Source organism: Triturus cristatus, chromosome 7 (assembly GCF_964204655.1).
Source record: "Triturus cristatus chromosome 7, aTriCri1.1, whole genome shotgun sequence".
Classification (NCBI taxonomy): domain Eukaryota; kingdom Metazoa; phylum Chordata; class Amphibia; order Caudata; family Salamandridae; genus Triturus; species Triturus cristatus.
In genome coordinates, this window is record NC_140590.1 from 527,236,992 (window position 1) to 527,525,349 (window position 288,358).

General features: G+C 46.4%; 1 long non-coding RNA gene and 1 other non-coding gene across 2 annotated transcripts; both read left to right on the forward strand.

The window, feature by feature from the left end:
- Nucleotides 1-56,926: 56,926 nt before the first annotated feature.
- TRNAS-AGA (transfer RNA serine (anticodon AGA)) lies at nt 56,927-57,013 on the forward strand. Its single transcript has one exon. It is a non-coding gene; the product is annotated as a tRNA-Ser (tRNA).
- Nucleotides 57,014-165,401: 108,388 nt separating this feature from the next.
- Nucleotides 165,402-168,326, forward strand: LOC146810017 (uncharacterized). The gene is made up of 3 exons (XR_014965623.1): nt 165,402-165,527; nt 165,765-165,832; nt 168,260-168,326. It is a non-coding gene; the product is annotated as an uncharacterized LOC146810017 (long non-coding RNA).
- Nucleotides 168,327-288,358: the final 120,032 nt, after the last annotated feature.

Here is a 288,358-nt window from a genome sequence, read left to right on the forward strand (position 1 = left end):
TGTGGTATCTTCACCCAAGTAAGGTCTGCTGGGTGGTTGGAGGTCCAGGGGTTTCCTTTCTCGCGTTTCTTCGTGTTGAGAGGTAGTCGGCCATTGAGGGAGCGCGTTCTCCATTTCCAGCGCTGCCTAGCGTGGTGTTCTCTGTCTATCGCCTCGCTGATCCATGTGTTATACTTGAAGAACATTTAGTATTGTTTTGCCTGTTGTTAAGGTACTCCAAGTTTGGATTGCTGGAGTCTTTTCCTTTGTCCGGTTTTCACGCCCCCAGTATCCTTTCCTCCCGTCACCTTTATATCCATCCCATTCATCATCCTGAGCAGCTACCAGTAATCCGGTGGTGATATATTGCGAGGACCATTGAGCAGGGGGGTTAGGTTTCCCGCTCTTCTAACTATCCAGCCAGCTGCACCCTAAGAAACTACTATTTAAATCACACCTGTTGGTTCATACAGACTTCTACTTAGCAGCAGACGATATACTGCTGGGAGATCTATTTGTTTGCCTTGTGGATATCTCTTACGCTCCTGTTGTTCCTCCTGACGACATCACCTTTCCAGACCTACCGGATCCCCCCACCTTTCCTTGTTTTGTTTCCCTGTTTTCCCCAGTGGATTCCTCGCACTCTAGAGTTTGATAGAGTCGGGGAGACACGGGGGACGGCTGTGGACTCTTCTTCACGACTCCAGACGCTCCTGCAGAACATCCGCGATCCTTACACCAAGTTTTGACCTTCGAAAAAGCTGTGACTAGTGAGGTCACTACCTTATACAGACAGAAGCATCCGAGGTTCTACAACCTACCACGTTGCGAACAACTGGCACTCACTACTTTGGCAAAAGACAATGAGATTACTATTAAACCTGCGGACAAGGGTGGTTCCATTGTCATTCTGGACACCGCCGACTATAAGGCAGAATGCCTTCGTCAGTTGAGTGATGAGAATTCTTACAAAGTCCTGACACAAGATCCCACGGAGAGACTAAAAAGCACTATTGGGCAACTTATTGAAGAAGCACAGAGGGAAGAGTGGATTACAACACGTGAAGCACAGTTCTTACAAACAAAATTCCCTGTCATTCTGTACTTTTACGTCCTACCCAAGGTGCATAAGCCAATGAGGCCACGTCCGGGGAGGCCCATTATCCCTGGCATAGGTTCCCTCTTGGAACCTTTGTCGACTTTCGTGGATCATTTTCTAAGACCCATTGTCCAGAAAATGCCAACATATTTACAGGACACTAAGGATGTCCTGCGACTGCTTCCACAAGTTGAATTTGCTGTCGAGACAGACTTCTTAGTCTCCTTTGACGTCGAGTCTCTTTATACATCAATCCCTCAAAATGAGACACTCGACACAATATGCACTATTTTGGAAGCCACTGATTTACAGTCTATTACACCAGTACATTTCATTATGTCTTTGGCACGCATAGCAATGAAAGAAAACTTTTTCAAATTTGAGAACACCATCTATTTGCAGGTCTCAGGTACCAGCATGGGCAGCGTTTTCGAACATGTGCTGGCCCCCACCAATCCCGTCCTCACATCGATTCGCTTATGGAAGCGGTATATTGACGATGTGTTGGTGGTGTGGCGTGGTGACCAAGAGTCAATTGGCTTATTCCATCATTGGCTAAACACACGCAATGACTACCTGAAGTTCACGGTAGAGAGTCATAAGGAGCGTCTGGCCTTTCTAGATTTATCCATCTTTGTAACACCACAAGGCCTAGCAAGCGAACTGTACCGGAAACCCATGGCACGCAACTCACTGTTGAGATATGACAGCCAGCACCCGAAGGCCCTTAGGGATAATTTACCCTACGGTCAGTTTTTAAGGGTCCGAAGGAACTGCTCTACAACAGAGGGCTTTGCGAAACATTCAAACCTCCTAACAGAACAACGTAAAGAGAGACTCTACCCACACAAACTGATCAAACGGTCATGTAAGAGAGCCTCAAACAACAACCGTGAAGCTTTGCTAGAGATACCCACATCTAAACCACCCCTTGAGCGGTTGACGTTTGTCAACACGTTCAGCACTCTTTCCAACAGTATCAAGAAGAGTGTCAAAAAACATTGGCGTATCTTAAATAGCTGCAATGACACTATAGCACCACCATTGTTTGCCTTCAAAAGATCAGGCAATATAAGAGACAGACTGGTACACACACGTCCCCAGGTGTGCCTACCTAGGCCACTGGGGACCCTTTGGGATTTACCGCCAGTTTCTGGACATCATCCATGTGGGGGTTGTTCAGTTTGCCCACAAACCACCCATAGCACTACTGTAGACATTGGTTCCGACAGCCCTTGGATTCAGAATCAATTTACCAATTGCAATAGTAGTAACTTGATTTACCTACTCACATGTCCATGTCACATCCGATATGTGGGTATGACCACTCGCAAAGTGAGGGCACGCATGCTTGAACATAAGAGCACGTTCAGGTGCAAAAAACTTACAACCAGACTTACTAGACATTTTGCAGAGGCAAACCATGCTGCAGAAGAGTTTCACTGGACGGTATTAGAAAAACCTATCATACCTCCACATATGAGTGATGTCTCTAGATTCCTGTTTATTAAAGAACAAAAATGGGTATACAAACTTCACAGTGACACTCTAGGTCTAAATGATGATATACCATGGACCAGCCTGTAGATACACAGTTCACAAATTCTTGATGACTATTTTTTATTAAGAGAATATCTGAGCATAAGATCATTAAGGGCTTCATTAACTATTGATAGGTTATATAGCTACTGGGGACACATAGATATAATCTCTATACTTGATTCGTAGAGATCTGTATGTGTGAAGATCTTCTATATTTATATTTATATTTTATAACACTTGTAAGGCGCACAGCTACCCACAAAGGGTTTCCCGGCGCCGGACCAGCGTAACGCACAAAACCCACTGGATAGAAACAATTGAAGCACATTATTTATCGAACAACCAGGTCTTTACGCTTTTTCTAAAGATCCTGAAATTTTCCTCCTTACGTATATGGATGGGTAAGGTGTTCCACAGAGTTGGGCCCAAGTAGGAAAACGATCTTCCGCCTATTCTAGCCCGCTTGAACCTTGGTACCACAAAATTCGCAGCAGTACCTGAACGGAGGCTGCGATTGGGAAGATAGAGTTTAACAAGGTCCTGTAGATATTTAGGGGCAATACCAGCTTTGATTTTAAATAGGTAGATCAGGGTTTTGAAACGGATCCGGTTTTCGACCCTGAGCCAATGCAGGTCCCTAAGATGTTTGGTGATCCTAACGGGTCTAGGGATTCTGCAAAGCAGTCTGGCAGCAGCGTTTTGCACCAATTGCAGACGTCTTATTACCGCTTTGTTTGAGCCCAGGTACAAGATGTTTCCGTAGTCAAGCCGGGATGTCACTAAGGCATTGACTACGGTCTTCTGGGTGGAAGGGGGTAACATCCAGGCAATTTTGCGAAGCCATTTAAGAATGGCAAAACATATGCCAGCCACTTTGTTGGCTTGCTGCGTCATAGATAAACTATCATCTATGATGACCCCAAGGTTTCTGACCTGAGAGGCTGGAGGTGGAAGTTTACCAAGAGATAATGGCCAGTGGGGATCGCTCCAGAGATCTTTGCTGTTTCCTAAAAGGAGGACCTCAGTTTTCTCCCCGTTTAATTTAAGTTGGTTAACTGACATCCAATTAAATATTTCCTGAAGGCCTATTTTCAGTGCAGATGGAGCAGATGAATCAGATTTAGAAAGTGAGAACAGAATTTGAGAGTCATCTGCATAAGTCATTAAAACAAGGCCAAATTTTTCTGCAAGATCGGCTAATGGACGTAGGTACAAATTAAAAAACAACGGGCTCAGGATCGATCCCTGTGGCACACCATGGGGAGAGTGGAATATCTCAGAGCATGCCTCCAAGGAAGAGATCTGGAAAGTGCGGAGGGATAAGTATGATCTAATCCACTCAAGTGCCTTGCCCTCAACACCATTCTCCCCCAACCTGTCAAGCAGTATGGAGTGAGAAATGGTGTCGAAGGCCGCACTTAAGTCCAACAGGACCAATGCTACCGTTTGGCCGTCGTCCATGAGCTCCCTGATTTTTTCCGTGACCCCAAGTAGGGCCGTCTCAGTGGAATAACCACTCCTAAATCCAGATTGGGACGAGTGAAGAAGCTCGTTATTATCCACATAGAATGAGAGTGCTTTGTGGATGTGCCTCTCAAGAATCTTTGAGAAGGCAGGCAGCAATGAAATTGGGCGGTAGTTGGCCAATATCAAAGGGTCTGCGGCCGGCTTTTTAAGTAGAGGACGGACCATAGCATGTTTCCAAAGAGCAGGAACTGAGGCCTGCTCAATGGAGGCATTCAGTATTTCCGCTATGGGGACCATAGCCGAGTCCTCTAGTTTACTTAGAATACTGATAGGGATGGTGTCACGTGGGGAACCTGATTTGATCGATTTTAAGAGTTCCTTCAGTATATCCAGATTAATAGGAGGCCAGGCCCCGAGATGACAATTTCCTCTGACAACTTGAGGGATGTTAAAATGTTTATGCGTGGTTATGCTGTCTCTTTTGATGTTAGAGACAATGTTATCAATTTTGTCAGTAAAAAACGAAGCCAGGTCTTGACATTGCTGGGTATTAAGAGGGGTAGGTTCCGCTCTTGAATTTTCACCAGCCAGCTCTCTTACGGTATTGAAGAGAGTCTGGGATTTATTTACGGCCATGTTAATGCTGGTAGTAACATAGCATGCTTTAGCTTTCATGCATGCTGAATGATAGCTATTTCTGGCTTTTCGGTAGACTTCTTTTTGATGAAGTTCATAGTTTTTTCGCCACTGCCTCTCAAGATTCTTACATGTGGATTTTTCTTTCTTGAGAGCTTCTGTGTACCAGGGGGCAGGAGGGCGATGTATTTTTCCTTTGCAGCGGGATAAGGGTACGCAAGAATCCGCTGCACCATTTAGCCATCTTTGTGTGGCTTCTGCTATGCTTTCCATGTCTCCATCTAAGCATGGGTGATCTTTCCTCAGCGCGTTATTGAGATCCTCCAAATTTAGGGATTTCCAATTTCTCCTACAAGATTCTAGATGAGTCATAACTGGGCGTTTTGTAGGTTTAAGTGAGATGACAAAACGTAAAAGAAAATGATCAGACCAGAGAACGGGAGTAGTGTTAAGCCATGAGAGTTCTTTCATGTTTGTTATGATAGGGTCTAACAAATGTCCAGCTTTATGCGTAGGACCCCTGTTACGTACAGTCATATCTAAAACCATGAAGTCGTCTATAAAGTTCTTGCAGGTCTTATTGTTGTCATCTTCAAGGTGAAGATTTAGATCTCCAAGTACCGTATAGTTTTGAGCATTTAGGTATTCGGGTAGGATAAAATTTACCAAATTATCTGACCAGGAGGGATTATTTAATGGCGGTCGATAGACCAGTACGCCAGAGAAGGTAAAATTGGGACTGAGAGAAATTTTAAATGATGCCGCTTCGCAGTTAAGAATGTCTGCAGGTTCGAAGTTGCATACAAAATCTCTACTGTAAATAATGGCAATCCCCCTCCTATTTGGCCTACCTGGTCCCTTCTTACAATAGCATAGTTCGGGGGGAGGGCAGTGGCAACGTCTGGACCTGATCCTTCATGAAGCCAGGTCTCGGTTAAAAATAAGGCGGTAGGCTTTTTTTCCATTAAAAGATGAAAAATGTCAAGTTTATGTTGTGCTAGTGAACGGCAGTTAACCGAGTAAAATATAAAATTGTTAGAACTCGCTCCCTGCTGGCGAGATTTGATAACCGTACCCTGAGTGATTTCACGATAGGGCTGAAAGTTAGTCAAGGACAGAGTACATTCAGGGCATGTTTGTAAGCCAGCTAATAACGGGTTCAGGGTTATGCAGTTGTCATGGTTAATGGGGCGTAACGCCCTAAGTGTAGCACTTGTTATCATACCGTATAGTGTAGGAGCAGAGTAATGCGCCCTAAATCTTCTAATGCCAAGCACCTTCTTCTTGGCACCATTTTTAGCTTGCCAGTATGAACGATCAAGTGGTTGCTATATATAACACCCCTATGACACGATGTCCCTTTAAAACTCTTAGTCTTAGAGCATTTTTTCTTGTATGTGACGCAGTATCAGTTATTATTATAACGGAGCAAAGGAGTCAGTATATACATCTGTGACTCCCTTCTGAACCATGCGTTTGTGCTTTATGATATCACTTGGCGGTTCCGTTCTAGTGGGAACCATCTAATTAGCACACACATTAGAGTACCACCGGACCGCGTAGGACAAATACAGCTCCTTGACACTTTTGGTTCTTTTGGTTCGTTTATAACTCGAGGTTTTATACTATGAATGTGACATTGTCCGTAGATAGCAGCCTCGAGCAGACGCTGCAGGATCTAAGCAACGGGCGATTTTCATTACTTTATGATTATTTTGATTGTAATTTAATCATCCCTATGACATTGACCATTGCGCATTATATATCATGTGCAATCTTAGTGGCGAAGTATGGACGGGTTTTCCTTCCATTAGAACTACATTTCCCTAGCAGCATGATGTCATTTTGTAGTTCTCATTATACGCCACTCACAGACAGCGAGGGGTGACCTCAGTGGGCGGGGCAGCTACCGCTTGCGTTACGAGGCGAGACAGATAACAAGATTTAAGCGCACTCCTCAGTCCACTCGCTGCCTCCCACCCAGCTCGACCAGGTCTGGAGCAACGACGGAGAGGTAAGCGTCCCTATCTATTTAGAATGGATGCGTTTTCCTTTACAAGGTGGTCGCTCATTACACACAGAGGACTCATTGGACCGGGTGCCTTGTTTTGAGTTTCTGAGTGCTCTTGAGTTTTTTAGTTTTTAAGTTTATTAGTTAATAGCGCTTGCCTGAGAGTGCAGCCTCATGTAAATAGCAGCGTCTTGTTAATTTGGTAGGTAGGATTGTCTTCAGGGTGATTTAATTGTAACGAGAGTTCAGTGGGCTTTATTCTGGCTGTCAAGCCAGAATTATACAGGGGTACACTAGGGGAGCGCCTCTAAGTTAAACCAATAATCACGGTTGATCGGATAAATTGTAAATATACAAAAAAATGAAATAATTACAAAACAATGAAAAAATTGAAGAGAATCTCTCTGCTTGTGTTTTGCCTTTTTTACCCACGTCACAGAGCGGGGCCTCCTACACCCGAGCATGGTTCCAGGGTAGGTGAGGTACTATCCTAGAGCACGTTGGGTAAGCAATTTTGATATGCTGATTGATAATGTCAAGAAAGATTCTTGCTTTATAATGACAGCACGTTTGTTTTGGTGTTTTTTGGACTATGTGCAATGGGTGCTTTATTTTCTAGGTGATGTTCACACTCTACGCCTCTGAGGATTTTGAGCGTTGAAGGTTGTATCTTCCCAATTCTATTCAACCTAATTTGAAGTTAAGTGTGATATTTTTCACGCCTAGTATTGTACTTTTTGTACTTTTTGCAGTAGCTTGTTTCAGTGCAACACAGGTCCTGACGAAAGCCGTAGGGAGTCAAACCCGGATGGCTGAAACATGTTGACCTTTATATAGTAGTCACTTGCTAGTACTGCTATAACCTGTTACACCCTTTTTTATTAAGGTGTGTGGAGAACTCAGTACATTAAGATTTGTCCTCTCTACACAACCTTTTTTAATTCTCACTTTTTCTGTTTCCTGCACTGCACACTATAGGATCACGATCCTTGTTTCTCACAACCTCTTACACTTCATGTGTTGCTGGCTATTACTTACCAGCCTGAGATAACAACAGAGCTTCAAACTAGCGAGGCAGTCCCCATGATCATGGGACACACCTCTGCCAAATAGTTGGATCACCAAATGATATTACTGATCATGAGAGCCACCTTTCTCTCACCATTTGCTCTGTACTTCGAGTAAGATTGATGGTAATCCATGCTCTGCTCATGGCCAGGTTTGATTTGGTCCATTGCACTATAGTCTATTTTCACTTATTACCTTTGTGCTGTCTGTTATAAGACCCCCAGTTCCTGTTGTTTTGTGCATAAGTACGCTTAGATGTATCATTATCCATGAAGGACCAAGTGATGACCACGGCAGGGACCTGCTACCATACCCTAAGCCTTTTGCGCAGAGTGTTCCGATGGTTGCCTCACTCTGTACGAAGAACCCTGATTCAGGCTCTGATTATTGGCCGCTTAGATTATTGTAATGCTCTGCTGGCATCTGCAAATGAGTCTCTACTAAACAGACTGCAGATTGTACAAAATGTGGCGGCTCACTTGGCCCTAAAAAAAACACCTCGCACCTCTCAGGACTAATGTTACAACAACTTCACTGGCTCCCCATCCGCCAGAGAATTAATTTTAAGCTTTGCTGTCTCACTCAAAAAACTCTATATATGGTGCAAGCCCCAGCTACCTGTCAGACAAATTCAAAGTCTACTGTCCAAATCGCCATTTTAGATCGGAAGGTAAAAGGTTGCTGGTGGTCCCCCGGTTTAAGAAGTTTAGAACAGGAGGCAAAACCGTTGTCCATCTAGCCTCAAAATTTTGGAACACCTTGCCCAAGGACCTGCGCAAATGCTCCAATCTACTACGCTTCAGGAAACTCCTGAAAACAGCATTATTCAGAGCTTAAACCTGTCTGCCCATGCTCATCTGACTTACCTGCTACGATAGCGCGGAGGCACACCTACGGGGGTGATTCCTGCGCTTTACAAATCCCATACATACATACATACAAGATGACCATTTCCTTTACCAATAAACCAGTGCAGCACTTTGCTGCATTGAGTGAGCGAGGTGTGTTTAGGGAGGTTAAAAAGCAGATGGACAGCCATGTTCTAAACTACTTGTAATCTGTGAGTCAGATAATCTGTAAATCCTATTTACAAAACATTGGCAGAGTCTAGCCTGGACAGAATCATTGCCTGTACCACCGTCTTCTGATCCTCCCAACCCCACTATCTGGGATTTGAGGGATAGGTTTATGTCTACCAAGACCCCTAGGTTTCTGGCCAATCCAGTAGGCGGCACAGAACAACTGAATTGCCAGGCCCCTGACCAGCCAGGGAGGGGATTTATTCCAAATAGCAAAGCCTTCCTTTGTATATGGGTTGCATTGTAAAGAAACTGCTTGGTATGTGGTTCTATAGGGTATTAGCGCTCCTGGGCAATACACAGGTAAGTCTATTCTAGTACTGAGCGAGGATTGCGGTGCATAAGGGGTGGGAGAGCCACTCTCCTCTCTAACGTGTGCATATCCACTGGTAAAACAGAACAACAGTCCCCTGCACACGCTAACAGCGTAGCAATTATATCAATAACAGTGTGACAAAAGTCTTTGCTGGAACATGTGCTTCAGTTTATTCACAACAGCCTTAGCCAACATGTGTTTCGTCATTCTTACGGTTGTGCGCAGCGACTTCTTCAGGGCTAAGAAACAAACAATAGGAGGAGGAGCCTAGCACGCAACCAAGATGGCCGCGTACGTGCGAGGCTCCCGAGGACCTCCGCGACCTCCTACATTTATCCTGTCTTCATCCTGATTCGGTTGAGGGGACTGTGTTGGTGAACTTGAGCCGAGGTGGTACCCGTTTTCCGTACATCAATCGGACCCCGTGTGCCGTGATGGGCATCGATTGGAGTTTGCGGCCTGCTCCTCTCCTGACCCCGGACTTGAGTTGGGGGGTGATCCAGTGGAGAAGTGAATAACAACGGCGGGACGAGCCTGGCGAGACGCGTACCCCACACTTTCACTTTCGCTTTTGAGCCCTCTTGCCATTGTCGCGAGTGGGATCACGGCCCTTCTGTGTGTGGTGGTTGCCTCGCTGGGGGACCCTGCCTGCCCTGCGGGGACCTGCTCCGCCTTTCTGAGGCGACCTCTGGGGTCCTTGGCCTCGATTGTTCGCTCTCCGCGGTAGGACTCGTGGGTGTACGGGATACAGGACGATGGCGACGAAGCAGGATGGAGAGAGGCCGAAGGCCAAATCGACCCGGCGTGGCGCTGCAACTCAAGCCAACATTATGGATCGCTACACCCTACCGAGGGGTTCTCCCGGTGGGTCGCATAAGTCTCCTGAGTGCCCCGCGGATGCCCCGGATTTGCCGACGGATCTGACTTTGCAGGACGTCATGGGTGCCATCGCGGAGATGAAGACCTCGGTGGGTCAACAATTTGATACCCTGGCGCACAAACTCGACGCGGTTCTCATCGATGTTAACCTTGTCAGGGCAGATCTTTCCAAGACAAATGACATGGTGGATTCTTTGGCCCACACCGCGTCGGGCCTCACGACTGAGGTGGCGGCCCTCCAGACGGAGGTACGTCGGCTCCGGCAGGCCAGTCCGCTCACGGATCGGCGACTGGAGGATTCCGAGAGTCGGGCCCGGAGGAACAACGTTCGCATTATCGGGGTGCCGGAGGGACTGGAGGATTCAGCGGCGGATCTCTTTGTGGAGGATCTGATTTCTAATCGTCTGCAGCCTCGAGGTTTGAGTAAATTCTTCGCGGTGGAGAGGGCCCATAGAGTTCCTGGTGGCAAGCCGAAGGTCGGAGCTCCCCCGCGGCCTCTTATTGCCCATATCTTCAACTTTCGGGACAGGGATGCGATTTTACAAGCTTCTAGAGTGCAGGGGCCGCTTAAGCTGGAGAACATGGAGGTGAACTTCTATCCTGACTTTACGCAAGCGGTCCAGAAGCAGAGGCTGGGTTTCATGGGCGTCAAGCGGCGGCTCCGAGATATGAACTTGAAATATGCCATGCTTTTCCCGGCCAGGCTGCGTGTGGAGTCCGAGGGTCGCTCTCATTTCTTTGACCGTCCGGAGACGGCCGGGGACTGGTTGGACACTCTGCCTAGGGGACATGATCGAGAGGGTGTGGGGGCCGCGGGAGGAGAGTGCCCACTGGACCGGGCCAGCGGTATTGACACTGGGGCTAATTCCTGATGATGCCACTTTTCGGCTGTGCTCAGGGTTTCTTGACTGTCGTGCTTTGCTCCCCCTCCCGTGGAGGTTGTGGTGTGTCTCGAGGGGGTTCTCTTTCCTCCTCTAGGGGGTCTTTGTAGTTTAGTTCATGCAGGGGCGACAGGCACACTGCAAGTTGGGGGGGCTGTTTGGGCTCATGCAGGGGTGCAGGGAGGGGGGAGTTTTGTTTGGAATGCTGGGTTGGGGTTGGGTATTGTTTGTTTGTACCACAAGGCAGACATATTGTTGTGTTCTATTCAAGGTGCTCGCTGGGAGGGGACTGATTGGTTTTGGCTGTGATGGGGGGTAGGGGACTGAGACTTCTTTCCTGGAATGTTAACGGACTGGGGGACAGGATAAAACGGGGGGTGGTCCTGCAGTTTTTAAAACGGATTTCACCTGATATTGTGTTCTTGCAAGAAACACACCTTATTGGCAATTTCTTCTGTGCTATGAATAGGCGGGGCTATCGCCTTGTGGCCCATTCGGGCTTCACCTCTGGTTCGAGGGGTGTGGGCATTATGGTTAAAACCTCGCTCCCGTTGGAGGTTGACGAGGTGCTCCATGATGACAGGGGGCGATATACGGCTCTGGTGGGTAGATGGGAGGGTAAAGTAGTTGTTTTGGTTTCTGTTTATGTCCCGCCGGGGTTGCAGACGACTACTTTTGCTGATTTGGGGTGCCTTCTTCTTGGGCTGCCGGAGGGGATCCTAGTGGTTGGTGGGGATTTTAATGCTGTGGTCTCCGGAACTGAGGATCGTCACCCACCCAGGGATCTCCCCCGGGCCCAAACTTGGTTGTCTGGCCTCTTAGATACCCTGGGTCTGGTGGATTGTTGGCGGCTAAAACATCCTGCGCAGGTACAATACACCTTTCATTCCGGGGCTCATGGTAGTCTTTCGAGACTTGATTATGTTCTGATGCCAGCGGCACAGGCGGGGAGGGTCGGGGAGGTGCGGCATCTTGCTCGGGGTATTTCAGACCACTCCCCGCTCTTGTTGCACTTTGATATTGTCCCGGGGATGGAGGGGAGGGTGGTCCCGATCAACCCCTGGTACCTGCGTAATCCCGCAATTCGCGCAGATTTGATTAAATCCCTTGAGCAATGTTTTGGAGATAATGTGGGATCAGTGTCGTCTGCTGTTTCTCTGTGGGAGGCGTTCAAAACGGTACTCCGGGGGGAAGCCCTGTCCCTCATTTCCCATTCCAAGAGGTGTGAGCGGGAGGAGGTGACCCGTATCGAGTCTGAGATAACTGAGTTGGAGGGTGACCTGGATTGTGGTGTCACGGACGGCAAACTGCATGCTCTCAGGATCAAACAAGCGGACTACAAGGCCCTAGTCACCGAAGCGGCCAGGGGCCTGAGTAGGGAGCAGCAGGGGCGACTGTATGATATGGGTGATAAAGCTGGAAAACTGATCGCGTGGCTGGATAAAAAGGAGAGAGCGAGTCGAGTTGTTCCGCTGGTTGAGAGAGTGGAGGGTGTGTATGTTACTGATCCGGGTGAAATTGTTGATTGCTTCGCAGAGTATTTTCGCGGGGTGTATTCCCCGGTATCTTCTCGCTCGGAAGAGGATTCCCGCGACCTGCTTAAAGATATTGCGTTGCCTTCCCTTTCGGAGGAGGATAAATCGTTGATGGACGCGACTCCGACGTCTGAGGAGATCGCCCTGGCCATACGTTCAGTCGCCTCTGGCAAGGCCATGGGTCCTAATGGCCTTCCCATTGAATTGTACAAATTGCGGCCGGATACATTGGCGCCGCATCTTCGTGATATGTTCCTCGCGGCCCGGGCCACGGGTTCCCTCCCGCTGGACCAGCGTCTAGCCACTATTGTGGTTATTCACAAGGAGGGGAGGCCGCGTGATCGGGTCACTTCTTACAGGCCCATTTCGCTTTTGAATGCGGAACCGAAAATTCTGGCCAAGGTGCTGGCTAATCGGCTGGTCAGCGTGGTGTGCGATCTGATCCATCAGGACCAGTCCGGTTTTATCCTTCATCGCAACACCGCGCTTAACCTGCGGCGTCTGCATGGGGTGCTCTCGAGGGTTCCGTTCATACGTGAGCCAGCCATTTTGGCGTCCCTGGACGCCACGATGGCATTCGACACGCTTGAGTGGCCATATATCTGGGCGACGATGGAGAAGTTTGGGTTTGGCCCGGGATTCATTGGCTGGGTGAAATTGTTGTATTCCGGACCGCTAGCCCTGGTGGTGGTGAATGGTAGAGTGTCGGCTCCTTTTGAATTGGGTAGGGGCACGCGACAGGGTTGCCCGCTGTCGCCTCTCCTCTTTGCGCTCGCCTTGGAGCCCCTGGCGGAGTGGCTGCGGTGGCACCCTTCGATTCGTGGTCTCCGATGGACTCCTGAGTATGAGGATCGAGTCTCTCTCTACGCGGACGATATTCTTTTGTATCTTGCTTCCCCGCGTGAATCGTTGATTGTGTTAGTGGATGTGCTGTATTCCTTTGGCCGGAACTCAGGCCTAGTCATCAACTGGGCTAAGTCCTGTGTCTATGTCCTCTCAGGGGAGGCTCCTATCCTCCCGCGGGGTTGTCCTATCCAGGTTGCTCAACAGGGATTTAAGTATCTGGGTATTTTTATTACCCTGGACTCTGCGGCCCGATACACACAGAACCTACTCCCCCCCCCTCCAACGTTTGAAGGCGGATGTGGCGCGTTGGAGGCGCTTGCCGCTCTCGCCGCTTGGCCGGGCGGCGCTGTTTAAGATGATGTCGTTGCCATGGTTTTTATATGCCTTACAAAACACGATGGATGTCGTTCCGGCTAGTTACTTTCGGGAGGTGGAGGGTCTGCAACGCCAACTGTTTTGGGATGGGAGGCCGCAGATCACCCTCGCTAAGCTGACGCTCCCATGGTACGATGGGGGGGTCGCCCTCCCCGACATCAAACGTTATTACTGGGCCTCCTAGCTGGCTGCGAAAACCACGGGCTTTATGGGCCCGCCCTTAATCCGGCTTTTGAAATGGACAAATTGTTGTTGCCGGGTGGCGACTACAATCGTGCGCTCTACTCTAGATCGCTCGACGCACGTTTGACGGGTCCGACACGGGTCGCGGTACGGGTGTGGCATGCGGCGAACTCGGCGATGGGGTGGAAAGATCGGTTGACCTGGGCGACGCCACTGTATGCCTCTGAGCGACTGGGTTGTTTGTGGACGACGAAAGGCTTCGAGAAGTGGGACACGATTGGCATTAGCAGGGTGGGCGATCTTTGGACGAAGGGGGGATTTAAAACGTTTGATGTGCTGAAAGCGGAATACCAGTTGCATGACAGGGAGTACTTCCGGTATGTACAGGTTCGCCACGCGTTGTCTTCCGTGTTCCTGGAGGTCGCGTCCATCCCGGAGTGCTCCCCTTTGGAAGATAGAGTGCTAGACGGGCATGTACCGGATGGCACTATCTCATTGATCTATAAAAAGCTCATCAACGATCGCTCGGGACTGCTGCCCGCCCTCCGTGAGGCATGGGTCGCTGATGGATTGGAGCTGGACGACGAGGATTGGGTATCTGCGGTGGCCTCCCCGAAAGAGGTGGCCATACCGGCCCGCCTTCGTTTCGTCCAGCTCAAAATACTCCACAGGGTTTACGTTACGGGACCGGGCCTGATGCGTGTGGGATATGCGGTGGATGGGATGTGTAAGCGTGGGTGTGGCATGTTAGGGACCTTCCTCCACATTTTGTGGGAATGTCCGGAGGTGACTCGATTCTGGCGTGGTGTGCATGCGGTGTTGCAAGCGGTCACGCATGTTGCGCTGTTCCCCGAGGCTAGAAGGTTTTAGTTGAATGTGTGCGAGCCGACTGATTACACGGTGACGCAAACGTGGTGGGTGACATTGGGATATATGGTGGCCAAGCGTGACATAGCACAATTGTGGGGCTCCCAGAGGTCACCCACGATTTCGGTATGGAAGGAAAATATGGATTGGTGTATGTTCCGAGAAAAGGTTGTGTATGTGGCGAGAGGTAAGCCTGGGAAATGGGTAAAGGTGTGGGGCCCCTGGAACTCCTATCGCGGCGGGATCTGTACCCCGCCACTGACGCCCGACTTGGCGGTGGCCCTGTCTCCCTAGTCTGCACATTCTCTTGATTCTGTGTTATCGTGACCATTTTGTTTCTGCCCCTGCCCTTCCCCCCCTCCTATTCTTGTAGGTTGGTAGAGCCCTCCCGAGGGGAGCACATACCGTTGCCTAGATTTTTGCCGCCTTGTGGGTTTGTTTTTCGTTTTTTTTTTTTTTTTCATTTAAAATGAAACCGCCAATTGGGATGTTTGGGCAATGTGGCCGCAAATGATATTTTTGATCTGTGGGACTTTTTACTGCTTGCTGCTTGTGTTTATGAATGTGTTTCATGGTCTCACTGTCTACTAGCGGCCGGCCTGAAGGTTGTAGGCCCATACTTGTATATCTCTTGAACTCTGTAATAAAGGTTTCCCAAAAAAAAAAAAAAAAAAAAAAAAAGAAACAATAGTACAGAATTGGGAATAAAAGGCATGCAACAATTGCATACAATGTCAGTTTACCATTGTGACAGACTAACTTTGAAGGATCGGCTCATGTTGCCTACTTGAGCCTGTGGAAACCCATGCTGTCTTAAATGTGTCACCTCAGTTTTTTAGTGACAATCTAGTGTTTTTTGAGAAAAATTATTATAACACTCTTAGATAAAATAAACTTGTCCGGAGTTAAGGCATGCTTGTCCTTGTGGGTCCAGTTGTGACATATGAGCCTAAACAGTCAACAGTGACTTTGCTAAGGTGAATTTAACATAACGGCACCCCCTTAATGTTGCCTGGTACACAAAGGTATGTCATAAAAAAACAAAGTACCTATACTCAATGAGTGAAGATCCTAGGGGAAAAGAAACGGGTAAAAAAGAAAGAAAAATGATGCTAAGTATACAAGCCCTGTGAAAGCAAGTTTATCGTGCTACGGTGACCAAATCTGACTGAGAAACCAACCTTAAATCCGGTTGTATTTTCGTCCCGAATGGGATTCAGTATGGTCCAATGTTAGACACAGAGTTAAGACTGCACATATCTTGTGTCCAGAAACAATCCCTCCTATTCACAGTCTATGTATCGTGGATGTGTTTCTCAATGAGGAGTCCATGAGGATGGGTAAATAAAGGAAAACGGGCTAATTACATATAAGGATACACCCGAGGAAAAATGGCAGGGGCATATTCTATATACTTTGTGAATATGATAATGTGGTCCCACATACCTTAAATGACGATTTAGTAATAGTGCAAGTTTATTCAGGCATGAATAAATAAAATCTGTGGTGAATTGCATCCACTCGATACAGGTTGTGTTAAAGAAAATAACTGGCAGCCATATCTTTGCCGGTATTAATACGGGACCTTTGTCAAATAAAAAGGATCAAAGGAAAGTGTGTCAGAACAAGCGAGTAGACAGACCCCGCGGTGAGTATTTAAAAGATGCTCCCAAATGCAGATGCTTGTATCTAGCGTAATTGGCACTGTACCGCTAATTGCAGAAGAACATTCAGTCAGTTATGCGCGCTTACCTCTGTGATGAACAGAGCTCCTTCCAGCGTGTAGGCTGGAGACATAATGGCCCTACCAGAAAACACACGTTTATATAAGCCTGGGAGCAGAAATAGTTGTAGGACTGTACCTGCTCCAAAGACGTCGGCCATCTTGGAACTGTAAATTCAGTACCCCGCTTATCAATAGAGGTTAAAAGTGGGCAATTCATCAGCCCGAGGTGTGTTGATATAGAGCTTAAGGGTTGTGGGGTACTGATCAGCATTATTCTCAATGGGCTAATGCATAGTAATAAAACAAATACCATCAGCCATCTTGGAGTGTCTAATCTCCGCATTCGGCTTAACAACAGAGATAGTGATGGGCAAATAACAGCCCGAGAAGGAGTAAAGGACATATTAAATTAAAGCAATTGTAGCTGTGTGCATCCAATAAGGATCTGAAATGATAATTTCGATTATCGCTGTGTGCATACAGAAAAAAAGTTTTGTAGAAGGAAAACAATGCAGATGCCCCCATGTAATGGTGTGTCCACAGCAAGTTTAGGAATGTAAAGGAGAAAAATGTAACAAACGGAACATGGGTGAGCCATCCCTAGGGTAAACGATCCATCTGGATATAAATTACCTGAAGCAATACGTTGTTCAATATTTGGATCTAAGAAAAAAGGGGGTCTCTAGTAGTAGAGTTCTAAGGCAACATTAAAGCAGAGTCAAGGGAAAGGGATTCCCGAGTTCAGTGTGTGTTTGTTCCGTTTATTACATTTATATATATAACAAGCATTTACAATGCAATGGTCTCGGCATTGTTAAAGTTAGAGCTATTGGCATTGCTCATGACATTATTTTTGTTTTTGTTGTTGTTTTTAAAAGATTTAAAGAAACTGCATTGTTATTTACAATGTCAATAGCTTAATCACTCTCAAATGCTCCTGCAAGGGAAACGCTTTGTGTGCTCTTGCACTCCCCCCCCACACCTCCCACTTGTAGCGCGAGGCGCGCGCTTGTTTAAACTAACGATGTGTATATTGACAAAGCGCTTACAGGCTGTGAAGTCAAAGAGCTATGAAAACCCACCTCTGCGGCCCCCTTCTCTTCCTAAATCCATTGTTTATTTTTTTGCAGGTTGATATAGCGCAACCTCTACCCGAAGGTATTGGAGCGCTTTAAATGACCACCAGTTACCTTACACAAGACACATTCATTTTTTATAAACACGGGAAGATTAAGATATCACAGGATGCTGAACCAAGGCCGACACTCGAACCCTGTGCGTCAGCTCCAAAGTCGGCTGCTCTAGCCCTAAGTCTACGTCCTCTGTTTGAATTATAGGACCCACTGACCTGCCTCTTGACCTCGACCACTTAGGAGACTTTGAAGGCGAATTTGTTTAAGTTCTCGTGTGCCCTGATCCATGCGTGAGCAGCTCGCCGAGTTCAGGTTTTTCGCTGTGCCTTCTAAGACTTGTAGCCCTACTTTTAACTCATTCTTACAGGAGAATTATAAATCCGAACCTGTAACAAAAATACAATCTGGGTAGGATTAACTACCCTTGCAAGGACCATGGAAACTACACGACCCATCATGCATCTGAGCTCACACTCATCATGTTAGCAGAACGCGTTGCCCCGAACAGTCAGAGATTGTTAACTTTAATCTCCCCCTCACAAGTGCTCCCAAACGTTCCCTTCCCACCCCAGCCGCACCACAATCACTATGTCTGCCAACTTCAGTGCTGAAAGGAGGTGCAGTAAAGGGGTAAGCTCAAAGATGCTAGATCTGCCGGAGAGAAAAGAACCAATGTATAGTGTATGCTAACATTGTGAATACAATCCTCGAGACAAATAAAAGCTAAGATAATACAATTAGAGAGCATTTATTTCCCCCCTCCCCCGCCCCTTTCATGGTATCATCTAGATTGCTGTTGAACAGTGGAGGGAGTGAGTAGAATGTCCTTCACATTAGCAGCCTCAGAAGGATTAAAGGCTGTGTCACCTGCAGGACTATTTTTATCGACCTCGGAAAGATGACATGCCTAATTTGAATTATGATATTTCTTATCTCTTAGGCCACTCGAATGACGCAGAAAGGGAGGACCAAACTAGGAGGCAAAAAAGGCAACTATGCAGTATAATGAGGCACTTTTTTATAGTATTGCTTCATTATTTTGTGTTTTTTTATACTTGCTAACACTTTCTGGCAAAAGATTTGACCTCATTGGTACCAGTTTAACAACCAAATACGGTCATAAACAACTGAAGGATGGATAACCAGTCAACCTTTGCGGGTGGCATTCTATTGTGCGGAAACAGGGGTCGCCACATATTTAGTAACGTTTGATGCGATTCAGCTAGACGCATTGTTTGGTTAAAATCTGCAGATACAGCAGTGGATGGATCAAGTGGCAAATGGGGCAAATCTATAATTATGTGGAAAACGCTGCGGCTGCAGAATCGCATAATTCAAGTGGCCCTGATTATATAGATCTCCGAAGGATAACAGGTTGAGTTTCACATATGGCTGTAAATATATCGACCTCGTAAGGATTGCGGCCTATATCTGCCCAATCATGACAGCCTGGGTTTAACGGTACTCTTTGCAGTAGGGTCCCAACACACTGAGCTGCCTTTAGAGGGGTGACCTATAGCGCCTTGCCCATCACACGAGGGCACTGCGGGAGGTGCCAAGACTTGAAGGTTCGCCACCGCAGCGCCTCATGAATAAGGCACATCCTCCCGGCCTGGCAGAGTCTGGCGGCTCTTAAATTGCATCAGAAGCTTGTTAGCAAACAATAGAGCGCACAAGGGGCCGGGAGGGGCCGTGGGGGTGGAAATGGCGCTGTAATTGGATAGGGCGGATGCACTGTACTTAAAGGTAGGGGGGAGGATCCGTGTCAAGCACCGGTACTGTGCCATAGCTGAGAGCTCCGCAAGGCTAACTGCAGGGGAAGAAGTGTGCACCTGTGGCACCCCACACACTCACCTCGCACTCCCAGCTGGACCCGTGCGGACCCGGGGGTGCCAGGGCACCGCGCCCACTCTTCAGCAGATCCTTCGTTCTCCACCCGCTGCAGCTGAGGGTGCAGTGCACAGAGGAGCCAAGGGCGCATAAGGAGCGGCGCGGCAGGGACGGACCCTTGGACCTCCTTTCTGCAGCTCTGCCAGCACCGAGGACATCCTGGGGTATGGGGGACCCCAACAGTGCGGCTCCAGTGCGGGAGGATGCAGTCTTCCAAGATAAGGCTTAATATTGGAGCTTAGACCGTTCCCGGGGAATCCGGAACTTTGCACCGGGAGTTAAAGTGGTTTGCGCAAGATCACACGGTTGGTGTCAAGTGGAGAAACCAGGATTTAAACGTGTTATGGTTTGTGACCTGAGTTGGAAACGTAAACATCAGAGCACACCTCACCACAAGCTCCAGGTTGCGAGGATAGGGCAGCGAGAGCCAAGAACACCGCCGCCTTTCTCCGAGGCGAAGCAGAAATGCCTCGGAGAAACGCAGCGGCGGTTTCGGATTCGGGGGCGTGTTTTTCTTTTCTCTCCTCTTGCCATTGGCTGGAGGAGAGAAAAACACACCCAGCGAAAAGTAGCGAAAAAACACGCCCCCGAATCCGAAAAGGACGTGGCTTGTTTTGCGAGACAAAGACTCTTCTCCAATGGCTGGCCAGCATTTAAGAGGCCAGCCAATGGAGAAGAGGAGAGAAGAGGGGCGGGTTCAAGCCCCTCTTCTCCAAAACATGAAATCTCGGTCTTGGAGCGAGACTGCGCAAGCGCAGCCTTCGAGCCGAGACCTAAAAAGGGCGTGGCTAAAAAGTGGAAAGAAGAGCACGGAACACGCCCCCGAATCTGAAAAAGACGGAGCCTATTTGGAGGGACGGCTCTCTCCTCCAATGGCTGGCCTCCGTTTAGGAAGCCAGCCAATGGAGGAGAGCCAAAAAGAGAGGCGGGCTAAATAGCCACTCTAAGCATCATAAGATCTCCAGACTTCCGGTTCTGCCTTCGGCAGACCGGACGGTCCCTCGACCTAAAAAGGGTAGGGCTCAAGGCTGAGTCCTGAGGTACTCCATACTTGATGGCTTTTGCTTTGGAACAGAATGGTTTAAGCCAGACTGTTTGTTCCCTATGCTCTAGAAAGGAACCTAACCAAGCCAGTGCCCTAACATCCACCCTATGTAGGCAAGGCGATGTAACAGGATCTTATGTGAGATCGTGTCAAATGCAGCTGAGGTCTAATAGCATTAGTGCGGCATTGTGCCCAGCATCCATAAATTTAATGGAGTCTGTGATCTCCTTGAGTGCTGTCTCCTAACGGTGGAGGGCTGTTAAGCCAGATTGTGAGTGGTGGAAGAGATTAAACGCTTCCATAAATTACAGTAGCTGGGTGTTTCCTGTTTATTCTATGATTTTAGAGACCCCAGGAAGCAGAAATATGGGTCTGAAATTTGAGAGTATTTTAGGGTCGGCCTTAGGCTTTTTTTAATAAGGGAATGACATTAGCCTTTTTCCACGCACTGGGTACTATCCCAGAGTACAGGGAAGTTGAGAGGAGCTCCTGGTAGATGGAACCCGGGCTAGTTCCTAACAACCTCGCACCATGGGGAGGGAGAGGGTCTAGCGGGGAGCCTGACTTAATTTTGGAAAAAGAGTCCACATTTCATTAGTCGTCAGTGGGTATATCGACGCTGAAAACGAGATGTTTATTGTTATCCAACTCAAGGGCACTCCTTTCAACGACCTCAGAAGGATGAAAGGATGTGCGAACCTGCCAGGTTCTAAACCCTGACCAGGAGGTCAATCGCATTGTAGTGGATGCATTACTGGTCCACTGACCCACCCTGGCCTCTTCCCTGGGCCGAACAACGGTTTCCTTTTGGCGCTCCTTTAATGTGTCTTTCATGTGCGCTTTTTCAGAGTCGTGCGTCATCCTTGACTGGGGCCCCGTGGCACTCACACTTCCATTTCACACCCCTGAATGCATTATTACAGTGCCTGCATTGGCTATAAAGGATTCTGCATATCTTCCATGTTCTAAAGCATTGTTTTCAGTCTCACCTAGGACGCATTGGAAAATGTTGGTACCTCACTTGAAATGGTAATATTTTTATTTTCAGTTGCTTTCACGTTTCACGCATTGCAAACCAGGGGTGTTAATTGCTTTTTACCTGAACTCACTAACACTGGTCCTGAATAATAGCTCTTAAAGGAAGGGAGCACCACACGCTTATTGCTCACATGCAGCAACAAGAATGACATATGTTATTAAAATAGTTGACATCTGTTCTTTCACCTTGTCAATGAAATAATTACATTCATACTGCTTTTCTCCCGCAACACTTTAGAAAATAGCATAGCGCCTGTGCAGCATTCAGATTTTCACTCATAGGGCGCTAAAATCATTTTCACTTTTTTGAGAGAAATGTCCATACACACTGACTCATTTATTCATCGCCACAAACATACACTCACTCTAAATTGAAACACATGTATGCAATTTACCAGTAATACAATAACACACGTAGCAATACAATACCAATTACCCTTAAGATGCTTTTGTCATGTAATACACAAAGGAAAATATATACAATCAAAAAAGCAATAGATTAACACACATATTAAAGACAAGATCAATTTGACTTTGCCAATGCCTGTTTATAGGAGTAGCTAAAAGGACTCACTGCTGCACCTTTGCAACCAGTTTACAAGTGGAGGAGACAGGGCCATCAAAAGTGGATGGGTTATTGCATTGCAGCTCCTCTCTACTCAAAAACAGAAGGAGAACTAAATGAAAACAAACATTGGTAATGCCTCGGTTTCACCTATGTAATGAATGAAGAGATATTTTCATCAATCATCGTACGAAGGAAGGAAAGAGCTCCCTGACAAATAATACGGGAGTGGGGAGGATGTGGTGCAGCGGCCAGAGCTGCTGCCTCGAGAGCTGGGGATCTCGGTTCAAGTCTGAGAGGCACTGCCAACATCCTCTGATTCTTTGCAAATCACTCAATCTCTCCGGGTGATAAATTGTTGTATAAATATGCTGCAATAGTAAAAGGCAAAACTTTATGAAAATATAGTTCCACCAAAGCTGATGTTAACAGTATATCGGCTGCAGGAAACTGATGAGAGAAGCAGAGAAGGAACAAGCATTGGTAAATGCAGGAAAATATGCTACAGCTAATAGAAATAGAGGAAAGATAAATGTCACACACAGGAATGAATGAGAAGCCAGGAAAGAGAGGAGGTGGATATAAGTCCCTTTTAAGTTTATACCAAAAACAATAGATTTCTCAAGCACACGCAAGTGCTGTGTAGGCGAAACATGAAAAGGTTTGACAGAGACCTTGCTATTTAGTTTTAAGTGAGAAATGAGGAGGAGGAGGAGGAAGGAATGTGGTTTGCTGGCTTTAGCTAAGTCAGGTTGGGACCCCCATATGGTATATTATTACATTTTGAAACAGAACTTTCTACTATGATTTGAAAGTCTATGACATGGGTGCACACACCCTTGAAGCATCAGTGTGTAAGAACAGCATTTTACCTTTCATCAGTGGCCGCAGAGCTGGTGTAAAATGTAAGAAAAGGTGCATCAAATATATAAATTAAAGTAAAGTGCATTTTGTCGGTGGTTTTTCTAAAATAATCACTCAATTCCTAGACTATGATGAATTTTAACATTAAAATTCCGATCCACTTAGTAGTGGATTGGGAAAACTATACATGATTCCCAGGTCTGGAATTCTCTGGAGTGCCACAGGTTGGGGTTGAGATCTTATGACAGAGCTATGTGTGAGTATCAGTAATAAAATGCCATGAGTTCTTCGTGTCATGGGTGAGTCCAGTCCTGGACTTTCTTTTCAAAAATCATTGAGGCCTACTTCCCAAAGCGTCTGCAAGCAAGTACAGTAGTACTCCTATGGTACGACTTTATATAGTAACAAATTCAGCTGACAAAGGTATAGGCGCAGGTCGCCTCCTACCTCATTATTCTCTTTTATGTACGGCATTCTCAGCCACAAGTGAAGAAACTCCACACACACGTGGTCTAAATTTCTATGTGAGAATGGCAAGGGGGAGTGTCTGAAAAATGGGGAATAACTCCTTCAAAATCAGAGGAGTAAAGGGTAAATTAAGATGGGGCACAGGGAGGTGAATGCAAATACAAAAACGCTCCTACAAAACAGTAAGCCAATTACATTTACTAAAGTTATTGCCACATCTACTCCAGTAGTTCTACAGTCTGCACAAGCAGAAATCTACTCCAGCCAAGCGTTCAAGTAAGTCAAGCACAACAAATAGCCACTCACAGATATTGCAAAGGAATACTTTAGAAAGCAATAGAGACAGGAAATAACACTAATAGCACATGGGGAATACAGGAAAAAAGAATAAAATAATTTAAAATAACAATTCTGTACATTTTGTTTTGAATAAAACACACAGCACACAAAAGTAAACATAGGTAGAAATAGATTAGTAGATCATGTATTTTATGCTTTATAACATGTATCATGACACGCACAGTTCACAACGGTGTCAGGACCCAGTTGTGACATTTATAGAGATCTTGCAATGTCTTCATTCACCCACAGTACAAGGAATGGCACTGTTAGCCAGCCCGTTGGTTTCAAACATTGAGGATGGTAGTAAAGCAAGGAAACATCAATAAGCAATAAGAACATTATCAAGAGTGTCCTGCCTGTACACTAGGGCAGTGGTATACATCCTAGCCACATCAGCTAGGGGGTGCAGGGGAGCAAGGGGGTTGATGCACACAGTCCCTGAACATCCCAGTCATAGTGGCATTTGACTTCCAGGAAAGGCTGGGAGTAAGGCCACGATCGCCCGATTCCCCTTCCATGTCCCCTTGAGCACACAATACCATCCCCAGCCTTACTCTCTCTGCCCACTCCCCTCCTCAACAAAGGATCCCCAGCAATTCTCCAGTAGTAGCCCTGAGGGGTTCATCATGACTGGTCTCCGGGAGTGCATCATCAGTCTCCACCACCATCATCTGGTTGACCATATCCTCCCACCGCCCAAGGCCTCTTTCCGCATTCTCATCCGTTCTGACCATGCGCAGAGGTACCTCCTCCGCCAAGTCCCACTCCCGTAGGTCCTCCCACCACTTGTCTACCCAAGGCAACATGGACACCATCCAATGAATTGCTATCTGCCATCTGGTGAGCACAAGTCTCAGGGTTGAAAAGTGCACACAAATTTTAGCATCAGCGTGAGGAGTCGGGGTGAGGCCAAGTCAGCAGTGCCTGGGAGAGGAATCCAGCCTCAAGCCAGTCATCTGGAGGAGCTCCTCAGGGGCTGCGTGCCAGTACTCCCCCAACGACGGGAAGTCCCAAGTCATGTGGAGGAACCTCACTGAGCTGACAGCGCATCACGGGCATCCCTCGGTGCGTGCAGGAAAGAATCTGTTCAATCTCTGTGACGTTGGATACGTGGGGTGTAGGTAGTGAAATTGTATATGTTTAAACCACGCATTACTAGCTACTTCCTTCACCTAAGCGTTCGCTTTAGCCCATTCTTGGTCAGTCAGTTATCAAGGTCTGCATCCCATTAACAGTGTGCGCACAATGGATCTGTATGCCGGTCCAACTTGAGGGCCTTGCACAGCTGGGAAATCAGTTCCGTGCTGGATCCCATATCAAAGATAAAGCTCATTACTGTGCACATCTACTGGAGCCGGATCAGCCACCAAAGAGGCAGCTGTATAGCATAGGGCTGGTGTTGGAGGACACCCTGCACCGCCCCATTCCAGGCTGTCACAACTTACCGCAGCCCCGCAGTCAGGCCGCAACGTCCCTAACGTCACCCAGACGCCGCAGTGGGAGGTGCAGACCGTGAACCAGTCCGCTTAGTAGTCACTTCTGCAAGTTCATTTCCTCTTCAAAACAGAGGGCTTATGATATCACATATATAACTACAAGGCTACCTCTCCATTCACAGCTTCTGCTTATGCACGCGAGGTGGGAGAATCAACAGTTGTGACTTCACCACACCCTTCATCAGGTGAAACACACTCCACCATCAACAAATCAAGTAGAGCCTGCTCATGTAAGCAGTAAATCCTCAGTCAAAACATTTTTTACCATGTCAGAGAATGTCATAGCCTTGCCTCACATTTTGAGGAAATTACTTACGGTAGGGAGAGGATATGCAGGAAGAGGAAGAGCATCTTTGGTATGTGCTGCAAAGCAAAAGGACCAAGTCACTGCTTCTCTTCTGATTTGATCATTGACATGTTTGCAAACTAGCAGCAGGAGTTAACTTTGCCTGCAGCCCACTCTTAAGCCATCCTTGTATGTGTCAAAATATTGACTGTACTCTACTTATCCACTATATATTTCCAGTGGATCACTGGCAGCATGGTGCACATCTAACAAGCAAATCAATCAGTGTTCTTGCACCATGTACTAAGATGCATCACCAGACAAGTGCACCAGAATATCACTGTTAGACCGGGCATCTTTAGCGTGTGTTTCCCTGTCATTTCTTTGCTTCTGACTTGCTGTTTTGACTGTGTGCTGAATTTAGTTTTTATTGGTTTTAGGACTCTGTGCTCTTTACCACTGCCAACCAGTGCTAAAGTGCAAGTGCGTGTAAAATGTATCTGTAATTGGTTTATCAATGATTGGCATATTTGATTTACTAGTCAGTCCCTAGTAAAGTGCGCCAGGTATCCCCAAGGCCTGTAAATCAAATGCTACTACTGAGTCTGCAGTACCGATAGTGCCAGCCAGATGAGGAGCTCTGCAAACCTGTCTCAGAAACTGCCACTGAAGTGTCTGTGTGTGCAGGTTTAAGCTGCCATGTTGACCTGGGAAGTGCCACCACTCGCCAGGCCCAAACCTTCTCTTTTACTACATGTAAGACACCCCTAAGGTAGGCCCAAGGTAGCAACATGAGCAGGGTGCAGTGTACTTGAAAGGTAGGACATGTACAGGTGTGTTTTAAATATCCTGATAGTGAAATGCTGCTAATTTCGTTTTTCACAATTGAAAGGACTATCTCTCCCATAGGTTATCATTGGAGCTGGCTTGCAACATCTTACAAGTGTAACATCCAATTGAGATGAGATAGACATTTGGAGTTTGGGGTACTCACAATTTAAAAATACATCTTTTAGCGAAGTTGGTTTTTAAATAGCGTGTTTGAAAATACCACTTTTAGAAAGTAGGCATTTTCGTTCCTCCTGTTAAGAAATCTCAGGGCCATAAAACACTTAACCTGTTGCCCCTGAATTCCTCTGCTGGGAGTTCTGGCCTGCCAAGTGGTGCCAAATCAATTTCCTGGTCCCTTGGAGGTGGTTTGGCTGCTAAGAACCAAAACAATCCACATATTGACTCACAGCACTTGTTTTTCCAAAACAGCGAGTGCATCGCCCCTGTGTCACCGAAGAATTGATGCAACACCTTCCATGAGGCTGAAAGAGCACCGCAACCCAAGTCCCGAGCACCGCATTACTGACGTCCTTGGAGCACGCTCCAACTCCGGTGCAGGCCCTGCTGTGTGACTGAAGAGATCGACGCATCACCCGCTACATGGCTGTGAAATCGACGCACCTCCTCTGCACCTGTTTTCGTATTTGATTTTGACACATTTTGAAGCCACGGACATCACACCCTCCCAGGAACTCTGCGACAAACTCAGCTCATACTTCCATCTGAAGATCAAGGCCGTCTATGACAATTTCAGCGAATGGACGCAGGACACCCCCCCCCCCCTTCACGCCGCCAATAAGCCAACCATCATGACCTGAAATCCCGCCACCGTCGAACACATCACCAGTACCATGAAGAAAACCCACTCAGGAGCCCCAACGGACCCCTGCCCACCTCACATATTCCACAGAGCCGCCGCCGCCATCGCACCCGCACTTGGACTGACCATCAACGCATCCTTCATGTCTGGCATTTTCCCAGAGGACTCGAAGTGGGCAGAGGTTAAACCTCTCCTCAAGAAACCCACAGCCTACCTAACTGACCTGAAAAACTACCGGCCCATCTCTCTCCTCCCTTTCGCAGCCAAAGTCACCGAGAGACTCGTGAATGCCCAGTTGACCACCTTCATCGAAGATCACTCCATCCTAGACTCTTCGCAGTCTGGATTCCGCAGCAAACACAGCACCGAGACCGCCCTCCTCGCTGCCACTGATGACATCCGCATGCTACTCGACCAGGGTCACACCGCAGCCCTCATGCTTCTAGACCTCTCCGCAGCCTTCAACACCATATCTTACCGCACTCTCGCTGCCAGACTTCGCGATGCGGGGATACAAGGAGCCGCCCTCGACTGGATCTGATCCTTTCTATCCGGCAGAACCCAGGGGATCAGACTCGCTCCCTTCATCTCCAAACTCACCGATATCAACTGCGGAGTACCCCAGGGACCATCGCTCAGCCCCACACTCTTCAACATTTACATGGCCCCCCTCGCCGCCATTGTGAGACAGCATGGGCTCAGCATTGTATCCTACGCCGAGGACACCCAGCTCATCCTCTCACTCATGAAGAATCCCGAAGATACCAGACTCTGCTTCCAGGAAGGAATGAAGAACGTGGCAGCCTGGATGAAAGACAGCTGCTTGAAGCTCAACTCAGAGAAGATCGAGGTCCTCATCCTCGGACCCTGGACGTCTCTCTGGGACAACACCTGGTGGCCCTCCGCCCTCGGGAAATCACCCATTCCTACGGACCACGCACGAAACCTCGGCATCATCCTCGACTCCTCCCTCTGAATGAATCACCAGATCAACGCCAACGCCTCTACCAGCTTCAACTGCCTGCGCATCCTCCGGAAGACCCACAAATGGATCCCCCCCGACTGCAGAAAGACCGTCACCCACGCGCTCATAACCAGCAGACTGGACTATGGCAACGCCTTATACGCCGGAATCAACAGAGCTCTACTACACAGACTCCAGACCATCCAGAACACCGCTGCCAGACTCGTCCTCAGGACTCCGGGTCACGGACACATGACCCAACACCTACGAGACCTCCACTGGCTCCCCGTCGAGAAGAGGGTCACCTTCAAACTCCTCACCCACGCCTACAAATCCCTCAACATCAGACCCAAATATCTCAACAAGAGAGTATCCTTACACTTGCCCAAAAGGAACCTCCGCTCCGCCGACCTCGCCCTGGCATAGGTCCTCTGCATCCGCAGGAACAAAACAGGCGGGAGAGCCTTCTCCTACATCACAGTCAAGACCTGGGACGAGACCCCAGTGAACATCAGACGCTCCCCAACCCTGCAAACCTTCAGGAAGGACCTCAAGACCTGTCTCTTTGACTGATCCGAAGCTGCGACTGATTCAGAGCTGCCCCCACCCCTAGCGCCTTGAGACCCTCACGGGTGAGTAGTGCACTTTACAAACCCTTGCTTGATTGATTGATTGATTGACGCATACCAGGTACTTTGTGCTAATAGTGACGCATTCATAGATTTCTATGAACTGAACTGTTTTCAAACTTCAAAAGTGATATCTTTACCTGTGTATGTTGGATTTTTGTTGCTTTGGTCTTGTTTTTTTCAGATAAATATTGGCTATTTTTCTACACTGGTGTGGACTTATTTTGTAGTGTTTTTACTGTGTTACTGTGTGTGTTTGTATAAATGCTTTCCACATTGCCTCTGAGATAAGCCTGACTGCTTGTACCAAGATGTCAATGAGGTGAGCGGGGTTATCTTAGCTGTGTGACTCCCTTAGCCTGACTAGAATAAGAATCCCTAGTTGGACAGGGTGCAAACCTCTACCAACTAGACACCACCATGTCTAGCAAACACCATGTCACAGTCACTGGTGGAAAAGCCACAGGTGTTAAGGCAATTTTACTTGATTGTCCACTTCCCTCAGATATTAGAAGTTATTGATAGCACCAATGTGGTACTTCACTATTGCAGCAGGACCAAGGCTCATTTGAGTATGTCTGGGTTTAATCTTTTTATATTTTTATTTTGACATACTCATGTATTGCACAAAGAAAATGTTATAGACTTGAAACTGCTTTTGATGCATGGAACAATGTTTTAACTTATGATTTAATGTTTGTATGAAATAATTTGTAAACTTCTTTGTTTTTAATGAATATATGATATATGTTCCCACCATTTGAGTATTTGTGGCACCACAACTACAGACCTGTGGGGCTTTGGTATGTTTGGAATATGAGTGTATCAGGATTTCAAAATATGCTAATCCTGTCTTAGTCTTGTTGGGCCCTGTCCCTTTGGTACCTGGGGCCTCTCTCATAATTGTTGCTGGGTTTAATCTGTTACATAGTATATGGTGTCCATGGGACAGCTAGGTTTGGCCTTGAATGAGTACACTTTGTTCCGAACCGTACGTGAAAGTCATTGTCTTTCTCAGCGCTGTACATTTATTTTTTTATTCTAGCAAGACATTGAAATACAAGCCAATTCACATGATGCAATGAGATATCACAGAAAAAGATAGCATCCGAGACCTTGTTTGCCTAAAGTAAGCTCAGGTACGAGTTTCGATTCCAGCAAAGTATGAATTTCAGCCAAACAGCTTCCTCAACTGTGGCATTTTGACAGAGCTGAATGTATGAAGAGCTACACGTACAATCCAGTAATAGGAAAACAAGGAGTGTTGCATGTGAGTTATGAAGATATTAGTAGAACTTTGCCGAGCATTACCCGCATGGGGAATAAGTGTATCCAAGTACTGGAATAGGAGTAGATGCATTGCTGTATCATCCTCTGAAATGGATTAGCAGGGGTGCTGCTAGTTAGGACAAGTAACTTGGAAGGGGTGTGTAATAATAAAAATATTTGAAAACTAAAGTTTTCTGTGGGTCACTGTTGAGGTTCTTTATTAGAGTTGCATGATCCCAAAGCTTATATTGTGGTACAATCATGTGAATCACAGTTCAATTCTTCCATTTTCATGTGATCCATGCGGATATTAAATAAGGTGAACAGCAATCTCTAATTTTGCAGCCATCAAAATATCAATGTTAAATTACCAACCCAACATGGAGATCGCTGCTAGTTTGCCTCAGGGCTGTTCTGATAGGCCTAGTGTTATAATGAAAAGTCCAGTAGCCAAGGTGTAGGCTATAGGTCATGATTTATTGGTCTTCATTGCAGATAAGTATATTCATAGTAGGTTCCTAGCTTAGTCCTTAGGATAGCCCCACCAGCAGCAGCCTCCCTGCTGCTCAGACCATTCTCCAAATGGCACTCTCCACCTCACAGGCATCCAAGCATTGCATTGCATCACCATGCACTCCACCATCCCACACAGCACATTCATCCTGGCTGAGCAGCAAGGACCAGAGAGAGCACTAGGTATCATGCATAGTAAAATACACAAGTTATAACACATCTTCGCCCTTTACAGAACACATAAAAATATTGTGATTGCAAGATGGAAACAACACATTTACATTAGGGTCACATGTTGCTAAATAAAGGACAGAAGAAACAAAACAGTCCTACATCACCATTCAAAATAGAAAGGGACAATACATATGCATATATCCTCCACACACGCACCCCACAATGCACACACATCTCATCCAGATGCCACTCCCATTACCGCCATAAACCACACCAGCTGGACAGACTAGCATGATAGGTGGCATAACACAGAAAACCAACAAATAAGTGGCACAGCACACCAACCAATAGTAACAAACATCTCACACAATCAAAGAACTCTTAAACTCAATCACACAAACCAAGGATTCTCATTATCACAAGCCCAAACAAAGAACTCTAAGCCTCACACAGAAGTAACGGGTTTCTTACACCCCACACAGTAATTTCATGCAGTAAAGGCAACCTGTGTTCTAACAGGTAAAGTGTGACTTCCCCAAGCAAGAACATCTTGTATAACAGAAAGCAATGGATGCCTTCCACCCCACAGTCATCCCTCAAGAAAGGGCATCTAGTGTAACATCATGTAATTGGTGACTTCCACCCCATACAGTCATCCCTCAAGCAAGGGCATCTAGTGTAACATTAAGCAATGGGTGAATTCCACCCCACATAGTCATCCTTCAAGCAAGGGTATCTAGTATAACATCAAGTAATGGGTGACTTCCACCACACACACACACACAGTCCTCCTTCAAGCAAGTGCATCCAGTGTAACATCAAGCAATGTGTGACTTCCACCTCACACAGTCATCCCTCAAGCACTGACATCTAGCGTAACATCAAGCAATGGGTGACTTCCAAATCACTCTCTCATACCCCTAACAAGAGCATCTAGTCTAACAGAAGGCAATGGGTGAGGTCCACCCCACACAGTCATCCCTCAAGCAAAGGCATCTAGTGTAATCAATATAACATGACAGTAAAATCAGTGACGATTCCCATGCACAAAAAACTTGCACACTGGTAGAAATTCACACTTACACATGAAATCAGCACATCATGGCATCATAGCAAAAGCCGTTGGGCAGCAAATTCAAATCGAAGAACTGTATGGACATCATGGCATAAAATTGAAGCGAAGAACAGTATGGAACAACATCATGGCAGCAAACTAGCAATGAAGGATAGTAAGGAACAGGGCAAACATGCCCCCCCTAAAGTCCCTGGAGAGCGACATCTCACCCAACCTTCATGCAACATCACCAATGCAAACAGCTGCCGGTCTTGGGCAAACAATTGCCGATATCACCAAGTTGCAGTCATTGAACACTGAGATCCATTTCCAGGCCTCACACGTCGTACCATCTGTAAAAAACACTCTTACCAGTTACTAAGAAGGTTCCACGGTGAGAAAGGGCTGCCACGCAGAGATCATCTGTGCCGGGTAGCTCCAGCCGAGTCTGTGCACTAAACATCGATGCAAAGCATGCGTTCTTGCACAACATCGGAGTGGCTCGTCCTTCATCACCTTCACACACACCCATGGCAATGGTAAGGGGACGTGATGTGTAGGTTACAGGTGATGATGTATTGGTCTTAGTTGCAGATAAGTATATTTATCGTAGGTTCTTAGCTTAGTCCTTAGGATAGCCCCACCCAGAGCAGCCTCCCTGCTGCTCAGCCCATACTCCAAATGACATTCTTCACCTCACAGGCACCCAAGCATTCCATTGCATCACCATGCACTCCAACATTCCACACAGCACATTCATACTGGCTGAGCAGCAAGGACCAGACCATTGGAGAATTGGCCTAGATAAACTTGAGATTGTAGATTCTTATCTCTACCTGGGGACATTAATAGCTAGCAATACAGGGGACAAATCACATATAGACCACTGTTCTTCCAAAGCTGCCTTACATGCAAATGGACTACGTGAATTTTACAATGTAATGCACTGAAGGCATTTTTTGCATAGGATATCGGTTTTTAAATCGAAAGTTCCCTCCTACACTATTATATGCAATTAAATCTATCCGAGTATAAAAATTGAGTTTCCTTGAAGGCCAGATCTTGCACAAATTATGTAATTTCAATACATTGGTACCAATTCCAACTATTAGGTTGGAACTTGGCCTGATAAGCTCATTCATTCAAGGATTAGCTAGTGATTCAGTGTGGCTATCAGCTGAAGAATAGTGAATCAAATACAATAAAGGGTTTCTTTTATCAGGAATTCTTTGTGTGCAAAGACAGATAAATACTCTTTATCCCATGATTTTATTTTTGTGTTGAATCATTTTGACACACAGGAAGAGTTTGTGATTTCTCTCCGGCTTTTAGAATTCAAAAGTTTCTTAAAAAGTACTAGTTGTATTATTAGCTTCCAGAGAGATCATGAGTACGTAGGAAAACGAAAAGGCTGGATGTAATAGCTGCATCAAGTAATCTAAAAGTTTGCCAGAATTTGCCTGGAATTTGCTTCTGCTAAATGATCTAACGGCGAATTGGTCTAGCCCCACCAGACCAGGATAATATTGTAATATGTGCAATTTGGGAATTCAAAACCTTAATCATGTTTTGTTTGTTTGCCCAGCCTTGTTATCTCATTGTCTCCGGCTGCTATGACCAATGTTTTTACAGAACAATATTAAAACCGTAGCAGCAGCATGTGAATTTCTTTTTAATTCAAAGAATGAAATAATATGCACAACAATATTTATATTTTTTAAGGAGTTCTTGAACCTATTTGAACCTCTTTGTATATTGTTATATGGCAGGAACGAACTTACAGGTCTGCTCTGTAGATCGCTTATATTGATCATAGTTTAGAAAGGAGGTACTTGTTGCAGGAGCTATGGGAAATTTTAACTGAAGTCCTGTTCTCGTTTACGGCCTAAGGAGGCAACTTATACTTTATAGAATTGGCCGCTGGTGTTTTTATCTTATCTGGAATATTTTGCACATAACCTTTGCTGCTAGGGGAAGTGTTTTTTATACAGAATATTGTCCCTTTTAGAATGTGTCATTTAAAATGAAATTTCGTATGTATGCATAGATGCTATCTGGCCCAGGGTAACAGTTTTAGCAAGAATGTGCATTTTGGGGCTGTTTGAAGACCTTACAATGTCTGCTTTTGGTTTTGAACTATTTGTACAAATTGTCTCCTTCATGAATTGCCCAGTTTTGGAAATTTTAATAACAAAAAATTATGTGTATACTTATTTTGATTAATTTGATAGCGGAAAAGGACTTAAATATGTAAGTGAAATATTGTTATCTCAATTTACTCATGACTAAAATTAACATATCCAGTCTTATTTTGTTATGGTCCTCTTTAGAGATCCTAATCTTGTTCATAGTGCCAATGATTTTACTTCCTTATAACAATTTGCACATAACGTTGTAGCCATGGGGTATGAATTTTTGCATGAAATATGTATTCCTTTCTGAATTGTCCATTCATGGAAATTGCCATAATAATAAATTACATCCATATTTATTTCGGTGAATCTGATGGCAGTAAAGGATTTAAATAAGTGATTGTAATATTGTTTACATTGATATTCATGACTAGAATTTCTATATCTTGTTTTCTTTTACTGTGGACCTCATTAGAGATCCAAATCTTAATACAATAATTTAATTTAATTAAAAAGAAACACAAACACGATTATGAAAAGACACCAGAGCACCAGGGAACATGCATAGTAAAATAAACAAGCTATAACACCAAGACTATGGCCCTATACTTATTGGTTGAAATGGTGGCCACTCAGATAGCTGAAAGAACAGCAATGTGATTGACCAGTGGTATCAGAGTATACCTGTTTAATTATGACTATTCTGATAGGCTGCTGCCAGGCAATCAGAAATGCTGTGAACTGCCACACCTTCATGGACTGTGTCTTGTCATCCAGAGAGGCATGCACCCCAAACAAATGAGGATTTGTTCTTTTGGACAACAAAAGATGTTTGTTTCTTTAATCTGACTGTGGCGCAGATTTTGGTGGGGTGTTGTAACCCAATTTTTCAAAAGAGGCAAAAAAGAGATTTCATTGATTTGCTTTTACTAAATTTATTCACCCGTGCCTAGGTAGAAGGTCCGTGCCTGTCCTCACTAATGCTACCACCTAGAAGGGTACAGAGAAGAGGGATTTGTTATTTTACAGAAAAACAATGAGGACTGAGGTTCAAAGAGGGTGCAGGCCCTCCCAGAAGAGCTGGCTAACCCCAGTGGCTCTTTATCATCTCTTCAAAGGAGCCTGGCTAATCCACTTCACTCTCACCAATCAGGACAGACCACTGGAAGGCTGAATGTTGGCTTACAGACAAGGAAGCCTATTAACTTCGTGTCTGTACATTTTAGGAGAAATTCAACAATACCATACCGTTGAATTTATCAATACCATTTAAGGAAGTCCTTAAATGCCATTTGTATGATTCTCTTAGCGGAAATTATTAGTTAATAACTTCTTGCCATGCTATGTGGCAGGGGAGTTGCAACAGAAAAATGACCTGGGCCATTTTTCCGACACCAGGGCACTATTTTGTAAGAATCCTGCCTATATATACAGGACCCCCCCCCCCCCCCACCCTGGAACACCTAGGGGAGACTTTAGGGGTTTTGAATATGTCAAAATATTGCAGATCCTCTCATAGTGCTCCTAGCACAAAAGTCGATTTTGTGAAGCACTTTATCACAATGTGGTAAGTGAAATGTGCAATTTCACTTAACCCAGGGCATATAAAACTCATTTTATAAGGATCCTCCTTATAAAAACATGATCCTCACCCCTGGGACACCTAGGGGAAGTCGCTGGGGCTACCTAATATGCCCAAACATTGTAGTTTATTAATTTCTTTTTTTTTTTTTGTGTTCAAAATATTTTATTGAATTTTTGTTCAAATACAACTAAAAAAATAGACAGGACATAAAATATTATGATTAAGCAATAATACCTAAATAACATTGTATATCATAATCAAACTCATATAAAAAAAATATTAATAATTATCTTAGGTAATGAGAAAATACATAATCAAAAAATACCAAAAGGGAGGGTAGGAGGAGGGGGAGGGAAGGAACAAATATAACAATTAATGTAGAAAATGCAAACAGAGCTACTATAAGCCATAATAAGACTAATCATAGTAAGTTCAAATCTGAATTAAAATTATTCATACAACATTAAATGGATAAATATGCATCAACAGGTAACCAAAAAGATTGATAAGAGAAAATATTATGAGTGATACCCCTCACAGATAATTGAGCACCTCTTCTAGAAAGAATAACCCATGACCACCAAGCATTAACAGATAATACAGAGACATCTTTCCAACAAAAAGTAATGGATTTTAAACCAGCCGAAATAAGAAAATTAAAAAGCTTACTCTCTAAATCATGTAAATTTTGTAGAAGAATAGCAGATTTACAGATTATTAACTGATAGGAAAGATCAATTTGAAATTTAAAAATCTTCTTAATGATATCCCAAACTTCAGACCAAAATTTAAAAACCAATGGGCAATCAAAAAGCATGTGTTGTAATGAGCCAGGGTGTGATTTACAATGCCAACAATCAGGAGAGGGGAGAAGTTTAGCTTGGAACAAAGGTGATGGAGTCCATAAACGATTATAAAGAATATAAGAATTAGTTTGGTAGATCGAAACAGGCAACCACCCAGATATACTATTAAGCCAAATATCTTTCCATGTGTCAGTGGACAAGGAAAGAGAAAGTTCATTATTCCAAAAAGTGGAAATCATCTCTATATTGCTACCTAAAGTATCAGATAATTTTTTATATAAAATAGAAACCCCATGAGATGATTTTGAAACTGTTTGAATATAAATTGCTAAGTCAGCTGTAACATTAGCAGGGATGGCATTAGGAAAGGAGTCTAAAATTGAATTGCACAAATATTGATACTTAATAAGATCAGATCTAAATAAACCAAAACTTGTTTGCAATGTTTCAAAAGAAATAAACGTATTATTGGAATAGACATCTTTAAGGTAAAACATGCCAGCCTTAATCCATGAGAACCATAAATTAACATTCCTGTTCAATTTAATAACGTTACTATACCATAATGATAATTCAACAGTGTTATTCATGGGAAAAAGAAAAATTAAATCAAGATCATTAAATAACATTTTAGTGGATTTAATAATAACTGACTTTTGAATAAATGGAGCATTATTATGCATGGACACCAAAGTAGGTAAAGGAAATGGATTCGCAATTGATTTCTCAATACGAAGCCACGTAGGAGAATTATTCAAAAAGGAGCAATTAAACCATAATGAACTTTGTTTTAAAATAAAAGCTTTATGATAAAGAAAAAAGTCCGGGATACCAAATCCAGCATTACGTTTAGAAACTTTTAATTTTTTATAAGAAATACGAGGAGGTTTGTTGTTCCATAAAAATTTTGACAAAAGTTTATCAACATCTTTATAAAACTTTAATGGAAATTGAGTAGGAACCATGGCAAGGGTATAGAATATTTTAGGAGCTATAGTCATTTTAAGAGAATCCATCCTACCCCACCATGAAAGATGTAATGAAGACCATTTAGAAGTTTTGTCCTTAATATAGTTTAGGATAAAATCACAATTTAAATTAATTGTCGAAGAGGAAAATAAAATTCCAAGATATTTTAACTTATTCTTTTGCCAAATAATTTCCTGCATGGGAAGCATATCAGGAGTGCAATAAACATTTAAGGGAAATAATTCAGTTTTGTTAGTATTTAAAGTGTATCCAGAAACTGCAGAATATTTTGTTATAATATCCATTAATGAGGCAAAAGAAGATATAGGGTCATTAACAAATAAAAGCACATCATCCGCATAGGCAAGGGTCTTAACAGTAACATCCTTAATAGTGATTCCTTTAATATGGTCACAATTTCTGATTAGGTTAAGAAAAGGTTCAATGCCAATTAAAAATAAGAGAGGAGAAAGAGGACAACCTTGTCTTGTACCTCTAAAAAGCGAAAATTGAGTTGAAATTTGGCCATTAATAAATAGACGAGCAGTAGGGGCAAAATATAAAGCTGAAATCATACGAATAAAGGAATCTCCAAAATTAAATGAGGACAACGTATGGAATAAAAATTGCCAATGGAGTTTATCGAATGCTTTTTCAGCATCTAAGGCTAAAATTCCAGATGGCATCGATAAAGTGGGACTTTGTTCAATAATATGTAGCAAAGTTCTCGTATTATTAGCAGAGTATCTATTCTTCATAAAACCAGATTGGTCAGGGTGTATAATAGAATCTAATATGGGGCCCAATCTGGTAGCAAGTATTTTAGCATATAATTTACAGTCTTGGTTAATTAAAGATATGGGACGGTAATTAGACACTCTGGTGGGATCTTTATCTGGTTTTGGGAGTACAATAATTAAAGCTTCTGTAAAAGAACCAGAAGTAGTTCCAGTGGATCCAAAAAACGTAAAAAGTTGGTGCAAAAATGGTAAAAGATGTGACTGAAATTCTTTGTAGAATTCCGCAGGGATCCCATCAGGACCCGGAGATTTGTTCTTTTTAAGAGATTTTATAGCTGATAGGATTTCATCTTTGGTAATCAAGTCTAATTTGATTAGATTGTGAAATCTTGGGTAATTTACATGATTTTAAAAAGGAGTCCAATAAGGAAACTTCCAGAAAATCTGGTTTATTATATAATGCCGAGTAGAAATTCATAAATTCATTAACAATTTCATTGTGAGAGAGAGCAATATTACCATGAGGACCAAGAATTGAGTTGATTTGAGTTTTATCTTTTTTTTATGCGCAAATAATTAGCTAATAGTTTACCGGATCTATTGGCATTAAAACTAAATCTAGCTTTAGCATTAGAAATTTGAATACCTGCCCTTTTGCTAAGGATTGAATTAAATTCATAACGTAATTTTTGTAGTTTAAATCTCTATTGAGGATTGTTGGAAGTAATAAAAAGTCGTTCAAATTTCGCAATTTGCTTTTGTAAGTTTTTCACAGTAGCATGAAAGGTTTTATTTTCATGAGCCATAATAGATATTGTTACGCCCCTAATATAAGCTTTGAAGCATCCCATCTATTTATCATAGAAGTAGACCCTTCCGGATTAAGTATGAAATATTCTTGAATAGCAGTTAAAAGTTTGGGCTTGTTATACTCATTCAGAATTATACCAGTGTTCATTCGCCATCTAGATTGTTTATTATAAGTTGACTCCAAGTTCAAAACCAAAGAAATCATCGCATGGTCTGAGATATCAATGTTACCAATATTAGGAGCAGTTATTGAACCAATTAGGTGCCTGGAAACCAATAAGCAATCAATTCTAGAATGGGAATTATGAGGGTTAGAAAAAAATGTGTAACATTTTTCTGTAGGAAAATGTAACCTCCAAATGTCAACTAATTTAGTGGTTTGAATAAATGATTTGAAAGCAAAATATACCTTAGAAGGGCGAAACTTGGTAAGAGATGATCTATCTAATAAGGGGTCAAAAATGACTTTAAAATCACCTCCGACAATTAAAGGAACATTACCAATCTTTAGAACCTCTGTTGTAAGATTAGACCAAAAAATATGATCATCTGCGGTAGGACCATAAACATTTAATAAAAATAGAACTGTGTCATGAACTTTAATTTTAACGAGTATATATCTACCATCCTTATCAGATGATTTACTCAAAATTTGACAGTGTAGCTTTTTTGCAAAGAGAATAGCTACACCATTTTTTTTACCATTGGCAGGAGAAGAGACAATAGTATCTACCCATTTCTTCTGCATATAATCTAAAATGTGATCATCTATATGAGTCTCTTGTATAAAACAAACATCAGCTTTGCAACTACCAAGGTAATCTAAAGTTTTTGTACGTTTAACTGGATGGCACAAACCTTTAACATTTAATGAAATTACTTTAATATCATGGATATAAGCCATAACAGAAGAAAGGAAAAAAGAGTATAAGAAATGAAAGATAAAAGAGGATCAAGAAAATGAGAAACAGGTAGCTCCATAAAAAGAAGAAGGAAAGGAGAAAATGACAAAACATGGAAAAAACGACAAACAGGAGACATAAATGTGAAATGTGAAACGCACACACGCTGCACAAGCATGACCGAAACCGCTGGAGCCCAATAAAGAGAAATGTCATAACTGTGTCAGAAAGAAAAACACAACCGGCAAAAATCAAGTAGCAGAGTCATTGGTATCCATAGAGTGCAGAGACTGTTGATCTAAAAAATGCTTCAAATCTTCTGGACGTTGAAAAGATTTCGAAAAATTATCCTTCCAAATGCGCATCGTCGATGGATCAAAAAGACCATATTTATAGCCTAAACTGCGAAGTTGCGGGCGAAGAGCAGTGAATTCTTTGCGAATTGAAACAGTTTCTTTGGCATAGTCTTGATGAATAAATATTTTATTCCCATTGACCATCAAAGAAGGGATTTCTCTAGCTGCTTTTCTGATTAGAACCAAATGGTGGTGTCGAAGAACTTTAAAAATCATTTGTCGCGGTTTTGTGTGTTGAGGGTTCCTGTGTGAGGGAGTCCTGTGGGCTTTATCAATTTCAAACCTTTCTGAGAATTTAATTTGTAGAAGACCAGGTAATGAATTCTCCAAATATAATCTGCAGTTATCCCCCTCAACATTTTCAGGAAGATTAAATATGCGTAAATTATATTGTCTATTACGATTCTCCAAATCCAATAATGTTGAGCACATAGGAGAAATTCTTGCCACCAGTGGAGTAAATGAGTCAAGTTTGACCTTATTATCGTTTATTTTGATGGAATTATCTGATATTTTCATTGAAAGGCTGGCCATATCTTTACGCACATTTTTTACTTCAGAGGCAATGGTATCTGTATTGACTCGAAGCGCTTGAATTTCCTCCAATATTAAAGACAGTGAAGGTTCAGAAGACTCCACTATTTTTGATTTAGCAGGAGGAGGAGAAACTTGCTGCTTCCTTTTATTAACAGAACTCTTATTTTCCATTTTGAAGTAAAAAGAGTCAAAAATATAATTGCAGACACAAAATAATGAAGGAGGAAATGAAAGCTGTGTAAAACACCAAGGAATGACTGGTGCAGCAGCTAAAATGGGCTGGGGGAGTGGTTAGGCCCAAGCCAGGCCCTTTCCTACAAGCTTGCTCCGCCCCCTTGACTGAAAGTCTGGCTGTACCTGAATGCTGAGCAGGGAGCAGGAACCAGGCAGCGAAAAAACCCACTTCCGCCGTGCAGAAATGCTTGAAATTGCTCCACAGTGCAGGTGAGAGCTTTATAGTCACAGCGACCTCCTCCAGGGCATTTTTCTGACAGGAATCGGCGTTTAAAATGTCAAAAACTGGCCGAAAACGCGCGTAGACTCTTACGCGGCGGCCATCTTGGATCGCACGCTCGCGCGACTCCAGTTTATTAATTTCTAAGTGCCCAAAACACCAAAGTCGAATTTGGATATAATTCGCATTTTTAAAGTAGTCCTGCAACACAGTGCTGCTTTTTAAACAAACCTCAGGCTCCAGCAGTACTCACATATGCAAGTGCAGAAAAGGCTGCTGACCTCTAAACTGCCCTACCCTATTATATACTGGGGACTTAAAGGTAGTGTCAATCTCCCTCCCCAATTATGTACTAGGGCCTTATAGAGGAGGTCATGCCATTCCTATGATTACCCTAACCCATAGTGTACCCTAGTGTATGCAGGTGTTTTCACTGTATTCTAAGTGTCTCTTTCAGTATAGTACTGGCATTGGGCCTGCTTAGGTCGAGTCAGTCACCACCAGTACCAGCCAACAAAAATATTGGGGGTGGCCCAGGGCACAGGATGACATTGCAACACCTAGATTTTTGTTGTCTAGTCAGTCTCTTTTTTCGCTTCCATCGAGCCAGATGTGTGGCTTTTCTTGGAAACTCTTATTAAATTATATGGACACCTTGGAGGGGATATAAAAACTAATGCCCTGCTTCACAGTATGTTTCTTTCTGTTACTCTCTCGTTTTCCTTCTCTGTTTATCTCTCTTCTTTCTCATTCTCTTTCCATCGTATTTTCCTCACCTCTTCTATTACTCCACTCCCATCCTCTTTCCTCCCCACTTTTCATCCATTCAATCACAGCACTCACTTCTCTCTTATTTCCTCTATCCCCCTTTTCTTGAATGGTTTTCAGAACATATCTTTTCTTTCCTACATTTCGGACTGTCCCTCCTACTTCCTTTCCATGTTCCCCTACGTAATCACTTAATTTCGTCTGCCCTGTTAGTCTTTTTTAGGTCTCGCCTACGCAGCACGCATGCGTTGCATAGGAAGGAGACCTTTAGGAATCGGCACAGCTTTGCGGGCACAAACGTGCACACGTTGCATTGCTTCCAATGGCAACGCGTGCACGTCTGGCGATTCCCTTGCGGGAGCGAGCTTTTCGCCATGTGTTCTCAATTATCGCTCCTGGCGCCGCTCGCTCCCACAAGGGAATCGCTTTTACTTTTGCCGACAGTTTTTTTTTATTACTTGAGATGCGCACGCTTGTTTTAATTCCCCGGGTGCTTGCGCGGAGCGGAGGTTCCCTGAGGCGCGGAGTTTCAGCCTTCCCGCCAGGTGCCCGCGCTGCCCCATCGGTGAGTATAGGGGTTCCATAAACCCCTTGACAGTCTTGTTTTGGGCTCTGGTGTCTTTTGTGACCACACAGCTACAGGACTGAGGAGTCAGGTCCCCCCACTAGCAGCCTCCCCTCCCCCCACCCTCTTGGTAACAGGCAGACCCCCTGTGCCGGAGTTAAGAGACAGATTACAAACGAAGGGGAACCGGACATGCCCAACAATGGGGCGCAGCTTGGGAGAAACTTTTGTTAATACAGACTACTAGAAAGTGTAAACCCAGCAAGGAGGGAAGAATCTTTCAAAATGGTCTGCTTGTTTGCGCTGTGAGACAGTAAAAAACCGCTCATATAAGACCTAAAAATCAGTGAAGTGTTCAACAATCTATGCTAGTTAAATTGGCACAAAATAACGGATTTGTATATAGCGCTTTATAATGCACGTCTGGTGTTTTGAAGCGCTATAGTCAGGTGTTATTAGTTTCTGACCTTAGCCTGCAGTGCTGGAACACAGCTTCAGTGAGCTAGGCTGTCTTGTGCACCTTTCACCCATGCCCTGGAGAGCGCCCTCTGCACGTCCCGTCCCATTGAACGCTCGATGCATCGTCATCTCTTCCAGTCCGCGCTCTCCGGGGATCCAGGCCACGGTTTACCACCACCTCAAGTGGACAGTGACTGTCCACAGCCCGGGTACTGCTTGTGAGTCCACAATGAGTGCAGCGCCTCGCAGCCCCTTTTCTTCCCACTTGCAAGCAACTTTCTGAAAAGTGGGCCACGGAAACTGGATTTTTCCGCACACAGACTCGGAATCTTCTTGGAAACCTCAAGGACTGTTTGACCCCGACTGCTCCATGGATCGCCCGGGAGTTTCTACCCGCAGACTCGGGACCGTTCTTTTCGTCCCACTTTCACTGCTTGTTTGGGGTAAGTTTTCATCTCTGCTGTTCTTGCTTGTAATGCGCATATTACGTACACAAAATGTCTCGCGCGCTAGGTTCACACGGTGCAGTGGTTTGAAAGATTTAAATACGCGTTGAACTCTCTGAGCTGTGACTGAGGTCCATATGATATTACACCATCTACCAGCCAGGGACGTTTATAAGGCATGACCAAAGGGGGCAATTGCCCAGGGCACCCACCTTCCAAGGGCACCCCTGTGAAAGTGAACTTTCTCTTTGTTTGACCTACGCCTGTTCTCTCTCTCTCTCTCTTTCTCTCTCTCTCTCTCTCTCTCTCTTTCTCTCTCTCTCTCTCTCTACTCAGTGTAATCTTGGTAATCTCTGGGGTCCTGGTCCTAACATATTTCCACTGTTGTGTTACCCTGTTAAAGTTTAATATAATTTACTATTATTTGGCATCACAGAGGGTATACATTATTGTGATTGCAATTATATAGCGCTTACTACCCCTGGTGAGGCGTCAATGCGCTTTTTGGCAATTTGCAGGGAATGGTTTATAAAATTCTAATTTGTTCCGTACAGGTGCCCCCAAAATGTCTTTCCCAAGGCCCCAAAGACCCTAAGATGACACTATTACCACAGCCTTTCATGCTTGATCCAGCAGGTCTGACAATATGTGCCATCTCAGCTCTGATTATGACCCCTTTTGGGGTGAACTATCTGCATGAAAATGTGTAGGGGCCTTGGTGTAGGAGTGTGGTGGGCTTATTTTAGTGTTTTGGGGAGAACGGGAACTGTTTTACACGTCTCAGTATTAAAAGTCTTTTAATACTGTGACGTGCAAAACATGCATTTAACTCTTTTAATGAAAGTTAAATGAAGAGACTGCTCAGAATTATTGGGGCGCCACTCCCCATGCGTTCGGTTGCGGGGGACACTATTTCAAGGATCTTCAAAAACTGTTTTGTGTTTCAGAGTTTAAGAAAAGCAGGTGCTGTAAATGTTAAAATAACATTGTTATCGATGTTATACAAACCCCACGTGGCGTGCTACAGACGGTACTGCTTCATGGTGGTTAAATAATAGCTGTAGTTAATATCTAAGTTAGTGGTACTCATTTTATCTGCTCACATAGATGAAAGTAGGAGGGGCTCATTCGAACATGTGTTGCCATGGTAACACTGAAAGCTCTGGAGCAGTCGCTCAGCCCGAAGAGCTCTCCTATCCTCGCGGGACAAAGCCCTTCGCCAGAAACAATGTTACAAGTTTTATGGTAACTTGCTGAGAAGATAGCGCTGTATGCCATAGTGTGTGGCTTCCGAGCGCTGTGGCTAACGAGGCATATTTATTTGTAGGGATGATGACCGAAGATTATTTTTCTGAATGTACAGTAGAAAAGGCTCCTCTGTGACTGAAAAGTGGGACTAGTTTGCAGAAATAGCATCGGCAGGCCAAGCTGCTGGGTGAGCGTCCAGGGCTTGCAGCCCACATGGGAGATGAGGTTGGTGAGAACCAAAAGGGGCCCTGCAGAGTAGGGGGAGGTGATTACATTCTGTTTCCTTGGCACTGAGGCCTGGGACTGCCCCATCCCAGTTGTGGTTTGCCTTTATTTCCTGTCCCCCAATTCCTACGTTCTACAAACACTTCAAGTACCAGAATCCAATGCAAGAGGAATTAGTCACACTCAACATGGAACTGAGTGAGATCTCTGCATGAACAGAATTGTCGCCTGCTCGGATACTCGAAGTGCTCACTCACTCATTTTGTTAATGTACTCACTCGCCCAAAATGTTACCGTTCACAGCCATGAGTATACATTTAACACTGAGTACCAAGTCGTGAGTTTCAGCCCCAGGGAGTAGAGTGTTTCTGGCTTACCGTGTGTTGGGCATTTTATGGTGATGTGGTACCCTGTGTGCTGGCATCAGCCCGAGCAGGTGTTCTGAATCAACAGTGTCACGCTGAAGTGTTGCATCTGGGGGGAAGTGTGTAAACACGCCTAATGAGGCCAGATAAGGACCCATCAGTGTGTGCATCCCTCTTCGTGTACACCAGAGGTCTGCCAAGGCTCCGGCGCAGCCTTTGTAATCACACTCTAGGGGAGAGTTTAAAGATGACTCTTATGTGTGTGTGGGGGGGCGCGGGGTGGGGGGAGCACACTGTCACCCCGTGACCCCAGCCATACTGGCCAGTTCTCCCCTTTTAAAGGAGCCGCCCTCATCTTTAATTAAAATATTGCTGTATTGTGTCATTTCATGTCTCTGTTCTCAAAACATCTCTTACTCCGGGGCTTACTCATTCGCCTTTTATTTGTCAGCGGTGGCTGTCTATCCCATCCTCACCCTCAACTTATGAGGTCCCAAAGGCGAGACCTATTGGCTATGCCAATGCTTGTTTCCGATAGCCACAATCTGTAGCCCTTTCAGCTTCCCTCTTTCTATTGCCCAGGATCACAACCATTTTAGGGGTCCCAGAGCATGCAAGTATTACTGAGCCACAAACTACGTTCATATATTTCATCCTTCCTCTCCAACTTTTCCTCCTTACCTTCATCCTTTCATTTTTATCTACCAATTATTGATGCGTTTTCTGTTCTCTCTCACTCTTTCTGTCCGTTTCTTTCTTTTTTGCCACTCTCTTGCTCTCTCCCTATCAATCTCTCTCTCTCCTATTTACTTCCATCAGTCTTGTCTCACCTCTCACTTTCTTCCAGTCTGCCCTCTCCGTCCTGTCTTACCTGCATGTACCTATATCTCTGGTATCCCTTTCTCGCTCCCTCTTTCTCCCATTTTGCCGCTGACCGCGGCCCCCGCAGGGGGCCAATTGGCGGTCGGCGCCTTAGTGCCCCCGGGGCACCGGTCACCCCTCCCCACCCCCTCCCACAAGGGGGGGGGGCGGGGACGCAGACCGGAGCCCCCCTCCTCGGGCTGGCAGGAAGTGACGCGCAATGCGTGTCACTTCCGGGCCCTGGTGTGAGGGGGAGGCTATTTAGCCTTCCCCCACCCTCCTGGCGACCTCTTTGTCGCCCACCTCACCATTTCGCAGCATCGGTCCGTCTTCCGCGCCTTCCTCGCTGCGATTCCGGCCCCCATGCCGCTTTTGGTCGTCGTCGCGCTGCGCTACTAGATCTACGGTGAGTCTTGCAACACCCACTCCGCCCCGGCCCTGTCCCTGGGCAGTACCAGGTCGACGGGGCCTTGTGGCTAGGATGGCCACGGGCGGAGGGGGCGCAAGATCGGGCATGGGTAGCTTAATAGGCGGGCGCTGGCAGAAGAGCTTTCGCAGGTTTTAAATATGCAAGCTGCAAAGTCATTGTGGCCGAATTGTTACGGTCGGAGACGCTTGCCCGCAGGTTCACAGGTTCAATTTACATTGATTCTGGTTACATTGATTCTGTTTCCCCTTGCGTGCTCGGAATGTACCTTCACCCCCCCCCTCGCGCATTGAGCTAGGTTTCGGGGGTCTTGGGGGCACGGTTTAAGTCATCCCCTGCTCACGTGTCGCACGCGGTGCAATTTAGTGCGTGTTGGACTTGGCCCTTCTGGCAGGTTCACCCCTGAACTTTTTTGCTTTTTACTGATGACTTGGTGTGGTGATTTTTTTGGTTTCTGCGCACTTTCCCTGTGTCCCAGGGTAAAGTGCGTGCGTGCTCTGAGTGCATGTGGTGAGATAGGCCTGCCCTCCCATAGGAATGCATGGGGAATGTATGTGTCCCTAGTAGTTCCTGATGCGTGGGGTGTGCAGGCCCGAGTTTGGTATGTGCGGACTCGTGGGAGTGAATGCTGCGCGATGATGTGTGCGGCGTGCATGTACCTAGTGTGGAAGTGCCACTTCTAGAAGTGGGCACTTCTGTGTGCAGTGTGTCTGTCGCGTGATTGGCTGGTCATGTCATGTGACGGGCTAGGGATTCCCCAGAGTCAGGATGAGTCACCCAGTGGTGAATGGGGAGATCAGCAGCTAGATGGGTGGGAGGAGTACACCTGGGTCCTGAATAGGACAGGGTTTTCCACACACAATGCTGGCCCCGCCCCCTGCGGTGCGACTGACGACCCTAGCCCTGCCAATGAATAGAGTGAGGGGCTGAGCACATCAAGGGTGCTCCCCAACCAGCTGCGACTGGTTTTCCCCCTCACCCTGAACCCAGAACAAAGGGGTTTGCTGTATAAAAATGGGGCTGTGTCCCCACAGAAACTGTTCTCTGCCAGGATCTTACCTGAGGGGGGCTGCTGCTGCTGCTGGACCAGAGGACCGCCACTTGGACTACCTCCCTGCCTGGAGGCCCAGTGAGCTGGCTCTGGGCCTAGCCTTGCCCCCCACCCCTGCCCTGCTGCATGCAGGGAAGGACCTTGCTGGACTTTTGGGGCTACTGGCACCCCTAAGCGCCTGGGAGCGCTTTTATCTTACAAATAGCGCTAGGAGCGCTTTTTATGGTACCCCCAGCGCTTCCAGAGCGCTTTTCCTTTGGCCGTAGCGCTAGGAGCGCTTTATTTGGGGAAGCCGGTGCCCACCCGGCGTTTGACCCGTCTTTGCGGATTTTAAAGCCTCCTGGCAGGTGCCCACCCCGCTTATTTGATCATTTACGTTGCGGGTGCCCACCCCGTTTATTTTCCCTACGTCGCGGGTGCCCACCCCGCGACGTGAAACTGTTGCCGCGATCTAAAAATCACCGCTGCAGCCCGGGCCAGGACAGACAGGAAGTCAGGCGTCCCCTGGGGGCGTGCCGCGGGACGGAAGCCTCGTTCTGGAATCAGGAAGCGGACGGGAGCCTACCCCGCGCTCCTGTGAAGTGCTGAAGTGCCCGGGTGAAGCCAGGACGTCGTGGGAGGATGCGGGCGGGAGCCTACCCCGCGCTTCCCCCAGGAGAGAAGGACGAGACTGCCCCGCCGCGAGAGGAGTGCTGCCGGTCCTGTGGAGCCGACGGCGGGAAGCGGAGGCAAGGCAGGAGTCCCCCGAGAGCAGCCCAGTAAGTACAAGAGGGCTGGGGGACTCCGCGCATGTGGTGGGAGTGCGGGGGCAGTAATCTCTCGAGTCCCTGAGAGGGACTCCCCCGTTGGAGGCAGTGTAGTTTCGTCTAAGAGCTCATGGTAGCTCCAACGAACGGGGGCATTTCTCTTTCGAGCCCATGAGGCTCCAACGATCTCGGGGGCATTTTAGTGTTAAGAGCCCCGTGGCTCCAACGTCGGGGGCCATATTTAAATAGAGCCCTGAGAGGCTCTAGGGGGCATTTTGTGTGATTAGATAGCCCACGTGCCAGGGGTGCATTTCTTTGTTCAAGAGCCTAGTAGGCTCCCACGCCGTTAGGGGGCATTCTCCTCGTAGAGCCTCGGTGGCTCCAGTACTATATATTGGTTGGAGAAGGCACAGTGGGGCCCACGCTCCTTTTCCCAGCTGCCCAGCACTTAGTGGGCAGCTGCAACGTTTAGGCTGTACATTGTGCGCCTGGCTTGCGCAGCCTGCGCAGTCGCGCCCTGGCATTCTTGGATATTGGTCATTTCTACACCCCTGAGAGGCCAGTTGGCCTGGGGACAGTTCTGCTGTGTTGCGCCCTCCCCTAGGGCACCTGGTGATTTTCATATATGTACTTTTGCGCCTGCGCAATGTCTTCATGATATTTTCCTTCCTAAACTGTGTTGATGCATTGGAGATTGTTTTACTAGTGGTAATTATGCTAGTGTGTTCATGTTTCCCTGCGCGAGATTTTCCTAAGGTGGTTAGGGTTGCGTAGGAGGTACTTACCTGTTACCAGTGGGTACTGGTTGTGCGCTATATCTTCTAATTGTGTGCGACAGTAATTTTAGATCCTATGTCCTGAAAGTATTATTTCTACCAAGTGCTAATTCCTGACAGTGGTCCATGTGGCCCTGTCCCCTGTATATATAATCCCTTGTAAATTCTGCCCGTGCCTGTTGGCACATTGTAAAGTGTGTGTTTTTATCTAATGTGTTGTGTATAATACAAAGGCTATTTTTATAGAATACCTTGTGTGGAGTTTCCTTTGTGGTGGGCCTTGGGTGTTGTTGCTGGGTGCGCGCGCAAACGCTTTACACATTGCCTCCGGGATAAGCCTGTCTGCTCGTGCCAAGCTACCAAGGGGGTGAGCAGGGGTTATCTTTGGCGTGTAACTTCCTTGCCCTGACTAGAGTGGTGGTTTCTGCCTGACTTTGGCGCAAGCCTTAGCCAACCAGAAATCCCATTTCTAACATTGGTGATCAGCGGTGGGATTTGGACTTGCGTTTGCGCTGTACCGCAGCGGCAACTGGCCGCACTACAAAACTCTGCATTTAGATAAATCACATGGTATAGGGATTACTGTTTTTAAATGTCATTTCTGTGGAAATGTGGTTCTTGTGCACTGTGAGTTAGGTGTCTCTAGCTCGGGAGGGTAGATCATCCCCCTTAGTGCATTGTGTTTCTGGATTCACCAGAGGGTGGGATCCAGTGGTGGCAGCGTAATAGTGTCCTGTACATTTGTCCCCCGCCCTGCGCCCAGAGTTGGTACCTGTGTCACGTGGTGGTCAAGTTGAGGAATCAGGGGTGGTAGAAACTGCCTTACCAGTCCGAGGGGAGGGTTGTGTGTGGATGAATGGTGTGTGGCACTAGGCAAGTGAGTGTGAGTTCTCTGGGATAGAGAGCTTGCTGAATCCTTTTTTTGTGAATTGTGTACTCCTGTTAAACTCAGACCCCTAGGTTCCCTGTGTGATCTTTTCTCTAGAACGTCTGCCAGAATGGAGCCTGCTTTTGATCCCAGTGATCTAGTTTATTACGGTATGCAGGAATTGGAGAGGTTCTGTAGGGAGAGAAACATAGGGGTGAGAGAGTCAGACACTGTGTACGAACTGAGGAACCACATGATTGGCTGGCAAACAGGTGAATGGGAACGTGAGCGCAGGGAGGAGGAAAGGGCCCGGGCCTCACACCTGGAGGGTGGTGGGTCTGTGGGGAGCCCTGAAGATTCAGAAGGAGATGACAGTACCTGGACGCCAGTAGAGAGTGAGGACCCCGTAGGTAGAGAGTCCCTTGCTGGGTCCAGCGTAGGAGATAGCGCCTCATCCCTTTCCCTGTCCCCTGAGCACAGTGGTAGTTTTCTGGATTCCCCAGTGAGGGTGGAGTCCAGTGGTAGCAGCGATATAGAGTGCAGTACAGAGAGTCCCATTCCCAGTTCCCCGAGTATGGTACCTGTTTCCCAAGAGGAGGAGTTTAGGTTGAAATTCAGGGGCAGTAGGAAACTGCCTCACCAGTCTTGGGAGGAGTTTTTGGAGGGATGTAATGAGGCACTGTCCGATTGGGTGGATCAGTACTCAAAACGTACTTATGACGACCTGTATGATCTGGTTCTCAAAGAACACCTGCTCAGTTGTTGTGTGCCGGGGTTGCGCCAACACCTGTTGGGGTGTGGATTGTCTGAGCCATTTGAGCTTGCAGAAAAAGCAGACCATTGGGAAAGTGCTAGAGGTCCTCTAGTGTCATTAGTGAGTGATTCCAACAATAGTGGGTCAGAGATCCTCCAGCCCAGCGTGGTGGAGGAGGCTCAGTGTAGCCCAGCTAGGTCCCAGGATAGCGAGGAGGGTGTAGGGGCTCACTGCCTGGCTCAGTGGAGCAGGAGTGAGGGGGTGACCGAGGGTCCCCAGACGCCCGAAACCCTGCCTCAGGACTTGGATGGTTTCATGAGGGAACACCAAGTTAGGGACCTAGGCTGTCCTGTTAGTCCACTTGAGGAAGATCTCTTAGTGAGTAGAGGACCTGGAGCGCCTGTAAACAGGGCTCCTGTGGTTCTGGAGTCTGGCAGTACCGCTCCGGTAGGGAGGGTACAGGAGTCCAGCGTGAGTGATTGGGGGATGAGTTCCCCAGTGGAAGAGCCGGTGGGTCAGGGACTTCCCAGTTGGGCTAGGATCCCGTGTAGTGACCAGGGTGACACCACTTCTGTTCTGGGGGATCTCCGCGCACTGTCAGGTGGACAGGGGACGGGAGATCAGCGCCAGTCAGACAGTCACTCGACATATGTGTCATTTGATAGCCTCAGGGGGAGGGAGTGTAAGTCCCCCAAAGTCCTGGAGTGCCAGGCGATTATTCCACCAAAGGTTCTAGGCCGGAGGTTGGAAGGCCAGGTTCGGGATCAGCCTGACCTGAAGGGTGGGACGTCTGTAATCAGCGTCCCGACCGGTTCTTCTTCCAGAGGTACCGCCCCAGTTGGTAGGGAGCAGGGCTCTGGAAAGGGGTGCAGAGGGTGGGAGAGCCCACCTCTGCCCCCGGTACAACCTGAGGGGTTAAACCCTGGGTTGGAATGGCGTTCTAGGTGTACCCCTCGCCAGAGGAGGAGGAACCCTAGGAGAAGAGGTAGGGGGAGGAGAGCCTTCCCTGAGACTCCTGGTCCGCCTGAGGGTGTAGACCCTAGGCTGGAGAACCAGTGGCAGTCTAGTCCTGTCTTTCAGAGAGGAAGAGTGGAGAATGGCCGCTATGTGCCAGGGGTTACTACCCCCCACTCTGTGATTAGGCAAAGACCGGTGGCACCTGGGTGGCCTAGGGCCTGGTCTTGGCCGCGAACAGCTTGGGAGTACCAGTGGGGTAGCCCAGTTGGTCCAGACAGTAGTGTTAGAAAGAATTCCATGGGTTCACCGTGGCGTAGAACCGGAGGGTGTCCCTGCAGTTGCGGGCCCGCGTCCGTGTTCTATCGCCCCAAGCAGGGAAGTCCATCACGGTGGTGATTGGGCTGCCCTGCGTTTTGGCTGGAAGGGGGTTGTGTTGGACATGGCCCTTCTGGCAGGTTCACCCCTGAACTTTTTTGCTTTTTACTGATGACTTGGTGTGGTGATTTTTTGGTTTCTGCGCACTTTCCCTGTGTCCCAGGGTAAAGTGCGTGCGTGCTCTGAGTGCATGTGGTGAGATAGGCCTGCCCTCCCATAGGAATGCATGGGGAATGTATGTGTCCCTAGTAGTTCCTGATGCGTGGGGTGTGCAGGCCCGAGTTTGGTATGTGCGGACTCGTGGGAGTGAATGCTGCGCGATGATGTGTGCGGCGTGCATGTACCTAGTGTGGAAGTGCCACTTCTAGAAGTGGGCACTTCTGTGTGCAGTGTGTCTGTCGCGTGATTGGCTGGTCATGTCATGTGACAGGCTAGGGATTCCCCAGAGTCAGGATGAGTCACCCAGTGGTGAATGGGGAGATCAGCAGCTAGATGGGTGGGAGGAGTACACCTGGGTCCTGAATAGGACAGGGTTTTCCACACACAATGCTGGCCCCGCCCCCTGCGGTGCGACTGACGACCCTAGCCCTGCCAATGAATAGAGTGAGGGGCTGAGCACATCAAGGGTGCTCCCCAACCAGCTGCGACTGGTTTTCCCCCTCACCCTGAACACAGAACAAAGGGGTTTGCTGTATAAAAATGGGGCTGTGTCCCCACAGAAACTGTTCTCTGCCAGGATCTTACCTGAGGGGGGCTGCTGCTGCTGCTGGACCAGAGGACCGCCACTTGGACTACCTCCCTGCCTGGAGGCCCAGTGAGCTGGCTCTGGGCCTAGCCTTGCCCCCCACCCCTGCCCTGCTGCATGCAGGGAAGGACCTTGCTGGACTTTTGTGGCTACTGGCACCCCTAAGCGCCTGGGAGCGCTTTTATCTTACAAATAGCGCTAGGAGCGCTTTTTATGGTACCCCCAGCGCTTCCAGAGCGCTTTTCCTTTGGCCGTAGCGCTAGGAGCACTTTATTTGGGGAAGCCGGTGCCCACCCGGCGTTTGACCCGTCTTTGCGGATTTTAAAGCCTCCTGGCAGGTGCCCACCCTGCCAGGGACATTGCCACTCGTTGGCGGGTGCCCACCCCGCTTATTTGATCATTTACGTTGCGGGTGCCCACCCCGTTTATTTCCCCTACGTCGCGGGTGCCGACCCCGCGACGTGAAACTGTTTCCGCGATCTAAAAATCACCGCTGCAGCCCGGGCCGGGACAGACAGGAAGTCAGGCGTCCCCTGGGGGCGTGCCGCGGGACGGAAGCCTCGTTCTGGAATCAGGAAGCGGACGGGCGCCTACCCCGCGCTCCTGTGAAGTGCTGAAGTGCCCGGGTGAAGCCAGGACGTCGTGGGAGGAAGCGGGCGGGAGCCTACCCCGCGCTTCCCCCAGGAGAGAAGGACGAGACTGCCCCGCCGCGAGAGGAGTGCTGCCGGTCCCGTGGAGCCGACGGCGGGAAGCGGAGGCAACGCAGGAGTCCCCCGAGAGCAGCCCAGTAAGTACAAGAGGGCTGGGGGACTCCGCGCATGTGGTGGGAGTGCGGGGGCAGTAATCTCTCGAGTCCCTGAGAGGGACTCCCCCGTTGGAGGCAGTGTAGTTTCGTCTAAGAGCTCAGGGTAGCTCCAACGAACGGGGGCATTTCTCTTTCGAGCCCATGAGGCTCCAACGATCTCGGGGGCATTTTAGTGTTAAGAGCCCCGTGGCTCCAACGTCGGGGGCCATATTTAAATAGAGCCCTGAGAGGCTCTAGGGGGCATTTTGTGTGATTAGAGAGCCCACGTGCCAGGGGCGCATTTCTTTGTTCAAGAGCCTAGTAGGCTCCCACGCCGTTAGGGGGCATTCTCCTCGTAGAGCCTCGGTGGCTCCAGTACTATATATTGGTTGGAGAAGGCACAGTGGGGCCCACGCTTCTTTTCCCAGCTGCCCAGCACTTAGTGGGCAGCTGCAACGTTTAGGCTGTACATTGTGCGCCTGGCTTGCGCAGCCTGCGCAGTCGCGCCCTGGCATTCTTGGATATTGGTCATTTCTACACCCCTGAGAGGCCAGTTGGCCTGGGGACAGTTCTGCTGTGTTGCGCCCTCCCCTAGGGCACCTGGTGATTTTCATATATGTACTTTTGCGCCTGCGCAATGTCTTCATGATATTTTCCTTCCTAAACTGTGTTGATGCATTGGAGATTGTTTTACTAGTGGTAATTATGCTAGTGTGTTCATGTTTCCCTGCGCGAGATTTTCCTAAGGTGGTTAGGGTTGCGTAGGAGGTACTTACCTGTTACCAGTGGGTACTGGTTGTGCGCTATATCTTCTAATTGTGTGCGACAGTAATTTTAGATCCTATGTCCTGAAAGTATTATTTCTACCAAGTGCTAATTCCTGACAGTGGTCCATGTGGCCCTGTCCCCTGTATATATAATCCCTTGTAAATTCTGCCCGTGCCTGTTGGCACATTGTAAAGTGTGTGTTTTTATCTAATGTGTTGTGTATAATACAAAGGCTATTTTTATAGAATACCTTGTGTGGAGTTTCCTTTGTGGTGGGCCTTGGGTGTTGTTGCTGGGTGCGCGCGCAAACGCTTTACACATTGCCTCCGGGATAAGCCTGTCTGCTCGTGCCAAGCTACCAAGGGGGTGAGCAGGGGTTATCTTTGGCGTGTAACTTCCTTGCCCTGACTAGAGTGGTGGTTTCTGCCTGACTTTGGCGCAAGCCTTAGCCAACCAGAAATCCCATTTCTAACAGTGCGAGTATGGCGATCATAAACTGTGCGGCAGAGCACACATTTTATTAATCTTGTGTCTGTCGGTTTAGTTCGTGCCTCGTGGCAGCTTCCACATCCTTTACCGTGCCGGAGATTGTTACGTAGACGGCCCGCGGGTAAACATTTTGAGCCTTATGGAGTCCGGATGACCTAGTAGTCCAAGGCGCTGCGCTAAGGCCACACTCATTATGGGAGGCATGGGTTCGCATCAGAGAGGAGTTGGCCTAACGGCTAGGGCGTTTGCCCTTGAATCTGGGGATCCGGATTTGTGTCTCGGCAATGACGCTGAACATCCTGTGATTCTGGGCATTTTAGTTAATCTCCCATGCCTAACAATGTTTCGAGAGCTCAGTTGGGAGTGCGGAGGACTGTAGTGGGGAAGCGGGCATCATAAGGTCACTGGAGCATTTAATCCCCCCCCTCCCCGCTCTGTCCGCGATATTGGCGCTGGCTTGGCTAGCTCAGCTGGTTGCGCACTCGCCACGGAGCAGTTAAATCACCGCTTCGAATCACGAAGAGCCGACTCGAGCTACACAAACTCGACAGTCTGCTCCCACGATAACGTGCATAAAGGGGTTAGCGGCACATCCCCCGCCCCTGGCTCTTTATGGCGTGCCACGCGCAGGCAGACAATGAATGGTGGGAGCGGCCGCGCAAGGCCGCCGGGCCATTATCGCATTCCCTGCGGCCTTGTACAGTAGAATAGGTGTGTATACGCCGGTGGGGTAGGACACCAAGCCTCGTGCCTCGGGGGCGCGTTCGCGTCATGGTGGGCCAAAATTTAAAGAGGCTTGCTGTACTTTGGTGTTGGGGCGTTATTGTGAACGTTGCAGTGCTCCATAATACCGCCGGGGCGCCCTCACGCTCGAGAAATTACGGGCACAGAGCCCTCCTTTACACTGTACCCGACGCTTTAATTTGAACGTCGTACTGGGTATGCGCTCTTAACACTGTAGAACCATTCCCGGCACCGCGAATCACTTAATCTCCCCGTGCCTGAATACGTATTGTAAATACGATGCTATGTACAGCGCTCCAGGACCTGCGTGTCGAGATCCCTTGGGCGAGTTGGTCCGTTAAGGCAAAAGATGGCCAATTCTTTAAATAATCCCTCAGTTGGGTCCAGGTGGGCCTTCGAGGATGTGGCCCGTCGACTGCGCTGCCGCAAAAAGGGCGTGAATGCGGGCGGCGAGCTGCGGGGGGTCACGGCAATGACAGAAACAGCTTGATGCAGGTGGCCTGCTCACCAGGCGCAGTCCAGAGGTGGCATCTTTAATACGTGTCTTGCGCAGAGAACTAATTATACAGCATGTTTAGCAGGGTAAGCAAGGGCAAGTGGGGATGCACTTTCTTTATCAGGTGCAAAGGCAATTCCGACCCCCGTGTCGCCTCCTCATGCTTGTTTTAGGGAGAAGGCATTTGAACCCCCCTCGGGTGCCGGCCACTGGGGGCACGGGGGGGCATGCGGCGGGCCGCGTGTTCCTGGGCAATGGATGCGCTGCCACCGAATGCGTGAATGCGTAATGTAAACACTGTACTAGTTGAAGCGCTTCAATGCCTTCCAGACCTCCTCCTGCCCATGCATCGGCCGCAGCGAGATAGAGGTTGGCGGCCGCATCGAACTAGGGTTCAGGGGGTTTTGCGGGCAAGGTCTACACCTTCCCCTGCCCTAGCATTGCCGCAGCGTGATTCAGTGTAGGGTAGAGCGCTCATTCCACACTGTATCGATCATGTGTCCGGTGCTCATGTACCTTTGGGTCGATTTCGCGCTATATAATATGCAACATGCATTGGCTGGCTGCCTATATGGGCAGATGCTGATGCAGGGATTGCATTGTTCACAAGAATTTTGCGCGAATACCTTCGAGTCGAATTTGCGCTATATAAATATGCAAGCTGTAATTGTTGGCTGCCGAAGAATGCGGATACATGATACATGTGTATGCATTGTTCACAAGATTTCGCTTGTGCCCATATTTGCGTGCATTAGACGATTCCGGACATTACGACACCCCCCTGCACCTCAATGTGAATTTGGCAAGGCGCTTGTGTCCGGCGCTCCAATACGTTAGCGCGCATGAATGTATTAATGTCGTGGCCGAGCGGTTAAGGCGGTAGACTAGAAATCTATTGGGGTTCCCCCGCGCAGTTTCGGATCCTGCCGACTACGAAAATCTTTAAAGCCAGTGCGCTCCCACATATGCGGGACTGACTCCGCCCCTCGCCTTTGCGCCGCGTTCCCTGCTCTCCCCGAGTATGTGTCTCTGATGTCAACGGTGCCGGGGACGGATTGGGCGGCTAGCACTCCATCGCCCCACCCGGCCAGGTCTGGTCCTTCCGGCTGGGTCTGGCTGGCGTAGGTCTGACTGGCGTAGGGCTGAACAAATCTCTCTGTTCCACATCTTGAGTCCGAGTCCCCGACTACGAATGGCTGGGGGGCGCTCTCTGCCACGCGAGGCAGACAGACACGCGCTGGGACAGATCGGGCTCAGCTGCGTCGCGGAAAGGACACCGGTGGCTGCGTGGGTCTGTTCACGTCCTGCCAGCTGGCAGGAAGAGCCCCAGTGCATGGCTCCTTGGTTGATTGGTCGGTATCACGGCGTTGCACACACTAACAGCCCGTGCCCAGTTAGCGAACTGGGCCTGATAAATGAGGTTGTGTTGTAGTGAAGGGTGTCCATTCACGCGCATTATGTGATTCTGGGCACTACGGCACCACTTACACCTGAATGGGTTATTTGGTCGGTGCTCGTGTCCGGTGCTCTAATACTTTCGCGCGCATTACGGTTTAAAGGAATTTCGACATTCCACGCGCATGAATGTGTGACACGTTGCTCGTGTCCGGCGCTCAAATGCATGCGCGCTCATTACGTGATCCCAGGCATGACTACATCTCCCGCACCTGAACTGATTAATGTGGTACGGTGCTCGTGTCCGGTGCTCAGTTACTTTGGCGCGCAGTTGCGCTATGGACAGAGGCTTATTCCCCCCTCAACCGGTGTCTCAAGAAGGCATCGCCGGTGTGCGCACACGGGTTCCCGAGGGTCGCAGACCTGGCGGCTTATGATCTCACTCCCTTGCCCAAATATGTGTGTAAATATGGTGCTCATGCACAGGGCTGCTATACCTTCGGGTCGAGTTCGCGCGATATAAAAGTGCTATTTACAGCAATGGTCCCGCAGTCCGATCCTGACCACATGTGACGCTTTGTAACCTAATGGGGTAGTGGGAAAAGCGCATAGGCATGTTACTGGTTCTATCCGGAGGCGGAAGGAACAGCGACATACAGGTCAGGAGGCCCACCACTCTAAACTAAGTAAGCAAGCACATGTGTTAAGCCTCGTCCTTATTTATTTTGCCCTCGCCCCCCCCTCGCTCAGCCGACTCGAGGCCCGGGGTGGCGCGCCTGCATGTCTCCTCGAGTGGCATGTGCAGGCAGGGCCAGAGGATGCTCGGCGGCCTGGAGATAATTATGTGGGAGTAATTGAACTGGTGCTTATGCGGAAGATCCCGGCCGATTGTGCGCCAAGCAAATAACAAATATATATTCATTATATATTCGCGCCACCGCCACATCTTTGCCTAGCAAGCGCGGCTTTGGTGCTAGTAACCAGGGTAGAGCCTCGGGGTTGCGTCCTGTGATTTTGAGAAAATCGCTTAATCTCCCCGTGCCTGCATAGGAAATGAAAATACTGACCATGTGCAGTCGCCGACTTTAGTGCAGGACACCAGGGTTAGGGCCTCGAGGTAGCGTCCTGTGATGCTGGGGAAATCTCTTATCTTCCCGTGCCTGCATATGTATTATAAATACGGTACTCATGTGCAGCCGTCTACTCTGGCGCAGGAAACCAGGGTTCGAGCCTCGTGGTCGTGTCCTGTGATTTTGGGCAAATCACTTAATCTCTCCCTGTGCCTGAGTAGGCAATGTAAAGGCAGTCTCATGTACAGCTCTCCAATACCTTCGGGTCGAGTCCGCATGCTTTGCGGACTGAATGTCGAATCTAGAAGGTGTCGCTCCTAGTACACATGACAGGCACTAGTTTCAGGATTGCCCATGTTGCAAATGGTACGCCACCGGTTGGCACTGTGGCGATGCTGTACCAGCACTAAGCCTGAAAGTAGTGGTAAACACCACGTAGAGCCTCATGGCGTCAGGGCATTAGTGACCATGCAGCATTCGCAACATTCAGAATAGGGCCGGTAGTTTACGGTTGGTTCCCACAGACTTGTCTGCCCCCAAGGTTATCCTCTAGGGGTTAGAACTCGAGACTAAGGGGGCATCTCCTGATTCGGCATCACAAATAAGCGACAGCTACGCTGGGGTGGAGTTACCATGCAGGTCCTGCCACCACTGGGTTCCCCCCAGGCGTTGGGATCAATCTAAGTGGGAACACGAAGTCTACTGTCTTGGGAAACTTCCAGCGGTAGGGCATTTAGCAACAGATAAAGTATCAGCGTGTAGGTAACAGACATCTGCTCTCCAGCAGCACCGTGCCCTGGGAGCACGCGCGTTGCCCTAACTCTGAGGCCCACCCATAGGGGGGCCGAGTAGCAAAACAAGTAAATAGGTTCCATAGCTGGGTGAAACCACCATCATTTGGAGATAGGCCCAGGTAAAATAGGCTTTCTTCATGTCTAGAGGACCATTGCGGATGGGGGTATCCCCCAACGGAATCACTGGTCGCGTACTGCAGCTGCAGGAGACTGGGATCCTGGTTTACGGACACTTTTACCACGCTCAGGGAGTGCTGCCAGCCTACATATGGTGCTGCTGTCCCAATAACTGGGGTGTCAGCGGGGCAAACACAAGGGGACCTTATGTCAATAGAACACTTGTCACGCCCAGGGTGCATTAAATCTCTACTTCAACGGAGCAGGAATTTGCCACCGCTGGGGATGCTCTGGGTTTAGGGGGGGGGGGAACCCCCCCTGCCACCCTAGTACTAGGGAGCATGATGGGAGGGGCGAAGTAGGACTTAGTCAACCATCAATGCTTGAACTTTACAGACAGCGCGTAATGCTTAAATCAGACAGATTTCCGGAGCTGTGATGCCTAGCGCAATGCTTAAGCCAGACAGATTCCCGAAGCTGGTATGCCTAGGGGGTTTCATCACTGAGGGATCTGTAGGGGCATAACTCCCATAAGGAATAAGGGATGGTGGGCAGGGGCAAGAGTCGCCCCTTGCCCATGGTCACGCGCGGGCAGCTAGGAGCACTCCTGTGCTCCAGGTTTAGCAATCAGAGGGGACTGGCCAAAGGTTAAGTAAAACCCTTCTCGCCTTAATAGCCAAAAAGGGCCGGCCCAGAATTGTGAAGAGGTGTAACCTTCCCGCAGGGGGGCGAATAGTTCTTGGCACATCTTCGCAGGCCCAACGGGTCCTTTATTTCAGCAGACCCTATCCGATTGGGATGGCGTCTCGGGCTTTGGGGACATAGATGGGGCCATCTACAACACCAGGAGCTATAGCTCACTGGTAAGTCTTGGGCCTGTGGATATAAGGGATCTCACAGGGTTTGAGTCCCGCTAGCGCTGTCACACTGTCAGGAGGTGGCAGAATTTCAAACTCTTCTTTCTGCTAGGATGGTTCCCTTCCAGCTAGTTGCAGGAAGCCCTAGTTAGGATTGCAGGTAAGACTATAGCGGTTTGGTGGGGGGCCCTGGCTGCGACGGTGAGCCGCCTCCAGGGCTGTGGCGGAGTTACAGGGCGATCTGGAAGCAGGCCGGTACAAAGGGTACCTCTGCGCAGCACCATAAAGGGTGCCTGAGCCAAAACCGAGGAGCCTCAGGGGAGGTCCCGGAAGCCGTGTCGGCGCCCCGCTAGTCCCGCGGGCGGTTGTGGGCCTGAACAACCGGGGGCTTGCTAAGCGACGCTCCGCCCCGATAGGGGGGCGTGAGTAGAGGTTACCAACAGCACGTGATCGTAGAAAGAATCACATGGATGGCAGCATCAGCGGGCATCGCTCCCGCGCTGCCCGGCTCATCAGGCGGGCAGGCAACCCAGTTGGTTGCCTGCCCTTGGATCGCCCGTAAGATAACCCACCCATTACATATTCTGGAATTATAATAAACCTGCAGCATTGTTCCCCAACACCAACTGTCTTGTGTGTGTCATTTGGGTAACCTACTATGGGGGAGGGGGGACAGCGGGGTGCCCCTGGGGGTACTATGCCGCTGACCGCGGCCCCCGCAGGGGGCCAATTGGCGGTCGGCGCCTTAGTGCCCCCGGGGCACCGATCACCCCTCCCCACCCCCTCCCACAAGGGGGGGCGGGGACGCAGACCGGAGCCCCTCTCCTCGGGCTGGCCGGAAGTGACGCGCAATGCGTGTCACTTCCGGGCCCTGGTGTGAGGGGGAGGCTATTTAGCCTTCCCCCACCCTCCTGGCGACCTCTTTGTCGCCCACCTCGCCATTTCCCTCCCTACCGTTTACCCGGCGTAGGCGTTGGGTGGGGGGGGTTTCTGAGCGTTGTAATGTTTTCTTTTTTCGTTGCAGGCGGAGTTACAGGGCTATCTGGAAGCAGGCCGGTACAAAGGGTACCTCTGCGCGACACCATAAGGGGTGCCTGAGCCGAAACCGAGGAGCCTCAGGGGAGGTCCCGGAAGCCGTGTCGGCGCCCCGCTAGTCCTGCGGGCGGTTGTGGGCCTGAACAACCGGGGGCTTGCTAAGCGACGCTCCGCCCCGATAGGGGGGCGTGAGTAGAAGTTACCAACGGCACGTGATCGTAGAAAGAATCACATGGATGGCAGCATCAGCGGGCATCGCTCCCGCGCTGCCCGGCTCATCAGGCGGGCAGGCAACACAGTTGGTTGCCTGCCCTTGGATCGCCCGTAAGATACATATTCTGGAATTATGTAATAAACCTGCAGCATTGTTACCCAACACCAACTGTCTTGTGTATGTCATTTGGGTAACCTACTATGGGGGAGGGGGGACAGCGGGGTGCCCCTGGGGGTACTAAACATTCTACCTCAAACGTTTGCACCCAGTTTTCCTTATCTCCTCTTAAAACCACCCAAGCTGTGTGAGATCTGGTGCGGTGGGCGTTGGGAGAGTGTTCCAATGCAATCACAGGTAAGTGGGTTCCATCTCTAATCATTTGAGTCATTTCCAGTGGCTTCCCGAAGCATCTTTACTATTGAACCCCCACAGGATTTCCAAATACTTCCCTCGAGCACCTGACTCTGCCAAGACAGTTCAACCAAGGTTTCTCAACTGGTGTGGGCTAAAATCTCCGAATTTAGAAACATACCTAAATAAACTCGAATCATTCAACGTCTAGTCTGCTTCACATATATAAATAAACATGCTTTATTACACAAAAACAAATACTGCCCATGAAATAAATATCAACACAAAACCCGGACATCTCTAACTCCTTCCTAGGCAGAAGGGGCCAGAAGGCACTTAAATGTCTTTGTCATGCACAGGCGCCAAGCGCTATTCTTTTCTGCGGTAGTCGTGAATGCCAGATCCGCGAACCTGACACTGGATCAGTAAACCCTGACAATTGTTCCTTGATGTGCCCCTGCCACAGGAACACACGAAGACTTTGTTTGTTGTTTGCTTTTGGCCCATGCCCGCAGGCGCATCTTCCTACTTTTCTGGTGTACCACGAGTGCCCGTCCCCTTCCCTGACCGGAAGTGGTGTCTGGTGGCTGGCCCCTCCCATGGTTCATGTGCAGGGTCCTAGTGCCCTCTTCCCCACGTCACGATATCTCGCCCTTTGTGGAAAGAAAGAAAGGAAAGAGAGAGAGAGCGAGCGAGAGAGAGATAAAAAAAACACACTGGCATTGATCTTGTTCGCTTTTCTGCTGGTGGTATTTGCTGCCCCCACCACTATATTTCCTTGATAAGTCTCTTCTTCCTTTGGCTCACTCTCTTAGGGTACGACCCTTCTGTTTCTTTGTTTGGTACCCCATCCACAAGGTCTCGTCTCTCGTCGCTGTGTGACATCCTTTCCATGCTGTCCATGACTTCCTCTTTGACAAGTGTTGCGTTCCTCTTGGGGGCTGCATCTCCATCGTCCTCCTTCGTCCTCATCTGATGTCCTTAGTCCCTTGAAATGTGAGCTGTTTCTGGTGATCCGGTAGGGGCCCGATGCAGCTGTTAGTGGTTCACTTGAGAAAATGCAGTCCGATTTCCTTGCTTGTCATTGACACGCCAGAACTGAGTCCCCTTGCTTCAGCTTGGATGGCGTGGCATGTCTCCGGGCGTCAGCATATAGTTTAATCTTTTTCTTCGCCTCTTGATCTTTTGTGGCAATGCTGTTGTGTTCTGGTGGCGCTTTGCCTCCACCTTGGGCAGTCTTGTCTTGCTTGTTCTTCCCAGCACCAGTACTGCTGGCCATCGTCCGGTGGAACTGTGAGGGGTGTTTCGTAGTCTCTTAATATTTGACAGAGTGCCTGGCCCACAGAGATCTGTGCCAGTTTGGCGCGTTGGACTGCTTTCTTGATGTTTCCCATGAATCTTTCCACCATGCCATTTGTTTGTGGCCACAGAGGTGCTACCTTCCGGTGCTGCCCAGGTACGCCATGAATCTGCGAAACTCCTCTCCCGAGAAGGGTGGCCCATTGTCGGTCTTCGTTTGTGGGGAGCCCCATGCTGCAAATATGTCATCTAATATTGGCAGCATTGCTGTGGCTGACATTGATGACACTTTTCATACTATGGGAAATCTGGAGTACTCATCAATAACTAGTAGCAGGCAGTTGCCAGCAGTAGCGGTCCGTCGAGGGAGTTCGGTAGGGCAGTGAGGCGGGGTGGGGGAGGGGCAGGGTGGGGAAATGTAAACACCGGAATATGGATGAACGGAGGTAAGTACACATTTAAATAAATAAAACGAATTTCGTTGCGCGCGTTGCATCGCATTTTGCGATGCAGCGCGTGCAAAGGAATTCATTTTATTTATTTAAATGTGTACTTACCTCCATTCATCCATATTCCGGTGTTTACATTTCCCTCCCCCGCCCCACCTCACTGCCTCACCGAACTCCCTCCACGGACCGCTACTGGTTGCCAGTGTCCAGTGGCCCATAGAAATCAGCTGCCAATGTTGTCCACACTGCCCCGGGAAGGCCGGACATCTGTAACTGTTCTGGCTTTGATGGCCTGCCCGTTATTTGGCATTGGTGACAGTTCACTATTATGTCTTCCACCAGTCGATCCAACCCTGGGAACCATACTCTTTCCCGTAGCATCTTCTTTGTTGCTATTATGCCTCTGTGGGACTCATGCGCTAAGTTCACTGTCTGCCGCCGTAGCGCTTTTGGTATGACTATCCTCGTTCCTCTTAGTATAATTCCTCTTTCTATTTACGATAGTTCGTCTTGTATGTTTTTGCACACCAGAATTTCTTCACTTCCTACTCCTTCTCCCATGGGGCTGCTGTTGTTCACATGTCTCCATCTTTGCTGTCGTGTTGTTATTTTGACTGATTGTATTGTGGTATCTCTCTCCAGCTCTTCAATTGTTATTGGAGCGGGAGTGTTCTGTCTTAACACAAAGTTTAGGTACTCTTCTGCCATGGATGTGTTCTCTGGTGCCTGTGGTAGACGATGCCGTGACATGTAGTCAGCTGGGTTGTGTTCCTTTCTAGGTTTGTGCACTATCTTGAAGTCATAGTCCATAAGTCTTATTCCCCACATTTCAATGCGCTGTGGTATTTTTGTGTTTGGGTTTCCATATATTGTTACTAGTGCTTGGTGGTCAGTTACAAGGGTGAAAGGTTTTCTGTAGATGAACATGTGGTAGTGTTCAAATACCGATATTACTGCTAAGCTTTCCTTCTCTGGTTGCGATTATGCCCTTTCTAAATCTGATAGGCTCTTGCTTGCATATGCAACAATTTGTCTGGGCGAGTCTCTTACAGGCGTGTGTTACACTAAAATTGCTCCTAGCCCCACTGGGCTGGCGTCAACAGTGAGCTCAGTGCATAGCGATGGGTTGAAGTATGCGAGATGACCCACTGCCGTGACTGAGTCTCTGATGGTCGTGGGGAGCTTCTTACTGCGTCTTGTATTCGATGCGGCCGGGGTGGGCTCCCGACTTTGCTGAAGTCCTTTTGGCATGCGGACCAGGGTGGGCTCCAGGCTCGTTCTTTCCTGCGGCCAGGGTAGGCTTCCGATTTCGCGTTTCTTCTGCACTGAGGCGTCGCAGAGACCACAGGCACCCGCGTCTGGTAGCGATTGCAAATTCCACCTTCGTGTCACCAGTTGTCATGTCCTCGATGTGCCCCTGCCTAAGGAACACACGGAGACAGGTAGGTGCTTCTCTTTGTTTATTGTTTTCTTCTGGCCCGTGCCTGCAGGCACGTCTTTCTTCTTCCTTGGTGTACCACGTGTGCCCCGTCCTCTTCCCTGACCGGAAGTGCTGTCCAGTGGCTGGACCCTCCCATGGTTCGTGTGCAGGGTCCTAGTGCCCTCTGCACCATGTCACGATAACAATGAAATGCGTAAACACAGACTTCCGTCAGGTGAATTTTTAGCACTTTCGCTGTTGTTGATACTTAGGGAAATGATATGTGAAAGCGTGTATCACTGAGCTGAGGGGGGTGCACCCACTCCAATGGCTGCTGTGTGTTACAAGCAGTGACTAAACAGGCATGGCCCCAAGGCCGCTATCCAAAATATCCAGAAGAGCAAACCTTAATTTAGCAAGACAATAGAAAGAGAGTAGTGTTTGGAGTTGGGTGCATATCACAGGTGTGGAAAGCCACCTTATTGAGGGACTATGGGAGGTGTCAATGTCGGTACAGAGGAGTCCCTCATTCTTCAAACATAATTTAAGTAAAGGCCCAGGTATTGTTGCAATTGCCGAACTCGGTATGAATTTTCTTAAGAACCACCAATCACTGCTGGATCTTTTTGTCACCAGAGAGTGTTCACAGGTCTGAGAAGACAGGGAGATCAAAATACAAATAAGCGATTCAGGGATTCAATTGCTGATATCTGTGCATCTGCACATTGTATTTTCACATGATTTGCATTGTTGAGATCAACAAAGCCTCACCTAGGGCCATATGTATGAAAAACGCGTTTTGCAAATCTTAAATTGGGATTTTTAAGGAATCGCAATTAGGGAATCGCAAAAAACAATGTATGCAGAATTTGCTAAATATTTTGCGAATCCTACATATTCCTTATTTGAGAATCGCAAATTGAGATTCGCAAATAAGGAATACCTTCCCGTTCATTCCTATGGGCTAGAAGGCCCATAGGAATGAATGGGAAGAAAGTCTCAATTTGCGATTCCCAATTAGAGAATCGCAAATTGAGAATGCAATTTCAAGGTTGCAAAGGTGTCAATAGGACACCCTGTTGCACCCCTGAAATAAGCATGTGTGCACATGTGGCGCACATACATGCCCTAGGGGCATGTATGTGCGCCACATGGCACTTTTGAAAAATGCAAAAAAGTTAATTTTTCAAAGAAATCGCAAATTACCACCAACCTGAAATTGGTGGTAATTTGCGATTCCTTCAGCCAAAATCGCACAACTTGGGTGCTTCCTACATTGCATTTAAGGAATCACAGTTTGTGATTCCTTAAATGCATTCGCAAATTAAGGAATCGCAAATTTTGCGATTCCTTATTTTGCGAGTGGGTTTTTGTGTGCTACATTGCACACTGCCAAAATTGCGATCGCAAACGCTGAAATTTGGCGAATTTCAGAGTTTGCGATCGCAATTTGGCTTCAGACATATGGCCCCTAGTTAGCTCTCTGACAGTATTCTTGCCAGGAGATAAGACCTTCCTCAAGGTCTCATGGAGGCAACTGAGGATATACTGGGAGCATTGACAAAGGGGCTCTTCACAATACACTGTATGTGCCAGTTCTTCAACTGGGCATGAGACAGTGAAGATAATAGTAAATGCTTTCTTCTTCACACCTACACAAGTGTGGCTGGTGAATAGCTCCTGGCAGGCTCTCCTCTCCATGGTGAGGTCAAGCAGCTACTTCTCCAGGAGGCAGAGCACTACTCCTTTCGTTCATTCATTCAAGTGGTGTCTTCAGCCGAAAAAGAGACCATTCCCTTGCTTGGTAGTAGACCAGCAATCAGCAGACCTTCAATCTAGAACAAAGCAACTCCTTAAGTGTACTGGTGTCAGATCCTGGCACACTGAACTGGCCAGGGAAACTAGTCCTTATGCAGAGAGTTGGCCAAGCAGCTCTTGTGCATTGATTGGATTTTTATAGGCTCCTCCAATCACAGAGCGTAGCCACTGCATGACCAGCACATGTCAATACCATGGTCAACAGGAGCCCTTCCTCAGTTGGGCCAACCAGTTCAGGTAGAAATGTCTATTTGGGCTCAGACCAGTGGCAGCTCCTCCACAATAAAGGAGCACCATTGCCCGACTGCCTGGCGCAGAGCCAGCAAACTCAAAATAAAAAGATGCTCTAGCATCGTTTTATTTTTCATTTGCCGGTTCTGAGCCAGCTTGTGCATGGAAGGGTGGGGCATAGAAGGGGGTAGGAGGAGTGCTTGTGCACTCCCTAAGTACGCAGATATGTTTGACCGGCTGTCTCAGGCTGACCAAAACACACATGTGCACTTAGGGGCATATTCTCAAGGGTTTATAATCAAGTTAACGGCACTATAGCACAGCCAAAGTCACGATAAATCCATCGCCCCATTCACAAGCCAGTGCAAACTGCCATACCACCAGTTTACCTTTGATAGCAACCTCAAAAAACATCGCCATGGATGACACCCTGCAACTATCGCTAATGAGATGCAGAGTAGGCGTTTCCGAGCAAAAAGCCACGATAACACCACACCTCAACAAGACCAGCCAGATCGGCGATAAGATCACAAAACATGCGATAAGGTGCGATAGCAGCAGGAAACTATCACCTGCTCCGACCTGGTGCAAAGTCGGACGACAACCAGCAACAGAAAAGGGAGCCCAGACCACAGCCACACCTGAAGACCAACAGACGCCATGGAGCCACTGATCATGCAGCTCGGAGCCCCAACTGGGACACAACACCCCCCGCCACCACACCCAGGACAGCCACACCTCCCCCCCCCCCCCCCCCGGGCCACACCTCGGCCAACCATTCGCCTGATGCCGCAGAAGCACAACAACTAACAGCTATGTGAGTACAGAAAAAGCAGATTCAATCTTTCACCATTAAAAGTCCAAACATCACAATCAAATATCACACCAAACAACCATTTGGCAGAGTCATGGCGGGTCATCCCTGGACAATCTGCAAGTGACAGCCTGTAAGACAATATTTCAGATAAGAAGGTGTGTCAGGCACTCACCAAAGGACAGAGAGAAAGAGAGAGAGAGAGACTGAACAAGGAGCGCAAGTAAAATCGTGCCCTTGGCACATACATGCCAACTGTTGCGTGTGTCTCGCAATTGGTGCACCCAAAACCTGAGGCCTGGCAACATCACATTTCAGAAACGCAAGCAGTAGTTAGACTAAAATTAGGCATGAGGGCTCCTTTGTCTCGAAACACAAGGTGGAAGGACATCCGAACCTCCGACCTTGGTCTCCAATGCGCACGGCACCCCCTGAGTGAGAGACCATACCAGACACTGTCGACTCCCACACCACGAACTGCACTAATGAAAGAGCGACTTGTCCACACCCCACACACACTTGTCCCTGCTCGAGCTACACCTGCATGGCATGCCCCCAACACAAGAGACAACCCCTACATCAAAACGTTGAACACACATACGACTCATTACTCCGAGCTGTGGCACATCGTCCACAGAACCGCCGCCCGTCTGAGGAGTGCCAGCGGTACGAGACGAACAAACGTAATGGCAGGCGGGCACATGCACAACCACAGTCACGTGGAACTGTACCGTGCACGAATGCTGCATCTGTTGGGAGCTCTGCCAATGGCAGTCCTGCGAATCAGTTACCGTCTGAGTTTCCGGCTTGCATACGTCACATATGTCCAGCCATGGTTCCACTGTCGATCATGCACATTCGAGTGGCCCATGGAGGTCTGCCTATCCAACACAACGGTAGCTGAACTGGATTACGACTTGTGTGTGCGACCCCTGTTGGCACACGAACTGGAGTGCAACCGGGATACCCGGGCATGGGATGCCTTGATATGTGGTGACTGTGCTGGCAGCAGTGGATGGGAGATTGCACAAGTCATCGTGTGTAGTGACCACATCGAGGCGCTCACCTATTGGGCTGTGCTGTGGATTGGTGAAACTGCGGGGTCAGAGCACATCTGTCCGGACTAGTTAATGGATTGGCTCTCCCTCGTGTTCCTTGTACCCTAGAACAATGTACCTGATTGCCTACGAAGCAGCACTCGCATTCATGTACGAGTAACTGCCTTCCTGCTTACACAACTGATTGACACCAAGAGCACAGGTCCCAACACCGTATTGCATCATGGAGGATTGGTCCCATAAGCCAGTACAACAGTGGACGATTCTGCATTCGCACGGACTCAGAATGCATGTGCGTGCACCTACGCGTGTTGCCACACACCTGTGCAAGGTGTTGCAGCCCCATGGGCGGAGCTGCACAGCGTCGTTTGGCAAAGTTTCCAAATCTGACATACTGCTGGAGGTAGACTACACACATGCCAATGTGGCACGACATGTGACCTTGTTGTTCCCTTTCACCTGCTCAGTGTCAGCAGAGCACACAGTCTGTGCAGTCCGGTGGGAAAGCTCCATGCAGATCCCATGGGCTGTGAGTCGTGTCCCCTGACACGAGCCAATGAGCGGACGCCAAACATCACATGACTCGACCAGCAAGGCAAGGTGGGCTGAGACCGTTGCCAACTGTAAGGATATGTGTACATGTTTGCCACCCCATTCCATGTACCTCAACACGTTCCCATTCTGCCTGCAAGTGTATTCAGCATTTGTCTGCCTGTTGAGGCCCATCACTTGCCCGTACTGACACGCACATGCTACTAAAGCCTACACTACTTCACCAGTGTACAACTGTGATGAGTGTTGACTAGTTTGACAAATCGTGTGTATCAATGAGCATTGTCCGTACACAGGGAGGGACAGACTTCCTCTGGTACGTAGGTGGTGAATCCACCTCTGTGAGCCACACATTGTGTTTGGGATACTTGCTGGTAGACCTGTGCCCTTACATGTCTTCAGCAATGTGAGTATGGTGTCAAACTACTTGCCTTGTGGATCGATATGATCCATTGAAGCAGACCGTGTACACACTGATGTGTGTGAGTACGTCAAGAGAAGTTACGTAGCCACATGTGATGGGGGACACTACTTCAGGTGGGCTACTGATTCTGACATTGACACACACAGCTCTATGTGATACATGGATGTGGGGCTACGTTGGGGGATGTGAGATTCTTGTGCATGTGCAATGAGGCCACAGCTAGTTCACACCTTAACAGTAATCCGATTGGACATGTGGGTCAGGATCAAACTTGTGCATTGCTGACATTTACCAGGGTGTACCTCTTAGTGCAATCAATGTCCCTACATTCATCCATACCTGTACACGTGGGTGAACGTAGACATGACACATCTGTGTGATTTGGAATGTTTTATTCACATTCTGGGGAGTCTCCGAGATGGAGGGGTACATGTCCAGTTCAAGCCAACATTAAGTGGTGGCCCAGTTGGGGGAATGCAAAGTTGATCTGAAGAGGAAGAGTGCAGTCCTCAGCCGGATTGCTCTGTCATTGGGACAAGGGCAAATATGGCAGTCCATGTCGGGGTCCAGGTGAATATCGCAGAGTGTTCCGGGTGACAGTTGGATGCGTTGTACCAGGGCATGATGCATGGGGCTAAACCATGCAGGGACTGGCCATGTGGCTGGTACGGTTGCTACTGCCTCCTCCTCACATAGATATTGCACTACACATCTTACTCCTCTGAGACGTCTTCTGTGTCCGGTGTGTCAGGTGTGTTTGGTGGTGTTATGGCTGCATCACTGTGGGCCACTGACACATCATGGTGCGAAGGTGATAGGGCTGCATCACTGTGTGCCACTGACACATCAGGGTGCGGAGGTGTAAGGGCTGCATCACTGTGTGCCACTGACACATCAGGGGGCGGAGATGTGTGTGTCGAAGTTCCTGCAGCACTCATCTGGTACAGGCTCTGTGGCAGCAATGGCAAGATGAGGATCTGCAAGGCCTGGAAGATCCCAGCTACATGTTGCTGGTGTTCAGCCGTGGCAGCCCTACTCCCAGCCTGCATCCGCTCAATGGTCTCCATTGTCCTCCGCATTTGTACCAACTCTGTGCTGTCATCGCTGGAGCCTGTCTGACTAGGCAGTTCCTGTATCCGAGTGATGGCCCCAGCGAGGTCAGCCAAGGATTGTCAGCAAGCATGGTATGGACTGTGGGTGTCCGTTAGGGACTGTACGTGGTCCCTGATGGGACTCAGACACCCACTTATGGCATTGAGATTGGCTGCCACGAGGTCGAAACCCACCCGCAGCTGGTCAGCCAACTCCTCCTGGCACGCTAACACACGGCGTTGGATTTCAAAGTGTTAGTCGTGTGGGTCCTGTGGGCCAGCCATGGTGGTGTGTGCTTCCTGCTGTGTGGGCTGTGCAGGGGGTGGAGTTACCTCGATGAAGCTGGGCTGCACTGCTCCTGGGGGTGGGGTGCTGAGGCTGTCCACGAGCCGTTGGAGGGTGCCTGAGCAGAAGTGCAGGGTGTCCTCTTCACCATCACTGTAGAGATGTGTGGTCTTCTCTCTAGGTGTTGATTGTCCCTCTGCAATGTAAAGGGGAGATGCAGGTTAACAGTGTGTTGCATGTATGTTGCCCATTGTACATGTTTACATTCAGACTGCCGATGTACATTGTGACTGTTTTGGAGGAGCTGCCTATTTGATGTGAGACAGTGGACATTTCGACTACATGACGAATGTGAGGTTGTACTCGTACATCATCATCTCACAGTGTCAAGCAATGCCAGATGTGATTGTCCAGTTTCTACGCATGAGCGGCAGCAGTTGTGTCCTCTGTCCTGTGGTGTAGGTGTTGCACTTTGTACCACATTGTCGTCAATGTTGATGTGCTGTGATTGCTATGTGTGTGTGCTGCATTGTTGGCGAGTCGGCCCTGCAGCTCTGATTTGGCAGCACCTCATCCCTATGAGTCGATGTGCCTTTGACTTGTGTGCTTTTCGGGTGCTGTGATGTTTGCGACTTGGGTCATTGGTGCTGTTGGACATATTTTTGTACTCTCGTGCATTGTTTGTCTGCAGATGTGTTTTTGACGTCATGGGTTGTAAGTGCACGTGGATCTGTCAGAGTGTGACCTGCTCCTTTACGGATGTGGTCCACACTCAGCTAGCTCTAAGTCGTCTCGTGCACCATGTCATGTATTGTGACGGCAGCCATGCTATCTACCATGCAGTGTCAGTTCCATAGTCCATGTGGCTCACAGAACCGCAGCTTTTCTTGCTTCAGCACATGTGCATGGGTAGGTTGTGGCATTGGTGATATGGAGGGGGGCCCATTAGTGCACATTGTGGAGGGGGGCCTACTTGGTGTTACTATGTGTGCTGCAGTGTGCCAAGGGTATCAGGGACTTGTTCCACACTCCTTGTGGGTGTACAGTGAGCTGGGCATGATTGTACATGTGTGCCATTGTGCCCATCTCCCTCCATCACCCCGGTCCCTGGTCGTTACTCACCCTGTTGCTGTTGGGTCAGGTCATATTGTGCTGTGTCCAGACCCCCAACTCCTTGCACTGTCTCCGCACTTATGACTGTGGCCACCATTTCCTCCAGCTCATCAAGCTCCTCCTGTGGCGCAGGAGTCCCACCTCCAGTCGCCTTTGCTGCCTTCCTGTTGGCAGCGAGTTTCTCCTTGGTTAGGCTGTGCACTTCATGCCAACACCTCTTGACCTCCTCCATTGACCTCCTCAACACTCCGACTGCATTCACGTTGGTGATGATGGAATGCCATATTTCCGTTTGTGCTGCCAATGGCACAGTGGAATTGACGAACAGTTGTTGGTAGTGTTCTGTCACCTCCGTGACGATGATTCGGTCTTCCTGCGGACTGAACCCCGTCTTCCTCTTCCTCTTCTCCTTGCCCTTCCAGGAGCACGGGGTTCCTGGCTGGTCCTCCGTTGGGCTTGTGGGGTTCAGGTTGTCCCCTGCACTCGGTCTGGGTGCATCCATGGTGCTACGCAGTTTGATTGGGTTTTGGTGTGTTTTTTAAAAGTTCTTTTGTAGTGCATTTTCCCGCATGACGCGTGGGATTGGCAGGCCTGTGGCTGCTTTTCGCTGATTTTTTTATCGCGCTTGGCCTCATCGCAGCTTTTTTTGCATTGGTGTTTCGCATTTTTGCGGCGTCGCATTGACTTCATGGCATACATTTGACGCGTTATTTTGGGACTATCGCATGGTGCCGCCGGCTTGGGAATGCCGCGTTCTGAGGGTGTTATTTTCCCACAATGGACTGCGATGTGGTGAGTTGCGATAAGCTACTCTTGCGGTAGTTATCACACGTTCTTGAGAATATGCCCCTCAGTTTTCTCCAGTCCAGCTGCATTAAGCAGCCCTACTGGAGAAACCCCACAGACTCCATGACGTGAGTGGAGCATCTTTCCTGCCCACTTAGGCCAATCCCCGTGCTGCTCTGCAGCATGGGGATTGGATGGGAGTCTGCCCCAAGGGCTGCTGGGACCAGGAAGAGGCCAGCTGGAGTGACATAAAGCGGGAGGGGGGCTGTTAATTTTAACATTCCCCCTCGCACACTCCGCCCTGCGGTCCCCCCACCTGCCCGCCACCATTTATTAATGGTGGCCGCCACTGGCTCAGACAGTAGGCCAAATCCTTTGTGAGGCAAGAAGAGGGGTTGGAGCAAAAACTTCTCAGGCAGGGAAAGTACAGGCAAACTACCTACATAGAAATTTGACACCTCCACTCACAAATCACTGTAACCCTTTACTGTAACATATGAAGAAAATGAACACAGATGTGCAGGCTCTCAAGTCAGAGGACAATTGAGTAATCTTGCACAATGCCCTCCTCCAATTTATGTTTCCATATCCAAACATGAAAGCCAAAATGAGCTACCCCCTGCATCAAGACAGACATACACGCAGGCGCCTCACTCATCCTGCACCATGCACATCTCATGTGTATGCCTTTCAATCATAATCTGCACAGGCTGAAGTGGTAACATTAGTTAAGGAAGAATGGCAGAACCTTTTGAACAGTGGAGGCTTGCAGCATCTTCACCTGAAGAAGTCAGGTAAATAGCCTGCCCCTTCGCTAGGATTATGTTGCCATCACCTCAGGCCTCACACTGCTTGGATAGAGAGGGCAGCAGGCCTTCTAGGAAAGAAGGTGCACTTTGGGCGACTCTCCACGATCTCACATCCTCTCTCTGGGTGTTTAGCCAAAATATCATGTTAAAAATAACATGTGGACAAAATACTGTGTAAAGAATATCAAGAACAAAAATATCCTGAAGATATGTTTCTACTGGTAAGAAACGTGTAACATACTTAACTCAACATATATGTACCATGACAATATATGGATATGGAGTTAAAAATAGTAAATTTAGACCTACTTATTTGTGCTTGTTTTCTAGATATTTTGTTCCTTGATATGTTTGACACGATATTGTGTCCACACTTTATTTTTGCCATCGATATTCTATCAGAAAACCTCTTGCTGGGGTGTAAATCCTTGTACAGGTAAGCCCCACAGTGAACATGCATGATTGTATGGATCATGGTGAAAAACAATATTGAACAGTGGCCCATGCTCCCCAGAGGCAGGCAGCAACAACTTGCAATTCTATTTTAGATGAAAACATGATTTCTCAGTCAAAAAGAGAATACCTAGCGCCTCATAATGAGGGCATATCATCTTCGAATATGTCTCTTTACAACGAATGTGCTACAACGCATTCCATTACAACGCGGTCTTTACAACGACCGCGTTGCCTCAACGCGAACCATTACATCACAAGTCGTTACAACGACTTGCGGTAGGGGGCGTGCTGGACTTAGGAATAGTATTATTTACTATTCCTACTCCAGTTTGTGTAACAGCAGGGAAGGTGTTGGTTTGTAAATGCAAACACCAGCGCGCCCCCTACAGCAAGTTGTTGAAACGACTTGTGATGTAATAGTTCACATTGAAACAACGCAGTCGTTGTAACGACCACGTTGTAATGGTATGCGTTGTAGTGCATTAATAGTAAACGATGTCTCTTATCATCTTCCTTTCATTTCCTACCTTTCCAAGTCCCCTCTCCTCTTTTTTATTTCCCCTCATTCCATTATATCATTGTTTTTGTTCTCTGCCTTTCACTCCCTCGCTCTCCCACTCAGCCTGTTCCCTCTTCACTCTGCCCAACCTACGTACTTTGTACTATTTCTCTTTCCTTCTTTTTCACCCCTTTGTTCATGCTGTTAGCAACTACCTCCTTAACCTCCCACTTTCTCTCCTCTTATCCTTAACTCAGACATTTATTTTTCCTTTCCTTCTTTCCTTCACTTTCCCTCCCATCCTTCAGTACTTTTTTCCCTGGTTCTTTCTTCTCTATCACTGCTTTTTCCACTGCGCCAGTTCTCTTTCCTTTATCTCTTTCCCTTCTGGCCTTCCTTCCCACATTTCTCTCACTCTAGTCTCTCTCCTGCTTCTCTAGTTTCCCCTCCCACATATTTGACTGTTCTCCCTATTTTCTCTATCTACGTTCTCTCTCCATGACCGGTTCTATTTTTATTTCATAATATCGATTTTCCACTTTTAGGGCCTGATTACAAGTAAAGGTGCTATTTATCCTACCTGGTAAGTAACAATACCCCGGAGCTCGTTATTTATCAAGTGAGATAAATAGCACCTATTAAGAGTTTGTGAGAAGGTGGTTCTGACCATCTGAGCTGCCCAGATTTTGCTTTTTGATCACCTGATTTGTGACCTTTTACTCTGGGAGAGCCTCATAACCTGGCACTCACCCACAGTAAACTCATGGTGAAGTGGACTGCGTATGTTTTCCGCCAGTGTCCACCTTGTGAGATAAGGCCGCTGCGATGCAGCCATGGTAAGTGGCACTGGGCTGGTTATATGTGGACACATGTGCATACATATGTTCACACGTGTAAGGGTTGTGCGGGAATATTCCTATTGTGCACAGCCTAGGAGCTGTGTACAGGCAGCCTGGCACAGTAGGAACTATGCAGAGTTGAGTGGTGACCTGGAATGGGCCTTATAATGTGGATGTACACATGTAGGGGATAGTCAGTATGCTTTACTGTTTGACGGTAGGAACACTCCATTATACTCTAATGGTAAAGGATGCCCCACGGCGCAGCTTCAGTTCACTTGAGCCTACAAACCCCTGACATGCACGAAAGTGCACTGTAAACTGTGTGAAAAATCCATATCTGCTATGTCCAAAAGACTATCTGTACCGCTTATGGGTCATCTAGAAATGTCACATTCCTCTGACCCAGCTCAGAACCAGAGCCCTGATCTTGGGTGACCCTGCCAGGCTGGATTAATCACTTTCCTCCCCAAGGTGTAGCATCAGAGGCCTAGCCCTCCACAGCAAGCATTCCACAGGGCTCAGGTCAACTCTCCAGGAGGGAGAGACGAGCGAAGCTGCTCGCCATCAATCAGCCAGCTGTGACCCAGTGCCAGGCGCATGGACTGTCCCAGGCCCTGGCTATGATGTCAATCAGTGGGGGAAGTAGGCTTTTCAGAGACCATGTAGCATGGGACCACTAGAAGATGCCATATTGAAGTATCCTAGAAGCCTGTGCAGGAAGGTGGAAACATGGGTGGAGAGGTGATGTGGCACCGCAGGATAGGCCAGAGGGGTATACCTGCAAGCACCCTCCACCCCTCCCCCCCCAAAAAATAAGGTCTTACACAGGAAGGAGAACTCTCTGGGATGTGTTTTTGTCTGCGGAACATTGGGGCTGGAGGCTGACGCCATGGACAGTTGGAAGGAGGAACCCTGACTGTCCCCAAGACTCTGGAATGTGCCTCTGAGGGAGTCTAGAACCAGTGAGGGAAATCCTGGGTTTCTCTGCAAGTCGAGAAACCCAGAAGAGGCAACCAGGTGAAAGGCTGGCACATGTAGCCAGTGAACACTACTCCTTGCCAAGTACATCGTCTTGGAGACCAAGAGGCAGAAGAAGAGTGCTCCAGGTGGCAAGAGATGGCCACCAGGAGCACAAAGAGGCCATGATCATCGAAATTAGCCCAACGGGGCCCGAGATACACCCCCACAGAAGGTAGATGACCTCTGGTGGGAATGACAAAGAAACATGTGGAGCTCCGCCGCCAGTCTCTGATGTGTACCTGGGGTAGGTCAGGTCCCGGGGGCTGCCCCCCAGAAAAAGACAAAGCTGGGGTTTGCAAGATGCTCCAAAGTAAAGTTGGGGAGTGCAGTCGCTCTCCCCCTCCCCAAAGATTCCTGGGGGCCTAGGCGCTGAGAAGAAGTGAATCATGATGCAAAGTCTCTTACCTGCAGGCACTCCAGCACAGCTCTCCCCAGAGCCATGGGAGAGCAGTTGCTCAGTTATGCAAGCGCTCGGGGCGGAGCGCCGCATAATGCCCTGCAGGGCCAGGCCACCTTTGTACAAGGGAAACAGCTTATTTTTGGCATGGGGTGACCCCAGGAAGATGGGGTCACCAGCCTCTTGGAGCAATGGGCGGGAGCAGCTGCAGAAACAGTGCAGACTTCCCCCGAACAATAGAAAGTCCCCATCATAAGTCAGTGGTGCCTTGAAAAAGATAACCCCTCACGGGTTTTGATAGATGATCACAAAGTCCTGGGCTGGAGACTATGTTATTTTAGCATTGGACTGAAGCGTTCTCTAGGAAAGAAGAAGATGACTGCAACCACTTGTGGCTTGAAGGTGATCACTATGAGTGATTGATATGTGTGACACCCTCTATGGGTGAATGGTAGTAATTGCACAGGTGTGCATTTTGCAAAGTGGTTCATATGCAATATGTTTTGAATGTGGTTTCGCAACATTGCAAGCATTCTATAGGGCTGTGATTATAATTGTATAGAGTGTAAATATATATGCAGATGCCCCTTAAGGGCTTTGAGTAAATTGCATGATTCATGCTATCAGTTATTATGAGTGCACCTCACTCCCAGACATGCTTGGACATTTACTCTTGCTGATGCCTTAATTGAATAATGCAACTGACAGCCACTTGTGATAAAAAATTGCATACTTTATTGCCAGTAGTAGGTGCTCTCAGTCATGGTTATATGTAATTATTTTATTATTGCATTTATTCCCTTAATGAAATGCTTGTTGAAATGATGCGGTGGCCAGCCACTAGCTTGGTGCTACTAGTAAGGGCCCTCATCCCAAGTTATTTCCAAATTGTGGCATTTAGGGACTAGGTAATGTTTACAAATGTGAGTTGTGCTACTAAACCTCCCTCCTCTGGGAGGGGTGGGAATGTTTATTCAATGTTATCTAAAAGTAATTCCATCAGCTTGTGTATATTTGTAAATTGTTGCGTAGTATTGAATAGTGTGTGTGTAATAACTGTACTTTTACTTTTGCTAAAGAAAAGCACAGACTGGACAGTCATTTATTATTATTGTTATGTATCCGTGAATGGTGATTACTAGCCCACACCACCTCCCTAGAGGAGGCCTTGAGCTGCTCTGCAACACTACTCTATGAGATTCAAGCTTTACAATGGAGTGTTTGGTTCCCAGTGGAGGACAAATGTAGACCAATTACTTGTGCAGGCCACACAACTAAAGCCTCATTTTCCAACAGAGTTATTGGCGAATAGCATTGCAGATTTTGGTGTTTAAGGCCCTGATTACAAGTTTGGTGGTTAATTTCGGACCTAGCAAAAAAAAACTGTTTATGCACGGGATGGAATTACGAGTTTGGTTTGAGTTAATCCATCTGCTAGTTATCAGATGCATTAAATAACCCAACATTTGTTAAATTTCGACAGGTCAAACTTGCTGAAATTTAACGGGGTAAATGTATGCCGTATTTACCATACCATGTGGATGCTGATGTGTTAAACGCCAAAATCCACATGTTATTCTCCAAATAACTCGTATTAGGTGCTATTTATCTCACCCAATAAATAACAAACCCCAGGGTATTGTTATTTACCCGATACAATAAATAGCACCTTTAATTGTAATCAGGTCCCAAAGCACCAAAATCCGCATGGTGCGGTAAATATCGTACACATTTCCCCTGTTAAATTTCGGCAGGCTTGACCAGCCGAAATTAAAGGAATGTTGGGTTATTTAATGCATCTGATAATTATCGCATGCTTTAAATAAAACCAAACTCGTAAATTCCGCCCATGCGTAAACAGGAGGGATTTACGCACGGGGCGGAATTAACGCACAATTTGTAATCAGGCCAAAATCTTCTCTGAATGGCTCCTCCATCTCCACCCCCTGCAGACGAGATGTATTCACGAAGACCGCTTGCAAGTAGCAGAGATGGCGCCTATAAATAAACTGCAAAAGCTGAACTGTGATATCGAAGACTAATAAAGGAACATTAGCGGGAGATGAGAAACTACCAGTGAGAATGTTTAACAGCTGCGTGCTGAGAGTGAGAATGAGAGAATGCACCCACCCACACACAGGCTCAACATCTATTTGTAGTCGGAAGCCAAAAAACTGGTTGTTCATGTGCCCAAAAAATTCAACTATATTCAATACAAAATTGTTTTTATTAAAAAAATAAAACTAGAGCCAACATATAATTTACAGAGATGAAAGCAAGGTGGAAAATATACCAAATTTAAAATGTTAAGGTGCCAAGCAACCTTATATTCTCGCCCAAGCCAAATATTTATTTGCTATCTTTTTCTGCAGTGGATATCTGCACGGATTTACTAAATTATACAGCAAGAAAATGCAAATTATGGGAGAAGATTGTGTGAACAGGAAGGAAATTATACAGCACAAACTGTGGAAATGATATCTTGCATTTTTGGCATTTAAGTGCACATAGGGTTTGTTACAAGAGAGAAATTATACAGCACAAACTGTGTAAATGATAGCTTGCATTTTAGACATTTTAGTACACATAGGGGTTGCTACAAAATGGATCTGAATGTGTTCTTCTGACAGAAATCTTCGGATGTTCAATGCATGATTTAATTGTTATTAACCAACAATTAATGACACTGAAGCACGCGCAATAACACTGTCACCTTCCAGAGTAAAACAGAATGTGTAATACATACACAATATTACTCGTAGCAGAACACATAGCCAAATCCATAGAGTAATTTTAATAAAAGGTGTTCCTCTTTTAATTTATGTTTTACAGCAGGGCGTTCCGTCTAGGTTCAGGATATGCACATATCATAAATTGTGTGCGCTGAATGCAAATGGAACTTGTTTACATGGTAGTCTCTCTGGCATAGGTATGCCCTCCTGGAGCTCAGTGCTGGGTGTGTAATGTCTTCAAACCATCTGGCATCTGGAAGTACCTACTTCAAATGAGGACCAATCCTCCAGAGCAATAGTTTGCATTGCATATTTATAATATAGGCATCTCATTTGGACCAAGATACTGGGCCGTTAATAGGATGCATGATTTCTTGGTCTCTTCTAGAGGATGGCCCCGATCACAAGTTAGGCGTAGTTAATTGCAATGATACCATGTGGCAGCAATTAATCATCCGAGACGATATTTCCGCACCTGACTATTCCTAATATGAGGAAATTCCCATGAATGGGAAATAGCTGTGTGGAACTGGTTTCCCAGAAAGAATTCCTCGTGGAATTCCCAATTCCATGGAAACTAATGCTCACACTAGCCTGCATACTTCTGAGAGGTGCCGGTACTCTCAAATTAAAAGTATTGCACCCCACTCCCTCTCAAATTAAAAAAGTGCAGGTACTCAGTACCTGACAGTGCCAGTCCATTTAAAGCACTGCACTCTGGGATATCGCTCCACTAAACTCCCGTTGGGGTCCTATGAGCACCTTAGTGAAATAACTGTTGCTTTGAGATGTAAGCATGAACTGGCATCATCTGGGAAGCAAAACTTTTTCAAGATAAAAATTCACCTCTTTTCTCTACTCTAAGGCACCCACCACATTCCATTCATTATAGCTACTAACCACGTCTGGGGGAAAAATTAAACTCTTTTGAAACTCTAAACAGCAATCAGCGGCAAAAAGCGAGATGATAACCTTCTAGGATTATTACTTGAAATTACTACCATCTTTTTTTTTTGGGTAGAAGATTGTTGGTTTGATGCATAGCATCGGAATGTGTTTAATTATTTAATAGTGATTTTATGTTTTCTTTTACATCACCAATTCTTTTGTATCATTATTTAAGATTGAGTAGGGTGTATTGAAAACAGTGGCGGCTCCTCATCTAGGGCGGAGGAGCGTTGTCTCACTGCTTTCTCAGAGTGCGAGAAGCAGAAACATAAAATGGTAAAACTACCATTTTATGTTTCTGCTTCTCACACTGCGAAAAAGCAGAAGTGTTTGAGTGCGGGCGGGCCTGCTCTACAAGCAGGCCTGGGCAGGGGAGGAGTGGTGTGCCCACTCCTGAGTGAGCATGACTGGTTTGGTTCCGTACTCTGGGTCCACCCAAACCAGTCATACGCACTCTGCCCTTTCTCCATGCAGGCTGCAATGCAGCCTACATGGAGAAAATGGCCTCCCCATAGGTGCCTGGCTGAGCGGCAGCCCCACCAATCACAACTCTGCCATTGCAGCGTTATGATTGGCTCAGTGGAGGGGAGGGAGGCAGCCTGCTTCCTGTTCCTGCTGGAGGCAGAACAGGAGAGCAGGGGCCGGAGCTGTAAAGAAAAAGCGGGACCCAGCCGGCGGACAGGTGCGTTCTTTAAAAATTATTACATTTACACCCGCCCCCCCTCCCGGGCCGTATTTACACGTTTTGTGGCTTAACACCACTTTGTAAATATGGAGAAGGGCATAGCGCCACCAGAATGTCGCTCAAAGTGACGTTTTGATGGCACTATCCCCTTTTAAATATACCTCTCAATGTGTGTAACATGATCACATTGTGTTGAGTGTGTAGCATTCGTTTTTGGTATTTGTAAGTATTTTAGTTAAAATGAGTGTGAAGATGTTTACATAAAATGTGATACACCGCAACGTTTTTAGTGGGACTTTTAATTAGGGGGGACGCTTTCAGCATGTTTATTGAAATTACGTGTTACTGGATTATTCACATACTACTGGAAAACACTCTTACCTTTTCGCATTTAATGTATTATTTAAAAATGTACATGGACAAGATCATTTTGATTTGTTAAAAAATCTACTTGTACCACAATATAGAAAATAATTCTGAGCATAATGGAGTTTTGCGACCCCTGCTTAAACGCCTGATTGTGCAGGGCTCAGAATTCCGAGTTGGGTGGTATTTACTGCACCCAGTAATTAGCGCACTCTTCATTACATTTCAGTAGGACAAACCTGCCAGAATTGAATACTTGTAACAGTACAGTATTTACCCTAACATGAAGATTTTTTTACAACATCAACATGATACTACAATAACTCAGAAGACGTGCTAGTTATCATAGCCAATAGATTCTGAATCCCACGGTGTCGGATATCGGGGGCAATAAATAGCACCTATTGCTCCAACACACTCAGATTGAGGGCGGTGGGTAAAATTGCTGTATTTAACTAGAGTGCAGCCAGGGCCCGTGCAGGTAAGAGTGGTGGAGCCAGGTTGGGGGGGATTCGACAGACGAACATCGGGGGAAATTAAATAAATAATAAATGTTTCCTCCTCCTCGTCTGTCGAAATCCCCTCCCCCACCCAGCCCCACCGCTGTTACTTGAACAGGTCGCTACTGCTAGAGCCAATCCATCAATCAATCAATCAGGGAATTGTGAAGCGCGCTACTCACCTGTAAGGGTCTCAAGGGGGGGGGGGTGCAGTTCTGGGTCAGTCAAAGAGCCAGGTCTTGAGGCCCTTCCTGAAGGTGTGGAGAGTGGGGGCGCGTCTGATGTTGTTAGGGAGCTCGTTCCAGAGTGACATAACACTGCTTGTTTGTTGGTGTAAACTAGCAGAATATTCGCTTATGGTAATTGGGTCACAATGAATAAAGGGGTACCTTCCTGCACAAAAACAATCGAGAGAAGCATTTTCCTCTTTCTATCACATGGTAAGCGTAACAAGCATTGGCATAGCCAATAGGTCTCGCCTTTGGGACCTTACAAGTGTTCAGCCATGCAACAGTTGATGTTGTTGCAACAAGGATATTGTGCTGGATAACTAAACACTTAAGGTCCCAAAGGCGAGACCTATTGGCTATGCCAACGCTTGTTTACTCTTACCATGTGATAGAAAGAGGAAAATGCTATATATATATAGTAGCTAGAGGTGTGGTGGGTGTTGACATGAGCCACTTGGCTGATAAGACACTAAAATGTTGACTCTTTTGAGGGCTTTGTCTGTCTTCAGGTTTGCAGAACAGAAAGAGCTGAGGCGTGTAGGCCTACGGCTGACAACGGAGCCAAGTGCGTGAAGAAGACGGAGGATTGAATGAATAAAATGTGGAAAACCAGAAAAGTAGAGGCATCAGAGGTACATAGAAAGATAATAAAGTAAAAAATCAAAGAGGGAAGAAAAGAAATAGATTGCTAAATATAAATGGTGAAATGAGGAAGGGAAAAAAGGAAGGAACGAGGAAAGATACAAGTATGAATGGAAGGATAAAACAAAGAAATGTGAAGGAAAGAGTGGAAGGAAGTGTGAAACAAAAGAAGGACGTGTGGAAGGAAGAATTAAAATAGGAACAGAAGGAAAGGCGGTTGGAGGAAAAGAGGAAAACAAAGAAGGGTGAAAGAAGGTTTGGAATGATGAACGTACGAGTGAAAGGATGGATGAATGAATAGGACTGGAAGACTGCTGGAACAAAAGGATGAATGGAAGGGTGGAAAGATGGAAGAGTGCTTGGAAGGGAGTTGGGTGGCTGGATGAGTTGAGAATGGAAGAAAAGATGGGTGAATGGATGAACAGTGAAAGGATGACTGGGAGGATCGATAGAGGACAGGAAGGAGGGAAGGGTGAAAGGATGAATGAGTGAATAGATTGATATTAGGTGAAAGGATAATAGAAGAGAAAGTGATTGATAGAAAAATGTGTGGGTGGATGGAAAGGTGAAATGGTGGATAAATTGGTTGTGGATTGATGAAAAGGTATTGGCTTTGTCATTGTCTTTTACCCATGTTGTACAGCAGCACAGCTGCTGTGTAGCATGACTGAAAGAAAAAACAAAAGTTTCAGCCATGCAACATGGCTAATAGTTATGGGAAATGTGCTAGGACGGCGGGCACGGTTTATTATGTTTAGAGCAAAGGTTTGAAACACGTGTACATGTATATTGGTTTTCCATATCGTGACAGTGAAATGTACCTGCCTTGCTTTGTCTGCTGGTGCACACGATCTGTACACATGCACTCAGTGGACAGAAGAGAATCTTTTATACGTATGTGTGTGTGTGTACGCACTTGCCATGCTTTGCAGAATGAACTACTCATAGAACCCGGGGGGTCAGCTGATGAGTGGTAAAGTTCCTGCGCTGGCCTCTGCTTTCCGTTTGGAATTATTAACATAGGCCTCATTTAATGGACGTCTGGGCTCTGCTTTTCTAAGCTTCATCCATTCCCTTTCAGACCAGCCCCCTCCACAAACAGTGGCCCGTGAATGCGGATCATTTCACCTAGCAGTATAGTGTACTACTATTGATACGTGGAATACAAGCCATATTTTCTAAGGCTCCTCAGCTGGGCTACAATCTGGAGTATCTTGTGCTTGACATACAGCAAACATACCTTATAGCACTAATGAGCTCTCTGGTCGGACCCAGCCTGGTGCAGTCAAAAATGTAAGTTTGTGGCTCCATTCATTTCAACTAACACGTTATAGCACTTTTTTCATAGCGCTCAAATGCACCTCAGCGCTATTTCATCATAACTTTCAGCCATGCAACACAGCTAAAAGTTATGGGAAAAGCGCTATGACGGCAGGGTTGCGAAGTTAAGAATAACAAGCAAATGAGGAGGGACTGGGAGAAGGGAGGGGGGAGAAGGGAGGGGGGTAGTGAGAGCAGACAGCAAGGGGGTGGAGGAGGCTTAATGAGCCATGACAGTAAGGCAGATGGCGGTTGCGGGCGTGCACGCTCATGTGCACTCAAGCTTTAGGCCACCAAAAGCCTCTGGTGGCACTTTTAAAAGCCACTTATTAAATGTCTCGAAGAGACCGCATGGGCTGTCTCAGACAAGACCTAAAAATACACATCCGTTCCAACTGGGCATCGGTCCAGGACTCCCAGAGTCCCAGCTACTAACCAAATCAAACCGGGCTAATGAAAAACAGCTGGCTTCTGAAAATACGCTGCAGAGAAGCTTTTAACTCGAGTTTGGAAGATCCGCAAACCTTTACCCAAAGAGGAAGATAAAGAATGCCCACAATTCAGAACGTTAAACCAAAGACCGCAACAAGGAAGGGGCTTGTGTTGTTATGAATTAATGTCTGTGTGGTGAGCAGAAAAAAAAGCCTCGCCACAAAGAACTGCATTCTTAAGAAGAATGGAACAGCGATATCGGGCACGAAGCCACAGTGTCCTTAAAGACCGCAGTTTGGGAGGCGAACGACTAATGCCTAAGCGGAAATTCACCTTGCAGTCCTCTTCGCAAACACTGATGCCCATTCAAGAAGACTCGCATGACGAGAGATCGGGGGTGGCATACAAAGCAGGCACTTCCAGGTGCGAACCGATCACTTCCAGGTGCGCGGGAAAAAAATGTCCGCCTGAAGATGAAATCCCCCATGCATAAGCCAAACCTTAGAGGGAACAAATTCCCGGGTCTCCGAAAGCTGAAACATTCGGCCGCATGGCAAACCTCTTAAATTAATAAACATAGGGCCAGCAGGAGCAGAGTCGGGAAATGCTGCCAAGAAAGTGCTTCATTCATCTCTCGCTTTAGAATGAGCACTTCAATAGCTGTGTACAGCAAAGCTCTCCAGAAAGATTGCCATTTGTAGCTATAGCTCTATATCCAGTTCGTACTGACTAAGACCCATGTACGGTAAGGCACAGCTTAAAATTCACTTGTTCTCATAAGCTTATTTTCTTCCTTCTCCGTCGGTTAAGGTAGTGAGTACTTCGGGTTCTGCGCTTCATAAATAAATATGAACAAACATACAAACAGTGTTGGCTACCATCATAGAGTAATAAGGGGCACAAGAACATAAACGAATGGCCAAATTATAGCATTACAAAATAGTGCACTATGATCCATGCCAGTGTCTATTAGAAGGCCAAACAAGCGCTCGCCAGGCAGCCGCAGCACCCGCGCTGTACTTTTAACATTAAAAGTAAAGCGCGGGTGCCGCGATTATACCAAAAGTAAAGAAATAGAAAAAACATCTATTTCTTTACTTTTGGTATAATCGTGGCACCCACACTTTACTTTTAATGTTAAAAGTAAAGTGCCGGTGCCGCGAGTATACCAAAAGTAAAGAAATAGATGTTTTTTCTATTTCTTTACTTTTGGTATAATCGCAGCACCCGCGCTTTACTTTTAATGTTAAAAGTAAAGCGCGGGTGCCGCGATTATACCAAAAGTAAAGAAATAGAAAAAACATCTATTTCTTTACTTTTGGTATCATCGCGGCACCCGCGCTTTACTTTTAATGTTAAAAGTAAAGTGCCGGTGCCGCGATTATACCAAAACAAAAGTGATCGCGTTCACGATCGCTGTGAAAGCGAAAGTGATCGCGATGAAGCTCTCGAGTGCTGCTGGCTGGCCTAGCGCATGGCGGCTGTGCGCGTGCACGCTCACGTGCACGCAAGCACTAGGCCAGCCAGCAGCACTTAAAAAAGTAACTTACAAAATGTCTCTCCGAGCCAGCGCATGCAGTGGGCTCAGTGAGACCTAAAAACGAGGTGAAACAAACATATTTCTCCTCATTGTGCCTCACATTGGGAGGCGTATGGATTTGGCACTTCCCCAGTTTGACATCATTTTGTAAATCTGGGGCAGCATCAAATTCCATGGGTGTTGCATGGAGAAGCCCACTGCAACGTCCATGGAACGCCTCCCGGGCACAGAGTCAGGCAATTCAGCAATTTGTGCTGCGTCGCCTTACTCATGATTTATGAGGCCACTCAAAGCCACACAGGGGGACTTTGCGTGGCTTCATAAATCTTTATGAGAGCCCTGCGTCATGCATGTACAACTTACGTGGTACAGAAGTGATGTAGGTCTCTCATAAATAAGCCCCTAAGCTTACTGAAATGTTTTATGCTTTTTAGTGAGAATGGGACTTCACATATTGCAACTGTATGACTTTTTTCAGTGTTAGTTTTGGAGGCTGATGGTGAATATTAAGGTACAACTAAAGTAGAAAAAAATGTCGGGCCTGATGGTTATGATAATGTAAAAGACGACATTGTGAGCAGCCAGAACATAACACCACTTCATGCACAGACACATATTGTAAACAGTAGGCAACATTGAGCAAAGAAGGGAATGCGCCAAGGCAAATATCTCCGACCTTGTTAAGAAATGACCTCCAGTAAGACAAGCCTGAAACAACAGAGGAACAGACTTCAAGGATGATCAGGACCTACCTCGAACACCTCCCTAGAGTAGTAGTTAACACAAGAAGAAAAAGAAGCACCAATCCGCGAAGTAAAGAAGAAGAGAAAGATGCATAAAACAAGGAGCATATGTAAAAGCCCCTATAGCCACCACAACGTCACTATTACCGATGTTGTGTTAGCGATGGGGCTGCGCCTTATTTACAAGGCAGTGTAAAGCCATTTAACGTGGCTTAACGCTGCCTTGTAAATAAGGCACCCTTTCACTCTATGTTATCGTGAAAGTGGTGCGCAGTGGGTTTTGTTGTGGCAGTTCCACCGCAACACACATTCATTTTGACGCTGCCCCCGATGTACAAGGGAGGCGTACATAGGAGGCAGCTATGGTGCAAGGGTGCCTGCGTTGGCGCTACGTTGCTAAACTTAGCGCCATCGCAGAGGGAAACGCAAGGCTGCACCACATTCTTGTAAATATGGTGCAGCCTTGCATTTCAGAAGTGGCGGAGAGAGGCGTTAAGCCAGGAAGGCTAACCCCTCTCTCCGCCACTTCATTGTACATATGGCCCAAAGTTTTCTCTGGGTCCAAGAACCAATTAAGTAAGCCCTACACTAAACTCTGACATGACACATTGTGCCTAGGAGGCTAAGCCTCCGTTAAAGTCCTGAAGAGGGCACTAACTTGTCAGAAAGGGGATAACTAGTTGGGGCAGATGGTAGTCCAGCACAAGTAATTGTAATTACTCCTGATGACGTATTGAAGCACTTTATGGTGAGTAACAAGTTACTCCAGAAACCCAAGGATAGTGGTTAATCCATTGATTATTGTTGGTTATTGCAATAAGTTATGTGTTTGCAAGAAAAAACTGCAAACATTTACTCCAGTTACTTTGGCATAGATTATATTAATACCTTTTAGGTGTCATCATTAGTGGGGGCTATGTGGTTTCAGGTGAATGGTTGATGAGATAGATAGGTTGGCAGAGATTTGGTAGTGTTAATAACGGATAGGGTTCTAAAGAGAAGATGTTGTGATCTATATAATGAGTAGTTAACCAATTGCAGGGTTACAGTAAGAGAGAATATAGCACACAGGATAATGTCAATATTCTTGCTCGACCCAGTAAAGGTTTCAGTAATATAATCCTAATCTCAACCTCTGGCAATGGCAAGGAGCAAACAGGGCTTAACTAAAATGTGCAAAGCAGTTAGAAGTGCCAAACAGTTGAAAAGTCAAAAAAGCAACACTAAAAATACCACTCCAATTTAAAAGAATAACAAATATACCAATGAACAAATTGACACCAAAATGACAAAAATCCAATAAGGGAAGATAAGAATCTTTAAAGTTTTAAATAAAAATATTGCCAAAAGTCTTAGTGCCAAATGTGGGTAGCTGGTTGTGGTAAACCAGGATAAAGGTAAGGTTCAATGCCAACTGCGATGGAGCGTGGGTCAGATATGCGGGTTGGATTTGTTCTAGTTATAAAGTTGCCTTCATACTTAGAAAAATTTCAAGAAGGTTGGGTCCTCAGAGGACCATGGCAGTAGGCTGGATTAGAAAGCAGGTTCATCAACCACAGGTTGACAAAGGACAAGGACTCATTGAAGTTACTGACGAATGAAGAAAAACTCCAACTGGGAAAAGTATGGAGTTCGATCTCAGAAAGCCACCAACGTCCATCAGATGCTGCTTGATGTCAGGCCCAGTGAAGGTTTCTACTCTTGAATATAGACATTTTTCTGGAAATCGGAGCTCCTCAATGGGACAATACTGTTGGCTATAGCCAAAGAGAGTTCGATGTCATTGGATGACAGTCAGCGTCGGACCCGCTCAATTTGATTTGCTGCTGCAGAGGAGTATGTAGCAGGAGCTGCAGCAAAGTCAGGCCCACCGATGTTGAACCCTCGGCAGATCGGCTGGCAGGTTGGTCCTGGTCTCCAAGCGGAAATTTAGTAAAATGTTTTCAAGTCCCAGCTTTGTGGTTTGAACAGGAGGAGCACACTCTGACACCAGCCAAGGTCTCCAGGACCTCAGGGACAGGACTTGGGAGTCTTTACTCACTCCAGCAGAAGCTACCAGCAGGATCCAGGGCATGTCCATTTGTAACTGGTCAACTAAGCTCTTCCAGGAAAGTGGCTTCTTGCAGTTTTTGTGTCACTGTGTGTTAATAGGAAGCCAGCCAACTGACCACTGGAGTCCACTCCTTTGTCCTGGAAAAAAGTGGGAGCAGGTTCAGCCCCTAGGGTTCTCCTTACAGGTTTCAACATCAGGCATAATCCTTCTATCTTCCACAGGCCAAGTAATGTTCTGAAGAGGGTGACCATGGATGCCACATTTATACCTGCCACTAGCTTGTGGGTGGGGTTGACTCTTGGCTTTGTCCTCACCAATATGGAAAAAGTTCCTAGCGGAACCTCTACCCACTTTTGAAGCAGTTCCAGAGTGACCTACTACAAACAATCCCACAGTTCCCCAGTTTACCTAAAACCAAGATTGCAGAACCTCTCTTCGCGTGTGCAGAGTTCCTGTGTCCACCCTAGACGTGCGGCCAGGGAAATTAGAAAACCCTCCCCTTCTGTCACTCACAACTGGATCTGGGGTCAGACCCTCTCTCACTGGGATTGGTGCCTGGCTGGCTAGGAGACAATAGATGGAGCAGGCCTGGTGTGAGCTACATGTGCTTGTGATGGTGTAGGCCCCTTTGAAGATAATAAGTTCCTGAGCAATGTTCAAATGGTCATCCTGTCAGAGGAGCAGGACACTTCCCCAGACCCAAGACCTTTGTCTCAGTCCTGGGAGGAAGTTCACACGTCATCAAGGAGCTATTCAGCTCCTGGGTGACAGTTCGAAGCTCATGCATATGGGCTTGAAGAAGCTTTAGGTAGAGAAAAGGTGACTTTTCAAAAGTACTGTTTGTAAAATATTTAATACAAATCCAATATTTTAAATATTTTAAAAAGTCCAAAAATTAACTTATCTGCTTCCGAGGTGGAGATAAGACTATTTAATTAACTCCCAATACTTGCCTATTGAACAGCTACCCATGCTACAGTGAAAATAGCTTTTTAGGCCTTTTTGCTGTAAGGTACGTTTAACATTAAACATTTTCAGGTCCTACTTTCAAATACCATGCACCCAGCCTTATAAGTTCTTATTAATATGTAAAAAGAAGGTTCAGGCTCGTCAAAAAGTGTTGTTTTGAGCTTTTGACAGGTCGAATTTGCAGTTTCAATCTGCATGGCCAGGCAACATGTGGCAGGCCTGCAGTCATATTTTGCGTTGTTACTTTAGTAGTGGCACAATATGTGTTGCAGTCCACTAATTATATTTACATTGCAGGCCCTGGGTACACTTTGTACTTTATGCTAGGTATGTATAGGTAAATTAGATAAATGTGAAGTTATAGCCAATTTCAAAATGCTTTAGGCATCAGAGAACAAGCACTGGGGCCTGGTTAGCAGAGTCCCAGTGCACAGAGTCAATAATCCAGGAGCACCAGTTCAGAAAAAATGGTGGTGATCAAAAGGGCATTTACCTACATAACTCAAAATAAGCAGGTCAGAAGAACAGCTTCTTCAATGCAAGGTTTCAAGTGATGTCCTGTCACCTCTGGGAAGCTGGATATCAGAGAGACACCAGGTCAGGTTGCACAACAGTCCTCTGAGTAGTCTGGGGAGCACTCCTCTCTTTAAAGAGATGTTGGAGCTAGAACAACAAGTGGGTCAGTGTCTCACATTTGTATAAAGTCACATCAGATAGGGTATGTGTATTTTGTGTCTACAGTGTCTGAACCATTATGAAGTGTCTTATCTTTCAAGTCCCCTTTGCAGTCTGCTTTCCAGATGCAGCCATTGTGTCAAGTGATGCCCCCTCACAGCAGGGTAGTCTCGAGTCTGAAGTACCCACAACAGAAGCACAAAGAAGTGTGAGCTTTCAGCACCCAAATATCAACAGTAACACTGAGCAGCGATTTAAGAAGAGACAAAAGGCTGACCACACCTACAGGGGTCCCTTTCGCCTTAACAACAGAGACTTCAGTCCCACCCTTCACCCCTACCATCTACTAAATGACAGTGCTCCAGGAAGGAATCTCAGCAACTTTTCTCACCAAAATGCCTCATAGAATGTCTAAAGTAGCCTTATCTCCTCTGTCCAACTTTAGTGTCTTCCCTCCAGCTTCGGGAATGGCAGCAATACACTTCCACTGTTTATGAAATCTGGTTCACTCATACACACAATGCTTGTACCACTGCAGGTCACATAACATACTCTTAGGATGTTAGTGATAGGATTTTGTTAGAACGCAGGAGCAGAACTTTACACAAGCAGCCCAATAGGCCTCTATTGAAGTGACACACGTAAAAAGTTATAATCAATACTGTGAATTCACAAAACACTGTACACTGCTACCAGCACCTTACATGTTAAACCTACAACAAGAATAGTAGTCCACGGTCAATAAACAAGGGTACGTTTGGTCACAGGATAGGTCCAGAACCCCACTCAAGCCAAAGGACAGGCCTTGCCCTCTACAGACATATTAGATTAGGCCAAACAAACATTTACCAACACTCTGGATTCGTAATGAGCAGCCATGTAGGAGGTGGAAATGTGCTGTGGGTTCAGTGATGCTCATGGATGCATAAATGACATTCCTCTGGCTCTTGTTCTCTACTTCTGCATGGCGCTGCAATGGATGTTGACCAGTCTATGTTAAGACCGCAAGGCAATGCACCACATGCAAAAAGGGATCCTCAGTAAGGCCGCAGCGGCAGTACCCATAAGGGCAAGGCCAGTAGGCAGTGGGTAGGGCAGGGAGACAGGTGGATGAATGTGGAAAAAACTCGAGTGGACAGTCAGCAGCCAAGAAGTGTCAGTGTCCAAAAAAATACAGTATTGCTGCCAGAGAATTCAGCTTGTCAATAGAGAATTCCTTGGAAACAATAAGTCCCAACAGCCGTCTTGTAGCCAGGGGAAAATGTGGCACAGATTAAAGTTACTGCAGTGGCAGCTGCTGTGGAATTTAAGTGGTAGGGCAGCGAAGGGGGTAGCAAAGGGGAAAATAATCCAAATAAAATCATGCTTACCTGCATTCGCAGCGTCGGTGCTCTTCTGGCCTATGCATGCCAATTCAGATGCTGCTCTCAGGCTGGTATTACCCAGCATGAGAGCAGCGCGGTGATTGGTGTGAGCGCCCTAGTTAGGCGTTCACTACGGGAATATGACCCCCTGTTTGTTCTCTACCCGGCAGTAAAGTACAGTATGGGTTGAGAGATCTAAGTGTGCATAATGGTTTGGCCATCCTTAGAGGGCCGGCCAAAGCATCATTCGCGTTTGAAGCAGTGCCACCACGCCTTCTCCTTCCTGCAGCTGTGTCAACGTGTTGGAAAGGACGGCCCGCTCTCGGCTCAGCTGCAGGAAGGAAGCGAGAAAAAATAAAATGATAATAACGTTTGTTATTATCATTTTATTTTTCACTGCTCCAAAGCAGTGGGCGACGCTCCTCTGCCTTAGCAGAGGAGCTGCTGCTAAGTTGTTGAGAAGCCATTGCTGAAGTCACCGTTCTCCGTTGGTCTTGTTCTCCATCAATCCCCTTTCTGCACTCTCTCCAAATAAAGATACCTGTGTGTGCTATTTTATTCATAATCCAGCAGGCATAATTTTCCTCTTCCTGCTAGACCCAATCTTCTATGAAAACTTTTGGGATTGTGTTCTTTGAAATTACTCTTTAGTTTAACTTTATGTTCCGAGATACATTTTCTAGATTGTGCATTTTAAGATGTGTATTCCTGCTATTACACCAAACCCTTAAATGTCTGTACTATTTCATTCTTAAAAGGAGTATTAAACGTTTCTTACTCTGGTGGACCTGTTTATCTGAGCAAAATTGTTGGCTTTTGTTTTAGGAAATTCTTTGTAGTTGAAACATTGTTTTTCATTAATTGATAAAGATTGTGCTACTAAAATAGTGTATTTCTGCTGCTACAACATGTCCTGATATGAGGTATGACTGTAGTTCTTCCACAAACATAGTCACTGTAGTTTGGCTAATTAGTTTTGGGGTGCAGCTTTGCTAGGCTGAGTATTGAAGCGTTCTAAGATGACCCCGTCCTTGCTCTGCTGTAATTAACCATTCTGCTCTACTAGAGTATCTTATGTGATAAGTGTCCAGGCTGTTTTTTAACCTTCCCCAAAATATACACCATCAGGGTTTCCTTTGATTAAGCCCATTGGCATTAAAGGGAAAGTCCCTATGGCGACTACCCGGTTTGTCCCTGTGGGGGCCTTCAAAAGGTCATGAAAAAGGTGGTTCTAAATCTTGAGATTCTCTGCATGACTGATTCAGAAATGCCATATTTATTTTAGCTTCATTTAGCGTAGAGGTGGACGCGGCAACAAATTAACAGAGACAGTCGAGCCACTGTTCCTCAAATGACACACCACACATCTCCATACAAGAAACCTAATAGCATATATTTTGAAGACCAATAGGAGATAATATATGCCTGCTCCCTAGAGTCACTAACGTATAACAATATTTTATCAAGACTCATACCTGTGAAAAATGCACTTATATTTGTTCTTTCTGCCTCATTCTCTGTATCTCTTTTTTGTTGATTAACAGTGCCTCCAATACATTGCCCCACTCTTATACCTGAGGAGCTTTCTCTTAGCCCCTGGTAGATTTCATATGATACTTCCCGCTTTTAGGTCTTGCCTAGGCAGCACATGCGCTGTCTTGTTGAGACATGCAGTATATGCTTTAGTGGGGGAGTCCCCACCTCCGTTTTCCTATTTGTTTTTGAGTGTGTCTTTCAAAATGTCCTACTTGCTATTGGGTAAGCGTGTTTTTTGTCCCTCCTTTTTTCCTGTTGGGCACGCCTATGGCTATTGGCCCCTTTACTGGTATGAATGCATTTTTTGGTTTTTTTTTTGTTTATCGGGGATCTCTTTTTTAGGTCTCGCCTAGCGTTGCAGCGCATGCGCCACAGGCTTTGCTAGGCATGCAGTATACACTATAGCAGGGAAGCTTCATGGAAGCCCCGCCCACTCTCCGCCCATATTTTTGATAGGCTTAGGTCCTAAATGCTGCCTTCCCATTGGTTCAAGCCTTGTTAGTCCCGCCTTATGATGAGCATGTCGTCATTTGTGTCCTTTCATGGCTACTAGCCCCTTGACTACTTTTCTCCCGTTCTCCTCCCCTCCCTCCTCTCCTGCAGTCCAATGCCTTCTCGACGGCCCCTCCACCCCCTACCCCCTACCTCCGACCCCCCTCATGCTCATCACCCGCACATATTGCAGGAAATCAATTCATTTATTTATGGTCAAAAAACTGCACAAGGAACGCTCCAGTAGTCTGATAGAACATCGCTGGGCATTGATAGAAAACCATAATGTAAACAAATAATTAACCAGTTGCCGCCCGACCTCTCTGAATCAGGAATACTTCAACTTTATTTCCGGTTGGAAAAGTGCGCAAGGAACGCTCCAGTAGTCTGATAGAACATCGCTGGGCATTGATGGAAAAACATAGTTTAAACAAAAGATGAACCTTTTTTCCTCACCGTATTATTGCCTCATAAGGTGTTCAAAGATGGCTACCAGTTTAACTTCCTGTCACTTGTCGGCTTCCTAGCGGCATCTCACCTGCACTCCTACCCGTACTTCCTGTCGGTAGGGCGAGGAGGGAAAGTGACGTGCCTGCTGCATGGGACTAGGAGAGAGAGAGGTCGGAATCGGAGAGGAGGAGATAGCTAAGGAGGGGTAGGCGTCTCGGAGACAGAAGCACACCAGAGATCAGCTCACGCAAATTTGCTCTGCTCTAGTGAGTTCCGATCTATTCATGGCTTCCCAGAACATGGACCCCGCCGCTGACACCAACTCCGCCACCGCCCGCAAGGGAACCGAGCCTGGGTCCAGCGCCGCAAGCAGGGGCTCTGTCGGCAAAAGGTAAAAGGAGCTTGGGGGGTTAGCAGTGGAAGTCTCCGTCCATGGTTTTTGGTGTGCTGAGTGACAGTCCTGTAAGTGGGGACTATGTTAAGGGCTGTAAGGAGGGGCTAGGTTGAGCTTGCCGCAGTACTTCAAATGGAAAAATAGAAGTGCAGGTACTCTATACCAGAATACCTGCTTGTTTCTGAGAAGTGCGTGTTCTCTCCAATTAAAAGTATTGCGATTCTCTTGAGAAGTGCAGGTACACTCTCTCTCAAAATAAAAAAAAGTGCCGGTACTCCATACCAGACAGTACTGGCCCATTTTAAAGCACTGGCTGTAAGTAAAGGGTCGGCTGTAACTCACCCATGTAAGAGGTTGTTTTATATCATACATATCTACAGTTTTTGTATGGGCACTGTGTTTGTATGGCGAAGTGTGAGTCCTGGTTATGTAGTGGTGGGAAGTTTTCAGAGTTTGCGTGGACATGAGTGACTGAAGAACGAGGGGATGCTTTAAAACCGTAAAGTTGCGTGGTACTCCGGGGAGTGGCGAGGCAGATTTGACCAAGAGTTACCTAAGAGGTAGAGGTCAAGAAACTGCAAAGATGTGACTGGGGAGTAGGGTGTTGGGTCGTTGACCATTGTGAGGGTGGTGGGAATGTTGCACTAAACTCTCATCTGATGTGTAGATACTCCGCAAGTTCTAGAGAAGAGGTAAATTGTATTCCAGTTTCTCAGTATTTTGGGGGGTAGGAGACGGGCTTTCTGAAAGCTGGAGATTTGTTTTTGATTGTATTTAAAGGCATTCATAAAAAGTAGTACATGTTTAATTCTAAATAGGTCCTGGGCAGCAGTTACTGCAGAATTTTGGAGCCTTTATTTCTGCCTGTTTCCAGCAGACAGCGACAGCCTGTAGAAATGATCAAAGAGTAAGTAACAGTGACTACGACAAAGTACAAGGAGTTGCGGAGCCAGCTAGCAGCACAGGCTCACTCTTTGAAGTATTCACTTATGTCAACGGTTGTTGGTGTGGGGCGGGCCTAGGCAGCTTGATTATAAGTGTGTTTGAGTATGCTGCCCAGCTGGAGTTACTCAGTCATCTAGTTGTGGGATTGTTCTGCCCCCTGTAATTTAAAGTGAAACACGGACGTAGAATGACTCTACGTGGCACTGGATGATGGAGAGACCCCCCTAGCAGTGTCCGGAAACCAAGAAACCCCGCCAGTGGGTTCAGTGTGATGCAGAATAGGGCTTGTACTAGGTTGCTAATTTCATTAGCGGAGAGATCCTCGCACCTGGGGATAGCAACAGTGCGAGCCTTCAACAGACGACAAAGCGGGGTATGGGAGGAGGTGTGTGCCTAAGAAGGAGCCGCGTGTGAAGAGCCGTCTTGCCCGGTGTACGCCCAAACCGCTGCCATCGAGGTCAAACAAAACCTGCAGTTGGTCTACCAGGCCGTGCAGGCGCTGTACCACGACCCCAAACCCAGTGGGGGAGCTTCAAAAATCGGTAAGCGCTGGGGGTTGGGACCCAGGTACAAGGCTTTTAAAGGAAAGGACACTGTTCTGTAGAGTTGTTACGAGCATTTCACATCCCATATGTTGGCAGCGCATTGAGTTAAGGGAGAACCATGGGAAAGTGGGCAAGCGATTAGGGGCCGTTTTGGGTGTGAAGTTGCACACGTCGGCATCTTGGATAGTTTTAGTGGGGGGGTTCGGGAAGTTTGTCAGGACAGGCCCTAAAGAGCTAACTATAGGGAAAATAAAGTTGAGGTCGCAGGCAAGGCACAAGGATCAGGAGGCTGAGGCTCTTAAGCCAATCATATTCCTTTATTTAAAGATATGGACTTGAATCAGCCAATACGTTAATATCAGTTCTGAAGGGGCGGCAGTCACAGGACAGTGTAGCAGGAGAGTTGCATCTCTAACAAATGGTTTATTTTTCCCCGTTGTTTCGGTTTTTTTAGTTTGTCAGAAAGGCATCTTATAAGGCCATTGATAATGGTCAAAAATTGACTTGATCTAGAAATCGCGTACGATGATTCTTCTTTAAAACACTGCGTGGCTCGAAAATCTTGAGATTCTCTGCATGACTGATTCAGAAATGCCATATTTATTTTAGCTTCATTTAGCTTAGAGGTGGACGCGGCAACAAATTAACAGAGACAGTCGAGGTTCGGATTTTAGAGCCAGTGCACGAGCCGGGCCCTGACAAAATTTGCTATGTTAAATCGTACAACAAACACCAGACAGAAGCCTGACTAAACAGTACTGTGTAAATATTTTGTTGTATTTTCTCCTATAAGTAACTGCAAATTAATTGATCTAACTACACACTTAGTTGAGAAACATACTTGATTTCTTAGATAACCATTGTTTACATTCAAACACGTCTTAATTGCTGGTCAAAGAATGTTCCACTTTTATCAGTGCATTTCAGGGTTAGAGCGTTCATACTAGAAAAGATAAGTGTGAGAAACAATTAACACACAGATCTCTGTAGTATGTGCATTAACCTACAGGTCTATTCTTGTGCCTAGAATCTGTAGTCAGTATATCTCATATGCATTCCCCATATGCATTCCCCATTGAGCTGTCTTATTGGGATTGGAACTTGTGTCCTGCAGTATACGCAGGCATTTCCGAATAAGGTTCATTCACTGACCACAGTTTTCTGAGTGGGCTAACAATAGGGTCGTATTGGGATCACAATTAGGCACTCCTTAAAAAAGTGGCCCAATTTCCCTGATCGTGCCATGCTAAAGAACAGTAGATGTTTCAGCACCCAGGCTAATGTGCTGCATAGCTAAATGTATATAAGGTCCCAAAGGCGAGACCGATGGCATTGCAAATGCTTGTTTTAACAGTGCCTCCAGTGGATTTCTCCTTTGTCGTTTCATACTCTTTATAGTGCACCTTGATGGCTTAACAGTGCCTCCAAGAGGTTGTTTCTTCGTTCCTTCTGGGTAGACTCCACATAATATTGCCTGTTGGCTTAACAGTGCCTCCAGTGGTTTGCTGTATTGCTGCCCCCATGCCACTCCTGGGTAGACTTCATATCATGCTCTTTGGTGGGTTAACAGTGCCTTCAATGTTATCACTTCTCTGGTTGAGCTTCATATATCACAATCAACCTAAATGATGCACATATGAGATGGATTCTAAGTGTTTGATTACCTACTACAAAAGATGGGAGGTACCTGCATATGCAGCTGTGTCCTTTTTCACATTTCCTTTACCTCCCGCGCTTATGCACAGTGACATTCGACACACTCTGCACCTACCACATCATAAAACTTCATGCAACTCGTTAGCATATTCCATATAGGCCAAACCACAAATAACACCCTTCCCCCATGCCCTCCAAAGGGAGCCAAGAAACCTGACGCAAAGCGGAGAACTTGGCCTCACCAGGCATATCAAGCATTGAATAAACAATGTAACCAGACCACCCGGGAAAGAACCTTAGGCCTCGCAAGAAATATGGAAAGCACTATTTGACTACCAATATGTTATGTTATGTTATATGAAATGAACTTGTTAAGCGAACGAATTTCCTTGGGTGTCTTGGCGCTATCCACTATGAACGTAAGTGAGAATATTAGTGCATTAGGTGACTATACAGAGTCAAACAGCCATGTTTTCAAGACCGTTCTGAAAGACAGAGGATTTATGGAAAATGTCATATGTAATGGGAGTTTATTCCAGTTAATGGAGGCGCCCAGCATAAAGCTGCGGCCTCCCCACGATGCATGTTTGTACACAACAGTACAATACACGGTGAACAGGCGCTGTCTAAGCTCGAGCTCCTCCTTTCTGTCGCCAGCTCAGCTCCCAGACCCGCTTCTCCCACTTCTAGTAGCACTGTCATTGCCTGAGTCTGTTTTATCAGGGCTCTGAAGGACAACATGCATGGGCTCAGGCACTCGCATGGCGTTGTACCTTTAGACCAGTTCATGTCAGAGCACTCTCCATCACATCGCACACCTTGCTCCACATCACACTTTAGTCCATGCTTCCATGCCACCATCCTGCTACATCTTGGTACATCTAGTTCTTTTGCTGCCAAACCTTCCCTAGATCATGACCGACAGGTGAAGGTCTGGCTGCTATGGATATACTAACCAATTCATACTTGCTTTCTTGACATATCTCTATCTCAGCTCTGATCCACACTCCGGTCCTGGTTTGCCTGTTTCCCTTCTTCTGTCTTTCCTAATCTTTCCCTCTTTCTGTCCCAGAGCAGTTTTGCCTTCTTTGGTGGTGCTCTTATTCCCAGCACCTGGTTAATTTCTCCCAACCTCCTCCCCCCCTGCACCTGTGCTCCTCCCCCTATGTCTATCCTGTGACCTCAGTGCAGTGGCCTAGCATGGGCGTGGCCTCTGGGGCATTTGCCCCTAGCGCAAAATTCTTAGGGGTGCAAAGTTTGAGGTGCAAATCGCAAATTGTGCCGTGCAATACTTACGTTGTCCCGGCACTGGCAACCCACGCTACGCCTCTGCCTCAGTGCTCGGTGTTCTTGCAACCAGCTTTGCGTCTGAGGTACTGCATGAACTGGTGCTGTCTTGCTGCTTTATTTTCAGGATTTCTTTTAGTTTGTGCTTTGACTTTTCTCATTGTTGTTCCCATTACTTGTTTTGCTGCTTTCACTACTCTGTTTTGTTCCTCAGTCCCTCTGTTCCCATTGCACGACTGCATTATTAGTTCAGCCAAGATTCAGCCAGTCTTGTCCGTGTTTGCATGTTTCTTGCTCTTGTGTACAGATCCCTTGTCTTGTGTTCCTAATTCAGCCTGAATACTTCCAGTCCTGTCCTTGTTTGTTTGCAGATCTCTTGTCCTGTAGTTCAGTGTTCCTTGATCCACATACTTCCAGTCCAGTTCAATGCTTGTTTCTTAGAATACAGTCCTGCTTTTCCATGAGATCTTCTCCTAATTCAGCTGCACTTTCTCATTCCCATTGTCCTCTCTATTGTTTATATTGAAATCTTATTCTTGCAAATTGTGTCAGTGAGTTCTAAGGCTGTGTTAGTATTTCCTTCCATAAGAGCTGCTAGTTTCTTAAACAACTGTGGGATTAACTGTTCCTTGCCTTATTATTAGATCTTTTTTCATCACAGATCATATTTCACGAGCATGCACACTATTATTTATGATTGTTTATCTATTGTTTTTGTGTTTATTACCGCCTGCTTATTGTTTGCTATATAGTATATACCTTGTCTTTCTAGTTTGTGTCTTTGCAGCCATTACCCTATTCACATCCAGTGTCCTGATCCCACCCCATTAAATCCTGCTCCAGTCCTCAGATTCTGTCCCGTCCTTCTCTTTCCAACCTTTTAGGTACTCCCTCGTGCATGCCAAACCCTCCTGAATGACCATATTCCTCCTTGATAGTGCAGTTGCAGTCTCAGCAGGGGTCCTGCAAAGAGCCCAGACACAATTCATTATTAATATATGCAGGTTGCATAGGTTCACTCGCTGTCTAGACATGAGTTCTCTTTCTTTCCCAAATAATTTGCCTCAGAAGATTTGCAACATCCTCAGAATCTGTTTCCTGGAGGGGGGCGGGTGCCACGTCATCCCTGCTCCAGTGAACTAAAAAATAGTCTTCTTCTAATATCATAAAACAAATGTTTCCCTAGCGTGATAAAACTGTCACGCGAGCAGTGGAGGTGGGAGAGGTTCTTCTCCACTCATTACATAGGCGCAAAGACAAAGAGCTTGGCAGATTTCAACAATGGTGCCCACTGCTAACTATGCAACATAACACTACAGTTCTCGTTTTTAGTATTGTGCCAACCACTGCAGAACACGTTAAAACCATTCTCTGTAAGTCTTTTTGGACACAAGTTTTCCCAATACTAACTTCATCTTGTGGGAACCACAAGGAACATACAGGTTTGCCCATCTGGTCTTGTGCACAAATGTAGTATTACTACGTTCCACTGATTGGTCAATCCAAATGCAGGTTTGCAGTGCATAAGGAGTGACAACTTCTTGCTGCCAAACAAATCCGTTTGCTTCAATCACATCACCCTCCTCCTCACCTTCGCACAACGGTTCCTTGCTAAAGACAGTAAGTTTACACAATGGTGTATCTATCTGGACCATCTTAACTGCCCTACCTTCTTGCTATGTCTCTTGTTTTTGTGGTGTAGAGATTATAAACCTTTTTTGAACTCGAGTCACTACACAACCCTGTTTGCGGGATTCTGCGCATATGGATTCTGATGCTGACATAGGACGGGACAACATATATGCAAATAATGGCGACACAGTCGGGATCATGAGAAAATAGTAAGAAATACAAGATACCACAGACTGATTTTAAATATAAATCGTGAAAAGGACCAACTATTCCTGAATCATCATCAAAATGAACAGTGGATGTTAACCGTTAATCAGCATAGGTGTTTTTTTTTACCACAAGCCCTGAAGAAGTCTGTTTCAGAGACGAAACGCATTGGCTACTTTTGGAGAAAAAGTTTTATTGAAAAACAAGAAGATATGAATAAAGGAATCTTTTCAGAAAATACCTGAATGGAGTCGGTGCACTTTGTTGAATGGATTAATTTGTGATTTACACAATCAATGGTGTGTGCTGATCATTCATATATAAGATTATATCCTATATTTGCTACTACACTCAAATCACTGAATGTATCACTTTCGCTATAATTAGCTGTGTTATGTTTTCATGTTGTGTGTGCTTTTACAGGTGTACCTTGTAAATGGAGACGCCATGTATAGTGAAATGTCCTTATTAATAGAGCACTCATTTGTACCAATGCTGCTCTGAAACCACAGTGATGTTCTTGGAGCCCAGTCTGCACTTTAAAAAGCTACAAATAAATGCGTTATCATTCTTAACACATATATCCATTCCCTTCTATTCTACCAGGTACATTACCGACAAAGTCACTATCTCCTGAAATTGCCCAGAGCTACACAGCAAAGATGCACTCCGGCTGCAGAACAGGCTTCTATCAATTAGCTTTAGCAGTCCCTACAGTCTCTGCAACCTCGGCAAGAAACCTTCTCGCGGGCCGTTCCCTGTACGCAGAACTGACTACGGCTTGAACCGCTGCTTGCACCATCAACCATGACATTCAGAAAATAACTTTTTATTTTTACGAATTTACTGAATTGCTAAATAAGCCTAGCCGTGCCTAGCCAGTTTGTTCAAAGATTCCCACCCCCCTCACAGATCTCACTCAGATAGAACTCAAGCCTCACTCGTTTGCACTTGGCAGACAACCTCTGTATTTGGCTGGTCCAATCCACGGCTTCTGTAGTACCTGTCACCTGAACTAGGCTCATGGTGCTTTGTGCAAGGTGCAAGCCCCACTTCCGTCCTACATCGCATTACAGGCACATTCCGACCACCTGTGTAGAAGAGAGCACGTGGAGTAAGTACCACTGGTAGCGCGGAGTTCCTCCACTCTCTCAACAGCTGAGCAGAGTAATTTAGGGGATGCTGTTACCTCTGAGTCATCGTTATGTTATGGATCATGTATGGATGGAGTCTCTGTTATGTGTAAGGTACCCGAAATGCTACATCATAGTATACTGACATATCCTAGGGTATAGATCATGTTTTACATGATAGCTCTAGGTTTCATAGCAGCTGGCACAATAATGTGACACAGTGCATTCTGGTAAATGTAGTCCTCAGTTTTTTCATTTTTATCAGTCATTACCTAAAAAATTCATGGTTAACCTCCCAGCACATGGTTAAATTATAACTGATCACCCTAAGAGTTAAAATGTATCTTTTTCAAGTTACGCTACCGTTAGAACTGGGGGTCTCTAGTTGGCTGAGGCAGTTGCCTTAGTCCAAATAGGGACCCTTGCTTCCAGTCAGGGAAAGGAGGGACACCCTCTTTGATAACCCCTGCTCACCCCCTGGTAGCTTGGCACAAGCAGACAGGCTTATCTTCAAGGCAATGTGTAAAGTATTTGCAACCACACTCCCAGTGACACAGTGATAACACCACAAATGGACATCACACTGATGTATGAAAATAGTAGTATCTTTATCAAGAAGAAAAATACAGTAAGGCCAAAACGATAAGAATCCAACATATGCGTATTCGTAATATTTCACTTGGCTGGTCATGAGGCCAACAAACACTTCTAGGTTCTTGCGGTATTAATGAGCATTTCGCGATGTTAAAATGCAGTCCTAACAGGCGCGGATCGTCCATTGGGGCGTTGGGGCGTAGCCCCCCCGCCCGCGCCCGCAGCTCCCTCGGTGTCTCTGAACTTAGTTTACTTAAGTTCAGAGACGCCGAGGGTGGGGGAGAACTAACTGACAATGCATGTCAGTCAGCATGACGTCGGACCGTGGGCGGTCCGGCGTCATGTTGACTGACATGCATTGTCACAAGCCAGAGAAAGGCAGCACAAGTGCGCATGAGTGGGCATGGAGATTAATTTTTACTCCGTGCCCAGTCATGCGTACTTGTGATTTTACTGCCTTGCGCATGCCCATTAGGAGCCCGTCGGTCTCCTAATGGGCAGGCGGCGGGCGTAGCGTAAGCTGTGCCGTCAGCCAATCCTGGCGCTGCTGGCAGCGCCAGGATTGGCTGAGAGGGGTTGGCAGGCCCCTCCTCCAGTACCGTTACTAGTGAAGGCACCTAGGGGATCAGAGATCTGAGAGCGAGGTGGCGTGGACGGGACCGGCTATGAGGTAAGTTTTTTATTTTTTTATTAAATATTTCATTTCCCCCCGTGCGCGACCCCCCCTCCCCCCTCCCCCCGCGAGCCGCGACTGCAAGTGAGGCGCAGGGGTTCAGAGACAGCACAGAAGCTCTCTCTTGAGTACACGTGTTTCCAAGCAAGCAATGCCAAAAGGAAGCTGCCATTTCTGCACCGAGCTTGCAAAAAGCATTAACAGGGGCAGAGGGGTCAGGTAACAGCACGCGATGCATTTCTACTACACACTGGCTACGCCATTAGAGCGTTCCATACACAATATTTCTAAGCAGTGAAATGCGTTCAAGTATTAATGCATTCAGTCGTAGTGGCTCAACCCTCGCTGAGCCATTGTAGAGTATGTTTCGCAATTGCACAACGAAGCATCATAGCCAGTGGAAGCAGCGGCTCTGAAAGTGGATAGCCATTTTGAAGAAATACACACAGCACGCTTGGCGATACATGTCCCAAAACCAGCTAGCCAACAGCGCTTGCAAATGTAACATCGACCACGCAGAGGAACCTCTCCGGCTGCCCTGCCCCCGGGGCTGACAGCGGGCTGGGGAGGTGTACACTGTCTGAAACGAGTGCCCTGGAAGCCACCCGAGGTCCTACCTGGTGCCTTTGTCGCCCATGGCCACTCCTGTCCGCCTGACACTTGTTAGCCCTTATTTGTAAAGTCTATTGGGACATTTTGAGATCAGTGTCTTTTTGTGAGAGGGTTTGGTTCCCATGTCGCATGTCGGGTTTATTCAGGTTTGCTTCAGAATTCTCAGTGCCTGGGTCGGGATTCTGTGTTTTGTATTCGTTATCTTTACAAGCAAGTGCTGTGAAAACAATTCGCTCTCTTGTAGTTCTGTTCCACATCAGTCATTGTTTTGAGATATGCACTCCTATTTCACTCCGGGACAGACACCCACTCGAATCACCGTCCCAACAACCCTAGACCAGCCACTGGGGGGAAAAACACAAGCATACTGTCCCACAGTACAGGCCTACTTTCACGTATGATAGTGTGATATGAGCATACAGGGCATTTTCTAATAATATGTGGAAGTGCAGTTCAGGAAATAGGCTCATGTCATATCACTATTCATATTCAGTGTAATGACAATTGAAATGTGTGGGTAAAAACGATGAAAGCTTTAGCAGTGAAAGGACTGCTCAATAGTATGCCACTACCATATTTAAAAAATAATATCAGAAAAAGAGACATAAAATTTATTTAATTTATTGAGAATGAGACTTTCTGATGGCATATCTGATAACTTATGCTCTTAAAACTGCAAACCCCTAACGGAGAAAATGGAATGCAAGTATTTTTCTAAATTGTCATTTCCATATACATGTGCAGATGTAGAAATAACTATATAGCAGGCAAATGTCTCACTTTTTAATATCTGTATGATCTGTTGAAAAAGAAACGCATGAATCCATGCCTGGTTTTCGATTACCTTCCCTGATGTACTCATGTCCGTTCCTGGGCCCGAGCGATCATGAGTCACGGATTCTTGTAATCTGGTTTCTTTTAGTGTACAGCTCTGACTTTTAAGGGGTATATACATTTGCAGTCTGATGTGAATAAACAACTAACTTTGAAGAACAACAGTACAATACCGCGGTACATAAGATGTGTATAGATTGAATAAGCAGCAATTGGGAAAACGGATGGGGTGAGGTGTGGTTAGTAAATGGATGAAACATGCACATCATCTCAACCTCTGTGTGGTGATAAAACAAATTGACAATGTGTCTAGTACTGGTGGAACTGGCAGGATTTATACATTACATTGCTTTCTCAAATTTGCTTTATAATGCACCATTTGGCCACTCTTTTTTCAAAATTTTCCCCCCGAGTCTCTTTAGGTCGCTCCGGCTCAATTGCTACGCTTGTGCGCTGCAATTCGCTCCACCGCACATTTTACGCCCTACCACTTTCAAATGTCACCAGCCGCCACTGAGTCCTAATACAATGCTATGCAGTTCGTAATGCAATTCGTATCGTCAGACTAATGCAGTCCATAATGCAAGTAATCAGGCAGTTCGTAATGCAAGAATAATGCAATCCTCAATGCACGTAATCAGGCAGTTCGTAATGCAAGAATAATGGAATTCTCAATGCACGTAATCAGGCAGTTCGTAATGCACGTATAACGCACTCCTTAATACAAGTAATAAGGCAGTTCGTCATGCGAGAATAATTCAATCCTCAATGCACATAATAAGGCAGTTCGTAATGCGAGAATAATTTAACCCTCAATGCACGTAATCAGGAAGTTTGTAATGCAAGTATAACGCACTCCTTAAGGCAAGTATAACGCACTCCTTAATGCAAGTAATACGGCAGTTCGTAATGCAGGAATAATACAATCCTCGATGCAAGTAATAAGGCAGTTCGCAATGCAAGTATAACGCACTCCTTAATACAAGTAATACAGCAGTTTGTAATGCAGGAGTAATACAATCCTCCATGCAAGTAATAAGGCAGTTCGTAATGCAGGAATGATACAATCCTCAATGCAAATAATATGGCACTTCGCAATGCAGGAATAATACCAGGCCAATCGATGCGATTAGCACGGGCACCACTAGGCCCCAACCACAGACAACAGTCCTGAACTTCTGAGGACGGCCCGGTACTGCCGGGCAGGTCCAGGCCGCTCGAGGACTCAGCGCGTCTAACGCGATGCAGCAGGAGAGAGACGGGAGCACTCCGGTACTCCTCCTGCGCCTCCCCAGGCCACACACGCTTGCGGCTCCTGACCGGAGTCCAAGCCTTACCTGGGGGATGCGCTGCCTCTCTCTCTCTCTCGCTCAGCTAGTCGGGCGTCCTGCTGGGCGCTTCCGATGTCGACGCAGCTACAATGCAGGCAACGCTGTAGCCGGACAGGTTACGGCATTGCCTTCTCCGTTGCTGACGATCTTGGGCAGATTCCTCTTGCAAACAATGATCACGATTATCTTACAACTTCCTTAGCTTTATCAAATGCTTCAGCACATTGCTGCTCGAACCGGTGGCTGCGATCTTGATCCGCAGCCTCCGTTACGATGACGGTTCGGGCCACAACAGCTACACAGCAGCGTGGACAGTGAATCACACTGCAGGGGCACTGCAGTCATGGGGCACTTTACAACCAGCACCACAGACCCCAACGGCAGTCTCAGGCTGCACATGCACACGCACAAAGCGTCGCTGAGATTCAGTTGGGTTTCGGGCCACTCAGTCCCGGGGCAATGCTTATGAAGGTCTCAGACTGCAAAAAGCACACATACCAAGCGCCGCTGAGACGCACTTGAAACTTTTGTGTTCCTGAGTTTTCACAACAGGGAGCTAGCTCTCCTCGGGCCCTTGGGGACAAGTTAATTCAGGACACAGCACATAGCAAAGTCCTTTCAAGCATGGGGACACGGCACACAGCAAAGCCCCTTAGCCTCTCCTTAGTTAAATCAGCAAACTGCAGACCAGCCCCAAAACACACAGCAAGGGTCAGTCCTTCTCTTCAGTCTCTTCAGCTGTTCTTCCTTGGCAGAGGTTCCTCTTGACCACAAAGTAGTTTCAATCCTTTTCAGTCTTGATCAGTCCAACGTTCAGGGGTTTCAGCTCTCATAGTTATACCCCTAAATGTCTTTGAAGTCTTTGTGTTCAGGGGGGCACTGCCCCCTGTTTAAATCAGTCCTGGGTGTCTCGCTGCCAGTGACACCTTCTTCCTATGAATAGTGGGGGGTCTGGTTCCTCAATAACTCAGCGTGAGGTGGAGTCATTGTTTTATGGTGGCAGCCCAGGCCTCTTCGCCTCCAGGGGCTACTCCTCCCTCCTACACTCCAGATGCAGGTCAGCCTGTTGCTGTGTCACCTCCTCCCATGGGTCAAGACATTTCCCAGATCCTATCACATTCTAATCCAGATAGTCAATCTACAACCAGGCAGCATTGTTAGAACAAAGAAACCAGCCACTTCTAAAAGCACGGTTTCTAAACACACAATGCAAAAACCACCTTCACAAAAAGATGTGTTATTAAATTGTGAGTTCAGGCACACTAAACTTCACCTCTCCATCTTACGCCTATGGGAAGATAGGCTGGAAACATATTACATAGCCTTCCCAATTCTGTCCTATAGGCAAGATGGCCTTGCAACAGTGAAAAACGAAATAGAGAGTATTTCACTGCCAGGACATGGTACACACCTCAGTACATGTCCTACCTTTCACAGACACTGCACCCTGTCTAGGGGGGTACCCTGGACCTACCATAGGGATGTCTGGTGTGCATGGAAAGGGAAGGGTAAGGCCTGGCAAGTGGGTGCACTTGTCAGGACAACATGCACAGGCACTGTAGTGGCAGGCCTGAGTTATCTCTTTAAGGCTACTTGTGTGAGTGGCACAATTAGTGCTGCAGGCTCACGAGTAGCATCTGCATTACCAGCCCTGGCCCACATAGTGCACTTTACTAGGGACTTTACTAGTAAGGCAAACATACCAATTATGGACAACCAATTACCATAACACTTTATACAGGGAGCACTTGCACTTTGACACTGATCAGCAGTGGCACAGTGCCCTAAGCATCTAAGTCGGCAACATAATGTCAGAAAAGGGTCTAGGAGGAAGGCAAAAAGTTTAAGGAACTTTAGCCACAAAGGGCCAAGTCCAACAGCTACGTTGCTGCTTTATAATCAAATTCAGTTCCAATACCTCTACGAGGCACAGTAAGGAACTGCAGTTGCGTATGGTGACTTTGGAAAGTGATGAGCATATAAGCGGCCGTCGATGAAGTGAATTGTCTCTCATCGAGGGCTCAAACCTAAAAAAAAGAAGTGGGGGGGCTCATAGGGTTGGGCAGAATGGGCGTGACATCACTGCACATGACCTCACAGGAGGTAACATCACAGTGTGTGACATTACAGGAAGTGGTATCACTGCTCATGACAACACCTGTGGCATCACAGGAAGTGGTATCACAACCCATGACCCTACAGGAAGTGACACATGTTTAGCAGGTCTATCATGAGTACATTCGAGCGCATTACAATATTTAACAAATTAGATTTTGCATTGGGGCTGTTCCAAAATATTGACGCACAACCCCATTTGACCCCGACACAAAATCTGGGCATCAACTTATTCATTTATGTTTTTTAAAACCCTGCCACAAAGAAACTGGCAACAAGAAGAAGCATGGCAGTAAATCTGTTCTCCTTAACTGGTTGCAATGCCTGTATTTTAAAATATCTTATAGCGTTAAGGCACCTGCAGCAGAGATCTTTGTGTGCCAGCTAAATCTCCTGGAATAATAATAATGGAAGGATAACTCTGGAGGATAACGTATTTGCTGGAGAGATCTGTATTTTGCCTAGTCTTAGTTTTGAATCAAAGTAGCATAGAGGGTTAACATGTCTCCTGCAAAGCATGTTTTGTAACACACAGATGACAGATTTTTATTTTATGCAAGTGGGTAAGGGTTTGTTACTAGCAGTTCATAAATTGTGATCCTTCTACTATATCACAGTGAGGTATGAAGCCCATGTGGCTCCTACACCTTGTAACCCTCCCTGTCTTATGTAACACTTCCTATAACATTGATGCTCACACATATGATTTATTGCCAATGTATATATGTGTATGTGTGATGTAATGTGCTATGGCACCCTGCATTGCATTGAGTAGTGCTAAAGCGCTATAAAAGAAATAAAACAAATTAGTGGTATTTAAATTGTTATTTGTAAAATATTGGGGCGACCAACACATCTGACATTCTTACAGTGTATGCATATCTCCTATATACAAGGACTGAACAAAGTCAAAAGCACTTCTCTCTTAAATATCTTTGAGGTGATAAGATGTGAGTCTATGTTCCCCTCTATTCCATCTAGGTGTGAGACTCCCGATAGCTCCCAGCCAGGATACTGATGGCCCCTTAACTCTAGCTTTTGTTTTGGGTGAAGCTGGAATCTGATAAGCCCCCTCACCGCCTGTACGTTGCTGCTGGGAACCAAAGCAGACAACGTGAGGCGCTGCTGAACGTGTCCCAATGTTGGAAAATTACACCGGGATGAGTTCAGCATAAGCTCGATAGTGGGCAGTGCTCTCATTTTCGCTCCCTTGCTGCTCGCACAGTGTTATCAGCTGCGCAGTGCAAAGGGAAGTAGCGCGTTGCCAGAGAGTGAGAGAGATACTGTCACAGGCAAATGACCTATCACTGTGTGGGTTCAAAACAAAGCCACACAGTGATTGGTCAAGTTGTGCAATTCTTCTGCCCCGGGTTCGTAGCCTAAGCCCGGGCCGTGGGAGTATAGGCCAACCTCTAAAACCAATCCTGATGCTGCTCTCATACAAACAGCATAAATGCAGCACCAAGATTGGTTTGGTCAGGCAAATCTTACGCTCCATAGGAGACAGGGGACCTGCATTTGTGTTCTCCCTGTCTCCTAATACAGCATGGATTTGAGAGGCTCCAAGTGTGTACGTCAGGCTGGATGTACCAAAACAATAGTCCAACCAGACATGAGCACTTCTGATACAGCAACCATGTTCAGTGCAGTCTCTCTTTTACCATCATTGGCCACGTCCTGAAAGACACCACCCGTCCCGGCACAATAGAAAGTCTTACGAACCACTGCCTGCCTGATCTTAAATAAGCATTTGCAATGCAACAGTCTCGCATTTGTGAAAATTAGTGCTATTGGAGATGTAAATTACAATGTTTTTTACTTTTGAATTTTGATTGCAGTGGAGTGATTATATTTGCAGAGCCAGAAAATGGGAAATTGGTTACCGTTTCTGGCTTTGTGCCAGAGGTCTGCTGCAAGGGGTGGGCCTTCTCCAGAATACCACCCCTCGGTTTCTCACAGATTCGTCTTGAGCTAATTCCTACTCCCTGAACTGCAGAAGTATTAAGGATGGCCAGTGATTGAGAATGGCAACGGCCCATGAAAATTATGTAGGCAGATTATATTTTTAGGATTGAGTGTTTAGCTTCTCATATTTAGCATAATTACTTATAAATATACCCTGATAAAAAAAGACAAATTCCACTTATTGAACAACGTGAATGGACCGGCGAAGCGTTGGGGAGTAGAGTATTGTGAGATTTGGGAGTGGTCAAAAATGTTACCTAATTTGTAAGCGTTAGCAGTATGAAACGGTTCCCTGCTTCAGGTCTACCTATTATACACTGGTTAGATTGGATGTTGGTGGATGATAGCCTTAACCCCCCCCAAATCAGTGCAAAAACATATGATGATGTCTTGTTAGTCAAAGGCAAACCCTGCGGCGCAGTGTGGAGTAGCTCACCACTTGTGGAAAGCACACTCTTGAAGTAAACGCCTCTGGCTCTATAAATGCCACTTATTGAGGATGATCTGGAAAATTAAAGACACATGTTGGTCGTTTTTCTTCTCCTAATTGATAACAAGACTATATTGCCACTCACTGCTCTTCTCGATAGCACTGACCCCTCTGCCCCGTGAGAAGTCTGGACCTGCTGAAGCTGGCACAGTGGGAGACGGTACCACTGCTGTATGCACTCTTCCATCTTCTGTGCGTAGTTGCACTGGTCTGTTCTGGATCTGCCCAAGTTGAGTTGTATGTATAAAACGAGTGGCTAATGATGCACTTAGCGCTGAATGCTACAACATTAAATAACTCTTGTGGTTTCTATGGTTTCCAGAGGATACGCTTCCAGTAATTGTCTCGAGCAGAAGCAGAGCGCCTATGTCGAAATTACATCTTCCGTTTTGTTTGAGATTTGATTGTGCTTCAAGTACTCCACCACCAACGAATATGTTCTAAAAAGCAACTTTTTAATCGGTATAATTCAGTTCCCTACATTTGTGAAACGACTCTGGTGGTTAACCCGCTCTGGGCTCGCACACATATCTTAAGGGCAGGGGAGTGTTTATTCCGATATTTGAGCCGAAAGTGAGGCTGGCGATAGATGCGGAGGCGGGATGTACTGTGAGGTTCTGCTACGGGTGCAGTTTCTGTCCGTGGCCCGAGGGGTGTTCCCGGCAGACCCGCTGCGCCAGAGCAGAGGTGCTAGAAACCCCAGACAGCATCTGTTGGACACCTCCCTTTCTCACAGGTCCTGCCTCAGCCATATACAGCGCGGCAGTGGCGCAATTGGCTTAAACATCAATAGAAAAGGTGCCATCCTGGGCCTACCTCTGTGCCTACTTCTAGCCTGACGCTGACCTTGGCACTTAAACAGGCTACCCCCGTTTCCGTTCCCGCCTCCACCACTGTAAGTGCGTATGTACCCACAGTGCTGCTCCCATACGGTGTACTGCAAACCTAGGGTACCCAGATGAAACAAGCGCTCGCCATCTGTTTTCACTCAGCCACTTGTTTATATTTGCATCGCGCTTTCACTTTCAGTGAAAGCGCCATGCAAAAATAAACACGGGCTGAGTGAAAACAGATGGCCCCCATAAAGATAAGAAATTGCTTTGCGACAGCAGCAAAGCAGACGACCCTGTCCGGATCGGCCGGAGTAAAGGGAGAAATGGCAGTGGCCTAAAAACCTAATTTCCAATGGCAGGCCACCGTTTAGCATAAACGGTGATGCCAGCCAATGAAAATGAGGGGCGGGCTTCAAGTCACCTTCTCAAATCTACTCTCTTACAATATCTCTCGCCGAGCGAGCAGCGCTTTGCGCTGCAACGCCAGACGAGACATAAAAATTAAACTTCAAAGTTTAATTTTTTGTTTTTAAATGCAGCCCTTTTTTCATTAAGGAAAAAGTGCTGCATTTAAAAAAAAGTTTAATTTATTAAAGAGCAATCACAGACATGGTGACCTGCTCACATCAGCAGGTCACCATCCCAGTGATGTCTGCGATTCCTGACGAGCTGGAAATTGCAACCTACCTCTTTAATACTCATGAGGTAGGTCAATTGGCGCACTTATTAGGAATCGCATCTTTATTTATTCATATTTTGTACATTAGGAATTGTGATTTCCTAAATGCGATTCAGTAAGAACTGCAATTAGGAAATCACAATCCCTAAATTTTGTACATCTTGCTCTTAGTCTAGCGGCCAGATTTTAGATGGTGAACACCTTTAGTGTCATCCATCACAAACCGGGCTGTGCTCTTGATTATCAAAAACCACTCTTCCTTGTGGTGACCTATAGGGCACACATGAGGAGACTGAGTCAAGATATCACTCCAGTGACAAATAGCACAGATCAAGCTGCGCTGTCTATACCTTTGAAGCAGCACCCCATTGTAGGTCCAGTCTGGATCACAGCCTCAATAGGAATCCTGGGGCCCTCCAAACCCCTTCCAATAAGGCACTCACTGATGTGTTCTGTAAGCGTTAACATGTCTCTGAAGGACCTCTTTGTACATCTATACGCATCTGTAGTATTGCAAGAAATAACAAAGTGTTGGAAGGTGACAAGAATTACTCTCAGCCATAGGCAACTGCTTGGGGCCACATTCCAGTGCATTGTGCTTTACCAACTACAGCGCTGCAGAGTCCAGCCATTTGCTCATCAGTCTTGGTTCTGCTTATGTGGTAAAAGGGCAGCCTGAGCTTCCAGGCCGGGATCTCTACACATGAAAACGAAGGTGCCCCAGAACAGTTTCCACCAACTTATGCTTTACTTAACTTAATTTACTTTATTTCTTTATTCGATTCGTAAATGCAAAGCATAAAAGTGCACATACGTAAAAACATTAAAAAAAATTATTAAAAACTGGGAAATATTACTAATGACAAGTTAACATCAAATAGCTTCATGCTACAATCAAATTCTAAGCCTAAGAGCCAAAGTCATCGGGTTAAGTTCAGAGTGCAAACAAAATAATACAAAATCATACATCACACCAACTAGAACAGCCCAGCTACCACCAAATGTATTATGTGAAAGTTATCAGGTGCATAGTCGCAGACCAAAACACTATAAAAGTTACACTAAAATAAAACCAGATCAACTACAATGATAGAGGTTTTCTACGCTGGAGGGCACACTTCAAAAAGAAACCACACCTAATAATACTTCCAGAGAGGGGAGCCTCAGTAGAAATATAGGGGCACAACATGATTAGTAATCGAGGCACGTTTGATAAGAGGAATTAAAAACCTTTTGGTAAAACAACAATAAAATCTACAAAAGAATACAAAGTGCAACAAGGTTAGCAAAGAATGTTCTTTGCAAGGTTATACCAAAATAAAATGAGGGTCATACTGGCCTAGAGGTAATGAAAGCTGACTTCTTATCAGTCCCAGCCTAAATCTGGTCAATAAAGTCCTATCCCAAGATTTTGGCACTAGCACCAGATATGGTTCTGTTGCAGGGATTCTGCACCTACACAGAACTATGCGCAGGAAAACAGGACCTCAATAAATAGGGGTGTACCAACCTACCACATTAGTACCCAAAATCCCAAACCGACTAGCTATAGTGTCTCATTCGTTCTCCTCCAAATAGCACAGAGCTACAAATGATTTGACAACCCAGAACACAACACTCCCAACACTCTCAGAAACCGTGGGAGCAAGACGTACTCTTTCGCTCACTCACTCATACTTGTCCACAATGAGAATAGGCAGAGCCACTGAAATAGTTCAAAATGTTTATTTTAACTATCATGCTCTACAATACGGTATACGTGCCACTTCTAGCAGCAAGATGAATAAACTCAGCACAGTTAGCATTTTTACAATTCCATAGAATACAAAGGGAGAAGTCATTTTCTATAAGACTGTGGAAATAAGGGCTTTTAGTCCTAACCACCCTCCCCTTGACTAGAAGAAGTTTATTTTAGAAAAAGGACGATCTCTGGGCTTTGACGGCAGACCCCATACCTTAAAGCTTGGATGTAAGGTTTACATCATAGCAGCAGCAGAGCTCTTCTTCATGGAACGGCTTTCTCCAACTGTCTTAAAACAACATGCAACAACATAATATCAAAGCACAAGTCCTCAGTACTGCAGCTGTGTGTAGCATGTTATGTCTAGGTGCTATTGACTGACCAGAACAGAATAACAAAGGGCATTGTTTATCGACCTTGCACATCGTGTTCAGACTAAACTCCAGGAAAGTAAGAGAACGTGAAAGCAGCCCGTTCTCATGTGAAAGGCACAGAGTCTTGCAAAAACAAAGTCATGTAGTAACGTGCACAAAAGCAGCATCATGGCAGCAAAGCTCATGCTAACTTAGCAATGTCGACAATGTCCCTAAGGGCCCTATAACATCCCATAGTGACCATAAAACAGTTCCAACCCTGGTCTGGTTTGGAATGACAGATATTCACTATTGGCCGTTTTCTTCACCTCCAACAAGTCTCCTTCCCCACTTCTAAGGTCCCTGGACCAGGTTTTAACACTACTGGAGATGATAGCTGGCTGAAGAAATATATCGAGTCTACCTAGCTTATTACAGGTGTCCTTCCTATATGAAAATCACAGGACACAGGAGCCCCTGTCACACGATAGACAGTCCAACATAATTGTCGTGTTCACACAAGCTTCAGAGTTACTCCAAATTGAATACCACAACATCAATGGCGCCAGGTTTAATTCATCAGCAACGTATGGAATACCAAGTTCCTCGTGAACAGAGTACATCAAAGATCTCAGTGAAATGCCAAGGATACTTCTGCATATTATGTTCTCCTCGCCCTATAGGAACCTGGTTCCTTTATAGCCACAGGCCATCATCATAAGTTAGGACAGGTAAGCACTTCTGTTTGTAAATCTCCACCAGGGATGCTATGGGCTTGTTGCCCAGGTACCTTGGAGCTTGTGCAAGAAGAACATTCATGAGTTTTGGAAATTGGGACCCCAGCAGCACAAGAGTTGCAGCTTCAAATTTCTAGGGCTGCTGGCCTTGACAAAAGACTTGGCAGAGTTTGTAACCAGGCCTAGGCTGTCTTATGCTTGTAGAAGGCCTCAAATGCAAAGCTGTCTAGGCAAATACATTCTGCATTTATATGTCATCACACCTTTAAACCAACACAGCAAAGCCATTTCTGTTAGACTTGCAGCATTTGGTCCATGGTCGATAGAAGTGGAGTCATTGTCTTGTATGTATTTGCAAGAAATTGGGTTATTGGTTGAGAGGAGTGGAAGACCCACTCAGACAACAAGCAGAATTCTTGTCAGGGTGAAACACTAAAAGTCACTAAATTAACCTGTTCTTAAACCTCTAGTAAAGCCGCAAAAATACTCAGGCTTCACTTAGAGGCGATGTGTAAAGGGTTTACCCAGCAAACAAACAATGATAAAGTGAAAACACAACACAAGAAAAATCCCAAACCAAGTTAGAAAAAAAGAGTATATTTAAAATAAATTAAATTACACTAATACGAACAAACTCAAATCAGTAAACCCGGCAATATTGAATATTAAAGTTTTAAGGGAAAATAGCAGTAAGAAGTAGAAAGAATCACTCGAATTTATCTAGTCGCGCTAGACCACGGGAAAGTCACATCTTCAGGCCACCAGCGATGGAATATGGGTCTGATGCAGAGACCAGGTTAATCCCGCTGAAGAGTTACCTTTTCATGTCTTGCATGAAGAGTTCTGTTTGTGTTGGAGGAGAACACAAGGAGGAGGTTTTGCCGTGAATAGCAGATCAAGTGTCGTGGGCGGTCGTTGCTGTAGCACAAAGAACCACAACCTTCTGGACCCCTCCCAATCAGGCTTCAGAGCTAACCACAGCACAGAGACAGCCTTACTCGCAGCCATGGAGGACATCAGAATGCTGTTGGACCGTAGGGAAACAGTAGCCCTCATCCTCCTCGACCTCTCTGCAGCCTTGGACTCTGTATCCCACCACACACTTCTAAACAGACCACCAGACCGGTATCCAAGGAGCAGCCCTCAAGTGGATAGCATCCTATCTCACAGGAAGAACGCAGAAGGTAATCCTCCCGCCCTACACCTCAAACACTAAGAACATCACATGCGGTGTACCTCAAGACCCATCCCTCAGCCTAACCCTGTTCAGCGTATACATAACACATCTGGCAAACATCGTCAAGAGCCACGGACTGAACATTATCTCCTACGTGGAGAAGACCCAACTCACTAAACCTGACTAAAGATCCAACGACCACCAAGGACAAGTTCCAAAACTGCATTAAAGACGTGGCCACCTGGATGAACAACAACTGTCTCAAAATCATCACCAACAAGACAGAAGCACTCATCTTCAGAAAAAGCAAGGACACCCTCTGGAACAATGAATGGTTGCCACCTGAGCTAGGCCCAACTTCCAAAACCACGGAACACACCCACAACCTTGGCACTATTCTCGACAGCCAGCTCTCCATGAAGAAGCAGGTCAGCGCTATCTCCGCCTGCCTCCTCACCCTTCAAATGCTCAGGAAGGTATTCAGGTGGCTCCCACCCAACAGCAGGTGAACTGTCACACAAGCTCTCGTCACCAGTAGACTATACTACGGCAACTCCCTCTATTCTGGAACTACCACTCACTTTATGACAACACTCCAGACTATCCAGATCACTGCAGCCAGACTCATCCTCAACCTCCCCAGGTGGACACACATCAGCCCTCACCTCAGGAAACTCCACTGGCTACAAGTTACGAAGAGATGCCGGTTTAAGCTGCTCACCCACACTTATAAGCCACTACACAAGTAGGACTGGCATTCCTCAACACTCGAATGAACTTCCACCTACCTACAAAGAAACACCGCTCCGAATCCCTCTTCCTAGCAGCCACACGTTGCATTGCCCTGACCAACAGCGGAGGCCTCACCTTCCACCTGGTGGCTTAGACCTAGAACTTCCTCCCCTTGCACCTTAGAGCATCTCCATCCCTCCAGCAGTTCAGGAAGGACCTCAAGACCTGGAGGTTCAACCAATAGGCGAACCAGCAGATCGCTCTCCCAGCACCTCCAGACCCTCACAGGTGATGCAGTTGAGCTCACAAATCCCATTGATTGATTGATAGTATTACTTTACTAATTTATTTTTACTGTTGGTAGCACTGCATGGGCAAACGTTTTACCCCATTAGTACCAGTTTAACACCTAAGAACATCAATAAGCAACTGAAAGGTAAAGTCAGTCTTTGTGAAGGGTCTTCCACAGCACGTCAATATATGTGATTGCGCTTTTATTAACTTTTGAGTCATTGGAGCTAGAAATTATTTTTGGGTGCTAAAATCTGCAGATTAAGCAGGGGATGAAGGAATTTGTGGCAAATCCATCATTATGTGGAAAATGCCTCAGTTGCTGAATTGCATAATTCCAGTGGCCCTAGGTAGTTCTTGAGTAAAAAACACAGGGTGGGGACATATGAGTGTACCCACAGTGGTAGCCTCCTTGAGACACTACCCCAGGCTAGTGATAATCTCATGGGTATAGACACCATTGTCTGACAGCTGCATGCGTCATTAATTTCACCAACGGCCGATGCAAAAGGGGCTCATGATGATGACATCCTTTGATGTCCATGTTGGGTAGCATGAGGTAACTCTTCAGCAGGCTCCCTGCCTTAAATGACAAGACCTGGGTCCTGTGTGTGCTCTGATTCAGGCATGTGAGTATTTGAGCACCAAAATATCCTGCTCAAGTGATACATTTTGTTTGGACCAGTGTGTTATGCTCTATCTTTGAATAGAGTGTCTTTAAGGGTTAAAATGTTTTAAGTGCATCTCCTAGGGAGTGTTCCAAGCTCTCTGTCAGTTGCTGTAAGGAGCTTGGAGCAGTCGCCAAAGGTATGCTGTGTGCTAATTGCTGCCATAATCTTAAATAATTAATCTTTCATCATTCTCCAGATGTAACATGATTTTGACTGACTAGCTGAATGAACCTTAGGAGATGAACAGCACCTATTCAGCATCTCATCCAGTCATTTGGTTGTCAGAGACCACTTGTAATTGAAGGGAATCTCCTCCTCACCTTTTATGTTCCCTTTACTGGTGCCCAAAGAAAGTTGCCTGCTCCAGATGCGTCTAATTTCGATTTTTAAAATATGTTTTATCTCGTACCTGGTGACACATATGGAGGAAGCCATGAAGTGGTGTTGTCTATTAGGATGGTCAAATCTCTGAAAAACATAGATAAAGAAGAGATCCTCTATGAAATATAAAAAGTGGTGATGAAGATTTGGATCTCATGGTTGATTCAGGCTCTCCTATGATGGTTGTAAGTGACAAGTTGTATGAAAAGGAATTGTTAAAAAGTGGGTTACTGGTTGACTGGGGTATGAGCTTTGGTCAAGCAGCAACCATAATCCTAGTCAGGGTAAGAGGCAGGTAAAATCTAAATTAACCTGTGGTCTCTCTCTGCTAGCTTGGCACAGAGCAGTCAGACTAAATTTAGAGGCAATGTGTTAAGTGTGCAATACTTCAAACTGTAAAAACAGTGGCACTACACAAAAAGATACCATACCAGGTTTAGAAAAAAAGATAGATAGAACACAATCATAACGACAAAACTCCAATTAGGGAAACTGGAGATATTGATTTTAAAGTTTTGGGGTGAAATAGCATCAAAAAGCATAAAGTGCCAACAAGGAATATCTGGTCACGCCGGACTGGGTCAAAGTCTCAAGTTCAGGCCGAACATGAGCGCGGGCCAGCTACAGAGACCATGTTAGGCCTGCTGAACAAAGGACCTTAAATCCTGGTTGCAGAGCATTACGTAGATCGGAGGCGAAGAAGAATCACACAGCCGAAGCGATGCATCGGTTCCAAGTTGTGGCAAAGCTGCAACGCAAGTACTCTTAGGCGGGGTTTGCGATGTAAAATCCGAGCGTCGAGACTGCAGCACACAGCCGAGGCAATGCATCGGTTTCAGTGAGCTGCGAAACTGGGAGGCATAGTCCGTCATCATCATCATCATCATCATATCAAGCTGCCGTTGATGAGGGATGGGAAGACCTAGGTCACAGATGCACCATGCCCTGGGTGATAAGCCATTTCAGAAGACTGAAGGGCAATGCGGGCCGTCTGTGCCGGTACCAATCCACGCAACAGCAGTGATGTGTAGGTTTTGCTCGAGGATGCTGCTCAGTCAAGGAGATGCGTCAGTTGGGCTATAGGATGTGCCATTCAGCATAGAAGATGTGTCCATTCTGCTGGGAAGCACCTTAGGCCCACTTCCAAGAGTCCAGGACTAAGGTGGCACCAATTGGCTGGGTAGACTCACAAAAGGTAGAGTCCAGGTGCAGTTGCACGGTGGTTGGAAGCTTTGTATGTCTCTGAGGCTTCAGATAAGAAAACCAGTCAGCTAGCCCTTGAGCAACTTTGGGTTCTGGGTTCAAGTGATGTGGTTCCAGGCCTTCCCACCCAGGCAAGGAGGGCAGCAGGTAGCAGGAAGGCCAGCACAGCAGGCCAGCAGTTCTTCCAGAGAAGTAGTCCAGCAGAATGGCTTCAGCAGCACAGCAGTCCTTCTTCGTGGCAGAGTATCCACAGGTTTAGAAGTTTACTGAAGTGGTTCATTATTTATACCCAATAGTGCCTTCGAAGTGGGGTAAACTTTAAAGACAATCTTTTGAAGTGCACACATATCTTGCCCTGTCAACCCTGGCTCCAAACTAACTACAGGGGGTTAGGAACTCCTTTGTATGGGGAAAGAACACAGCCTATTCAGGTGTAGGTAAGGCTGAGTCAGGCTCCCCCCTCCCATCCTGTCAGGATAGCCCACTCACTCACACCTAAGCTCCCATTGTGTGTGGCTGTCTAGGTTGAATACACAAAGCCCAACTGCCAAATACACCCAGTCATGTGACCAGGGACAGGCTTCAGGCACCAAATGGCTAAGGCAAGAACATGTAAACTTTCCAAAAGTACAATTTTCAGAATTGTAATCTAAAATCTGACTTCACCATTAAATTAGGATTTTAAATTAGGATTCCAGAGACACCAAAGATGATCCAATTATATCTTCTCATTTTGGAAATAACGCTTATAAAATGTAATAAGGTAATCCCAATGTTATCCTTTAGGAGATATAGTCCTTGCACTAGTGAAAAATGAGTGTGAGAGATTTTCACTACTAGGACAAGTACAACTGAAAAGTACATGTCCTACTTTTTATATACATTGCACCTGCCCTCTGGGCTGTCGAGGGCCTACCCTAGGGTCGCATTTATGTATTAAAAATGAAGGTTTGGGTCTGGCAAGAGGTTTAGCTACAAGATTGTGTGAAGCATCATTCATCCATTTTGTCGAATCGTTTGTGCTTTGAATGTGGAACAAAATCTGAAAGTCATTTCAACCACAATTACGTTGTTCAGTATTTACATTAATAAATGGCACATGTGGGCACTGATATAAAAAGTTAGATTGATGGTTGATTATATACAACTGTGTATTACTTAAATGCTTTTGGTTAATTTTCTCCAAGATTAGGCCTACAGGCTCCCTAGTTATGCGCCCTGCTCCTAGGGAACTTTGGTTTTCTAGCTTTGTTAAGAGGTTTAACTTGCCAAGTTGCATGACAGTTTAAACCTGCACACACATACTCTGCAACGGCAGGCCTGAGACTTGTTTAGAGAAATATTTAAGTAGATGGCACAACCAGTGCTGAAAGCCCACTAGAAGCATTTAATTTACAGGACTTGAGCATATGTAGTGCACTCTACTAGGGACTTATAGGTAAACTAAATATGCAAATTAGGGGTATGCCGATTAAACCATATTTAGGGGAGTTAGCACAAGCACATTAGCACTAGTTAGTAGTCCTAAGCCAGAAGAAGCAAACATCCAGCAAAATTTGAGGCAAGCATGCAAAACGCTTGGAAGACCACCGAAAGGCTGCCAGGTCTAACAGGGATGGAACCACATTAACTTCTCTTCACCTGATATTCACACCATAGCACTTGAAGCATTTTGAATTGATTTTATGGGATATTACAAATAGTGTGTTATATACAAGGACAGAATTATACATACTACATTTTATCTTGCATGGAGAGGTAATAATATATTATACAGGAGTGACCAAGGGGCATTATGGATGGTGTTAAGGCCTGGTACAGCTTGCCAAATCTCATTAAACCAGGCCATAGTCCAAAGTCAAAGAGGAGTTGACCATTGAATGTGGATTAGTCTTGAAAGGGAGTTGATTCCTCCAGCTGAACTGATAGTACATCTAGTTAGGTTCATGCACATGCAACATGTTGGTTTGACAGATAAAAAAAACATCCACACCTCTTATCGGTGGCAGTTAAACCTGGCATCCTTGGCTTTGTTTTTAACCTAAAGTTTTTCCTTCAAACCTCTTGTTTTTGCTCACTTAGGGGCAGATTTATGAGGTTTTGCCGTAGAGAAGCGCAGCTGCGCTTCCCTAAGGCAAAAGAAGAGGGCAGGGATACGCCTTATCTATAAAATGCGGCGCATTCCTGTCCTTTTCCCCTGCGCCGGCGCACAATGGGCTGCCTGCGCCAACGCAGGCACCTATGCACCATGGTGCAAGGGTGCCTGCGTTGCGGAGATGAATAGCTGCAAAATCGGCCCTGTAACAAAATCGGCCGAAAACCGGCCCTGGCAAAGAGCTCGGCAGCACCCCGAAGCCGGGGGGGGGGGCAGTCGAGCACTTTGCCAGGGCCGGTTTTGGTTCCCAGTCCGGCCCTGGCTCTCTCCTTAAAATGCGAGATTAGCTATACCTAATTGCCATATTTAATTTACTTATAAGTCCCTAGTAAAGTGGCATTACCTGTGCCCAATCCTGTAAATTAAAAGCTACTAGTGAGACCCCAGCACTGATTGTGCCACTCACTTGAGTAGCTTTTAAAACACGTCTCAGGCCTGCTATTGTAGTCTGTGCATGTGCATTTTAAAACTGCCATTTCGACGTGGTAAAATGTAACTTTTGCCAGGCCCAAACCTCCTTTTTTTGTTCACTTAAACATATATACAAAAAGAAACCAAAAAAGAAAATTTTGGAACAAAAACTTCTAAAAAAGGACTATGGGGCTTATTTACATGCCCCTTGGTCACTTTTGCGTCACTTTTAACATGGGAAAAGTGATGCGAAAGTGGCGCAAGGGGCTTGTAAATCTGCCCCTATGTCTCCCAGACCTAGCACAGTGCAAGAGTCATGGACACTATCAGAGAAATATTTCAAGAAACCCCAGCACTGAGCAGGTTACCTGCAGCACAAGATCCCAATATTACTAAAGTTCCTAAGGGGAGTCATGGGTCTAATCTCACAAAGACTCCTACATTGTCACCTAACCTACCCAGGACGTATGCGATAAATGCATCTATGGTGGGATCCTACACCAAGTAAGGAACAATAGGGAAGAAAAAGGGGGCGAGGACAGAGTGATTGCCATTAGTATGGCATTAGGTGCACAGCACAGTGGGGAAGCACCTAATGGAGAGGTCACTCAAGCAATAAACATAATCCCAACCTCACCCTCGGGATCAATCACGTCTGGCCTAGCGTCACCCCTAACAAGGATTTTTAGTAACACCAAATTCGGGAACAAACCCCATAAAGCGACCCCCGGACTACTGGGAACTGCTCAACTCAAACCTCAAGGAGGAATATGTCGTTCAAAGAAGTGGGCACAGTGGTTTAGTAATTACGAGCATAGCACCCTGGGGACAGATCAAACTCAAACTCTCCAGGATAACGCTCCACTACTCAATCAGCACCCAGCAGAGTAGCCTAAAAGAGGCGGGAGGGGTTCTCCTGGGTCTGGAAGAAATATCGCCTGGCACAATCAACTGAGGGCCCAGCGGGTCGGGCCCCATGCTACATGATGTACTTGGGGGGTGGGGGGGGGGGGGGGGGGGAAGTACTCAAATCAAGAGCTCCAGCAGGCTAAACAGCATCACCCTGCTTCATCCAAAATACCGCTCTCGGGGCAATAAGGACGTTTTTAATCGTGGAAATACACTTGGACTCCTGAAGCAAATTCCGTCTCTAGCTGGTGTCCCCCCCCCAACCGAAATCGAATCGGTTCAAATCATTGACCCTGGTCCCGGGCAACAAAGTGAAACAATTAAGGTTACCTGGAAATCAGCAGAAACAGTCCAAAAAATACAAACAGAAAGTAAGCAATTCATGGACTGGGGGATCCTAGTCGAAACCTATTGCGAACTAGGGTACCCGAAACCACTCATACGTATAGGTCGCAAAACAGACACTAATACAAGAGCCATATTCTGTCCTAAAGAACGTGACAGGGGCCTTCCTCAAAAGGACCAACCCAAACAAAGGTCCGGATCTACACACTAGTGACCAGCACCAACTGGAGGTTGAGCCCACGAGTAAGGAAGGTGGTGGGTAGTGTGCACAATCAACCGGCATACTACAACAGACTGAATAACCGTCCCGGGAACCAGACTGACACAGACCACCAGTAACTTAAGACTCTACTCATGGAATATTCATGGATTGAAGGCCAAGATCAGTGAAACCGACATACTGAGTTACTTTCAAACATTCTCAATAATATCGCTCCAAGAAACTCGGGCATCGGAACCCATCACAATCTCAGGCTTCACTCACGCCCTGATTCCAACCACTAGAGAAGTATAATGTGGGCATTGGAAAGGTGGCTTTGGAGTATATATATCAGCAGCACTTAAAATGAGGTCCAAGGTTCAAACAACTGAGCACGACAGACTCCAGATATTGCACCTCACCTTCATAACTAATGGGAAAGAAAAGCACCTTATGCTGATAAACATCTACGTCCCACCAACACGGAAGGACCGTGTAGAGCTGTCATGAGAGCTAATAGACCGCAAAATTAATTTAGAAGGGGAACATCCAAGCATCCCAATAATAGTGACAGGGGATTTTACCATGATACTTCTAGGCCACACTACCAAAAGTGAAGTCACTGAGGCCCAGGAACTGGAGAGGGATATTTTTAATCAACTCCAACTCAGTACTGCAAGGAAGGACCAAATGAGTATATCTCTGGCTGGAAAATTAGAACACTTGGGGTTGCGAGCCCTAACTGGCCGAATTAACAGAGACATCCCCCTAGCTCTCTTGTTCCACTCTCAAACCGGCAGCTCACTATTAGATCATACTGTGGTGTCTCTTCCTTTACTACATTTAACTCTTTCATACAAAAAGGGCTCAAGACCTAAAATTGATCACTGACTGCAGGAGCTGGTACTGGCTATGTTCCCCACAGAGCATAAACGCTCAATAGATGCTGCCGGAACCATATAATCAATCAACTTAAAAAGAATTAAAGGATCCTCAAACACAAGTGTAAATTTGGAATATCGCCATCTGGATAACTCTTATCAACTCCACAGCACAATCACAGATAAATCGGGTCCTATTCACCACCACCTATACAGATCAATTCTCAACCAAAGTCAAACCTGGCAAAGAGCTTCCCGGGCAAATTTACTCAATCAACCATAACTCATACAAGTCGGCCAAATTCAAACATTAAAAGTGGGAAGTCAACAAGGTCCTGAAAGTAGTTGCAATGAATTAAACCGTGCCATCTTGAAGACCAGCTGGATACTATCAAAATTAAGCTTGAGTAGGTGCAGCAGCAGATTATCGGTACAACGAGGCCCCAGGACTGAATGGGATCCCCCAGGCAATATATAACACCAACCCAGCAAAATGGGCCAAAGCAAAGGAGCCATTCTTTAATTACACCTCAGCCGGTGGCTTAATCCCACCCTCCTGGAGAGGCTCTATCATCTCCCCAATCTTCAAAGGAGGGAACAAACTTGATCTAGGGAATTATAGGTTGATAGCCCTGATTAATAATGAGGCCAAATACTATGCTGGTGTCCTACTCGAGCACTTAAGATAATGGGCCGACTCAAACTCGATCACCCCCCACAATCAAAAGCGGTTTACCAGGACATCAGGCTACACTAACATAATGGCACTAATACACATATTGGATCACTCCAAAGCCTCAAAACTCCCCCTCTATCTTTGTTACATTGATTTTCAGGCTGCCTTCGATCGAGTGGATCGGAACAGGCTATGGGAAAAACTGAAGAACTGGCATATTCCACCTTACCTCCTAGGAGCAATAGAAGCCCTACACTCTAACACCTGGGTCAGGATCAAATTGGGGCATGGAGGCAATCTCTCAAGGGTCATTCCAAAAACTAGAGGGCTCAAACAAGGGTGCGTGTTAGCACCAACGCTATTTAACCTATTTTTGGAAGATCTCCCACCGACACTCTCCTCCATCAATTTGCATGGCCCGAAACTTGGGTCGACATACTTGTCCAACATACTATACGCCGATGACCCGGTGTTACTAAGCAGAACATGAGTCGGGATGGAGCGCCTCATGAAAGCGACAGAGGGGTTTGCAGAGGTAAATGGGATGAAAATAAATTCCAAAAAACCCCTAAATAATGATATGTTCCAAAAAGGCCCTTAAAGGAAAGACCAACTGGCACCTTGGGGGGGGGGGCTTGATAAAAGAAACAAACAGCTGCAAGTATCTCGGCCTTATCCTTGACAGTGATGGCTCATTCAAGTCACACAAGGATGAAATTAAAAAGAAAGGGGTTGCCCTTGCTGCAGGACTGGCGGGACTGTTGAGACATCTAAACGGGCCAATATATAGCCCGATCCTCGAAATTGCCAAAGCAAAGATAGAACCCACCCTAGCCTATGGCAGCGAGGCATTAAGAGGTAGAGACACACTGGTCTTGGACAAAATAGTTGTCAACATATATAGGAAAATCTTTCATCTCCCCCAAAGCACCTCACCAGCACAAATTAGGCTCGAATTTGGGTTAACAAAGCAATCTCATGCCAGAGGAGCAGCTTTTGTCACCTTCTGCCAGAAGTAAAACAATTCAGAGCCCAATACCATCAATTACCACGCTTGGGAGGAGATTATAAAGAAGCCATGCTCGCCCTTTCCTAAACACCTCAACGACACTATAGATCTGTTAGGCCTGGCGGAATTGTGGTCGATCTCTGTAAGCCTAGACCAATTCAAAAAGGCAGCATCAAAAACATCTAAAATCTTAGCATAGAAGACAGAGCTGCCCTAGCAAAGTGCTCACAGGCCTGGATAGTATTAAACAGCTACAAATCCCTGAGACCTCAGCAGTACCTTGGGGTAGCCCTAAAAACCTGGACAAAATCCAAATTTTTGTCTTGTCTCCTAGGCGGTTTTCCATCATTACCGTTTATTAAGCCTTGGCTGAGGACGGCAAGAGGCACGGTCTGTAGGCTATGTGGCCTGGCTGTCAAGAACCTGGTTCACAAAATCTGCCTTGGTGAAATGACCTTAGAAATCTGACGAAAACGTATTCCTCCCCAGTGGATCCAACAAGGAGTGCATACCTGCAGTGAGGCCATATTGACCTGCTGCATCTCCTCTGACTCAGGCTCCATTGCCAGAACTGAGGAGACAAAACATCTTATATTGCAGCTCCCAGCACATTTGCACATGCTTTTTATGGATATTCAACAGGTTACTCATAGTGTTGTATTTCTTTTATTAACTGTTATTGTAAGATTTTAAACAACTAATTACTGAAAACAACTCAAAATAGGATGCATTGGCCGATAGTCCCAAGAGAGGGCAAAGTATTTTAGAATGTAAATGTTTTGTTACCACTGACCCAAATAAATCGTCTATTTTGTGTGAAAGCAGAGGTCAGTTGGTTGCAGGGACAGGTCGGTGTGTTGGCCCCGAGAGCTGTTCTTTACAACCTTGGTAAGTGCTTTCTCAATGCCTTGAAGATACTTAACAGTTCTGGCAATGGAGCCTGAGTCAGGAGAGATGCAGCAGGTCAATATGGCTTCACTGCGGGTATGCACCCCTCGTTGGATCCACTGGGGATGAATACGTTTTCGTCAGGTTTCTAAGGTCATTTCACAAAGGCAGATTTAACCAGCACACAAACACCCTTCCACTCTGCTTCCTCAAGCCGAGTACTGATTTTCTCCTGCCAGGCCTGTTTAGCCCAAAATACAGTCCTCGGCTTATCAGCAATCATGGCACTGTACAGGTGGGATATCAAATGTCTACCCCCATCAAACTCCAGTAGTATTCTAAACATGTTAAAGGAGATAGGGACCTCTGGGTACGGATGCCAGATATTGCGGACTATATCACCAATACTTGCGTATATTATAGGAAGAACTGGCCCTGACCGACATCAAAGGCCCCCTGAGCTGCTTCAAACTTAATGAATGTTTCATTGGGGTACAGGTCTCCCAGTGTCAAACAACCCATCCTCCCTCCAAGCAGTAGTATGCACTGTTGTGGTCAATTAGCGGAATGCTGTTAGATCCCAGATGTTAAATTTGTGTGTGAAGGAGGCAGTCTCAGCACCACTTTCACCCATCGCTCCCATAACAAGGCAGTGCACCTGATTATACACGGCACTGCAGAACTACCTCTCCCCCCACAGTGGAGCAGTTGCAACAGGCTCAGCACTCTGGAATCGTCGAGGAGAAGATTCTGCTTCCAATTTTCTCCATCTGACAACCAGTGCGCTGCATGTTGCAATTGAGATGCAAGATAGTACAGCTCCAGGTCGGGTAGTGCCAGCCCACCCTCCTCCATGGGCGTTCTAAGAGTCTCCGAGACACTCTGGTCCTATCCCCCATCCACACCAACGTTGTCAGTAAGGAGTGTAATCGCTTGCACACCGCTCGTGGCAGGGTGTCTAAAGAGTGCTGGAGAGTGGTGAAGTTGGATTTTAAATTACAATTCTAGAAATGCCACTTTTAGAAAGTTGCCATTTTCTTGCCTTAGCCATGTGGTGCCTGTAGCCTTTCTCTAGGTCACATGAATGGGTTTGGGTGACACTTGGGCTTTGTGTATTCCTCCTAGATAGTCACACACAATGGGGAGCTTAGATGTAACTGGATGGGCCATCACTGGCAGGATGGGAAGGAGGAGCTGGACCCAGATCCACTTACACTTGAATAGGCTGTATTGTTTCTCCACACAAACAGCTGCATACCCACTGGGGGTGTGCTTACATTGCTTCTAATCTATACAGTATTTGTGTATGTGAACTTGAAATTGAATGCTCAGTGTGAGCAAATGTGTCTATATAAGAAGTAGCATGCACTACTGTGCTATAATTGTGCATGTGCGGGAAAAAAATCTGCTACTTGTGTGAATCTGCTGTGTGCCAGCGTGTGGGGGCGGGCTGTTACTGCTACTGAGCCCCACATGTATATGAAGTGAGCCTGTGGGCAGAGTCAGACTGGCCGATGGAGCAATCAGGCAGTGCCGGATGGGATGGTCTGGCAGATTAGTGTTTGGGCAGTTTTTTAGCAGTTTGTGGGCCTGTTTATGGCCAGATGGGCCTGTGTGTGGCGAGGGAGTTAAATAAGGGTTTCTTTTCCACTCTTTCTTGAGCCAGAGGCCCTTTCCCAAAATGAACCGATGCACAAACAGCATTGCATCGGCATATAAGGCATATGAAGTGCAGGAGGTGGCACTGGATAATGCTTACAAGAAATGAAAAAACACGACTAAAGTGGCTTTAACTGTGTTTGAAGAAAAGCTGAGCTCGCTGATCCTGAACACCCCGCAGCCAAAGGAACAATCAAGCCGCAATCCACCGCTAAACGCCACCGCCTCGTGCCTGTCAGCAGGCTGGCAGCGTAATAACCAATTACACGCCGTGCATGCATTTCAGGAACAAGGGGCTATGAAATGGCCGGGTCCAGCACCGTGCAGGAAATTGAACGACAGTTTTTATGTGCCTGGCCTTAGCAAAGAATAGATTACGCTCTGAAGGGCTGCTGGGGATGTAATGTTATGCAGAAATGTGCTTAGCTCGCTACTTAGTGCACCTCATGAGTCAATATACAGTGGCAGACTCAATGACTTGCGAAGACCAGGCCCTCCCCGGCAAAGAGAGGTGGTTATTGGAGCTGAAACGCTAACCGCAGTCAGGAGAGAGAGGCTCACGTTTCAAACACAGTGGTTCTTTATTTTGCTAAGAACCGGCCACCTCCTTGAATAAGGAGACGGGTCCTGATGCAGCCCACCATCTAGGTGAAGAAGGAAAGTTCTAAGTTAAGTGGGGTGTCAAATTCAAGGTATAACTAGGTGACCCAATTTTGCTTCAGGGTCCAGGGCTCACTGCGCCACTGGATTCAAGCTAGCCTGACTGAGGAGGGATTCATGAATTTTGAAAAGCAAACATATAGAGATCCTATCTTTCACATATAACGTATCTCTGGGGTACTCCTAAACGCTCAAAGCAACCTAGGGAGGGAATGTGTACGTTTCGATCTGGGGCTCTCACCAGGACAAATGTCATCTGACTAATGTTCCACAAGTCTTGTGAATCTCTGGACCATCAACAAGTGACCCTCTGGAAGTCATACAAAGCTAACGACTGCAAACACGACCATAAACTCGCTGGCCGCAGTCTCACTTTAACGAGTCCGCCCGAATCTGAATTGTAGTCCATGTGCCGCTGCCGCGTCTTATTCGTGACTACAGAGACCGTCGTGGCTGTGGTTGTTGAATGAGAAGGGCGCAGACATTACAAGCCCCTGAGTGGAAGGGCTGGGGCTCCTGGTGAAGCAGTGAGGGGCCTGTTATCCCTGCAGCTGTGCAATTGACTGCCCAGGTTGAGGGCCAGGCTTGTAACTCCAGACTGCAGAGGCTGGTCTGAGAACTGTTGCAAACATGGCATTAAAGCAGCCCAGGACCCTCCCTTGCTCTGGCCATGCAGGGTCCTCCGGCTCTCAATGGGATTAAGATGGGACCAAACTGACAAAGAAGGGCTGACTACCATCCAAGAGCTGGAAGGAGGAGCCATGGCCTGACCTTGATCTGGCTGCAATATGAAAATCATGGCTGCTAGCCTGTCCTTGGGCCTGAAGCTGAAGGCAAAATGTGTGATCAATCTGCTGACAAGAGGTAAGAGCCACAGTAAACTTTAGATGAGATGGAAAAGCAACATGGATTTAGATCATCTGTGATGGAGACAACTGAAGAAACGTGTCCACTTCATAAGCGGCACCACAGGGATCAGGGGCCTCCCGGTCCGCCTGCTCCTCAAGTCTTTGGTTCAGATGAGCCAGGAGAAGCAGCGCTTCAAAGCCTGCTGGTTCTGCTTAGTTGACGAATACCTGGAGATTTGGACTCGAGCCCTGTGGCTAGGTACCGTCTAGAGTTGCCTTGGACCAGATGTCTGTGTGCCTTATGCCACTGTTGATTTATAGATCTGGCTGCCGGCTCAGCAGCAGTCAGCAGTGGCCACTTCCACACGGTGCCAATTGCCCTTACATTGGCCGGGGAAATAGGTGGCGTAATCCAACTTCTTGCTTTAGTACAGCGAGTCCCTATAGGATTTCTATCCATATAATCCTTTTCTAAAGAGTCACTCTCCAACACGTATTGATCTGGACATGCGTCTCAAATAGCAGCTACGCGCATTGTCATGACCACACCCTTCAAGAAATACCACTGAAGCAGAAGTTATTTTCTGGAGGTTCTGAACACCACCTTGACTCAGGAGGACCCAATGCACTGTTAAAGGGCAATGCCAATCAACCTCAGGACTGGCATGCCCAGTTTTAAATAAAAAATTATAAGTCTCAGTTGGCTTAGTTGATGTTTAAAAGAAGTGATCTCATTTTGTGTGAGGGTGCTTGTCTCTAAGTAGAGAACCTTGACAGTAAATCAGGATTCAACAAGACAAGTGTTAAGGCATAGATGGCCGCTCAATAGGTGCATCATACAATAAAAAAATGCAAGAAGAGGAAAAAGGGTATTTTAAAACATCATTAAACAAGCGGTGCTGTCTTTAGCTGAAACCCTATTATTATTTGTGTTTGCAGTTTTATACTGCGTGAACTGGACCCGGGGTATTGGCGCTCTTTACATGAGCACTAATGACATTACACAAGGCCACATTCATCATTTTACACACGATGAAAGGATTTGCCCAAAATCACCGGATATTGAGGGACGCCGGGACTGGAACTTGGTAAACCAAACCCAAACCCAGCAGCTCTGGCCGTAACACATAGACAGAGTCCACGGAATACGTGGAGAAGGTAAAAATAAATTCGATGCCCCATGAAGTCCAAGACTACACTTTTGAAAAAATAATAATGACACTATATTGAAAGCGCAGGGAACTGTTTCAAGGGATGCTTTATAATGCAGCACCAAAGATTCCATAAAATACATTGGCAAGAAAAACAGCAACGGAACTGAAGCAATAACTTGGTCATAATCTACAAAAGCCTTGCCTCCTCCCCTCTTTTTTTGTTTTCATTTACTAATTGTTTCAAAGGTCCCTTCAATCTAAGACACACCTTTCACTCCTTGCCAAAAGTTTCAATTAGCCTGAGACCAAGCCCACTGAAGGGCCCTCCTGAATCAGCCTCCCATAGGCCTAGGCCTTTGCGCGGCCCAGGCGCATGGTGAATTTTTAACATGCCCTGTGTCCTAGTTAGTAGCCTCTGACAGTAGCGGCTGGTATTAGGGCAGAGTGGCGGGGTGGGGGGGAATAGGGAGACAGATAAAGACAATACAAAGACAAAAACAAAAACAAAAAACAGAACCCACCTGCTCTGCTAGCCGCGCATCGCCACTCTTCTGCTCCTCACTGCAGCACAGGCTCCCAGTGCCCCCTGCCCAATCCTGACGCTGCTCTCATGCAAGAGAGCAGCATCAGGATTGGCCCGAGCGCCCTCAATTTGCCCTCCCAGGGAGGCTGGGAGCCTGTGCTTTGCTGTCTCCAACCGGGCAACGCAGCTGGGTTGGAGGCAGCTGCAGTGTGCATGTCAGTTTGACCGTCTTGAAATGGGCGGCCAGACCTACAAGCGCGCTGATAGCATTGCACTTACTAGTCCTCCTGGTGACTGTCCCCAAGACTTGGCCCGTCCTAGAACTTGAGAAATATAAAAATATTAAACCTGTTTTATTATCGTTTTATTTTTTTTAATTTTGGAGGCTGCTGGTGGTGGGCGGAGGGGCAACACTCCTCCACCATAGCGGAGGAGCAGCCACTGGCCTCTGAGCAAGCCAGCTCAGTGATAGGCTCTAAACCTTTGACAACATTAGTAGAGGGACACGCCTATTTGGTAATGCCAAAAGCATTTATAATGCATTGGCCATATTACATCCCTAAGATGCCAAAATGGACTTTGACAGTCTTTCTCTACAGAGACACCTTTTTCATGCCCTTGGAGAGAATCGTCTCAAAGTTCAACCTTGGAAGATGAACATTTGACAAATTGTACCCAGCTTTACCTGAGGACATCCATGAAATGATTTCTTCTTCTTCAACATAGCTTCCCAAACTAGCCCCTTTTGCACCACAGTCAGTGCTTAATTTGTAAAGAAATAAATAAGTGCCAGGACTCTCGTCAGTAGGCCACTGAGCCATTGTCCCTGCCATGCTGCCAATGTTAATTACAACACAACTACTAACCATCACGCTGCTACAAGTGAGAGAATTCAGACTATTCCAGGCCCCCAAAGCCTGGCAAAGAATGGCTTATGCTGCAGGTAATAGCCATTTTTAGTGTATATTCAATTAATAATTGACTTTTGTTTTGTTGTGGGTATCTCTAAATTAGCCAGACAGCGCCACTTGTGACCACTGTCAGGAGCGCCAGCATTGACAATTAAGTGCTGGTGCCCATCACCAGAAACTACCTGCACTGATTAAGCACTGACCCCAGTAATGGAGCTGTTCACACATAATGCCAGGTCAAAGACTCACATAAAAGGAATCATCACCTTTGGTGCTCTCTAAAGAATTCCATTTGTTTCCTGAACTGATGGCTTCCTTAGATCACGACACAGCATGGTTATTTGTATGAAGGGTATCTTGACGCTGAAATAACAGATGTTTATTGTTATCCAAATCAATGGTACTCGGAAGGATGAAAGGCTGAGTGGACCCACCAGGATTCAAACCTGTGAAAAATGAGCTTAACACAGATCCCTGGAGTGGATTCCTTAGCCCACTGAGTCACCAGAGCAATAGGAAGTGATCTGGATGTGTAGATCAGCGGGCACTCGATTATGTCTATAAATGATTTTCATAAAGGTACACTGAGTTCTGTCCTTTCCCTGTCTGTTCATCTGCGGTTTCACCCTAGCCACACACCACTTCATCCTGTCCTTTTCCGAGTCCCTTCCCTGAAATTGTTTTTGTGCAGTTCTTGTTTACTTGCCATGCTCTAGTGGCATGCATACTGACAACTGAAATAAGAAGAATTGATTCCTCTTATTTGTAGTTTTGATGCTTTCAATCCGTAGACACCATTTTGTTGCTCATCCTTCTCAATTCATTATCTATACTCGGCCCTTTGGAGGGTTCAGAACCTTTCTTTTTGGTTTTACAGTTTAGTTTGCAGCACGTTTTATCATAGCTGTCTATAAGCTGTCTGCACCTTGTTTATAAATGCTCTTCTACCTATGAAAAAGTCTCCTCGTCCAGGGGATCGCAGTCCTTCATCACACCACTCCTTAAGCCACTTGTTCATCCACGTATCTGTCTTTTGGTTACATTTCCAGAATGTATAAGAATACAATATGAGAGGTGCTTTAGCTGTCTTCAAGGTGTCCCCATCTTCCTGTAACCTTCCTGTAATGTACTTGTTCTACAATTTGTCCCAATGTGACCTATGCTGAGTGGATTTCTCCCGCTTCTTGTGTTATGACCTCAAGGTTTTCCTCCACTTTCTCCATTCTTGCCTCAAGTAAGCACCAGGTTTTCCTGTAGACCTACCGTGCTTTTTGCTCTTCCGTGCTAACACTTCCAAATGTGCTGAAGATGCTTTCCTTATCAAGACAAGCTCCCAAATGTAATATCCCAATGCCTCCCCATTGCCGGGCATCCTCGCACTGTGCTCAGCAGTGGTCCCACCACAGCAATGGATTGCATAGGTCTGCACCCAGGTGTCTCCCTTACAAGATACCCAGTGGCGGACGGCACAGATAAGAGCGGTGAGCGGTGTGGGCTTAAGTCAACAGACGATGGAATAGGTAAAATTAAATTAAAAAATAAATAAAACTATTTACCTTGCGCTCGCCGCATCGCCGACTCGGTGATGCGGCGAGGCCAAGGTGAGTGGTTTTATTCATTTTTTAATTTAATTTTACCTATCAAATCATCTGTCAACGTCCCCGCTCTTACCTGTGCCGGTCACCACTGCCAGCCCCTAATGCCTCCCGTGGCATAGATGTGCAATGGAGTCTATCTTCTGCTCCTACTTGGAAAGGTCACAACAACTGATAAATGAGAAGTTTATTTATGAGAGCCCTGAGTCACTTTTGCACAACGGAAAGTGGTACGTACGTGATACATGGTTCTCATAAAGATCTATGAAGCCGTGCAAAGCCACCCTGCGCGGCTTTGAGTGGCATCATAAATCATGAGTAAGGCAATGCAACGCAAATCGCTGCATCGCCTTACTCTGCACCCGGGAGGCATTCCATGGACTTTGCAGTGGGTTTTCCAATGCAACACTCATGCAATTTGACATTGCCCCAGATTTACAAAGTGATGTAAACCTGGGGAAGAAGCAAATCCGTATGCCTCCCGCGGTGAGGCGTAGCAAGGAGAAATATGTTAATTTCTCTTTGTTTTATCTCTTCCCATGTGTGCTGCATTCTGCATGATTCCCCTTTTAGAGCCACCAATGCCCTGCCTCAGTTCAGCATCGCTTGCTGATCCCCGTCCAGCTCCGGGCTGTTGCCCCCCATTTGCCTCTTCTGCCCCTTCTGTGGAGTCTCTGCATCGCCTTCCATGTTCCTGAAGCGAGCGGGAAGCCGTGTCACCCTCCCGGCTGCCCCACGCTTACTGGCCATCCTGCCGCGATCTGGCCGGCTGTAGGCTGCTGCTGAGATTGTGGATCGGAGGCTGCGTACGACAGTCCTGAGAGCTCAAGCCTGCCTGCTTCTTTGTGGTGATTGTACCACCAACTGTTGGGGGCTGTGCGTGGTTCCCAAAAAATGGTGGAGTTGTTCCTCACCACTTATCCCCCACATCAATTTGGAACAAAACCCTTCTCAACAAACCCCAACGCTGCCTACTTCTTTGTGGTGATTGTACCACCAACTGTTGGGGGCTGTGCGTGGTGCCCAAAATGGTGGAGTTATGCCAAATGGAAAACAAAATCCTTCTCGATAATCCCCAATGCTAGACTCCTCTTAATCCTTGTATCCGGTGGTGTCTTGAGAGCTTCTGCCCCTATAAGATGCGACTGATGCTTGCGTTGCCTCCCGGGTCCTGCCCCTTTAGGACCTCGTGTTGTACGCTTGGCCCGGCAGTCCCTGCCTGCTGATGCTGCGGTTGGGCGGCGGTCTGCAACGGTTCCATGAGCTCCCCGCTGTCCTACACCACCAGTCCTCCCTGAGCCGCTCATGGCGAAGCGTGAAAAAGTGGGAGGCGAGACGGGCAGGCCGGGATCACCAAAGTCAAGTCCCTACCAAGAAAAGCAAAGTCAGGTCGTGGATGGCTCGTCGAGCAGGCCGGGTCCCCTGATGCCAATGCGAATGGTCCGAGGGCGGGTAAACCGCCCCCGACGCAGGGAGTCGAGGCAGAAAGCGTCGATGCAGCAAAACCGGGCCGGGTTCTGGAAAGCCGGGAAACTCTGCAGCAGGTAACTTCCATCTCCTTTCTTGAAACGGGTCAACGGGTCCACGTCGGATTCCTTCTCCTCTTGCTGTCGGTGGGGATTGAATGCTCGAGGGGGCTACTTGCCCCCTTCTTAATCCACTCCGCTCTTGCGGCCTACTCCCCTGATTGGGGGAGGCCGAGTTCCACTTGGGGCGGCCAATATTGGTCGCCCCGGGGTGGAGGCTTCCCACCTCCAGGCGGCGTTTGGCCGGAGCCCCCATTGGGTCTTGCTTTGCCTTCCCCGTCCCGGGCTCCTATCTTCTACTAGAGTGTATTCTCATTTTGGAACATGCAAGGCTGGAATTACCACTGTCATAGGAATGGTATTACGGAGGTAATTTTGTCAGCAAATTCTCCTCCAGAGGATAATCTGCAACTGCTTCACAGGTCAGATGTCACAGTTTGAAATTTCCAACCCACCCTTAACTTCTGATGATCCATGTTTGAAAGCATTTCTTTGTAGAATTCCGTTAGTGCACACTGTCTTCAGAGGATTTTGCTCTTATGCTCCAGTCCTCACTCTGTTTTTGTCTTCATTCTGTCATAGTGATTAGAGTGCACTTAATATTAAATAATGCCTGTTTCTATGCCATGTAAATCGGCAGTTAAGCGAAACCATAGAGAGGGACCATTGAGTGGTTTATTCAAAGGTTGTATGTCAGAATTCCAGTAACAAAAATATTGTCTGACATAAATATCTTGGCCTACATATTTATAAAAATTCTGATAGTGTATATTTTCATAAAATGAACTCAACAAAGCTAAATGTGTTTCTAAACTACATTTAGGATACAGTATTTTGTAGGTGTTTGGGGCACTTAAAAATGGATAAGCTACAATGTTTTGGCATATTAGGGACCCCCAGGGTCTCCCCTAGGTATCCCAGGGGTGGGGGGTCAGAAATGTATAAGGTACACCCTTATAAAATGAGTTTTTATATGCCTGGGTAAAGTGAAATTTCACATTTCACTCCCCACATTGTGGTAAACTGCTGCTCAAATTCGACTTTGATGCTAGGAGCACTGTAGAGGGATAATCTGCAATCTTTCTACAGATCCAGAACCCCTAAAATCTCTCCTAGTTGCACATGGGGTGGGGTTCCTGTACATATAAGGCAAGTACTTATAAAATATGTTTTTGTAAGTCCTGGTGCTGGAAAAATGCCCAAGTCATTTTTCCCATTGCAAATCCCCAGTTACATAGGTTAACATGTTAGAAAGTTATTGAGTAATAACTCTTGATAGGAGAGGGATAGAAATGCCAGTCAAAGACTTCTCAGAATGGTATTATTAAATCCAACAATATCATATTGTTGAATTTCTCCTAAAGTGTACATACAAGAAGTTATAAGACTTTCTTGTTTGTAAGTCCAAATTCAGCCTTCCAGTGGTCTGCCCTGATTGTTCAGAGTTAAGTGGATTAGCCAGGCTGCCTTGTAGAGGTGATAAAGAGCTCCTGGGGTTGACCAGCTCTGCTGGCAGGGCATTGTGCTGTTCAATAGGAATGCCAGGCCAGGGGGAGGAGTCGTGAACCAAGGTCTTCAAAGAGGAGAGCAGAGGCCAGTGTGATTTACAGCTCTGAACTTACCACCTCAGGCAGATGGCAGGATTAAGGAAGGTATGAGCAGATGCAGGGGGGAGAGTCTAAGTAAATTAACCATCCTAGGGGTGTGTTTAGCCAGCTCTTACTTTCTTGCTGGAAAATCAGCCATTATGGATTCGGAAGATTTGATGCACTCTGGGACAAAATAATGCCACACTCTACAGGGTGTGGTAATAACATTGAGGAGTTACCCTGCTCCCATTGGTCAGAAGTGACCTCCAGCATGACCCAGAGAACTTGGAATAAGTATCTGAGAGGGGCAGAGCCATCCAGATCTGCTGCATGAAACTTACTGAAGCAAGAAGTGCCCTGCTGAGAGGTTTTGCTGTGCAAAGATTTCTAAGGCCTGACCTCTGAAAACTGCACCATCTGAAACTACAGCCCTGTGGATTATTTTGCTGAAAAAGAACTAAAGAGTAGACTCCCTGAAAGCTACAGGTTAAAAGAGCTCAACTGGAACATCGCCATGGTGCACCTACCCATAATTCACTTAGGCTGGGTGGCGGCAGCGATCAGTGCTGCGAATTCTGTTCGGCTGGGAAACTCGAAGTGAGGAAGAACCACGCTCTGGGATTCTGACCAATTTGGACGCTGTCTAGAAGGGCGGTAAGGGTGACGTTGTCACCGCTCTGTTATGTTATGTTATGTTATGTTATGTTATGTTAAGGGTTTGTTGAGCGCGACAGCTGCCCCAGCAACGGGGCGTCCCGGCGCTAAGAACCATAGCATGACCTGTGGGGGGGGAGAAGGTTTATAGGGGTGGGAAGAGGTGGGTTTTGATAGCTTTGCGAAAGGCGGCTAGGTTGTCGAGACAACGGATGTGGAGGGGAAGAGAGTTCCACAGTTTTGCTCCCAGCAGTCTGAAGGAGCGGCCCCCAATGCGGCAGAGTTTCGTGCGGGGGACCACTACTAAGTGCTGCCCCGTAGAGCGTAGATGGCGTTGGGGAGTGTACGGTGTTAACAGCGGGCGGAGGAGTTCAGGGCCATCCATTTTCAGGATTTTAAACGCCGTGGTCAAGGCTTTAAATTGGATGCGGGCTTCTACAGGAAGCCAGTGGAGTTTGTGTATTGTGGCTCTAGCCGAACACCTTCTAGGGAGGCCTATTATTGCTCTGGCCGCAGCGTTCTGTATTCGCTGGAACCTGATTGTCTCGGCTTTATTGGTGCCCAAGAGTAGGACGCTTGCATAGTCCAATCTAGCCAGGATGGTAGATTGGACAATGAGCTGCCGTGTTTTGTGGTTGAAGAAGCCTAGAATAGGATTAAGGCTTCTCAGCAATCCGATGCAGGTAGCCGCTACTTTTTTTGTGTGATTCTGGTAGTTCAGTGCAGAGTCGAGCCATACACCCAAGTTTTTGACCGAAGATTTAGGAGGGGGAGTGGGGCCCAACAGGGGGGGCCACCAGTGGTCAGTCCAGCAGCTGGAGTTCCTGCCTAGGAGTAGCACTTCGGTTTTCCCTGCATTAAGTTGTAAACAGTTTGCTGTCATCCAGTTGGCGACTGCGGCTAGTCCATCCCTGAATCTTGTGGCGGAAGTGGAGGGCACCTCTGTCAAGGTGATAACCAGCTGTGTGTCGTCGGCGTACGACACCAGCGTGAGCCCCCATTCCCTAGCTACTGCTGCAAGGGGCTGCATGTACAGATTAAAAAGGGATGGACTGAGGGAAGACCCCTGCGGGACTCCCTGACCTATAGTCTGAGGTTGGGAGATAAACGGGGGGCAGACACACAGAAGGACCTGCCCGTAAGGAATGATCGGAACCACTCCAGTGCTAGTTCTTGTATTCCAAAACTTTCCAAACGGCTTAGAAGGATATTATGAGAGACCGTGTCAAAGGCTGCGCTGAGATCGAGTAGTATCAGCGCAGCACTCTGACCGGAGTCCATAATCTGCCGGAGGTGTTCAGTGGTGGAAAGGAGGGCAGACTCCGTACTGTGCCCAGGCCTAAACCCGTGTTGGGAGGGGTCTAACATGTTATTTTCTGCTAGGTGGTTCATGAGTACTGTATTAGCGTGGGTCTCTGCCAATTTGGATACCCAAGGGAGCAGTGATACGGGCCTGTAGTTCTCCGGTTTAGTGGGATCTAGGGTGGGTTTTTTAATAATAGGCTTTACCCATGCTTGTTTCCAGCCGGTGGGTACTGTGGCCGATGAAAAGGAAAGATTGAGAAGTGTGGCCAGTGAGGGGAGAAAGAAATCTAGGGCTCCTAAAAAATAAGCTGGTCTCATGGGGTCAGAAGGGGCTCCTGATTTCACCCTTCTACAAATTTTAGCTAGATCATCATGAGTGATAGCTGGCAGATGTGTAAGCCTGGATCCTTTAAAGGGACAGTTAGGGGGGCTGGTGTAGATGGAGGAGTTAGGTGAAAAGGAATTATAAATTTTCCTCACCTTGTCAGTAAAGAATGTAGCGAGGTCTTCACACTGTTGGGTGGAGGAAATAATCGAGGCAGGGTTGCCCCCGGTTTGTAGCTTTTGGACTAATTTAAAAATTGTTTTTGTGGGGTTAGAGCTGGACTCAATTTCCCTGGCATAGAAGGAAGCACGGGCGATGCGTATAGCTTTATGATATATTTTGAGAGTGTTCAGATATAAGTTTTTGTCCTCGTTGCTGTATTCTTTTCTCCATTGGCGTTCCTCTCTTTTGCATTTTTTTCTCAATGTTTTTAAGTTCTCGTCATACCATGGATTGGATGGAGTAGAACGTCCTTTAGTCCATTTGTTCGGAATGAGAATATCAAGTCCTTTGGTAATCCATGCTTGGAAGGCGGCATATGACGCATTAACGTCATTTGTGGTATCAAAGTTCGGTTCTCCTAGTCTGGCCGGAAGGTCTAAGTTTTGGAGTTTGTGCCAGGGTCGTTTAAGGCAAGAGGTAGGCGTCGCCCTGTTGGGTTGGGTCGCGACTGATATCACGACTGTGACGAGGAAGTGGTCCGTCCAGCCCATGGGTTTAGGTGGATCCGCATTAGCTCCCGGGATATTGGTAAAGACCGGGTCAAGTAGGTGCCCAGCGGAATGGGTAGAGGATTGTATAAGGGAGGTGAGTTGTAAGGCTGCTAGGTCCGCCAGGAGGTTGCTGATGATAGGATCCGAGATGGCATCAAAATGAAGGTTTAGGTCCCCTAAGATCGTAAAATTTGCGGAGCTAGCGACCAACGCATGAGCTGACTCTAGGAGCTCCTCTATAAATTTGGAGGAGGGTCCAGGGGGTCTATAGATAAAAAGGCCAGATAGGGAAAAATGAGGGCTAATGGTGATTTTAAAACGGGCACATTCACAACCCGTAATATTTTCCTTTGAGAAGGAGCAAGAGTAAGATGTTCTATAGATGGCTGCAATGCCACCTCCTCTGGAATCTCTGTTAATGGAGGTCATAGAGAACCCCTCCGGTAGCGTTAGGTTCGGGATGCTGGTCAGTTCGTCCTTGAGCCAGGTTTCACTCAGGAACATAATGTCTGGGTTTTCGTCTTCTAGTAGAGTTTTAACCTCCGCATGGTGTTTGACCAGGGACCGGACATTTAGCTGGGAAATAATGAGCGCAGTTTGGTTCCTTCTAGTGGCTTTGTATCGGGTAGGTTGTGGCTCAGGGGTGTGAAAGTTACAGGAGTTACACTGAAGAGCAGTCTGACCAATGTAACCCTCAAACTTGTCACAGCGTTGGCCTCGGTTGAGTGAAAGGAGATGATCTTTGTCATAGTAATAGGACGTCAGTATTTGTTGGGCAAGGTGACTGGCGAGAGGCGATGACTTGGCGAGGACGGGCGAAGACGGGCTTGCCTTAGGCGCGCCTTCGGCGCGCATACGGCGCGCCCGCTGCGCCCGTCCGCTGCGCGTACGGTAGTTGCACATTATTTGAGGGGGCAGAAGAGGGCGGGGGGCGTGGCCTCGGAGTGGGCGTCGCCTCGCGCCTCGTTGGAAATGGCGATCTTGTTTGCGTCCTCGCTCGATCCTACACCCAGCGTTAAATCTGCTGTGAGGTGAGTGAGGGGTTTCAACACTGTGGTCCAAAGTATGCCAGGAGACAGTGCAATGTTTAAAATACAAGGTTATTAGTGACAATACAAAGTTTAAAATAGCAGCCTCGTAAAGCTCCCGGCTTCCGCCTCAGGAGTGTACTAGGTTCCAGGTAAAAAACACTCTCAATCAGTGTTTATATACTCTGTGCGGGCGGGGGGCGTGGCCTCGGAGTGGGCGTCGCCTCGCGCCTCGTTGGAAATGGCGATCTTGTTTGCGTCCTCGCTCGATCCTACACCCAGCGTTAAATCTGCTGTGAGGTGAGTGAGGGGTTTCAACACTGTGGTCCAAAGTATGCCAGGAGACAGTGCAATGTTTAAAATACAAGGTTATTAGTGACAATACAAAGTTTAAAATAGCAGCCTCGTAAAGCTCCCGGCTTCCGCCTCAGGAGTGTACTAGGTTCCAGGTAAAAAACACTCTCAATCAGTGTTTATATACTCTGTGCGGGCGGGGGGCGTGGCCTCGGAGTGGGCGTCGCCTCGCGCCTCGTTGGAAATGGCGATCTTGTTTGCGTCCTCGCTCGATCCTACACCCAGCGTTAAATCTGCTGTGAGGTGAGTGAGGGGTTTCAACACTGTGGTCCAAAGTATGCCAGGAGACAGTGCAATGTTTAAAATACAAGGTTATTAGTGACAATACAAAGTTTAAAATAGCAGCCTCGTAAAGCTCCCGGCTTCCGCCTCAGGAGTGTACTAGGTTCCAGGTAAAAAACACTCTCAATCAGTGTTTATATACTCTGTGCGGGCGGGGGGCGTGGCCTCGGAGTGGGCGTCGCCTCGCGCCTCGTTGGAAATGGCGATCTTGTTTGCGTCCTCGCTCGATCCTACACCCAGCGTTAAATCTGCTGTGAGGTGAGTGAGGGGTTTCAACACTGTGGTCCAAAGTATGCCAGGAGACAGTGCAATGTTTAAAATACAAGGTTATTAGTGACAATACAAAGTTTAAAATAGCAGCCTCGTAAAGCTCCCGGCTTCCGCCTCAGGAGTGTACTAGGTTCCAGGTAAAAAACACTCTCAATCAGTGTTTATATACTCTGTGCGGGCGGGGGGCGTGGCCTCGGAGTGGGCGTCGCCTCGCGCCTCGTTGGAAATGGCGATCTTGTTTGCGTCCTCGCTCGATCCTACACCCAGCGTTAAATCTGCTGTGAGGTGAGTGAGGGGTTTCAACACTGTGGTCCAAAGTATGCCAGGAGACAGTGCAATGTTTAAAATACAAGGTTATTAGTGACAATACAAAGTTTAAAATAGCAGCCTCGTAAAGCTCCCGGCTTCCGCCTCAGGAGTGTACTAGGTTCCAGGTAAAAAACACTCTCAATCAGTGTTTATATACTCTGTGCGGGCGGGGGGCGTGGCCTCGGAGTGGGCGTCGCCTCGCGCCTCGTTGGAAATGGCGATCTTGTTTGCGTCCTCGCTCGATCCTACACCCAGCGTTAAATCTGCTGTGAGGTGAGTGAGGGGTTTCAACACTGTGGTCCAAAGTATGCCAGGAGACAGTGCAATGTTTAAAATACAAGGTTATTAGTGACAATACAAAGTTTAAAATAGCAGCCTCGTAAAGCTCCCGGCTTCCGCCTCAGGAGTGTACTAGGTTCCAGGTAAAAAACACTCTCAATCAGTGTTTATATACTCTGTGCGGGCGGGGGGCGTGGCCTCGGAGTGGGCGTCGCCTCGCGCCTCGTTGGAAATGGCGATCTTGTTTGCGTCCTCGCTCGATCCTACACCCAGCGTTAAATCTGCTGTGAGGTGAGTGAGGGGTTTCAACACTGTGGTCCAAAGTATGCCAGGAGACAGTGCAATGTTTAAAATACAAGGTTATTAGTGACAATACAAAGTTTAAAATAGCAGCCTCGTAAAGCTCCCGGCTTCCGCCTCAGGAGTGTACTAGGTTCCAGGTTCAGGTCCAGGCTCTGGGGGCATAACTTTAAAAAACCTCACACGGATGTGTATCAGAACGCTGTGCTCAATTGCATAACATCTGCCCTTATACTAGAGGTGGGAAGCTATACCTCCAACGTGTGCTGTGTACCGAAGTGTTGTGTCTTCACCTGATATACGCCTTATGTTTATGGAAATGTGATTCAAGTTATTAGCTGTGCTGAAACAGCAGAGGAGTGCTTGGCGTTGTGATTCGTGTTATTAACTGTGCTGAAACAACAGAGGAGTGCTTGGCATGAGGTTAATGCCAGTTCCGCATATTTCGTTTATGATGATGAGTATCTCTAAAAATACATTATATGCTATTGTGATCTTTCTCCTAGCAGGGGCTTTGGTGTGAGTTAGGCTCAGCCCCCTCTGTGATGCAAGTATCAACATTCATTGTGGTGGGTACAGCGTGTGTGTGAGCAAGTGTGTGTGTTGTGTTAGTGCTTAGCGTATCGATACTTAACATGGAGTATTTTTCTCCTTTGTGTTGCATATAAAGAGACTTCATATATACGATATCCTCATCAAGAACTTGGTTACAAGAACGCACGTTTTGTTTTTCCTTTACAGGTAGTTATTGCTCCGTATAGTGATATGAGTTTTTGGTCAAGTATTAATGGAAGTAGAATAGGCCTTTAATTGTGTTTTATCTTATTTTGTAGGTCTCCTCCCCGCTGTCCCCATCCTTTCCTTCCCTCGCTTAATCATTCTTACCCTCTGCGCTGTTATAGCATCAAAGGGTGGAACGATTGAGAGGTGGACCCATTTGAGCAAGCACCGATCCTGGGAGTTTGGAATAAAACCTTGACAGCACCAGTGGATTGTGGGAACTGAAGTCCTCAACTTTCAAGGACCAAATTGGAGCTTCCAGACCCTTGGAGTAAGTTTGAGACACTTTGGGACCCCTTGAGGAACTTCAGGAAGAAGTTCAAGAAGTTTGGAGAACTTTGGAGCAACTTTGAAAAAAAGCTCCATAGAGTTACCTACTCAACCTGGTCAACCAGGCCGCCTGCCTTCAACCGTGAGCCGGCCAAGCCATCCAGGTTCATCCTGCTAAAAGCTCCATGGGTCCAACTTCCAGAGTTTGACTGGGAATAGAAGAAAACTGAAGCCGGCGAACCCTCACCGGATCCGGCTACATGAGGAGCATCGAGAGACCCCGCGAGAAAAAGCTCCAGAAAAGTTTCTAAGTCCACTCGTAGAAAAGGTGACCGGGAGCAACCGCAAGAGCCAAGCCGCTTGCTTCCCTCACATGTCGGCCTGGATTCCTGGGTTGTCCCACTGAAGCAATCTAGAAATATTCTCTAAATCCGCTCCAGGGAAGTTAACCGGGACCTCGTCACAAGTCAAGCTGGCGAACCCTCACCGGATCCGGACTGGCTGGGAGCTTTGAGGACCCTCGGGAAGAAAAGCTCCAGAAAAGTTTCTAAGTGTGAAGGTAGAAACTGAGACTGGGACCTGCGGGGAGATGTAGCCTCTCAGAGCTCCATCGCACCCGGCCTGAAACTTTGACTTTGGTCTGGTCTATCGCGAGCAGGTATCACAATATGGTGCTATAATCTTCTAAGTGCTATATTTTATTAAATCTTTGAAAATTCATATCTCCGGTTCCCTACATTGTATTTTTGTCGTTTTGGTGCCATTTTAAAAATAAAAATATTTCCTATTTTTATAAATTGGTGTTGGATTTTTATTATGTATTGTGTCTTAATTATTGTACACTGAAATGGTGTTTTTAAATGCTTTACATACCTGTCTTTGAAGTTAAGCCTGTCTGCACGCAACCACGTTACCAAGGGTTGAACATAGGAATACTTTTCTAAGACCAATGCTGAGTCCTACCATATGTTAGTGGCCTTATTGCCAGTGGCAGACCTACATTTGCCCCTACCAATAACCCACTTTCCAACAGTAACATTAACAGCAAATTTGAAAGCTATTGCTCCAATAAACAAGCATATGTGAAAGCTAATGTTTTCACGTTCATGGAGAAAACACTGCGAGTAAAAAAGATATGTTGATGTTTTAACTTGCAGAAATATTGTACCAGTAAAAAGAACATTTTCCGGGCTAAAATGTTTTAAAAAATGTTTCTTTTTCCAAATTACAAGTAAAGATGGGAAGGATGTAACCAAAAAACACTTTGTTTCTGGGATAGTAATGGCATAAACATAGTCCCACCAAAATAGGGTAAAAACATGCAAATCAAACGCGAGAGTAAGCAATGTGTGTGTGAAGGAGGCAATGGAGCCTCTGCCAGTTCACAATAAAAAAACATGCACTGAGCAAATTATTATTTCACTTTAATAAAAGTTTTACATTTTGTTATTTTTGCCGCATCAGTTTAACATAGAACACAAAATATGCTGCAGGACTTTAATCATCAGAAATTTACATGCAAGCCCCTTAGAAGCTCCATAATTAGTAGACAGACTCAAACTGTGTAGTTTTTCTCCTTTGATTAACTAGTGCAAAAAAATGAAGAAAAAAAATTCTGTGTCTAAAGCTCAGCCTCCCTCCTTCCGAGAGGACTGCGTGTGTAGAAACTGTGTCGTCATCTGCTTCTCCTTCCACGGTCGAAGCGAGTTATGCTGAAACACCCACTGGATGTCAGAGCCGCGCATTCAAACAGAAGCAAATTATGTGCCCAATCAAAACCAATTAAAAAAGTCTTCCATTGTCCTCGTTATGAAGAGTCTCTCCGCATTAGCATAATCTCCTGGAAAAACATCCCCAGACTTCGCCTTGACTTCCCTTTGTTGAGGGAAGGAGAGAAAGTGAGACTGGCGCCCTCTGGCTGTAGAGCGGTGAATGTGCAAAAGGAAGGGACTGCAGGAAAGCGGGGCCGCAGCTCCTTAATGGAGGGATTTGTCAAGTCATTACCCAGGGAGACGAATAAACACGTCAGTCAGAGCCGCTGCTCAGGCAGAAAGGCGATCAATAAGCGTAGCTACACTACAGTTACGGCGCTGAGGGGTGAGTATTATCGCTTGGTGAATTTTTCGAACCATAGAAAAAAAGATCGTCGATTTTTAAATCAGCTGCCCAAACAGGGTCGTGGCTTCACTGGGGGGTGTTTGGGGCTTAACACCCCCTTAAAAAATAAATGTATTTGGGGGTAAATAGTTGAGTACAGGTGCTTTCAGTATGGTGAGGTGTCTGTCGAATTTCTAAGGATTTTTACACCCAGGGACTTAAAACGCGCGCACACTCACACACACAGCTGCCAAGGTTTCAGATTGCTATGTGTGACATTCTCAAAATTTCAGTGTAACTATGAGTGACATTTCAGCGACTATGACAAGGTTTCAGATTCCTATGTGTGACATTCTCAAAATTTCAGTGTAATTATGAGTGACAGTTCAATGACTATGAGTGACACTTTCTCCCGAGCAAAATCAAGCAATGAAGATAAAGGAAGCATATAAATATCAGAAATTACACCCATTTGAGCAAGGAGAAACTCTAAGATCATCTTAAAACTGCTGCAAAGCACTAGAAATGGAAGAGCTTGGCATCAGGATTGTAAGAGGGATGAAAAAGGGGGAGGGGGTCTCTAAAAGTGGCATGAATGGCCTATGTAATTAAGGGTATGGCTTAAACACATAAACTCGATTTCTCCACAGGCTGCACTTTGTAGGATGAATTACTTCTAAAACAATTTTATTGCCAGCATATATCACACTCCACAACTGGGACAGAAATGCGCATGGTGCAATCACAACAGAATGCCCCATTTTCAAGCAATGTTCCGGTGGTAAAAAGGTTCCCTCTTAACTACTATGGCCTGAAACTCTTCCTATGAAAATTACAGAATGAATGAACATGTCAAAGTCACAGGGGCTTTAAAGACACTCATATCAACCATTTAACTCAGCTGGGACACCTACCGATGCCACAAACTAGGAACGATATTGCTCTTTGACTTAAAAGAACAATTTACAGCCAAGACTGAAAAACAGAGGTTGGGGGCAATAAAACGGGAAAACAGACTTCTTTTTATGGAATTGTAACAGCTAGTAGGGCTCAGTCTATTAGAGTACTAGCCAACAAAAAGTTACCAATCACAGTGGTCAAGTGGTATTTATCTCACTTGCTCAAGGTGTTCGGTACTCCACCTATCACCAACTTAGATCTGACCTTGGGTGCAGTTTTAAAATATGTGCTAATGTAGAGGTGCAGAATTGAAACAATAAAACTGTGTACTTTAAAAAAAACTTGAAGCACTATCCAGGGTTTAGCGTGGAAAAGCAACGCATTGTCGTTTATGTCTCACTTTTTTCACTCGACTATTGTGGTAACATTGGCCTCATTTATACCCAAAGAGTCATTTAAATAAATGATTGTATAACAAAGAGTGTACCAGAAAGGCTAGAAGGAGTTTTGTCACTGATTCTAGCGACTGTTAGATAGCTGGTATGCAGTAAGTAACAATATCACCTCAAGAAAACCACAAGGGCTGCGTCAGAAGCAAGTGTGTGTCCGTTATGTTGGCGAAATACACGTTGAGTTCTCTTCTAAAAGAGTTACAGGTCTGAGGCAGCCAGTCATATTTTGGGCGCTTTGCAGAAGGTTGTCTATGATACAGCGCTACTGCACGGGATTGTGCACAATTAAGTATGCATTAATCTTGGAATAACTCGTATGTCATTGTTTTTAAATAAACCCTTGGTTCAAACATCGCTTTAAATTATGCGAAATGCAGTGCTGCCTAAAATATGTTTATTTTAAGGGAATAAGGAACTTCTCTTTCGCAAATCATTAAAGACCAGACTCTTCCAAAACAGTTCATATTATGCCCCTTCGACCTGTCATGTGTTGCACTATCACTATAAGCTCTGGGACAACAATGGATTGCCTTATTACATTTAATAAGTGCTATCAGTTAAACATTTCATGTTTGGTGTCTGAGATTAAAAATCCTTTTTCATGATAAAGTTAGATTTGAAGCTACAATTTTGAAAATGCCACTTTTAGAAAGATGTTATTTTCCTGTCCTAATCATTTGGTACCTGCAGCCTGTCCTGGGTCATGTGACTGGGTGTAGTAGTAGGCAGTTGGACTTTGTTTATTCCTGTCTGACAGTCATACAATAGAGGGATCAGATATGCCTGAATGGGCTATCAACTGGCTGGATGGGAGGGGGGCTGGGCAGGGCACTGTCCCACTTGCAACTGAACAAGCTGCGCTCTGCCTTCACACAAAGGACCTGTCACCACTGCATTGTTCATGCTGCCAGTTTGGAGCCAGGGCAGGGGAGGCAGGAAACTTCATTAATTGTAAAGGGAATTCTTTAGAAACTTCTCCTATGTCAGAGTGGACACCAGGTATAAATAATGGACCCTCAGACCCAACTCTTCATTACACTCTTGGACCTGTGGATTCTACAGAAGAAGGAATGGTGTGCTGCTTTGCTGCCAGAAGGACTGCCACTCTGTTGCCTGCTACTCAGCTGCTCTGTTGCCTGCTTGCTGAGAAGGTTGACTGAACCTGCACCCTTTACCGCAGCCTGAAGAGACTACCAGGGTTAGTTTACTGACCTGTTTTGAGCTACAGGGACATAGCATTGAAGAGTGGAGGCGATTCCCGCCCGAGACGACACGCAAGAGCTAGGGGAGGCCCCTCTCCCAATACCCCCTTGCTACGCTACTGCACTTAAGACAAGACTTCACCCTACATGCATAGAAGTGCACGAACGCCTGATGTTATACCTTGTGACCAGATACCTTCGACCATGGCAGGGACAATGAGAGAGAATCAAACTCAAGCTCATTGGCTCAATGCCGATGGACTGCTCCTATGAGCTGAATAAACACATTCAGAAACCCTAAATCCTGACAGCGCAAACATCTCGTAACCCAGAACAAGGCCAAACAAATGCCTATCTAGACACCTGAGCATTGACTGTGCCCTCTGCACTAATGAAGTGGCATGTGGCCATAAGGTGACATGTCAAGCGGCCATAAGGTGACATGTCAAGCGTGATACAACAAACCGAAGTTAATAAAGCAAAAACGTTTGTTAGACATCCGTCCAAGGTGTGATTTTGCAGCTACCCAAGTGAAGCATCATCCTTCCTTTCTGTACTGTAGTGTGTACAGCACTCAGTATTTTGGGTACACCTGGTTGGATTACAGTTCATAGGAGCACTTGATACTGTCCTTAATTTAGAAAAAAAGTGTAAAGTTTTTCGTAGGGAAGCAAAGCCAGTTATGGCGCCATATTGCTGAACAAGGCTGCCTCACCTTGGTTCTAACTTGTACATTCTTTTTCCATTAATCTACACTTCCTGTTTCTCTGCCTCACTCTTACAGGCTTTTTCATCCATGCTTCCTCCCTTTGTCACTGTTTCCTTATCGTTCTCTTCCTCCCCAAAGTCGGATGATGAAATGTAAATCCCACCACTGGGACAAATTAAGCACTGCTTGGACGCGTGCCTGGAGAAGATGCCCACCCTGCTGGGAATGGCAGGCAGTGTAGTGAGGCCTAAGCAAATTCATCTCTTCAGGTCTTTATGCAAAGGCAGCAGAGTTTAACAAATGATGAGGTAATTCAGAATTGGGCCTAATGTGTATTTTGTTTGACATTAGACACAACCCCCTGCCTTTATGTTTCCCCTGAGTATCAATCAATGTAATCGCTGGGACATTAATGCTGCGTAGATGTGACGGCTGCAGCGGACATAAAGAAAACCTGCTGACGTAAGCAGGATGCCCCAAGGGAAGCCGGGAGCTGGCACTGCAGGAATATGGGCACTGGAGTAAAATAGTGGCATTTCCACTGAAAAATGAGAAGAAATTTAAAGATGTAATCCTGCCATGGAGCTCAGTCGTTCTGCTACGTACCGCTGCCCTGTTCCTCGTTGTTACTTGTGTGTGCTCTCCATAGCTGATAATAGTGTTGCATGTTGCAGGTGACGAGGAATATATGGAATTACTTACATGATGGAATGGCTGCATGCAGCTGGTGCTGTGCCCAGAGTACCTCGACTCATTGCTAATGTCATGCATTACTATAACGGTGGCTTGCCCACCCGCCCTCCTCCTGCTGTCCGTGTGTATGTGCGTGTGTGTGTATATATATATATACATATATATATATATATATATTTATATATATATATTTTTATTAGCATAAAATAATCGCGTTGAGCAGAAATTTTCCAGCACTCCAAGAGGTAAAGGTCACTCGACTTTTATTTTCAGTGATGTTTACATCTACGCGTTTCGACGGCTAAACGCGGCCTTGTTCACGATCCACAATCCACAATCCTGATACGCACTCTCGATGAGAAATCAGGTACGGACCACTCGAGTAGATTCAAAAGTGCAGCGCTTTATTTTTCTTATCACAGCAACATGGGCTTAGGCCACTGCGGGCACCGTCACCGTCCTCAAGAGGGTCGCTTCTGGGTATTGAGTGGTATGGTCCACCAAGACTAGGATGAACCTGTTGCCCATGGCCATCTTGGGATCCAGAGGCCCCACATTGTCAATGCCCACCCACTCTAAAGGGGTGCCCACAACAGGAAACAGTTTCAGGGGGGCCTTGCACCTCCCTCCTGTCTTACCGCTCACCTGGCAGGTCGGACAGGACCGACAGAACACGTCTGAGGCCTTCCTAATCTGGGGCCAATAGAAGTGGGTGGCAAGCCTATCAAAGGTCTTGCTCTACCCCAAATGACCTGCCAGCAGCACACCATTAGCACTCATAACCATACCCACCCCTAAACTGTAGAAATACCCTTACCACCCGCTACCCCAACCCAGCCCATAAACCCTAAAAATACCCTTAACATCCTATGCCCCAACCCAGGCCTTCACACCCTAAACATACCCGTATGTGTGTGTTTGTGTGTCTGTCTGTCTGTCAGAGGGGCCCCATCAGAATTCCAATGGGATCCAAGCAGGATCTCTTTCAATCGGGATTCCCCTTTTGCAGCGTGCAAATCCTAGTGGGAATCATGAAGCTGTGGTGAGACCTGAGCCTCTGTGCTCAACCCATGATGCTGAGGCAAGACCTGAGCGGCTGTGCTTAAATTATAAAGCTGCAGCAGCGCTTCGCTGCATGACCTGAGACATCTGCTCGACCTGAGCCATAGTTCCCATCCAGCCAGTGAGGCCTATGCAGGGCTGCTCTCTGAAAACAGTAGGAACAAAGGTGCATGTGTACAAGGAGTTAACGCCGCCTTAGCGGCACTTTTCCGACGGTTTTTCGGTGAGATTTTTATCGCCGTATGTACAAGCTGTTGCTAACCTTTGTTAGCAGCAGTTTTTCCGGGGAAAACGTCCATTCAAAAGATCGCCACTTCTGTTAACGATAATGACATGCAAGGGAGGCCACTAACCCCACTTCGTGATATTTACAAGGGGATTCCTGAAGTTTGGAGGTCCAAAAAAACTGCTACTAACTGCAGTTAGAGGCAGTTTTTTAAGACCAGAAAATAGCTGGTCTTATAAATGGAGATAACACTTGGGGCCTCTTTACAGCAGGTTTTGGTGCTGGACAGCGCTGCGAGCAATGTTGCTGCGCTGCCCTGCGACAAAGCTACAGGGCAGGAATGCTCACCATCAATAAGATAGTGCGCATTCCTGGGCCTCAGTCATGAAAAGTGTTGCAGCGCTGCAACAAGACAGCGTTGCAACACTTTTCACTATGCCCTTCTTGCGACACCACGGATGTGCTGTGTTCACTGGACATCGCTCCATGACGCAAGTAATGACAGATATGTCTGGAATCCTGATGTATCTATCTGCGCCAAAGATACACATTACTGCAGTCGTGTCACAAACATGACGCAACTCCAGCAATGCATGGGGTCAGCCTATCCCTGTGGCACTGCGTCACCCTTACGTCTGCCAACGTGGTGCTAGTTTTGCCTGGTCCATTCTAGAGGGGTGCCAGGGTGTCTGCGCTGTTGGCGATCCATCAGTGGCAGTTGCGTGCTGCGGTGTCATCGTCTGTAAGCGTTGGCGGAGTGGTGGTGCTGAGTGAGTTGAGACGTTCTTCAGTGGCCTTGATCCAGCTGCGAGGGGGGGCGATGATGGCGGTGGTGTACGGTGGGCATGGTGAAGACATGATGTATACAATAATGGTAGGTCCAGGAAAGTCCGGTTGTGTGGCTGTAGTTGAAGTTCCCACTGGCGGAGGAGACGTGCTCGACCATGTGTCCTGCCATGCGGCTTGCTGCGGTGACTAGCTGCTTGAGTCTGATGTTGGGGAGCTTCCCTAGTAGGGGGTGGTGTTCTGGTCACTCGGGTTGTTCCGGTGGAACTTGAGTTCACTGAGTAGGATGTCATCGGTGGATGGGAGAGCCTGGGGTACAATGAAGTCTACAATGGTATTGGAGAATTGGGGTCCATGGCCCAGGGGGCCTGCAGATGAGGGTGCCACAGAGGATGGGGTTGGGGTTGGTCCAGATCTGGAAGTTGAGGTGTTCCATGGTCACAGTTGGGTCATTAGAGTGCGTGGTCAGTAGGAGTGTGCTTCTGTAGGTGATGGCAATGCCTCCTCCTGGACGGTCGGGGTGGTACTTCCAGGTGATTTACTAGCCGTCAGTGATGGCGATGTCCGGTCTGGAGCAGAGGTTGGTCCTGGCAGGCAATGTGGCTTCCAGGGTTGATAGCGAGGAGGTGCTGGCGTAGTAGCAGTGGAGTGTTCGAGAGGAATTGTCCTTGGTGCTGAGCGCAGTCCAGGGGCAGACAGACGAGATGGGCTTGCTTACGACTTGCCTTTGGCACGGGAGATGCAACACCACATATAATCGTAATGCCTTTACTACGCCAACAACGCAGGTGCCTTTACATCACGTTCCATTACAACACATTGTGAGATCAGTAATGGGGTATTTTTAAGTTTTATGGTTGGTATGGGTTTCTGGTGTCGGAGATGAAATTTGGAGTATAGTATGGGGTGAAATTTGAAAATTGGGGTGTACATTTGGGTCAAATATGATTTTTAGGGTGTGTTTTGGGGGCTCAAAGATGAATTTTAGGGTTCAGGGTGTGCTTTGGGATGCAAGGGTTACGTTTAGGGGTGCACTCACTGAAGTGGGAATAGTCATTTTTACATCTCCACTATCCAACACCCTCCCCCTGTTGCAATATTCCTAGTATTAGTATGCATTGTAATGGAATGCGATGTAATGGTATGCGTTGTAACTTCATATATACCTTTGTCACACCAGTGGTACGCCTGCTGCGCATAGGCGCATGGGCGCCCAGCGGCCACCATTGAGAAATGTTGCGGGGGGGACTGGACAGCTGAGTAGTGGGAAACGCCAGAAAGGACACTGGATGGGGCAGGGACTCGGGGGGGTGTGCGTGAGCGGGTGTTGTGAATATTTAAATGAGAGGAATCTTACTTCGAGACCGGGTCCCGTGTCTTTGTCGCTCCTGCTCTCCTGAGTCTGGTTCCAGGACCAGGAAGAAGGCAGCCAAGCTCCCTCCCCTAAGCCAATCACAACTCTGCAATGCGGCGTTAGGATTGGTCATTGGCGCCGGGGCAAGGCCAGTGGCTGGAGGGGTGGGCATGTTCTCCATGCAGGCTGTAATGCAACCTGCATTGCGATCAGGACAGTGCACATGACTGCTTTGGGCGGCCTAAGCGGGCCGACCAAACAGTCATTGCGCTCTTGAGTAGGCATGCCACTCCGCCCCTGCCCTGCTGCGTGAGTCGAGCAGCCCTACCCACCCACCCGCCCGCAAAGGAAACATAGCACTATTACATCAGGAAGTCATCATGTGATGATTTTTCCTCTTAATGCACTGCTTGAAAGAAGTGGGGGCAATGCTCTTCCGCCATAGCGGATGAGCCGCCACTGGGGGTGCGTCATCTGCAGGTATTAGGCTTGGGCGACTTGACCCTCGGGCCTCCTCCGCTATGCGTCCCACCTTCTCCTTACCTGGACATTGACACGGTGTAGTGAAGACAGGTTTCTACTTGCACACATTTCTATGTTAGCATAAGTGCATTAGTAGTTAGACGCCATTTTGCCACTTTGCTGCTTTTGCACACAACACTACATGTAACTGTTGTTGTAAGTTAAACTGCTTGCTTTTCTTCACATGAGAACGGTCTGTTTTTCACATCCCTAGACTTACACCGTGACCTTATTCTGTACACTGTGTGCAGAAGTCTTCAAGGTCAAATAACAATATATGCTGTTGCTTCAGGTTGATCGGCCCACACTCTAGACACAACGCGCACACAGCTGCAAATATCTGAAACTCGGGTGCCTTTAATATTACATTGCATGCACGATTCTGGCACTTGGAGAAAAACCTTTCCATCTACAGAGAGCATTGCTGATCCTGTGATGTGATTCACCTCAACTGATCTTGGAGGTATGGGGTTCCCCATTTAAACCTAGAGACCTTCTCTTATTATAAAACCTAGCTCCTAGCCAGGGGAGGGTGGTACACAAGGCGCTATACGACCTGTTTCCACAATCATTATAACATGATTTCTCCCTTTGTGTTTTATGGAATTGTAACAATGCTAATTGTTTTATTTCTAATCATATGCCTGCTTATGTAAGCCAAAATACTGCATCTTAGAGCACGTAGTCAAGAATAAACATTTTAAACTTTTCCGTGTCTCTGATTACTCATGTTGTGGACTGGTATGAGAATAAAAACGAAAGAGTGTTCTTGATTCCCACCATTCCTGAGAGTACCCTAAGTCACTTGTTCTGGGTTGTCTAATCATTGGTAGCTTCGCTGTATTACGGAGAACCAATGAGACACTGATGCTAGTCGGATAGGGGTTCTGGGTACTGAGGTGAGTTTTTTGGTACAACACAATTCACTGAGGTCCTGGTTTCCTGTGCATAATTCTGTGCATGAGCAGGATCCCCGCAACAACGGTGGCGCAATCCGCTGCACCCTCTCCAAATCTGTGACTCAGCCAGCAGGAGCCTCAGCCAGGTGGGATTTCACAAGCCTGGGTACAGCAGTCGCCGCCAAGTCCTCTGCTGAACCTCCCGATACAGTTGATACAGCGGGGCCCCCTTAGGCGTGAAGTTGCAGCGCTCCCACCACACAAGTTTGGCGCAGCTCAGGGGCCTCACCCTCCACAGCATCTGGCCAGCGTAACATCATCCGTCCTGTGAATCAGAAAGGCACCGCCCACCATTAGCAATCCCCTCTGTGCACCCCGGTGTAGTGGTGGATAGTAGTATGCGATCCAGACCTCCCTACGTTGGTGCACAGGAGCGCCTCTACCATTCACAGCTCCAAGTGGCTCAAGGCGGTCTTCTCACACAGGTCAACAACGTGTTTCCACGCGTCCTGCTAAACTTTACCACCAGGTACTGGCAATCGCTGCGCCTCAATGTCTACCGCCACAGCTCATCGACTCCACAGCACCTCCGCATTACACTCCAGCCTCCAGACACAGGTCCAGCGAGGCATTCAGGCTCCAGATGCAGGGCCAGCGAGGCATCCAGGCTCCAGTCGCATGTCCAGCGAGGCATCCAGGCTCTCATCCTGGTCATCCTGGATGTTGGGTGGCTTGAGGGGGTTGTTGATCTGTGCTGCACTTGGCCCTGGCTGCTCCATTTCATTGTTTTGGCCTATTTTCCTATTGGAGGTCGACTGATAGGCTATTTTTTCCAATAGAGGCAAAAAAAACTCACGTTGGGCTGACTAACATGTGTTTTTTGCCGCTAATGGGCCTTTCGTTGGTTTTCGCCCACTAACGCCAGAATTCCTATTGCCATCATGCTAATGTTAGCGGCAGTTTTCGCCGCAGATCCCTGAAGCCATGTAGCGAGGTCTTTTAAATACGTCGCTAACATGGCGATAGTTTTCATCTGTAAGAAAACTGCTGCTAACTAGCGTTAGCCGTAGTTATCGCCAGTCCTTGTACATATGGCCTAATGTTTCTTTAAGCCTTTACATGGTTTTTGACCTTTTATTTGTCATAATGCACCTGATGTATCAGATTTGTTTTGTTTTTATTGTATATTGTGACTCTCCATTCAGCAGCCCGAGCTTTAATAAATCAAGCATGAATATCAGTGTGGGCCTTTGATGGTCTGTGCAAGGTTATTAGGAAAACACCTAGTAAGTGGAAGGGTTGGTCTAAGCTTAGAATAGTACTAGCTTACTGTTTGGCTGAGTGAATCCAGATGAAAGGCGTCCTGGAGGTCTGTAAAAGGGCTCTTTCTTCCATGGGGTGTCCGTCTGGTTGCTCAAGGGAACGTTGAGGGCTCTGTTGCAGAACATGAATCCTGAACAGCACTCCGGTAGTAATCCCTAGACCTGATAATTTTATATGTGAAAGATGAGAATAAGGAGTAGCATTCAAATGTGCCACTAAGGGATGCCATATGGTAGTCTGGGTGACAGAGATGGAGGGATTCTGAAAGGAAGAACCGCTTGATTGTGCTCAGTGCTAGGTAAGGAGCTCAGAGTCCAACTGCTAATCACCCCACTGCCTTCCTCACAGCAGATTAAATACCGCCAATCCTCATGCAGACACCATGACCACCATGGTAACTAAAGTCCCAAATGAAATCTAAATGACAATTCGCAAAGACTGGAACCTCCAGTCCTCAGTGAGCTCCCCCTCTATGTGTGCCCTCTGTACAGAGTTATTCAGGCCTTTGCCATCGGGATGAATATGTGCAAATACAGAGCAGTTCTGCAAAACTTCAAGGTGAGTGCGCAAAGGCTGCTGATGGGTCCTCTCCTGTGAGGATGTAGATGGGATGTAGATGTTGAAACCTGATGGAGGCTACAGAAGAAAGTGGGACTCCCAAGACCTTTTAAGGTGCTTAGATCTAATGTGAAGTACCACCGTACTCTACCGTAGGCATCCTCAATTGTCTCACATTATGGATAGCATAATGAGTACATTTTTTTCCGGCAAGAACACATTCCTCCCCTAGCACAGGATATCCCATCGATGCACATGCTTACAGTTTAAGACAATCAGCGTCATTCTGGAGTTGGGCACTTGCGAAAGAGCCATTAGCAAAAACGATTTTGTAGACAGATTGCCCAACTTGTGCATCTGCATTAAAATTATGTTTCGAGCAAAAGCACTTAAGCGAGGCATGAGCCAGTTTCCTTTGGCTGCTTTGTAAATTTCAGTGACAACGATGACACAAAGATGAGCCAAATGTGCACCATCAGCGCGTGTAAAATGGGCCTCGGGATGATGTGCGGTGCACCCGTGAGTGATTCACGTGGAGCCACCTCACATTCAAACAGCAATTCATTTAACACAAACCCAAAATATTTTGAAGTTTAGCTTCGAGGTACACAATGTGCTCTACAGGAGTGGCATAATTAGGGGAAGCTGGAAGCAGAATGAAATGTTTTACATTCTGAAACAACCTGAAGAAGAAAGGATGGAACCGTTCCAAGGATCTTCGATCTCTGTGAAGAACAAAAGGCTGTTTGTAACACACAGAACATGATATTCACGAACTCTTCATGCAACGAGCACAGCGATAAGAAAGCAACCTTTGAGAATATATCACGAGCTTTAAAAAAGCCCCCATATGTTTATCAGGAACCAAATTAAGACATTACATTTACTGGTAGAGCAGAGCTCCTAAAACAGAAGGAATCCTCCTTTTAGATTGTCAAGAAACTCATGGGTGGACCGCTGCTTTAAAGAAAGAAGAGCGATTCGTTGTGTTGCTAGAGGGTGTGGTGGCAAACAAACAAGTCAAAACAAAAGATATTAAAGACCTGAATTTGTCACGTGCACAAATCAAAGCAGAATAACCCCACCGTCTCTAGGCAAAGGTAATTGTACTTGGAAACAGGCCATTTAATCTAATGGGGGGTGCCAAGTAGCCCAAGTTTCTCCTGAATCTCTCTTGAATTCCCCAAATATTACATCTACTTCCCCTAGTTCACAAAGTTTTCTGCACGCAGCTTTTCAGGTTAAAATAGGCATCATCAGCCCGCTTTTAATTTGTTTCAAAATAATTCATAGATCACAAACTTTCCTTCTTCATATCCCAGCCACCAAGCAGTACCTAATCTCCCAGTAATAATCTGCATAAACTCACGAAGCCCTTACTAATGATCACACCACACCTCTGTTAATTTAAGCAACCACAAACGGGAAACAGCCTTTACAACAATGTCTTTACCATGCAGATGCAGTGACCATGCAGAGTAATTATTTAAGGTAAGTGTATATAAATGTACATACATACATAGTTATAGTTAGGACTACGTTTTGACGAATCTTCACAAAACGTACGAGAAAAAAAAGTTTTTCCACCTAAGCTCCTTCCTGGAAAGTTTTGGGGTGATCCATTAAGAGATGACTGAGAAAAAGGCATCTTCCTCATTCATTTTTTTATCAGAACTTTAGACGCATCTACCGTAGAAACTGCTGAACGGCTTTACACCAAATTTGGCAGAAAGCTAGATCTTGGTCCAGAAAGAGTGCTTTTTGTGATGTGGTGTATATCCGTTCATTCATTTTTGAAAAATTAGTGCTAAGATACTTTGTATATTTCACACCGCAGAGGATCCGCAGGGTCGACAAATCTCAAGGTAAGATCTGATTGGCTGCCAACAAATCAACAAGGGTGTGCGGGCAGCCGACTGAGGTCTTAGTCCTGAGTCCTACAAAAAAAGTTTCAAAAAAACATAAGGGGCAGGTTAGGAATACCCTGACCTCCTAGGCCTTGTGGTGGGGTCGCAAGGGGCCATAAGTGTTTTTTTTTAATTTTACCACAAATTTGCAGAGGAGTGGCAAATTTGTGCAGAATCACCAAATTCATGGCACAATTACAAAAACAAAGCATAGGCACCCACACTGTTAACATAGCGAATGGCCCAGGATCCAGGCTGGTGCAAAGAAACGTTTGTGGGGAAAGGGCTTGTAAAGTAGGCCCTGGGGCAGGGTCCCCAGGGCCCAGGGTGAGTCTGGGAGGGAGTCCGCACACCCCCTGTCCCTTATTTTAAAATAAGAGTTCTGGGAGATGGGGTCTCCGGGGCCGTAAAGGGTCAGGGAGGTGAGCTGCACACCCCCCTCCCTAATCATTTTTTTTTTAAAAAGGGTGTTCCTGGTGGACATCAGTACACCAAAGTGAATAATAATTGAGTGGCAGGAATCACTCATTTATTATTCACTGCCCCAGCATGGACCGCCCCTTTATGCCCTGCAAGGGCTTTTTTGTTTGTTAACTTTTTAAGTTTGGGGATGCCTCTAGAATAGGGAGGGGCACCACCAAGCATTCTTTAATGTTATTGGGTGGCTGTGGAAAGTAAAGCAGCCCCCCCCCCAGCAACATTAAAAAATAACAGTAGGTCTCCTGGGCCATTAAAACCACGACCCCAGGAGAGCTTACATTATGTTTTTTTAATCACTCCTAGCTGGAGCTCTATGCTCTTCAGCTGAATTGCAAGGCCCCCTGTGGTTGTTTTTATACTTGCATCCTGTGGTTGTTTTTATACTTGCATGTTGTGGCCTAAACATTTTAAAAGAAAGACTCAGGACTCAGAAACATGTTGATTTTTATTTTTTTAAATCAGTCTTTCTGTTCGCATTTTGCAACCCACGAAATGCAATAATAAAAACGATGTTTAAAGAAAAACTCACAGGCATGTTAATATTTTTAATATAAGATTATTAATATTTTTACAATGATCACTATTATTAAACATTGCATTCTGTGAATTAATGAAATGTACACTAGATTAAAATTACTGATAATTTTGGGAGAAACATTATGATAGGGTCACTTTTTATATTTTAATTGTGTGATTCTTTGGCAAAGTAAGTAAGTGCACCTGAGTGCAGCCAGGACCTGCACAAGCTAGAAGGCCATGCGTGGGGTTGGCTTCTTTTATGTGGTTGGACACAGGGACTGGCCGCAGGTTGGCTTAACATATGGCAATAAAATATTACTTTACATTAACAAAAATGCTAAACATTCACTGAAAGAAAGAAAGGTTAAAATGAGGTTATAGTTAGATGAAAATGTCAGATAAACATGCCATTTCAAACATACAAAACCACTCAAATTCACCAGTTATAATTATCTCAGTTATCTATAACTCATGCCCTAAGGTACTTGCAACTCGCGCCCTCACTATGCACTGCTAATTAATCCAAATATTACGTCAATCATGAAATTTTCTATGTCGTTATTGATAATATCACTGCAACATTTGCAATGAAAATATTGATGACAAAACTTTGCAAGTCGGGGGTACGAGTCATAGTTACGTTAGGGCATAATTTAATAGTTTGTGCTTTACTGAAGTGGAGCTTCAACTGGGGCACGTCCTATATTCATATTTTTAAGTGCTTCCCGTTGAGTCCCCAGTTTTGCCAAAAACGTCTACTGAACTGGAGTACTTACATCTGGTTAATTAGTAAGTGCTACCTTGTTTGGTAAATATTTTGTGCATATTCTGCACTATAGCTGCTTAAAGGACCACAGGATAATGTTTCCTGTGACCTTGTGTGCATGTAATTTTGATAATGTGATAACATGAATCCTCGTCAAGAGAAGACGATGATACTATAAAGAGGTGAATCTCCACCAAATAGGGGTACTTCCTCTTGACTAAATTAAGTAAGTAAGTGCTTCTTTATTTGGTGGAGATGCCCTCGTATTTGTATGCATCAATAACAGTCAGCAAAATCAGTTAGAAACGCTCTCGGGCACCTTTTGTTAAGCTGTCCATCACCGTGGGAAAAGGCGGTAAGACCTTTGCAAGCTACTAAGTAAAACGATGAGGGGGGCGTGCAGCCCTCCTCCCCGGGCCGTTATGGGTCCCAGGGACCCAATCCCTTGCGCCAGGCCACAATTCAGTGGGGAAGGTGGCTGCACGCCCCCCCCCTAGGCCGATTTCATCCCAGGAGACCCCATCCCCAGGGGCCCAGCCACATCTCCCACTGGGTGCCCTGGTCCCACTCAGGGCTTCCAGTGTGCATGTTTGGGACCGAGAGGAGATCCTCAAAGCCCCCTTGGTCCCAGCCGGTTCCCTACCTCTTGCGGAAGCTAGCATTTCTCTCACCTCAGGTGGCTGCTGTAAATGCAGCTCCCTGCGTGTGAGAGCAATACTTTCGTTTCTTTCCCTGCCCCATGATAGCGGGCAGGGAAAGAGATAAAAAATGCCCTTAATATGTAACAAAAATCATTGTAAAGGTATGCATGATAAAGGCATATGCGTGGTAGAGGTTATACGTGGTAATGGCATTCGTGTTGTAATACATGCGTGGTCAAAACATGCGTTGCAAAGCAATGCATTCTAACGTCACACAACCCTTTTAAATATCAAGTACCCTGCCTTGTGGGCTATGAGGCCTACATAGGAATTACTTTTTAATATCCAAAACGGATGTTTGAACAGTAAGAAATATTTATTTTCACAGGTCAAGTTGCAGTTTTTACACTGCTACAATCAGGCTTCACAGGGTAGGCCTAAAGCCTTGTTTGCACTCTGTACTGGATTGCACAATAGGTGCTGCAGTACATTGGTGGTATTTAACGTTTAAGCTCAGGGAACACTTTGTATCCTATACTAGGGTATAGGCAAGTTAAATATGCCAGGGGTATACCAATACAACCATGTTTAAAGGTGGAGGGCAGGCACTTTACTTCTTGTTAGGAGGGGTAAAGTGCAGAGAATTTTAAAGCCAGCATACATATACGGTCCAGCAAAATGTAGAAAATCCTGGGTGACCACGCAGAAGAAGCAGATTTCTTACATTATACTAATTCAGAGACTTGCAAAAATGTGTGATGAACCAAATGAAAGCTTCACATTAGAAGCCTTATTTGGCTAGGTTATCCCTTGACGTCTGCTTACCTGGTATTGGTGCTCACCGTCGTCTCAGCATTCTCTCTTTTCTAGTACATTTCTATGAAATGAAACTAAAGGGGTCAAGTTACAGTGATAAGGTAAAGAACACCCGCTATTTCTGTGGTGCTTCCTGGCAGTTTCGTGTATTCAGAATGGACCAATGAGAAAAGGGACAATGTCAGAGACTTGCCACCCTCCCTAGCCTTAAACTTTCGTTCTACAAGGTATCCCACAATTACTTGGGCTTGTTAATAGAAAGGGGCCTAACATTGTGAGGCTTGACTGTATTTTTTTTATTATTTATATTATTACAATATATTTGTTACAATAATATGTTGTGCATTCAAGACAATATCAAGTAAAATATTGCATTGATCTCGATTGTTGCCTTTTACATAGTCAACAGTTTCCAATACATTTTTAAAAATTACAAATATGGTGCGTATACATGTTTTTCATGATAGAACTTTGTCCAATCAGTGAATAGATGGAATTTGAAACATGGCTGTATGACTCGATATAGGCATAAATAGTTGGATGGGTGAGGAATGGGTAGATTAATGTAAGATCCTTATTACAGCTGAAAGGATCAAGCAGGAGGCAGCATGATGAGAAGAAATCCAGGTTTATTGGAGAATAAGAAGAGCCCATCGAAGATCCCAGCCAGTCCAAGTAACAGCCTTCAGTCAATTGAATATAAACAATTCCATCACCTGTGATACTAGGACTAGACTTGGAATCCCTGGTTACCATGGGAGTATGACCTCAGGGGAAGTAAAGAAGCACAGATGCCACACACCTTCCCCCGTTAACACATAAGAGAGAAGAAAGAAAGAAACAAAAAAAAAACATTTCAAGATACATGGTCATTTAAATAATTTGGCCTCTTAACAATCCTAGTGAATAAACATGAAGAAGCAGAATTAGCACCATTAGCATCCATTCCAATTCCTGGATGTTCAGTACATTTTGCCCCTTTGTAGACAGAAACGCTGTTCAAGTTCCAAACTCTGTGATCTTCAGTTCTAACAGCATTTTTGAAAACCTTTATAACTCTTATAGGTTTAGAGAACTTGACTTTGGAACCAGGTTGTCTGATAACAACTAAGTTACCAACCATGACTATAGTATTTTTAGTGGATTTCTTTGAGTCATAGTACAATTTACTAGATAAGCACTTGGCTTCATCTCTCTTACGCCACTCAGGAGGAACTTTATCAGACAAAGTGGAAGAAACAGATTCTTCTAAATGTCTAACCCAAGAAGGTTCAACCAAAGTGCAAGGAGACCTACCTCTCAAAAGAACAAAATTTGATTTTCCAGTCGTGCTATGTGGTGTCACCCTATAGCTTTCAACTTTTTTTAAGACCTCCTCCTTCCAGTTGAGACCAGCAGTTTTGGCCCATGCAATGGTTTCCTTTAACACCCTATTGAACCGTTCCACAGTCCCATTAGACTATGGGTGATAAAGAGAACATTTCTTGTGCCCAATACCATGAACTTTAAGAAAAGCCTCCATCTCGCGTGAGACTAATTGCACACTATTATCTGTAAGAATGGTTTCAGCGTACCCTTCTTTAGCCATAAGAGATTCCGAAAATTTAATAACGCTCACAGTCTCTATGTTAAAAGTAAACTGAACCTGAGGCGACCTGCAAAATAGATCTATAAGCACCATGTCGAAAACCCGCTGACCATTGGAATGAACTGGACCCAGTATGTCTAACGCCACCTCTTTCCAAGGCCCACTGGGAAAATCCCTGATAACCATGGGCTGGACTCTTGTTACTTTCGACTTCTCACTAGTGGAGCATACCAACGAATCCCTCACAACTCTCTCCTCATGCAGGTCCATGTAGTGAATCAGCCACTTTTGTGGTCTGACACCCTATGATGACCCTCAACCACCACCATTCTGTACTGACTTAAGTGTGTTCTGCCTTTTAGTGGAATAGTCTTTCCAAGAATAGAAGGTATGGGATGTTGAGGTGCAGTCTTGTGGGTGGTGGTGCACACATGTGCTCAATGTTGTATACTGAGGGATTTAGTGTATAATGTTATTTGGGTTAGGTGAATTATGACTTTGACCTATTGGTTTTGACGTGGTCTAATGTCATTCTGCCTTCTGACTTTACCTTGCTTCAAACTTTTCTGTGTGCACAGTGGTGCTTGTAAGTTGTGTGGATGAGAATTATAGGTGCTCCTTGCTTTTTTGATTCCATCTTGCTTTGGGCCTTTGTGTGCATGGCTTAACTAACTCTGAAGCCATTTTCTGTGAAGAAGAGGGCATGTTTTGCTTTCCTGCTGTTTTTCGCATTTTACTGACTAGAGAGAACTGGTTCTTATCAGAGGAATGTACATGGTTTGACTTTTAGTCATAACAGGGGCCTGATCAACCCTTGGTCTGACCTTGAAGCAGGCTGGTACTGGCTCTCATGAGAACTAGGGGGCGTGGCTTGCTAGAAGCTTTGCTGTGTTTTGAATGTGTATTTAAAAGGGGAGTCTACACTGGCTCAGTGGAAGTTCATCCGTGGAACAGACGTGTTGCCACGGAAGAGTAGAGGCTGGTGTGACCTCTGAGCTTTCGCCCGGTTCAAGCAATGGACTCCCCTTGAACAAAGTGGGGTGAAATGGAGCATTAGGTGAGGTGTCTCTGCTAATGTCTCTTGATTCTTTTCTGAATTCTTTCCTTTCCTTCTTATTTTCTGATTCTTATATCCATACATATATATTTCTAAATATATATTTGTCTTGATTGATATTTGCAATCATACTATTGATATGTTAGAGTCTGCTATGTTAGGTGCATTTGGCTTACTGTGTGATGCTATTTACTAATAAATACATCCCAGATATACCAATTTGTCTTTTCCTTGTAGCAGGAGGTGTGGACTCTTCTTGGCCAAGTATTCTGTTGTAGAAGGATGGGTGAATTCCCTTCTAGCAGGTAATTGTGTTATAGGAAGTTGGCGCTACTCCTCACAAGTGATGCGCAAATTATTGTTTTCTTGCCTTGCCTTTGGGGGAGTGTTGAAAGTTTGCCCACCTTAGGAAGTGCTGTGTATATGTTATATTCCATAAGTTTGGAACTGATATTCTCTCCCTGGGAAAGTGACGGTACATTCCTTGGTCCAGGGGAGATCTAAGGTTTGTCATTACATTTTTGGCGTAGTCGGCAGGATATGAACATTGATTTAAAAGGGGAAGAAATATGTTTTTGTTTTTTTTAGAAATTGAAAGCAGACTCTTTGATATCAATTGATTTATTTGCATGGGGTTTGCCCATATGATGTGCTGGCTCGTGAAGTGAGCTAATTGTGCTGAGTTAGAATTGGTGTGTGTGTGTGTTTAAGTGTGATTTGTAAAAAGTGCTTATAAATAGCTTGCTACGTGAGGCAGAAAGGGCTGGATCCCTTTCAAGTGTTTGCTAAGGAATGCATATCAAATGTTTTCAGTTGCAAAGTGAATGTACGATGTCAGAGCATAACTCTGAAGCGTGGGACTCCTTCGAGTTTAAAGACTCCGGAGTTGCAATGAAGGGTGTTAATCAGCAGGAGATTAAAGACATTTTAGACAGAGACAGCGGTGTTATTTTAAATGTGTTGGTTAATATGCATCAAACATGTGAGCATTTGCTAACAGAACGTAGTGAGTTGAAAACAGAGCTAGTTGATGCCCAGTTTGAAAATATATCTTTGAAGACAGAATTAAACGTGTACCAGGCTGTGAAGCTGTTTACTTTGACCAGCCAGAATGATTCAGATGTGATAAATGTTACAGAGAATGCAGTCAGTCTACGAGCTACACAGACGGTTTTAATTAATTCTTCTAAGGAGCTTTCTCAGCCAGAAAGGAATGTGCATGAAAGTAAACAGACTAATGTTTTAGGCTTAACGATCACCGGTTGCGGACATAAATTAGACATGACAGTGAATGATACATTTTGCTTCGAAAGAGAAATGCAACAATATGATTTTGAATGTGAACAGCTGATTGTATACAATAAGTCTGATATGTGGTCACTTCATAAACATGAACATTTATTTGGTGAGTTAATTCAAGAGCAATGTGCCCTTTTTAGTTACAGGAAAGTGCAGGGAAATAACCGGTCACTTTTAAATTCAGATGCTGGACAAATGTTGTGCTTTTGCGCACCAACAGATACTGGACAGAACAGAGTTAGAGAAAAAGTGGTTTGCCTATGGGAGATTGCAATGGTTATTAAGTGGCATGTACAGACAGAAAAACAGTTTGCACAGGATTTGATAGAAAGTCCTGAAGTGGAGTTTGAAACACAAGATTTCCCAGTGAAGGTGCCCTATGTTATAAAGGAAATTAATTTGAAACAGTACAGAATGCCAGAGGGGCGTGAAGGGATCAGTGAGATCATTCAGGGCTTGACAGATTGAGGTGGTGACAATTCTTGGTGCATGACAGTTGATTATTGCGAATTGGACAAATATATACCTTCTTTGACTGATGCTGTCCCAGATATTGTTACAGAAGTAGCATGGGACTTGATATGTGACTTTTGATATTGCCAATGCTTTTTTCTTTTTGATATGTCAAGAGCAGTTTAGTTTTTTGTTTTTTTTCATGAGGCGATAGACTAATGTCAGTTAAGTATTTGCTAGAATTAGTTGGACAGAATGGGAGAGCATTTTCAGATTAAAGAATGTGAAGTCTTGCTGGAGGTAAGGAGTGGTTAAAGCCGTTTTTCCTCTCAGACATGTAAAGAGTTGTTCTGGGAGTGGGTCATTTGAAAGCGTCTTTCAGATTGATGTTTGGGAGGCTTGCAATAAGATCATCCAGCAATGCTGAGAAGAGTTCAGGCTTTCTGTGAAGTCCGAGGAGGAATTCCTACGGGAGGGGTCATTCCAGCTCCTCTCCCCGGTAGGCAGGGACAGCTTCATGGAGATAGATGTCTGGGAGGCTTGCAAAAGCGCAGCTTCTCCCCCCCCCCAATGAGGAGAGTCGCAGATAGTCGACGAAAGTTGGCAGGAGTGCAGATCACTCCGACCTTGAAGGAGATAAGGTGCAAGCTAGAGACAGCCGAAGTCTGCTTGTTATGTTTGGCGAGCGGCCAATTGCTGTCCGCAGAGATTTGTGAAGGGGGGCAGCACCTGTGAGGGGTGCAGTGAGAGAAGTGAAAGAAGGACACTGCCCCAGCCCTTCTTGCTGTGTATAGAAAAAGAGAGATTTTACCAAGAATTCAGAGGCTAACGTTGGTAGTTTTTTTTGATAATTCTCTAGTGCTAGAAGAGGGCTATGTAGACAGAAATAAAAATATTGAATTTTTAGAACTGCAAGACTGAAGAAGTGTACTTTTGAAAAATGTTTTTTGCAAGAAGAGTGATGCTTGTTTCTTTTTCAGATTCGCCCAGTTCTCCGCGTGTGAGTGGGACTCCCTTCTCCCGTGTGAGTGGGGCCCTCCCTCCCCCCTCCCCTCTCCCCTTGCCCCCCCCCCCCAAGCCTGGAGTGATCGCCAGACCAGACGGTGGCAGCTGATGCCTGTGGCTATCCAGACTGGATGGGGTCCTCCCTTGTCAAGGAGATACAGCTGCTGATATATACCAGAGAGCATGATGGACTGCTTCTTTCCAAGCAAAGCAGGATCAGCAAAGTGTGGAACTGTTTCCTTCACGTGAGGCCAACTTTACTTGCATGAAGGCTGTGTGTCTTTCACACAGGGTGACTGCTTGCGTGACTGTGAAGAAAAAAAACAAAAAAGACAAAAGAGGGAACTACAGGATGTGCTTTGCCAGAACTGTTTTATCAACGTGAAGTTCAGATGCGATGGGAGACGGCTGTGTGTTTTGTCACACAGAAGGACTGTTTTTGATTTTAGAGAGAAAAAACCGATAGAGACGCTTTGCTGCAATCAGCGTAGATATTTTCTGAGTTAGTGAACAGTAATAACCTGTAGCTGTTGCTACAATATATGAGTTTGGCAGTAGAGTTTCCAGTTTAACCATTAGAGGCATTAGGAGCATTCAAAAGCTTGATTGATTTATTTTGTGTATTCATTTAAACATGTATCCAGATATCTATGAGCTATTTCTAGATGCACCTGAGTTATTGCTTTTACATGTATTTAGAGAATGCAGACTTTACTTGCTCTAAAGTGATTATCATATACTTTTGATGAGTTTTTCAGTTTTGCAATGGAGCATTTCGATCATAGTTGCTTTTTAGTCATGATTTGTTTTGAATTATGTATTTTTGTGTAGCCACTTCAACACATGAGTTGCTGTTTCAACATGTGCTTTTTAGTACTTGTGACTTTTAATTTAGACATGTGGTTTTAAATGGTTTTGCTTTCAATTGAGATATGCAGTGATTTAATGATAGTTTTGTTTTTCAGTTATGTATTTGCTAGATTTTGTTTTTGACATATGTGAATGGTGATGATCAAGGGTCATGGGGTGCAATGTAGTGAATCAGCCACTTTTGTGGTCTGACACCCTATGATGACCCTCAACCACCACCATTCTGTACTGACTTAAGTGTGTTCTGCCTTTTAGTGGAATAGTCTTTCCAAGAATAGAAGGTATGGGATGTTGAGGTGCAGTCTTGTGGGTTGTGGTGCACACATGTGCTCAATGTTGTATACTGAGGGATTTAGTGTATAATGTTATTTGGGTTAGGTGAATTATGACTTTGACCTATTGGCTTTGATGTGGTCTAATGTCATTCTGCCTTCTGACTTTACCTTGCTTCAAACTTTTCTGTGTGCACAGTGGTGCTTGTAAGTTGTGTGGATGAGAATTATAGGTGCTCCTTGCTTTTTTGATTCCATCTTGCTTTGGGCCTTTGTGTGCATGGCTTAACTAACTCTGAAGCCATTTTCTGTGAAGAAGAGGGCATGTTTTGCTTTCCTGCTGTTTTCGCATTTTACTGACTAGAGCAGGGGTACTCACAAACTTTCTCTCGGGGGCCAAATTTACAGTGTGGTTTGTGGCCGAGGGCCGCACCTGTGGGGGCGGGGTCAGTGGTGGAGGGGGCGGGGCTAGAGCAACTAAAACAAACTGACCATGAGGTTGAACACAGACCCCTGCAGCGGACGCATTCGTCCACTGAGCCACCAGACCCAGCATACACACACACACATATGTATACAGTTCATTGGGGATTTGTACATCAGAAGAACCGCACTTGAACACAAGCTGCTTTTCCCCACAAGCTTTTATTAGGTATGGTTCGTCGCGCTTGCCTATAATTATTCACACCTGACTGAGCCCGACGCGTTTCGATGACTCTCTTCCTCAGAGGCTCACACAGTCAGTAGTATGCGAATGTAAGTTCCCCGAGTCCTTGTTTGGCAGTATATCGTACGCAACGTGCTGTCTCATATAGAGCAGCCCATTTGGTCATACGACATACTGCCAAACAGGGACTCTCTCTCTCCCGGTCTCACTCTCTCTCTCCCGGTATCCCTCTCTCTCTCTGTCTCCCTCCCTCTCGGTCTCTCTCTCTCTCTCTGTCTCCCTCCCTCTCGCTGTCTCCCTCCCTCTCGCTGTCTCCCTCCCTCTCTCTGTGTGGCAGCTCGGGATGAGACAGCTTCCCGGGCTTGGGTGGGTTTGGGGAGGCCGCATTGTGAGGCCGCAGGTAGGGCAGCACCAGCGATGCTAGCCTGTTCGCCACAGAGGGGTAGGAGCAAATCGAGGCTCGTGGGCCCTGGTGAGAGGCATAAGAGATGCCTACGGTGGTGTGCGGCCCGCAGAGGAGAGACTGCTGAAAAAGCAGGTCCTTGCGCTGCTGTTCACTCGTCTTATCTCCCATCGAGTTTTAAGGGCAGAGGATCTGCGAGAGGTTGCTTGGGTAACACAGGCCATCAGGCGCGCAACACCCATTGGACTCAAAGGGCTTCAGCCCCCCCCCCCCCGTCGCGTGTGGCAGCCGGGATGAGACAGCCTCGCTGCGCACACACAGCCGCACCCGAGCACTTCACAGGTCTTTAAAAGACCATTTGCATGTTAATGAGGCCTCGCTGTTTCACCCCTTCTAAGAGGCCCTGCAGCACCACTCTGCCTATTGCTTAAAGATTCAGCCCCCCCCCCCTCCCCCGAAATCAGCTCCACTCTGCCTAAAGCTTAAAGATTCACCCCTTCCCCCCGCCGCCGAAATTTAGCTCTAGTTGCGCCTCTGCTTGCGAGGCACTGGTTTTGCGGATGCTTCTTTACCCAGTGAATGCGGCCCCCGAGGAATAACAACAGGCGGAATTGCAGTTGATTGCCAACTGTCTGTTGTTTTACTCGAGGGCCGCATGGAAAGGGCTGGCGGGCCGCAACTGGCCCGCGGGCCGTACTTTGAGTACCGCTGGACTAGAGAGAACTGGTTCTAATTAGAGGAATGTACATGGTTTGACTTTTAGTCATAACAGGGGCCTGATCAACCCTTGGTCTGACCTTGAAGCAGGCTGGTACTGGCTCTCATGAGAACTAGGGGGCGTGGCTTGCTAGAAGCTTCGCTGTGTTTTGAATGTGTATTAAAAAGGGGAGTCTACACTGGCTCGGTGGAAGTTCATCCGTGGAACAGACGTGTTGCCACGGAAAAGTAGAGGCTGGTGTCACCTCTGAGCTTTCGCCCGGTTCAAGCAATGGACTCCCCTTGAACAAAGTGGGATGAAATGGAGCATTAGGTGAGGTGTCTCTGCTAATGTCTCTTGATTCTTTTCTGAATTCTTTCCTTTCCTTCTTATTTTCTGATTCTTATATCCATACATATATATTTCTAAATATATATTTGTCTTGATTGATATTTGCAATCATACTATTGATATGTTAGAGTCTGCTATGTTAGGTGCATTTGGCTTACTGTGTGATGCTATTTACTAATAAATACATCCCAGATATACCAATTCGTCTTTTCCTTGTAGCAGGAGGTGTGGACTCTTCTTGGCCAAGTATTCTGTTGTAGAAGGATGGGTGAATTCCCTTCTAGCAGGTAATTGTGTTATAGGAAGTTGGCGCTACTCCTCACAAGTGATGCGCAAATTATTGTTTTCTTGCCTTGCCTTTGGGGGAGTGTTGAAAGTTTGCCCACCTTAGGAAGGGTTGTGTATATGTTATATTCCATAAGTTTGGAACTGATATTCTCTCCCTGGGAAAGTGACGGTACATTCCTTGGTCCAGGGGAGATCTAAGGTTTGTCATTACAGTCCATACCTGGCCACCAATAAGATGACCGAAGTCTCTCCTTGGTTTTTGACATACCAGAATGCGACCTGTGGGCCAATTCACTTAAGGTTTGACGAAGTTTATGGGGAGGAACTAATCTTGTTCCACGCAGTAACACACCATCATACACAGACATCTCATCCTTACGACCCCAAAACTGGGCAGCTTCTTCCGATGCTTGTTTCTTTGAGTGGCAACCTTTATGAATAAGTGATAACTCCTCTGAAAGAACAGGATCAGAAGATAGCTCCAGTCGCCACTGATGCTCATCAATGATCCCTTCACTAACTTCACACACATGAATATCATTGTCATCACAATCTTCATCAACAACGTCCCCTTCAACTTCTCCCACCAATCTTGATAAGGCATCAGCCATGCAATTCTATACTCCAGGAATGTATCTGATATCAAAGTCATATTCCTCGAGAGCTATGACCCATTTCGTTATTCTACTAGAGACCAAATCAATCCCTTTCTTTTTAAAAGCTTCACAAAGAGGCTTGTGATCAGTTTTTACCAAAAAGGTGGTACCCACCAAGAACTTCTTAAGCTTTTTAATGGCCCAAAACACTGCCAAAGCCTCCTGTTCAATAACGGAGTAGCGAGACTCAGCGTCTTTAAGACCACAAGAAAGAAACATGATGATCTTCATTCCCCCTTCACCTTCTTGTTGAAGGACAGCTCCCAAAACTTTGAGGCTGGCATCCGTTGTAATAATGGATGTTTTAGAGGGATCAAAACTTTTTAGTTTAGGGGCATCACCAAGCTTTTTCTTGAGAGAAAGAAACTCACGATCACACTTCTCGCACCACTTGAATTCAACACCCTTCCTCAAGAGGGTTCTCATAAAGCAACTGTTATCTGCAAACTTTTCAATGAACTTGTTATAATATTCAATCATCTCTAGAAACTTCATGAGTTCTTCCCTACTAGAGGGGGCAGACATGCGAGAAATGGTGTCAACCAAATCGGCTTTAGGAGAAATCCCCTCACCTGAAACTGTGTGTCCCAAATAATGGATGTATAACATACCAAATTGACATTTTTCAGCTTTGATGGTAAGATTGGCTTCACATAACTTACTTAAAACCATATTAAGACAATTCTCATGTTCAATATGATTTTTCCCAAACACAAGAATTTCATCTTGATAGACACAAACCCCCTTACAGTCTTTGAGGAGCTTTTCCATTACACGCTGAAAAACGAACGCCATAGACACAAGGCCAAACGGCATCCTCACGAATCTGAATGTTCCAAAAGGTGTTACAAAGGCTGTATAGTCCCTTGATGACTCCGCAAGTTCAATTCGGTGATAGGCCGAAGCCAAGTCAATAGTACTGAAAACTTTGGCATCCCCAAGTAAGGCAAGCAGTTCTGAGATGTTAGGAAGGGGATATCGGTCTACTACAAATTTATTTCGCCGTCTCAAGTCTACAGATAGACAAAGAGATCCATTTTCCTTGCGGGCTGCCACAACAGGAGCCAACCAATCAGTCCTTTTAACCTCTTCAATAATTCCTCCCTGCTTGAGTTTGTGCAACTCTTTTTTCATTTCATCCCTCACAGACAAGGGAACACTTCTTGCTTTACAACTAGATGGTTGCGAGTCAGGGCGAAGATGTATGTTAAGCTTGAACCCCTTGAGGCAACCAAGTTCATCGCTAAAAATACTGGGAAAAGCTTGCTTGACCTTGGTTTTAATATCAAGAGGTTCCTCAATGATTACGTTTACATCACCCTTTATTTTTATGGGACAGTCACTACCTGTATCAAGCATGACTCCTAAATCCCCTTGTTGGAACCAGCTGATTATGCTAACCCCTTTCTCAGAAACATAAATCTTGCCAGATGTGTAATGGTTCTTGTACTCAATAAGACCTACAAAGTAACCACATAGAGGAATAGGTTCACCACTATAAGCCAAAGGATGTATGTCAGGTTTCAGTAGGGAGACCTTATGGGCTTATTTATTTTATATAAAATAATCTTGAAAATATGGTTATTTTTAGCACCAGAGTCAAACAATACTCTGGTGGATTGACCTTCTACTTGGATGTCATCAAGATGTATGCTGAGTACCAGAATCAACTTGGACAACTATTTGGCCACAGACAAAATCTTTCTCTGGAATTTCAGTTTCAACACACTTAACATTGGAAGATCAAACAATGGAGAGATGCCCCTTCTTTTTGCATTTTGAAAAAAACGACATTTAAGGCGGGACATCTTTTGACGTTGGCTAAGTGGCCTACTTTGTCACACCTGTAACATTTAAATTAAATAGGTTTATTTGTTTTCTTACCAACACCATCAGATTTAGTCATGGTTTTGCTTTCCTCCTTAACAACTTGAACAGTAGGTTGCTTATCTTTTTTGATGGTGTCGACACACTTGTGAGAGTGTTCAACCCTCTTAGCCACTTGGATGACCTCATCTAAGAATGGTTCATCCCTCAACCATAACTCCTCACGTATCTTCTCAAAATTACACCCTAGCATGGATTTGTCCCTGATCCTCTCATCCAATAATGCAGCAAATTTACAGGATGAAGCAAGTTTCCTGAGTTGAGTGATATATGCCTCACTGTCTCCCCTTCATTGTGTAACCTTTTAGAAAACGTGTACCTTTCTAATATCGTACTCACTTTGGGCAAGTAGTGCTTATCCAGTTTTTTATGCAGATTTCAAATTCATTTAAGTCTTTTTCCTCTGCATCTGTGAGATCCGGTAGATGATCAAAAACGTCTTGCCCTTCGGCCCATAAACAGTGCAGCAGAAGAGAAGACCTGCGCTCAGCACTGACTCAACAAACTCTAGCGTAACATTCAAAGACCTTTTTCGCCATTTTATGGGAGGCTCACCAGGGGACATCAGAAAGAGGGGAGGTGCAGTTACATTCTGCATGATTAATATAGCCTTAAAACCAAGAAGCCTATTATTAATAAAAATAATGAGATCTTCAGAATATGCTACACAAGAATCACAAGTGAATGCCAAAAGACAATACAGCAGAGAACCAGAAATGAACTGGAGTTGTGGAAAGCCCTATACCATATTTTGAGAAATGAACCTGCAAAGTAAAAAAAATGTTGTAAAGTTATTTGAAATATGAAAAAAAAATAACTGTGTGCGTGTAAGCTCAAATGAAAGATAACTGTGTGTGCGTGTCACATACATGGCACGCATAAAAGCATCCCAGTTAACGTCATTGATCTTAGTGTCAATGAGAGCTGAATAATTTGGAAATGAGCTGTGCGTGTCTGCGCAGGATAAAATGAATTTTGAAAGTGACACGCAAGATGCTGTGCGTATCAGCATCATTGAATAAAGAAGATCAGAGACACTGCAATCGGTGAAAAGTTACACCGCGGAACTGGAAGACAAACAAGCTTCAGTTGCTAGGATACCGTGACACCACACTGCGTGAGTGCGCTGTGACGTCCCACGTTGAGATCTTCAGGAAGAGATCCGTAGGATGGCGGTGATCACTGGAGCGAGATGTGGATTCCACTCGTGCAGGTAACAGATGGAGGGGCAGATGAGCAACAAGTCGAAATAAAACGATCGCCGCTTTTGCGTCCATTTTCAGGCAAAAAGCGGCGATAACTTTATCGCCTAATTAGCAAGGTCACGCTATCCCGTGAAACCTTGCATTAGCGCCCGGATTCTTAACGCCCAGCTTTGCATCTCTAATGAGATGCAAAGTGGGCGTTCCTGACCTGACATGACTGGAAAAATGTTGCTAAGCGACATTTCTCCTATCATCAAGCCCCACGCTATGAAGCATAGCGGCAGGAAAAGTAGCGCTAACCCCTGTTATCGCTACTTTCCTTACGCCTGCTTCAGGACTGGCTTAGCCATGATATCCTAAGGAGGGTGGATATCATGGCTAAGTATGTGAGGCCCTATCATCAAGCTAACGCCAAACTTCGTGAGATTATCGCTGGGTTTCCAGCGATAATCTCACGTTTGGCCGTTAGCGCTAGGATTTTTATTGCTTTTGAGATAAGCGTTGCTAATAGCACGCTATCACAGCGAGAAAAATCCACATTAGCCGTCGATAATTATCCTAGCGCTAAGTGCGCTTAGCGATAATTATCGCCGGTTGTTGCTGATATGCCCCGGAGTTATTTCAAATAATGCAGAAGGTGAAGCGCATACAACAAAGTTGAGGGGCCACCTTCAAAGTGAATAGAAGTTGCGTAGCGTAGCGTTGTACACACTTAGGGCGCATCAAGTAGAGAAAGGTGATGCGCACACAAAAGACCAAAGTTTCAGGGCAAAACTAAATTGAGTAACGTCATGTCCACACCCAGAGTGCATTAATGAGAGGCAAAGTGCGAAAAGTGTAGCTCGTGTGCCGAGACGAGCCAGTAAAGGACTTCCACCCACAGTGAGATCACTTTTAGTGGAGGCAAAGTCTCAAAAGTTCAGTGCGCGCGCCGAGCTCAGCCAACACTCGGTGGGTCCAGGCAACAAAGGCAGAAACGAGAATACAGCAGAGGACACTCGTAACCTGAAAACATCAAATGTTTCAGGGCAAGTTTACAAAAGTGCAGGATGCTGTGTACATTACAAAATGAAGAGTCAAGCTTCAAACACAAGCCAAGAGACGAGCCTGCGTCGAATATTATTAAAAGAGAAAAAAGCGGCGATAGCTCCCAGTCCCTAGGTGTGTAAAAGTAAGATGAAAAATATCACAGTACCTTGGGAAATTATAAAGTCAGGAGAGTTGAAGTTTGTTGAGCTCTTCTTTCCCTTTCAGCTGCCGACTACGCCAGTGTAAGATCCTTCTTACAGCTGAAAGGATCAGGCAGGAGGCAGAATGATGAGAAGAAATCCAGGTGTATTGGAGAATGAGAAGAGCGCATCCAAGATTCCAGCCAGTCCAAGTAACAGCCTTCAGTCAGTTGAATACAAATAATTCCATCTCCTGGGATACTAGGACTAGACTTGAAATCCCTGGTTACCATGGGAGTATGACCTCAGGGGAAGTAAAGAAGCACAGATGCCACAATTAATTAATGCAACACTGGATGGCAAAGGACCAAAGACTTGAAGCTACATAGAGCAAATGGTCTCAATGCACTCACCAAGGCTAGGTGCTCTGGTTTTAATTTTTTTTATTTTAGCTGCTGCATCAAAACATCACCACACTACCACCACCAGTCCTTGAGAAGCATGCATAGCCCAGGTGTATTGAACACAGTGCATTGATTTATGCCCACAAAGTATTAATCTCAGATTGTTAAACTTTAATCTACATTGGGCAGAGAGAGAGAAGGAGATAACTGTGCGGTGGCCAAATTGCACAATGTGAAAGCAGGAAACTATGCCTTAATCCCAGTTTCCACTTGACCAGACTGTGTGATCCTAGGCAATAATTTATTCCACTGGGCTAATTTCCCTTCATCATCACATAAGAGCACCTTGAAAAACATATGTTCAGCGAATGTACTACACAAAAGTAAAGGACTACAATACTATTCTGTCTATAGTAACACCCAAGGTTACTCATGGGGGGCAAAGGACAACTGACCTTCGGGGCACTTATAGCATTGCCGTCAGAGCAGCGGGAGCAGGAGTCTGAATGTTTCAAAGTTTATGATTGGAATCTGCATTCATCGATAAGGCTTGCAGGGATGTTATGTCTTTGCTGGGAGAATGACTGCTACATTTGCATCCTTTCCACCTGGAGAGTAATGGAATTGCAGAATGCGCAAACGGTGTGCTTAAACAAGTCTTGACAGCTAGGTTATTGGATGCAGGATTGAACTGGCTACATAAACTGCATGAGATCCAGAGAGCATTAAATAATTCTATTGAAAACAGCTGTATTGTATAAAAATGATTTAAATGCCGGTTTTGAACGAGAAGAAATCAGAACCCTGCTTCCACTTAATAAACGTACAGATGGCTTCTTCTTTGCTGTTGGTTTCCCTGATTGGAATGAAAATATACATGCAGGAAAGTATTTAGGGTGCCATGTTTTGTCAGATTAAAGGTGCAGAGGCTTCATTTAGAGCTTGCATAATATACAGAGATATGATATGTCGAAGCAAAAGAGGCCAGCTGACAGCATGCATGGGGTTTCCGTCCGTTCGATATCTAAAAACACCATTCAATGCAAATATTCATTTGATACAATTCCTGGGTTCTTATGCTGAATTGAATGCTATGATTCAGAAGGGTACTTATCATTTGGATGCATGTGCATCCGATGGAGTTGACCTATCGCCAGTAGATACTGATGCGAGGATGAAGAGGCGTCTTTCCAAAGCTGCTTTGAAAGTAGGCCAGCTCTCCAATATAGCATATATTTCCCTTCATAGTAACGACATATAGTTTGGGTTTATTGTGCCAGTGGTGGTGAACTCATTCTAGTTTGACTGCTATAAAAGAACATCTGTCCTAAAAGATTGAAGACATGAATTTCAAGGATTTCCTCCTAGGTCCCTATCCAGTAAAGAATAAAAACACTGTGTCCATTTCCTCCTGGGTCACCATTAGGTAAATAATAAAAGAGTTGTATCCACTCTAATCTATGCCATTATTAAAGAAGAGGAGGTATATTAAGAAAGGGAAGCTGAGGAGGGAATTAGAAAAGCTGACAGAAATAATGCAGACCATGTCTAAAGTCACAGATAATTACTTTCAGGCCCTTTCAATACGAATATACACAACTTCCATTGTCTCCAATATCCTCTCATCAGCCCTGAATCTTAAAAAAGATGATTTAAGTGTTTTACAACAGTGGCAAGCACAGAAGCGTAAAGTAACGCAGTTACATTGGGTATTACAAACCTTAAAAGTTGGTAAAGTGCCCTGGCACCTTATAAACAAAAGTGCTGTATTTGATCTTTACAATTTGACCTCAACTCAGAGAACAATGGCTAAAAAAGAGGCCTCATATAAACTTGTATGCATTGTAGAAATAAAAAACACTCAATTTTCTGTGGCAGTAGATCCACAAGGCTCTTACCTGGAGCCAATCACGGCCTTCCATTTTTATGATTGTCAAACACATACATCATTAAGATGGCATGAAAACATATATTATGCTTTTCTTTATCGTGAATGGGAATTCCCATTTGAAAGACAAGCTAGCAATCATAAGCACATCTGGGTGCACTAATCCTCTAGTACACTCCTTTGTTATTCCATCACTCCGCCCAGAGCTTTGATGCCAGGCTTTGCCTGCAAATTAATTGCCATACCAGCCCCACGCCATGCAGCAAATAATACCTTTTCTAGATATTTCTAGAAATACAGAGGTCAGTTTTCTAGATTCACTGGCACCAAGGACTTAGTTAATGTGCCAGCTTGAACCAGAATGCCAGTTGTACTGCAACCATTAAACAACTCACTGAGCAATATCTGAGCAAGATGCATTCTAGGTAGCGATCACTCTCATGAGATGTTACAAGGACAATCAGTGGAACCTCAAACCCTCTTTTGTTGTGAAATAACACTTAACAACCCTAGAACACAAAGGATACATTTATAACATATATTTTAAAATAAAAATTCAAGTCCAGTGCACAAAATATTAAAATGTAACCGCGATGAAGATAAATAATAAGCAGCTGCAATGAAGGTGTGAATAATTGGTACTGCTACAAAGTGATTGCTGCTATTAGCTCGTAGCAATTGTAGCCTCTTTATGCTCCTTATTGCTACGTCTAACCACTAGTATAGTTCTAGAATTCTACCTAAGCAGAAAATAAAACCGAATATAAATTTCATGAATGGTATACTCCGGCATACCTGTTTGAACAACAAAGTTCTATGTTGAAGGAAATAGCAAGGTCTGCTATTCTCACCTAAGGAGGTTGGGTGCTCTAAAAAAACAGAGTTTGAAGGCTGCGTGTCTCTGTCCCGGGGGCCTTCAATGGGAACTGGAGATATGTTGTACAACCTGTCCCATTGGCATCTGGCGTGAACACTCCTCTCTCACCTTCGCTTTCTGTGCTCGACTTTTATAACATAATCTCATTGGGCCCGATTCACAGAACTAACTTAAGACAAAATCCTAAACTTGCTACCATTTTCGTATTCACAGAAGGCACTTACTCATTTTGGTATTCACCTAAGACACTTACTCACTTCGGTATTCACAGAAGTTAGGAGTCCTAACTTTAGGACTCCTAAATGCCTTCTGTGAATACCGAAAGTCTTAAAATTAGGATTTTTCTCATTTTAGGAGTCCTAAAGTTAGGACTCCTAACTTTACTACTACTAAACTGAGAAAAATCCTAATTTTAAGGCTTTCGGTATTCACAGAAGGCATTTAGGAGTCCTAAAGTTAGGAGTCCTAACTTTACTACTACTAAATTGATAAAAATCCTAATTTTAAGACTTTCGGTATTCACAGAAGGCATTTAGGAGTCCTAAAGTTAGGAGTCCTAACTATACTACTACTAAACTGAGAAAAATCCTAATTTTAAGACTTTCGGTATTCACAGAAGGCATTTAGGAGTCCTAAAGTTAGGAGTCCTAACTTTACTACTACTAAATTGAGAAAAATCCTACTTTTAAGACTTTTGGTATTCACAGAAGGCATTTAGGAGTCCTAAAGTTAGGACTCCTAACTTCTGTGAATACCAAAATGAGTAAGTGCCTTCTGTGAATACCAAAATGAGTAAGTGCCTTCCGTGAATACCAAAATGGTAGTAAGTTTAGGATTTTGTCTTAAGTTAGTTCTGTGAATCGGGCCCATTGTTTTGAAAAACACTTAAAGGAAACAACTGACAGGAAGTGGCTCCCCTCTCCCTTTTCTCCATGAATCTCTTTATTACAAGGGCTGCTCATGGCATTCCTGAAGGACACAGTGACCAACTAAGTGCAAACACACATGATTTTGCAGCAAGTGGCTCTGGCTGGGTATGCTCTAAGTCCATTTGTTTTGAATTGTTTATTTTTAAAGCGGCAAAGCGCTGCAGGCAATCTTATCAAATAGCAGCTGATTTGCCCTGCCACCAGGAAAATTGTCCCCCTCCTTCTCATCTCACCGGAAAAATGCCCCGTGTCCAGTACCACCACACTGGGCCTGTACCTGACTCAAAAACAAGCCAGGCCACTTTGGTATTGGCCCTCGACGGTGAATAGAGTTTAGCAGCCTGCTGACTGTGGGACTTAGGTCATTCTACATTTGTTAGTTAGTTCACCTGATTTCTCAGTACTGGTGGTTCGGCAGGTGCATCCTAAACACGCTTTAAAAGAAGGGATATTGTTTGCTTCTGGGTCTTGTGAACAAAACTATGCCACATCAGTTGGCTTGGAATGGAGAGTAGAGGGGTTCTGGAGCAAAATAAATTCCATTTTAGGATGATATCCCTGCCCCCCCCCACTCCCCTTCCCCCATTAATAAATCTAATATTTTCTGCCTGGGGCACACAGCTGGAGTGTTAGATTCTAGGTGACAAAACAATTTACATGAATTATGAAAGGAGGTAGGAAGATACTCTCCATTTCAGTAGAAATAATACTCCTGTATACTAAATGAAGAGGCCAGGTGACCAGGCCTTCTGAAGGAAAGTGTTTGAGCCCTAACTAAATGGAATACATTGAACTGATGTTCATGCTTAGTTCATCCAAACGGCGGAGCCAGGAACACCTGGGACGATCCCATAAAAGGCAGCAAAGGATTGTGTGGATGCTGGAAACACTAAGGTGCTCATGCATCAAACTTAATTTTTGTGGTTATCAAATAGCGATTTTTAAGATCTCGCTATTTGGTAATTGCAAAATGCAATGCATCAAAACATGGCGCAAATAGCAATTCTCTAATTGTGATTCATTAAGAATCATAATTAGGGAATCGCTATTTGCTATTGCGACTCCATTCTTTCCTATGGGCCTCAAGGCCCATAGGTGGGAATGGTTATGCATTGCCTAAATTGCGATTACCTAATTGGTAATCGCAAATTAGGTAATGCAGAGGCAAGGGTGCCCGGGGACCTAAGGCCCCCCCCTGAAGCGCCCCTAACAAACAATTTGCACATGTAAGGCACACGCATTCCCTAGGGGCATGTGTGCGCCACATGGCACTGGTTAACATCAACTTCAAATTGATATTAATTAGCGTTTCCTAAATGCGCAGTTTGCATTTAGGAAAGGCTTCTTGCATGTGCATCAGGGAATTGCAAATTGCGATTCCCTATTTGCATTCACAATTCAGGTACGCACAAGATATTGCAATTACCTAAATTGCGAATTCAAAAACTTTCATGCACAGCAAAAGGCCATTTTTTGCGAATGCAAACGGCCGATTTTTGCAAAACGCACGGGTGCAATCACAAAATTGCTTGATGCCTGTGCCCCTAATTTACTATTGCAACTGTAATGCCAAAATATTTGGAAAAATGCAACTTTCTCTAAAATAGTAATATTGCCTCAATTATTTAATATTATAATTCTATTCCTGGAATGTTCTGGGGAAAGTTAAAAACTGCCCAGCAGCTGCTGCAAATTGGGGCACCGCTGTAGGCCATAAAAAAGAAATTCCTCACTCCGCTGACTTTAGTGGCATATCTTTTTGGATTGCAAGGGACCAGATTGGCCTGCATTAGCAATGCCCTGGGACAGTCTCTTCTAAATATATGTGGGATGCTGCATGCTGCACACATGCTGCACACATCCACTCTTCAAATAGCAAATGTACTCCATGCTGCTTCAGCAATCTCGAAACTAGTATTTCTAAAACAGCTGGGAAGCTAGGTACCGTCTTTGATTCTGGGAGAGGAATGACAAAATCTATGTGCAGCCTACGTTAAAAACTTCATTAGGGTCCCACTCTGGTTTTCATGCAAGCAGCACCTCATTGTATGAAGAAAATAGACTTTATGGGAAAGGATTTCACGTTTACCAGGCAGCTACAGTATTTGGCGCCATCTAGTTGGGGAGTTATCATGCTATCTAATCGTGAATGTAAATTCCACAGCTTCTGTTTTAGGTATGGTTTAAAGACATCTTGGGGATATTCACAAAGCTTCTGTGGGAATGCATTCCGCCCATTGCCTTGTGGTTTGTAACTCACATTTTCTGGCTTTCTATTTGCTGGCTTTAATGGTTTTAGGCTGTCCAGAGTGAGTTTGTCCCTCCCAAGCCTGTTCACATCAACTCCCTTTGTTTTTTTTCAGGAGTACTCCTTTCTGTAAACAGACGTGTAAATCTTGTTCTTATCTTGTCACATTTGCTGCGTATTCAAAGACCAAGATCAAATATCAGGCTTTGTCTTCCAAGCTTGGTGTTTACTTTTCTTTCTCTGACTTCAGAGTGTGAGGATTTATGTGACAATCTTGCTGCCTACTGGGGCAGGAAAGTGTTTTTTTTCTATCACAACAAAAAACATTTAAATGAACTGTGGAAGTATTTCAGAATATATCAGAAGTAGGAACACAAATGAAGCATATTTTTGTTAATTCTGAAGTGTGTTGGAAACAAATACTTTAATATGATCAAAGGAAATCATTATTCTAGGTGATGCCATTTCCACATATTATCATTTGTGCACTGTATGGTTTTATTAGTAAAACTGTCTGTGCAAATGTAATGGTCATTTTAATTGAAAATGTGCTGCAGGTAAGAGCAGTGTACTACAACATAATGCATACTCCACTCTACGTTACTCCAATTGCACTCTGCACCACTCTACGTGACTGCACTCTGCTCTGCACCACCCTACTTTACACCACTCTTTGCCACTGCACTCTAGACCACTCCAGTCTAGGCTACTCCAATCTACTCTGCACAACTCCACTCTATGCCACTCTATTCTACGCCATTCTGCAAACACTACACTCTACACCACTCCATTCTCTACCAATGCACTTCACTCTGTAACACTCAACTATACGTCCCTGCACTCTGGGCCAATCCTCTGTACGCCACTCTAATCTACTCCACACCACTGCATTCAATGCCGCTGCACCCTACTCCACTTTACTCTATGCCATTACACTGTTCGGCCCTCTACTCTTCGCCACTCTACTGTACGCCACTGCCCTCTACCCTGCACCACTCCACTCTACGCACTTCACTCTACTCTGAAACAATCTACTCCACACCCTGCACCACTCTATGCCACTCTACTCTAAACCACTGCTCTCTACCACAATGCCCTCCACTCCACTCTATGCCACTGCACTCTATGCCACTCTACTCTAAACCACAGCACTCTACACAAATGCACACTACACAACTGCACTTACTCTATCCCACTGTACTCTATGCCACTGCTCACTACACCACTCTACACTATGCCACTGCACTCTACACCCCTGCACTCTATGACACTCTACTCTGCACTACTGCACTCTATGCCAATGCACTCTACTCAGCATCACTGCACTCTGCACTCTGCATCATTCTACGTTATGCCACTACACTCTATGCCACTCTACTCTGCACCAGTCCACTCTGTACCACTGCTCTCTACTATGCACCACTTTACGCCACTGCATTCTACAACACTGCATTGTACACCGCTGAATTCTATGCCGCTGCATTCTACGCCTACTGCACCCTACGCGATTATACCCTGCAACACGCTACACCAATGAACTCTATTCCAGTCTACCAGTCTACTCTATGTCACTTCACTCTATGCCACTGCAAACTGCTTTAATCTGCAGCACTCTACTCTACGCCAATTACGCCAATGCACTCTACTTTATGCCTTTCCACTGTACACCACTCTACGCAACTCCACTCTATGCCACTCCAATACATGACACAGTGTCACGCCACAGCACTCTACTCCACTCTACGCTATTCCCCTTTGCGACACTCCACGCCAGTTTCTTCTACACCACTAAAGTGTAGCCATGCTGAACAGGGACCACACTGGTGTACAACACGTAAAAAGCACATCGGCAAAGCCAATTGATCCTGCAAAGGCAGGATCTATTGGCTTTGCCAATGCTTGTTTATCCTACAGATCAGGCTCGTATGGGAAAAGCAGGCAATCCACCATTGCCCAACAAGCCCATGGATTGTACAAGCTTGTACACTGCTCTTCAGTTTGCAGATTTAGCAGACTACTTTCTCTCAGGTGAATTAGCTGCTGGTGCAGAACCAAAAGGGCTGCTGCAGCCTTATTGGCTGTGTGCGTGAACAGCAGTCAGACCAAAGCTCAAAAAGTGAGTCAGGTCCTTTTTTATGCTGTTTCTCTCTGCCAAGAAAGACAATGGCCTAGCCATGGATGGCATAATAATATGCACCCCACAGTCCGGGTAAAAACGGGTAAGCTGCTTTCAGATGCACTACTCATAAAACTGGGGACATGACAGGGGTGCCCACTGTCCCCATTGCTTTTTTCTCTTGCAATGGAACCCTTAGTGGCAATTCTTCAAAAAAAAGTGGCGCGGATTGGGGCATACTATTAGGTGACGGATTACACACAGTCTCCCTATATGCGGATGATCTATTATTGTACGTAAGGGATTTACAGAATATACCTCCAAGCAAAGCCAACAATTTCCGAAAATTTGAGAAAATGTCCGGGCTTAGGGTAAACTGGACAAATTCTGGAGTGTACTCGTTCAGCAATAATTTGACAGAAACAGATATAATAATCAATGGGACTACCCTGACCTGGTATCCAACCACTTTTAGATATCTGGGAATCTACATATACAGATCCCCTATTGATGTACTCGACGGCAATCTAATGAGAACCATCGCTGCCATTAAAGCGCAGGTACATTTCTGGAAAACCCTTCCATTGAGCGTAATGTGCCGCATTACCCTAACCAAGATGATAATATTGCCAAGGCTGTTATACCATTTTTCGAATCTCCCTATATATGTCCCGGTCAAGATACTTAGGAATTTTGAACTGGCAGTTCCAAACATGGAGCTTTACTTCCTTGCCTCACAATTTCAGTGGGTAGCAAAGTGGCTGAGCGGCAGGAATCTAGATGACACTGCTACCGCAGTTGACACAAACTCAATTATGCCAACTATTCCACCCCCTTACCCGATCCCCCCGCCCACCTCAAATGTATATTGAATTAGCGCATAGGTGTTATCGCAGGAGCCTTCAGCTGACTCGAGACACACCTCCCTATGTTCCACTGATACCACTCGCAGGGACTCCTAGAGGCAAAGGGAAAGTGTCTGAAACTGAATTGGCGACTTGGCATGAGGCAGGACTGAAGGCAGTGGGAGATCTATAAGCAGTGGGCCCTCTTTTAACTTTTGACACATTAGCTATGGAGAATAATATCCCTACCGGTCAATTCCTCATACATGCTTCCATATTGCGAACTCTGACAACGGCCTGGGGCGATATGACGACTGAGCCGCAAACACATCAACTCATACAGTATTTGCACAACATGGGTGAGGGATCACACGTGGTTCGTTGGCTGGTGTGGGCTCTCCTTGAGCACACATTGAGGCCACTGACGAGTCTGCGCGCGAGATGGGCTGAGGACAGGGGACAACCATGGACAGATAAGAAATGGGACATGATACTCGCTGGCCCCACGTATATACTGTGCAGTTCGAGATTCAAGCTCATACAGATGAATAAATACTTCAATATCGCTACCCCTTCCTGCCCATGGTGCCAACTGACTGATGCTGATTTATTACATATGCTGTGGTCCTGCACCTCACTTCAGCCGTATTGGCAAGCAGTTACGGAGACATTAACGAAATGCACCAAGGCGCCGCTGCAGTGCACATGGGAACTATGCATATTGGGACTAAGTCAGCGGACAAAAAAAAATAAAGTAACATCAAGATTTAGGGATCTCGAATTAATAACGGCAAAGTGCCTAATCACGAAGAGATGGAAACACAGAGAACCCCCAACGCATATAAGCTGGGCGAAGTCCCTCGCTGTGTGGGCACCACCTTACATAGAGAGGAAACTGAGGGACTTTCCCAGTATCCAATAGCGCAGTCCTGGGACGTTATTCATAAAGCGCTCAGGCATCCCGACGGCGCGGACAGTCCTACATATTCACAACCGGCCAGTAACATTGCTGAAGCTGCGGGTAACTAGATGCCCCCCCCCCTTCGCCACAAATGCTCTAACGAAACGCCCTTTTCCCTCCAGGTATATTATGTAGTCAATAAGACCGCGAACCGTGGCTAGGTTACATTTGCGCAAAACCAATATTTGTGTGTATAGAAAGCAAAACAAGAAAGTGCTCCAGGGAACAGAAAGGGAAACAGCCACCAATGTCCCAATAATCCTCCGTTACAGTGGGTAACAAAAGATATATGCAAATACAATGAATCATTCCCGAGCAAGAGCAAATCAGTATTCAAAATAAAGATATCAGTGTTTCAGAGACAAAGTCCAATTCATATGTATAAGAAAATGTTCTTCTTTATTGTCTTAGTTGTCAGGATCTCCCCTCATGGATTTGACATAGTAGATCATGTTTAAAAGAAGACAAAGATGTTTGCAGCAAACACGTGTTTCGTCTAAGGGTAAATGGCCCAAACGACTTCCTCAGGGCATAAAAAGTCTGTGCTCTGCTTAGTAGCGTAAATTACAAGTAGTATCCATCCCAAATAAGGTAAGTACTTCAGTCGGTTTCCCTCAAGAAAAATATATTGAAGGCAAGTATCCCAATGGGCGTAGAAACGGTAAAATCAAAGAACGCTGTATTCGGGAAACGGAGATGTTTTAAGACCCTGAAGAGTCACAATAGTCAGGCTTTGGCTACTGACCCCTTCAAAGTGAGTGTACTTCTTAGGAAGTCTTCACACGCTGACACCTTTCCTTGATTCGTTTGGGAGATGCTAAGTAGGGATGTCACCTTAGTGATAGAGTAGGGACAGGCTAATCAATTTCTTTGTAGGTATCCATGAAGATAGATTTAGATATTGGAGCAGTTATCTTCTGTTTGATGTTTTTAGTGTTCCTTATCCTTTTTATGCTGAATCGAATTAGGTTGCTGCGTAGATTAAACTTTGTATTAGTTCCCATGTATTTTCTTAACCTCGTCATGAGGTGCTTGTATATTCAGTTATTTTTGGCTTTGTAATAAATCCCCTAAACTTAACTCGGTGTTAGTGATTCTTTAGAGTTGGAAATGTTTGGTTACTAATCTTGTTTGGATAGATTGTTTTTTTCCCCTTTACACTTCCCAGCAGATAAAAAGGTCCAGTCGGCCGAGGATTCTTAAGAGTGGTAAGAGATGGTAAGATAAGATAAGAATCCGGCGTTATAAGCACCTAAAGGCAGGGGTGGGACGTTACAGGCTCTGTCCAGTCTCTCTGATGTCTGGTGATGGAGCCTCTTTGCCCGTGAGCCTGGTCAGACTAATTTACTGTCTGACAATGGTGCTTGCCCCTCGCAGCAAGGGTTGGCATTTTTTCGATTATGTTAACAGTGACTATCGGGTTAATATTCCGAATTGAGGTAATAACGGAAGACATCAAAAAAGGTGGAGCCAGGATGCTAATAGGAGAAAGCTGCCACTGCTGGTTGTATGGGAGATACCTCCAACCACTTAGATATCCAATCCCAGTTGCCCTGTACAAGGGGGCCTTGGTCTCTTACACAGCTCTAGTTTATACAGTGAAACTTAACTTTGGTGGACCAGATATTAATTTCAGTTCACAGGACAGAAATGTAAACACGAATGGCTGCAATACATGATTATGATTAATGCAGTTAAGTGTTGGGACTCATTGGACGAGAGAGGCCCTAGGCGATGATCCACTTTGCCTAGGCCTTAACAGATCTCTGCTGCGGCTGCCTGCATTTGAAAACATTGCATGTTATACACTTGTAATGTGGCCTCAGGGTGTTGTCTCTTTATCTGCAGAATTGCACAGGAAGACTAACATGTGTATCTTGTAACTACAAGGAAAAGAGGAAACTGCAAACCATGAACCAACCCATCCAACTTTTAGCAGCTAACAATATGCTTTGGAGCTGATTCAGAAACATCAGCAGGAATCAAAGGCATTGACCACAAACTGATCACTCTTTACACAAGGATTCAAGCACATTTTATTTACTCTGCATAAACCATTTAATTGATTATTACCAAAAGCCGTGGGTCTGTTAAGCATTGTCCCATTGAGTTATTTCGAAGCTCATTCGCGTATTCATATGTGGAAAGCATACATATGATTTATTAAATGCAAAACAACAATCACAAATGTTATTTGCCCAGTTCATCTGTAGCGTCCGTGCAGCCTTGAAACCACACCAGAAGGCTGACAAATAAATACAAGTTATCACAGACCTCATGGACTTTTTTGCATCACTTTAATTTATCACAAATATATGCTTGAGAACCAATGTGCTCTTTAGGACTCGTTTCCTGATTTTTAAACACACTTTCATTACTTCTGCTCTACAGCCAGCCAGTCTCCGAGCGGTCCACAGTGCTCCAGACAGCTGCTCCTTGAAATAAAGGAGCCACAGGCACTTTGAGCAGCTTCTGCTTGTTTGCGTGCTTTCGTTTATAGCCGGATTCCACCTGTTCGAGGCTTTCAGCTTGACGGGGAAATGGCTGCAGTTCTTATACCGGGAACTCGACTCTTGAAAGAAGAGGGCGCAGCTGCCTCTTCAAGGGAGGCTAGAATAACGAGGTGAATGCACACAAACAGGTTACACTCCCTTAACAAACAGTCATTCTCGTCTGCGAGAGGACCGTGCACTAATAAAGCCAGGCTGTTGCAGAGGCCTCTACTCGCAAGTAAAATGCGTCACCACCGAAGCACGGCCAGTGCTGGCATTTGGGAGATTAAGGGGGAGAGGGGGGGCAAGCCGACACCAGACCACTTTATTGTGTGTGAAAAAGGCCGCTTTATTGAAACAGGTCCATATCACAATTTGAACTCCTTGGCCACTGCCTTACAAAACTAACACCTCGCTATACAATAACCTCCTGACCCCTTGTGTTTTCCCCCCACCCCTACGATCCCCACATCATTTCCCCCATCCCCCAAAATACAACATAACATTCCATAACCAACATATAACCCAATCCTACACCATGTAACCTTTCCCAACTCCCAAACTCCCCTGACCGTAACCCCTACCTGCCTTCTGTGCAACTGTAACTATCCAACCTCTAATCTAAACGTATCCAACCTGGATACCCTTTACCTGTCCCTGGACCCAAATTACCAAACCTCTAACAACAAACTCTAGCCAATCCCGGCCAACTGTCAACCACCCCGCTTGCACCTGTTCCAAGCGACAATACATCGAACTGCCCCTATGTACCTGTTCCAACAAATGCTGCCACCAACCCGCGAAATGCAATCCAAGACCCCTAGAAACCAAACCCCTAAATCCCTTAACCTTAGGGAGGGAGGGTGGGGAAACTTTAAACTCGCGCGCCCAGCCACCAGGTCACCAAGCCTAACGCGCAAACTCCCTAAATACCCCTTGGGCTCCTTCCCTGGATTTGGGCTACATTTGGGCTATCCCCAAATGTAGCCCAATTATTACAAAATGGCCGTTCGGCCACTCCCCGCCCCCCTCCCCCCTCCCAATCTGCCTGGGAGGCAGACCTCGCGGTGCTCGGCTGCCCCCCAGGCTCCCATTCCGGGTTGTTGCCCATCTTCAGCAGAAAGTACGGGTAGGTTTGGGGTATTAGTTGTGATCAGTTGTTCGTGTATCAGGTACCGCTCCAAAGCATGTAGCCAGGTGCGCAGCTGCTATTGGTTCATCATGTGCAATGATCCGGGGCCCAGAGGTGGGAGGGGCCCAGTCTACCCTGCACCTGCTGATGCCATTTCAGAGGGGAAGAGAGAGACTGAGGGACATGGTGGAGGAAAGCATTACATAGATGAAGGAGATGTGAGGAGAGCAGGATGAAGACAGGGAGGCAAGAAGGAAAGAGGAGTAGAATGAGGAACTTGAAGACACAGATAATAGTGTAGCAGGTGCAGTGATACCGGGGCCCAGAAGTGTGATGAGCATGCTGCATCTCATTTATAGCACTATTTTAATACCAGCTGAAGGATCCTAATTCCATTGCTTGCACTGCGACCCATGACCCCAAGGCTACCCACTGCATGCATCAGCATCCCAACCAAATAACTCCATCGAATCAAATTCCACAGTATCTAAACCCATAGCTCGAGGCATGACTTGGCACTCTTCCCTCCACCACCTCTAAAAACTACAAGTGTGTTCACGGTGGCTGTGCCACCTACACGAGGGTCCAGCAAATCCCTTGCTCCGCCAGTCTGTCACGTTTTCCCATATTAAAAGTGACGCTCCGGTGGCGCAATGCCCTTGTAAATATGCCCCTGCAAGTGCGTTCACTGCGGCTGTGTCACCTACAGGGATGTTCAGCAAGTTACTCAGGGTGCTTATGTGCAAGCCCCTTGCGCCGCTGGTACGCCACTTTTTCCCCATGCAAGGGGCTTTTAATAAGCCCCTTAGTGTTTGTTAAAGTATTGAATTCATTAGTATGTTTACTCTGACTTGCAGCCTTTAAATTGCCTCATGCTACACACAATAAGGGGTGAGACACATGGACCATATTATAAATGTGTGGGCTGTACTCAAAATATACTAAGGACATTGTGACGTCATATTAGTTATGAAACCCCACAACTAAAACTTGATCTAACAGCACAGCGACTTCCAGGCATGCGTCCGCACCTTGAATCACCCTGACGGAATACGGAATTGACCCTGTACTCTCTTCTTAATGAAGCCCACCATAGTGAGGCATTAGCCTGCTTTTATATCAATAGGAAGCCTAAACCCTCCATCTAGAGGACTGGCCTTCAAGGTTTAGGGTTTGATGGACCCTTTGATATTGGAGGAAACAGCTGCCTCACAGAGACACAGGGCATGAACACAAGGCGACAGCTCTAGCCTGTGAGAGAGCAATGGTCTAACAGAGCCATCATCTCATCGATCACATCGTTTGACGTCACACACCAATGCATTGAAAGATTTGCCATTATTTTAGGGCGCCCACAGACAGTTCACTCACTCCCTTCGCTGGAGTAGCAAGCACGGAAAGCCCTTGGCTTTGCTAAAGACCAGTAATAACGACCCAGATGAAATGGACCATAAACCGAGGTCCCGTTTCAAGTCTGGCCCAACATCTCTGCATGAAATCTTCTTTCCTCTGACTCGACTGTTTGAATCTTCTTTGCCGGGCTTTGGGCGTCTCTGCTGTGAGCTCAGGTTTCTTTAGATGTGGTAGTCAGTAGCCCACGTCAGGCGCTATAAAGGACTGACCTTAGTTTGACTTGTGCATGCTGATGCTCAACGGATGTGATTAGGGAGGTGTATATTCGGTGTCACATTAGGGGTCTAACGGTGTAGGCTTTGACACATGACTGAAAAGCTTTGTGTAAAGCCACAGTCACTGGCCTCACACATGCTTGTGACACGCACCTACATGTGCCAACCTTTCAGAGGCGCTCGCCAGGTGTTTGCCCTCCTCCCCCATGGTCCAGCCTGCCTCTCATCCTCCCACCCACCCTCAGCGGGTGGGTCCAGATTGCAGTCACTTGGCATTGTGTTGTTTACTTACAAACAAAATCTACTTGCTTTCTCTTGCCCCCCTGTTCATAAAAAGTTGATGCATTTACAGAGACTCAGCAGGCGAAGTACAGCAGAGAGGAACCTGGCTGGAAGCATTCACGTTTTCAAAGGAACAGGAGGAGCCCAGTCCTTCTAAGACACTAGCACCATTAGTTGAAAGTCAGATGCAGAGGCAAGGGTGAGCAAACTGAGGGGCTCCCTGATGGAGACTCAAACTTCAAAGTAGAGCACATCGGCAGGTGTAAACTGAAGACATTGCATTTTCCACCAGAAAATATGGAATTGAAGGAGAAATACTAAAAGGTAAGCGTGCCCTCTAGTGGTGAAATACATTTCTGGATTGCTCAAACGAGTACACGGTCTCCTCCATGGTTGCAAACGTGCGTTATTTGTAGAACTAGAGAAAATAATACTTGACCCGAGTGAAACATCACACTCTCAATGTCTACGACAGGTTGGCTTTCTGTTGACATTGTTGAAAGTATGTGTGTATGCATGTTTTATTTATATAGCACAAAGGTAGCCTAAAGTCCGCGGAGAGCTGTACAAGGTCGAAGGCAAAGATACAATCAAAGAAAAATCTAGGCAGGCTTGATGTTTCTGTGAGGGGAGGTAGGTTATGTCCTGTGTTGAGATGTGTGGTTTAAAGAGGTTTACCTTCAGCTCTTTCCTCTTTCCTAAATTCAACAGTAGGGGCGATCCGGATGATATGGAAATATCCGCAGCAGGAAATGTAAACACCCTGGGGTTGATTTACAAGGAACTGACGCATCTGCATAGATGCGCCAGTTTCCTTGCGCCAGCGTCAAATGTCCTTGCGCCATGATGGATGCGCTGCATTTACAATACAGTGCTCCATGGCGCAAGGATTAACAGATGCGTCAGAGACGCATCTGTTGGGCCAAAAGTCACGCATTGCTGGAGTTGTATCGCAAGCACGACTCAACTCCAGCAATGTATTTTGAGGCCTATACTTACTGTACTGTACTGTGTCATTTCTTACGCCTGCTTAAAGCAGGCGTAAGGTTTTGACGCAGTGGTGTCCTAAAAGTGGCGCTCTGAAATGTTGTAGATTTCACTGCGCTAACTTTTCCGAGGCCTTCCCCTGCATACATGGGGACAGACTTACAATAACTGGCGCATCCCTGCATATTAGCATGGATGCGCCAGTTATTTTGTGTGACTCAAGTAAACCCTTGCGCTACCATGGATGCGCCGCATTTACAATGTGGCACACCGTGGCGCAAGGATAGACAGATGCGTGACGCATCTGTCATCGTAAGGGTGACGCAGTGCTGAAGTTGTTTCGCAAGCACGACGCAACTCCAGCACTGCTCAGGGGTGCCCTATACCTAATATGCTGCATCACTCCTTACGCCGTAAGGCACAAGGATTTGACGCAGCGGGGACAGAAAAGTGACAGTGAAATCTTGTAGATTTCACTGCGTCACTTTTACGGGGCTTCCTTGCAACTGAACGTCCACCCTGCATACATTATACCAGACCCAGGTATAATGTAGCGCAGGGCTTTACAACGTAACGCATCTCACTAGATGCGTCATGTTGTAAATATGTCGCATAGTGGCGCATTGTTTATGCCGCCGCTGCGTCACAAAAGTGTTGCAAGGGGTTTGTAAATCTGCCCCATGATACCTGATGCAAGTATAATGTGACGCAGGGCTTTACGACGTGACGCATCTCCCTAGATGCGTCACGTGAATAGGCCTCATTATTTGCGCCGCCGTTGCATCAAAAAAAGTGACGCAATGGCAGTGCAAGGAGGTGCAAAGGGCTTGTAAATCTGCCCCTAATTGTTTAAGATTGACAGATCGTCATAAGGGTCTGAGTAAGTGACGTCTAATGTATGTTATTATCGAATGGCTGGAATATGTTTCCTAAATGTAGCCACGGTACTTGATACATTTGATCATTATGTCCTGTGGCCATTTTTACAGCTTATGAGTGTCATCTACATGAAAGACGAAAGTCCCCCGATATTGAATCCAGATGGATATGGGTACGTGTATTGAATCCAGCCAGATGAGACCAGAGTACTGAGTCCAGCCGGAAGTTACATCAGAGTATTGAATCTAGCCAGATGAGGCCACAGTATTGAATCCAGCCTGATGTTAGATCAGAATATTGAACCCACCCTGATGTTAGATCAGAGTATTGAATCCAGCCTGATGTTAGATTAGAGTATTGAATCCAGCTTGTTGTTAGATCAGAGTATTGAATCTAGCCGGATGTGAGATCATAGCATTGAATCCAGCCGGATGTGAGATCATAGTATTGAATCCAGCCGAATGTGAGATCGTAGCATTGAATCCAGCCGGATGTTACATCAGAGTACTGAATCTAGCCGTATGTGAGATAAGAGTATTGAATCCAGCCGGATGTTACATCAGAGTACTGAATTCAGCCGGATGTGAGATAAGAGTATTGAATCCAGCTGGATGTGAATCTGAGTCTTTGCCGCTGACCGCGGCCCCCGCAGGGGGCCAATCAGCGGTCGGTGCCTTAGTGCCCCCGAGGCACCGGTCACCCCTCCCCACCCCCTCCCGCAGGGAGGGGCGGGGACGCCGACCGGAGCCCCCCTCCTCGGGTTGGCCGGAAGTGACGCGCAATGCGTGTCACTTCCTGGCCCTGGTGTGAGGGGGAGGCTATTTAGCCTTCCCCCACCCTCCTGGCGACCTCTTTGTCGCCCACCTCGCCACATACATCGCATCGCCGCTCTAGGTCGTCGTGCTTCATATTTAAGGTAAGTCTTGCTGCACCCACTCCGCCCCGGCCCTGTCCCTGGGCAGTACCAGGACGACGGGGCCCTGTGGCACGGTTTGCCACGGGCGTAGGGGGCGCAAGACCGATGCAAGGGGGCGAGTTTGAGGGCGGTTGAGGTGACCGTGGGCTGCGCTGCCGACTTGCGGGAGAGGAACTAGTTTGGCGCATTAGCGTTTCCCCCCGCGGCTCTGAGCGAATTACTAATCCCGCTGTGCCCGGGAGGGCATGTAAATACGGTACCCACGCCCAGGGCTACGATTACCCACGCCCAGGGCTACGATTACTTGTTGGCCCCTCGTTGTTGGGCCGAGCCCGTGTTTAATTTACCTCCACCTCCATGTGCTCGATGCGTATGTGCATCCGGTGCTCAGGCACAGCGCTCCAATCATTTCTGGCCGAGTTCGCGAAGTGACCCGGAGGCTCGGGCCGCCCCCTTAATTTCATCGAGTTGGGTCCGTGTGCGGCTTTCGGGAATCCACGTAATCTCCCTGTACAGGAAATGGGGGCAGCACTGCATAGTGCATCGCGGCACGCAAACTGTCGTGTCCTGTTAGCTCAGTTGGTTAGAGACTGGGGCTAACGAGGCTTAGGTTGCTGGTTCGGTCCCCAAACTGGCTAATTAAATTCTCGGTTCGGGTCTAATTCCAGGTTAGGCTCCGAAGGTCTAGCGGCGGGTAGCGGGGAAGGGGGGCGTAGGGGTACGTGAGCCTGCGTGAATTGCCCCCCCATGCCGCAGCAGCCGCGGCACGCATCTACCGTCCTCTCTCGCCCCCCCCCGCCCCCCCACCCCCTCATGCCAGGTAATGGGCCAGGAAACGGCTGGTGCGAGGATCAGTGTGGATGGGCGAGGGGGGGGGCTATGTTAGGCCCATAACGCAAGTGGAATTGTACCGCTGGCCACGAGCCTAAGACTGGCCCGGCCTGATTTGTGCGAAAAGGTGGATAGGTGATGGCCTGACGGCAAGGGCGGTAGACCTCGAAACTCGGTTTCGGGTTGTGGCAATGACGAGAAAACGTCCTGTGTTTCTGGGCATATCACTTACGCTCACTGTGTGTAGTGATGGTGGAATGCGCCCATAGGTAGCGCATCTGGTGTAATGTACCGCGCTCGGTTACCCGATACCTGCGGGTCAAGTTTGCTTGGGTAGTCTACACACACGGGGGGCTCGTGTGGGTGTGAGCATTGGGACGGGCACTTTGCCAGCCGCATTGTTGGGTTTAATGCTGCCTTTTCGGCCAGTGCTGTGGCCGCAGCGTGAGGACGGGGGGCCAGTCCCGGCACCCTCGGCGTGCTCTAATACTGGGAGTGGTGGAGCACTTGCTGGGCAGGCGGCAGGTGGCAGGATCGATGCCCGCACTCCGCACTCGCTATTAATTTAAAAAAAAAAAAAAAATAATTCTCATGCGCGTATAGTGGGTTTGCCTCGCTCCCGTGCCACTCGCTAAGGGGTCGCAGTGAACGCTGCTTAAAGCAGGGATCGCGCTTTCGCCAGAGTTGCGGTTTGCTGGTTGCGTGCCCCGTAGGGCGCGTCCACCTCCTGTGATCGAGGGAAAATCACTTATTCGCCCCGTGCAGGAATGGGGAATGCCTACTACAGTGCTAGTTAAGGCGCTCCACACCCTCAGGCGAACTCGCGCTATATATATATAAAAGGCAACAGATTACCAATTAGGAGTACTGGGGCCCTTGCCTCTGGGTGTAGGTCTGGTTCTTGGGTCGCCCTCCACGCCGCATCGGTTCATCGGTCGTCGTCTAGTCGCTGTGTCCCCGGGCTCTCCACACCCTCAGGCAAACTCGCGCTATATATATATAAAAGGCAACAGATCACCAATTAGGAGTACTGGGGCCCTTGCCTCTGGGTGTAGGTCTGGTTCTTGGGTCGCCCTCCACGCCGCATCAGTTCATCGGTCATCGTCTAGTCGTTGTGTCCCCAGTTTAACGGTGAGTCTTGCTGCCCCCACTCCGCCCCGACCCTGTCCCTGGGCAGTACCAGGTCGACGGGGCCCTGTGGCTCGGATGGCCACGGGCGGAGGGGGTGCAAGATTACGGCAAGGGTGGCGATTTTAGATGGCGGTCGACGCGGTCCGTCGGCGGTGCTGCCGAATGGCGGCACTGATCAGTGTAGCATGGTACGTAGCCCGATTGGTAGAGCACCTGCTGGCGCGCGAAAGGTAGCGGGATTAATGCCCGCACTGCCCAATTTTACAATCAGGTAATCTCCTTGGTGAGGTTGTCCTCGAAGCCGCTTACTCATCATGTAATCTCCTTTATGTGAATGTGGTCCGGCGGCTGCACGGCCGTCTCGGGGGCGGCAAAGCAATTTCCGAGTCTCGTGGTCGCGTCCACATACTGTGATCATAAGCATAGTCATTTAACCCCCCCGTGCCTCGAGTCGGGTCTGGGTGGGGCTTCGAGGAGGTGGTCCGTCGGCTGCGCTTGACGCCAAAGGTGCGGTAATGCAGGCTGCAAGCCTCGTGGTGGCGTCACCATCCTGTGATCCTGGGCAAATCATGTGGCCCGTCGACTGCGCTGCCGCCAAAGGGCACTTAATCTGCCCGTGCCCGATTAGGTAATAAAACTCGGGTCACATGCACAACGTTCCAATACCTTCAGGCGGGTAATCATTTGCAGCGCTTCCGATACCTTCAGGGAGTCGCGCAGGGACTGAGGGTAATGACTTAGTCTTCCCGGGCCAGATGGCGCAGAGTAATATGGCACGCATGTACAGCGTTCCAATGCCTTCTGTTTGAGTGCGCGCCGCAACCCTGGGCAAATTACTTAGCATCCCAGTGCCTGAGGGGTGCGTAAGTAAATATGGTGCTCAAGCACAGCGTTGCAATGCTTTCTGGTGCGTTCGCGCCGTAACCCTGGGCTAATTAATTAGCCCCCCCGGGCCCGAGCATGTATGTGGATGCGGTGCCCGGGTACAGCACCCCAATTCCGTCGGGCGCGCCGCGCTGTGACTCTGGGCTAATCGCTTAATCGCCCCGTGCCCAAATATGCACTTAAATTCGGGTCCCAGGTACAGCGCTTCAATACCTTCAGGCGTGTCTCGCTGGGACTCTGGGTAATCACTTACAGCATTCCAATATCTTCGGGTCGAGTCCGCGCGCCTTGCTGACTGAATGTCTAATCCTGAAGGTGTCGCGCCTAGTACACAAGACAGTCACTAGTTACAGGCTTGCCCATGTTGCAAATGGTACGTCACCGGTTGGCACTGTGGCTATGCGGTACCATCACGAAGCCTGAAAGAAGTTGTTTAGGGAGGTGATATGGTGGAATTAATTTCTGTTGCCGTGTGCGGCGCTGCTGACTAACTTTAATTCATAGATGAGCTTGTCTATGTACAACAGTCCCACAATATCGATGTCAGCACAGTTTACTGCATGCGTTTGAGCAGCTACGACATGAATCATGCTTCGCAGACGCTTCCACACATGCCAATTGGGAGTTTGTCCCAATTATGGAGTTAACTGTTGGAGCCATCGAGAGAACAGGGCAGGCTGTAAGCACAGAGCTTTGTGGGGTGTCAGGCAGAGAACATTAGCATGGGACTACCCACATGCCACGTTACTTAGTTTAACGTTGGCCGCTTGTGACGCGGTGCCCGCTGCACATGCCAGGGGTGAGCTTGCTATTCACTAAAGGGAGACAGCTAAGGCTTATTCAGCACAGAAAGGTGACAGTCCCACCATTTCAGAATGGAAGCAATTTTGATATGCTACCAGGCAAAGCCAGAATTTTGGCTTCGGTCTTCTTCTACAACTCACAAGCCTGGTTAAGCCACCGGCACTGGGGTGTTGTAGGGGTAGTGTGAGCTGGAAATATCCATTTGGAAGCCCTGCGAGAAGCTGCAAAACACCAGCCGGCAGCACAATGAGCTGGGCACCAAAACCAAGGGTTAGGCCTGCAGGAGGATAACAGGTCCAGATGTACACTGGGGGGGGGGCATTCCCCTGCAACCAAGGGCAGGTTTTGGGTTGCTTCAATGAAGACCTATCCACTCGCGCTTTTGCCAGGGCGGTATGTGGGTGGGATAGTTGTTATATAGCAAGTGTACGGTCGTTCAAGTTTGGTAAACACCACGTGGAGCCTCACGGCGTCAGGGCATTATTGAACATGCCGCATTCGCAACATCCAGGATAGGGCCGGCATTTGAACCAAAGTTTCCTGTTGGTTCCCACAGACTTGGCTGCCCCCAGGGTTATCCTCCATGGGTTAGAACTGGAGACTGAGGGGGCATCTCCGGCTTCGGCGTCCCAAATAAGTCCATAGCTACGCTGGAGGTACCATGCAGGTCCTGCCCACCACTGGTTTCCCCTCAGGCGATGGGATCAATCTAGGTGGGACCACGAAGTCTACGGTGCTTGGGAAGCTTCCAGCGGTAGGGCATTTAGCAACAGATGAAGAATCAGCGAGTGGTAACAGACATCGGCTCTCCAACAGCACCGTGCCCTGGGAGCACGCGTGTTGCCCAAACTATGAGGCCTACCCATAAGGGGGCCGAGTAGCAAAAAACAAGTAAATAGGTTTCATAGGCGGGCATCTGGCCTTACAGCTGTGTGAAATCACCATCATTTAGAGATAGGCCCAGGTAAGAATAGGGCATTTCTTAATGTCCGGAGGACCATTGCGGTTGGTGGTATCCCCCAGTGGAGTCAATGGTCGCGCACTGCAGCTGCAGGAAACTGGGAACCGGGTTTACGGACACTTTTTACCTCGCTTAGGGGATGCGGCCAGCCAACATATGCTGCCGTCCCAATAACTGGGGTGTCAGTGGGTCAAACACAAGGGGACATTATGTCAATAGAACATTTGGCATGCCCAGAGTGTCACTAAAACTCTACTTCAACGGAGCAGGAATTTGGCACCGCAAGGGATGCTCTGGGTTGGCGGGGGGTACCCCCCTGCCACCCTCCTACCGGGGAGCATGATGGGAGGGGCGAAGTAGGAATTAGTCAATCCTCAATGCTTGAACCATACAGACAGCACGCACTGCTTAAACCAGACAGATTCCCGCAGCTGGTATGCCTAGGGGGTTTCATCACTGAGGGATCTGTAGGGGCATAATTCCCATAAGGGATGGTGGGCAGGGGCAAGAGTCACTCCTTGCCCATGGGCACGCGCTGTCAGCTAGGAGCACTCCTGTGCACCAGGTTTAACATATAGAGGGGACTGTCCAATGGTTAAGCAAAACCCTTCTCGCCATAGTAGCCAAAGCAGGCGGGCGGGGGAGGGGCCATCCAGCGAGTGGGCTGCTGTCCCAGAGATGGGCACGCAGGTGCAGGCACACCCGGTGCGGAGGGTGGCTGTTAGGTTAGGTCATCAAATTGTTGGGGCCTTGCGTGCCTGGGTGCCGGCAGGGGCCTTGCGAGCCTGGGTGCCGGCATCCTCCCACCCAGAATTGTGAAGAGGTGTAACTTTCCCGCAAGGGGGCGAATAGTTCTTGGTACATCTTCACAGGCCCAACGGGTCCTTTATTTCAGCAGACTCTATCCGACCCAGGATAGCGTCTAGGGCTTTGGGGACATAGATGGGGCCATCTACAACACCAGGAGCTATAGCTCACTGGTAGTCTTGTGCCTGTGGTTGTAAGGGATTTCACAGGACAAGGGTTTGAGTCCCGCTAGCGCTGCAAAGTGTCATAAGGTGGCAAAATTTCAAACTCTTTCTGCAGGGATGGTTCCCTTCCAGCTGGTTGCAGGAAGCCCTAGTCAGGAGAGGTTGCAGGTAAGACTATAGCGGGTTGGTGGGGGGCCCTGGCTGCGAAGGTGAGCCGCCTCCAGGGCTGTGGCAGAGTTACAGGGCGATCTGGAAGCAGGCCGGTACAAAGGGTACCTCTGCGCGGCACCATAAGGGGTGCCTGAGCCAAAACCGAGGAGCCTCATGGGAGGGTCCCTGAAGCCGTGTCAGCTCCCCACTAGTCCTGCGGGCGGTTGTGGGCCTGAACAACCGGGGGCTTGCTAAGCGACGCTCCGCCCCGAGTAGGGGGGCGTGAGTAGAATTTACCAACGGCACGTGATCGTAGAAAGAATCACATGGATGGCAGCATCAGCGGGCATCGCTCCCGCGCTGCCCGGCTCATCAGGCGGGCAGGCGACCCAGTTGGTTGCCTGCCCTTGGATCGCCCGTAAGATAACCCACCCATTACATATTCTGGAATTATGTAATAAACCTGCAGCATTGTTACCCAACACCAACTGTCTTGTGTGTGTCATTTGGGTAACCAACCATGGGGGAGGGGGGACAGCGGGGTGCCCCTGGGGGTACTATGCTTGGAGTATGGTTTACATAAGTTGGGTTTCTGTGCCCATTAACAAGGAAGAAGCACATTTATTAGAAGTTATATGTTGAGTTGCTACATTTATTCCTGTCCTGAACACACACGTGGATGACCTGTGAGTGCATCTTCCGGTCTACAGTTCTAACTTCACTGTTTGACCGCTCCTGTACAAATTAATGACAATAAAAACATACTTGGTGGTAGGAGAGCCAAGCAGTGAACCAAAAGCTATGAAGACACTGTTGAGATGGTTCGTTTGCACAGAAAGGAGTGAGAGCTTGTGTCGCGCTGCAGAGTACCTTGCTGCATATGTCCTCGTTTTTAGAGTTGTGACTTGCCAGGTTATAGCTCTGCTTCTTGCTGTATGATCCATGCTGCATTTTTAGTGCACACTGGTGAATGCTTGTTGCGCCTGCTGTCAACACCTGTACCTGCCCTGGACCCCTCGTGGTCACCACTACTGTGATGCAGACTTTAGTGATACCTTCACGTTAATGTGGATGTTGTGATCATCTGCCTGAACGCAGAGATGGTGCATGTGGACAAACTGAATTCACACTTAAGTACGTATGTACGCTATAGTGAGGTTCTAAGGGTTAAAGGCTGGTATCGTGCCCACTGGGATGCCTCTTCAGAACTAGTAAGTGGTGTGTGAGGTGATAAAGTTGCTTCTCTGGGACAAGTCCTTTTAAAAGGACGAGAACCCTCACTCACTGGATGTGTACCAATACCAGGCCCCTCTATGGCCTCTCACAGGACAGAGCGTGACCAGACCAGCCACAGGAGTGGCAGGAAACCCTGGTTAATCACCTGTAACCTGCTCGCTGAGTGCCGGACAGAGTAGGGACATGCACTCGACACAGGAAAGAATGGAACGTGAAAATGCCCAGGGGCGTAGTATTCATTCGTGCAACAAGGGGCCCAGAATCCTGATTTATGCTCTATCTTGTCATTCAAACAGCAGCCGGGGGGCATTTCCTTCCTTGCACTAGGGCCCCATAGTTTTGGAATGTTCCTGGGCAGTTTTCCATTTGAGAGCACACCAAGGCCGCAATGTGTTCCTGGTGTAAGTTAAAAGCTGCCTTTGGGGACCAATTTCATTTCAAGTGTGACGTATCCCCAGTATTGTTGATGCTTGCTGGCCACATGCACCACATGTATGGTCCTAGACTAGCATAGAAACCATGGAGGCGGGCTGGTCAGTTGCTTCAAACTTGCGGATCTCCAGCTGGGAAACACTGGAGAGCCCACTGCCATCATCACCCCAGAGCCTCCCGACATCTCCTGAGCATGGCCCACCACAGATGTCGGCCTGCCAATGCTGCAGAGACACCAGAGCTAACAGGTGGTACTAGGTCGGTCGACCCCCACAAGGGAAGGAGAATATGAAGGAACATTTGAAAGACTTCAGAGAGTGTCTAGAAGAAGAGGAAAGTGAAAAGCCGAAGGGAGGATTCCACCAGGCATCCATCAAACCCCTTCCACCAGAAGAATTGCTGTCCGGCTGACCATTTGTATGTCACAATAGCCATATCAGTAAAATGAACCTACATTTATACCTACTCCAAAATACCAAGGATCAACACATCGGTAAGGTAAGCACATTCAGGGTAGCCTAAATGTACTATTCTTAACTTCACATCTACTTACCTTAATGCTATGCTCATAGACAATATTATGAAGAAGATATTTGTGCAGGTCAATTTTGGGAGAACACAGGTTGTACCCTAAATGAGTCGCGGTTTCGACCAACAACCATGCCCGCACCCTTATGAGAGAAACGACCATGGCTTCATATGGCAAAGGGGCTGCTGCAGAAGGCATTGGGTGCTTGAATGTGGCAGTGAGCCTCCAGTTTGAAGATACTTCACCGAACCTGTCAAATCACTGCCTTGGCGTTGTTGCGATGTGCTTTTCTCAGTCATATGGATCCACCTTCTCATCGACTGGGAGATCCCAGAGCTCAGTCCAGCTGTGCCTGTAGACCCAGTTATTGAACTCCTTACCAGAGGATCCGACACTCAATTTTTTTTGTAAACTTTAAAGCCTCCTCTTTTTTCCTGGTTTGGTAATGTTGGATTGATTTGCAGGCATTAATGTTCATGGTGCCAAGAGATGTCTCACATTTAGGGCCAGATATACAAAGCCTTTGTGTTGTCCTTGCGTCACGCAAGGCGACGCAAGGACAATGTGAAGGCTTCACTAAGATTTGCAAAGCCACACAAGGGACAATTTGAGTGGCTTCATCAAGGAATATAAGGCAATGGAGCAGCTTGCTCTGCATTGCGATACATTTCGAGCTGGTGCCATGGGTGAAGCATGGGTGTTCCTGTGCATCCACCCATGGATTGATGCAGGTCTAGATTTACAGAGGCTTGTACACCTAGGATTGCGGCCAAAACAGTACGTCTACTAGGGGATAGTATAACTAGAAGAAAAATCTTTGGCCTCTTTATTTCCTCTTTCTATCCGTGATGCATTTGGCATTACATATAGAAAGAGGAAAATGCCTCTTGTGGCGGAAGGTATCCTCAAAAACAATCCTGCCCGTAAGACAGGCACTATGATGCAAGGATTCCTGTATTGGTTTCAGGCAACACACAGTGGGGCTTATTTACAAGCCCCGTGCACCGCCAATAAGTCACTTTTTCCCATATTAAAAGTGGCTCATCAGCGGCGCAAGGGGCTTGTAAATAAGCCCCAGTGTGTGAACACATGAAGAGAGCAGAAATGCTCCATATCTTTGTAAATATGGAGAATTTCTGTTCTCTCCCTTTCACGCAACACAATACAGCAAGTTCCCTTGTTGCATTACGATAGGTGCAATAATAGAAACTATGGGGCAAATTATCAAGAAACGGCGTTACAATTATCGCGGCTTTAGCAGAAAACTGTCGCTAAAGCGGCGATAATGAGCTTGATAATATGCCCTGGAGAATTCCAATAGAAGCCCAGGTTCTGGTGTCAACATGGGCTTCTATCGGAATTCTCCAGGGCATGTTGTTATCAAGCCCATTATCGCCACTTTAGCGGCAGTTTTCTGCCGCTAAAGCGGCGATAAATGTAACGCCGTGCTTGATAATATGCCCCAATGCCCCTTAGTAGGTTATATAAACGCTATAATGGTTATCATCCTCATTGTGTGTGAGTCTTTGTTGTGTGAGATTTGTGTCTGATTGAGCCGCCATTAAATGTCGTAGTTTCTCTCATTCCAACAGGATGAATCACTGCCCAATGCATAGCAGATTGAGTTGGGTTGTGGGGTTAGCAGCATCGCATTGACCATTATTATTTTGTTGTTTGTTTATTTTACCTCATGTTCTGCAATGTATCTTGGTAGACATCACAGAGTAAGCTCAATGGACTGTAAATTCAGGTCACCCCCCCCCTCTTACAACTGACACAGAAAGTGAGTGGTAGAGAAGCTGTGATTGTGACCCTAAATGAGTCTGACTCTGCACTAAAAGGGTGGGTAATCCACGATCACCAGGAGAGCAACACTTGACAGGAAACGTCTAACCAGGAAATAGGGCACCACCATGCTTGGGCGGGAGACAGGACAGAATTATAAAAGGCTCTATGAACAAGGTAGAACATCTTCAACAAAAATCTTTGATTTATTTGCATCCAGTTCAAGAACTGTCTCCTCTGTGTGACTAAGTCACATATCCGCAGCCTCATCAGCACTCTCAAAGCCATTTATTCAGCAATTTGGTAAACCCAGGAAAAATTGCATTTCAAAATCCAGTGGGCTAGACATAGGCACCTCTGTACGGAGCAAGAGGGGTATATTTTTTGTTAATATCTTTAAGAGGCTAACCCAGGTAGATCCTACTCTCTGTGTTTGGGGGAGAATGGATAGATTATGATTAGGGTTCCCAATTATTTGGTATTTATTTTTTAAACATTCCCATCTGATTTTATCCATATTAATTTTTTAGCCATCTTATCAGTATTTATCAACATTTACTTTGTGTTTTAGCAGTAAATGAAGCTGTAACTTGTATATCTTCACATCTATTTAACCAATAAATGTGCACTCCTAATTTGCTGCCTGTTAGATTTTACCATATGGCACAGGCAAATATAATAATACTTAACACCCGCATGGAAATATTAGCAATATAGCACAAACATATGTTGAGATATGCAGTAATTTAAGGGAAGCTCATACTGTTTTTGTACTCCCCATGCTGTCAATCTAACATACACCTCCGACGGCTCAACGGAGTAAGAGCCATCAGAGTTTTGTTTTTTTGACCGGCCGCCCTTTTTATCATACCAGGCAGTCAAATTACCAAGTTTCATTGTCCGTCTCCGCTAGGTAAAACTTGGCGGTAAGGGGCAGTGGAAACTTGTATATAACCTCCATGATGGTTCCTGCCAATGCAAGTAATGTCTGATGGGCCGGCAGACATCTCTAAATTTGGCAGGCGGAGTACCCTCGCAATGGTGTAAGTGAAGTACTCCTCCATGCCAAATGTACATTCTCTGTCTGCCGAATTCTAAATGAGGCTGATAGTTTGGGTTTGGATAAATCTTTATTCATGTCAAAGAAAAATGGCTGCCATTGCATCCAGTTGTATATTTGATTCTGGAGTAAGGTTAACATATGATTGTTCAGGCCTTGCATGAACAAAGGTGGCGTCGTGATGTGCATGCCTGGGACAGTTGACACACAGACGTGTTTTCAGAATAACCCGTGCTTTAATACAATGCCCCAATCTGATACCCTCTTCTCCTACTTGTGGGGGAGCTCGCTCTCACCATAGTTTCCTTTCGCTGCTCTATACTCAAGGGACATCTCCTTGTATAACTTCCAGCCCCAGGTGGTCACAGGCAGTGGTGTTGAAAGTCCACGATTCATCTCTCTGGCTCTCTCTAGCAGGGTTCTAATCATTGGGTAATTTGTAAAATGAGACATGCCAGTGTCCAAAGACTTTCTCAGAAACCTGAGGCCAAAACTGCTGAATGTCGGTGTTGCAGGATACCAAGGCTGTCTAGTCTTCATTCCATCTCATGCCTCTTTCATACACCACCTTACAGTCCCTGTCCTTTTCTCTCACTCCTGCAGGTCAATTGGCCTGAGGAGAAAAGAACCTCCCTCTTTTACAGGGGTCTAAGAGATAATCAAAAAGATGTTTTGGCCCAGACTGACGATCATCCCCAGAAGAGTCTTCTGATTTTTGCGACCTGGTGGTTGAGCTAGATCATCACTTAGGTGAAAGAAAAGGTGAACAACCTCGAGGGGATCCTAAGCTACTTGGATTAAATCTGAGAAAAAAGAACCTGTTTGTTAAAGTAGAGATTCCTCAACCAATGGAGAATGAAGGGCTTAGGCCTCCCTTAACTCAGACTGAGAATGAAGGCTGAAGAAAACATAATTTATCTCTGTATTGTGGAAAATTGGGGCATTTTGCTAAATATAGTTTAGTAAAACTGAAAGAAACCAAAAAGAAACCAAAAAGACCTCAGCTTTGGTAGAGCTTGGGAACCCTTCACCGGAAAACTAATTCGCTCTTCGAGGAATGAGATCAATTCAACAGAGCATTTGCAATAAATGATCTCATACATCCTGGCAAATACTGTGGCCAAAATCCCTAAATACCTCACCATAACTGTGACCTTGACTAGGACTTCGTAAATAATTTTTTTTCGCCATATTGGTAGACTCAGGAGTTATGAGTAACTTTTAAAACTTTACATTAGCAGCTGAGCGGGGAATTTCAAAGGACCAAAAGCCAGTGCCTGAACAGTAAGGGCAGTTCTTTTCGTCAGGCATATTATTTTTCAAACTGAACCTTTGTTAGAAGGCTGTGCAAATGGACATAGACGAAATACTGTTTGGCTTGATTGACACTCTAGTTTTTGGGCCACTTCTAGGAGTTCTGTGGTTGCAATAGCACAACGCCAAGATCGATTGGGCTCTACGGAAGATTACACTAGATTCCAGTTATTGCCTAAATCCATATTGCCAAGAAACCCCTGATTTAACTACTCATTTGCACTGCAGTCTAAATCACGTAACCCCAATCTCTTCCTTACCTAAGTATTATCAGGATTTTCAAGATGTCTATTAGGAACAAGAAAATTGCCACCTCACTGGGCTTGCAATTGCTGTATTGATCTGATACAAGGGGCCCGTTATCTAGCAGCAGGGTTTACCCTCTGTCAGAACTGGAAACCAAAGACCTTTGTGAATACTTAAATGACTTACTATCTAAGGGATTTATCCAACATTCTACTTCACCTGTTTCGTCCCCACTGTTTTTCATTCCAAAAAAGAAAGGAGACTTGCGGGCCTGCATTTATTATACTGTCCTGAATAAGGCAATTATTAAAAAGAGTATCCGCTCCCTTTTGATTACAGAGCCCCTGGATCAAGTACGCCATCCTACTGTGTACATCAAATTGGATCTACGCGGGGCCTACCATCTGATCAGAGTCCAGGACGGTGATGAGTAGAAGACCGTGATCCAAACCAAATTAGTTTTTTTCTAATATACCGTCATGCCACTCACTCTGTAATGCTCTGTCAGCATTTTAATTATTTATTAACGAGGCCCTTCAAGAATTCCTTGATATAACAGTAATCGTCTATATAGACAATGTTCCCATTTATTCCCAGAATAAGACTGACCATGTAAATCATGCAAGGGCTGTCCTGCAATATCTACATGAACACTGACTATATGCAAAACTGGAGTAATGCTCTTTCCATGTTTCTAGCGTAGAGTTCTTTGGTGCAGTACAGATGAGTGGCTTAGCATAACACCCTTTCTCTCTCTTGTTCTAGGTCAGCGTCTCATAAATGAAATATAAGCATTGTTCCCCACAAATTAGTGCTGGCGGGCCCCACTTCCAACCACCCACTCAAACTAAGCATGGGTCCTAATGCCACCCCTTCTCAAAATTGAAGAAATTCGAACTACTTCTAAGGAGGACTCTCCTCATTTGATATCAACAATGGTTGTATTAGCTCTCATACTCACTGATATCTTCAACATCAGCAAACCCTGGTCGGTCTGTCAGTAGTGTTCCAGTCAAGTTGTCATGTGGCCACTCAAATTACTTGCCTCACACGCCTGTGATCCCAATGTTTAGGTTTACTGAAGGTCAAGTAGCTCTTTCCATTTTCTTGCAGGATTGGGTTTCGCGTGCACTAAAAGCTCTTCAAGTTCAAAAGGCTTAAGGATTCGCAATAATGACCCTAAGGCGAAAAAATAAATAAATTACGGGTCTAACTTCAAGCCGGGTCTCCCATCTTTGCTTGAAAATCCTTCTGCCTCCGAGTCGTGCCTGTGTTCTGTCTGTAGGGCTATGTGTGTTTTTTAATATCTCAAGTTTGGTTTGGGGATGTAATGGCCTGAGACTGAGGATACCAGGAACATGGTCATAACATGCATTGATTAGAGGGCCTTCAACTAAAAGCTCTGCTCTACTGGGACCAGTGCAGGGATCTTAGCATTTGGTCGATATCTTTAGGAAAGATTATTCTGGTAAGATGGCTCAGTGAGTTGACACTCACTATTGATATTCTGTATTATCTACAGCAGAGGTCTTCAAACCTTTTTGCTCAGAGCCCCACCTAAGTAAAATGTTTTGAGGTCGGGCCCCCCTCCAAAAATTATGGCAAGGATTGGGGGAGCAGGATGGACATGGCTGCATGCAGGGGGCAGGCTTATGAGATAATTTCAGGAGTACATTTTCTATAGCTTATAAACCGCACTAACTATGAGATTTATAAAACAGCAAATGCATCAAACAAAAACATGTATTATCCCAAACATACTTATCCCTATAATTGGGCTGTTATAAGTCCCTCACACACTTGGACCCCCAATGCAACCACACCTGCTCCCGTAATGATAACTGTAGTAATGAGTAGCATGGAATCTCCTCTGAAACTTTTACCTCTTCCCCACCATGACGGACCATCACCTCGGTCCTAATGCTAGAAAGGAAAATAAGCTACCATGCCCTTTTTTTAAAGGTACACAGTCATAATTGTGATGCAGTGGGCCCCTGAAACCTCTGGACCCCAGTCCAGCCTCATTTGCTTCCTTAATGATAACCAGCAGTGGCCACTTACACACCTGGCAGCAGTTCCAGCTTCACTAATGAATGGTCCTTTAAACAAAAAGAAAAAAAGAGGCCACTTATATTGTCCCCTTCTTTGGAGTATCTCTCTGAAGAAGCGGTCTCTGACCATTTGTATACATAAAAATGAGCCCCCATACAGTGCTCCCTATTCTGGGCCTTCTCTTTGACAATATCTAGTATCTCAATGCTTTCCTCTGTCTCATAGACCATTGCTCTGAGGCCCCACGGGTTGAGAGGATTAGGGCTCTGCATCTGAATTCAACCCTGCTGGCCTTCTACCTGCCACCCTTGGACTCCACTTTCACAAAAACACATGGCCCCTGAATGGTTGATGCTGACTTTGAGGAGCCTCTTCCTAAAATCGAAGGGTTTGGTGGTAGGGCAGAAAGTTAAAAAAGAAACCAGCCTTCTTACCAGCCGTTAATTGATTAAGTCCCTTAAAGTCAGAACCACGGGAACTATGGGTTTCTGCAGCAGCAGTGTTTTCCACATAATTATTAAGCTGTCATTACATTATTTTATGCTCACTTAATTGACTGTGAAAACACAAAACACTTTGTATTGTATTGTAATTGCATTTACATAGCGTTTGCTACCCCTGGTGGGGTGTTGAAGTGCCTTTTTGGCGAGTAGCACGCTACTCTGGAACCCATACATTATTAGTGGTGAATTAGTATAGTGAAATATTAAATTAATTTGAGTGGTGGACATGTTAGTCTGTTATTTGGATTGAAAAGGATAGTGGAGGGATAGAAGAGGGAAGGATTGAATTTTGTGTTTGTTTGTTTGTTTTGGAGCTCATAGCAGTAGGAGGCTAGGTATGAGTAAAAGGGAGGGGGATGAGGGCAAAGACATGCCCCGTAGAGAACGCACTAGTCCACCAAGCCACTAGACCCAGCATTGCTTTCTGGAGGGAGCGATTTGCATTTCACATATTTCTAAACCCACCGATTTCCACCCCCTTGCTTTCTTACTCGTGGCAGAAAACAAGCAGAAGTTACCCTGGTGTGCACCCAATGTGCGCCAGCTCTGCTTGTTCCAATGAAATACACTGGCGAGTGTGGTAAAACTAAGGAAAATTCACGCTTGCTTAGTTTGCATTCAGATGGGGAGCACTGTAAAAGGCCTAGTGTTGATGACAGTTGTAGAAGAGCACCTAGAGAAGGCGGTATTTAATTTTACAGAACATTGAATATAATATTACTCTGTTTCGGTCATAAACATTAAAAAAATGAAAAAACTTGACATGGTACAGACACTGGTGATACAAGCAGCAAGAAGATGGAAGCTTTGGCGTTTGAAGAAAGAAGAAAGCTGGTATATATGTAATATTAGTTTTCTACAAGCAAATTCGTATGGTGGATGCAGCTCATTTTACCCAAGACAGTCATTTTCTAGGTTAGTTTAATCACACTCCAATTATTCCATGGGTCAAATGTTTTCTGTCACGTTTCATTATTTTTGCCAATTATCAAAAAGAATATTTCTTTTATTTTGAAGAGCCCAAAATAATGCTCACAAATTAGGGCAATGAGGTCCCAAACAAAACGCAGTGGCTAGAATATTCTTCTTATGGAATAACAATCTTCCAGACTCTCACCAAATAACCGTAGACACATTTGCTGAAAGAAACAGAAGTTTTCAAAATGTGTTATTCACATGCAACCATTGACTGTGGGCCTGCTTGTGCCCTCCAGTACTGGCTCTCTGAAGTGAGAAATAACATGCAGATGAGGCCTCGCGGTGGCCCTGGGACTCGACCTCACCCTGCTGCCATCCCGCTGAACACAGCGAGCTAACATTCTACCTTTTTCAGAGTGTGCCAATATAAAAATAGCCTACAATGCTACAGCTTGGAGGCTAGACCGGGCTTTTTTTTTTAGCAACTTCTTGACCCTGCCAGCACACTCACTGACCCCCGCCCCCACTTCACGCTTCTTGGCTCCGAGTAAATGAAGACAGCCTGGAAATGCAGCAAATAAACATGGTTGCACTTCCAGGTCATCTTCATTTACAAATACTTGCAGAAGCATTTGTGCCCCCCTGGGAACTCATCGACGCCCCCCCCCCAGGGGGGCACGCCCCACAGTTTGAAGGCCTCTCATCTACAGGCTGAATTAGTATTCCATCCTGATGAAGCCAATTCATTGAGTACAATTACAATGTCTAACAATATAAACATTTAGAAAGTAACGGTGTTGTGAAGCGCTCGAGGTAAAACAAGTCACTATTATGTTTAGTTAACCTCTAGCAGCCTGACTCTGTAGTGTTCAAATCAGATGTAACTGACTCTTCCCCCTTGTTAAGAGCCAATCAGAGGCTTGGCCTAGACACGTGACAGTCTCTGTCCCAGCCCTTCCAAAGTTTACACCGATCTGATATGTACATGACAGATCCCCATCCCTACCAACTTTTCGGAAGCCATCTGTTGTATCTTTCCCTTTTGGTTTGTCCCAGTTCCCCCCACCCCGTTCCCACTAGTGGTATCACCGTGGAATGTTCGGAGGAAGGCTCTGTTAGAATGTTGGTGAGGTGGCTGATCAGAGAGCCTCAGGAGGTGTACACCAGCGGCAAGCTGGAGATGTAGCTGTTCTATTCTTGAAATAAAGAAGAAGTTACTCACTGCGGTGTCATTCATTACTTCATTTATTGGCGACGAGTACGGGATGCTGTGTAGGGACAGCGCTACATCTTCCCCTGTGAACTTCGTCTTGCAAGCTGGTGGCGTATTACATCTCCTTTGATGAAACTTATTCAAAAAAAAAAAAAAAAGAAGAGTTTTTGAGTACTGGCGAGCCGGCCGCATCTTCACTAGTGATTTGGAAAAAGAAAAACAAGGCATCGAGGAAGCAGTGAGGTGACCTTTATGAAACATCTGTTTTCACTTCAAAAGTTGTGGTGAAGCGGTGATTGACGTAGCGATGAGGAGGACAAGACGCTATTCTGGTGTTGAAGGCAGACTACGACTGGCACGGGTCAAGTAAGCTAACAGAGTGAGAGCGGTAATGAGGTGAACCTACAACGAGGAAGCGCTGAAGAACGAGCATAAAGGTGGAAAAGGAGAGAACGTTGACACACACACGAAGGGTAGACGAATCTTGGATGGAGCGTGTATCTGGTGAGGAGCGCTGTGTTTCTGGCGTCACTGTGAGTGAAGTGTGTGAGGAGAGCTTTCAACGCGTACACACGAACGGAAGACGGAGCTTGAAGTGAGCGTTTACCTTGTGAGGAGCGCTGCGTTCCTGGTGTCGCTGAGAAAGAAGTGTGTGAGGAGAGCTTCCTACGCGTTAGAAGTCTTCCGGGTGAAACTGATTTGCGAGTAAAACTGAAGGTGTTTTCACCGCAGCAGATTCTACGAATTTTGACAGCGAAATTTCTTTTTAAAAAAAAAAAAGACGTGTGAAAGGAAACAGCATCAGTGCTTCATAAATGGTTATTTATCCTCGAAGGTAGAACTTCCAGTTCGGAGAGCCCTGTGTCTGGAAGCTACAGCAAGATAGGGGGCCTTAAAAAAGACTTTTGAGGATAAAGACAAACGGTGAGAGTTGCGGCGGATTGTGTAGAGACTGGAGGAAATAGTAAAGGTCATGCAAATAACCATTTTTTTTTCAGAGGGACAATATGAAACTTTCATAATTCTTGTAGCGTATTTATAGCAATTTTAGTGTGGAAAGCACATTCTTTTGTGTACAATAATATTTAAGGGGTAGCAGCAGGTGTTTTCTTCATTCCCCTTTTAGCCTGTTTATCATCCTGGTTTACATTTGGAAAAAATATGGCAGGTGCAGGCATGAGTCAACCCCCTGCGTTCTTGAATGAGGTAGGAGAACCAGAAATACCTTGGCACAGATGGGAGGGTATTTTTAAATCGTACCTCATTGCCATTGGTGGCGGTAATTTTTCTAATGTGAGAAAGCAGCACATTTTACTGCACAACCTGGGTGTTCAGGGAAGGAAAGTATTTGAGGACATCACAGGTAGATTAGTCGAGGATGAAACAGATGATGAGGAGGTAGGAGGGGATGTTTATGAATACACATTGCGGAAGTTAGAGGAGCACTTCAGACATAGAACAAATGTTGTACTGGAAAGGCATAAATTTTTCAAAAGAAGCCAGAAGAGGGAGGAGAAAGTTTCGTCGTATGTAGCAGTCCTAAGAGGTCTATCAGCAACCTGTGAATTTGGAGTTTTAGCGGATTCGCTGATCAGGGACCAGTTGGTGCGGTGCACCAATGACAATAAGGTACAGGAGGAGTTGTTGACAAGGAATCCAGATTTAGAGGAGGCAATTAACATTGCTAAGGGCTTAGAACACACAGCCTTATGCATGAAAGAAATGAGAATATCCTCAAGTGAGAGCAGGGACAAAGGGGAAGCCAAAGCAGGAATAACAGAAGAGTCCATATGCAAAGTGGAGGGTAAAACCAAAGAGGTTCCCAGGAAACAGATGGAGAACTGGTTGTGCTTCAGGTGTGGCAGTCCCAATCACTTGGCAAATAATTGGAGGTGCCCAGCCAGGAACACAGTATGCAGGAAATGTGAAAGGAAGGGTCATTTGGCTAAGGTGTGTAAAGCGTTCATACCCAGAGTACATGAAATAGGGTGTGCTGAGTCAGAGTTGGGAGATGGAAAAACGTATATTTTCCAGGTTGGTCAGGGTAGCAATGAAGAGAAGGTGCACTATCCATCTTGTGAGGTTGTCTTAGAGGGGGAAAAATTTCAAATGTTTGCTGATTCGTGCTCACCATTTACACTCATTGAGGAGAAAGGATTTAAAGAAAAGTTCAAGGATAGGAAAATAGAAATAGAGAAAGCAGACATCAATCCGTTGGGTTACAACAAGGAACCTATTCATTTAGTGGGTATGGTGAGGATGAGAATAACTTTTAAGGATAGGCACACAGTAGGTAAAGTATACATCACCAAGCAAGGGTCGAATCTCCTAGGGTGGAAGCACCAGAAGGACTTGGGTATTACATTAGACCCGAACAATGTTGAACAGGTCATGTTGGTTGAACCGCAGGGTGTGAGCAACAATTTAATTAAAGAATTTCCAGAAGTGTTTTCGGATAAATTGGGCAGACTAAAAAATTACATGCACAAAATTGTTTTGAAAGAAGGAGCTAAACCGGTGGTGCACAAAACCCGGTCTATACCACTACTCATGAGGGAACCACTTCAGGAGGAACTTAGAAAGTTGGTAGGACAAGGGGTGATAGAGGAGATAGAGAGCTCAGAGTGGTTGGCACCTATTGTTATTACAACCAAGGACAAAGGAGGTAGCATCAGATTATGTGTGGACTTGAGAGGGTTGAATGAGAATATTATGGTGGATAGACATCCCTTACCAAGGATAAATGAAATGATGAGCACAATTCAGGGTGCAAAATTTTTCAGTGTCCTTGACTTATCGTCGGCCTACCATCAGGTGGACCTACACCCAGAGTCACAGCTTTTGACGGCCTTCACCACCCCATTTGGAAATTTTAAATTCGTGAGGATGCCATTTGGATTGGCGTCGGCCGCTGCAGCATTCCAAAGAATAATGCAACATATCCTGAAGGATTGTAAGAAAATCTTGTGTTTCCAAGATGACATTTTGGTGTATGGTTCAAGTGAACAAGAACATGAGAAAAATGTAAAAATGGCGCTCAACAGATTGAAGGAGGCAGGATTTACTACAAAAGAAAGTAAATGCAAATTGGGTGTAACATCTGTGGAGTATTTGGGGCACACCATCTCGGAGGAAGGAATAAAACCCAAGATCGATTTGGTGGAAGCAGTCAGGAGAGCAAGTACTCCCGTGTGTAGGGAGGAGGTCTTGTCATTCCTGGGCCTGGCAGAGTTTATGGCAAAGTATATAAGGAACTTCTCAATGATATCTCAGCCTCTAAGGGAGCTAATAAAGAAGGACTCAAGGTTCACTTGGGGGAAAGAGCAAGAGGAAGCTTTCAAACTTATAAAGGAAGCCATAATTTCAGCCCCATTCATAGGAAACTTTGAGGTGACAAGAGATACCTTAATAACAACGGATGCCAGCAGCAAGGGTATTGGAGCTACATTGTCTCAGAGAGTGGACAATAAAGTGCGGGTGGTAGCATTTGCATCAAGGTCATTATCAAGTGCAGAAGCAAACTACTCGACTGTAGAGAAAGAGGCATTAGCCGTGTACTGGGCAATAAGACATTTCAAGTTTTTTGTGTGGGGTACACCTTTCGAACTGTGCACAGATCACAAACCCCTACTGGCCATTTTCACTAGAAAGGAAATGGAGAATATGACTCCTCGCATTGCAAAATGGGTCCTGGGGCTACAAGGATACAACTTCAAGATGGTGTATTTACCAGGACCACAGAACAAGGTGGCGGATTTCCTATCAAGGTCTCCTATGGACATAGACGTAGGGGGGCAAAGGGAAAAGGAAGAAGTTCTGGAAATCTCAGTGAAAGCAGTGGATAAAGAACAATGGAACTTACATATGGGACAAGATGACATTATCAAAGCCGTAAAGAGCTATGTACTCAAAGGATGGCCTACCAAGTGCAAGGCACTTCCGGAAGAGATACATCCCTACTGGAATGTGAGAGATGAGTTGTCAGTGGAAGGGGATTTTCTCCTAAAGTCAAGCAAGTTGGTGCCACCGGGGAGTCTCAGGAATCACATTATAGATCTTTCGCATGAAGGACACCTGGGCAAGAGTCTGTGCAAAGCCAGATTAAGAGCTGACTTTTGGTTTCCATGCATGGATCAATTGATGGAGGAGAAAGTTAATGAATGTGAGGCATGTAGTTTAAGTGACAAAAGCAAGGTGATCCGGCGGATTCCTCTGAGACCAGTAGAGGTACCTGAGGAACCATGGAACAAGCTGGGGCTGGACATTGCGGGCCCCCTGCATGGGTTAGGTACTCAGGAAACGTATGTTCTGGTCCTGATTGATTACTATTCGAATTGGATCACACATAAATTTGTGAGCAAAATCAACACGAGGTCTCTAATTGAATTTTTGACTGAGGTATTTTCCAAAGAAGGTATTCCAAACAGTATCATCACAGATAATGGGGTACAATTTGCATCAGAAGAAATGAAGGAATTTCTAGCTGATATGTCCATCACACACATTCGCACACCTTTGTATTGTCCTAAGGCCAACGGGAAGGTGGAGAGAGCGAATAGACTGCTGAAAGGTTGCATTCAGCTGGCTGCAACATCACACAAGCCAGTAGAATCAGCAGTAAGAGACATGTTGTGGTCCTACCATACCTCTCCCAACTTAGCCACGGGGTATTCTCCTTTTGAGCTTTTGAGGGGGAGAAAGGCGGGCACAAAGTTGTCTCCAAATTGGATGCCTCTAAGTAAATCAAGGGAAATCGATCCTAGTGAGTTTAGGGAGAAAGTGTTGGACAAACAGTGCAAATACAAGCAATGGTATGACAAGAAATGGGGGGCAAGACACAAGTCACTGGAACCGGGTCAAAGGGTGTGGATAAGAAAGCCCTTCGGCTGGGGCAGCAAAGGTGAAAAATACTTTCCTCCTGAGAAGATCAGGGAGGTAAGGGGTAATGTAGTCATACTTGAGAATGGGAAAATGTGGAGTATGGATAGGGTGGCCACCAATCAGAGCGAAACCAGGTCTATAGTAGGAGACAAGACCTTGGGGCAGGGTGGTAGACAGGAAGTGGAGCAGGAGAGCAGGGGACAGAGATACAGAAATGCTCCCACATGGCATGAAGACTATATGATGTATTGAAGGACTTGTCCATGCTTTACTTTACAGGTTTCCATCTTATGCCACGTTTTGTGTTCCCTTTGGGGAGGGAGATGTGTTGTATCTTTCCCTTTTGGTTTGTCCCAGTTCCCCCCACCCCGTTCCCACTAGTGGTATCACCGTGGAATGTTCGGAGGAAGGCTCTGTTAGAATGTTGGTGAGGTGGCTGATCAGAGAGCCTCAGGAGGTGTACACCAGCGGCAAGCTGGAGATGTAGCTGTTCTATTCTTGAAATAAAGAAGAAGTTACTCACTGCGGTGTCATTCATTACTTCACCATCCTGCCAGCATTTCAGAGGCATTCTCCTTATTTTCACATAGTCCTCTCTGTGTCACATCCAGACACTGGGGGGCATATTAAAGGTGAAATGGCACAGCGCGGCACCACAAGCAGTTTTCTTGCACCGAAGTGCGTCATTTCAAAATCGCAGGGATGCGCCGTATTTATAAGAATACGGTGCACCCCTGTGCTCTCCCTTGCACCGGTGAACAAACAGCAGCCATGCGCCAACGCAGGCACACTTTCAAAGGTGCCTGCGTTGCAGGAATGATTGTGTTTGTGCAGGAAGACACACCTTCCTGCGCAAAAACAACCATCAATAGTGTTTTGCTCCTTCTATGTGTGCTGCAGAATGCAGCACACATAGAAAGAGCAAAAAACAAGAAGAAATAAGAGTATTTCTCCTCTTTGCGCCACTTTAATGCCTCCATGCCTCCCCTGGAAAGGCTGTAGTTTTTGGCGCTGCTTCAGATTTACGAATCCATGTAAATCTGGGGCAGTGTCAAAAAGCCATGAGTGTTGCGTGGGAACACCCCTTTGACGCAGAGTACTTCATGAAAGAGGGCCATATTTGCAAGGCTGTGTAAAGCCTTGGGGAGAGGATGTAGCCTTACGGCTAGAGCGGTCGACCTCAAAGCTGGGGAACCGGGTTCGAGTCTCAGCAGGGACGCTCAACATCCTGTGATTCTGGGTAAATCACGTTATCTCCCCGTGCCTAACAAAAATAAATGTGTCCATCTGTAACGAAAGTCGCACTCATGTAAAGCGCTCGAATACCTGATATCTTCGGGTCGAGTTTGCACTAAATAAAACTCTAAAAAAAAGAAAAAATTAAAAGCCACGCATAGTGGCTTTGCATGGCCTTGTCAATGTGAGCCAGCACACAGTACCACTGAAGCGTCAAAAAAGTGACGCTCTAGTGGCACTCAGGCTTGTAAATATGCCCCAGGATATGCTGTTCTCAGGATGTGTCACTACAATGCTCTCCTATGGTCAGACGCTGTGCAATTCACTAAAAACGAAGCAACTTGCTTTCTATGCCCACCCGTTCCTCAAACCTTCAAATATTCAGAGAAAACCATGGGAGAAGAAATTGCCTGGAAACATTCTGGGGCATTTTATCAAGCCCCAGCGATAATTATCGCTGAGCGCGCTTAGCGCGATTTTAATTATCACCAGCTTTTGCTGGAATGTATCGCTGTATTATCAACGCTTAGCGCTATGGCGATAAATATTCCAGCGATAGTGGGGTTTTCCATGGACCATCACTGGTGTTCCAGCGATGTTCCATGGAAAACGGCGATAAGTTTGATGATAGGCCCTGTGGCCTTAGCCCCACAATCCAGCTCCCATGTTAGGTATGCCTTAGTCAGGAATTTAACAGACGTTAAATTCCTGAGCTGAGGCAGAGTTAGCGCGATTTAAATTATCTCTACGCCTCGTTGTTAATATCGCAAAGCTGCCTTCGTGATATTTTCCCATGTTGTTTTCACAGCCACGCCTACTTTGCATCTCATTATCGATGTGAGGTGAGGCGTGTGAAAAACGGGAGCTAAGTCAAGGAAACACGTGATAGCGTGTCCTTGTAAGTAATGCGATATAATTATCGCCGTTTTGCGCCCGAAAAATGGATTCTAAAGCGGCGATAATTGTATCGCCGGCCCTTGGTAGTATGCCCCGGAGTATTTCAAAACAACAAGAGGAACAAGCTGGATGTCAGGGGCAGAACCAACTGTGAGACATTAAATTCCAAACAGATCACGTCAGGTGCAAACTGAAAGCATCTTGTTTTTATCCTGCAGCCCTGGAACAGAAGGAAAAAGAAAGAAATGTAAGGGTGTCGCACATTTGAATATGCAAATGGTTCCATACACATATTTGTATTGAAACAGAAGTCGACGGCATATAAGCATGAACGTCTATACACCAAAATAAGGTAGGGGAAGTGACATCACATGCTCTTTAACCCCAAAGAAATCACAAGAAGTTGCAATATGTGACTTTTGCCACTGATGATGTCAGAGGAAGTGATGACACAGAGTATTGCCCCTGGTGCCATTAGTAAAAGTCACTAAAATGAAAGAAAACCCTACAATACTGATAATGAAAAACAACAAAAATATACAATAGTATATAAAAGTGTATCTTAGTTAGCAGCCAAATAATGACTAGGCAGCTGTGTCAGTGTTTCACGGAAGTAACCATATTAAACCCATCAGCATAGACTAGGGGTAGAGCCATCATTAACCTGCTGCAACCATCGTCCTCTTAAACATGACTTCAAAAGCTCAGGCACAGGCTCATATACCCTGGGCTGAGCCATCATATTGCTACCATAATTTCCCTAGGCACAAACATAACATACCTAAAAATAGCCACAAAGAACAAAATACGGCATCAAAAGTTCAGACAGAATTTCCAAGTGTCAAAGGAAAACCAGAAGATGTTCGGGTATAATATAACCCAATATGCCTGCAATAATTCATAACAGCATAATTATTCATCAAAGACTGGCCCTGGGTGGTACACATGTATAAGCGCTTCCTATAACAGCCAGTATACACACAGACAGATCTAGTCAGCCCTATGTGCACATAAAAATGCAGTCACTCTGCTCATACACAATTTTCAGTTGTTTGTTTTTCTCCAGGCACAACTGGCTGTATGCACAGGAAATCTGTGTGCCTTTTCTGGGAAGAGAATTTTAGTTTAATCACTTATTTGTGCAACATATTCCTATCTTTGAATACTTTAAATGTAATATGTTACACCACAAGAGTCCAACATAAGTCGACATTGTCAGGATAACCACTAGTTCTGTAAGTGAGTAGCATTTAAATTATTTACATTTAAGTTTATTTTATGTGAAGTTAAAAATCCGGCATGGAGAGGGCCTTCCGTGACCTGCATCGGACACCCAGGACATACATTAATTAAATTTGCCATCGATATAAGGCATGCCTCAAACTGAATTGTCTCATGGAACTTTATTATTAGTTGTTACCCTGAGAAGGCCTGGTAGCTATCAAACAATGCTTGCATTTGTACCTGCATATTGCTATCAAGGGCTCATTGCATTTAGCCTTTAGGGACCGGCGTTCTGCATTTGATTGTGCCAACAGAACTAAATGATGGTCCATTTTGGCGCTCAGGGGCATTGATCCTGCACTTCTAAAGATTTAGGTTAATTTGCAAATAGAATTATATTTTAGAGTAAGGTATGGGCCTGAGGGTGAATGCACAGAAGCCTTTAAATTGACTTGTGGGGTTCAACAATGTGTCCTTGCTCTCATACATTTTATTTTATACCTTAATAGGCGGAACCCCTAACTAGCATCCCTCATATCTACAGAGACAACGCTGTCTTGATGTCACTCATGGCTAACGGCTTTAAAAACCTTACATCCCTAAAGGCTAAAAGCAATGGACCTTGGGGAACAATTGTATATTAACCTGTAATGATATGGGCACATTTAAATTTTGTTTGGCTGCTACGATGCCCTCTCTAAAACCATAATGCATAACTTGTGGTGCTCAACATGGAATGTATAGGCTAGGCAGCAGCACTAAGGGGCATATCAGCAAGCTAGAGATAAAAAAATTATCGCCGCTTTAGTGTCCGTTTTCGGACGAAAAGCGGCGATAATTTTATCGCTTAATCAGCAAGGTCCTGCTAACGCGTGATTCCTTGCTTTAGCTCCCTTTCCCATAACGCCCACCTTTGCATCTCTAATGAGATACAAAGTGGGTGTTCCGTCCCAAAATAACTGGAGAAATGTCGCTAAGCGACATTTCTCCAATTATCAAGGGAATCGCTAACAGGCATAGCGATAAGAAAAGTAGCGCTAACTACAGTTAACGCTACTTTCCTCACGCCTGCTTTCACCCTGACTTAGCCATTATATCCAATGTAAGGTGGATATAATGGCTAAGTATGCCCTGCCTTATCAGCAAGCTAACGCCAAAATGTGTGAGATTATCGCTGGATTTCCAGCGATAATCTCACTTTTGGCTGTTAGCGTGAGGAATTTTATCGCTTTTGAGATAAGCGTTGCTGATAGCACGCTATCTCAGCGATAAAATTCCACGAAAGCCGGCGATAATTATCCTAGCGCCAGCCCTTGCTTATATGCCCCTTAGTGCTTTCCAAATCACATTAGGCTATAAATCCCAGTCAAAGCGATGGTAAATATTGGTAAAGTACTCTTTACCTGGTTCTTCCGGGTTTTCATTATATTCCAGAGTAAGGTATTGGTCCAATTTACAGAAACGTGTAAACTGTCTACAAGATGTGTGCCTGCTCCCATGCTCTTTATTGTATACCTTGTTCAGCTGAACCCTTATCTGGCACCCCTCACATTGGGAAGCCAGCAATTCCTCTCGGCTCTACGCACACAACACTGCCTTGTAACTCGAGGCTAATGGCCTTAAAATGCCCTTTGATGCTTTTGTCACTTTCTTGAATGATTTGGGCCTTGACAAAAACAGTACCAAAACATATATTATGATCTGAGGTCTAAGGTCGACCAAAACCAGATTAATGACTGTAAAAATAAAGGGATTGAGAAAGTCAATTCCCATCAGAGCGCATCAACACATCCCCAGAATTACCTGGGCTGACGGAGAGTCGAAACTTATGCTATATGCGGTTGACATCCTGTACAAACTCTCACTTCATCTGACTCCTCCCTGCCGGCTCTCACGTCCACCGTGACAAAGTTCTCTGTTTTTTCCAGTTACAAAATGAACTGGATGAAGACTGAAGCCATGCCCATGATAAGATTCACAACAACAGGACCCCTGAGTGGATTCCTCTCTAAATGTATGTCCTGAACAGTGACATGCCAGGGAACAGTGGTTAGTGGCAATCTTAAACGGATGGTGTGACACAATACGACAATCCTCCTCGACCAAATGCAGTGTCACTATGCAACATGGAAACACTCTGGGGCCGGATACAAACTATCACATGCTGCCCTGCACTCTGTTCCAATCTGTTGGCACGGAGATTAAAATGTATATTTAGAGCCCGCTCCAACCTAGACTAAACATATCCAAAGTTCAAGCAGAGACCACCTCTGGAGGACTGGGCTTCCTAAACTGGAGCATTATTGCATGGCCCACCAGCGGCCACAGCCAGCTCAGCCCTTCCACACCATGACTGATACCCCTGGCTGTGTCTTCCTCGAACGCCACCTTCAGAATGGAGTGGAAGGCAACCAAGTCCCATATAGACGGCACCAGAGACCCACGTAACCCAGGGCTACAATGCGCTACACCACTCTGGAGAGTGCACCACTGCTCTTTCAAGCAAGATGGCTTCTCACACAAGGAAGCAGCGATCAGGCACAATAACTGCGCATTGATGCGGATCCCTTTCTGTGGGAGCTCTGGACCTCCAATGAATTCAGGAACTGCACCAAGTGTGGCACAAGGAAATAGCGGAAGCTTTGTCACTCTACAAGAAGAATTAGACTCTCGACAGTACAGCACTGAAATACTGCAGGCGAAAGGGTGTTTAGATGCCAGCTTAGATTACCGATCCCATGAGCTTCGCACCTCTACTAGGCATAATTATCTTGGAAAATGGGGCATTTACAATAAATTAATTCTCGTAATATGCAGCATTATCAATGGGGAGCTATATTCCAAACCCACATGAAGCCAACTCCTCCGCTGTGGTCGAAATATACGCAGAAGTTCTATGCAGAAGAAGACTGGGCTCAACTGCTCTCCTCGAACAAGAGCCCGCGTGAAGCACGGCTGAAATGTAGTCACTTCAAAGCGCTCCACCAATGGCATCAGCCACCGACTGCACAGGACGATCCAGACTCCATCAACGAACTGCTGGCGAAGCGGCCATCCCAGAGGTGACATTGTCCACATCTTATGGTCCTGCCCTGTTATTGAACCACTTTGGGGAGCGGTCTGGGAAGAAATCCGCGAATCCCACATGTGTGCTATTACACCCTGCTGCATGACACAGACGAGATTGCAGAAATAAACTCTCCCACCAAGAGAAGACTAGACGACTCTCTGAGGAGCACCAAGCTGTGCATTCTGCAAAGTTGGAAATCAAGGTGTCCACCGTCTGTCCTGGACTGATCCGAAGCTATGGTGATGCTAGCATCATTTGAAAAGATGATGTATAAATTAAATCAGGGAATGTGTAGAAGCTGTATCCTCTTCTGATACTCAGCACGGTCTGTTTTTCTAAGGGACTGCTCCTGGGGAGGGATGGGGTGCTGGGACCACATTCATTTGCGGCAAGGCATTTTGGGTGCTGCCTGTTGAGGGAAACCGTGGGTCACCAGGCTGGAAAACTACTGTGTGGCAATATAGGAAATGAATGAGATGGCAAAAAGGTCTTTCTTACTACATTGGACATGTAGCGAGATGGGAAACCTATTGCAGACACCCGTGAATATGAGACCCTTGACAAGTATCTTACCTCGCTTTGACCCCTTGCGGAGCCCTTATTACAAGCAAATCTTACTTTGTCAGACCTATCAAGACAGCTGAGAATCTATTAAAGTGACTCTAGTTCTGTGAGCTTGCCAGCCCACGAATCCTCCCAGATGATGAAGAGATAAGAGATATGTGTTCATCTCAACTAAGGCTATCCATCTTCTAAGTTGAAATGGCATCCTCATGAAGAGAAACCATCTCTTCAAACATGCTATCTTTGGAGCATCACCAATCCGTTCAGGACAGGATGAGAGGACTGCTACCTAAGTGTGAACTGTGGCTAAAAGGTTCTGCCCTTTGTAATGAGTCTGCAGATACCTATGCAGCCATGTTACCTATTAGGTCAAGCCTAGGAGCATTTTGGGGCCGTTGGGACAAAACTTGGAAAAAACAGCTTGAACACTTCCTAACTGATCCACCAAAGAGAAAATAGTTTATAGCACAAGTCTAAACTTTGGGAGGTGCCTTGGTTGAGTTTGTCACTAGTACAGTAACTTGACTGCAAGTAATTCACTGATTATTTGTGATCTTTCAACTCACAATAACAATGGTGTCTTGCTAAAAGCAGAGCTGTATTTTGACATTGCGGAATATCATATGTTTAAAAAATATTATAACTGAAGCAACTTTATGGGCTTTTAAATCATATACAAGAGAATGTTTTGGTGCTCTCAAATATGATGACCACAGAAAAGGAGCCACAGTGAAGAAATGATATTGCCCAGGTGAGCCGATGATGGCTTGAGCCAGGCTCAAGCCAAATGCCCAGTTCTCGCTCAGCATGAAGTTCTCCAGTACCGTTGAGCCCAAAAAGAGCCAAGCTTTCATGGTGCCATGCCACCCACACACTAACCTCATCTCCAAGACAAGAATTAAAGACAGAGCTTTGATGTAAAACAGGAGAGAGAAATACTCCTATCTAGTGGCTCAAATGCACAATCTGAAACCGGAAAATCTGGGTTCATTCTCGGCTTTCCTGCTAAACCTATTTGTGTAATCTTAGGCAAATATCTCTCTTGTGTTTGATTTAATAGACTATAATATTGCCACATGTATAATAAGAATATAGGCCATATCTTGGGTGCACATCATAACATACTTGTCTCTTTGTTCACTAATAGCATTGTCTGACAGTGATTCATGGGGGAATGAATGTTTCTAAGTTCCTGTTCAAAAACTATTGCTTAACAATTGTGGTGCTATTCAGTGAAATCTGATGTTCAAGGTGAAACACTTCTGCATGCTAAAGAAATACAGTTTTCTAAATGTGGAAGAGACTTTATGATATAATTGCATAATGTTTGTTGCATAAATTGCATGGCAAAGATTTGTATGGCTCGGCTTAAGCACAGACTCTTAGATCCAAGCCAGACCTTTGGCTCAGCCCTCCCCCCCCCCACCCCCCCCCCCCCTCCTGTTAATTTGTTGTCTCTCCCACCTCTAACCCAGGGCCACACAGTTTGGTCAAGCTGGGAAGCCGGGATTGAATATTTGTATGAGTGAGATTTTCAGAAAAGGCATCTAAATTTAATGTGATGAATAGCCCCACAAGTGTTCGTGCCAGGGTGAGCCAAGAGACAGTTTGGGTGGTGGCAGCTTTACAGTCTGTTGATCCACATATCATTGTGGCTTTACTTTGTGTGGCTTTGTCTGAAAATGTTAAATTATTTCAGCTTCAAATGTCGACAGTAAGGAAAATGAGACCATTAGAAGCGATGTGCCCAGGAACGGAGTTTGAGTCGGCAGGTAAATGAAAACCTTGACTAGCATGAGGGACTTTGCCCAGGCCTAGACCCTTCAGTGTATTGACCATTAGCCACCGATCGGCCCAGGATTTTTGGAACAATACAAAAGACGGCGAGAAATAAGAGACACTACTATGTTCAGGCTCCCGCTTTCCGGTTGCAGATTTAATAAAAATTGTGCAGCCAGAGCCAGACGAGCTAAAAATACCTGATACTACATGGCACGCATAGATTTTCATTATGGGCTACAGTGCGCCTTAAACATCTGCTACTAAACTGGTAAACACAGATGCGGATGCCCTCGGCTTCATTGGGCCTGGCTCCCAAATGTGCAGCCCAGTGGCCGTGGGACTCAGCAGAGGCGCTGCAGCTGCAGCCAGGCAAGGCCGCGACGGCGGCAGATGTTATGTTTCGGGCGAGTGGAGTGGGAGAGACCGGGATTCAGCGAGGAAAGAGCTCACACTATAACTCACAATGAGGGCCGAGAGAGTAGAGTGGTGGAGGCAGAAATCAAATCCACTTTGCAGTTGGGCTTTTCTTTCATGCTTCATGTTCTGGAAAGATAGCTCACCACACAGCTGAAGATCGGAGACAGCTGCGAAGAGAGAACAAGCATTGGCATAGCCAATAGGTCTCGCCTTTGGGCCATGCAGCACATTATCTTGGGTGCTGTGCCTCCCTCACCAAAGATAAATGTAGTTTAAATGTAAATCTGCGCCAGACATTTTAATGCTTTACCACACATTGAGCATGTATTCCACATGGTTAATAAGGGAAGCTTTAGAGCGTAACTTATTGAGTATAACGTCAAGCCACATAAACCACGCTTAGCCCTTTACAACTTGCAAGTATCAAGGTATGAATGCAGTCCAGTCACTGCTTTACAAAGCCATCCTCACACATCACAAAAAACAACCACAAAAACACAGTTGATATGTTCATAGTGTTTAACAGCAGCCAATGCAACACTGCTTTTTACAGTGCACCGTATAATGCAGCGCGTGTCACATATAACGTAAATAGAGGTCAAGTACTTTACATCTAGGTAATGTCAAATAACATCTTTTTATGCAGAAAGGCCCCACAACTTGTGAGTCTTTCTTGGAAGTTGTACAAAACTTTTTTCCAAAGGTAACACTGGCCCATTTAACACGCAAGAGTGTACATATTTCCAACACTTAAGTGTGGAGCAGGTGGCAAAAGTTCTTTGCAACAGAACAAAATCCAGAGAAAGCAAATGCCTCCCCGAGCACTTCATATAGTCATTTTGATTGCACAGCTAGCCGAGGCAGCTTTCAGACAGAAATTCGAATCACAAGAAAAAAAGCTTTGTTTTTTTAATACAGATTTATGTAGCGCAAACTCAACCCGAAGGTATTGGAGCGCTTTATATGAGCACCGGGTACGTTACACAAGGACACATTCAGGCATAGGGAGATTAAGTGATTTGCCCAGAATCACAGGGGGCCTCATGTAGGTAGCCAAATACCGGTCGGTAACGGCCGATTTTCGGTAAATATGCCGTTACCGACCGGTATTCAGACAAGTGAGATGTAGGAGTCCAAAAACCACTTTTCGGTAAATATGAGGCGGTAAATACCGATTCATATTTACCGAATTCCAAAATACCGAATCAGATTTACCGAATACATAATTAACGAATCGGTAAATATGAAGTGGTAAATATGAAGTGGTAAAAATTAAAATGACATGTAGGAGCACTCGGTAATTAAGAAATCCAAGAAAATCGGTAAATAAGAGTCGGTAATTAACACGGATTGAAAGCAGGTGGTAACCATCAACAGTGCAGATAAGCAATCCCAAAATGCAACAGCGTGGACAACATGGCCGCTATGTACGTCATTGCAAGGCGCCTACGTCTACAGGCAGCAGGACTGAGGGTATGGCGACGGGAGGAACGCATCTACAGACAGCGCATCACACTATTCCAGCTGACTGATGCAGAGATACATGAGAGGTACAGGCTACACCCCGAAACCATCATGGACTTAATCAGGGACCTTCACCCACTCCTGGACCAGCCAATAAGAAGGGCGCACGCCATACCCCCACATGTGCAGGTGCTCTGCAGCCTACATCTGCTGGCATCCGGCAGTTATCAGGTGGTGATAGCTGCGGTGGGTGGGGTAACCCAGAGTTGCCTGTCACGTTTCTTCAGGAAGTTCCTGGATGCCATGATGCAGAGAATGCACCACTACATAAGCTTCCCAAACACACAGGCTGCACTGCAGAAAACAAAAACAGACTTTTATCACATGGCACAGTTCCCCCATGTCATCGGCTGTATTGATGGTACACACATCCCAATCTGTCCACCAGCTGACACAGAGCACATCTACAGGAACAGGAAGTCCACCCACTCCATCAATGTGCAGGTGATCTGTGATGCAGGGAACATCATCACAGATATTGTTGCAAAGTTTCATGGGAGCACCCACGACTCTTACATCTTCCAGAATAGTGGGATCTACACACGACTGAGTGCCGGAGAATTCGGAGAGGGATACCTGCTAGGTAAGTAACAGTGACGCCCCTTGAAACCTGCAAATCATAGTGTATAGAGGCATGTTACTGATGGTTCCCTTTTACTCATCTAGGCGACAGTGCATATGCATGCCGGTCATTCATCCTCACTCCCTACCTACACCCAGCAACCCAGAGTGAGAGACGATACAACGTGGCACACAAAACAACACGCAATGTGGTGGAGCGCACGTTTGGACTACTGAAGAGCAGGTTCCGCTGCCTGCACAAGAGCGGAGGCGCACGCCAGTACAAACCCATCACCTGCTGCAAGATTATTGCCACTTGTGCAATGCTGCACAACCTTGCCACGAAAAAAGGTACAGATGTGGAACTAACATATTTTGAGGACAACGAGGATGAGTCAGGCCAGCCAGAGGGCAACGCAGCTAGAGTGCCAACTGCAATCGATGGGAGAGAGAGACGGGCAGAGATCACATGCAACTATTTCTGAGTAAGTGAGGGGACACAGCGAGTTGTGAGAAGTCATGACGTAGTTTTAATGTGGCACCACGCCATGAACACATGAACAAGCCAATCTGGCAATATCCCATCTATACAAGGAGTAAGTCCAGGGTTACGTCACCCAATGGGAAGTGGCTAGGCAGGGCTACATCAATGTTTGCGCATACGCGCTGCAGTGGTGGATTGCACGGCCTGTGCATCCTCACTAGAGCCAACCCCAAGCCGCCTGCTGCTCCTGCGTGCTTCTGGGACGGGGGGTGTGATGCTGCTCCTGCTGCTGGTGTCGATGCTCTCCGCAGCATCCCCTGCAGCAGTTGTCGACGCCTGACTAGTCAATAGCACCCCTAGTGCACTTGTCACCTGCACCATCCCCCGAGACAGGTCGCTGCAGCACTGTGTTAGGCCCTCCTGCATCGTCACAGAGCGCCGGCACAGTAGAGAAGTCGCAGTTGCCAGACGGTTGAGTGCCCTGCTGGTAGTGTCCCTTCTCTGGCGTTCCCGGCGCCGTGCTTCGATGTCAGCATCTAATTTGCTGCACAACTGCTGGATTGACTGGGACATGTCCCGAATGCCCGCAGCCATGCCGCTAATGTTATTGTCCATGTTGACTAATGTTGTTTTCATCACCCGCATGTGCCTCTGGACTGACATGACTGCCTTTGATTGCAGGCGCTGTTGTTTCAACATTTGGCCCTCGAGACCCAAGAAGACACCATGGCCGTCAATGGGTGCTGGTGGACTCTGGACACGCGACCTGCGGCGCCCTCTTGCTCCCGTCTGTGCTGCCTGTGAGGTGTGGGGCACAGTGGCATGGCTCCCTTCCTGGGGCCTGGTGCGGTCTTCTGGGCCCATGCTGTCGTCTGACGAGGTGTCTAAGGCTCGTAGCCTGGCTGCTGGACGCCTCCTCATTCTCACACCTGCAAGCGGAGATGTGGCCGGTGATTCGAACATGAGTGGCGATGCTGGCACTGGTTGAGGTGATGCTGGCTCTCGGTGAGGTGATGCTGGCTCTCGGTGAGGTGATGCTGGCTCTGGGTGCGGCGAGGCTGGCTGTGTTGGTGGTGCGGCTGCCAGTGGGCCTGCTCCCTGGTCTGAACTTGTGCTGGCTAGAGGTGATATTTGTGGCCGGTGTGCCGTCTCTCCTGCAGCATGCCCTGTCCTGCATGATGTCACATCTGTGGACAGAAATACAACATTGGCTCAGTGTCCCCGAAGGGCTGCATTGCAAGCGTCACAATAAATCATTTCACATTCCAAAATGTCCTCTGTCTCCTTGTGCCTCGAGTGCGTGACATGCCTTGTTGCCCTGTAACATTTACGTCATGGTTAGTGTTACCCTGACTACATCTCCCGGAATGCATTGCCTGTCTGCACTGACACGTGTGGACTGCAGTGTGATTCTCGTTTCACAATGGGGGATGTGGGATAGGGGTAGGGGGGGCTACATTGCTGTGCTTTCGTCTTACCTTGGTGTGTTGCGGCTCTGGCAGAGCTGTCGGCGTCCCCAAGACCCACGACGCTCTCTTGCTCGATTGTGGCCGCCACCAGCTCCTCCAGTTCGGTGAGGGCAGGTGCCCTGTTGGTTCCACCTCCGGTCTGGCTGGCCTCCTTCTGGATGTCGCCCATCTTCCTCTTGGTTACAATCCTCAGGTCATACCAGCGCTTTTTGAGGACCTCAATGTCCCTGTGGGTCACTCCCACAGCATTGACCTGCGCCTGGATGGCCAGCCATATGTTGCGCTTTTCAGCCTCAGGCACTTGCAGGGATTGCCTTCCAAACAGCTTCTGGTGCTGCTTCACCACCTCCTCCACCAGCACCTGGAGTTCCTTGGGGCTAAATTTCAGCTTCCTCCTCCTTTCCCCTCCGTCTCTCTGTGTTCTCTGGCTGGACATGCTGTTCGTTTTCCCGCTCGCACAGGCAACGGCTCCCTGCCTCTCCTCTGCACTCAAAGCCTCTCCAGGGTCGGCTAATTATGTACACCTGCCTGGGTGTGGCCACTTCCTGGTTGGGTGGGCTGTCGTTGCACAGGATTAGCTGTTTCGTCAAGTCATGTGATTTTATTTACCGAATCCGTACATACCGATTCGGTATTTTCCGATTCGGTAAATACCACCTCGGTATTTTCCGATTCGGTAAATACCACCTCGGTATTTACCGATTCGGTGAATTCCGATTCGTGATTACCGAATGTTACCGAATCGGTAACTTTTACCGAATTTTTACCTACATATAACTTACCGATTCTAATTTACCGATTCGGTACGGCTCGGTATTTAAGAACCGGTAAAATTTATTTACCTACATGAGGCCCAGGATGTGGACGCGACCGCGAGGCTCGAACCTTGGTTTCCAGCACCAAAGTCGGCAATCTAGCCGTCAGACCACATCCTCTCCCCTTAGGCCTTTCCGAGAGCAGGGGCAGGCGAGGCCAATTCATAGTCTAAGGGGGAGAGGGAATTTAGGTGGGGAAACTTAGAAACATTTAAATGATGGCGTTCAGCTGATTGTGTTTTCGTTGTTGGTAACACCGCCCGTGTTTTGAGTATAAGGAGAATGGGCTTGCTACACCCAGCGATGATAAGGAATAAACATGAAACACTGCCCCAAATTCCCTATGATGTAGCAAGGTTGCTAGCATGCAGGCCAATCTGGCAGTGGCTTGTTCTCTTACAGAAAGCTTAACGTTGGAAAGTTGGTTTTGGGGCGGGGTCTAAATTTATGTGCAAAGAAGGGTCCCATTGCCAATTCATGGCATTGCTTGGTGCGTCAGAGGCAGGAGGAGAGCGCACGCATCTGCCGCCACCAGCCCCTGCACTTGCCTCTGACCACACAGGCGACAGAAGCTAAAAGAGTGGCACCCCCTCACACACACACAGGCCACTGAACCCGAGGGAGTATCTTCCCCCACTAAATACTGACAACCCGGATGAGTACAGCCACCCACACGCACGACAGGACTGACTGAACGGCAAGAGCTCCCCACAGAATGAAGGTGCCACAGCTAAAAGTTGACTGACTGCTCCTCCACGCATCAACCAGTGCAGCCCAAGGATTGTCCACACAGGACCATACTCTGAGACTCCCCGAGATCCCCCTTTCACATTTAGCTCCCGCTGTACCCCAATAGGGGAATTCCCTAAATTGTGCAACAACATTTAACGCACTCAAGTTTTCCAGGTCCACTCAGGAGCTCGCAAACAGTTTTTTTTATCTGCCTTTTAGGGATTTGCAGTATCCAATAAAAGAAATGGGATTTAGTTAGGCATGAACCTCTGAAACGTAAGAGCAACACCCTAAAAATGTAAATCCAGTATTTGTAAAGCACACAGCTACCCGTAGGCATCCCGGCGCTGGGGGCCGTCGGGAAGATTAAGCGAACTATTGCCCAGAGTCACATGGTGCTGGGCTGACCTGCCACCGGTGCCGGGGTTCGAACCGTGATACCCAGCGTCCAGCATCAGTCGCCTTGGCCGCTGCCCCACACCTCTTCCCCTACGGGCCACCCAACCTGTGCACACCAAATAAATCCAAGGTCTGTCCCTACAAATGCATCACCGACTGAACTAGTTTCCACAAACCACGGTAACTGAAACAAGAGGCACATGTACTCGAGGGGGGGGGGTGCGCAGGAAAAAGGGGACTGAGTCCTCAGTTACCAGGGCATGACTCTCTCAAGATATCTGTTAAAGTACAGTGAGAAGAAACATCACGGGAACCAAATTGTGTGGTAAATGACACCACCCCTCAAAATAAAGTTTCCTGCCTACTTTTCCAAATATATTTATTTATGGAGGCCCAGCGCAGACTCACCCCAGCGCCTACATCAATGGGCATTGCTGCGCATGGCAGGGTGTGGAACGACAACTGCCCATTCAGTGCCAGCCGCGCATTTCCCCCTATTAATAGAGATTTAGAGGTTTTGCTGGTGAGTTTTTGGCTTGTTCTTCTTTCCTTCATTGAGTTTAAAGGTTTGCTCAGCTTGTGTCCCACGGAAATTAAAGGATGAAAAGAGTCAGGCTTCCCTAATGAACCGGCTTCAAAGTGCTTTCACAGGCCCAAGATTGTTGTAAACTTAAACACTCCAGCAGGCTTGGACACTAAAGGCGATGCCCAGACACCGCAGGACTTTATTGCCTTGTGAGGATACGGATTCTTTAGTTCGTTGTGGTCTGTAACAAGGTTTCGCAATAAATCCAGGGGGAAAAAAAACAGATTTTGTTTTTTTACAATCGCAGTTACTTAGGGACACCTCTATGGTGGCTTAAACACAGTTTTTTTTCTACCCAAAACTTTTATTCAGCAAGTCATTTAAACAAGCATATAACAAGCGCGGCCGCAAAAGTGAAAGCGACCGCAGAATGTTAAATTAGTAACCTGATCCAGGACCAGCTGCCAGCCTTCGCGCCGCTGTTTGCTCCCGAGACCCTAAGGCCATGGGTGTGAACGTTTAGAGGAAAGGCGGGACATGCATCCGTCTTTGGCCATTTGCATGCTTTCATTATTGAAAGCCACACGCAAATGCCAATGGAATGTGTGGGAGGAGTCCGACCCACACGGAGAAGTCTCTGGAAAGTCTGGAGTGATTCTAAGAGGCTCTCTCCTGAAGCAGCGCATGCGCGCTGCGTTAGGTTCGACCTAAAAAAGAGGAGCAAACGTTGCAGGCAGCAGTGTGTCCCCTTATACACTGTGGCCACAGTGCTCCACGCCTTGCGTGCTACTAACCAAAAAGCGCTTTGATGCCTCATCGGGGGATGAAAAGCACTATATAATTGCAAAGCCCTCCCTTCCCCCAGTCCGATGAATCTGGTCTATCACAGATGTGTATTCTGCTAATGACAGAGCGTGTGTGTCTAGGTTATGTACTCTCTTTTCTTTATCTGAAATGTAACTTTTTAAACATTGTTTTATGACAGCGCAATTTGTAATAGAATGTTGTTGGATTATGTTAATCGCCTCTTTTAATATTGTGCTTTTATGAAATATTTTTTAAATCAATAAATCGATTTATATTTTTCTAGAACTGCAGGTGTTCAGATTATCTGTGGGCGATATATGGTCAAAACTTCTTGAGTATGTACCGTGTGTAATGGAATGAGAGAATTGAGGGTTGAATGAGAAATATATGGAATAGATGATGTCCTAATGACAAAATACTGCCCAAAGGATACTGTTTCTTCACTACTGTATAGTACCCTATTCCTTTGGTTTGAAGGGGTTCCTCTTTTTTCATTAATCTCGAAGCACACGCACACAGCATCGCTGAGACTCACTTGAGCTTTGGGTGTACACAATCACAGGGCAATCCTCACGAAGGTCTCAGGCTGCACGAAGCAGACACACACAGCGTTGCTGAGACTCACTTGAGCTTCGGGTGTACACGATCACAGGGCAATCCTCACGAAGGTCTCAGGCTGCACAAAGCACACAAACACAGCGTCGCTGAGACTCACGTGGACTCCAAGTGCCCACGATCACAGGGCAATTCTTACGAGGGCTGCAGGCTGCAAATAGCACACGCACACAGCGTCGCTGAGACTCTCCTGGAAACCTTTGTGTTCCTGAGTTTCCACAACAAGGAGCCAGCTCTCCTCGGGCCCTTGGGGATAAGTTACTTCAGGACACAGCACACAGCAAAGTCCTTTCAAGCTGGGAGACCCAGAACAAAGCAACGTCCTTTTAGCCTCTCCTTGGTTAAATCAGCAAAATGCAGGCCAGCCCCAGAACACACAGTAAGGGTCAGTCCTTTCCTTCAGTCTCTTCAGCTGTTTCTTCCTTGGCAGAGGTTCCTCTTGACCATGAAGTCGTTTCAATCCTATACAGTCTTGAACAGTTCTATTCCAACGTTCAGGGGTTTCCGCTCTCATAGTTATACCCCTAAATGTCTTTGAAGTCTTTATGTTCAGCAACAACAAGGGTTGGGAAACAACCTTTACCACTCAGTCTTTACCACGCAGTGCAATTGCCACACGGTCTTTACCACACATTTGCCTTAACAACACATGCCTTCACCTTCTTCCGTTGACAGTGTGGGTCTGGATCCTCAATAACTCAGCAGGAGATGGAGCCATTGTTTTATGGCAGCAGCCCAGGCCTCTTCACCTCCAGGGGCTACTCTTCCCCCTACACTCCAGATGCAGGTCAGCCTGTTGCTGTCTCCCCTACTCTCCTGGGTCAAGACATTCCCCAGAGCCTATCACTTCAAATCCAGACAGTCAATCCACAAACAAGCAGAGACACACAGAAATGTTAGAACACAAAAAAACAGCCACTTCTAAAAGAGTGGTTTCTAAACACACAATGCAAAAACCACCTTCACAAAAAGATGTGTTATTAAATTGTGAGTTCAGGCACACCAAACTTCACCCTTCCATTATAAGCCTATGGGAAGATAGGCTGGAAACATATTACACAGCCTCCCCCATTCTGTCCTATGGGCAAGATGGCCTTTCAACAGTGAAAAACGAAATGGAGAGTATTTCACTGTCAAGACATGGTACACACCTCAGTACATGTCCTACCTTTAACATACACAGTACCCTGCACAGGGGGGTACCTTGGGCCATCCATAGGGGTTTCTGATGTGCATAAAAAGGGAAGGGTAAGGCATGGCAAGTGGGTGCACTTGTCAGGACAACATGGAATTTTAACACTGTGCGCAGGCACTGCAGTGGCAGGCCTGAGTTCTCTCTTTAGGGCTACTTGTGTGGGTGGCACAATTAGTGCTGCAGGTCCACCAGTAGCATTTGCATTACTAGCCCTGGCACACATAGTGCACTTTACTAGGGACTTTACTAGTAAGGCAAACATACCAATCATGGACAACCAATTTACATTACACTTTACACAGGGAGCACTTGCACTTTGACACTGATCAGCAGTGACAAAGTGCCCAAAGCATCTAAGCCAGTAGAACGAAATCCATCACAGCATCAAAAATAGAGGAGGTAGAGGCAAAAAGTCTGGGGTAATCACGCCAAGAGATGCCAGGTCTAACAGTCAGTTTGTGCATAAGTTTAAGCTGGGTGGCCTCTTGGATAAAGGCAACACTTGGGACTGCTTTAAGAACACCCCAGACTACGTTTCTGTCCAGCTCTTCTATATCATTGAGGGCCAGGTATTCCGGGAGCTAAGACTACTGGTTCTTGGGGAAGGAAGTCATTTAGGCTCCAGGAGCCCTGATGATATTTCACCACACCTTCCACGCAATGCAGGGTGAGAGATACAGGACAAACTCTCATATGAGGAGTTGCGGCATGGATCTGCCAGGCCCAAATTTGTGAGCCAGCTCCAACCTACCGAGGATAGCTGGGGGGGGGGGTCACCTTGTGTCATTGCTAAGAACTATCATGAGATATGTTAAGGATCCCCTTTGATTACCGAGGGACCTTTGACGAAGGCTGTGATGGTTTGTAGGATGTCTCTCAAGAATTTCTCTTGTCCCGAATTCAGGACATTGAGAGAAGCCAAACTGATTGGGAAACCACCACCCATAGTTTGCCCTTATCGGATTTATCATTATGCTCCAAGAAGGAGGAAGCGTTGTTTTGAAGGATTGCTACTCCAGCTACCTTAGTGCGAGAGGATGCATGGTATTGTAGATGTAAGCGACAAGCCTTTAACCTTCTTTTGTCTACCCCCAGAAAGTGGATCTCCTGAAGCAGGCATATGTCAACACTTGCCGTCTTAAGTTCACCCAAGAAGCTCAGTTGCTTGGACGGATTGTTAAGACCTTTGACATCAGAAATGCGCCATTTAAGGATAGGGGAACCCCTTGCTGTGCCTTAGTCATAATTGCTTCTTTCTCTTTGAAAGCAGTGTATATGAACCAGGACATCAGCTGCTTGTTTCCAAGCTCTGTGGAAGGGGAATATTCTATGGGCTTTGTCCATAGCAATAGGCTCACCGTCAGATCTCTCAAAAATGCCATTGACGTGTTCTGTGAGACATTTTTATAGATCAACTTTGGCAATGCTGGTGGGAGCACCTCGTATTTGAATATTGTTGTTACATAACCTGTTTTCAAGGTTCTCATATTTTTCTTGTGGGAAGATATGTTGATCTTCAAGTTGGAGGATTAATTGATGTAGAGCTTCACTTTTCTGCACCTGTTTGTAGGTGCAGGTCTTTGTTTTGGCCGCTCTCTCCCCTACGCTGTGGACGTCTTGCTTTATGGCTCGCAAGTAGTATTGGAGGTTAAATGGACTGTGTTTGGTCCCTGTATTTTTCAGTAGACTTTGCAGTCTCTACCAGTCCAAAGTCATCTTCTTTCAGTTTATTTCGGGAGCTCTGCTGGAGGGGAGTTTTAATGTTGGGGTCTTTGTTATTGCAGCCCCCCACCAAGTTCCTTCTCATGTTTAGGGGTTCACTGACAGATCAAGATATTTGTGGCTAGCAAAAGACACCACGTGGTATGGGGTGTCAGTGTTTATATGGGACAGCCCAGTATGGGTGCAAGTAGCTTCAATGTCTACATATTGATTAGCTGGCTAGTTAGCTTTGATCCACACATGAGAAAATGTACCTCCATTCCTGATTATCGCATCAGAGAGCGCCTTCAAATAAATCAGTTCAGGATTTGCGCTGTACGAAAATCTTTCTATATGCTTTAACAGACCATAATGTTGCTCCATCTATAATACAATGTAGGCAATTTATAGAGAGCACATGACAACTACCTTGTCTCTTGGAGTATTCTTGAAATCTTTTTCAGGGCCCAGTGGGGAAAGAGGCTGAAGCAGTTTTTCAATGTTTCTAATTTCATGTTTAGAAACTATTGCGCAATCCAGATATATAATTTAATATACTGAGGGGAAATGCTTCCACATGTTAACCCCTTCGGTGCTCATGACGGAACGGTTCCGTCATGAGCTACGGTTGAGCTGTGCTCATGACGGAACCGTTCCGTCATGACCACGCCCGCGCAAGATTCCGTCAGCACAGCGGCGGAATTTGCGCAGCATGGAAGGGGTTAAAGGTATACGCTTGTTTGTCTTTGAAGAGTCTTTTATCATATTTTTTCAGACATTTTTGCACAGTTTGCTTGGCAATTATTTTGATGGCTCAGCCTCTTAGAGACAAGCTAGACCCTTTGTTCAGCTCCCAATATCAATTTGCTAGCGTGCCCACCTCTATTCCCACTTTTTGTGTGAGTATTGACTGGTGGCACCTGGACTGGGGGAGTTCCTCTATTAGGGCATTGCACCCCTATATTTGTAGACCCCAGGCCCTATATGTGGCCCTCCCCATCGCCAGTAGTAAATGTAAATATTCAATAACGTTTTTTTTCCTTCCTGCGGCATCCAGCTTTTTTTCAACCGTGGGCCTGTTGCTTTAAGTTCCTGAGGAGGGTGAGTGGGGCTTAAAAATAAATGACAGTAGACACAGTGACAGCATACACTAAACATGGTCAGGTTCACCTTGCGTCACAGTAGTCACTCACTCTTGAAAGTGTGCATGTTGGGCTGGGCGACTCCCTTTCTGTGGGCACACTGACCTGCACTAGAGGCCTCTCACAACCAGCTCAATTTGTGAGCTTGGGGTTAGTAAAGATTCAACCCCCATCTCCTAATGAGCAATAACTTCACCTGCCCAGTCCAGTCCTGGTGCTGCTCTCATGCTGTGTTGGTGACATAACAGCAAGAGAGCAATGTTTGGATTGGCTCAGGAGACGCGGTTACTAGACCTCTGTTGCACATGAGGTAGCGTGGGGGTGGGAGGTTCAATTCAGGTCAACAGAGCTCATGACCAATCCCTGTATGGCTTTATCATGAAGCCATGCAGTGATTGCCCATTTCTGCTGTTGCTCTCTTAGTCTCTCTTGTCTCTTCCATCATCGTGCACAGTTGGCTCCACCAGTACACCATTGCTGTTGCACACAGCACATGACGAGAAAGCGAAGTGGTGGAGTCGAAGATAAGAGAGGGGTTCTTCCTTCTGTCCTCGTTGTCACATCTCACTGGCGCGTGTTCCAGGCCTCACCGCAAGGGAGCAGAAGCACTTGGAGTCGGAGACACAGTGTAAAAATATAAGAGGCTAAATAAATAGAAAATTAAAATACGTTCAGTCAATTGAGTGTTTTTTTTACTATTTGAAGAGTTGTGTGTTAGTTTGCCTCGGTTCACAATCGCAATGTCGCTTGGCAGGCAGCCTCTGCTATGACTATTTTTGAAAACGGATGACTCACTCCATTGAATTATTGAGCATTTTTTTGTTCATGCAGGTGAACCAAATGTAAAAACTACACATTTAAAGGAGAGGCCGCCACAGAATGTGGGTTGACCTGTGAGCAACTCCATTCTGAAGCCAAATTGCTCGTGGGGGGAACTCAACCACTCTCTGCTCATGATAAAGACCGCCTGCCGCGTCCCCTCAGTTTAGCAATCACTTTCAAAAAGTACGTTTTAGAAAAACATATTAATGGCCAGCTCACCTCATTTGTGGAGGCTCTGAATTTTCTTCATTACTTTCAGTCTGGATTTAGGGCTAAGCACAGTACAGCATCTGCCCATTTTGGTGTTACCGAGTGCTTGAGGCAGCGCCTTGATGAGGGCGGAGTGGCTGCACTCATTTTGTTAGACCTCAGCGCAGCCTTCAGTACTGTGTCTCACTCCATTTTTTAGGCGAAACTAGCTGCCCTAGGCCTCAAGGGCATAGCCCTGGCTTGGCTTATATCATTTCTAATTGATCGTACGTTTCATGTTTTTTTTTCCGCTGCCAGATCTGAGACTCATGCTCTGAGGTCACGAGTCCCCCAGGGTTCAGTGGTGAACCCTCCATTGTTTAATATTTAGGTCCGCCCTTTAGCAGATGAAGTGGAGAGGTGTGGTCTGACACTTTTTTCCTATGCCGATGACACACAGATCATCTTTACTTTGTCTTCTGAACAGAACCATGGACCCTCAGCTTTGAGCTTGGGCCTGAGTCGCCACTTCTTAAGGATGAACAAAAACTCTCTGAAGCTCAATGGCGATAAGACTGAGGTAATGATTTGGGGGGGGGAAACCCCTCTCTCTTGTGCCCTCATCACTGTCCCGACTCTCCAGGGACCCTGCCCCTTCCATCTCAGAAAGTTAAAAATCTGTGACTCCTTCTGGATGACAAATTGTCTATGAAGCCTCAGGTGACTAAGGTGACTGCCACCTGTTTTGCAGTCCTTAAATGGCTAAAAAAGATCATTTGGATGATCCCTGCTCCTGCTCAAAATTCTGTGATCTAGGCTTTGATTATAGCCAGACTGGACCATGGCAATGTGCTGTATTTGGGAGACGTTGAAGCTAATACCATTGGCTTTAATTGGTTAAGAATGCAGCTTCGGGAGGAGGAGCCTAGCGCGCATCCAAGATGGTCGCGTGAGCACAGGGCTCCCCGGACCCTTTCTGCTCCTCGGAATTTATCCTGAGAATATCCTGATGTGGTTTATGGAATCTGGGAGATGAAGACCAGCTGAGCACATATCTCTTTTCAAAAATCAACTCGGACCTGGGAATCCTGAGTTGTCGTCGTCGGAACTTTTGGGACCCACCCGACGGAGGTGACCGGGGCGAAGGTGACCCGTGGGGCCGGGCTGCAATTGAACAACAGCGGCTTCAGCGCGGTACCAGTTGCCGATCCACCACTTTCGGTTTCGGTTTTGGACTTCAGGAGACCAGCTGGCGGGTGCGCTCGGGGTGGAGAGGTGCTTCCTGGGCCTCTGCACGAGGTTTTCCTCCACCTGCCACTAGAGTGCCTATAGCCTCGGACCCCCTATACCGACATTTTGAGGTCTTCTTGCTGGTGCCCTTACACCTCTTGGTTGGAGGTCCCCTTGAGTGACCGTGTTCACATGGGGGGCAAAGGGGGTCCCGAGGGGCGCAAGACCAAGGCCTCCCTCCGCGGGGGAGCGGTCCAGAGCAACAACATGGACCGCTACACCCAGGGCAGAGGGTCCCCTGGCGCTGCTGGCCTCCCCCCGGACGCAGCAGGGGGAGGCACGAACGTCTCTACGGAACTTTCCCTGCAGGACATTATGGGCGCCATTGCTGGCATCAGGGAAACCATCGCCACGCAATACGAGGCCCTGGCCCGTAAGATCGACACCGTCGCGATTGATGTCACCCTGATCCGGGCCGACCTCTCCAAAACAAACGAGAGGGTCCAGGCCCTCGATACACGGACCTCCACCCTCGGTGCGGAGGTGTCGGATCTGCGGGCCGCGCTTGGAGACATCAGGGTGGTCAACGATCATATGGCCCGGCGGCTTGAGGACTTCGAGGGACGGGCCCGATGCAACAACATCCGCGTCATAGGTGTACCGGAGTCCTCCGACGGCCGCCCGGTTGACCTCGTGGTCGAGGAACTTATCCTGCAACAGTTGTCCCCGGCTGGCCTAAGTAAGTTCTTTGCCGTGGAGCGGGCCCATCGAGTTCCGGGCGGTCGGCCACGGCCGGGGGCCCCCCCGAGGCCTATCGTGGCCAAACTATTCCACTACAGGGACCGCGACGCTATTCTGCAGGCCTCACGGACCCACGGCCCGGTTCGTCACGAGAACTCGACCATCAATTTTTACCCGGACTTCACGCAACTGGTCCAGAAACAGCGGATGGGATTCCAAGGGGTGAAGCGTCGTCTCCGCGAGCTGGGCCTAAAGTATTCGATGCTCTACCCTGCAAAACTCCGAGTGGAACATGGGGATCGGACAGCCTTTTTTGACTCTCCTGTGGCCGCAAGTGACTGGCTGGACTCGCTGCCGGACGGAGGTGGCCGTCCCGGACCCTCTGCGGGCACCGCAGGTGACGGGTCCCCTTTAGCATGACTTTTGGTCCTTGATTTTGCCGTTTTGCACTGTTCAGTTGGGTCTTACTTCTTTTGTATATTGTGTTTCACCAGGACCTGTGAGGGGGGCGGGCGGGGACGGGTCCCTTTCCTCCTCCGGGGTCTTTTCGTAGAATGGGGTTAGTGGGGCGACAGGCACACTGCAAGTTGGGGGGGTTTTTTGGCCCGCAGGGGTGCAGGGTGGGGGGAGTTGGACTTGGGGTGGGGTTGGGGGGGAGGAGGGGTTGTTTTGTTGTGTGTTTTTTGTTTACAGGGCGAGGTATTGATTTTTGTCCACATCTGGGAACTGTGCTGCAGGCTGGGGGACCCTTGATCTATTGGAGGGGATGGGGGGGGACGGGTTGAGGCTTATGTCATGGAACGTCAATGGGTTGGGGGACCGTATCAAGCGGGGTGTAGTGCTGCAATATTTGCGTCGTTTGATTCCTGATGTGGTGTTTCTCCAGGAGACGCATCTGGTTGGTAATGTTTGTCATGCAATGAACAGGGGGGGATATCGCCTCGTAGCCCATTCTGGTTTCACAACTGGTTCCAGGGGGGTGGGCATTCTCCTGCGAACCTCCCTTCCGGTGGAGATCACTAAGATAGTCTCGGATGACAGAGGGCGCTATGTGTGTTTGATTGGGAGGTGGGAGGGGCAGCCCCTTACCCTGGTTTCAGTCTACGTCCCCCCGGGCCTCCAGAACTCCACCTTCACTGACTTGGGTCGAATGCTGCTTGACCTTCCGGACGGCCTCCTGCTCATGGGCGGGGACTTTAATTCTGTGGTTTCGGGTGAACTGGATCGTCACCCACCAAGGACCCTCCCCGCTGCCCAGGCATGGCTGGGTGGGATGTTGGAGACCTTCGGCCTGGTGGATAGCTGGAGATTAATGCATCCGACCCAATGTCAGTTCACCTTTCACTCGGGGGCGCATGGGAGTCTCTCTAGGTTAGACTACTTCCTTATGCCCGCGGCGCAGACTGGTCGGATTAGAGAGGTCAGGCACCTGGCGCGGGGTATCTCCGACCATTCTCCGCTGTGGCTTCTTTTTGACACCGGGTCGCGGTCTGCAGGGCGGATCGCTCCCATTAACCCATGGTACCTGCGAGACCCTACGACTCGCGACAGCCTGGTTAAGGCTATGGACCAATACTTCCTTGATAACGAGGGGTCGGTGTCGTCTGCAATGTCCCTGTGGGAAGCCTTTAAAACCGTGATCCGCGGACACGCCCTCTCCCAGATAGTGGTGGCTAAGAAGGTCAAGAGTGAGGCAGTGGTGAGGCTGGAGACTGACATCTCGGGGCTGGAGTCGGCCTTGGAGGCGAATGTCACTCCGGACGGGCTCCATGCCCTTAGCCTGAAACAGTTTGAATATAGGTCCCTGGTCACTGACGCGGCCAAAACTATGTATAGGGAGCAGCTGGGTCGACTGTACGACGCCGGGGACAAGGCGGGAAAGTTGATTGCGTGGCTGGACAAAAAGGAGAGAGTGAATCGTGTGGTCCCGGAGTTGCGTGCTGCGGATGGTGTGTGTGTGACTGAGCCGGATGAGATTGTGGAATGTTTCGCCGACCACCTCCGGGCTGTGTACTCCCCAGTGACTGACAGAGATGAGGACGACTCTCGCCTTCTACTGAGGGATATTGCCTTGCCCGGCCTGTCCGTTGAGGACCGTGAGCGGCTGGACGCCCCCTTGTCGGCGGATGAAATAGCGACCGCGATCCGCTCCCTTCGCTCGGGCAAGGCTATGGGTCCCAACGGTCTGCCCATTGAGCTATATAAATTGCGCCCTGATAAGCTTGCGCCCTTCCTCAGTCGCATGTTCCGTGAGTCTCTTGCGGCGGGTTCCCTTCCGGCTGACCAGCGTTTGGCCACGATAGTCGTGATCCCCAAGGAGGGCAAGCCGCGAGACCGCTGTACTTCTTACCGGCCTATTTCACTGCTAAATGCAGAGCCTAAAATCCTGGCGAAAGTCCTTGCCAATCGTTTGTTGAGCGTCGTGTGCGATCTTATTCATCCGGACCAATGCGGCTTCATCCCGCATCGCAACACCGCTCTTAACTTGCGGCGTCTTCACGGCGCCCTGGCCAGGGCGGAGCTCCTCTCCGAACCGGCCGTGCTGGTTTCTTTGGATGCCACGATGGCTTTTGACACCATCGAGTGGCCATTCCTCTGGGCTGTCTTGGCTAAATTTGGCTTTGGGGAAGGATTTATTGGCTGGGTGAAGCTTCTTTACACGGGACCCATGGCTCAGGTGGTGGTGAATGGGCGGGTCTCTCGGCCATTTGCCCTCGGCAGGGGCACGAGGCAGGGGTGCCCGTTGTCCCCTTTGCTCTTTGCTCTCGCCCTGGAGCCACTCGCTGCTTGGCTCCGCTGGGAGCCCTCGCTTAGAGGGATCCGGTGGGCCCCGGGCTTCGAAGATCGGGTCTCGCTGTATGCGGACGATATTCTCCTGTATCTCACCTCACCGCGGCAGTCGCTCAACGTCCTCTTTGACGTTCTGACTTCCTTTGGGAACAATTCGGGTCTCACGATCAATTGGTCTAAATCCTGCGTCTATCCTATCTCTGGTGATCCTCCTCTCCTGCCGCCTCGGCTTCCGATCCAAATATCTCTGAGCGGCTTTAAGTACCTGGGGATATACGTTTCGCTGGACCCGGTGGCTCGCTATGAGCAGAATCTCCTGCGTCCACTCCGGCGATTGCGGGAGGACACGGCCCGGTGGTGCAGGCTGCCCCTGTCCCCGCTGGGTCGGGCCGCGCTGTTCAAAATGATGTCCCTTCCCAGGTTCCTCTATGCACTCCAGAACTCCTTCGACGTTATCCCAGTGGCCTACTTTCGGGAGGTGGAGAGCCTGCAGAGGAGACTGGTGTGGGACGGGCGGGCGCGTATTGCTCTTGCTAAGCTTACTCTCCCCTGGTACGACGGGGGCATCGCGCTTCCTGACATTCGCAGGTACTATTGGGCCTCGCAGCTAGCGGCCATTAACCATGCCACGTATGCGCCTGGCTTGAATCCGGCGTATGAGATGGACAAGTTCCTGCTTCCCGGCGGGAACTATAACAGGGCACTTTACTCCCGCTCGGCTGGCCGGACCCTTACGGGTCCTACTAAGATTGCGGTGCGGACCTGGAGGGCTGCCACTGCGGCCACGGGCTGGAGTGAGCGACTAACATGTGCTACTCCTTTGTTTGCCTCCGACCGCCTGGGCAGCCTCTGGACTACGAAGGGGTTTGACCAGTGGGATACGATTGGTATCAGCAAAGTGGGAGACCTGTGGCATAAGGGCACGGTTAAGACTTTCGCGGTGCTCCAGGCCGAATACGAGCTAACGGACAGGGAGTTCTTCCGCTATGCCCAGGTTCGACACGCCCTGCTCTCGGTCTTTGGGGAGGGGACCAAGATCCCGGTTTCCTCGCCCCTCGAGGACCGCATACTTGACGGACATGTCCCTGACAGTACTATTTCTTTAACTTATAAAAAACTGATTAATCATCGGGCTGACCTCTTTGTGCGCCTCCGGGAGGCTTGGACGGGGGACGGGGTGGAATTGGACGACGAGGACTGGCAGTCTGCACTGTCGTCCCCCAAGGAGGTCGCCATTCCAGCCCGTCTCCGGTTGGTACAGCTCAAGATTCTTCACCGGGTGTATGTGACGGGTCCTCGCTTGGTCTCGATGGGATTTTCCGACGACGGGCTCTGTAAGCGGGGTTGTGGGCTCAGCGCCACCTTTCTCCATATCCTGTGGGAGTGCCGCGAGGTGGCGGACTACTGGCGCCGGGTCCATATGGTTATGGGACAGGTCACTGGGGTTGTGCTGCTGCCGGAGGTGCGTCGCTGTGTCCTGAATGTGTGGGAGCCCAATGATTACAGCGCGGCTCAGACTCGGTGGGCGGCCCTGGGGAACATGATTGCCAAGAGAGATATAGCGCAGCTTTGGGGCGCCCAACGGCCGCCCACCGTGTCAGTATGGAAGGAGAATATGGACTGGTGTATGTTCAGGGAGAAGACTGTGTATGTGGCCCGTGGTAAGCCGGGGGCATGGGGTAGAATCTGGGGGCAATGGAATGCGTATCGCGGGGGTATCTGTACGCCCCCCCTGGTGGACACCGATATCGCCATGTCCCCCTGACCCTTGATGGTTCCTGGCACCTTTTGGAATAACTACGTATGGACGTTCATCTCCCTTGACCCCCCCCCCCCGTCCCCCGCCTCCCGGTACTCCTTCCTTTTGCCGGCTGCTTAATGGTCTGCACTGGAGTTCCCCGGAGGAAGCCTGACCCGCACTGTTTGCCCTTATGCCTCGCCTTTTGTTTTTTCTTTTAGTTTTTGTGTCTGTTGGACTTAAGTCTCCTGTTCCTTTAGAACTATCCGGAGCCACTACGGGGCTGCGCCCCGGGACTTGACTGCAGCCATGATAAATGTATATTTCATTCTGTACCTAGCGGCCGGCCCTGGTGGTTGTAGGCCCGTGCTTGTAACCGAATTATTGTTCAATAAAAATTATATTAAATTAAAAAAAAAAAAAAAAAAAAGAATGCAGCTTCGGGGTTGCTTTACCGACTTCCAAAGACACCATCAGTCTCCAAACGTCTTTGCGAGCTTCATTGGCTGGCAATTCCGAACCGTTCTAAGCCTTATGCTTCATGTTCAAGGCTAAAGCAGGAACTGGACCATGGTATATTCAGGATTTGGTGTCGCTTTACTCTCCATCTCGATCATAACGATCTATGAATCACTCCCTGTTTAGTGTGCCTAGGTTTCGCTTGACTAGTATAAAAGGTCTTTCCTTTTCAGATTTGGATCCGAAACTCCTGTGTTCTCTCCCAGAGTCACTGAGCATTTGTACATCTCTCCTTGCTTTCTGCAAAGGCTTGAAGACTTGCCTTTTTTTAAATCAGGAATCTCTCCCCTACCTGCTTTGCACTGGGAAAACCCTCTGGGTAGCTAAGCGCATTGCAAATTTAAATAATAATAATACATCTTTTATTAATAATTTTCCAACCTTATACGAACATTCAATGTGTGGCTGGGTGCTAATCTCTTGCCATTACATTGAATGGCTTGTAAACCACAGAAGGCACAGAAGCTTCCAGTTTCAACGGGTTTTGCCTTTTCTATCATATTTTACACGTTTTCTGTTTTTTCTATCATGCCATATTCCTCTCTTACACACAGGTGGCTCCACGGCAGGAATGACTTTCCAGGCAATCCAGTTGTTGAGGACCCCAGTCATGTTTGAGCAATTTAAATCGATACCGAACAAGAACATATAAACTGATTGTATCAGACTGATTGTGGCATACTGCATTAAGTATGAATCATAATTTCTAAAATGTTCAATAGGGAGCTTAAAAAGTTTTCTCACAATTATTGAATATGGTAGTTTAGCATATTTATTAATACCAAGTAATTTCATTAATTTCATTTAAAAAATACCATTATTATTATTATTATTATTATTATCATTATTATTATTGTTAACCCCTTCGCTGCGGCGGACATTCCGCCGCAGTGCTGGGGGGTGCGGGGGGGCAGCACGGTGGCGCTGTGCTCATGACGGAGCCGCTCCGTCATGAGCCACGGTTGGGCTGTGCTCATGACGGAACGGTTCCGTCATGACTCCGCCCAGTTGCATTGTCCCCCCGCACAGGCGGGGAAACAGCGCCGCGTAGGCGGAGCGGCCGCCAACGGGCGTGTCATGACGGAACCGTTCCGTCATGAGCACACGGCAACCGTGGCTCATGACGGAGCGGCTCCGTCATGAGCGGGGAAGGGGTTAATAATGAGAAATAAAATCTATGTTTACAGTCCGTTCATAGAGTGAGTTATAATGATAATGTTCCATTCAAAATCAAAGTATCAACACATTAATGAACATTCAAAATAATGGATGATTGTTGCTGGACCATCCTAACTTCATAGCCCAAAGATGTTGATAATCATTGTTTAAATCTTGTGAGTATTCCTTTTTATTGTTCTACGAAGAATTATTGTAACCACAGTCAACACGTGTTTTGTGGTGTGACAGATGCTTCATCAGGGCTGTAAATGTAAACAATATTCTTATAAAGGGCTTGAATTATAGTCAATCTTCCCCAATTGGAAAAAAGAATTCTTGATTACTTGTTGACCCACTCAATATTATTTATATAATACTGATACTGTCTTTTCTCCAGAAGAGAGGGGCGAGGATACCAAGACTAGATGTTAGCCTCATTTGCACAGTCAACCTCGACTCATAAGCTGATGGTATGGTCATTACACCAAGAGTTTTCACAAACTCATCCAAAAACACATTCATACCTCAAATTCTATTACCGCATAGCTCACAAATGCTCTCAACCAAAGGACACTGAGGCTTTGAACTTGCAGAGTAGTTATATCGGTGTGTCTCAATCTTGGCCCATGCAAATTACACCTGCAATCCCATGAAGAACAATATAAAGGAATACTCATGAGAGTTAACAATGAATTTCAACATTTTGGGCTATAAAGTTGAAGTTCAGATGACTCAGCAACAATTATCTATTATTTTGAATGCTCATTAATCTGTTGACGTTTTCATTTTGATTGGGACGGGATTATTATAACTTGCTAAATGAACGGACTGTAAGTATAGAGTTTTTCTCCCTAATAATAATGGTATTTAAGAGGGAGGAGCCAAGATGGCCGACGGGACGGACGCTTGAGCTCCCGGCTCCGTGGACCGTCCGGCTTCCTTTGATAATCCTGACCAATTCTCCTGACCTGCGCCGCTCTACCGCCGCGGATTACCGGCACTGAAGTGACTGGCGTTCTCCTGACACCTTTGTCGGCGGGTTTGGTAGCAGACTCGGTGTTTGCTTCGACCTCCGGCGCTCCCCCTGGTCCCTGCGTGTATGGCCGCCGCTGGACGCCGAGGGATGTGGACGGGGTGCTGAGCTGGATTACTGCGGGTGGTCGCGGGGGTGACAACGCTGGCCGTGCGACTGGAGTCGGACCCTTACGTCCGGGTCGGACTCCCCCCCGCGCTGGCAGTGGTGTGGACGACGTTGGAGCCCCCTAATACTAGCTCTCCTCAGCCACCCTGAAGAACAGCGAGCGGACTCCATTTTGAAGTGTCTTCCTGCGGCGAACGGCCGGTCCTCACGGCAACCGAGGGGCGCTCTCGCCCTGTGCAGTTCCCGAGTGGAGCACAAAGTTTTTCCGGTGTCTACATCCTCGGATCTCCGGTATACATGGTCACTTTTGTCCCGCTACTAAGTGCCTGCAGTGGAGATGACGATGGCGCCTGTTCTTCTTGCTGAGACGCTGGCTGACCCTGGACTCGCAGGGTCTGCGCGCCCATGTGCCCCGGAGCTGATTGCCGCATCGGAGGAGCAGCGGGATAGGGCGGACCGATGCATGGTACAGAGAGACCCGACCTGTGGGGATGTATTGGCCGCCCTCGTGGCGTTAAAAGTGGCGATGCGGAGTACTTGCTGGGCGCTGACCCGGAGAATCGATGAGGCACTGTTCGCAACGGGACGTTCCCGGCTGGAGGATCCCCCGCCGCCCATGTTTTCTCCTGGAGGTGAAACAATGTTGCAGAGCGGAGGGGCGGTGGCGCGGAGTCCTCCTGGCTACAATGTAACGCGTCAACCCATCGACACGGATACAGTTGCAGGGACACCCTCCATTTTGAACGCTGTGACTCTGCCTACGAACTACCTGTTGAGACCTAGCCTTTCACTTCCCTTGCCAGATGTTACCCTGAAGGCACCTATCGCTGGAGCTTCTGTGGCATGTTACTGCTGCGTTTGGGACCCTGAGGTACGATACGGCTTTATTGTCCCCTTTCCTCGAGAGCGGCCATCTTGTCTCTTTGTCCTGGCTGAAGGTGACTCGCAGCAATGGACGGGCCTGAACTACATCTGCCGGTCCGGACAGGGGTGATGGCAGGCTCGTTGTCGCTTTGGTTGGATCGGCGGACGGAGACCTGGACTGATACACGTTTTGCTATATTGGCTGAGTAGTTTTTAATGACCTGTTTTTTGCTACATGTCGCTGTGATTTCGCCCCCTGTTTCCTTCTTCTGCCGGGGGGCAGACTTGTGACGTACTGAAGTGCTGGGGGGTATTGATTCGAGACCACCGGGTTTACGTGGGTCTTTTGATACTGTGCTGTACATGGCGCAGGAGGTATGGGCGGCGCGGGAGTCCGGGAGTTCGGCAGTGGGGTGGGCTCCTCCCCGCTCTCCTTTTCCTGGGAGTAATAGGGTAGTGCACTCTTCCTTTTCTATGGTTCTTTTTCCTTTCTTCTTTTCTTAATTCTACATTTCGGGTTCCTATGGGGCGACAGACACGTAGCTAGGGGGGGGGGTAGGCCATAGCCTCGGCATGCGTGTAGGGTGGGGGGTCTTCTTCGGCACATTTTTTTTTTATTTCTATGGGCCTTCTTTTTCCTTTTTCCGTCCTTTTCTTACGTCTTTTTCTAGGGTCAGTGGGGGAGACTGCTGTTAGGAGGGTAGCGGCTGGGAGGCACACCTCGCTGCGTATCTATATCCTGGTATTATAGTTTCGTGCCTCCATTTTAGATGTGTTCACTGTTAGTTGACTCTCCTGTTGGCTGTTACCCATTTATCATATGATCGTCTGTTCTGTACACTGATCCGTTCTAGTTTCTGTATCTCCTTACATAAAAATTTTTAAAATTAACCTTGCTGTCTCCTGCCACTCGGTGCACGTGGATTTATTGTAACTTAGGTCGTATGCTTTTATGTGCTGCCGTGCCACCGAGTGGACATATACTTTGCTATCAAGCTTCAGAATTGTCGAGGCCGGCCGGATGGTTGTAGGCCCGTATTTGTCTTGTACACAGTGCTAAATAAAGGTTTAAAAAAAAAAAAAAAAAAAATAATAATAATGGTATTTAATTAAATGACTTGGTATTAATAAGCATGCTAAACTGTCATATTCCTTATTGTGATGTTACTTTTTAAGCTCCCATTGGCCTCTAACATTTTAGAAATTAGTAACTTATATGTTGGTTGGGTTACCGACATCAATGGGTCAGAGCTTGCACAGGGCCTGATATGTCTTTAACCTAAAATATTGAAGTATGCCTCATAGTGTGACATCGTATTTAATTCATGCGGGCCTGTCTGTTGAGAGCTACCATTCAATCCCGCATCATCCACCCTGTGCTTTCACTGGTGAGAATTGTAGGACAGTCAGAGGTTGAGCCACGCTTCCTTGAAAATGGGCTGGTGCAAGTGTCCCACTTTGGGACTGAGTACCAAGTAAAAAAAAAACGATTTAACACCGATGGATGACTGATTAAACAAGCATTGAAAATGCAATAGGTCTCGCCTTTCATTAAGTTAAAATAATTTGCTTTGCTATACAATACTATTAGCAAAGCAAATGGCTTTAACTTAATAAAAGGCAAGACCTATTGCATTTTCAATACTTGTTTACAAATGAAGCACTGACATATTATGTTAAATGTATCTGTAAAGTACACTATCACTCGCGAGGCGTACTCACACATAAGTCCCTGTGACCTCACTGGGCTCCACTCTTTGACCTGGCGGATTTGGGACTTCCGGTGATGATGACATCTTTCCCAGAGAATGTTGGAACTTATGCTCGGTCTCTGCACTGTCGGCTCCACATTGAGAGGTGGGGGCGTATGACAAGAGCAGCGCATACGCGCTGCTTTCGCCAGCCGAGACCAAAAAAGACAGGCCAATGCCAAAAATACCCACATGGCTTGAGCAGTCAGTTCCTGGCTTGCTGGGTCTGCTATTTCAGATGAAATGGCCTGTCAGTGAATCTCCCAGACCTTATCAGTCAGTTCATCCAGGGTATCGACTGCTCTAATTTATACGAAGAACAAAATATTACGTGGATAAAAGAAAACGTGTTCGTCTTTTTAGAGAGTGTCATTGTGAAAATTGCATTACAGAAAACAATACGATTTCATTTGACTGGTCCGGTGCGGGAGTCATGGCTTCCTGATTCCGCAAGTGACAGCTGAACAACCAAGCCACATCCCACCCCCCCGGCCCAAACTGTTTGTACTTTAAGAGTCAACTGACAGGACATTTGTCAACAGGTATTCCGAAAATGAGCTTATTCTACAGTTAAAAATGCCTAGAGAGAGCCATCACGTGACTTGTGCTATGCGGAGCACATTGTTTTGCAAACCCTGTGAACATGTTTAGGAATGTGTTTTTTCGAAGTGGGCGAACCTGCTTTCTAGAACGGACAAGTTTTCAGCACGTCAAGGGGAAGGGTGGTTCCACTTTCATAAGAACCGATTTCAAAGCAATCCTCCTGAAACGTGATCACGCGCTTAAACGGGGCTACTGTGCGCATATTTTGTTGACGTCCCTACTGCAAGCGAGTTAATGCTTTAAATTTAAAGACACGAATAATTACGCTTTATCACCAACTTGACTGATTGCCAAACACACAGTCACAACACTGCACCGGACCCTAGGAGAATTATTCCTGCATCACTAAGTATTAGCAGGTGCTATGGTTTCTATGTGAACAGGCTGCGGATAATCTGGAGAGGAGCAAAAATATCCATCGAAAGCCATCTGCAAAATCAAGAACCTGCAGACACGTATGCTTTTATGAAGTCAGGCTACAAACAGCGTTAGCTGTCTGCACGACCTGCCATCCATTCTTCAAAGACACTAACAAAAACGATGCACCGAGAGAGTGGGCTATGGTTTAACCCCGTTCAGCAATTGCCTTCCACACAGTTTTCATTCTTTGCCATTGGGTGGAAGGGCTGTCCATCAAGGCAATGCCATTTCGTGGATGGTGACATACATTTCCATTATGTTTTCGTGATGGGGAATTGAGTAGTCCTGTTTATTATGTATCGTGACATGGAGCCTGTGATTGAGAGGCAATAAGAGTGGTTTAACTAATTTACTTTGCCGAAACAACAACAACATTTGAATTTCTGGTTTATAGCTTTTTTGTTCGGAAAGTGTGGTCCAGGATCACGTTCATATCTACTTTACTGGGAGTAAAAAGGAGTGCAAAAGGCACACTAGAGGGCGCTCAAACACAAGTTAATGCAATAGCGAAACCATAAGATGCGGATCCAGCCACACCACCACTCATATGTCCCCCTGTTCCCTCGCAGCGCCGTGGAAGGCCATCGGCTACCAGACAAGCAAAGTGCACGCACCCGGCCAAACATATATAATAAAAACAAAAACAAACAAGCAACGCCTAGAGCTTTGTGGGTGTGTCGGGAGAGCCACTCAAAGACTGAGAGGGCACCGGGCGACCTCTGTTCAGCACCAAGAATGCTACTAACAGGCAAGATGCAAACACAGCCGCGTGTATATTTTGCATCGCGCTTTCACTTTAAGTGAAAGCGCGATGTGAAAATAAACACGAGAGAGTCACAATTAATGCAACAAATCCCCACCTATGGAGAAGTCAGCATGAAACTTACCTGTTGGAACAGATCGCGTCCTGCAAACATCCAGCGGCGATTTTAAGCCAAGTAAGAAGAAAAAAGTGTGTGGGGACAAATAATGGAGACAGTGTCACGCCGCCGGTAAACGATCCAATCCCGGTAGGCGTGGCCAAAAGAAGACAAGGCGGCAACAAGGAGGGACTAAGAAGCCTCCTTTACAATCAGAAGCCAGCGTTTTGCAGGTAAGATGACGCTAACCAATTAAAAAGATGGGCGGGGCTTCAACTCCGCCTCCGAGAGCTTCGGAATCTGTATTGATTCCAAGAAGCTCTCGAATGCCGATAAAATGCACTATATAAATGCAAAGCCCTCCCTCTTCTATCCCTTCCCCCAGTCTCATGAATCTGGTCTATCACGGATGTGTATTCTGCTAATGACAGAGTGTGTGTGTCTAGGTTATGTACTCTCTTTTATTTAACTGTACTGTAACTTTTTAAACATTGTTTTATGACAGCACAATTTGTAATAGAATGTTGCTGGATTATGTCAATCGCCTCTTTTAATATTGTGTTTTTATGGAATATTTTTTAAATCATTAAATCGATTTATAATTTTCTAGAACTGCAGGTGTTCAGATTATCTGTGGGCGCAGGGCAATTCTTATGAGGGTCTCAGGCTGCAAAAAGCACACGCACACAGCGTCGCTGAGACTCTCCTGGAAACTTTTGTGTTCTTGAGTTTCCACAACAGGGAGCCAGCTCTCCTCGGGCCCTTGGGAATAAGTTACTTCAGGACACAGCACACAGCAAAGTCCTTTCAAGCAGGGGGACCCAGAAGAAAGCAAAGTCCTTTTAGCCTCTCCTTGGTTAAATCAGCAAAATACAGGCCAGACCCAGAACACACAGCAAGGGTCAGTCCTTTCCTTCAGTCTCTTCAGCTGTTTCTTCCTTGGCAGAGGTTCCCCTTGACCATGAAGTAGTTTCAATCCTTTACAGTCTTGAACAGTTCCATTCCAATGTTCAGGGGTTTCCGCTCTCATAATTATACCCCTAAATGTCTTTGAAGTCTTTATGTTCAGCAACAACAAGGGTTGGGAAACAACCTTTACCGCTCAGTTTTTACCACGCAGTGCAATTGCCACACGGTCTTTACCACACATTTGCCTTAACAACACATGCCTTCACCTTCTTCCGTTGACAGTGGGGTCTGGATCCTCAATAACTCAGCAGGAGATGGAGCCATTGTTTTATGGCAGCAGCCCAGGCCTCTTCACCTACAGGGGCTACTCTTCCCCCTACACTCCAGATGCAGGTCAGCCTGTTACTGTCTCACCTACTCCCCTGGGTCAAGACATTCCCCAGAACCTATCACTTCAAATCCAGACAGTCAAATCACAACCAAGCAGAGACACACAGAAATGTTAGAACACAAAAAAACAGCCACTTCTGAAAGAGTGGTTTCTAAACACACAATGCAAAAACCACTTTCACAAAAAGATGTGCTATTAATTTGTGAGTTCAGGCACACTAAACTTCACCCTTCTATCTTAAGCCTATGGGGAGATAGGCTGGAAACAAATTACACAGCCTCCCCCATTCTGTCCTATGGGCATGATGGCCTTTCAACAGTGAAAAAACGAAATGGAGAGTATTTCACTGTCAGGACATGGTACACACCTCAGTACATGTCCTAACTTTCACATACACTGAAACCTTCCCTGCCCAGGGGGGTACCTTGGGCCTTCCATAGGGGTGTCTGATGTGCATAAAAAGGGAAGGGTAAGGCCTGGCAAGTGGGTGCACTTGTCAAGACAACATGGGAGTTTAACACTGCGCGCAAATCAAAATCAAAGCATCAACACATTAATGAACATTCAAAATAATGGATAATTGTTGCTGGACCATCTCAACTTCATAGCCCAAAGATGGTGATAATCATTGTTAACTCTTGTGAGTATTCCTTTTTATTGTTCTTCAAATAATTATTGTAACCACAGTCAACACGTGTTTTGTAGTGTGACAGACGCTTCTTCAGGGCTGTAAATGTAAACAATATTCTGTCTTTTCTCCAGAAGAGAGGGGCGAGGATACCAAGACTAGATGTTATCCTCATTTGCACAGTCAACCTCGACTCATAAGCTGATGGTATGGTCATTACACCAAGAGTTTTCACAAACTCATCCAAAAACACATTCATACCTCAAATTCTATTAACCGCATAGCTCACAAATGCTCTCAACCAAAGGACACTGAGGCTTTGAACTTGCAGAGTAGTTATATCGGTGTGTCTCAATCTTGGCCCATGCAAATTACACCTGCAATCCCATGAATAACAATATAAAGGAATACTCATGGGAGTTAACAATGAATTTCAACATTTAGGGCTATAAAGTTGAAGTTCAGATGACTCAGCAACAATTATCTATTATTTTGAATGCTCATTAATCTGTTGACGTTTTCATTTTGATTGGGACGGGATTATTATAACTTGCTAAATGAACAGACTGTAAATATAGAGTTTTTCTCCCTAATAATGGTATTTAATTAAATGACTTGGTATTAATAAGCATGCTAAACTGTCATATTCCTTATTGTGATGTTACTTTTTAAGCTCCCATTGGCCTCTAACATTTTAGAAATTAGTAACTGATATGTTGGTTGGGTTACCGACATCAATGGGTCAGAGCTTGCACAGGGCCTGATATGTCTTTAACCTAAAATATTGAAGTATGCAATCGTATTTAATTCATGCGGGCCTGTCTGTTGAGAGCTACCATTCAATCCCGCATCATCCACCCTGTGCTTTCACTGGTGAGAATTGTAGGACAGTCAGAGGTTGAGCCACGCTTCCTTGAAAATGGGCTGGTGCAAGTGTCCCACTTTGGGACTGGGTACCAAGTTAAAAAAAACGATTTAACACCGATGGATGACTGATTAAACAAGCATTGAAAATGCAATAGGTCTCGCCTTTCATTAAGTTAAAGTAATTTGCTTTGCTATACAATACTATTAGCAAAGCAAATAGCTTTAACTTAATAAAAGGCGAGACCTATTGCATTTTCGATGCTTGTTTACAAATGAAGCACTGACATATTATGTTAAATGTATCTGTAAAGTACACTATCACTCGCGAGGCGTACTCACACATAAGTCCCTGTGACCTCACTGGGCTCCACTCTTTGACCTGGCGGATTTGGGACTTCCGGTGATGATGACATCTTTCCCAGAGAATGTTGGAACTCATGCTCGGTCTCTGCACTGTCGGCTCCACATTGAGAGGTGGAGGCGTATGACGAGTGCAGCGTATACGCGCTGCTTTCGCCAGCCGAGACCTAAAAAGACAGGCCAATGCCAAAAATACCCACATGGCTTAAGCAGTCAGTTCCTGGCTTGCTGGGTCTGCTATTTCAGGTAAAATGGCCTGTCCGTGAATCTCCCAGACCTTATCAGTCAGTTCATCCAGGGTATCGACTGCTCTAATTTATACGAAGAACAAAATATTACGTGGATAAAAGAAAACGTGTTCGTCTTTTCAGAGAGTGTCATTGTGAAAATTGCATTACAGAAAACAATACGATTTAATTTGACTATTTGGTCCGGTGCGGGAGTCATGGCTTCCTGATTCTGCAAGTGGCAGCTGAACAACCAAGCCACATCCCACCCCCCCGGCCCAAACTGTTTGTACTTTAAGAGTCAACTGACAGGACATTTTTCAACAGGTATTCCGAAACAGAGCTTATTCTACAGCTAAAAATGCCTAGAGAGAGCAGGCATTGCATCACGTGACTTGTGCTATGCGGAACACATTGTTTTGCAAACCCTGTGAACATGTTTAGGAATGTGCTTTTTGTCTAAGTGGGCGAACCTGCTTTCTAGAACGGACAAGTTTTCAGCACGTCAAGGGGAAGGGTGGTTCCACTTTCATAAGAACCGATTTCAAAGCAATCCTCCTGAAACGTGATCACGCGCTTAAACGGGGCTACTGTGCGCATATTTTGTTGACGTCCCTACTGCAAGCGAGTTAATGCTTTAAATTTAAAGACACGAATAATTACGCTTTATCACCAACTTGACTGATTGCCAAACACACAGTCACAACACTGCACCGGACCCTAGGAGAATTATTCCTGCATCACTAAGTATTAGCAGGTGCTATGGTTTCAATGTGAACAGGCTGCGGATAATCTGGAGAGGAGCAAAAATATCCATGTTATGTTATGTTATGTTAAAAATACTTATAGAACGCTCGTACACCAAACGGTTTCATGGCGCTAGTGGGAGAGATGCGGCAGAGGTGTAATAACCAAGATTTACGCATAAGCCTGTGTGAATAGAAGGGTTTTAAGGAGGGTTCTGAATCGAGAAAAAGAGGTTGCAAGTCTAAGCTCAATAGGAAGAGAATGCCAAAGTTGGGGGGCCAAAGAAGAGAAACTAAGGCCACCGTGTTTTTTCCGTTTACAGGGGGGGACGACGAGGAAGTTTGAATGAGAGGAACGGAGAGCGCGTGAAGGTGTATAGCGGAATGACAGGGATGAGATAAAGGCTGGGCCAAGGTCGGCTAGGGCTTTAAAGATAGTACAGCCCAATTTGAAGGTGCAACGTTTTTCTACTGGAAGCCAGTGAAGGCTCTTCATCAAGGGACGGACATGTTGATGTCTCGGTTGTCGGAAGATAAGTCTGGCTGCTTGGTTCTGAACTAATTGTAGGCGGTGAAGCTGGTAGACCGGAATGCCAACATACAATGAGTTAGCATAATCTATGCGAGAGATAACTAGGGCCATAAGAACCAAAGTAAGGGCCTCGGTAGTCAGAAATCTCGAGATCTTTCGGATTCTGCGAAGATGAAAAAAACAAAAGCCATTATCATCTGCAAAATCAAGAACCTGCAGACACGTGTGCTTTTATGAAGTCAGGCTACAAACAGCGTTAGCTGTCTGGACGACCTGCCATCCATTCTTCAAAGACACTAACAAAAACGATGCACCGAGAGAGTGAGCTATGGTTTAACCCCATTCAGCTATTGCCTTCCACACAGTTTTCATTCTTTGCCATTGGGTGGAAGGGCTGTCCATCAAGGCAATGCTATTTTGTGGATGGTGACATACATTTCCATTATGTTTTCGTGATGGGCAATTGAGTAGTCCTGTTTATTATGTATTGTGACATGGAGCCTGTGATTGAGAGGCAATAAGAGTGGTTTAACTAAGTTACTTTGCTGAAACAACAACAACATTTGAATTTCTCGTTTATGGCTTTTTTGTTCGGAAAGTGTGTTCCAGGATCACGTTCATATCTACTTTACTGGGAGTAAAAAAGGAGTGCAAAAGGCACACTAGAGGGCGCTCAAACACAAGTTAATGCAATAGCGAAACCATAAGATGCGGATCCAGCCACCCCACCACTCATATGTCCCCCTGTTCCCTCGCAGCGCCGCGGAAGACCATCGGCTACCAGACAAGCAAAGTACACGGACCCGGCCAAACATATATAATAAAAACAAAAACATACAAGCAACGCCTAGAACTTTGCGGGTGTGTCGGGAGAGCCGCTCAAAGACTGAGAGGGCACAGGGCGACCTCTGTTGAGAACCCAGAATCCTACTAACAAGCTGGATGCAAAGGCAGCCGCGTGTATATTTTGCATTGCGCTTTCACTTTAAGTGAAAGTGCGATGCGAAAATAAACACGCGAGAGTCACAAGTAATGCAACAAATCCCCACCCATGGAGAAGTCAGCATGAAACTTACCCGTTGGAACAGATCGCGTCCTGCAAACATCCAGCGGCGATTTTAAGCCAAGTGAGAAGAAAAAAGTGTGTGGGGACAAATAATGGAGAGAGTGTCACGCCACCGATTAATGATCCAATCCCGGTAGGCGTGGCCAAAAAGAGACAAGGCGGCAACAAGGAGGGACTAAGCCTCCTTTACAATCAGCGTTTTGCAGTAAGGATGACGCTAACCAATTAAAAAGATGGGCGGGGCTTCAACTCCGCCTCTGAGAGCTTCGGAATCTGTATTGATTCCAAGAAGCTCTCGAATGCCGAGAGCATCGCATGCTCTGCTTTCGACAGCCGAGACCTAAAAAGAAAAGTAAAAGATGAGCACCTGCTGCCACATCAAAGTGAGAATTGTACCATACTTTGCTCTCCTTGAAGATGACTGGTACAGCACTGAGCCCTGGCGTCTTTCTTTGCTTCACTCTAGTTGTACATCAAAGGCAAGGCGTCTAGAATGTCCTTCACCAAAGTAGTTTACAACCCATCCTGAGCCCTGTGTTTGTGGCCTGACAAATGGCTTGCTGTGTTTCAGCCCCTTCCAAATACAAGCATTACATTTAAGTCATTTGTCAGAGCATGAACACAGGGCTTGGTAGCAGAGCAGGTTGGCAATGGAAAGTATGTATAGCCTCAGGCTGTAGTCTGCTGTGGTGTAAATGTTTGGACAGGAAATCGCAAGAGGCCCCAGCCTTTCCTTTGATGCACACTAGTCTGCTCTTGTGACCAGGCCAGGGAGTTTGCAGCTGTGCTGTGCAGCTTGATCTTTATTGATGTCATAAACACCACTGTATGAAGAAAATATCAGGCAGGTTCTTCTAAAGAAAACGGAGGCTCCTACATTTACAGTTATGGCTAGTGACATTTGAAAGTGGTGAGAGCGTAAAAACTTTGATATGACTTTTATGTAGTGAGGGACGTTTGCAAGCTTAACGGACAAACATGGGGTCCAAGCTGGTAGAGTTTAGAAATATTAAGCACATTAAAATCTGCCCTATATCTTACTGCATTAATATGTTCACCACTTGCTGTAATGTGCAAACCGTACAATGCGAGAACTTCAGCCTTTTAAAGGTTGTGCTTGCCCAGTGTCTTGCACTGCATGCGGCATCAACTTAGAAAACAAATGCTTTAACCAGGCTTCAGGGAGGACCCACAGCTGCTGATTGCAATCAGTCATATAAAAAGATGTTAAGACAGGTCTTTAAGTGGGATGGAAAATGTGTTGACTCTCTAAAAACGAACACGTGAAATAAATGTATGTGATTCCCATATTCCCATAGTGTGCTACCCGACCTGTATTTTGGTTGCTCTCTGAGATGTAATTGCATCCAGATATATAACACAACAACTGACCTACACCTGTCAGTACGATCAGCTTTATTAATGGCTGTTAGCTGTTTAACATAAATGAGAAACAACAAGGATTCACCTTCAAAAAATTTCAATTCTGAAATTTCAATATTATTGAGGCCCAGGGAAGGAGATTTGGCCTTCAGTTATGTGCGATTTATTTCAGATATATATGTCCTTTTTCTGCACATCTTCAACCACCCCTCTTTCCTCTTCAGCATCCTCTTTTCACTCTTCTCCGAATGCACTTCCTTGCATTGCCCTCACTTCACCACTTTCAAACAGACACTGCACTCACTCACATTTAAGCAGTTTATTTACTTTTGCTAGTGCCCTGTAAATATATTCCATCTATGCATTTACAATTGGATTACATGACCATTGTTCTGTGTGCTCCACAGAGAGGCCAACCCGCTGACAGGCAATTTGCTTTGGCTTCAGTGCCAGATCTCTTAATCAAAGCTCCTCATAAACACATGCACACCTCAAAGTATGCATAGAAATAAATACAGAAAGAACCACAACATGATTAAATGCTAATGCTTGAGGGAGGCAAGATTAAGTAAAAGTTGAATTAAGAGAGGAACTAAATCGCTGACATGCATTGCCTTAACGTTTTTAACACGGATTGTTCACAAATCAATCGATGTTTTTGGAAGTAACATTGTTAAGGGGGGAGATAGGGCCAGTTGTAATGTCATACAGCAGATAACTGTCTGCTGTAAGCACATATCTCTCACTATGCCCTTGACTCATATATTTTGATAAACTTTACAAGGGAACAAGAACCCTGGCCTGCTCTGCGTTTGGATCCATTTTGCTGGGAAACAAATGCAGCAGTTCCACTTCTAATGGGGTCAGCGGCGAGCCGCCAGGGCCTGGGGTGTCACAGTGAGGGAGGTTACTGTAGTGAAGGATCTCTGAACGATATACATAATAGAAGAGTAACATGCTAACACCATTACTGAGGACAAGGCACCAAAACACACATGCTTGCATCCACTCCTACGTATGACGAATGGGAAAGGGTGGGATCTATGACTCTGCATGATGGACAGCTGCTCTCACGAAGGGACGGAGACTCCAGCGCCCGAAACCATGACACTGAAAGCACCACTGGCCTATAGTGGCTGCTGCTATAGACTACAATGGTATTGATTCATTATGAAGGGTTTTAGAACAGTAAGCCCATCGTCATGCATCACAGTTCATAAAGTTGAATACTGCCTGGCTTCCGTCTCCTGCTTCAGAGCAAGGCAGGGCAGGCAGTCTGGGACAGAGAGCCAAGACTTAAATACATTGATTTGTTTAGAGATACGATTGTATCTCTAAATAAATCGATCTATTTAATATTTGTACAGGAATGTGAAGAAACATCAGGGGGGTGCTGCCCCAGAGCCCTAATGGAGAATCCACCCCTGTGCATTTAATATACATGTACTTGCATAGTTAAGTACAACTTGCTACTATTTTGCTCAAAACATAATTTACATTTTATTTTTGCAATACCCACACTCGTTATAAGATAATCAATATGAGATGAAGATGTTCAGCTTTACCAACTAGATGCTGTGCAGCGACAACCCTGTGTGCAGGTAAGATTATTAAAAACCTTGGTTGTTGCTATGTACAATTTATAGACTACACTAACTGTTGAACAATTTTAATTCAATAAGATATGGAGCATTTTTTTATGTGTTTTAATTGTTAAGATAAAAATAAAATCTTGTCCTTATTAACAGAATCGGCCATTGTGAGCTCCACATCAACCTCGATTCTCAAATATGTAGTCAAGCCGGCCCTGAGCCCCATGCCCATGATTGCTGATTGATAGGTCACAGGTGGGAGAGTGCATCGCTGGCAGGTTAACGCTCGGGCAGGAAACTCCCAGAGATCGATGCAACAATATTACAAGGGTCAAGGGAGATTGCCCCAATAAAGCACACGCGCTCCTAAAACACCTTAAAAAGTAAAATGCCTCAAGAGTGAGGAACACATAGCCAATCAGGACCTAGCACACGCAGTGATCACGTGCATCCCATGCTGGACATCTGAACACGTTACCTACTGGCCACATGTGTCCACACGAGGTCAAGACACACCTGTAGTAGTCATTAGACAATTAATTTATACCTTTGCTTGAAAATGCACCATGTTCCCACTCTTTTTTCAAAATTTTGCCAGTGGGCAACTTCCCCCTTATGACGGTAGGGCTCGCTTGAATTGCTCGCCCGCCACAGAGCACTCATTCCAAACTTTCACGCCCACCACTTCCAAGTGTCACCAGCAGCCACTGCATCTGAACCCTGTGACCTCAGCATACAGGCCTACGTTTGTAAACATGAAAGAGGGAGATTTTGAAAAAATAAACAGGGGGGATTTATTTTACCCTTTGACTTTCATTGAAGGGGAGGAAATTCTAGGCGGGAGATAACTACATTTAAGCCACTTTTGGCTTTAAAGTCGGGAGTCTCCCGCATTCCGCGGGTCTGATGGCATGTAGCGTGTGAATAAAAAATGAACGTAGGCGCTTAAACATTTATTTCGTGTACTCCATGCGCCTGCTAAATGAGACTGACAATTTCAATCCTCACAACTGCTCTGCTGTTCTCAGGGGGCTGCAGAAAACGCCCTTCCGCGTCCAGGCGCTGTATTGTTTTCTCAAACCTAACATCAACTGTTTTTCTTTTTTCATTACTCCTTATCAAATTTTGATTTATTCTGAGAAACCAAGCAGGCGACGAACAGGGGAGACAAAATTGCCTCGAAACTTCCACGGTTTGAAAAAGACAGGAGGAACCAGGGCTTCCTAAAATATCAGTTCTATTAAATTGGAAATCAGCAACCGAGACATGGGTGAGCGCTCCCTGATGGAGATTCAAACTTCAAAATACATCACAACGTCAGGGGTACACAAAAGATGAAATATAACGTGAAATAACAAATGCAAGCGCGCCCTCTGCTGGTAAGACTTCTGAATTTGTCGTATGGACACTTGCTTTCTTAGCACCATAATGCTCTTGTGCGTACATGTTCTCTGTTATAGTTTTTCCCTCCCCACAGCTCGAGAGAGACAAGCAAATTAATTATGCTTATTGAAAAAAATGTATTACCCTTTTAATCTCTGAGCCTACAGGAAAAAGTTGAAAAATGCATATCACAATCTAACAATATCGAGAGGAATAGCAAGCACCCCAGCTATACCCAGTGGAATTGTAAGGCATAGATAAAGGGGACTTTGGCCTAGAGTCACAGCCTTTCGTGGGCAGGCCTAGTCAGGGTTACAGGTGTTGCTGTTTGTGCTAAAAATGTTGTTAATTTGAATACAATAAGCTTTATGAGGTATTACCCGTTTACCTAGATGATATGAGCAGTGTTGATCCATGCACACTTCCGCAGCTACTTACAATGTATTATTTATCGAAAAGGCACAGACCAACACTGTAAAACCCTCTACTTTACACAAAAAACATTTGCAATGCAATAGGTGTCGCATTTATGAGAGTTTGAGCTATTGGAATTGTAAATTACAATGCCTTTTATTTATGTGTGGTTTTTTAAACAGATAAATAAAAGGCATTGTCATATACAATGCCAATAGCTTAAAGTCTCGCAAATGCGAGACCTATTGCATTGCAAATGTGTTCCATAAAAATAAAAAAAACTGTTAGGAGAGAGCGTTTGCAGGCAGGACACAGCTATTTGAGAAAATAGTGTTTGGAGGCTGTAATTAAAGCCTACTGAGCAACAATCCATGTAACTGGGGGGTGTCGCCAGGGAGGTTACAAAATGAGACAAGGCAGTACTAAGGAGGGCTACTAAGCCTTTTGACCAATGAACAGCCACAGTTTACAGTGGACAATGACACATGCCAATGCTAAATGTGGACGGAGAGTGGGCGGAGTTTCAAGTTCCTACCTCAACACAGCATGCCTCGCAGAGCAGCGCATGCGCTGCACAGACTCAACCTAAAAACCAAAAGTCTTTTGGAATGTTTTAGCTACTGACGTATCATTCACACTTTTCAAATGTAATTACAAAGGACTTTGTTCCCCTTTGCACATCCTCATTTTACCCAACTTTCATTTCCAGCTATTAAATATAGTGCGATTCTTTTCTTAGGAGCTCTGTTACACTAGTTCTGCCAGACATCATGAGCTTAATTTAGAAACAAACCAATTAGGCCCAGTCCTGGTTACGCCTAAAATGAGATTTCACCTTGGCCGAAAAATGAAGGAGTAAATAAAGCAAGAGTATTTGAGCACATCGGAATGGGAATTAATATTCAATATCCTTTCTAAGCAGATTGCAGTACATTGCTTGTGTGATCAGGTTTTACTACATCATAAAACTATAATTGCTTCAACAAAAAGCAGGTGGTAATTATGAAAGTAAAAGAGCACATTGAATTTATTGAAATTGCATTTATATAGCGCTTACTACCCCCCTGCATTAAGGTCTATTTTTCTTAGCACAGTGCTTAATAAAAGTTTTGTTTAACTGCAGTGATTAAATTGGTTTCAAGTACCTATCAGTCAAAAACAGTGGAGGGCTGCAGAAATGTTTGTGCAATTTACTGAGGCTTGGTTCATAGAAACCACCTAGAAGCAACAATCGGTGCGTTTATAGCAGTTAACCCTACAGTTCAAATACCAAACTTACTACGAGTAATTAAAACCGAGCGTAACAGATGTGTGTGAATACGTACGATTGTCTGTGGGTGCTTAGTTTTCGTGTAATGTTCGTGTGATACTACCAAAGTGAATGTCAAATATGTGTGTGCGATAAATATCAACCTTTAATTTTTATTTCTGTTTATTAATGTAAATAGTACTTTTCAAACTATTTAACTTGTACTTACTTGCAAGGTGAGAGCAAGACACATTGCAAGCATTGAATGTATGCGCGATTTAGAACACTTAGTGTACGATTACACCGATTAGCAGCAGTTCAGCAGAGAAGGTTTTGTAACTGGAGCAAAGTGTTTATCCTTTTATAAGGAAGATTAGTGTAAATCAAGGTGGGAGGGTCCGGTAAGCAGTCATTAGGATGTAAACCCCGCCAACTCCCGTGACACTCCTGCTGCAAGCCTCTCCACTTAGTTTATCGGAGACACAGAGGCACTTCCGGTAAACTGTCCCCACCTGCAGCTGGCAACAGAAAAGCAGTCAATAGTCCACAGAACACTGACGCACGAAATTACGTGTGCTCCTAACTCTCCCGCGCCTTCTAGTACTTGTTCTAAATTTTGATTGCAGAAAGACGCTCTTTACTGTTGCAATTGGCCCGACAGCTTTGAAAGTGAAAGCACGCACAGCGAACTGAATGTAAACAAAGCACGTCGTTGTTCCTCAAGTAGGACAAACTCAATAAGGAATATAGTGCTTTCCATGTAAGAACCAAAGTAAAGGGGCCAGTAGCCATGGAAGGATACAAATGACGACATGGCCATACTAAGGAGAGACTAGCAAGCCTATTAAGGAATCAGATGCCAGCATTTACAAAGGACAAAGACACAAGACAATGAAAAATAAGGGTAGGGCTTCTCCGTACTCTACATACAACAGATCACCAGAGCTGTGCTTGCGTGCTGGTTCAGGCTCGACCTAACAAGAACTGAAAGGTTTTAGACTCTTGTACTATATTGGATGAGGCTCTGATTCGTTTTTGTTCATAGTTATATCTTGGGGTATGTGGGTCCAGTCAGTTGCATTTAGCCACACTTTTGGTTTGTTGTAATTTATTTTGCCAGTGCTCGGCTACACGCCAGCTGCCAAAAAGGCTTAAAAAAAGCTCTTTATATAATCATTCAACACTGTGAGGATTAGAAACAATGCCATGGTCCTAATTCACATATTTTTCAATAGAAAGTAGAGGAAAGTGTCTTTTTAGTCGTGAACAGCTAATGACATTTTGCATTTTTATAAATCTATGTATGAAATGGAAGACCCTCTGCTATATCTTGCTGTTTTACAGCACAGATTGATGCCTATGGCAAAAGCAGACTGAGCTCTCTGCCTTTAGTTGCACACAGTTGCATTGATAACAAACCAATAAACAGAAACCGTTGCATCATTCCTCTAGAAAACTAAAATCATTCAAAAGTTTGTCACCCCCCAAAAGTGTCCCACAACACTGTATTGTCAGTTACAATTACGAGCAGGTTTATTACACGATGCTGCATAGTGTTCTAGCTCGATAACCTGAAGAATAGCTCTATTCTCTGCCTCTGAGATATGTGCAACCCCAGAGACACCTGTAAGATGCTTGGAACCCAAATATTAGCTCTGATGTTATAAGCAAGATCTGGTAACCCACAGGGAAAGCTCCGCCATGAGATGCGAGGCCTGAATGATTTGTTTAACCAGAAGGGCAGGTTTGCCGTCAGATGGCTGATCTGGCAAAGTAAGTATGAACTAAATCTGAGATCTGTAGGATGTGACCAGAAGCCAGAGGATTGAAGTCCTTCCTAACATGAAGGGTAACTGTTGTCTGAAGATTAAGCCCATGAGAACCCTGTAACCAGAGGTATGTATAGATCTGCAGTCGCAAACCTGTGCCATAAGATTTCTGTAATTTGATAAAAAAACATGTTGGAAGGTGGATTATTGGTAGGTGTAAGCATGCACCAACCACTACCAATAAGACTATTGTCATTCCTCGACATGAAAGTGACCATAACCTGCTGGCCCTAGAAATAGCCCTCCCTGTGCCCATGGACCATCAAAGCACATCCCCACACCCCACCCCAAATTTAGTATCGATTGAAGGGGGCAGGAGGGTACGTTGGAGGGTCTTTGCACAGTCTACAGAAAAAGTAGCTACATTGTATCAACAAATTGCCCCCTTTTTAGTAATTGCTTTTCAACTTTCTGCAAATAGTCGGGTTTTGACATCGCAATTGGCGATGGAAAAAAACCACCAGGACTTGTTCTCTACACTGGCACCTTTTTTCTACAGTAGTGATAAGACCAGACAGAATTCCAAACCCAAGCATCCATGGTATAACAAATCATGTAGGGAAGCCAAGCAGGCCCTATTAGCTTGCATTAAAAAGAATGATAAACCACGAATAAAAGAAGCCAGAGCCCAATATAAAAAAATCACAGCTGGAGCAAAAACCAGTTGGTAAATAGACAAATAGGAAGCTACTAAATTAGCCCTAGATAATCACGATATGCGAGGTTTCTGGAATTTAGTTAAGACAGGGAAACCCGAAGGCCATTCGGCCATCGGTCCAAATTTTGGGGAAGAAGTTTAGAGATCGTACTTTAAGTCCTTATATTCAAGGTCTCCAGAAGGAGCTGAAGATCCCAGTGAACTACCAGCCATCGTAGAAGTAAACCCAAATTTGAACGCTCCACCCTGCACAATGAAGGAGATAACAGAGGCTCTGGGCAACCTACTCCCAGCCAAGGCACCTGGGCTAGATAGGATTCCTGGTGACCCATTTCGATCTGAACCAGCAGTTTGGGTACCATATTTATGGTCATTATTTAATGCCATCCTACAAGGCATGGCGCTGCCCCCGACCTGGGCAGGGGCAGAAATTATTCCCATTTATAAAAAAAGGGGCACCACTCAACCCAGCAAACTATCGCCCAATAAGCCTCATAGATGTTACCCAAAAACCTTTGCCCGTGTACTTTTGGGCCGTCTGCAATTCTGGATAGAAGAAAACAACGTATTAACACCTTTACAAGCTGGATTCAGGGAAAAGACCTCGACTATTGACCAGATCTTTAGACTGCAATGGATCCATTGTAAAACCATGGTTTTGGAGGGTGGCCGCCTCTATCTCACATTTGTGGATCTTAAATCCGCATTTGATATGGTGCAGCGCGATCAGCTATGGGGCATACTCCTCGATATGGGAGTACCAGATTATCTTTGCCATCAGCTGAAACGTCTGCACCAAAACAACTATGCAAGAATAAGATATGGCAAAAAAGGCAAACTGACCGCTCCCTTTCGTGTAGAGAAAGGGGTGAGACTGGGATGCGTTTTGGCCCCAACACTGTTTTCCCTCTTTTTAAATGGCTTAATTGAAACTTTATTAACAGGGAAAGATATAGACGCACCGAGGTTGGCGAACCATAAAATCCCAGCACTTATGTTTGCGGACGACACGCTGCTACTCTCTAAATCACCTATGGGTTTGCAGCGGGTACTTGAAGAATTTAGCGTTTTCTCCAGGAAGAGGGGTCTGGAGATAAATCTTCAAAAAACAAAATACATAGTCTTCCATGCTAATACCACTAATTGCCCACATCCCCAATTGGAAGGCAGGGCCCTAGAGAGGGTGTCAGTTTTTGACTATTTGAGGCTCACACTCAATGACAAGATGGATTGGGGGACACAAGTAAAGAAAGCTCATTTAAAACAGACTCAGTCCACAGGGGGCATTCTTAAAAATATATAAAAGTTGCTCCCAGAGAGTGATAGGCCCACCAGCAGAAATATACAAAATACAGACCAGGGGAGCCTCTTTATACGGGGCAGAACTCTGGGGCCATTGTGTATCGAATTTGCTATCTAGGACAAAGAATCTATTCTTAAGGCAACTGTTGGGCCTCCCTAAAAGCACTTCACTAACACCACTTAGGATGGACCTGGGGATTGGCCCCATAGCCGATGTGGTCGCCTCTCAAGCACTTCTATATTGGCGGCGTCTCTGGATTGCACCTGAGCTAGCCAACTACAGGGAGGAATTGAAGGACGTCTTGACTGTTCTGGGTGCAGGGAACCTACCATGGCTAGTCCATATTAGGAACTCCTGCCAGGCATTGGGGAGGGCAAATATGTGGCTAACACCTGAAGAGACCTGCCCCACAATCCCCAAAAAGGCTTTACTCACCTCCTATAGAGAACACAAACTGGCTCAATTATGCCAGAGGACCAATCCCAGCAGCTTGACCTTCAGGTTTCTGGACGTCAAACAGCAAATACAACCTGGAGCTGGTACTTGATAGTATACAACCACTACTTGCACAGAAACTGTTCCTTCAATTTAGACACGGGTGCTCCGAGCATTCACTAACAAATGTCAGGGAGCACTCAAACTAGATTGCCCAGGTTGTGATATAGTTGAAGAAACAAGATCTCCATGTTGTTCTCTTTTGTCCTGCCTATAGTAGGCCTAGATCTAAGTGGGTGCTCCAGCTTTGTAGAAATCTGGGGATTAGACGTCACATTGAGGCCTTTAGGCTCCTCAAACACGAAACGGATCCATTACTTGTGTTCGCTATCTCCAGGTTCCTATTTTCGATGTGATGCATTTGTAGGGGCATCTTAAGGAAAAAGAACTTAGAAAACCCTTAATTTGATGTGCATTAAATATGCTGTTAAGCCATGCTTGCATATTTTCGTAGCTTGAACACTGTCTTGTAAATTCCCTTCCTCTTTGGGTCGTTTCGTTTATTTACTCTTTTTAAATGTTTTCTGCTTCAAACATTTTAATGTCTTTTTTAAAATATGCCCTGTTAGAATTTTATTACGTATTAACTGATTTTAAGGGACATTGCAACTGTCCCCATCATGATTTAAAATATATATTCGCTGTGGAATATTGCTTGCACCATTTTAACATTGAGAATTGACAAGAGGGATTGCAGCCAATGCTGAATCTCAAAACATTTGTACAATCTACACCTGCACTCTTGATTTTATGATGGTATTTTAGCATAACATTTGCTATTTCTTGATTTTTCTCTTGTATCAAATGTACTTACAACATTGTATGTGCTTTTATGGCTGTATGGCCGAAATAAAGCTCTCTTTGACTGACTACAAATAAGGCCACCAACTCAATATAAGGTCCAGACAAGATCTCAATAAATTATTCCTTTGCTCAACCTTTAGTAGCTGGCAACGAGCAGGCAGCCTTAACTCAGGAGACAGGTGTGTGAAGCATTTAAATCACCAATACAGTAAATAAGTAGGAAACAACACATAATAAGAATCCACAACCAATTTATAAAAATAAAATTACACCAAAATGACAAAAGTCCAATAGAGGGACTCAGAGATATGAATTTTTAAACAACAAACAATTTCTAGTGCTTGAAAACATATAGTGTCAACTTTGGACATCTGGTTGCGATTTACAGGGGCAAAGTCTAAGTTTGAGGTCGATCGCGATGGAGCCCTGGTAGGATACACTAAGTGGGAGGGCTCGGTCAAAATTTTACCTTCGCACTTAAAAACGTTTCTGGAGGATTTTCTCATAATGTTGAGAGGGTCTCTTCAGCAGGCCGGATTCACAGCGGCTTTATAAGCTTGGTTCAGCGGAGTCCCCGGTCAATTCCTGAAAGTCTTGACCTCCGGAGCCTTCAGCAGGATGAGCCTGAAATTCAGGCCGGGTCATGGTGCAAGGTAGTTGGCTTGACTGTTGATGTCGAGTTTGTCACCTTATAGAGATTTTTCCAAAAGCTGCTTCAAACTTCTGGACCATCTTCCTGAAGCTCTTCTTGAGGGTTCAAAGGGTCCACAACAAAAATCCAATGTTCCAGAGTATCTGAGTTGCTCCTTGGACATTGAGACTACAGTTCCCACAATGCACCTGGCCAAATCCTTAAAAGTCCACTAGACACACTCCAGGCTGGGGACTTTTGGGGTAGATGGTGCAGGTGAGCTCTGTTAACCTGTTGCTTTCAGGGAGTCTACTCCTTAGTCCTTTTTGAAGCAAGGGCAAGTCCTCAGGGCTGTAGAATCAACAGTGCAGCAGGAGCAGTACTTCAGAGTGCAATCCCTTGGGGTGCAGACCAGGGTTCCAGCAGGGCAGTCCTTCTCCCTGTAGTTTCAGTAGCAGATCTGAGTTGCTATGCAGCTGTCACATATTTATTCAATGCTCTGGGGCAACAAGCGGAGGGCACGCCTGACCCACTGGGTACCCAGAAGTATGACAGTTTCCTCCACAGTGTGGCATATTCTTGTCCCACAAGGCACTGTACTTTAATATTCAAGTTGGAGATTTTCTCTCCTTGGGAATAAGAGCTGGCTAAACCAGCCCACTGGTGTGGATCATTTCCCTTAACACTCCTTTTCCAGACCTCCTGCAAATGCCAGTAGAACTGGCTGACATTCCATACTGTCCTGCTCTCTTTAAAGCTGAATTTGATTTACCCAGCCCTGTTCCTGTTCTCTGCAACTGTAGAGATCCCCATCAGATAACCTCAGTCTCTGTGCAGGTCAAGTATCTCCTCATCAAAGCAGTTTGACTAAAGCCTGCAAGGGCTGGTCAATCAAGAGAGGCTGCTAGAAAGCTGCATTTTGGATCACAGGAAAGTCCTTAAAATATTATTTCAGCTCTCTTCAGTCAATAATTACACTGTATTACTGTATTCCCGTGTCTTCAGAGTTAAAAATGCTACAATGGGGGAAAACAAAATTGGTAGTTATTCCCTCAGCAGGACATATAAAACATCATTTAAAATGTTCCTGCTTATTCTTACATGGCACCCAACCCTGGGGGCACCTAAGGTAGACCTTAGGGGTGACTTATAGGTAGAAATAAGATAGTTTAATACTTTGCAAGTATCTTTAAATCTAAATTTGAATTTGCATGTAATTTCAATTTAAAAGCAGCATGCAAAGCAGGGCTGACTTTTAAAATGACAGCAGGTAACACAGAAGTGCACACTTAAGTGTCTTAAAGCTGCGGGGTCTCTAAACCTACATGCCCTTCCTTATACTAGGGACTTACAGGTAGGTTGTCAGTGCCAATGGTAATTGCACCTAATTTCCATATACCTTTTTAATCAGTGCACTGGCCCTGGCCTGGTTAGGAGAGCCCAGGGCGCAGATAGAGTCAGTTACCACCAGTCAAAAAATGGGGGTGATCAGGGCAAAAAGGATTACTTTTTCACAAAACATTATTGCCAAGTGGCTGAATCCCAGATTTCTGTAGCCTGGGAGATAGTTTTGCCATCAGACAGGATTGAGGGGTGAGGTTTTTAATGATGCTCCAGGGTGGTGGAGTAAAAAAGCTTCTTTCAAAATATTCTTATTTGAGGAACTTCACATCTCAGCCCTCTAAACCATCAGAGTTGCTTGTTCTCTGCGATGTGGAGCAGCTCTTACTGCATGAATTAGGGCTCCTTAGTTCAACCCTCCAATCAGATGGCTGGTTTAGGAAGATATGCATAACCAAAAAGACCACTCTGTTCTCCAAAGGCTCAACATGTATGATTGGTGCAACCTGATGAATAATCATTCCAAACATGGCACGCTCGTGATATCTTTGCACGGTGTGAAATAGGGTTGCAGTCTAAAATGAGAGAGACAGAGGGACAAAGAAACTGTGTGCGTTCTGAATGGAAATTTCGCTGTTAGGTTGGGAAATGCCGGCACCTATAAGATCTATGTATGCCCCCTATGAAGGACCTTGTTATCATAAGCCTGTGCTTATAAAATGTGTGCAATCTGAGTGATATGTGTAGTGTCAAATACCAGATCTTGTGTGCGTTATGAAACATATCGGTCTGCTGTCAGAGGCCTGAGCCTGTATATCTGTGTAAACTGCAGAACAGCAAATTCTCTGCAGTGCCTGATTCCTTAGGCTGCACCTGCAACATTTTGATGAAGCCGGGTTCCTTACTAGAATTTCAACATGGAACCTTAGGTCGATGTCTCTGTTTTTACCCGCTGAAAAGTGTAAAGGGGAGAAACAATTCATTCTAGACTTTTTGAATATCCGATAATATCCAGGAATCAGACATGACAGACTCCAGCTTCAGTTTAGGGGTTTATTACAAAGCCAAACACAGCTGGATATTCAAGCATCTCAAAACGAGGCTGTAGAAATACAAGGGAACTAATACAAAACCAAACCTACGAATCAAGTGGCTTCTGTGGATCATGAAAAGAATAAACAATTCCAAAAATATTATGCAAGCAAGAACAGCTCCAACATTCAAGTCGGACCTCATTTGCAGGAAAGAAAAGAAAAACATTAGACTGTCCCTACACTTTCGCTAAGATGACAACCCTACTTAACATTTCCCAGACAAAACCAATCAAAGGTGTCAGCTTGTGAAGTCTTCCTAAGAAGCCCATTCACAGTGTAAGTCAGATGACTAAAGCTACAGAGTTCATTCTAAGATGCTCCTCTCAAATCAATCCCCCGACTCCTGCCTCATCATGTCACCCTCTACCTCCGTGAACCTCTCTCTTTCTCCTTCTGCCCCTCTTCCCTCAGGGCACTTTCCCTAATACAAAATGCAAAAATGTAGAACACACCCACAGATCACCTCATGCTAACGGACACCTCTCCTAGGTAGTTTTCCACCATCTTCTCCATGTGGATCCTGTTGACCTTGATTCCCAGGCCTCCTCAGTGAGAAAGAACATGGGCTCCTAATTATCGGCATTCCTTATACAATGTTTCATCTCTCCTCCATGCCTAACTCATAAAACAAAAGGCGTTAGTTCTAATTAACAAAGGCAGCTTCTTCCACCTTCAACTGGAACGTGAGAATCGAACATCTTTGCATGCACATGAAATTCGCTGACTACTTCCAAAATGAGTTTAACAGGGAAAATACATTTCAGGCCTGCACAATTCAGCTAACATAAGAATAAACAAATAGGCCTTTCATATTTCAACGTGAACATTTCATTTAGGCCTTTACATATCAAATTATACTCTCGTGTTAATAATGCTTTGCACTACAGCATCTATAATTAATACACGTTAAGCAGTTTTCACTATTTCTTCGTGCAATCTTCATCTTGGTGCACATTTAAACTAAAATGCATTTCATTGCACAAAAACTTTTCATTAAGCAATTGCAGCATACTAAAGATTACATTTTCAGTCATAAATGTCATTTCATTTCCCTTTGCACGGCACAAATAAATTTCTATATTTTAACATTACATCATTATTTACCACGTTTTAATAATCACACGTTAATACAACACAAGAATATATGCGGGTGCAGGCTATCTGTGATTATGATGCACCCCTAAAATGTTCTAGCAGCATCACGCTCTATCAGTTTCTATAACCAAAACCACGGCACGGTAATCAGAGGACCTAAATTGTAAGATGAAATACCTGGGGTATAACTTTGCTGTCCAATACCCTAGTCTGCAAGAGGTCGGAAGGATAGCTCTGCTGCCATAGGCATGAGTCTGAGATCTGTGTGACCCGATGCATGGGCTTTCTGCCTGAACCCACAGGCTGTAAGACCTTTGTAACTTGAGAGATGGGGATGTTGGTGAAAGTCTGAGATAACTGTGTAATAAGTAGAACAGATCTGCTGAGCCTCTGCAGTTTCTGTTACCGGAGGTGCAGCTTTGAATCTTGAATGTATAAGATCTTTGCAAACTAATGAGTTACTGTGTGATCCCTACAGATATGTCTAGTAACAGAAATAGCTTACGGTTAGGAAAATCTAAGAGATTGTTTTGTTGTCTGATTAAAGCTCCATGCTATGTAGTAACCTGGTTAATAGACATATTCTCAAGTGCTTCTGACATCTGTGTTGACTTCGTAATGTAACAAAGCTGTGCTGCCGCCCTGGGGACCCCTTTACCACCTATGCCCTAAGTACCCCTGGTACCATATACTAGGGACTTACCAAGTTGAACATAACAGTTTGGGGAGAAAGCACAGGCACTGGGGTCTGGGCAGCATACTCCAGTGCACTATCAGAGTCAGAACCCTCAGAATTTGGAGCAAAAAGTGTGTGGTGGGGGGACCATATAAAAAGGGCACTTTACAATAGGCAGAAACTGGACATCTGCCATCAGATGTTGCTATTACCCTCTTCTCATGTTTCCCACTTCATTTACAGCGCAAGGAATGTAGTTTCCCACTAACAGAAAAGCCCTTGTTTCAGATCTGAATGCTGCTGCAATGTTCCTGGAGATGTCTTCCTTTTGCAGCTGCCCTCTGGCACCATTCCCACCTGCATGCATTCCTTCTAGCTCCACCATGCTAACAATGATGGTCCTGGACCAAAATATCCAATAAATGTCACTATCACATGAGAGAAGCTTCCAGTGCACACAGGGCATTAGTTATATCATTTCTGAAGAAGGACCCTCAACTTGAGGATTTGTCTTTATAAATATTGTAAGTGACTCCAGGTTCACCATGTTGCCATGGCAGTTGGGGTCTTCTGTAACAGTCCCCGGTCCCCTCAAATCAGCACGCATCATGGACCTGGGGGGTAGGGCAACTCTAGTCGCCGCACTTAAGCTACTTTTAAATACATAACAAACTGTCTCAATGCAACCACCTGCAGCCTGGCACATCACTCTACCCAACAGCCGTCCTCTCCTGTGGCGCAAAGAAGCATGCAAGTTCTGCTAAACATTTTTAGATCATTCTTTGTGTTTATAAAACGTGTATTGTAATTGTTTCAGAATGAATCCTCATATTCTTTTCTCAAAGGCTCATCAGGGTGAACCTTCATTCCTCTTGAGAGGATAGTGGTTCTTCAATCCATTTCCACCCAAGGAGCACACAAAGCCACTCAGGATGTGAACTGAAGCAGCACTGTTTCTATTGAGCATTAGGTGTACAATTACATTTGTACACTTATAAAGCTATTTTGGAAATTGAAATACTCTATTAAAATTCTGGCTACCCTTCATAAGTGGGTTACATTTCTAAATTTTCTTAAGCCACAATGACTGGCTGAGTTAAAGTCTTAAAGGGAATTTATATTTCCCTTTCTTAAGTGTATACACCAGTGAGTCCCAGGGCCTGCTTGCCCTCTGATGCCTCAAAGCCCATGTATCATGATGTTTTGGGCACAGCTGGGGACCTAACATTGCAGTCACACAAATAAACAAAACACAAGTTACAATCATTCCACGTAATCCCATACACAAGGTCTGTAAACTGGAGGTGCCATCTCCTTGTGTTAAAACAGACTCACAGCATTCTCCCAACAGGCAGCTGGGGCACACTCATTACATTACATTACCCATATCCCATATATCCAGCAACACCATGGGTGATTGTTGGACTTGGCCATTTTTGCAGGGTTATCCCCAAACGTTTTGCTTCTTCTTCCTATTTTGTCCTGACCTGTTGTTGTTGGTTTTAGGACTCTGGGCACTGATATTCAATGCTAAAGTGCATATGCTCGCTATGTAAATTGTGAACATGATTAGTTATCCATGATTGGCATATTTGACTTACTGGTCAGTCCCTAGTAAAGTGCACTAAGTGTGCCAGGGCTGTTAAATCAAATGCTACTAGTGGGCCTGCAGCGATGAGTGTGCCACCCACATGAGTAGCTCTGAAAAGGTAACTCAGACCTGCCACTGCAGTGCCTGCATGCAGTTGTTAACTGCCATGTCGACTTGGCAAGCACACCCACTTGCCAGGCCCTAACCTTCCCTTTTCTTACATATTAGTCACCCCTAAGGTAGGCCCAAGGTACCTCTGTGGGCAGGGTGCAGTGTATGTAAAAGGTAGGACATGCCCTCATGTGTGTGGCATGTCCTGATAGTGAATTACTGCCAATTCTGTTTTTCACTATTGCAAGGCTACCTGTTCCCATAGGACAGAATGGGAGTTTGTTTATAACATCTAATAAACATAACTGCCCCTCTGAACAAGGTAGGAAAATAAAGTTTAGTATGCCTGAACTCAGAATGTTAAAATGCATCTTTTAGTGAGGGTGATTTTTACATTCTGTGTTTGAAAATACCACTTTTAGAAAGTAGGCATTTTCTTGTTTAACCATTCGTTGTGTCTGTTTGTGTATTGACTGTCAAGTCCTCCCCTCCGAAGGCAACACTCAAGAGTCTGTATTGGAACTGGGTTGCGTCCCGAAGTAGCACCAACCAAGCGCTGGGCAGACTTACGAATGACTTCTTGAAGTTTAAGGACTTGCCGTTCCGGGAACCCTATTTGGACATTATCGGGAAGCCATTTGATAGGGCCCTTTACTTCAGGTTCAGGACTGGGACTCTCCCACTGCATGTCTTTACATCTCGGTGGAAACCCCCAGCCCAGACAACAGCATTTTGCCCCATCTGCATAACCAGATATGAGACATTGGCGCACTTTATGTTCGAATGCCCGGAGTACTTCCAACCAAGAAAAAGATGGCTTAAACAGTTGTGCCGGTTGCTAGGAACTAGGCATCACACCGAGGCATTGCACATTCTAATGTCAGACTCTCGCCCATTATATGCTTGTGCCCTCTCTAAATTCTTATCATGGGCTTGGCACCTTAGAAGCAAAAGGCTTAAATGAAATGTTTAATTAATTATTTATGATGCACTCTTTTTATCTGAAAATAATGAACCTAAGGACGGATGTAAATAGCTTACTTTTGTTTTTAGTGTGTAGCTTTTATGATATGTTTTCTTTATCGAAATAAAGCCTTTGACTGACTGACTGACTGACTGTATTGACTGTCTGGTTTTGGAGTGACAGGGGCTGTGGAGGTGCATTCTCTCAGACAGCCATGGGGGGGCTGATGTGTGTCCTGCCTTTCCTGAATGAGTCAGGGCTGGGCTGAATAGACCTGGGCTGCATTCAGAGTAGGGGGGAGGAGTTCTCACTAGCACCTGAATAGGCCTGGTCTGCATTTAGAGTGGTAGGAGGAGATTTCCCTTGCACCTGAATAGGGCCTGTCTGCCTTACACCATGCTGTCTCCACCTCCTGCCAGGCAGCTGCACCAGAGATGGTGTGAACTGGGCTCAGAGACCCTTGCACAAAGAGAACAAAAACATTTTGGGGTATCAGTATTAGACCTAAATCCCCTGAACTTTAGACTACTTCTGGAATGAAGAGGAACCTACACCAAGGAGACAAGCTGGAGAAACTGAGGAGAAGAACTGCCCTTGTGGTGTGTCTGGGGTTGGCCTGCATTTGCTGTTTTCTGCCAACGAAAGGAGAAGGACTTTGCTGTGTGCTGTGTCCCCTGCTTGAGGAAAGTCTCCAAGGGCTTGAGTAGAGCTTGCCTTCTTTTTTGAAGTCTCAGGAACACAAAGACTTCACCCCAGCTCCCCTGATCTTCCTTGCTGGGAGTTCTGACCTGCCAAGATGTGCCGGTGACTGTCTTGGGCCTCTGGAGGTTGTTTCTGCTGTTAGGAGCTGGAAAAGCAACGCAACGACAAGGAAATCGATGCATCGCTCTTCTTGCAACGCATCTCTTTGTTTTCCAATGCGTCTCATTGCTGCGGCTGTTTGGCTTAGTGAATTTTGTTGCAAGAACAGGTACTTTGCAAGAAATCACGAATCCATAGCTTTCTATGGACTCAGCTGCTAAATCTTTTTGAAAGTCATTTTTCTTAATACATATATGTTGGATTTTTGTTGTTTTGGGTTTGTTAAGTTTTGATATAGGTATTTTATTTTTCTAAACCGTGTGGTGTCCATTTTTGGTGTTATCACTGTGTTACTGTGAGTGTTGGTACAAATACTTTGCCTTTGGGATAAGCCTGTCTGCTTGTGCCAAGCTACCAAGAGGATGAGATGGGGTTATCTAAAGTGTGTATCCCCCTTACCCTGACTAGAAGCAAGGGTCCCTATTTGGAGAAAGATACCTACCTCTGCCAACTAGAGGGCCCAATTTTAAACAGCGATCATGTACAAGCTTGCAGTGAAATGGAGGGTATAGAGCTGCTCTATACCAGATGCACAGCAAATACTTCCATTCAAGTAGCCCTGACAATGTCTTCTGAATACTCATCCCTATACTTATATATACACAGTGGCTCCTTTGGATTAATTCAATAATATATAGTCATTTTAGGAAAAAATCAGTTTGCTCGCCCAAAAGCATTAATATCATGTCACAAAACAAAAACAGTAAAACTGTGGATACACATCAAGCTAACATAAAAAATAACGTAGTCTCTTTGTATATATCCAATAAGAATACAGTTCAAAGCATTAGTTCTGTCGATGTTATGATCGCGCAAGTTTATGCATGGTCTTCAACAGAACTAGGGTCATTAAACAATTTGCTACAACCTGCATTATCAACTGTATCACAAAGCAAAAATGTCAAGAGCATGTAGTGACCATATTGTTTATCGGGGCTGTAGTGGTGTGTGCAATATCTACACATATATTCATGTTACAGGAGCAGTGAACAAAAATCCCCAAAATGCACATGAATCTGAAGCAGGCAAGTAATATGATTTGAACTCTTGTAACAACCAGCCCATTTTGTTTACAGAAAAGCAAAGCCTAGCTCTTGAGACTCCTGGTGCTTTTCTTGTTTGAAAACTATGATTTTAATTTGTTTAAACAAGTTTAATTAAAATGTTATGTAAGACATTAAAATAGAAATAGGCATTGGGAAAGTATAACTATTTTAATTAAATGTAAACAACACCATAGAGTCAACAGTGAAATTTGTTATCATATTTTTAATTCGTGTTACCTAGCCAGCATTGCTCAAAACCTACCCAAACATGTAATTTGCAAGGCCCAGGCAAGATACTTTCTGGCACTAAATTTCCAGATGACCAATGAACATGGTAACTGGGGCTCTGCAGCCAAATTTAGGGGTCCCAAATTCTTTAGGAAAGTTTGGTTCAAAATGCTACAGGCCTTTTGTCAAGGGTATGACTCCGGGAAAACTGTTTAAAGCTAACAGCGAGAGAGGCGGCTTAACATTATGGAATAATCCAAAACCTTGTCCAAAATTGACCACAGTACATAAACCATGACATGAAAAAGGAACTTGATCTGATTGTGAATGATGTGGGAATAATGTCATTTGTGGCGATTCAAGACAAATTTGGAATTGAAAACAAAACGTTTTTTCAAGCATTTACAAATCTGGGAGTAAAATATATCCTGGTCAACCAAACAAAGTTATTTGGCAAGGTATTCCGATGACCCCATAACAAAGGCAATATTGGGAGGGTATATTGTTTAATAATTAACACTAAAATCCATGTACTTGGTAAAGGTATGAACTAGTTAGTCCGATGAATTAGGATATGCATTGACCCCAGAAACGTGGGACATTATAAAGCAAGATACACATAAAATGTAATTAACTTCAAACTTAAGGCATAGTCAATATTTCTGTGTATATCGTTTATAATATACCGCTGTAAGAATTAAAAAGAGGTTGTCACTAGTGAATGACACTTGCTTTAGATGCAAGTGAAAAATAGGAATCTTGAAGCATATATTTTGAGAATGTACTGTGGTTTAAGTATTTTTTCTCGGGTATTATACAAATTCCATCAGCGAAGATACTGGTGGGGTTTGATGGGCAGAATTTGGAATGCCAGTGTTAGACCTGGCACCATTGGCGTGGGTCTCCCTTCCATTCTTTTTGCTGTTGCCTCTGATGTTTTTGCTGGTTTTAGATGCTCTGGGCACTTTACCACTGCTATTCAGTGCCACAGTGCTAGTGCTCCCTATGGTAAATTGATGTATGGATTAGTGACTCCATGATTGGCTTGTTTGGTTTACTTATCAGACCCTAGTACAGTGCACTGTGTGTGCCCTGGGCTTGTAAATCAAATGCTGCTGGTGGGCTTGCAGCACTGATTGTGCCACCCACCGGAGCAGCTTGTAAAATGTGTCTCAGGCCTGCCATTGCAGAGCCTGTGTGCAGTCTGGTACTGCCATGTTGACTTGGCAAGTGCACCCACTTTCCAGTCCCCAAACCTTCCCTTTCCCACATATCAGACAGCCCTAAGGTAGGTCCACGGGCAGAGTGCATTGTAGGTAAAAGGTAGGACATGACCTGATGTGTGTCGCATGTCCTAATAGTGAATTACAGCCATTTTCGTTTTTCACTATTGCAAGCCTACCTGCTCCCATAGACCATAATGGGCAGTTTGATTATAACACCCTATAATCATAACTGACCCAGGGAACATGGTAGAAAAACGAATTTAGTATGCCTGAACGCAGAATGATAAAATGCATCTTTTAGTGAAGTTGGTTTTAACATTCTGTGTTTGAAAATACCACTTTTTGGGGGCGTGGCTTGGTGCCGGCGATGATGGCCGCCTAAACGACAGCTCCGCCGTAACTGAGCCCTAATCCCCCTGAAATCCTTCTGAAATCCAGCAGACGGCACACCGGACAGGGAGTGTGAGGCCCTGAGGAGGTGGCGGCGCCGAAACGCGAAGAGCAGCGGTGCGGGGACACCTCTGATTCACGGCGGGGCCTGGGGCCGGTGGCGGCGGCTGTGGAGCCACGTCAGCGAGAGGTGGGATTCCCGCCAGAGGATTGCGTGACTCCCCGGCGCTTGGGCCTGCGGGAGTCGATCTATCGCGGGGGCGGCGGAGTTCCTGCGAGCCCGGGACTACCCCCCCTCCCCCCTCCTCTTCTCTCAATCTACTTCCCCCCCCCGCTGGCTTCCGCTGCTGTGCCGCGGGCTGTGGCAAAGGACTGGAGATCGCCCTGCACGTGGGTGCGGCCACGCCTCACGGCCGGAGACCATTGGACTGTTGTTAGACACCCCAAGGGCCGTATTCCTGGGACGGCGGAGTGGGGGCCCGGGTGGGGGGTGCCTGCCCTCACGGGGGGGCTTGGACGTGGCGCCCCACCTTCCCTCCCCCCCTTCATCTAGCCCACCGCGGCCACGGACGGCGGGGGCAACAGGGGGCGCTGTGTCATGGAGTCCGGCTCCTTCAAGGGGTACAACCGACAGTGAAGCCTCAGGCGCCGTTGGTTCTGGCTGCGGGAGTTGCGGAGTGGGCCTGCTGACCTCCAGTACTTGTCGTGGGGGACGGGGGCCCTGGGAATCTGAATCTTCGCTGCGACACGGCCTGAGAGGGGTCCGATTGTTCCTGGTGCTGCTGGGCTCGGGGGCGGCAGTGAGCCACAGCTTGCGACTTCTGGAGCTGCCGGAGGGCCCTGGTGAACCCGTGGTGGTCGTCGCTGGAGAGATCGGGCCCCGAATTGGTTGCATCCGTCGTCCCCGGTGGCTGGTCGCATAGCGGTCGAGCGGGTGGCGTGGTGCTACCGTCCAAGTTGGCTGGAGACGACCACTCGGTGTAGGCCTTGCGGTTGGAGCACGCGGCGGCCTTGCTGCTTGGTGGCCGAAGACATGGGGGAGAGTGCGGTGGTCCCATCGTGAGCCAGCGGAGCGGCCGCGGCTCTAAACCGGCGCCTGCGCTGAGACGTGTTGGGAAGCCCTGCGGACGGCGCACTACCCTGCTGTGATGGCAAGATGAGGCCGAAGGGTGCGGCAGCTGCCCAGACGAACAAACTTGATAAATATGCGGTTCCGAGGTCGGCCCAGCAGGGCGAAGGGGAAGCTGGGGGCACGCAGGCGCCGGCGGAGCCCTCCTTGGCCTCTATAATGGCGGCCATACCAACGCTAAGAACCACCCTTGAGACCAAGATCGACAAGATGTCCATTGAAATGACTCTCATACGTGCGGATCTCAACAACACGTCAGAGAGGGTCAAGATCCATGACGCAGATATCAGAGCTCCGGGCCTCCTCTAAGCAGCTTGAACAAAGAGTGAATGACTTGGTGTACCAGCACCGTCAAGTGGCCCTGAAGCTCGAGGATCAGGAAGGGAGGGCCCGACGGAACAACATTCGCTTGGTCGGGGTCCCGGAGGGCTCGGAGGGGCCTAGTATGGACCTATTCGTGGAGGGCTTGATCCTCACCCGCCTCAAGACGAGGCGACTCTCTAAACTCTTTACGGTGGAGAGGGCGCATCGCACGCCGGTCCCTCGGCCCAAACCTGGAGCCCCACCGAGGACCATCATCGCCAGAATCCTCAACTATAGGGATCGGGACGCAATCCTACAGGCCGCCAGACAGCAGGGAGACCTACAGTATGAAAACGCAACGGTCAGGTTTGTCCCTGACTTCACACTTAAGGTGCAGCGGGAGCGGAGATCCTTCGATGGGGTAAAAGCAGTACTCCGTAAAAAAGGCATACAATACATGATGTTCTTCCCTGCAAAGCTTAAAATAATTGCTGGGGGTAAGTCCCTCTTCTTCACCACGCCTTCGGAGGTGCAGGACGGACGCCGGAGCAGGCCGAGGAGGGCGAGAGGAGAGGCGCACGGGCCAGCTCACCTGGCTCCCTGGAGGGCAAGTCGGACACTGAAAGGCTGAGCCAGCGTTCATGGCGATCAAGGTCTCGCAGCCCAGACATGGGCGCAGCTTGAGAACATTAGAGGGGACATGTCGATTGAAGGAACTGTGTGGACCACCGCACGAAGGGCCGTAATGTATACACTCTTATTCTGTTAGTGGGTGCTGGAACCATAAGAGGGCGGTCATCCGTGGGAAGAGAGCTGTATGCACCATTTAACATGGCCACAGGACAATTGTACATGTATATATCGGGTGTCCGGCTGTGCCTCGGGGTAGGGTTGGAATTGATGCATAATGTGTGTGCCTATGCCTCGAATTTTTGTGGTAAGGGGAGGGGCGCGTCGTGGAGGGAGTTGGCGCCGGCACAGTTCCCCGCCTAACAGTTTTCCCGAGGGAGGGGGAGGGAGGGGGAACAGGTTATTCACTCCTTCCTTTTAGGGCGAAAGGCACTCTGCTAGTTGGGGATGTGGGTAGTTGTACACCTGCAGGGCAGGTTTGCAGGGTGGGGGGTAAGGGGCTTTCGTGTTTGTTGTTGACGCTTGGTCCCAGTTTAGGGGGGGGGGTTTGCATTGGTCTGGTGAGATGCGCACTGGTGTGGATTTGTGGCGTTGCAGGAGTTCAGGACTACACACTAAAAAAATCTCCAGGGATGGCTACAGGGTGGGATAAGAGTCTTAAAATCCTTAGCTGGAACGTCAACGGGCTGGGGGACAAGCTTAAGAGGAGTATAGTGCTTCAAATTATTAAGAGGCATCGCCCGGATGTTGTCCTCTTACAAGAGACCCACCTCATTGGAAATACTTGTCACGCACTCAATAGACTGGGCTATACACTGGCGATACACGCGGGCTTCACATCAGGGTCCCGCGGGGTGGGTATACTGTTGCACCGAACCCTCCCGTTTGTCGCCGAACGTTCGGAGACTGACCCACTGGGGCGCTACGCGGTGCTCTCGGGGAGGTGGGAGGGGCGCATACTTAACTTGCTGACGGTTTATATACCACCAGGTCTTCAAACACAGTCATACACTGATCTGGGTAGGCTGCTCATTTCTCTCCCTGAGGGTCAGCTTTTGGTGGGCGGAGACTTCAATGCAGTGGTGTCGGTAGGACTAGACAGACATCCACCCCGAGACATGACGACTGGACAAATGTGGCTCTCCAACCTCCTGGAGACGTTCGGCGTGGTTGACCTTTGGCGTATGCGCCACCCTCACCTACGGCAGTACACATTTTTCTCGGGGCCACACCGCACCTTCTCTAGGATAGATTATATCCTTGCATTGATGCAACCCGACACTACGGTTCGGGAGATTCATCACCTGGCGAGGGGCATTAGTGACCACTCCACCATATGGGCACACCTTACCATAGGCGAACAGAGGGCAGGCTGTGTGGCGCCCATCAACCCCTGGCATTTTCGAAACCCTGAAACTAAAAAGAAGGTTGGCCGTTCGATTGACCAATACTTCCAGGAGAATGCCGGTTCGGTGGGCTCCCCGGCGGTCCTTTGGGAAGCATTTAAGACGGTGTTGAGGGGGGAGGCCCTCTCCATAATCGCTGGCCAGCGCAAAGAAAAGGAGAGCCAAATGCTTGACATGGAACGGGATCTCCTTGTGCTGGAGGGGGAGGCGCAAATTGACAGTCAGGCGGAAGTGTTGCACAAGATGCAGCTCAAGGCGGCCGAGTACAAAGCGCTAGCCACCGACGCCGCAAAAGACCTAGCAAGACACAGGGACGGCCGGCTGTATGATCAAGGTGACAAAGCGGGCAAATTGATAGCCTGGCTGGACAAAAAGCAGAAAGCGCAGCGGGTGGTGGCGGAGATCCGGACTGACGGAGGCTCTATCCTCACCGAGCCGCAAGACATAATTTGTGAATTCGCATCACATTTTCAAACTGTATACCGCAAGGGATCTATGCAGATGGAGGAGGCCTCCTCTGAGTTTCTTAGAGATATTGGGCTGCCCACTCTCTCGGAGCAAGACCGGGAGACTCTGGACGGTGCCCTTACCCTTGAAGAACTCTCCGCAGCAATCAAGGACCTCCGACCCGGGAAAGCCCTAGGACCTAATGGCCTCCCTATTGAGCTGTACAAGCTCAAACCCGACTGCCTGGGCACGCATCTGAAGAACAAGGTCGAAGACAGTAAGGCGCGGGGGAGGCTTCCGAGGGACCAGCGTATTGCCACACTGGTGGCCATCCTAAAGAAGGGAGACCTAGGGAGTTATGCACCTCCTATAGGCCTATGTCGCTTCTCAATGCTGAACCTAAAATCCTGGCGAAGCTTCTGGCAAACAGGATCAAACCGATCATCGCAAAGCTGATCCACCCCGATCAGTCGGGCTTCATGCTGCACCGTAATACGGGGCTCAACCTGCGACGCCTCCATGGAGTAATGGGCCACTGCCATACGATTCAGGAAGATGCTGTGGTTGTATCCCTAGATGCCACTATGGCATTTGACCCTCTCGAGTGGGCCTATATGATGGCGGTCCTCAAAAGGATGGGCTTTGGCCCTAACTTCATCGGATGGGTACGCCTTCTCTACACTGAGCCGCTAGCCCAGGTGGTGGTAAATAACAAGATCTCGGAAGTTTTTTCTCTGGAGAGGGGGACGCGCCAGGGGTGTCCCCTCTCGCCCTTGCTCTTTGCCCTTTCCCTGGAGCCTCTTGCGGCCTGGGTGCGACAAGACCTTTCACTCCGGGGGCTCCGATGGGCAGAGGGGTGGGAGGACCGGATTTCGCTTTATGCGGACGACATTCTCCTATATCTTGCCTCCCCCACAAAATCCCTACGAGTCGCATTAGACATATTCGCAAGCTTCAGGAGGTAGTCGGGCTACAGAATCAACTGGGGTAAATCACTCTTTTATGTCCTGCATGGGCCCCCCCCTCAATACCCCGTGACTGTCCGATTAAAAGGGCCGAGGAGGGGTTCACGTACCTGGGCATCTATATTTCCTCTAACGTGCAGACTCGATACGAGCGGAACCTCTGGCCGCCGCTGGAGAGGTTCAAGAGGGATGCTGCTAACTGGAAGGGGCTCCCATTGTCCCTGCTGGGTCGGGCAGCCCTGTTCAAAATGATGTCCCTGCCACGCTTCATATACGCTTTACAAAACTACCCAGACCAGGATCCGCAAAAGTATTTTGCGGACATCGAGGCCGCTCAGAGAGACCTACTATGGGCTGGAACGCCGCGCATATCGCTTCAAAAACTGACACTGGGGTGGTACGATGGGGGTATAGCACTTCCAGATATCCGGAAATACTATTGGGCGGCACATCTCGCAGCCATAAACCAAGGAACTTATAGTGGCAGAGATGATCCTGGTTATAGTATGGACAGATGGCTCCTGCCGGGGGGAAACTTTGAAGCAGCGCTCTATTCCAAGCCTAATAAATATCCACTCACGGGCCCTACCAAACACTCGGTCCAGATCTGGCATAGTGTGAACCGTAACCTGGGATGGGCTAACAAACTTACTTTGGCCACCCCACTTTGGGTCTCCGAAAAACTGGGGGCGCTGGGGCATACAAAAGGGTTCCGTGAATAGGATCTGATAGGGATCTCCCGCATAAAGGATCTGTGGGGGCCCGCGGGGTGGTGACTTTTGCCTCGCTACAGCAGACCTACGAACTAGCGCAAACTGAGTACTATAGATATGTGCAGATCAGGCATTCACTCCTTACCAACATCCCGCCCGGCACGACGCTTCCCGAGTCCTCCCCCCTTGAGGACCGGCTGCTCGATGGTCATTTGCCCGAAAAAGCTATCTCCCTCACATATAAAAAACTCATCAACCACACCCCAGAGCCTTTGCTGGCACTTAGGGGGAAATGGGAGGCCGACGGTCTGGAGATTGAAGATGACGAGTGGAGGGAGGCCTTATCATCCCCCAAAGAAGTAGCGATATCAGCTAAGCTGCGACTGATACAGCTAAAAGTACTCCATAGAGTCTATATCTCTTGTACACGATTGGTGTTGATGGGTAGGAGTGCAGATGGGCGATGTAGGAGGCAGTGTGGGGAGATGGGGACGGATCTTCACATCATTTGGGAATGCCTGGCAATACAGGCATACTGGCAGCAGGTGCATGCATGTATACGTACGGTATGGAAGATTGACCTGCGGCCCGAGGTTAAGAGATGCCTCCTGAACATCTGGGAGCCCACGGACCTATCGGTAATGGGCAAACTATGGGCTACGCTCGGACAGGTAATCGCGAAGCGTAACATAGCACGCAGGTGGGGAGCGGGTACACCGCCGACGCTCAGTGAATGGAAAAGAGACATGGACTGGTGTATGCTGCAGGAGAAAACAGTCTATGTGGCCCGGGGGTGTCCTCGGAAATGGGTGGCGGTTTGGTCAAACTGGAATGAATACCGTGGGCGCTTGAGTGAACCCCCTGCAGTTCCCTCACTTGACGAACCTTTAACGCAGTGATGACTCTTGTACCATCAGTAAGTGATACGCTATATTATCTTACATGCAATGTGTGTATACTGAACTGCAATTGCTGCAATATACGTGAATGTGATTATGTATCGTAATGACCAACAAGTTGTGAATAAAAAGAATAAAAAAAAAAAAAGAAAATACCACTTTTAGAAAGTAGGTATTTTCTTGCCTAACTATCCAAGCCTGCCTCTGCTAGGTTGTGTATTCCATGTCTGGTTTCTGAGTGACAGGGGCTGGGGGGCTCCAGGAGACAGGGTGAGTCAGCACAAGGCTGAGTAGGCCTATCTGCATGAGGAGTGGTGGGAGGAGTAGCACCTGGGCCTGAATAGGGCTGTGCCTGCCTTCCACAAATGCTTGTTCCACCTCCTGTGGTGTGTCTGGGGACCCTGGCCCACACTGACAAAGAAAGGTGTACACTGGCAGGATGCACCCAGAACTGGTTCGGACTAGGTACAGACAATCTCTGCCTTCAGATTTTGGTGTTTAAAAAGGGGGACCCAGATCCCAGAACTTTAGATCACTTCTGGGAATCAAGACAAA